The sequence below is a fragment of the Myodes glareolus genome, chromosome X (assembly GCF_982192425.1).
Source record: "Myodes glareolus chromosome X, mMyoGla1.1, whole genome shotgun sequence".
NCBI classification, from domain to species: Eukaryota; Metazoa; Chordata; class Mammalia; order Rodentia; family Cricetidae; genus Myodes; species Myodes glareolus.
Window position 1 is genome coordinate 4,596,717 of NC_142053.1, and position 201,939 is coordinate 4,798,655.

General features: G+C 41.6%; 2 protein-coding genes across 13 annotated transcripts; one reads left to right on the forward strand and one right to left on the reverse strand.

The window, feature by feature from the left end:
• Nucleotides 1-14,777: 14,777 nt before the first annotated feature.
• Nucleotides 14,778-94,677, forward strand: Cd99l2 (CD99 molecule like 2). 2 transcript variants are annotated; one of them, XM_048457547.3, is made up of 9 exons: nt 14,778-15,029; nt 67,855-67,923; nt 74,413-74,484; nt 75,002-75,088; nt 77,106-77,159; nt 84,767-84,805; nt 85,672-85,791; nt 90,656-90,721; nt 91,965-94,677. In XM_048457547.3, the coding sequence occupies exons 1-9, from the start codon at nt 14,963-14,965 to the stop codon at nt 92,027-92,029; spliced, it is 639 nt and encodes a 212-aa protein (XP_048313504.2). In that variant the 5' UTR covers nt 14,778-14,962; the 3' UTR covers nt 92,030-94,677. The 2 variants fall into 2 exon arrangements, with proteins under 2 accessions (XP_048313504.2, XP_048313503.2); XM_048457546.3 differs by having other exon boundaries at nt 14,792-15,029; nt 77,106-77,171.
• An 864-nt stretch (nt 94,678-95,541) lies between these two features.
• Nucleotides 95,542-162,862, reverse strand: Mtmr1 (myotubularin related protein 1). Of its 11 annotated transcripts, XM_085684971.2 has the most exons (18): nt 162,563-162,860; nt 157,764-157,869; nt 148,813-148,836; nt 148,018-148,044; nt 146,507-146,557; nt 142,330-142,405; nt 135,518-135,612; nt 135,075-135,182; nt 132,106-132,207; nt 131,810-131,893; nt 131,091-131,240; nt 130,098-130,286; nt 126,933-127,118; nt 125,728-125,934; nt 118,232-118,324; nt 107,429-107,542; nt 105,643-105,819; nt 95,542-97,969 (listed from the first exon to the last, which is right to left on the reverse strand). In XM_085684971.2, the coding sequence occupies exons 1-18, from the start codon at nt 162,715-162,717 to the stop codon at nt 97,808-97,810; spliced, it is 2,106 nt and encodes a 701-aa protein (XP_085541097.1). In that variant the 5' UTR covers nt 162,718-162,860; the 3' UTR covers nt 95,542-97,807. The 11 variants fall into 11 exon arrangements, with proteins under 11 accessions (XP_085541097.1, XP_085541103.1, XP_085541102.1 ...); XM_085684977.2 differs by lacking the exon at nt 131,091-131,240 and having other exon boundaries at nt 162,563-162,862; XM_085684976.2 differs by lacking the exon at nt 118,232-118,324 and having other exon boundaries at nt 162,563-162,862.
• Between the last annotated feature and the right edge of the window lie 39,077 nt (nt 162,863-201,939).

Genomic DNA, 201,939 nt, shown 5'->3' on the forward strand with positions numbered 1-201,939 from the left:
TAGTAGACTCTGAATGGAAAGAACTGTCAGCTTTACCTCAAAGCAGCAAGATATTGTCAAGACATTTCATTTTGTGATGTTGTGAGATTGAATCACATCTCCAAAAAAGACACACTGAGATCTAAGCCTATGGTACCTGGGAATATGCTCCCCTTGAAAAATGGGATCTTTGAAGGTGGAATCAGCTTAAGATAAGGTGATACCAGAGTTGGGGGCATAAAAACAATTATTGCTGTCCTTGTAAGAATGATATAGGGGCAAAGAACCCTCAAGGAGAAGGGTATATGTACAACAGTGGATAATTGAGTAATTCATCGGTGAGTCAAGGGACACCAAGAATTGCTGCCAGTTACGCTAACCTAGTAGAGAACTTTGGGACAGATACTTCCCTAGAGAATTCATGGGAAGAATGGCTCCTGACGAATGTTTGGTGAGTGAATAAGAAAATTTGGCTCATATCTTAAGCCAAGAAGAGTTGAAAGAGAGCAATGAAGGGAAGCCCTCACAGCCATGATGACCGCTGAACAAGCCAAGAGGTACTTGGGGAAGAGCCAGTATGGCCCTGCCAAGGTCAGTCAACAAAAAAGCCTGGGAAAGTGTACATGTTGCCAGGCCGTGAGGCAAGATTTCTAAGGTCCACAGGTCCTTGATCCTTTCATTCTTCCTTTTCAATCTAGTAATGACCCTCTGGAGGCTACAGAATAGTCCAGATCAGAGGGAAACCAGAACTAAGGGGGTCCTTTGTAATCTTTTCATTTCATATAATTCTGCTTTCTCTGATATTTCACTAAATTTCAACCAAGGCTCTGAGGATTTTCTAAACAGTACAAATTACCTTATGTGGAAGAAACAAAAGAAAAGAGAAACATGAGAATCAAATCAGTGGATCACGAGTGCTCATTATTTTTGGGAGTAGATCGTGAAGAGATGACAGGTGTGTGTGTGTGTGTGTGTGTGTGTGTGTGTGTGTGTGTGTGTGTGTGAGCACAAGTGCATGCGTGTGTGTGGGTGCATGTGAGTGAGTGAGAGAGAGAGGCTGGGAGAGATACAGTATGTCTTAGCACAGACAGAGTCTTACAATGTGTCTGAACTAGCCTTGAAATCATGAGCCTTCTATATCAACCTGTCAAGGAGTGGGATCACCACTCCTTGCATCACCACACCCCGCTCAAAGCTGGGATATTAAGACAGTGAAAGAATATACCTTTAGCCTTGTATGGTATTGAACACATGTAATACCAGAGAGCTCAGGGGGCTCGTAAAGAAACTCAGCTATATGGTGAGACTATCTCAAACAATAAATGAATCCTCCTTTGACCACACTCTGCTCTTCCATGAAGAACAGATGGAATGTCAGATGTCTGAGTATAGATGAGTAACACAAATTCTGTCCATAAATCTAGGCAAAACAGGCAGAATTCTGTGTCCTGAGCAAATCGGCAAGACAGGTTGGAAGATTGTGGCCCTCTTATGTCTCCTGTTAGTCCATGGAACAACCTACTAAGTAAAGAATATTTAGGAAATTGTCTTTCACAGAACTCATATCAATACACACTCTTTGGCAAGAAGTCATTGGACACCAATGCTCAAGTCCCCATCTCTGACTGCAGAAACTTTTTCAAGCATCTCGCACTAGGAAAGTTGTAATTGTGTCTTAAGGTTCTCTACCAAACTTCATATAGTTCTCTAAAACTAGTGCCTTAAAACATGTATCAGGCGAGCATAAGAATCTAGGCTTAATCTCCAGAACTCATATACAGATGCTGGGCATGGTGGAACTCATCTGGAATGCCAGCACTAACAAGGGGGGAGAAAGGAGGGTCCCTGGTTCTTGCTGCCCAGTCCGTCTAGCCTAGTTGGGGAGTTCAAGGCCAGTGAGAGACCTTGTCTCAAAAAGTAAGGCTAGCAACCCCTGGGTTCAATACCCAAGGCTGAACTCTATCACACACACACACACACACACACACACACACACACACACACACACACACACGGATGAGAGTATTTATTCTTTTATGTTGCCAGAAGTCCCAAATCCAAAACTTGTGTCACTGAGGCAAAAGCATGTTATGCATGTTTGTAGAGGGCAGAGGTGAACATTAGGTGTCTTTTCACAATTGCTCTCATTTTTTTTTGGTTTCAGATAAGGTTTTTCTACACAGCTCTGACTGCCCTGGAATTTACGATGTGGATAAGGCTGGCCAGGAACTCAAAGAGATCTGTCTGCCTCAGACTCCCAGTGCTGGTATTAAAGGTGTGTGCCACCATACCCATGATGTCGGATGACTTCTTTAAGATATGGCTTCCTGGTTCGTGCTTGGCAGCATGAACTCTGGATCTTTTGGGAGGTCCTGCACTTAGATGGAGTTTGTGAGCAGCATGTTACAAGTGCTTAATGGTGACATAGAGCTGCTGTGTCTCTGGAGCTGGGACAGTGAACATGGCTCGAAGATCTGGCAATAAATGTACCTCTGCCAGGTGGAGAGGTGAAGCCAGCATCCAGGGCTGCCACAACCACACTGCTTACCATTTTAAAACGCTCCTTGTCAGAAAAGGATTTCAGATACAAAATAGGACAGATTCAGACATAAAGACCTCTAAATGAGACACAATGTATTAAAAAATGTACGTAAGCTTGAGAGAGAGAGAAAAAAAGAGTATAGACAGTTATAAAAAGAAGTAAAGTCTTTAAAGAGACAATAAAAGTCATACAAAAAAAGTACAGACAGTCATAGATTAAAGGAGTAAAGAAAAATAAGCCACGAAAAGATGCAGAGAGTCTGGATTATGCATATTATTGTGCTTTCTTTGAAATTTTTGACTGCAGAGAGACATTTGTTTTTGAGGGCTGCTAAGTTAAACCAGCATAAAGGTATCTTGACTTCAAAATTTGGGTCTAAGGATATGTTGCTTTGGAAAAAAGGTTCTGTTTTTGTTTCCACAGAAGATGAGAACCTGTGGATTCTTTCCAGACTAATGTGATTTGAGGGAACAAGACCCTTCCCAAAAGGTCCCTGTGAACCCTAAAGAAACTACTCCCAACAAACGGCAGAAAGCAGTTTGGAGAAAACTACACCCAAATTCCCAAAATGATTGTTTATAAATGTTTGTTTTCATTTAAAAGGGATTAGGTATAAATTGTTAATGATCACAGTCAACCTCTTTTTTTAAAAAAATAAGGGGATATGATGTAGAGATGAATACTTTGCATTGGTGTGGATCTTGGTCTATTGGTACAAATTTAAGGTTGATTTTGTTATATGTATTTCTGTTCTTGTTTAGGTATTGTGTTTAGACAGCTCATTAAAATGTAATGTATAATTAAAAATTGCAAAATAATAGGTAGTCAATAATAGTAAATTTAGATGCTAGCTAGTTTTCTAGATATATAAAGATATATTTCAGTTAGATAATTTTCAACACTTCAGAGACCTATGAAATATGGCATTTAAAATGTTTTAAGAACTTAGACTTTTTTCAACAATGAGACATTTCTGCTTCTGGCAGCATCAATTGCTTCAGAGATGATGATCATTGAAGAAATTTGTTATGGAATTTGTCTTCAGCATGACAAGGCTAGTCATTTGGGCAAGAAACTGCTCTTTCCTGGGGACTGCTTGATGTTATGCTGTATGAACTGAACATGCAGGACCCACAGAAAAGTGACTGCTGAACATCCTAAAGATGGATGGTCCTTCAGGGTTCCTACTTCACAGAAGAAACTGCCAGGCAATCTGAAGGATACAGAAGAAAGTGACTGATAAACTGCCAAGATAGGCAAAACAGCCTTTCAAATTTCCAGCTTCATGGAAAAGTCTGCCTGATACTATGGGCCTGTAGGCTAAGGATGAATGCCGCAGGGTTACAAAAAAGCTTTGGGTGACTGTTCAGGCAGCAAGATGTCTCTGTCTGTTCTAAAGTTTTAGAAGTTGTTTACAATGTACTTCCTATTTACTTCGGTAATATTATATCCTTCTGGAGTCTTTGATGGAGTTGAAGAATAGATAGATAGTTATAGTTTCATTAGTTATGATAAAAGATAAATTCAGCATAAAAGTTTAGACTTACAAAAATAAAGTAGATAAAAATATATTTTCTTTAATTTTGCCAGGTATAAATAGACTAAATATTGTAATTGCAATTCTTGCTTCAACCTGTTTTGTTATATGTAATTTTACTATGTTAAAGTTTAAACCTTCCTTTTTATTTAGACAGAAAAGGGGAGATTATGTGGCATGTCCTTCTGTATATGTGTTGCTTTTTTGGCTAATAAATAAATCTGTTTTGACTTATGGCGGGGCAGAATATAGCGAGGCTGAAAGAGATATATATAGAGAGAGAATAGGCAGAGTCAGGGAGAAGTGATGTAGCTGTCCAAGGAGAAGGACATGCTGGAACCGTAGGCCACAGCCTTGGGGCGATACACAGATTAATAGAAATGTGTTAATTTAAGATGTAAGGGTTAGTAAAAAAAAGACACCTGAGTTAACAGGTCAAGCAATGTTGTAATTAATATAGTTTCTGTGTGATTATTGGGGTCTGGGCAGTCAGGAAACAAGTAAGCAGTTTCCTTCTAAACACCCAGCCTTGAATCTTGATCGTTTGATGCAGAATCCTCCCTGAACCAAGAGATCTGCAATTTGGCAAGGCTGGCTGTCTAATGATGTTCAAGAATCTGTCTACCTGGCTCCCTCCCCTGAGTGCTGAGGTTATAGGTACACACTACTATCATGCTTGGTGTTTTACACAGGTTCTAGGGATCTAAATTCATATTGTCATGCTTGTGCAGCAAGTACTTTAGTGACTGAGCCATCTCCCAAGCACCACAATAAGTTTATTTTTTTAAATTTTTTTGTGTGTATGAGTGTTTTTTTCCTGAATGTATGAATATGCACTACAAGCATCCTTGAAAGCCATAAGAGGGCATCTGATTCCCTGGAACCAGATAGTCGTAAACCAGAATGTGGTTCCTGGGAATTGAACCAGGGTCCTTTGGAAGAGCAGCTAGTGTTCTTAACCACTGAGCTATCTCTCTAGCACCCATGCATCTTTAGTGTTCTAAATCTATGACCTCATAGCCTTGTAAGTCCTCTCATGTCTCGCTGTCACCTAGAACAGAATCAAGTTCTCTAGTTTCACTTGTGGTGAAGACATTTGATGATGATCAGGAGTTGGCACCATCTCCACCTTCTTTTCCAACTTAGAGTTAGGACCCTCATTTGCCTGGGCCATTTTTTTTGTCTCTAAAACCAGCCCTGCAAATACTACTTTTGTGTTTTTGTTGATTTCATCTGCTCAATCTGGAATGTCTGAAAGCTCTTCTCAAATTCTCTGAACACACTCAGCCTCCAAGGTTCAACTTACTGGAAAGCAGTGAGGAGGAAGTTAATGCCTTTTAGAAATGTAGCCTGCCTATGTATCTCTGCAACAACTATTGCAAGTTACTACGGCACCTTGAATGGTAGGAAAGGTCCATCCCCCAGCTATTAAAATCAAAACACTAAGATTGTAAGTGAGTTGCTCAGGGTTATCAAGGTCATTACAGTAACAGATAATGACATATATGTCTAGCGATATGATATCTATCCACCCCCAAATATCCATGTCCTAGTTCAAGGAACCTGTGAATATTGTCTAACATAGGAATATGATGGTCAGATGTGATTATGTTAAGGGTAGTGAGATGGAAGGTTATCCTGGATTAGCTAGGTCAAACCCCAATGTCCTTATGAAAAGGAAGCAAAGAGGGATTAGATAATAAAAAAAAAAGAAAGAGACGGTGGTGGAATAGTGCTTGAAATAACATAAGGGTGATCTGTAAGGCAAGGCATTCATGAGTTTCCTGTGGCTGAAGAAGGCAAGGAAACAGTTTCTCTTCTAAACTATCCAGACACCATAGTTTAAACCTCTTTGTGAGCCACCAAGTTGTTCCTGAGAATCAAGCCTGGGTCCTCTGAAAGAGCAGCCAGTGTTCTTAACCACTGAGAAACAGAATAAATGTGTGCATTTTAAGCCTTTGGGTTTTGGGCAATTTTTTGTAAGTCATACAAAACTAATACCAAAGCAGGCTGTGAACTCAAGATTCCCCAGGTTTCAGAACACATGTGCACTTCTAAGGAACTTGCAACGGACCATTTCATCTAGAATAATTCTCCCTCAAAATGCAACTATTTTGCTCTTTTGTATATTTTAGTATCTGCCAATCACTTTGAAGGCCTGTGTGAGCCATGCCATTAGAATCCAGTTTAAGATGGAGACTGGGTTGTGTGCATATCTGTGTTACCGGCCTGCAGAGGGGAGCCAGAGGCATGTGTGTTTGGATAACCACCTCTAGCTGGCAGGTTCTAGGAGCTTGATTGGTTCTCATTCCCAGAAGCCAATGCTAATGAAAAGGTGCAATCACAAATGTAATGCATTAGAAAGCATTTTTTTAAAAAAAAATTTGAGATAAACCTCACATAAGAAAGATGTAGCCTTTAATTCTAAGACACACTACAGCATAGGTGACTCGATGCTCAGTTAAGTTTGCTAGGCAGAAAAGGACATACTGAATAAACTAGCTTTTAGGGGGAGCTTAGAGAAGTTCAACCCACAAAGACATATAGTAAAGAAGAAATTATCCTGGACTTAGAGGGTATCACGGAGTCTGTGTTCAGTGGAGAGAGTTTGAATGTGAGTTGTATGAACATGTATGATGAATTTAAATTTTTGAAAGATTTAATTTAAGTGTGAATGTTTCTTGCTTGCTACCCATGGAGGTCAGGAGACAGCATTTGCATCCCCTGGAACTTGAGTTATGTATGGTTGTGTACCACCATATGGATGCTGGAATTTGAGTCTGGGTCCTCTGCAAGAACAACAAATGTCCTTTTTTTTATACATCAACTTTATTTTTTTTTAAAAGAAAAAACATTCTTTTCTCATTTTACCTACCAATCCCAGTTCCCTCTCCCTCCCCTACTCTCACTCCTTCCACCTTCTACCCATTCCACCCCCATCCACTCCTCAGAGAGGGCAAGGTTTCCCAAGGGAAGTCAACAAAGTCTGACACATCACATTGAGGCAGGAGCAAGGTCCTCCCCACCATATCTAGGCCGAGAAAAGTACCTTTCCAAAGAGAATGGGCTCCAAAAAGCCAGTTCAAGCACTAGGAATAAATTCTGGTTCCACTGCCAGGGACCCCACAGACAGCCTGAGCCACACAGCTGTCACCCACATTCAGACGACCTAGTCTGGGACAATGCAGGTTTCCCTGCCGTCAGTTCAGAGTCAGTGAGCTTCCACTAGCTCAAGTCAGCTGTTTTTGTGGGTAGCCACTAAATTAACCAGTCCCCCTTCTCCATGCGAAAACTCCACCCCTAAGAAGCCCTATATAGGCCTCTCCACCCCTTCAGTTACGAGCTGAGGTAGCCACTCTCCTGGACTCCTCCTTCCCAAATAAATCTCTTTCTCAAAAGAGTCTTGGGTGACGACCTTCATTGTGGAATTTAGCATAGGGCACTGCTCTCAGAAGAATTAGACTTGGCTCCTGTGGAACTCCAGTTGTGTCTCTGAGGGAATTTTCGGGGAGATTTGACTGAGGAGAGGAAAGTAGCCCTGAATGTGCTCAGCAGCATCCCATGGGCTGGGGTCCTGGGCTTTATGAAAAAGAGAAAGTGAACTGAGCACCAGCGTTTATCTCTGCCGGCTTTCTAAGCACAGATGCAATGTGAGCAGCCATGCGACAGCGCCACCACCATGCCTTCCCCGTTATTTTGACCTGTGAGCCAAATAAAGCCTTCCTTCCTGAAATTGCCTATATACTTTGTCAGAGCAACAAGAAAACTACACCCATACACTATACCCATGTCTGCAATCCTGGCACTTAGTAGCTAGAGACAAGAAGATCAGGAGTTTAAGATCAGCCTTGATTACTATGTATAAAAGCTCAAAAGCAAGACTGACCCTGGAGTCTTAAAAAACCTGCCTTCTCTTGTGACCCCTTCCTCACATGTCTACAGTTCTTGAAGATTTCAGCCTCCAAAACTGTAAGCTAAATAAACCTCTTTTCTTTTTTCTTTTTCTTTCCTTTTCCTTTCCTTCCTTTATTTCATTTCTGAGACAAGGTTTTCCTATGTAGTCCTGGCTGTCCTGGAACCCACTCTGCAGACCAGGCTGGTCTCGAACTCAGAGATCTCCCTGCCTCTGCCTAGGACTAAAGGTGTGTGTTGCTACCACCTGGACTAAACCTCTTCTCTTTATATATTTTCCAGCCTCGATACTTCATTATAGCTGTAGACATGGACTAATATGTGGTGTAGTGTGAGTGAGCCTCGGAAACATGCTCCATGGAAAAAGGCAGACACCGAGATTACGTAGTATATGACTCCTTTCATATGAAAAGTTTAGAATAAGAAAAGTTGGGAGACAAAAATGAGATTAGTAGTTTCCAGGGGCTGGGGACAGGTGTGGTGATATTTTGTTTGCACATTAAGATCAGCAGGTGGAGCTAGCCACTAGTTAACTTAGAGGCCAGGCAGTGGTGGCACACACCTTTGATCTTCAGGCAAGCTTAATTTGCTAAAGCACAAACAAAATGTCACCACAGACAGGGGAAATGGAGAATGTCTCATAAGCTAATAAGTTTTGTGGCAAGGTAGGCACTGAAACAGATCTCAGAGAAGTATGGGGCTTGGAGGGATTTGTTGGTCAGGAATGGGAGTTTAGATTTACTCCTGGTGAGATGAGGAGCCTTTAACAGGAGTCTGCAGGGCTGCTGGTGGAGTAGCTACCTTTGAGGTTCCCTCTAGCTTCCAGGTACAGAATGTTCTGGAGGAGTCTGTTGTTTACAGAGGGATGGATACAGGTGACCAGGAGAAGCTCATGGCTGCCTTTTGTATCTGGGATCCCAGCAATTGGGAGACCAGTGATGTCATTTGCTGAGCTAGAAGAATACTTGACAGAAGAGGAGCAGTGATTCTGGTGACATAGGTGGACACATGTTTCAGATGTTGCAATGCCTCCAGGACACCCTGGTTGAACAAAATGGCATAGCGCCTAATTAGAGCTCTGTTGGCATTTGTGTCTTATGACTTCCCTGTGAGGTTTCTTGGGTGGCTTCGCTGACAGGAAAAGACAGCAGAAAGAGGCCAGATGCTGATTCTGTGATTTGCATCTCTCAAGTGAGAGATTTCACCAGCCATGTTAAATAAAGTCCAACAAATATTAATTCTTGTTCCAACTGAGGTCAGGATTCTGAGTGGAAGACGCTGCCTTGGAAATATTATGGACATATTAGTTATTTCTTGCCAAGTGCTTATGCAAATTCCACACTAACTCAAATGGGTCTTAAAAAGAACAATGCAGAGGGGCCTCTCCCATTAGGAAAACATGCAGGTGAAAGGTTCGGCCCTGCCTGACTTAGCATGTAGGATTTCTGAAACTGCTGGCTACTCTGCATGTAGGTAGACAGAGAGGAGGGCTCCTTCTCATTGCAATGAGCCTTGAGTAGGAGTGAGGAGCAGATGGCCTTTTGCACCTTCTGGACAACTGCCACATGACTAGTATTGCCCTTGTCTTCACCACTGTGTGGATCTTGGGGTGCTAAGAAAGCCCTTTAAGCCCCAAGGGGAGGCCATGTAGCTCTGTGGTTGTGTACATGCCTAGCATGTTGTGAGACTCTAGGCTCAATCCCTCCTCTTCTCTCCCTCCTCCCTCTTTCCCTCTGTCTTCTCCCTTTCTTCCCTTAACTCCTCTCTTCCCTCCTTCCTTTCCCCTAACCCCCCCTTTTTTTCCTTTGCTAGGATCCAACCAGGGCCTCTCCCACACTAATATAACAGGTTTTCTAAGACAAATTCTAGCTTCTATATAGTAGGGTTCTGAGGTTCCTTGTAGAAACTGATTTATAAAACACCAGTAATCTGATCATGTCCCCTTTGCAGTGTTATCTCATACATTCCAAACCATTTTCAGGCTTTCTGTGCTTTAGGAGAGTGCCAACTTTACCTGGTTCCCAAGCCTTGCATGAGGTAATTCTGGCAACTCCTGTTCCTTGTGTCCCTTTTCATCTCTGGTCCTTATTTCATTCTCAGCCTTTCTCTGGGAACTATTTCTTCTTGGCTGGCTGTACTGTCACTTTGCCTTTAATCAATTCTAGGGGACAATCCTCTCTAGGTGGAGTTGTTCCACTCTCTACAGAGGGCCTTCACTCTAATTGCCTCCATCTCCTGGCTCAATTCCCTGTGTCCTTGAATTTCCTCATTTCACTTGCCCTGTAAACAGGTTCGGACAACTCCTTCAATCCTGTTATGTGGCCTACCTTTTCCTCCTATGTGATGCTGGTCGTTCTTCCATGAACCATAGGCCTTGTCATGCTGCAGATTCCTGACCACCCTTCAATGACGCGCCCCTTTGTTCTCAGATCAAGCCTTTGCCATTGTCATGACATTCAAGGCCTGGCCAGTCCTTGCCATATGAGAAGAGGAGAGATTAAAAGTGTTGTGGGGACTCTGAGGATAATTTGCTTGCAAGTCAAACATAGGGTGAGGGGCAGGCTCCATTTCCATAGTTTCTGTTCACTTATGAGGTACACTCTGCCAGCTGCCTTGTAGCTGGGTCCTCGTGGACTAAAGGCTCAAATATGTGTCAATTTGGCCTGGTAGCTTTTGTTTTCTATTTCTTTTTCAATTTGGAGAGTAGTAGGCTTTCGAATATTTAATTTTGTGCAGCAAACACTTTTAACAAATCACTACTATGTCCCATGAAATAAAGGACTTTTGTACAGCAACAAAGTTCACAATTTCAGAATAAAGGTCAGTGCTCTGGGCTTCTTTTCCCTTCTCTGCACAGAACTGGCCAGAACCTTGAGTATGAGGTTAGTCATGGAGGAGGGGACTCAGTGGGGAGCTAGGTTGATGGACAGGAGATCTTTGTTTCCTAAAGCTCCCTCTTCATGCAGCTGTGTGTGTGTGTGTGTGTGTGTGTGTGTGTGTGTGTGTGTGTCTGTCTGTCTGTCTGTCTGTCTGTCCAGGAAGAGCCCTACAAGCATTAGGGCCTAAGGCTGAGGGAGGGTAGCAGAAACTCATGGGAGGCAACTAAATCCTTGAACACTGGCTGGGTCCCTTTGGTTTCTGGAGATAAAGGGTGGGCCTTCATCTTTGCTTTCTTTCTATCAGTTCCTAAGTAATACTGGTGGCAGAGGTGAAACATCAGGGAAGGACAAGGTTTTGCTGTTGTGTTGTTTGTCTTGCTTTACTTTGCTAGAAGGTTTTCTGTATAGCCCCAGCTAGCTTTGATATTGTGACAGTTCTCCTGCCTCAGCCTCCTGAGTGCTGGAATTGAAAGGATGAAGCACCACAACCAGCAGGAAAGAACAATTTCAACATGGACAGCAGTGCTCTCCTGATGGTCATCTTCAGCAGTGTCAGGGTCTTGTTGGTGGATGCCACCTATTAAGGTTGCTTTTGGCCATGGGTTGTAAATGGAGACTGCACTTTAGTTTCCCGGCCACCCAGATGTGAATAATCACACATAAACTATATTAATTACAACCCTGTTTGGTTGATGGCTCAGGCATATTGCTAGCTAGCTCTTATAACTTAAATTAACCCATTTCTATTCATCTGTGTATCACCATGAGGGTGTGGCCTACTGGCAAGGTTCTGGCATCCTTCTCCTTCAGCAGCTACATGGCATCTGCCTGACTCTGCCTTCTTTTCCCCTGCATTCAGTTTAGTTTTCCCACCTAGCTCTATTCTGCCCTGCCATAGGCCAAAGCAGCTTCTTCATTAACCAATGGTAATAAAACATGTTCATAGCATAGAGAGGGGAATCCCTTATCAATGGGTGATAACATTGATATTAATGTCTGTCCTGTCCCTTTAAGAGACAAGCCCTGCCCACTCCCTCCCTGTCTGCAGAGGCAAGAGGATCTTCCTTCTGCTTCTAGCCTGAGCTGCTTTCTTTCCATTCCTCTCTCCTGAAGAGGTAACTTCTGCTTTCTCTCTCTCTCTCTCTCTCTCTCTCTCTCTCTCTCTCTCTCTCTCCTCTCCCCTTCCTCTCTCTCTGTGCCTCTTTCTCTTCTTCCCCCTTCTCCCCTTTCCCTCTTTTATTCCCCTTCCATAACCCACTAAATAAATACCCAGTCTCTGTGCATGGCATGCCTATCCATCTCTGTGTCTCACCTGCCATGGCTCCTCTTGGCACTGACTGACCCACCTGCCAAGGGCCGAGGGCTGCCCGCAGCTCCCCGCCTGGGACCCACCACCCCTAATGGCCCACTGGCCCTCAGGCTGGCCCTTGGAACTGCACAGCTTTTATTTTTACCATTACAGAGGCTCTCTTGAAAAAGTGGCTGGTGTATGGAATGAGGGTGGATATTTTGTGAGAGGGGTTTTGTAGCTGTTTATTTGGCTAGCAACAGAACTTCATAGTCTTGACAAGCTGCTGAACCCCAGGGCCCCCACGACATCATGGTTTCTCTGTTCACATGTTTCCCCTCAGGTCTTGTATGTAACAACAGGAACAGAGAGCTGGGGAGTGGCTGACCCCCTGGAAAGCCACTGGGGTCACTAGTAGTATTCTCAGAACACTCAGGACAAATGCTATGCTCCAAGGATGGCCTGTTGGCTCTTGTGGATAATGACACAATTTTCTTGCTTGTGAAAAAGGTTGGCATTTTAGGAGTGGAGCTTGAAGACCTAAATGCTTTTTCCAATATTCGGGACATGAGCAGTTCAGGGAAGATCTAGGGGTACCGATGAGGAGAAGGGAGTAGTGTGTTGACAAAATACTTGGTCAGGTCTTGGTTCCAGAATTCATATGCATTGGTAATAAGGTTGTGTATAGTGGACAGGGCAAGGGTCATGGCTTCTAAGTGTTGGACTTCCCATATGCAAACCAGCTTAATGTTCAGTTGCAAGTAAGTATGGTTACAATAATCGGACTGAGTCTCTCACCCTCACCCAGTTCTAGGTGGGCACTTCTTGCCAACAGAAAGATTCACCAGGTCTCTCAGACTCACATTAACTCCACTTATAAGAGACTGAGAGACACACTAGGCCCCAGATACATCATCATACAAAGGGAGAGTTATCTTATAGCCTTATTCAGGCATTTTGATTGAGAAGGTTGTTCATTTGGTGTCATTTGCTATATTATAACACAATTCTTTTCTCTTGGTTCTTGCTCCTGCATCTAGATGATCTTGTGTTGCAGAGAAGCCTACCTTTTCCGTCCTGCCTCATCATCTGCTATTACCTCCACGTGACAGCTCAGTTTCATCCAGTCCTCACCACACTCCATCTCACCACTTCCTTTGTTCCACCAGGTCTGCTCCTGGCTTCTGAAAGTCTCTGATCTTGGCCACTCTGCAGAAGGCCTGCCAGTATTCTCCTGGCCCCTTTGACTTCATGGTCCCCTGGTTACTTTCTCAAAGTCAAGGCGCTCCCACTCACTTCCTTGATTATTGAGGTCACACATAAGGCTGTTATAAGAAATTAAAACCTCCATCCGAGTGGTGGTGGCACATGCCTTTAATCCCAACACTCAGGAGGCAGAGGTAGGCGGATGTCTGTGAATTCGAGGCCAGCCTGATTTACAGAGTGAGTTCAAGGATAGCCAGGGCTGTTACACAAAGAAACCCTGTCTTGAAACCCCCTCAGAAGAAATAAAGACCTATCAGTTATCTCTGCTCTTCAGCTCCACTTCCAGCCCAGCTTTGCCCATGGGAAGGTCTACTCCTAGCATATTGTGTGTTTGTGTTTCCCAGTCCCATATTTAGTGCAGTGGATAGAATAGAAACAGAGAAAGGGAGAGGGAGGAAGAGAGAGAGCTGTGGGGGGCGGGGGGAGATATTCATGTGTGTGCATATATGTTGTTTGTGACCAGGAACACTGGGAATGACAGTAGGATCCATCATTAGAAGTGACCAAAGACAGAGGCGAGGACAGGCTTCATGCTGCCACAGTGAACAGCCTTGATTTCTTTATTCTGAGAACTGTTTGTAGCCGTGCTCGTCTTGGGAGCTTTTGCTACTCTGCTGCAGCAGGCTCCGCTGCAGTAGGCTTTTGGTTATCACACTAGTGAGGGTATCTGCGTTCCGGCCGCCAGGGAAGTGGACTCCATTTGCCGAGATTCATGGGAAAAAACTGCAGCGCGTTAGTCACGGGACATATTTTTTCTGATCTATTGAGCGGCTGTGAACTTTTGCAGTAGTAACCCTGTCTCTAACCCAAGTCTCAGCAACTATTCCTCAGTGTTTTGGGTCTGGACTGAGCCCACCCTCCTTGTTGCCTGCTGTGGTGTCTCTGCTGGTCCCAGCGGCTACCCAAATAGGCCAGTTCTTTAGTTTGAGGCAGGGATTTTGCTGCAGCTTTCAGCAGGAGGCAGCGAATGAGGCCGAGGCATCGGAGAACCTCTCAGCTGGGGGACTTGCACTAGAGGAGGAAGGTGTGGTCCAAGGTCGTCGTCGGCTGGCAGCACCCCAGTTCTGGGTGTGTAGTGGCCTCGGGGTGGCCGTTCCTGAGCACCGTCTCCACCGCTGCTTACCACACCCTGGCCTCTGGTGACGCACTACTAGGTGCTTGCAGGCCTCTTCTGACAGTTCTCCGAGAGGCGAGAGGATAGGGTGGGAAGGGGTCTGCGGCAGTGAGTAGGCAAGCCACCCAATCCAGATCGCGCGACAGAATGGGTGTCTGCGAGCCCCGCCCTCGCCCTATGCCCCGCCTCCAGACTGCGGCGGAGTCCCCGAGACAGCAGTGTCGCCCAGTCTCTTGCCTTGGGCCCTGAGGAGTCCCCCCCCTTCCCAGCACGGGTATTAAGGCGCGCCTCTCCTCTGTCCTTCCTGGCTCCGCGAAGGGTGCCAGCTTTGGGCGGGGCCCTGCGGTTGTGACAGGCTCCTCCTCCCCAGCTCCTCCCCTCCCCGCCCCCTCGGGCCCTCCTGCACTAACCGTGCTCCTCCGGGCCCCTGAGCCTGCTCCCAGTCATGGTGGCCTGGCGTACCGCTTTCCTCGTTTGCCTCGTTTTCTCCTTGGCCACCCTGGTCCAGAGAGGTAAGGTGGGCGCGGGTTGGGGCACCCAGGGACCCCGCCCTGTGGCCTGGGGGTCGCTCTGCGCATGAGCGGCCCTGCCCCCCCCCCCCCCCCCCGTCTGACCGGCCTGAAGTGGGGGCTTTGGGCGACTTGGCCATTCTTGGCCTAGGGTTGAGGGTCTGAGGCTTCAGGGACTGAACGCACTGTGAATTGTATAGTCGAAGATGAGTGATGGGACCCTTCTTACTGATTTTAAAACACTAGAATGTTAAAATCCTGGCCAAGCAGATGCCACCATTGGTGACAACAGCTGTTCCCAGGAGTGTACCTTGGGAAAACCTTGAAAAAAGCAGTCATTTCGAAAATTGGCTATGAGGCCATCTGCAGCAAATCATCTGGAGAGCTTCCCAGGTGACTTCCTGACTATATCTCGGTGGGCTTAGAGTGGGGACAAAGTGGAAATGGGGCGAGAGGGGGCAACTTGTGGGTCTTACATCAATTAGTTCTCTACATACTATTGGTGTTTGTCCCTACCCTTCTAGAGACTTTGGTCATATTTTGTGAAGGAGATGGACACAGAAATTCTGCTGAATCAAAGAAACAAGTTTCTTCCACCTTGTGCAACTCAGTTTGTGCACCAGGCCCAGCCACCTGGGCATCACCTGGGGTTTTGTCAGAAATGCAATATCTCACACTCTGATTTTGACCTGAATCAGATTCAGTGTTTTATTTAGAGTAATAACCAGATTTTGGAGTAATTTGCAGGAACATTCAAGTCTGAGTAGCATATTCTTATGATAAATACATTCTGTGCTTGGAAATAGTATCGTAAACAAGTACCAGCAGAATCTTCTTACATTTATTTATGTCCCGTCTCCACATCACGGAAAAAAAAACAAAGCAAAACAAAACTCCAAAACAGCTTCAAGAAAACCCTGTAATTGTAACCGATCAGGAATTGTGCTTTGAGCTTTCTGAAAATGAAGACAAATCTACCCATGAAAAACACAGGCTTAGGAAGACAAAACTTGGTCCTAGCACTGCCTTCTAGTAAGATATATGTCACATATAAGGAACACTGGTAAAGAGGAGAACACCTAGCCCAGGAAGTTATACAAAAGATGTGGAAATGGTTAAGGACAACCCTGCTGGAGTTGCTACAAGAAGAACCTTTTAGCGAGCTACAAAGGTATGGACAGTCTGGGTTCTAGGAACTGATGATGCAGAGGATAAAGAAAGCCAAGTCTTCAGTCTCTGCAACGACAACCCGGTAGAGGGAGAAAATCAGCTCAGATATCAGATCTATGGGATAGACTGCTATGGAGAGAAGGAAGCGATCTCAAGAATAAAGAGCTGCTGAATTTTTTTTCAGTTTCTCTTTGGGGTTAAAATTTTATTATCAAATGAGCTTTTGTAGAGAAAAGTATCCATCCAGTAGCCCACCTTATCCTTGAGAGCTAAGATGACAAATGTGGTTTTTTTTTTCCTTTACTGGAATTGGAACATGAAACCCTGTGCATGCTAGATAATTGCATCTTATGGCATGGTGGTTTTGAAAGTAGACTTGTAAATGACCAAGCCTCAGGTTTTCATGCTTTGAGTTTAGAGAGACTGAGGAAGCTGGTAGAGCTGAAGTCATAAGTGATTAATTGGCAGCTAGGGTTTGCTCCTAGTCTTCTCTGACTCCACAGTAGCCATCTTAAAACACTGGGTATAATTATTTACACCTGGAGGCTGCCCCACTGCTAACCTTGAGTGGCTTCCTGTAAATGAGTTCTCTAAACCTGTTCGATCAGTCCATATAATGACTAAGATCACAAAGGTGTCTTTGACCCAGGAATGTGTTCTTCATTGATCAGCTACCATTTCCTGGGTGCTTTCTGTGTGCCAAGTATAAAATATTTCTTCCTTCTTTCTTTCCTTTTTTTAAAATGGGGTCTCATATAACCCAATTTGGTAGCCTCAAATTTGCTATGTATCCAATGCTGTCCTTGAACTCCTGATCCTCCTGCCTCTGCTTCCTGAGACCTGGACTGAGACTTGTATGCCACCACACCTAGCATGATCTTATTTTGAATCATCACAATAATTCTTAAGGTTAGCTATTATCCTTGCTCCAAATAAGGGGACTGTGGTCACATATTAAAAGAAATAACCAGGGTTCAACACAGATAAGAGTGCCACCCTGTGATATTTTCTTGACCTAAGAACACTGAGCCAGATGAAGTTTTCTTTTGAAGGTAGGGACCCAATTTTTCTGTACTGGGGTCCGCAGAGCTTTGCCAGTGTTCCTTTATTCTTGTTCCTGGTCCTCAGTAATGGATTGTGCCTCAGCAACCTTAGTAGTCATACAAAAGGTCCCAGAAACACATCTGGGAATAAAGTGTAAGTCCCTCCAGGTTCTAGGAAGTAGACTCAGGTTTTAGCTCTCTGAAGTTGAAAGGATGGTTCAGAAGTCACTCACACACCTTCAGTCCCAGCACTAGGGAGGCAGAGGCAGGCAGGTGTCTGAGTTCAAGGTTAGCGTGGTCTACAGAGTGAGTTCCAGGACAGCCAGGGCTGTTACACAGAGAAACTCTATCTCAGAAAAACCTAACCCACGCAAAATCACTCTCTAAAGACAAAGGGGAGTTAACTTCAATATATATCTTACTTCTTCTGAAATATCTTCTGAGGACAGGTGTGTCATCTGAAGGTACCCAGAGTGTGGAAGTTGTTCTTCTGAGCACCATGGAGAAGGACCTCAGCTGTGTATGTAAGAGTCTTAACAGGGGCTGTTCCTTAGGAAGTTGTTCCAGGAGCATGACTCTTAGTGCGTCACACATATTCATTAGCTAACCCGGGAAGGTTGACACTGTGACCTGCTCTTCCTTTTGATATACATAACGATGTGTTGCAGTCTTGAAAAACAATGGAACTGGGCAATGGTGGTGCAGCCTTTAATCCCAGCACTCAGGAGACAGAGGCAGGCAGATCTTTGTGAGTTCGAGGCCAGTCTGGTCTACAGAGCTAGTTCCAGGACAGTCAGGACCATCCAATCAGTAAATAGACAGCTCTAAAAGGAAGAAATATAAATGGCTAATAAATATTTGAGGAAGTGTTCAACATCCTTAGTCTTCAGGGAAATGCAAGTTAAAATTGCTTGAGGTTAGAATGGTGCTGATGAGGGTGTGGGAGGGCCTTAGTCACCATTGATGAGAATGTGCATCAGTGCATCCACTGTGGACAGCAGTATGAGGCTCCTTAAAATCTGCAAATAGAACTCACATATGATTCAGCTCTACCACGCCTGTGCATGTAACCAAAAGACCTTAAGTTAACAGACCACACAGATACCTGCATACCATGTTTGTTGCTATACTGTTCCCAATAGCCAGGATATGGAACCAGTCTAGATGCCCATCAACTGACAAATGGCTAATGAAGATGTGGTACATGTACACAATGGGGTTTTGAAACAATTTAAAACAATTTTATTCCATAGTAATAATAACTATTATTATTGGGGGCACACACATGCCACAGGGCACATGTGGTGGTCAGAGGACAGCTTCCTTTAGTTGATCCTCTTTTCCCATCATGTAGGTCAAAGAGATCAAACTCAGGTCATCAGGCTTGATGGCAGGTACTTCTACCCACTGAACCATCTTACCTGCCCCACAATGGAGTTTTATTCATCTTTGAACAAGAAAAAATTATATTCCTTGCTGGAAAGTGGGTAGAACTCGAGGTCATCATGTTAAGCAAAATAACTCACTCAGAAAGACAAATACCCAGATGTTTTCTCTCAGATGCTGAGCCTACATATGTATGCATGCATATATTTACATTTATGTGACATGAAGATAAACCAGGACTGTTGGAAAGAGGTAGGGGAGTAGTAATGTGGCAAGAAAAAGAGAAGGTAATGGGGAAAAGATAACTATCACATTTTTCTCAGATATGACATGTACATATACATATATGACCTAAATGTTGAAGGAGGACACTCAGCCCCAAAATAATCACACAGAAACTATATTATTAAAATCACTACTTGGCCCATTAGCTCTAGCTTTTTATTGGCTAACTGTTGCATCTTAATTTAATAATCAGTGTTTTCTGTGGCTTGCTGGGTAAATTTCTCAGCACCTATCTTCATTGGGACTACATGGCTTCTCCCTGACTCTGCATCCTTTCTCCCAGCATTCAGTTTAGTTTTTCCCACCTACCTAAGTCCTGCCCTATCAACAGGCCAATGCGGTTTTTTTATTCACCAATGGTGTTCACAGCATACAGCGGGAACTCCCACATCACATAAGGCAAGAAGGAAGCAGAAGGAAGACTAGGAAATGGTAATGGGTAATGAGGAGGGTGAACATGAGTGAAGTACAACAGTATATGGATGAAAATGCCATAATGAAGCCCATTACTTTGTATGTTAACTTAAACAATAAAATAAAAGTAGTGTGCAATACCCCACTTCCTACATGGAAAACGTGTAGCTCTAAAGGGTTTAGGAACCTTCTGTCAAGTTTCTTCAACTATACCATGGGGACAATCCTCCCGGTGTGGCAGTTATTAGGATTAAATGAGTGTGAGTGTCTGAAGTGCTCAGCACAGGACCTGTCTTCCAGTGAACCCCTTTCAGGTTAGCACATATTAATCCTACTTCTTATATGTTCCAAGCCACATTCCAGATATACACTTTGCAAATCTTGACAGCATTGTTTACATGAAATGCTCAGAGATTGCATATTTATACAAAAAATAGATTAGTGGTTGCTAAGGATTAGGGGAAGGGGACGGGAAGTGACTGCTTAAAGGATAAAGGCTTTGCAGAGTGATGAGCATGTTCTGGAAATAAAGAAAGGTGATGTTGCACAATTTTAAAGTACTTTAAAAACCATTGAATTATACATAGTGCATGGTTTATGAATTATATATTTGTTTAAAACAATTCACAAGGCTGGAGCTTTCATTGGTAGAACATGTGTTTAACATGTGCAAGGCCCTGGGTTCCATCTCCAGTACCTCAAAAAGAAAGAATGAATAAATAAATTTAAAAAGTAAAATGGATGTGGCAGCCCATGTCTGTAATACCAGCAGCATTCGGGAGGATGAAGTAGGAGGATTGCTGTGAGTTTGAGAGCAGTCTGCGCCTTTTAAAAATTACAACAGTCTGAACTACATGACAGGTTCCTGGCTAGCCTTGAATTATAACCAACCAAAGTAAAGCAATGCAAGCCAAAACACCACACCACACCAAAAAACAAAACAAAACAAAAAACAGAACACTGAATGATCTCCTAATTATGCCAGGTGTGGTGGCACATGCCTATTAATCTCAGTGTTCCAGAAACTGAGGAAGGAGAATCTTGATTTTGGGGCTAGCCTTCTGCCTCAGCAAACAAACAACCAGAAGTAGGTGATGTGGGAGGTCCTTCTGTCTGTGTGTTGCTTTTATTAGTTAACGAATAAAAAAACTGGCTTGGCCTGATAGGGCAGAGTAGAGCTAGGTGGGGAAAACTAAACTAAGTGCTGGGAGAAAGAAGACGGAGTCAGAGAGAAGCAATGTAGCTCCACTGGAGATAGATGCCACATGGTGATACACAGAGTAATGAATATGAGCTAGTTTAAGATATACGAGTTAGCCAGAAATACGCTTAAGCTATTGGCCAAATAATATGGTTTGCAAATAATATGGTTTCTATGTGGTTATTTCAGGAATCTGGGCAGCTGGGAGCACACAAGCAGACTTCTACAACAAGTAGGTGTACACAATTGTGGATTAGGACTGGTTGTCAACAGTTGGGCATGAGCACAGTGGCCCCATGTGCTGCAAAAATGAGTGGCCAGGCTGGGATCCTAGCAAGAACCTGTGGACTGACTCGGGGTATCAGGTTTGATAGATGTGGCCCAGAAAGTATTGACTTTAAGCTACTTAGCCCTGCCTGTCTCTGTCCTGAGAATTGGGCATCATGAGAATAGAGAGAATTTTCTTTCCTTGAATGCTTCTGGGATCAACATTATGCAGTTAGTCTTCTACAGGATCTGGAGACTCTATCAGTGATGCAGGATATTTGATCACAGATATGTGAACCCAGAGATTGCATTATTCACTGAAAAAGACTGTTTCTAGTTGTAGTGTGGTTCAACCCTAGCACACACTAATCCAAGAGCTTTCTGCTTGGATATTGTAAACAGGATCAAATAAAGCCAGCTATAGATCAAGAGGCAGAAGAAGCAATTATTGATAGGAAGTGAGCATAGGATTATTAAGGAAAAACCTTAGAGAGTGAAAGGGAGTCAGAAAGATGGATAGCGAGATACACAGGAAGTATAAGGGAGGGCCATTCAGTTTGGGGAGGGTTTTTGGAGACACCATAGGAGAAGGAGGCTTCTGGGACATTGGTGGAGGAGGAAGGTCAGGTGGGTGCTTTTTCTACCTCACGGAACTAGCAGGCTTTCACCCCAGCATCTGGCTCACGAATCTTTATTGGTAAAATCAAATGATTGAGATTTTGTTAAAAATAACATTCTAGAAAGTCTTCAGAGCTCTGATAAGTTTTCAGTTCCTTCCTTGATGTTATAGGCCATGTCTTCATCCCTATTCACAAGGTAGATAACGGGCAACTGTAATGAATGCACAGAAGCCCTTTGAATGGGCATTTGTGGGTACCAGGGAAGGGCCTGGCATTGCTGTAGTGAGATGACAATGAAAAGACATGTTCTGACTGCCCAGAAGGGTCTAAAAACAGGAGCTTCATTGAGTTCGGGAAATATACTTTCTAGATTCACTGACTTTCCTTTTCCAGTGGTGTCTCCTACCTGATGGTTTTTCTTTTCCAGCTTTGTATCCACTGTTACTTTGGACATTTTGCATGTCATTTCTCTGTTGCTCTTGGGTGCCTGGGAAGCCTGGCTCAGAGACTCCTGAACCTAATCTAGACTCAGCCCTTCCAGAAGCCTGCTGAGAGGTTCAGTGAGTCGTGATTTGATCACCATTGGATGTGCTGGTGAATATCTGTAATCCCAGCACACAGGAAGCAGAGACAGGAGAATCAGGAGTTCAAGGCTAGCCTCGGTTACACAGCAAATTTGAGGCCAGCAGCCTGGGTTATATGAAACCCTGACACCACTCTTCAGTACTTCTGGGTATATACCCTGTCTATGACTGTAATCAACTAGCCTTGGAAGTTCCAAAGTGTTGCTTTCATTGCTCTCTATGTGCTACTGGTGCGGGAGAATTGTCTGAGAAAGGTACCGAGCCATGTGGCTAACATAGATAAGAATAATGGGTTAATATAAGTTACAAGAGCTAATAAGAAGCCTGAGCTAACGGGCCAATCAGTTTTATAACTTATGGAGATATCTGTGTGATTTTCTCTGGAACTAAATGGCTGGGGAACTAGGCGGGACAGAAACCCCAACAAGCAGACCCTTCATCTTACAGAATGGCGCCAGGCCCTCATGTTACATGCTACAACTCACGTAGGATAGTTGAGATTCTAGGTGACAGTACAAATTTTGCCTTGCAAGTGGAGGAGTGTTCAATGATTTCTAGCCACAGTTTCAAAACTGTGGCACAAACTCACTAAGCTGTCATTTTCCAGCTAAAATGCTGCTTTCCCCAGTAATGAGGCTTTCCCCAGTACTCCTAGTTGCAGTAACTGTGTAATGTAAATATGAGGCTCGTCTCTTTGATTCCTTAAGTAGCAAAGATCATTCCATGCATTTGGTGTCATGACCATCACTTTCTTTCTACCCCTTTGAATGATGCCATGCTGTGCTGTCAGCTGTCACATTTTCTCTCTAGTGAGGGGGCTGAGCTAGTTGGCTCTGAAAGTTTTTCTAGGATTTTCTCTGTGGGAAGGCTTCCTACAGAGAGCATAATGCCCAGGAGGGCAGTTTCCTTGGAATTGGCAGAGCATGGGTCTTCAGGAGTCTAGAGTAGCTCTTGAGCTGGAGCAGCCTGGGACCCTTTTCTACATCGAAACAGAGTTACTGAGGTTTAACTTTTCCTATATGTAGACCACAGGACAGGTCCTTACCCATATATGCCTTTGAAATTATTCCTGGAAGTTGGAGTGAGGATTGCTTATTGTTAGGAAACTTGTCTAGCATATTTGAGGTTCTTGGTTCCATGAAATGGGGGTGGGCAATAACAGAAAAAGAAAAATTGGTTCATTGGCAATGGATAGTTTGTTGGGGGAAAGTGGGTGCTGTTCTGTGCTCTGTAGGGTGTTTGGCACCATCTCTTGTCTTTAACCAGCAGATGCAGGTTGCAGCCTGCTTACCTGTCTTTCAACATGAAGATAACTGCTGAGTGCCCAGGGTGCTGGAGGGCAGAATCTCCACTGGTAGAGCACCACTGATCTTGGCACAGATGTATATCTTGTGACTTCCAAGATGGGTCTGTATGTGTTTGGTGCTAGGGATGGAAACGGGAGCCTTGTACATACTACTCAAATGCCCCACTGCCAAGCCACACCCCAGCCCTTGACAACTCCTTTTCTTTTGAGACAGGGTCTCTATATGTAGCTCGGGCTGGCCTTGATCTTACACACTTCTCCTGCTTCTTCTCCCAAATGCTGAGACTAGGGTTTGAAGCAGCATATACGACTTTCAGATGTATACTTTTGGAGCTCCTCTTTCTGACTTTAGTATACTCATGAGTCACCGAAGGTTTCGGTCTTCATCACTGCCTCAGGATAGATGTGTTGGGAAAAATGAGATCACAGGTCATCTTTGAGGGTTGGCGTCAGCTCCGCTGATCTCAGAATCCATCCTGGAGTCTTTGGTGAGCTTTGAGCTCCTGCTGGTTAGGTTAGTGGTCACTAAACTCTTTAGGTAGATTATTTTTACTTTTTATTATTTATTTATTTTTATTTTATTTTATTTTTTTGCTTAGATAGCCAAAGAGAACTAATATCTTTCATGTTAAAAGGTGGGAACAGATCCTTCTTAATACATTTTATTTTGGTGAACCAATGAAAAATGATAAGCAGGAAATGAGCCAGAGACTTGCTCAGACAGTTTGTAAAATAATAAATCAAAGTAGACAGTATACATATAGAAAGACGATCGACTTCTTTAGTAACCAGAGAAATACAGATTAAACTATAATAAAATGAAATCATCTATCTCTCGAGTAGCTACAAGTGTAATAAAATCTGACAATATCAAATACTTGGTTACAACAATAATCGGTGGTCTTTGTATAAATTTGGATAATGTATGAAAGTGTAGAGAAAGCATAAACTCCATCAACGAGGGACAGCCTTCCTTGCCAAATTGCCCACTGTGGGCAGTACTACCCCTGAGAGGGTTAGTCTGGACTGTATAAGAAAGATAGCTGAGCAAGCTAGGGTAAACCAGCCAGTGTTCCTCTATGGCCTCTGCATCAGTTCCTGTCTCCAGGTTCTTGCCTTGATTTGCCATCCTGACTTCCTTCAGTGATGGACTGTTGGAAGTGTAAGCTGAAATAAACACTTCCCTCCTCAAATTGCTTTTGGTCATGGTGTTTACTGCAGCAACAGGAAGCAAACCAGAATAGCCTAAAAAGCAGTGAGTTCCATTATGGCCTTTCCTATTTGTTTTGATGACCCTTTCTCCATCCTATCCTACACGCTGGTCCTTTTCCTCCCACAGCATGCTGATTCTGCTTCCATGTCCCATGGGTTTTCCTACCCTCTTTTGTTTTCCCTGCCTGAAGAGCTCCCAAGATTTGTACCTTCACATGTAAATACATATATGTAAAAATTAAAATCTAGGTTATGTTTGTGATAGATGACAATATGATGCTTTTGAATCTGGCTATTTTTGTTTAATCTAATGATCTGCAATTGTTCCCATTTTTGTGAAAATGTCATGATTTTATTTTTCCTTATGGTAGAATAGAATTCTATTGTGTTTATCTACCATCTTTTCTTTATCAACTCTGTAGGCTGCTCATGTTTCTTGACTGTTGTGAATAGTGCTGCATTAAATATAGAGGGACATGATTTATGAGAGAGGATATGAAACTAGTTAATTTTTAGTTTTAATTTTGTCATGGATTTTTTTTTTGTAGTGGTGGATAAATGTGTAAAATGGTCAAACTGTAAAATTCAGTGTGGAGCATCATACCTTTGGAATGGCTATTCTAATTTTATAGGAATTCATTGAAATGGATAGACTTTGGGTCTGGTCAATCTCACTGCCTGATAATTTTTCTTTTCTTTCTTCCTTCCTACCTTTCTTTTTTTCTTTTTCTTTTTTTCGTTTTGTGAGACAAGGTTTCTGTGTGTAATAGCCCTAGCTGTCCTAGAACTTGCTTTGTAGACCAGGTTGTCCTCAAACTCACAGAGATCCACCTACCACTGCCTCCAATATGCTGGAATTAAAGGTGTGCACCACCACCGCCTGGCCCCATGTATGTTGTTTTTAATTTGCAAGTCCCTTATAACAAAAGTTTTAATAAATTAAAAACACACTTTTATGGCTAATACACTGTTTGCTGTGTCTTTACCTTATAATCTGATAAATATCAACAGCTAGAACCCATATAATGAAAAGCACTTGGATTCAAACCCTTCTAATGTCTAGAATTGTAAAAGACCAAAAAGGCGTATGCTTCCTATTGCAAAATTAATACCCAAGAGTGGAGTTTCTAGGGTTCACAGTCCTTGTCACTTCATCGTTACAAAGTGGTGCCCAGCTGTCTCCCAAAGCAGCTGTGCTGGTTCTGGCTACTAGCAGCACATAAAAATAGCCATTGTGTAATAGCCTTGCCAGCGCTTGGCCTTGTCAGTGTTATCATGATATAAGTCTACAGGATTTGCACATTTATATTACTCTGCTTTAATTTACATGTCTCCTGTTACTGTGTGGCTTGTTCAAGTTGATTTCTTCTTTAATGAACTGCCTGGTCAAGCCTTTGGCTCAGTTCCTTGATTATTATTTTCTCCTGGTTCTCACTCATAATGCTTTATTTTCCTGTGTTCTTGGCTGTATTTTTCTTCTGGCACACTCATCATTGTTGTGAGATCTCTCTCTCTCTCTCTCTCTCTCTCTCTCTCTCTCTCTCTCTCTATATATATATATATATATATATATATATATATATATATAATCCTTTGGAGTCTAGAATATACTTTCTTCCAGAGATTTCTTTTAGGATTTTGTCAGTTGCCTTGTGTGGTGAGCTCAGGCAAACCTAAAACAAGATTCTGACCACTTTGCGTGTCTGTCACCAGCTCCAAGATCCTTTCGGTCTCCTGGGATTTAATTTAGGAAAAGCAGCTTTGTTTCTGAGTCATTCTTATCCCTTGGCTCTAATATTTTGGGTTCTCAATTTAATTTGGGAATAATTTTCTATTGCATTCCTTAACTTACCGTGCAGACGCTTTACCTGCCTTGGAAAGCTTCCGCATGTGTGTGGGCTCCATCTGTCTGCATTTCTTGTCTCATAGGCTCCATCAGTTAGTTCTCTTTGATTGCTTCTTTATTTTTAAAAATATTTTTATTCTTTGAAAGTTTTGCGCATGTATATACAATGTGTATTGAGTGTATCCATGTGCCACTCCCTCCCTTCAACTTCCCCTAGTTTCTGCCCCATCTCGCTTCCAACTTTGTCTTTTTTTATTGTTATTAATAGTCTCCTAAATCCAATTAGTGCTGTACATAAGCACGAGTGTGTAGCCGGCCATCGAGGCGTGAGCTACCTACCAGTAGCCACACCCACAAAGGAGAGTGCCTCTCAAAAGCCATCAGCTTGCTGATGCCTCCTCTAAAAGTGTCAGACACCTTAGGCTGGCCTCAAGCTCACTGCCTCCAAAGTTCATAGGTGTGCGCCACAACGTCCCCCCTGTTTTATCAGTTGGGCTTATGTATGCATATGTGTGCGTGTGTGTGTGTGTGTGTGTGTGTGCGCGTGTGTTCGTGCATGTGCCAGTGCTTGTGAGAGATCAGAGTTGGCTCCCTTTATGACCCTCTACTGTAATTGCTGAGATTGTCTCTCACTGAACCTGGACAGTTATATGTCTAGCTAGCAAACCTTTAGAATCTGCCTGGATCCAATCCATGTTGCTGGACTTGTAAACTCATGCTGTCATGCGTGACTTTGGGGACCCAAACTCAGGTCCTCATGCTTCTGTGACAAGTGCTTGACCCATTAAACTATCTCCCCATCCCTCTCAAGTATCTGTTTGTTTTTATTTTCTTTTTATTGTTGTTACCTTTTGTTTTTCCAAGACAGTGCTTTTTGCGTAGCCCTAGCTGTCCTGGAACTCACTCTGTAGACCAGACTGGTCTCGAAGCTACAGAGATCCGCCTGCCTCCATAGTGCTGGGATAAAAGGCTCGCACCACCCTGTTCTTGCCCAGAGTCTGTTTTTGAGACAGAGTCTCTCCATGTAGTCCTGGCTGCCCTAGAACTCTCTAGTAGACTATGCTGGCATAGACCTCACAGAATTACAACCACCTCTGCCTCCTGAGTGCTGGGATTAAAGGACTGACTTGGTGCTTACCTGAGAATCTTTAAAACAATTGTGGTGTGTGTGTGTGTGTGTGTGTGTGTGTGTGTGTGTGTGTGCACGTATGTGCACCTGAATGTGGAGATCAGAGGACAACTTACGGGAGTCAGTTCTCTCTCTCTTCTGTGTGTGTTCTGGGGATTGAACTCAGGCTACAGGCGTGGCAAAGGTCATCTTCACCCACCGAGCCATGTTGCTGACTCAATATACAGGACTTTTATATCTCCTGTCTCTGAACTGGAGAAACCTCTGTGTAGCAGGATGATTTTCCCTTCCCATCTCACATGTGAAAACACTCCCATTTCCACATACCACAAAATCCATCCATCTACAGTGCACAGTGTATACACTGTGCATACACTTTTCAGTATATTCATGCAGTTGCCTAGCTATTGCTGTTGTCTAACCGTCTAATTTTATAACATTATCACCTCCAAAAGAAATGTCTCTCTCTACCACAAATGTCCCTCAGGCCCTAGCAGCCTCTAGATTATTTTCAGTCTCTGGACTTTCCTGATGTGAGCATATCATATCATAGATATAATGATATTCTGTGTGCCCTTTTGTGTTTGAGTCCTTTCCTTTACTATCCAATTTTCAAGGTGTTTCCATGTAGAGCTCTTTCTGGCTGAATGGCTTTCTGCTGCACAGACACTTAAATGTTGTCTGTCTGTTCCTCGCTGGATGAATACCTGGGTTGTTTCTCCCGTGTGACTGTTGTGACTAACATGACTATAAACATTCAGTACAGATTCTTGTGTGGCTTAGGTTTGTGTGGACTTTCAGCCGACTTAGGTTTTATTTATAAATTACCAAATCATGTGCTATCATTATGTTTAGCCTTGTCAGGAAGAGCCAGACTGTGGAGTCCAGCAGTAGTAGACCGGGTTTGCTTCCCCATAGCCTCCCCAACACAGGCTAGTTTTGTTTCTTTTCTGAGTCTGACCATTCCTGAAGGTGTGAAGTGTTAGCTCATTGTGCTTGTGGTCATAATGTTCTTCCTGCGCTTGTTGGATCCTGTGTTCTAGAATGAAAAATTGAGCTGGAACTGGGGCCCCTGGCCCTGCCCTGCCTCCCAGGGGTCCTTTGTCCTTTTTTCTTAGTTAAGTTTACTGGTTCCAGACATTTGACTGTGAATTGGCCCTCTGTCGATGTACCTTCCTTCCTGCTCTTCCTCTCAAGAGCAGGGACTAATTAGACCTGCTTCTGCCCTGTTTTCATTCACCCTCCACTTCCTTGATTCTTCTCATTCATCTGTGAAGTTCACGTTTTTTTTTTCATCTTCTCTCCCCTGCCCTCTACTATTCCAGCTCTAGCCTTCTTTGAGTTACCCTTTAGTTTCTCAAGCTGGAATGTGACTTCTTTTACTTGTCCTGTACAGGGTACATGCATTCCCCACTCCAAAATCGTGAGATTTGGGATGCTCTGAAATTTGGATTTCAGGTTTTTGAATAAGGGATGCTTAATTTTTAAGTTTGTGCACATACTCCAAAATTTGAAAATCTGAAGTCTGACTGTGTAGTCCTGACTGGTATTGAACTCACAGAGCTCCACCTGCCTCTGCCTCCCAAGTACTGGGATTAAAAGAGTGTGCCATCATACTTGGCTTAATTTTACTTTTCTTTTGATGTTATTGCTGCTGGTTTATATTGTTATTTCAGTGATTCACTCAAGACATTATTATTGCTCAGTTTAAATTGCTACAACCGATTCTGATGGTTAATATTTTATTTATTTTTATATTTATTTATTTGTTTGTTTGTTTATTTTTCGAGATAAGGTTTCTTTGTAGGTTTGGAGCCTGTTCTAGAACTCACTCTGTAGATCAGGCTGGCTTCGAACTCACAGAGGTCTGCTTGCCTCTGCCTCCAGAGTGCTGGGATTAAAGGTATGTGCCACCATGCCTGGCGTGACTATTAGTATTTTTAATGTACTTTTTTATATTTTGAAATTAAAATACAACTGTATTATTATTTTTCAACTCACTGCCCTTTCTTGCTCAAATTTTTGTTCTTTATTTCTTCACTTGTCAAATCTCTCTCTCTCTCTCTCCACACACACACACACACACACACACACACACACAGAGAGAGAGAGAGAGAGAGAGAGAGAGAGAGAGAGAGAGATACTAAATATTTCAACACAACATTTAGGTGGGTTTTTTTGGTTTTTTTTTTTTTGAGAAAGGGTTTCTTTGTAGCTTTGGAACTGTCCTGGAACTCGCTCTGAGTTCAGGCTGGTCTTGAACTCACAGAGATCAGTTTGTATCTGCCTCCCAAGTGCTGGGCTTAAAAGTGTGGGCCAACACTGCCTGGCCATTTAGTGGGTTTTTGTTTGTTTGTTTGTTTTTTTGAATGCATCAGATTCCCAGGAGTTAGAAGCAAACATAAACTGCCTAATGTGGGTGCTTGATCCTTATGCCTCAACATCTCCAATGCAGGACGAGAGACATGTCTGGCCTCTACTTGGCTTAAAAAATTTTTTTAGATTCATTTTTATGTGTATATGTATTTTGCCTGCATAAACATATGTGCACCACGTGCATGCCTCGTGCCCTCAGAAGTCTCAGCCATGTAGATGTTGGAAACTAAACCCAGGTCCTCTGCAAGAGCAACAAATGCTCTTAACTGCTGAGCCAACTCTCCAGCCCTCTACTGCGATTTTATTTTTTTAAATTTTATTAACATTTTTTCATTTATTTTACATACTGACCATGTATGTTTTACCTCCTTCCTCTCCTCCCCCTTTCTCCCCCAGACTTTCATCTACCCCCTCCCCCATGCACTCCTCCTCGGTCTCCATTCAGAAAGGGGCAGGCCTCTTATGGGCATTTAATGCCCTTGCAGAGGACCCCAGTTTGGTTCTCAGCCCCCAGGTCAGGTAACTCCAGCTCCAGAGGAGCTGATGCTCTCTTTGTAGGCACTACACTAATATATATGCACAACCCCCAGTCCCCAGGAACATAATTAAAACAATCGTAAAAGTTTCTTTTTTTGTTTGTTTTTTGTTTTTTGGATTTTTTTTTTTTCCGGGACAGGGTTTCTCTGTAGCTGTCCTGGAACTAACTCTTGTAGGCCAGGTTGGCCTCGACCTCACAGAGATCCGCCTGCCTCTGCCTCCCGAGTGCTGGGATTAAAAGCAGTTTTTTGCATTACTGAGATTTCCCATTCAAACTTGGTCTATGTAGTTCTTTTATCTTTGTGTTTGTTTTCATAAATTTATTTATCTTCATTCCTCACATTGCCAAGCATTTTATAATATATATTCCTGTTATATATATATAGGATCTTTCCCCTCTCCTCCATTTTTCTGATGATTTCTTATATATCGGATATTAGCAGCAATACACTTTATCTTCTATTTTCTATTTTGTGTGTGCATGCATAATGTAGAGAGTTTCAAGGGATAACCCATAGCTTCTGGCCTCCACATACACATGCACACAGAGTGTGAGAGAGAGAACATTTCACTGACTGAGTTCCATCCCAGGCCCATCTATTGTTTCGCTGTGGAGCCTGAACTGGCCCGAAGTTGCAGCCATTCTTCCGCCCTTCTGCCCACCTTCCTAAGCACTAAAGGTGCAGTCCCGTGCCACTGTGCTTGGTTTATTGTGTTGTAGTGCGTGGAAGCAGGCAGTGCGGAACCCTATAAACAACATGATTCCGTGTATATGACTGTTTTGGAATTACGTCACTTGGAAGGCAAAGAACAAATTAGTGATTATCTGGGGTTTGGGATGGGTACAGGATGGAGGCGTAGGAGAGGTGGAGAAAAGGGCATGTGTTGTTAAAGGTGAGGAGAAGGGATCATTATGGTGATAGAACTGTTCTTTTTCTGGACTGTGGTGATAATCACATGACTCTACACATGGGATACAATTGTATGGAGATAAACAAACACTCTCAAATGGAATGGAGATAAAATAGGGGAGTCCGAATCCAGTGTATGGTTGTATGGACTTCAGTATCTTTTTAATAAGAATATAGTATATTTTGGCATAATATGACCTTTGAAGGAAACTGAGCAAAGCGCAAGAAACCTCTTTATGTTACTTCTTACAATTCTGTGAGTCCTGGTTAACTAGGTAAATTTTGAGATCATGTCACTCAGGATTTCTGGAGACGTCTACTTGATATATAAAGCAATGTGTTCAGAAAGGAGGCACCCGAGGGAAAGGGAGGAAAGAGTTGGCCATGAACTCTGGTATTTAAACAGTTCTCAGGAAGATTGATTGGATCAAGAGAGATGCCTGGCAGGAAGCCCCCTGATACCCCACCCCCATGCGAGCTCAGAAGCTTCTGTGAGTGTGATGACGTAGATTTGGAGGAACATGAGAACATGAGCTGAAATCGTAGAGGCAGGTGGAGTCACTTTGGGAGGCACACCTACACTGACAAGGTAGTCATATCCATGAAGGTCCCTGAAGTGGTGAAAAGTGACACAGGATAAGAAGCAGACAGGAGGAGACACAGGACAGAGAGAATCTTGTTCAGCGGCCTCAAATTCACTAAAGGGTCAGGAGGATAAAGCCAGCTTTTGCAATGTTCCTGGCTCAGTGGATGGTGTCATCATTTAGTCCAAAATGTCAAGGTTCATCCTTACCATACTGTCACCCCGCATCCCTCACACACATCCTCCCAACCCTCCCCAATATGGCCTTCCTCCTCTGCCTTCTTCTTTTCTTTTCTGGCCATTCCCTGCCACATACTCTGTCTCCATAGGCTCCTTGGAGGCTGTGTGGTTAGCTTCTGCAGCAGTCAGGCCTGACTTAGGATGTTTCCTCTGCCCTCAGACCCTCTTTTCTGTTCCTTTGCATGCAAGACAGAGGATGGCCTCCTTGGTTCCATTGTCTCTACCAAACTCTCACTTTCTAATCCTCTTTCCCTTTGGTACCTCTTAGGCCATCAGTGTTTGGTGTCTAATTCATCCCATGCTGATATTCTGGCTCAAGAATCCTGTGAAGGGCATTAAATAGATTTTCTGTTAAGCAAAAGCTCCTTAGATTATTTGTGTGTGTGTGTGTGTGTGTGTGTGTGTGTGTGTGTGTGTGTATGTGTGTGTGATGTGTATGTTTGTGTGATTTGTGTACGTTTATACACATGTCATGGCTAGAGGTCAGCATCATGGTCTTCAGTTGCTCTCTACCTTAGTTTTTATAATTTTGTTTACCTTTTATGTCTACTTTGTCTGCATATATGTAATGCATCACATGAGTGCAGTGCCTGCACAAAGCAGAAGAGGGCACCAGTTCTGGCACTGGAGTTACAGGTGGCTGTAAGCCACCTTACACGGAGTTCTGGGAACTGGGTCTTCTGAAAGAGCAGCAGTACTCTTAAGCACTGAGCCATCTCTCTAATCCCGGCGACCTCAGTTTTTGACTCTAGGTCACTGAGAGTTTACCAATTGCCTAGGGTGGAATGACTAATGAGTTCCAGGGACCACCGGTCTCCATATATGCTTATCCAGTGCTGGGTTTACAGATGTGTGCCACAGCACCCAGCTTTTACATGAGTACTGCTGATCTGAACTCAGGTCCTCATGCTTGTGCCTTTGGAACTTTACTGGCTGAGCCGTCTCCCCAACCTGTTTGACTGTTTTAAATAGAATAGGCATTTCTGCCATTGGGATCATAGCATCGGAGCCAGGTCTCTTGTGCTTATTATGTGCTCACTTAATTTCATGTTTGGGTAGTCAGGCTGGGCTTTGGTTGGGAGTCAGGTATATTTATGGTTCATAAGACATATGACCTGCCCCTCTTCTGTCTCACTCTGAGCACGTGGCTATTTTTCATCCCTCTTTTCAACCCTGATTCAGACAAGAGCTGCAAACTTTTTCTTGATTCCCCGACTAGAATCCTTTTCACATCACCTTCCTTGTGAGTGTAGGATCTTGACATGCACAGTTAAAACTATTTTATTTTTATGTGGATGGTGTTTTGCCTACATATATGTCTGTGCACCACATGTGTGCCCTTAGAAGTCAGAAGAGGGAGTCAAGTCCTCTGGAATGGGAGTTCCAGATACTCATGAACTGGTATGTGGATTTTGGTAGCCAAACCCAGGTCCTCTGCAAGAGTAGCTAGTACTCTTCAGCACTGAGCCATCTCTCCAGTGCTGCAGTTTTCCTCTCGTTAGTATGGTGGTATGGTTTGATTGTTAATGTCCATCAGGTTTTTGAGTTAGAACATTTGATTTCAAACTGGTGCTGCTGCTGCAGGATATTGTGGCACCCTTAGGCCCTGTGAACCAGTTAGCAGAAGTGGGTTACTAGAGGCAGGCAGTGAGGTGATAACCGCTTCTGGTTCTAGTCTGAATTCTGCTTTCTGAGCCGCCAAGGTGTGAGGCATGACTTCTGCAAGCTCCTGTTGTCCGTGGACCCAGCCACTCTTATGCTTCCCCAACCATGATGCACTGCATTCCTTAAGACTCTGAGTTGGTATAAGGCCTTCCTACCTAAAGTTGTTTGTCAGGCATTTGTCACAGATATTTAAAAATGACTCTTAAAAATGGAGAGATGGGACTGGGGTGGTGCTGATTTGGTACACTATCTGCAAGAAGGCCTCTCTTTCCCCTAACATTACATAAAAGACAGCCATGGAGATTACACCTGGGGGATGGGAGTAGAAAGACCAGAAATTCAAAGTCACCCTCAGCTCTATAGTGAGCTTGAGACCAGACTAGTATAAATGAGATTCTGCCCAAAGAAATTGATAGCTCCTTTATATATTCAACTTGGTTTGTTTGTTTTAGTTTTGAACTTTCTTCTTTTCCTCCCTCCCTCCCTACTTTCTTTCTTGGATATAGTGTCTCATGCTGTAGCCAAGACTTGTCTGGAATTCCCTATGTAGACCAGGCTGGTCTTAAACTTTGGCCACTTGAATGCTGGAATTATAGGCACACACTACCACATCAGGCTAAATTCAACAGAGAGAGAGAGGTGGGGGAGCATGTGCGTGTGCAAGTGAGCATGCACTATAGCATGCATGTCAGAGAACAACATCACATGTCCGAGGACAACATCACATGTCAGCCCTTACCCTCCACCATGTTTGAGGTACTTGATAAAACCCAGGCATAGGGATTCCACTTGCATCATTTTATTTACATGCATTTCAGCTGTAGTATGGGTCAGTAAGTACTTCATTCCTTTTCACAGTTCAGTGCTAGCTCATTGTGTGGCTGGACCACTTCTCTAGCATTCTGCTCCATATAGAAAAGCTGGAGTCACCTTGTTGAGGATGTTTCTCAGGGCTGAGACGAAAGCTGCACAATAGTCTTGTTTATTGACAGCAGTTGTTAAATGAATGAGAGCAGGTTGCTTGTTTTCCAGTGTCTGGTGATTTTAAGTGTCATTTCCCAATGAGGAGTAATCTGGGAGGTGGGCTGAAGGGTGGGAAGATCAGAGTGAGTGTGATAGAAGGAAGGTGGCTATAAGCTGGGGCTGTTGGTAATGGGCGAACAGCACCTCTTTTAGACGCCAGGTCTGTTCAGGCTACTAGCTCTTTGCGAGATCTCTTCTCCTCTTCTCTCCCCTCCCATTCTCTTCCCCTCACTCTGCTCCTCTCTTCTCTTTCCTGTGTCCCTTTCTCCATCTCTCTTGGTTCTCCCCTCTCTTCTCTCCTCCTCCTCTTCTTCCTTGTTTCTTTTTGTCTTCCTTTCAACAGACTAAATTTGTACCGATGACGCTACTGCTTCTGCCTCTCATGCTAGAAGCTGGATGTTTGGGTTGTCTCTGTTCTGTAGTGTCACACGTGGAGCATGGCGGCACATGATTGGCCAGCATACTTCTTTGTTGCTGTTGGGGAACTTCCCATTGTGAGTCTACTGCCCACATGTTTCTCCTGGATGTTTGGGCTGTTCTCTTTTTATTAGTATTCCGAATGAAACATATCTGAGAAATCAAGGAGGGTCATTCCTGACTTCTGGAGCATACATATGTTTAATGTCTTCAGAAAGTTCTCAGGATTTCTGAAGCGCTTCTACCATTTTATACTCTCAGCAGCAGTGCATGGCAAATCCCATTCTTCCTAAGGTGAAGATAAACTTCCAGAAAAACCGAAGGGGCTGAAATTGGAATAACAGATATCTCGCGTTCAGAGGAGCTGTAAACCACTAACTGCTGAACGACATACAAAAGAGTGGGACTTTTCATGCACTGCAGCTGAGAGCATGACGTGGTAGAAGCGCTTTGGAACACCTCTTATGTCCGGGGTCTTTATGGACATGCGTGTGCTCTTTTTCTTTTGTTTCCCAGGGGTTTGAAGAAACCAAGGATACAGATATGCATGTTGAGGACATAATGTTTTAAATATACAGTGTGGAGTTCACCTTGATGTTATCTGATGTCTTCCTCTTCTTCGCTTTCTTGCCAAAGAAGCAGATAGCAAAAATGATGGTTTATCTCCCCTCCAAGCCTCTGATCTAAGACTGAACCTATTCAGCCTTAGCCTTACCACATAACCACGACCAGCTCTTGAAGGGGAAATAAATGGGCCTGTTGACATTTTCCCGGACGGAAAATGTTAAACATCTATTTGAGCCACAGGGTGGGAGGCAGGAGATTTGAATTGTTTGGCTGGGTCCTCCAGTGCTCAGCTGTGTGGGTACAGTGACATCATCACCTTTTGCATGGTTCTTTCTTCCTGGGAGAATGGCACCTATAGTGTTTGCACTGTCCTGGTTCTTGTATCCCCAGGAAATCACTAGGTGCTGCTTTGTCTTCACTCTTGGACCAACACAAACCCTCCCTCAAAGGGCTGGGGCTTTTGTTGGAGAGTGAGAATGTGGTAGACTGGGATGAGGCGGTGGCTCTGGCTGTCACAGCCCTGGCTGTCACAGCCCGGGCTTAAGGAAGAGTATAGGAGGTGCAGCCTTTCTGTCTGGTATTCTTAAACAAAGCTTGTCATTTGGGACTTTAATGTGTTGCTTAGGCTGTCTTTTCAAGACTAGATACGATATTTCCATAGAGCAGGATACACAGATTGGTGTGGTGCCAAAGTGGCAGGAAGCAGTTTCATAAGGTATATGGTCCTGCTGCTTTTTTTAGCTCCTACATCAAAGAGTAGGCATCAAACCTCTGTGCTCTGTAATTCGGTCAGCCATCATTGGCTATCTGTTAGGCTGGCAGGCATGAGTTGTAAAAGCATGAAAATGTTATTGGAAAAGGATGTTCCAGCTCAGGGGGAAGCCCGGGCTGGAGGCTTGCCGACTTTAGTTTAAACATCTTTTTCAGTAGAATTTATCATAGCCAGAGAAGCTGGGGGTGGTGGTGGGGGTGGGCAGCGTAGGGAAGAAACCTAATTATGCAAATTTTGATCTTAAAGCTTTATTCGTATGTTTCCTGGCAGGCTGTTCTTTAATCTCAAGAGCAAGATTGCTCAGAATTACCATATATTCTCGTTAATTGCATTAAAATTATAGCAAAGGTTGTTTTTGCTATAATCAAGAGTGATTTTGATTAATACTTAGGAAATCAAACGCCTCACCAGCAGTGGGAATGAGAACAACCTTCTCAGTCAGCAGTCCTTTTTCTTCCTTCCCTTTCCTCCCTCCAAAAGGCCAAAGATACAAATATATTTGAAAGGATTTTAAGGTCTATTTGCTTTTACAGATAGCTATTTTTAAAGAAACACTCCAAAGAGGGAATCCATTTTCCACTCTCTTAAGTGTGAGACTATAGAATAGTTTTTGAGGAAGGCAGAGAGAGAGAGAGAGAGAGAGAGAGAGAGAGAGAGAGAGAGAGAGAGAGAGAGAGAGAGAGAGAGAGAGATACAGAGAGATACACAGAGAGAGATACAGAGAGATACAGAGAGAGACTGAGGAGAGAGAGAGAGATACACAGAGAGAGATTGAGACTGGCAGCAGTGCTGGGAGCACATCCCTCTCCTGACAGGCTGACTGTGAACTGTCAGATATTCCAGGCACTCTGTTAGGGCAGCAGAGCATGCTGGGAAGATCCAAAAGAAACCTGCTGAAGAAGACAAGTCACTCCTGTAGGGAGGACATTAAAATTACAGACAGGTATGAGATAAGAACCAAAGGGAAATGAACTAGAGAATGAGGAAGTCCATAATGCTTAGGTCGAGGCCCAGAGTGGTGTCTGTAGGTATGACAGATGTGTCTGGTTGGGAGTGGTTGGTGGTAGGCAGGAGGTGTCATCAATGTGGTGGCTTAGGCTGGAAACCACCACCTAGCACACTACAGGGACCATCTCCACAGCCACTGAAGGACACTTCAGAACAAGTTTATTCTCAAGCCCTCCATCTCTTGTCCTGCAGAGTCTCACTCATCCTTAAATGTTTTAGATTCGTAGAAACATGGATATGGCAGAGTTCTATAATCCCCTCACTATTCCTGTTATTGACATTGTCACAAGAGCCCTATTGATAGATTGCTATTAAAATCCATACTTTATTTATATTTCTCTTGGTTTCTTCTTAATGCCCCACCCAACCATGTGTAGTTCCCCACCCGTGGCCAGAGTTGAGTGAGTGTTAGGATTTTGAACTGCACTGCCCCCCATGGGCTCATGTTTCAGCTTCAGCCTATGGTATTGCTGGGAAGTGGTAGCTACTCTGAGAGGTGAAGCCTGGTTGGAAGTGAGGACTAGTTGGAGGTGATGTGTCTTTTTCAGAAGACAGACATATCGCTTGCTTTGTCCTCAAAGCATGGTTTGGCGTGTGTGTTTGTGCGCTTGCGGTCTGTTCATAAGTCTTCCTTAATACTACAGTGTGGGGTAGGAGCAGGTCACTGAGGGAGAAAAATATGCTGGAAATTCCACATTCTCTAAATTTATCTTGTGATTTGTTCCAAATGATTCCCTCCCTGCCTCCTTCCCTCCTTTCTTTCTCTTCTTTGAGTGCTGAGGCTGGGACCCAGGACTTTGTGCATACTAGACAGCCACTCTATCAGTAAAGTGCATCCTAGCACCATGCCTTTGAAGGATACATTCATGTCTGATCCTTGGCTCCCTCTCTCTTTGCTTCCTGACTACCATAAAATGAGATTTCCTCTACTAGCCTTTATACCATGTTTGTTTGCCTTACCACAAGCTCAGGGTGATGAAATCTTGTGACCATGGCTCAGAAACATTGTTTTCCTTCCTAAGTTTATGGAAAGATGATTAACACAGGAATATCTTCCTCTTGGAACCCAGGAGTGGGACTGTCTCCATGTTCCAACATCAGGACCTGTGCATTTCTGTGTTATTTCCTTGTTCATCTGTATGATTTCTGCTCCCAGGATAGGTGTAAAGAGAGATATGTCTTCATTATCTCCTAGCTCAAGAGAGATTCAGTACTCTGACCAAATATAGATGCCATTTGTCCCTTGTCTTTTCCCCTGCCAACCTCTATCCTTCCTGCTTTTAGAAAATGTTTCCAATGCACACAGTTTCCAGGAAGTCTTGCCAGATTAACCCTTGCTGTTTCTTATGCATGGTTATGTTTGGACACTACAGGTAACATGTGTTAGACTCCTTTCCTAGGGCTACTGTAACAAAGGGTAGCTAAAGTACTACATTAACAACTGGCCACACAGCAACATTTGCTCACTAGCAGACTGCATATATGACGGCATATGCTAGCTATTTTTCTACTGCTGTAATAAGACAACATGACCAAGGCAAATTTAAAAAAGTGTTTAATAGGGAGAAGATTAGAGTCCATGATGGCATAGTAAAGAACTGGTGGCATTTGAGAGCTTACATTTTGATCTATAAGCAGGAGGCAGAGACCACCTCCTCTAACAAGGGCACACCTCCTAGTCCTTTCCAGAGGGTTTCTGTCCTGCCCAGTTCCTGCAATTGTTAAGTCCCCCCAAAATCACACAGAGGTCTACATTAGTTATAAACTGATTGGCCCATTAGCTCAGGCTTCTTATTAACTCTTATAACTTACATTAGCCCATTATTCTAGTTATGTTAGCCACATGGCTAGGTATCTTTTTCAGCGAGGCAGGTCACATCCTGCTTCTTCCGTGGCGGGGTCACAACTGCAGAGGAATGGGCTTCCTCCTTCCCAGCATTCTCCTGTTCTCATTGACCTGCCTCTACTTCCTGTCTGGTTGTCCCACTTATACTTCCTGCCTGGCTACTGGCCAATAACTGTTATTTAAAGTATAATTGACAGAATACAAACCATTCTCTCACACCAGGGATCAAATATGCAAGCATGTGAGCCTGTGGGGGCATTCACATTTAAATCACCACACAGTATATACTGCAGAGGTAGGTATAGAGTAGGCAGAACCTTCTAGATTTGTGTAAGTACACTTTGTGATGTCACAGTGACAAAATTGCCCAACAACACATTCCTCAGAGCCATCCCCTGATTTGATTTTTCTGTATTTTCAGGTCGGAAAGAAAACATGTGTATTTAGAGCACTGCAAAAAGAGCATTAGGCATGGTAGTAACAGAACTTGTCAGTTCCCTTTAATAGGGCTTTTGTATTTGAATTTATTTATTTGTGTGTGTGCACATGTACATGTATGCCACAACACATGTGGAAGTCAGAGGAGTACTTTCAGGAACTGGCTCTCTCCTTCCATCCTGTGGACCCCAGGGTTTGAACTCATGCTGTAAGGCTTGGCAGCAGGTGCCTTTACCGACTGAGCCACCTAGCCAGGCCAATTAATGCTGGTTTTAGTTTCAGTTGATGTGGGATTTCCCTCTGTATGCTGTGATTACCATTAATGAATATAGAACTGCTTTGGACCTATAGCACACCTATATGGGAATAGAGGTAGGTGGAGAAAACTAAACAGAATGCCAGAGACGGACACTGGAATTTTAGCTGGTAAATCACAGCCACGTGGCAATACACAGATTAATGGAGATTGGTTAGTTTAGAATATGAGTTAGCTAGAAATATGCTTAGGCTATCGGCCAAACAGTATTGCAAATAATATGGTTTTCGTGTGATTATTTCAGGGCTGAGCAGCCGGGAACAACCAAGCAGCCCCCCTTCTGCATTCAGGCATTTATTTTTGATCAGTTTGTGTGTGTGTGCGCGTGTGCGCATACATGCATGTGTATGATATGTACCATGGCACATGTATGGAAGTTGGAGGAAAACTATAGAGTTGATTATCTTCTTCTATCTTTATGTGTATTCCAGGGATCAAACTCATTTTGTCAGGCTTTCACAGCCTCTGCTTTATCCATTGAGCCATGTCTCCAGCTATTCCTGTTTTATTAAGCATGGGATACTTGTATCACAAACTGGACAACTTAAAATTTGAAAGGAAACAATTTTTGCACAAAATCTGGAAAGTAGAATTCTCCAGAGCTCAAGACATCAGCAGAGCCATACTCCTTTGCTCTCTTGGCTTCTAGATGAAATCCTTCCCTGCCTCTTTCTAGTTTCTAGTAGTGATCATCAGTCATTGACCACACCTTAGTGTGCAGCCATATCTTCACGTGGAGTCCTACTCTGAATCTGTCTAAATTTCTCTCTTTGTGTAAGAACACATTGGATTAGGACACACATTTTTTTTTAAAGACAAGGTCTTGTATAGCCCAGGCTGGCCTTGAACCCCTGATCAGCATGTCTTAGTGTACTGAATGATAGGTTTTGTATGTATGTATCACAGTAATCCAGAGTGATTGCATCTTAACTTGAGCTTAATCCCCAAGGACTCTTTTTCCAAATATGGTCACCTCCTTAGATTCTGATTGCACATGGGTTTTGGGGGTGCAAATTTCACTCTGATAAATAGAAGCATATAAAACTGTCCTGAATCCCACAGCAACCCACCAAAGAACACAGCTGCCTAATTATGACTCAGTGCTGCGAGATTCACGTGGAAAAGCAGGCCAGGAGCCCATTGTGGTCTCTTTCCTTGACTTGCTGCTCTTCATCACTAAATCATCTAACTAGTTCCTTGTGAATAGATGTGAGCTCTTGGAAGTTCCTGCTCTGGCTATTAGGTTAGTATGACCAAAAGATGTTTCCCTCGGGCGGGTGGAATGTCATCATTTGTCACCTTACCTTTCACAAGTCCTCTGCAAGCACAATAATTGGAAGAAGCTGTGCAAATGACAGGGCCATGGTACAATGTTCACAAATGCCAATGTGTAGCAAAGGCCTAATAATACACTAGGTGTGAATTATGGACCGTAATTAAGGCCTTTGCCAGTCATATTGTCCAATTAGAATATACATAATTGTAAGTAGGACTTCATTTTTTAAAAAAATGTATAATTGCTTGTTGAAAGTGTGACATTAAAGAGTTAGCAGAATAGGATCTGGAAAGATTTCTAAGTGAACAAAGGTGAGCCCTTGGCTTATTTCAAACAGATGTCACCTGCTTTGGAAACTTCCCTGGGGCAAAGAATGCAATGTTCTTACTATTCTCTGGGCCTGGGATAGTGTCTGGATTGTTATATACATAGGAGAAAGGGTAAAATCGTCTCCTATTTCTGCTCTAAGTGATTACCATGAATTTTAGATGCCTAAGTCAACACAAATCCATCCTTTACATCTGGGGTATTGGATGACTGAAAGAGCCTCACTAGACTGAAGTTCAGGTTAAGCAAGGTTGTGGTCTTTTGAAGGCTCTAGTGATGTATCAGTTTCTTTGCATTTTCCAGTTTTTTGAAATATGTCTTCATGTCATGGCTCCTGGTCCCTTCCACTGAGCCACTGATCACATGCAGTTTGGCCATCACTCTTCTTTCCTTATAGTGACCCTTGCCTTTGTTTTGAACCCACCCAGGTAATGTAGGATAATAACTCTAGCTCCAAGATCCTAGACCTTAGCTTGATTACATTTTATAGTGATTTCTGATGCATAAAGTAACACTAGAAATGATTCCACCCACCACAGGGGCATTGGGTATTGTGTCATTACTGTTGTATCACGATGTCACAGTGCTTTTAAAACATAAATTTTATTTTACATATAAGCATAATTGTTGATGAGGTTTCTGTCCTGCCTGGTTTCTGTCCTCCCATCAGGTTCCACAGGCGTTTAGCCCCAAAGCAACCACACAAAGGCCTATGTTAATGATAAACTGATTGACCCATTAGCTCAGGATTCTTATTAACTCTTATAACTTATATTAACCCATTATTCTTATCTATGTTAGCCACATGGCTCGGTACCTTTTTCAGTGGAGCAATCATATCTTCCTTCTTCTGTGATTGGGACAGGACTGGGGAGGAATGAGCTTCCTCCTTCCCAGAATTCTCTTGTTCTCATTGACCCGCCTCTACTTTCTACTTCCTGTCTGGTTGTGTCGCCTGTGCTTCCTGCCTGGCTACTGGTCAGTCAGCATTTATTTAAAACATAATCTGCAGAATATAGACAATTGTCCCACACCATATAATAGTTCCCTAGAAAATTATGTCCTTTCTAGATAACTATCACATATGTTTTGATAAATATTAGTTAAGATTTTATGAAAAAACAGAAATGAAAATCCTAAAATATAGCTGGGCAGTGTGGTAACACATTAATCCCAATACTCAGGAGGCAGAGACAGGTGGATCTCTGTGAATTCAAGGACATCCTGGTCTACAGAGCAAGTTCCAGGACAGCCGGTCTGTTACACAGAGAAAACTGTCTTGAGAAATCACTATCACCTCCAACAAAAACAAAATCCTAAAATATGTGAGTACAATGAGGGGTCAGCTGTTGTGACACAGAGTTTTGTGGCAAGGGTTTAACTTTTTTCTTCCCCTAAGTGATGGTTAATGAGTGTACAAAAAAATACTTATGTTTTAAAATGGACAGTCTGGTAAGCTGTGTAACTGTCACTGCAAATGTCAACCCCAAAGATTCTTCACACTTTTGTTGTCCCTTTCTCCCCTCCTCTCCATGAGCATATAGCAACATATTTGTTTTTCTCCATTGCCTGTTTTCTGTTTTCTAGAAATGGGATTACACAGCACACTGATTGCACTTTTCTTCTGTTGTCTGGTCTCTCTCTGCTCTTCTGCATAAGTCTTCTGGTATTCCATATTATGGCTTGTGTCATTGATCTGTTTGTTTTCTCCAGATGAAAAATGGGTACTCAAAATGCTGGGCTAGGTGACTTCCTGTGACAAACACGTTGAGTGTAGGGCTTGTGTCTCAGTGGCCATACTACAGGTGTCTGACTTCAGGCCTCTTGGGTCTCCTTTGTGCAGAAAAGTTGGAACTCTTCCTCCCAGTGTCGTCCATAGGGATTTGGGATTATAGCCAGAGCAAAATGGTCTTTTGACTAAGGGTTAGGGGGTTCCTGGGCAACATGATGCTTAAGCAAGTTTTTAAAATTATTTCTTTTATTTGTGAGATTATAATATAATTACATTTCTCCCATGTCTTTACTCCAAAGCCTTCCATATAGGATGGAGGGATGGCTCAGTTGTTGGAAATATATATTACTCTTCCAGAAGATCTGAGTTTGATTCCCAGCACCTATGTCAGATGGTCTGGAACTCTAGCTCCACGGGTGCTTCTGCTCTGGCCTCCTCAGGCATTCTCTCACACACATACACATGACGAAAATAAAATCAAACTTTAAAAATTTCTCCCATATACCTCTTCTCGCTTTCTTTCAAATCCATGACTTCTCTTTTAATTAACTGTTGTTACATGAGTACACACACACACACACACACACTTCCTACACACATAGATATAACCTATTCATTCTATGTAATGTTGCTTGTATGTTTATGGTTTTAGGGCTGATCATTTGGTATTGAATAATCAGTTGGTGTAGTTCTTTCCCAGGGAAGGCTGTTTCTCCCACTCTCAGTATTCCTTAGGTGCCTGTAGTTCTTTTCGTAAGGTGAAACCTTGTGGGTTTCCCCCCCTTTGATATGTCTGTTGTTATTGTCCTTGTTCAGCTCATGTTCAGGCAGTAATTGGTGAGACATTATGGGTGTAGCTTCTGACGTTCCTAAGAGACACAGCCTCACAGCAAACTCCCTGAGCCTCTGATTGGGCAAATTTTTTCTTGTCCTTGTGTTCTGTCACTTTTCCTGGGGAGTTGTGAATGAACATCTATTCACCTCAAGTCTAGCTTGGGAATCAATGAATTTATTAGAAGTTAATGACTTACAGGGACATGGGTTACTCAAAGGCAGCTGTATCACCAAAAGTCTGTCACAGGGACTGGGGAGATGGCTCAGTCTGTAAAGTACTTGCTTTACCAGCCCAGGAATCAGCTCAATACTGAGCACCCATGTATATGGCCAGCGGTAGTGGCACATGCTTGTGATCTCAGTGTTGGGGAAGAAAGACAAGCAGATCCCTGGAGCCCACCGGCAGGCTGACTTACCTTAATTGGCATGGGTATCTATGAAAGACACTGTCTCAAAAACTAAGGTGCGCTGCCCTGAGGAGCAACAACTCAAGGTTGACTTCTGGTCTCCAAGAATGCAGAAAGGTGCACGTGCACACGCACATACCAACTTGCACAGATGCATCTGCACATACATCTCCAAAGATTTCATTTGAACTTCTGCCCTGCATGGGTGGTGACTCACCAAAACTATCAATAGAGCTCTGTGCACAATTTGCAGGCAGATCCATGGAAGACTGTGACCCTGCAGAGGGATCTGATGCATTTTGTTAAGTCTCATGAGCTTCCTGAGTCTTGTGAGCCTCCCTTCTCAACCCAGGAAGGGGTTAGGAGTGACTAGTGTTTTAATTTAGAAAAAGTGGCACATGTGTGGGAAAGATGCCATGCAGCAGAGCACAGGTGGAGGGGTTTTGTATTTGGGGAAAATGGATGGGAAAGGGGGGAGGAGAGAGGGGAGAATGGCCTGTGGGCACAGTAGCAGAAGAGGAGGGGGTCAGATGGACAGACAGATGGAGACAGAGAGAAAGGGAGATGGGAGGTGGGCAGGGCCCTATTAAAGGAGAATGTAGTGAATGTGCACAGGAGGTGCTCTCAGTGGCAACAGCTGAGGACATATACCCCAAGCTCAGGCCAGTGCACATTCCTGAATACTAACAACTAGCTTTATGCAGAATGGTGCTTTTGGTCCAAGAAGTGGAAAGAGTACAGTGTGTGGTGAAGAGCACAGGGTAGGGTGTAGAAGTGGCAGGTTGGAGCTAGACTGGAACTAAAACCCTTGCCCTTCCTTGGCTGGTGCTGCCTCACTTCAGTCCACAGCCATCTTTCCAAGTCCTCTTGCGTTATGTATCTTCCTCTTGCTTTTTTGAGATAGGGTTTTAGTATGTAGTGCTGGCTGGCCTAGAACTTCACACGTTGTCCATGCTGTCCTTGAAATCACTGTGTATGGCAAGCCCGCCTTGAACTTGTGCTGAACTCCTGCTGTCGATTCCCAGTTGCTGGTATTGCAGAGGGGTACCACTAATCTGGCTGCCTCTCATCTTATAAGGATGCTGTGTCATTAGATTAGGAACACACTGCTGAGCTCATTTGAACTCGATTACTCTTCCTAAAATCCTTTATCAGGAGAAGGCTCAGTGGTAAGCACTTTTGCTTCTGCAGAGGACCTGGGTTCAGTTCCCAGTATCTACATGATGGTTCACAAATGTCTGTAACTCCAGTTCCAGGGAATCTGAAGCCCTCTTCTGATCTCCAGGGGTTCCTGCATGCACATCATGGGCAATTATATACTAATTAAATAAGTAAGTAAATAAATTAATAGAAAATATATTAAAGCTTTTTTTGTCCAAATAGAGACCCATTCTGAGGGATGAGACCGCACCATATGAACGAGAGGAGGAGTACAGTCCATCCTATACCATAGGTATAGAGTGTCGCTCTTTGCAATTGCTGAAGAAAGGTTTTCTCTTTCAAATTAGCTGCATCCAACTCACATACTGGGAATTCCCGCTAGTAGTGCATCTTGTTATGAGTAGCAATAATTAGATGAGCCAGAATGTGACAAGGCAGGTGGAGTGATAAAACAGGCAAAGTAATTTCACATTATTTCCAGAGTGGTATCTCATGGGAAGGCTGCTTAATGGGCTGTGCCTATTCTATGAGTTGTTCAGGCATGCAGGCGTGTGGCTCTTGGTCTCTACCTTGGGCTCAAGGCTGGAGAGGAAGTTGGCGACCTTCACAAGGTCTTGGTATCGTTAGTGTAGATCAAGAGGACAGAGCCTCTGGCCTGAGTGGAGACGGGTCCAATCACTTTCCTAAGGGACCACACCTAGGAGGATTGGCTCACCTTAAAATTTACTAAAGAGATAGGCAGAATGATTGGTTTTTAAAAGTGAGACACTGTACTTTTCTTTCCCAGGATCCCTGCCCCACAGTTCAGAAGCTATGGGCCATAGCCATGTAAAGGTCATAAGTCTGCCTGCTTTTCGGAATTACTCAGAAAAGCATAAATTTTCTTTCACTTCTTTTTATATCTTTACTAAGAGTGTTTTCCTTACTCTTTTACTAAAATCTCTACCCTCCAACCCACCATATGTGGCTGCTTGCTGGCCATATGCCAGCTTAAAGGTCATGACTTTCCCCCTTCTTCGTTCTCTTCTTCTGGGGAGCTGCTAGGGTTTTGTAGCTTGCCAGTCCTATGATTTTTTTCTTTTGAATGCTAATAAAATTGTCCTTGTGCTTCTATTCGAGTCTATTCTTAAAATTATTTTATAATAAATTCTTTTATTAATGCAACTCGGAACCCCAAAGGGGACCTTGATTTCCCCTGTGTCACTATGGGAGGAAGACTGCTAGAGCTCAGATTGCTAATTCTGAGTCCTGTCTTCAGGGGATTGGGAGAGGTACATAAGGGTACTGAAAAGGAAATGCACCTTGCCTATTAGGCTGTGGCTCATGGACTTTTCATGGATGTTTGCAAGTTTGGCACTAGCAGAATTCCCAGGTTGTGGACAGGGCCTACATTACTTGGTTGCTTTGGGCAGGTTGAGTATGGTACACGGAACTGTTCCAGTTAAGGGGGGGATGGTGGTGATGCTCTGGGGGAGGTGTATGGAAGGGTTTAGAGAGAGGAAAGGGAGGGGGAAATGTAATTATAATCTCAAAATAAAGTAATAGTCTCATTCAGGGCTTACGGTATAAATCAGTGCTAGAACAATTGTCTGACATATGTGAAGTCCTGTGCCCAGTGCCACATGCAGTAAAAAGAAAATAAAATAAACTTGAAAATTGAAATTGAAAAATATACAACAGTAAGTAAAAGGCCTGAAGCCATTCCATCGTCCTTATTGCATATTATTAAAGAAATCATGGACGAGAAGATACTTGGAGGAGGCCCCTTCCAGCTGAGTGTGCCCCTGCAGAGCTGTGCACTGAGAATTCTCTGGCTTTAACCTCTTAAGGCCCTGGTGTCAGGGGGGAAGTGCTCACTTACTTTGCGGACACACATGTTTATGTGTGTGCAGGTGCCTCTCTGTGTGTATGTCCTGCATATGTACATGGAAGCCAGAGATCAACATTCCATTCCTCAGGAGTCATCCACCATGGTTTTTTTCTCTTACTGGGACCCAGGGATCACTGATTAGGCTAGGGGAACCTGCTAATGAGCCCTGGGCATCCTTCTTGCTCTACCTTTCCAGTGCTGGGGTTGTAAGAATGTAGTACTATGAGTGCTGGGTATCAATTCAGGTCTGTATGCTTTCCTGGTAAGTGTTATGTTGAGGAGCCATCTCCCTGGTCCTGAGGTGGTTTATATGTTACCCAGGCTTTCTGAATGAACTCTCAATAGACTCTGAGTGACAGGCACTGTTTCATTATCCCCACATTACAGCGGAGGTGACAGGAAGTGTGGAGACAGAGACACTGCTCTAGCACAGATGGCTTGACTCGAGCATGTGGTTGCTTTGCTGCCCCTATACCGGGTTAGACTATTCAGAAGTTCTCCTAAAGAGTCCAGAGAGGTGAAATGTTTTGTTTCTCACCCCCATCCTTTAAATGTCCCTTTTACTGGACTGTACCTGTGCACCCATCTCTCCACTTAACTGGGGGTGGCAGGTAGGTGCCTGTGAATGACAGGGCAGCAGGGTACTGTATACCTCTGAGGACTAGCACTTGGGAAGAAGTGGCCTTGAGTGCTAGGAAACTGTGATGTGAAGTGAGCAGAATTACTAAATTGATTTGGTGATGCCTTGCTTATTTTAATCTTTGTCTTAGTTACTTTTCTATGGCTGTGACAAAACATCATGACCAAAGCAATTTATAAAAGAAAGCATTTAATTGGGGCCTTGCTTACAGTTTCCACGATCATCATGGCAGGAATCATGGCATCAAACAGGCAGGCATGGTACTGGAGCAGAAGCTGATAGCTTTACATTTTGATCCACAAGCAGGATGCAGAGGCGGAGGGAGGGAAAGTGAGTGAACTGGGAGTGGCATGGGCTTTTGAAACCTCAAAACCCATCCCCAGTGACACTGCTCTTCCAACAAGACCCCATCTCCTAATCCTTCCAAAACCATTCCACCAACTGCAGAGCAAGCATTCAAAAATGTGAGCCTATAGGTGCATTCTCATCCTAACTACCACACAGCTCTCTGCTTCAGTCTCTTTGAGTGCACATGTACCTTGCTTAGTTGATTTAGAGGTCCTTGTTCTGGTGCCCTCCATATCCTCAGGGCGTACATGGGTCTATCCTGGTCCTCTACATGTGCCTTATAGCTATTAGTTTAGTAATTTTATGGGACTGCTGGCTATGACAGTGAGTGGGTCTCTAACTGTTGTGCCTGCTACTGGGACTCTCTTCTTCCTGTTGGGTTGCCATGGCAAACTTTACTATGATAGTTTTTACTTCTCCTATTATATTTTACTTTGTCATGTTTGGTTGGTATCTTGGAAGCCTGCTCTTTTCTAATGAGACACACAGAGAATGGATCTGAAGGGGAGGGGAGGGTGGAGGAACTGGGAGGAGCAGAAGGAGAGGAAACTGTAATCAGGATATAGTATATGAGAAAAGAATCTATTTTCAATAAATGAAAGAAGGTCATCTTTCTCTGGTATATAACTAAGATAATTGAAAAGTCTATACAGAAATTTGTACATGGGCATTCATAACATCTTTATTTATAATGTTAAAAACTGGAAACAGAGCTGAAATACAGCTCAGTGAGAGAATACTTGTTTAACATGCAAGAAGCCCTGGGTTCTAGTGTCAGCACTGCAGAAAAAAAATGAAATCAGACAAAATGACTATCCCCTGTGGAATGGGCAAACAAAATGCACTTTATCCAGTCAGTGAATTATTCAGCCATAAAAAGGATGAAGCTTTGAAGTCATGATACTGAATAAAAACGTCACAAAAATTATAGGATGTGTGATTTCATTCATTAAGATGCCCAGAACAGGTAAATTCATAGAGAGAAAATATGATTGTCAAGGGCTGGGAGAGAGGAGAAACTGCCTAATGAGTGCAAGATCTCCTGTTAGGTCAACGGAAAGTGATATCTGCAATGCTTACGGACTGTGTGATATAGTATAAACCACCAAATTTTATGTTTTAAAATTTTATTTTAACTTTATGTGTATGAATGTTTTTATGTACATGTATATTTCTGTACCATGTGCATGCCTTGTGCCCATGGAGGCCAAAAGAGGGTGTCATGTCCCCTGGAACTGGATGGATGGTTGAGTCACCACGTGTTTGCTGGTTATTGAACCCTAGGTCCTCTAGCAATGCAGCAGATACTCTTAACTACTAAGCCATCTCTCTAATGCCCAGGTTTCATTCTTCTAATAAATGTCTTCAAAAAAGAATGAGTCTGAGGTACTATCGCCCAGTCTTTGGATGGGAAGATGTGAGAAGTGTTTTTAGGTAGAGGGACTCGTGAGAGCCCTGAGTAGAGGAAGAGCCCTCTGAAGACTACTGACTAAATGAATTCCACAAGTCTTGGGCAAGCTAGAGTCTTATAATCCCTTACTGAGATACAGTCATCGCAAGTGTTTCTAGCAGCCACAGCTCTGCAACTGGCCTCCCACAGACAGTTCTACACACAACAGAGGGGTTCTTTGCAAAGTGTCACTTTTGTCAAATGTGCTTCCTCGACTCAGTATGCAGAGTTGACCCGTTAGAGTGAAAGCTGACCTCGCTGACTGACTGACAGAAGGTTCCTCACCACATAGTTGAGGCCTGTAATGCTAGAGAAAATGATGTGAGGAGTGCTTCCATCCAAGCAGGAGTGAATGGTTAAATGGTTGAAACGTGGAACTAGCTGGTGCTTATTGATTGTTGCAATCAATAGAATAATGCTTCTCCTCCCCAGCCAGGATGGCCACATTGAGATTTCTGCAACCTGGAGTCTGTTACCCTGCATGGTTAATGGATCTTTCAGACAAACTTAATTTATAAGCTTGAAATGAAAAGATTACCTGAACTTTCCAGGCATGTCAGTGGCATCACTAGGGAATGATCGGTCTGCAAAGGCATGCGATGATAGGAGCAGAGGGCAGAGTGATGCACGCTGAGGGTAAACACCATAAGCCAAGGGATGCAGGTGGCCTTCAAAACCTGGAGCAGGCAAGAAAATGGACTGTTCTTCAGAGAAGCCCCCAGGAAGACTGTATGTAACTTGCTGGTGCCCAGATTTTATATCACTTCAGACTTGGGGCTTCCAGGACCATGAGATCATAGTGTGAGTAGTGTCTGTGTCTGTACGGATTTCTGCATTCTGTTAATGAATGTGCTAGTTGGAGAATAGAAATTGTGAGCTCTCTGTTTATGCATTTGAGTGCTGTATGTGTAGAGATAAGCATAATATCTCATGAGCTGGCCTTAATGATGCGGTTCCTGTTACTTGAATCTGGCTTGGTTCTTGTCTCAAGGGGCACAGTTGAGCTGATAAGAGACATAGGAAGTTGACAAGTGAGATTCTACAATTCTACTTTAAGACAAAACAAATGGATCCTGTTTTTTTTGAGACAGAGTCTTGTGTACCTCAGGGTGGCCTGAATCTCTCTATAAGGCCAAGAATGATCTAGCCAGCTACTAAATGCAATTTCCACCTCTGAAAAACTGAGATTATAGTTGTGCACTAGTATCCTAACAACTAACACAGGTATCTGCGGTGTTATGGTTTAAACCCAGGGCTTTGTGCAAACTAGACAAGCTCTCTGCCAACTGAGCTACATCTGTAGCCTAAGGAAACTTTTTGGGGCTCTTTCCCCTTCTTCCCCAAACTGATTAGGCATGGTCCACAATCCAGATCCACCATTTTTAGTGGATTTTTTTCTTGTATTTTACTCTCAAAACATGTATATACTTAGTTAGTTTCACCATACAATCCAAGGATCATGTTGTATGTTGAGAGCCAAGTACAGGGTGGTAACAAGGGGAAAGGCTGGATGAAGAGCTGCACTTTCATTTGATTTGTTTTCCTTCAGAACTGGATGATTTAGAGATTTAATTGGCAAAGTCAAGAAGGTCCAGACCTGATACTACTCCTTGTAGTCCAAGACAGAAATCTCCCATTTTCTGCAGAAGCATAACATGGTGTTTTCCTCCTTTTAAGGATTTGTGTTGTGAAAGCAGCCAGGCTACAGCTGGCCGGATGACACACCAGTCACAGAAGGAGGTTAAAGTGGAGCATGCATTTATGCCCAAGAACTGGCTCTTTATGTCATTAATCCTGGTCCTTGGACTGCTTTAGTCTCTTTGTAGAGTGCCACAGCAGCACCCAAGGCTGTAAGGTCTTTGTCCCCTCACTGTGTACACAAATGTTGAATTTGAGTGGGTGCAACAGAAACCCCAGTCTGTCATTGAATATGCTGGCAAAGGGACTTGAACAAGTCACTTCCTGGCAGTATGATAGCTGTGAATAAGTTCACGGATGAAAGCTGAAGTTGAATTGAGAAAGGAACTGAAGGGCTGTGGGTTATGGTGGGGTTATGTCTTTGAGTGGTAGCAGGTAGTGACCCCTTAACACAGTATCTAAAAGATGAATACAGACCAAAGGTACAGATTCAAGTAGTTCTGGAGTCAACACACATGAATACAAAGTTTCTAAAACCTTAACTCTTCTCCTGATTGAACTTCAAAAGCATGTAATAGAGGCTTGTAGGATGGGTTAGTGTAAAATCTCAACCTCAATCTCTCTCTCTCTCTCTCTCTCTGTCTGTCTGTCTGTCTATCTGTCTCTCTGTCTCTCTGTCTCTCTCTCTCTCTCTCTCTCTCTCTCTCTCTCTCTCTCTGTGTGTGTGTGTGTGTGAAGGAATCTGAGTCATGTAGTTTTGAATTTTAGATTCGAACTCAGATCCTCCTGCTTCAGCCCCTCGAGTGTTATAGATAGCAGGTGTATGACACAGTGACTACACAAGCTTGCAGTATCTGACCATCCTTTCCTCTTCAATCCCTTTCCTTTCATTTCCGTTTCTTTCTTTGAGATAGAGTGTCACTCTGGAGGTGACACTGGTCTGCTATTTTCTATGGAGTTTAAGTTGGCCTTCAACTTGTGCCAATCGTCTTGCCTCAGCCTCTTGAGTGCTGGGACTATGGGCATGTCGTGAGTGTGCTACTCCAAAGAGGAAAGCATGTGTGTCTCTCCACAGTGTCAGAATTTCCTGATCAACAATAAATAGACAAAATATGGTAGTTTCACCGCAGTTTGTCACGTTCTCCTACTTACCCTCCTCATAGGTTCTTTTATTCCAGTCTTAATTTCAAATCACACATTATACAGTAACAGTCTCTCTGTGTGCCTCTCTCCCTGTACACACATACACACACACACACACACACACACACACACACACACACAGAGAGAGAGAGAGAGAGAGAGAGAGAGAGAGAGAGAGAGAGAGAGAGAGAGAGAATGATTGTGAAGGTTTAAAGAGGCAGAGTTTCAGAGCTGGGAAACTGACAGAAATGCAAAGTAGTCTCTCTCTGTGCAAGTGAGATGATGAACTAACTAGCTAGAGGCTAGAGCTTTTTGGAGAGGCACTGGGTCTCTTGCCTGCTCTCCAAGGGTATCGGTTCTGGATCAGAGATTCAGTCACAGTTCACAAAGGTGTAGGATGAATGGGCATCAGATCCACAGCAGATCCATGTTGGCAAACAGGAGGGTGATGGACAGGCAGCAAGTCAAGAAGGCTCTATCAACGTAGGTGAGCAGAAGCCTCTTGGCACAGTTAGGAATTCTCTGCCTCCAGGTGGTCAGTGGTCCTGTCATCAACCATCAGATCACTAGGTGTCCACCTCTTCATGGGTGTAGGTGAGAGAGTTATACTCTACTCTTGGTGTGCTTTCTCTTGTGAGTCTGCTGGCTTGGTTTCTCTGATATAATCTTACTAGTTGCAATGAACCCTGATAAATTTATGGGGTGACATCCCATTCTGCTCCCAGTAATGAGTCATTTATTAGTCTGTACTGTGTGGGTGATTCTGGGCAAATGGTGCCCATGACCTGCCCACCCTGTTACACACTTAACCTCCATCCTCATAATGGACAGGGCACAACCTGAAAATCTACTGTGGAGTAACTTAGAGTAGGCACAGCCTGATGTCAACAAGGCCAAATTTCCTGTCTTTAATCATTTCATCCCCCCCCCACACTTTGTCTTCCTTTCTGACTTTTTTCTTGAGTTAAGAACTCACTCTGTAACCCATGCTGCCCTGCAACTAACAGTACTCTGATTGGCCTCAAATTCATGGCTTTAGCATCCCAAGTGCTGAGATTAGAGATGCCATTCATCATGTCTGACTCTTTAGCCATGTTAAGTGTATAGTTAGTGCTTTTAAGTGTATTCATGCCAGAATTCTGTGCTCTTTGGGCACTGATGTGGTGAGCTGTATGAAGCCATCCATGCTTAAAGGTGGAATTTCATTATGGCTTTCACGGGGTCATGATGAGTACTGTTGGACAAGTTAAACATCAAAATACCTGGACAATGTGAGAAATTGACTTGGGTGTCTACTATTTTGCTACCAGTAACAATGATTTCTGAAAGAACTTGCTCCTCAATAGGGGTGTAACTAAGTAAACGGAATTCCTATTGTGTACCCAATCCTTGCCCAAACAGCCTACACTCTGAGCACCACAAGATAATGCTTGGATGGCAGCAGAAGTTTGATCTGGATGAACATCTACTCCTTCCCTTTTCCTACATGAACCTCATTCTTTGATCAGCAGTTAGCTCCAGAGAAAGCGTCACCTGGCCAAAATCGCCAAGTTTCTCCAAGAATTGATCTTTTCTTTTGTCCTAAGGTGAGTGGTGCTTAGCCACTCTTTTCTTGTTGAAACAAACATGCCCTCTCAGGAGGCTAAGAAAAGTTAAAAGGCTCAGGAAGGTCATGGAATTTACAAGGCTCAGAAAGGTCTTAAAACTTAGAAGACATAGCGAGCTTAAGCTCACAAAGTACGCAAGGCTCAGGAAGATGATTCTTGTGTGCTTTGGGTGATGCAGCTGCCTGTGTTTTTATCTTTTTGTGTGATATGTGTGTTTATGTGCATGAATATGTATGTTTTTTTAAGTGCATACATGAAATGGCTCATGTGTGGAAATCACAGGACAACCTCAAGTGTTGCCTTCCACCTTGTTTGAGGTAGGCTTTTCTTTTGTTCACCTTTATGTATACGAGACTAGCCCTTGAACTGCCAGGAATTCTTCTGCCTCTGCCTCCCATCTCACTGAGGAGCACTGGGATTTAGACTCACACTACCATGTATGGCTTTGCATGACTTTTGAAGGTGTGAACTGAGGTCTTTGTGCTTGTGTTAACACTTCATCTACTTACCCCCCCCCAATTCTTTTTGTTTTTAGAATGTTAGTTTTATTTATATGGAAGTATGTGTGTCTGTGTGTGTGTGTGTGTGTATGTCATAGGCATATGGGTGGGGTGTCTGCTGTCAGATCCTTTGGATCTGGAGTTAGATTAGAGACGGTCATGAACTGCTTGCCATGAGTGCTGCGAAGTGAAGGCAGGTCCACCGGAAGAGCAGCGAGTGCTCGTAACCACTGAGCCATCTCCCCAGCCTTCCCTAATTCTTATACCCACCTTCTTACACAATTAGTTTCTAGATCACTTTTAACATGTTGTAGAATTGAAAACTTTTCCTATTAAGCAGCCTCCTATATTTTTGGCCTTAGTCCCTGGCAGGTAAGTCCTATTCTGTTTTCTGTCTTTAAAAATGTTGCTACTCCAGGGACCTTGATTAAGTGCTATCATAAAGTGTGTGTATTTTATGACAGGCTTAATTCATTTAGCATACCTTTTAAAGGCTCATCCATGTTATAATCATTTGTTGATTGATTGACTGATTCATAGCTAGAGTTTGAAACATGGATCTCATGGCTACTAATAAGCGGCTCTACCACTATCAACCTTCTTGCTGTCACTTTATTTTTAATTTGTGTTGTCAATCTTCAACCTTCTTGCTGTTACTTTATTTTTAATTTTTTCTTATATTTTCTAAAACTTGAACAGCTAGCATGCGCAACTTGAAAATAGTCTTTAAATGTACATGAAACATTGAGAGGCCTATAAGATAGGGCCACATCAGGCCAGATGGCTTTGAAGGCCATATTTAGACTTGTGAGATTTATAGTCAGTGTAATGAAAACATCTCCGATCTTCTGAGTGGGGAAGGTGATGCTCCAGAGTCTATTTAGAGAGGAAGAAGAGTATCTATATTCCCATGGTCTGGAGAATGTCTGGGAGTCTACTTTCTACTACAAAGTCCCAGGAAGAGCCATGTGTAGTGGGGAAGATGTTGTGTGCCTGAGCTAGGTTCAGAGGATCAGATGGTTCTTAGGCATGCTTTCGAAATGACTTTACAGTTCTTGGTGATGGCTTGACTTAGAACATGAGAGAGAGAGAGAGAGAGAGAGAGAGAGAGAGAGAGAGAAACCCAAAGTGGTTGGAAGATTTGGATCTGAATAATGGATAGTGTGGGCAGCTGTTAGTCAGTGAAACTGATGTGGACTCCAGGTCTAGCATTTGGCTATGAGACATTGGGAAGTGACTTGAAGAGGAGGGAGCAGAGCCGAGACACTCATTTGATAATTTGGTCATAAGGAGGAGGGAGCCATAGCAGCAGGGCTGAGATGGAGAAGTGAAATCAAAAGAGGGTTTTCTAGTTTAAAAGTGGAAGATGTTAAAATAGATGTGATAATTCCCAAATCGATCTGCAGATTCCACTCAATCCTATTAAAATCCCAGCAGCCTTATTTTGTAGATATGGGCAGGATGCTCTTAAAATTCACATGGAAACTCAAGAAACCCAAAATAGCCATGCAGACTTGCTGAACAAGAGACAAGTTAGTGGGTTCCAAGTTCCCAGTTTCAAAACTTACTATAACAGTAATGAGGACAGAATCCCCTTGGATAGGAGTAGAATGCGTAGGTTTAGGATTCTGGAAAAAGGGGTGGCCAGGGACTGGGCCACTGTCATTGCCTTTCTTTCTCAGCAGAGTTTGGCCAGATGGACATCTTGATGATGTGTGGCAAATACAGACTGGGATTCTCCGTGCAGGCCTGCTTATGAACACAGAAGGGATGCCTGTGACTAACACTGGACTTCGTGAAGTGATTGTTTTGCGTTTTCTTGCCTCTGAGGCTGTGTGGGTTCCAGTGAGCTGTCTGTCTGTCTCCTGCTACTAGTGTAAGGCACAATGAAGAAAACCCACCTAATCTATGTAGTCATTTATTTAGTATGTGGGGCAATGTTTGTATGTAGGGGACAATGCACATGCATGTGAAATGCCCATGTATGTGAAGGCCAGTGGTCAACCTTGACTTTCATCCCTCAAGAACCATCCACACTGCTCTTTTCAGCCATGGTCTCTAACTGGCATGAAGTTCACCCACGTGTTATACAAGTTGGACACTGAGCCCCAGAAATGTCCCCATCCCCTTGTTCTTACTACTGACTGAGCCATCTTCCCAGCTGCAGCCTGGACTTAGTGGTCTCCGAGGTTTCGGTTTGCTCTGCCAGCCTCTGATTTGGAAGTGTTCATTTAAGAAGCACAAACCAGACACAACTTCCCACTCTCCCTAAGAAATTCCACAGAAAGCCACTGCTGTCTATGCCAGCTGCAGGAGAAGGAATTGTCCCGCGCATTGTTAGTAGTTTAGAGGCTGTGGTTTAGGAGAGCGTGAAGATTGCCTTGTCTGAAATGCTGGTTTATGTTGGAACAGCAGACTCTAAATGTTCATCGGGCAGGAAGGAGTTTAGATGAGAACGTAGCTTTGTTAGAATGCACTAGGCTTTTGAACAGTTGAGCATGACTCTCCTGTAAGTTATTTACTCATGTGTGTCCGTGGGCTACCATTTATTCGTCAGTTTAATTGACTCTACTTAATACCAGATATGATAATAAAGGTAGCTAATATCCGGGATTCCTGTGTGTCAGAAATAGTCTGTTTTAATAAATTCTTTATGTACAGTGACCAGTTAGTCCTCAGATCCCCTACCAGAAGTAGGTTCTCTGTTGTCAGATCCATTTTAAAGATGAGAAAAATGAGACCTTGAGCCCTTAGATCTTTTATCAGTATTTTTTGTGGCGCGTATGTGTGTTCGTGTATATGTGCATGTATGTGTGAGCATGTGTGTGAGTGTGTAGGTCAGAGATTGGTGTTGGTGTCTTGCTCAATAGTTCTCTAGAACTCTCACTGAAGGGAGTTTGCCAATTGGCTAGACTGGATGGCCAGCAAACCCCAGGGATCTTCCTTTCTTCAGCTCCCCAACTCTGGGATTCAAGGTGCTTGCTGCCATGTGTGGCTTCTGGATGCTGAAATCAGGTCCTCATGATCCCACAACTCTCCATGGTGGTGAGGAGGAGAGCTAGATCTGCGTCTGGATCGTTTGGCTCTGAAGCAGGTCATCAGTACCAGTAAGTTCAGGTGTTACCCCGGAACAGATTTGTCTCCATGTCTCAGCAGTGGCTTCATCTTCAGCAAGGCACTTGGAGTTGGCACTCCAGCTCCAAGAGCAGCATACTTCACACCATAGGACTGTGACACCTTAAGTGTCCTGACATCTCATGGCTGCTCATTCGTTCAGACCACACAGAAACTATATTATTTGCAGTAGTGTTTGCCCAAAAGCTTAAGCGTATTTCTAGCTAGCTTTTATATCCTAAACTAACCCATTTCCATAATCTGTGCATCACCATGAGGACCGGAAAACTTCTGGTGGGCCCTGGTAGGGACACCATCGATTGATATGCAGGGAACAGGTCACCTGTGTGGGATCAAGTGATTTCTTGTGGACACCTAGGCAATGAGCTAGAAAACCTCATGAGCTCAGGGGCCATTTCTACTTCTGCTATATAATTATTATTTTTAAATTTATTTATTTTATGTGTAACAGTATTTTGACTTATGTAAGTATACCACATTCATGGCTGGCGCCCGTGGAGGCCAGGTGAGGACCTAGGAACTGGAGTTACAGGTTGCAGTGAGCTATCATGTGGGTAATGAGAACCGAACCTAGGTTGTCTGCAAGAGCAGCTTTTAGCTGCTGAGTCTTCTCTCCAGTCCCCGTGCTGCCTAATCACTAACCACTGTGGCCAGTGGGCTCTCACTTCTAAGGAAGGGAGTATGGTCTCTGAGACCATAAAGCTCACCATTTCAATATTTCTACCTCAGTGTTTTCAATAGACTCACTATGCTGTGCAGGCATCCATCTGGTGCCAGAAAATTTCTGCCACCCTAAAGTGGAACCCCATGCCCATTAGCAGTCTAGTCCCTTCGCCTCCAGCCCCAGGCCCCACTCACTCTCAGCTCTACTTCCACTCAGGAGGTTCTCTCTGGGGACATTCAGTGCACATTTGTGGTTTCCTTGGTGAACATCCACCCTAGACATTGTTTTCTGTGTAGAAAGAAGAAAGACTCTCCTTTTAATTACACACTCATCAGTGTAGTGACTTTTATAATTTGTACAAATTCTTCCCTGACATTGGAAGTCAAACAGCTTGCTATATAGGACACTTAGATGCTTCCTGGCAATATACAAAAAGACTTTCAGTGCTGGAGCCTGCAATTGAAGGATGCCATGTTTACCAGTGTTCCCCTTCCCTGGCAGGCCCTGGAGCATGGGGTGCTCTGTGCATTCTTGAAATCAGCTGACAGCTCCAGTCCTCAGTGGCCACTGTGGTTGGGCTCTCAGGTGCTGACTCCTGTCGTCTAGTGAACCGCTGCCTTCTTGTCATTATTGTCCTCTCTGACAGGGGTTTAAATTTATTCATGAAACTAGTTGGAGCTCAGGTGGCAATGGTGAAATGCATTTAGTAATCAGAATAAGAGGCAAGCTATTTTCACATTCCTTTGCAACGCTGCTGTGCCTAACTAACCCAGAGGATATTAATTGCTCAGCTTGCTTTGAGGTGGAGAAACATACATTTATCAAGACAACGTGTTCAGGTCTGGATTGAGTAACTTGAGTTAAAATGCTGGAGACATTTCAGGTAGGTTGGATACTAGTATTTTTGGTTTTTTCTGTCCTTCTGAAGCATGGGATCTGGATAGTGTTGTGGGAGTAACTTCCGCTGCCTCAACCAATAGTCGCTGAAATACGAGCCCACAGTGCAGCGGGGAGCGACTTCCGCTCCGTCAGCCAATAGCTGCTGAAATACCAGCCCACTGGGGCGTGGTATATTTCTCTTTTAAAAAGAGAAGCATATCCGGAATAGGCCCTCTTGGTTCCGGCTCTTGGTTCCGGTGCTTGGTCTCGGCTGCTGCTCCCGGCTCCTGCTCCAGCGACTAGGCTCCCTTCCTGACGGTTTATGGTGTATGTAAGTTTTACCCCCCGCCAAATAAATAACCCCTTAAAACATAACTGGTGTGGGATTGATTCGTTAATAGGATAGGAGACTTACTTGTTTGCACTAAGGGCAGTGAATTATTTTCACCAGAGACATTTGGGAATTTGATCATATATGCTAGTAGGTTTTTTTTATGGATTTCTCATGAGCAGTTTTTAGGAATATTCCCATAGAAAGTCAGAAGTGTTAATTTGCTTTCATGATCTATAGTCTTTCCGTTTATTAGTTGTGGTCCCAGTGGTCCTCTGCCCAGGGAGCTGGGGACACATGGCTTTGCTAAGGTGAGGTCTTTATTGTTTGATAGTTAGCATCCATTTTGCATGGTTCATTTTAGTTCATTAATCAACTTGGCTCCATGTACTGGGGTCAAGTTTATCCTTTCTTTTAAAATTGAGTGTGGGTGTGTAGGTATGTGAGTATTCATGTGTGTGCTTGTGAAAATGTATGCATGTGTGGAGGTCAGAGGTCAACTTCATGTGTCATTCCTCAGGAGCCACACCCCATGTATTTTGAGATGGTCTCTGGGGGGAACCTGGGGCTTACCAATTAGGCTGGCTGGCCAGCATGCCCCAGGGATCCACCTGTTTCTCCTCCCTAGCACTGGAGTTATAAGCATTTACCATAATGCCTATTTTTTTTCTGTGAGATCTGGAAAGTTAAGCTTAGCTTTTCATACTTGCATAGCAAACACTTTGTTGACTGAGCCAGCTTCCTGACTCTCCAGTCTGCTTTTATTTCTTGAGCCCAAGTGATCAAGAAACTAGCCATAGGCAAAACAGCTGGCATATGATTTGGTCCCTGAGGTCTGATTCTTATAGTGAGCTTTCCTTGCACTTTGATTGCATAAAGATTGATCAAGTCTGTTTGTTTTGATACATAGCACAGTGCTCTTGGAGTCATGTAGACACAGATTCTAGCCCTGATGAGAGGCAAGGGTCATCATGGCGTTCGTGGACACAGATAAGTTCAGAGTAGGTTTTATGGGACCTTCATTAAGGCCACAAATGGGAAAGTTGCTTTACCGAACTGAGATGTCTCTGGTGGTCTTTCTCCTTCACATTTACAGAAAATGTTCATGATTTTAAAGTGTTTAAATGGAAGCCTTATTCAACTAGGCTTTATACTGTCTGTCCTTCAGAAAACCTAGACACTGCTTACATGTACAAAACAAAGAGGTAGAATAGAAGTCATCTTTAGAGAACAATGGGGAAGGCTGTCACTGGCCACTAGAGAGAAGCTGGTCTCTGATTAAGTCTCAACATTACCTCTGAAATCTTTGGCTTGGAGGCCGTCGAGGAGCCTCTGAAGTTCTTAACCAACCAGCAGGCAGGAGGCACAATCCTCTGTGGAGGTGAATTTGCCTTTGGTTTAAACCTCAAATGGACTGTCACCGAATCACTGTACGCTGGTAATTGGGGAGAGGACAGACTGGAATTGGAGAAAGCACTCACCAGAAAACATTGGTTGAATTTTCACCTTATTTTATGTAGTGGGTGACTGCCATGCTGGACAGGATATGCCTATAGAAGATGCTCTTAAGCCATTACCTGGAAGAAGGTGCTCAGGATGAATAAAGTGAAGTGGGCAGAAACAACTGAAGCAGGAGTGATTAATTAATCAAACCCATATGTGAGGCTCCATAAGGGCCCATCAGTAGTCTCTCTGGGATCACATATTTCCATCACGTCTTTGGCGGGTGCTGGAATAAAGCCAGCACATGACATCACTGACTAACAAGGTCCTACTTTGCCTTGTTTTACAACCTTTATTAAGATGCAGCCTTTGCTTCCCATACCACTGGTAAGTCAGGTTGCAGTGGAGGTCAAGTTTGTGTCCCAACCCTAAAGGAAACCATGGTAGAGGACAGACCCTGGCTATCCAGGTGTATTTGGATAGAGCCAACACTGTATTCAGTAGATCCTCTCAAGGACAGACACAAATTCATAGAGAACATTTCCAAAATTCTTCTGTATCAAAGAAGACACTGCCGACATGTGTCATCAGCTCACAGCATGGTTTCGCCATTGAAATTCTTAGTGACCTTCTACTGTGGATGAGGATTGAATGTGGGAACACTGGCCCTTCAGATTCCAGGGCTTAGGAGTTGTGAACTGGGACTAAGATGAATCAGCTGCTTCCTAAAGTGTGCTGGTGCCAGAGGAAGAGCCTTTGGGCTACCTGCCAGCATCCTAAACAGGCTTAAGTTAGAGTGTGGCAGAGCAGCACCTGTATGACACCCTTTGCAATGGGTGGTCTATTGTTAGGACATCTGTGCCTGTTTGGGTTTTAGTTGTGCTGGATTGTAGATGTTGTCTTGTGCTGAAGGTGACACCCAGGGCTTCATGTGTATTCCTCAAGGGCCTTACTATTGAACTACACTCTGACCCTAGTTGTAGGTTTTGAAGAAGTCTTAATAGTTTAGGATTGAGCTTGAGGATGAGTGTTTCGTCCATAGATTGGTTGGGTCTGTTGAGTCCAAAGTCAATACGGGATTAATTAGTAAATACAACAATACCATCATATTGCTCTTAACCCTTTACCTAATGACACATGAGCAGATATGTCAGGAGCTAGCAGGGGAACGGCCCGGTCTGCGTGTTATAGCTCAGTATGCTATTGTGGAGTGTGTCCTTTTGTTGTTCTTATGTGGGAAAGGAGGGGAAGCGTATTGAAAGAAGACTCAGTGGGATAATAATCTTATGGTTCAGGAGACACTGGTATAGAGCCTTGAATTAGTGTAAGAAAAATACATATACGTATTTAAATTGTTTTTTAAAAAGCAAGGAGGCAGAAACTAGATAGGAAATTCTTCCTTCCCCTTGACCTCTGTTCTTAGTTTCTTAGACATAATCTCTATTAGCAACTTCCTTGTATGAACTTAAAGAACATTTTTATTGTTGTGGATTTAGATATACACACACAAATGGAAGATTTCTCTGTCTCTTGATGTATTTTGGAATGTATCTCATGCCAGTATACAGGCATTCCCCATTCTTTCCTAACACAGCAATGCGGTAACTCATTGTGTGGACGAGCTGCCTTTCACACAGCTGTTCATCTCTGCTGACCTGCATTTGTTTTTGCTGTTGTAAGCAGAGCAACAATGGGTGTCTCTGAAACCCTTATTTATGTCCATGTTACAAGTATTGTTCTCTAATACACACTTAGAAGTGGTGTTATTAATTGAAAATACATGTATAAAATACTTAAATGTTGAAATAACTACAGACTTCCAGAAAATTCACAAGTATGATATGTAGAGTTTGGTCCCCCAACTCAAATCTCTTCAGTGTACATTGGTTGCCTGATGCATTAGCTGCTCCAGTCTCAGCATACTGGAGTGTATTTCCAGGAAGCCAGGACATGTCACTATGCCAGCATCTAGGTAAGGAAACCAGCCTAACCATGGTCACATTACTACTGCCTAATAGACCCCCATTCAAGTTTCTATAGCTAACCAAATAATGTCTAGTGTAAAAGTTAGCAAATATCATTCATCTTCAGTTCTGTAACTATTTCTGTGTGTTTTACTCTCATACATATGTGTTTCTCCAAATATGTTTCCTGAACTATTTCTGGATCTGTTTCAGATATTATACCTATGATCTCTTCATACATCAACATGTATCTGCTATAAACAAGAGCATCTTCTTCCTGATAACAAAAGGATTGCCATTAAGATCAGGCAGTTGGATGAGAACCAGCATTCCCATCTGGTTCCCAGACCTCATTCACTTTCTCTGATTATTCCAATAATGCCCTTTGCAGGTTAGGATCCAATCAAGGAGTACCTATTGGATTTAGCGTTATCATTTCCCTAACCTCAGGATGTAAATCTCCGACTACTTGTTTAGTGTCAAGAGCACTTGTTATGGGGATTTTATCTATTTTTATGGATGCTTTTCACTGATTGCATCCCTAAAGTTCACAATTTTCTTAACATGTTCACTCCCCTTTCTTTCCCCTCTGGTATCTTTTATGGGTTTTATTGAGTTTCATTGTTTATGCTGTTTTTAATTTTTCTTTAACTATTTTGAAGTTATGTATCTTTATTTAGTAATTACTCAATTTTTGCTGTAGGAAAATGATCTTTTAGATAAAATTTACTTTTGTAAAATTAGATTTGAAAAAAAATTGCAAAGGAGCAGAGAATTCCTATGTGCACTATACCTACATTCCTCTGCCTTTACCATTTACATTAGAACCCGTGCTACTACTCGGTTATTAGCCAATATCCATATGTTATCAGCTTTACCTAGTTTCTGTCTAGAAGCCCAGAGCTCATACCATTTATCTGAAGCCATTGTCCACATAGGCTCCACAGGCAGGGATGCTTTCTCAGCCTCTCCCTGATCGCCATGTTCTTAACAGTTGAGAAGGGGGCCCAGTTGGATGTTTTGCACAGTATTCCCAAATTGGGGTTTGTCTGTTGTTTTCTCATACTTATACTGAGAATATGTGAGTGTGAGAAGACCATTAGAAGTAATTTATTTCTGATGGTTTCTTTGCTTTTAAAGATGGTCTCACCATAGCAGGTACGGTGGCACACACCATTTTAGGTCCAGCACTTAGGAGGCAAAGGCAGGAAGCTTTGTATAAGTATCTATAATTATCCATAATTAGTACTAGACCTAGAATCCCTGACACTGAGTAACTATCAGACTCAGCAGATCAGAGATGGGTGTATGGTCTACGTCGGAGGACAGCTTCTCTGAAGAATGTGGCCTCTGACATGCCGGCTTCAGTTCCAGGCTGCAGTTGATTAGCTTCCTCCCAACAGTATGCACAGATTCCCTTTTCTCCATACCCTCTCCATACAGGCTGTCAGTCATCTCTCTGACAACTGTTCTTTGTCAATTAGAGTAAACTTTACCTGGGGGAATAACTTAGTAGTAGAGCCACGTTTGCCATACACAGTCCTTCCTTTCCTTTTTGTAGGCAGTCTTGCTAGGTAGCGTAGGCAACCTGGAGAGCATGATGTTCACGGTGCACACCACCATGCCTGGCTTTATTGCTCCTTTAACTTGTGTTTCCCCAAGGATTAGAGTGCTGTACATTATCTTTTTATTCATCTGTTGACCGCAAATATCATTTCTTTGGGGGAATGTCCCTTACCCATTTTCAACTAGTTTAATCTCTTGATACTGACTTGTGAGTTCTTTGTATATTTTGGAAATTGTCTATTGTGACACTAGGGTTGTCCCTTATTTGCACTAAAATGCTATGCTGAAGCATTTTAGTTTGGCGCAACCCTATTAGTCTACTCTTGTTTGCATTGGTTTTTGTGGTGCTGCGAATAGAGTTCTAATTTTAGTCTTCTGTGTTTTCCCACCAGCAGTTCCCGAAGACATTACCTTTAACTCCATGTACATTCTCAAAAAGCAACTGTCTGTTAGGGTTACACTTGGGGTTATCTCTAGGTTGTCTATTTTATGCCACTAATGTTCTACTTTTATTTCTGACAGCTTTGTAGCATACAGATTGAGTATACCTTACACAGCTTTTAGATCATTTTGGATTTCTCATTTTATATTAGACTTACCCAACTGTAGTTTGAAATCAGGGACATGATGCTTTTATGTTGTCAATGTCTGGCCCTCTCACTGTTCATACTGGCCTCCCTCACATGGCTTTCTCTTGCTTTCAACTGTGTCCCGGGATCTGTGACTTGTGATTGTTTTCTATTCTTCAGGTGTTTGTTTAAATCTAGACTCAGACTTGAGAAATGGCTCAGTCAGTAAGAGTTGGTTCCCTGCATCCATGGTGGGCAGCTAGCAGCCATCTGTAACCCATCTATCTCCAGGGAATCTGACACCCACTTCTGACCCCCAAGAACACACATGCATACAATTTTGTTGTTGTTGTTGTTGTTGTTGTTTTTTGAGATAGTGTTTCCCTGTGTAACAGTCCTGACTGTCCTGGAACTCACTCTGTAGCCCAGATTGGCCTTGAACTCAGAGATCCACTTGCCATCTTAAATTTAAGAATTAAGAAAAAATGAAAAGTAAAATCTAGAATCTCCATTTGAGACAAAATATGTGACATTCGTCTTTCTGAATTAAGCTTTTTACATTTAATGTTATAGTCTTGAGTTTCATCTATTTTCTTGCCAGGTATATGACTTCATTCTTCATGTAACTGAATAGTATTCAGTTGTGCATACATACCACATTTGAAAAATCCATTTATCACTGATGGATATCCAGGTTGATTCTTAAACTGGCTATATTCACTTGTGCTATAAAAGCACATCGACGGTGACATTAGCTGCGGCCTCTTCACTGTGATATGAGCATGAACAGATACTGAATTTTGTCCAATGCATTAGTGCATCTATTATGGTAATCATGGATTTTTGTTAGTATTCCATATATTGTATATATTCTATATATTGATTTAGGATGATTCTTTTTTTGTTGTTGTTTTTTTGAGGCTACATTTCTCTGTAGCTTTGGAGCCTGTCCTGGAATTCGTTCTTGTAGGCCAGACTGGCCTTGAACTCACAGAGATCCACCTGCTTCTGCTTCCCAAGTGCTGGGATTAAAGGCCTGTGCAACCACTGCAAAGTTTAGAACGATTCTTTTATCTCTGGAATGAATCCTATTTGACAGTGGTGAAAGGTGTTTTTAATGTGTCATTGGATCTTATTTGATAGTATTTAGTTGAGGAGGAATTCTGTCTTTGTATTTATGTTGTCCTGTGGTTTTCCTGTAGTGTTCTTGTCACTCTTTGAAATAAGAAAAAGTGAGTTTAGAAGCAGTTCCCCCTACTGGTGTGTGTGTGTGTGTGTGTGTGTGTGTGTGTGTGTGTGTGTGTGTGTGTAAAGATTGGTTATCTTTTCAGTTGTGGATAGAATTCCCTAATAGTGAAGTCCGGGAGACTTTTTATTATTGACTTACTCTCTTTAGTTAATTTTTTAATCTATTCCTATTTATTTCTTTCTCAGTTGGGTCTTGGAAGGTTACATGTGTTTGTGAATTCAGCTATTTCTTCTGTGGGGCTGGAGAGATGGTGCAGCAGTTCAGAACACTGACTACATCTCTAGAGGATGTGGGTTTGAATCCCAGTACCCACATGGCAGATCACATTTATTCGTAAGCCCAGTTCCAGGGGATCTGACCCTTTGCTGGCCTCCGCAGGCACTGCATGCACATAGTGCACTGACATACATTCAAGCAAATGTCAGTCATTTCTTTTAGATTACCCACCTTGCTAATAATTAGCTGTTCATGGCAGGCATTTAAGATCATTTGTGTTTCTGCGTTACCAGTTGCAATGTATCCTCTTTTATTTCTGAATTTGTTTGGGTCTTCGCTCATTTTTATTTGTTATTGTAGCTGAAAACTTAAGTAAAGATAAAGCAACAATGAAAACAAAACAAATCAAAAAGGCCCAGGTGAATGAGAAGTTGAAGTCCAGCCTCAGATACAGGAAATTGGAGACCAACCTGGACTCTGTGAGAATGTGGAACCTATCGGGTCAGCTGGTCTTACCTGTGTCCCCAAGGCTGGGGCTAGGCACTCATGTCACCATGTCCTTACACTCACATGGCAGGCACTTCGTCCACTGAGCCATCTTCCCGGCAGAGACTTCTAGTGAGTCTCAAAAATAAATTATGTCTGGCTTGTTCTTTAATCTTGTGCCCAGTTGTTAATCAGATTGCTGTTTCCTTTGTGTTTTGGGGCCCTCGGAAGGAAGTAATTTTGACTTCACTGATGCATTAGCTGATGGAGATGATGGGCGCCGAAAACCAGGAGGAAGAGGTAAGTCCTTACTGCCTGGGACTTGTAGCTCTCTGCTGTCTCTGTCTCTTTAAATGTTCAGTTTTATTTTATTGGTCTATTTATATTTGGGGGTATTTATTTTTCATGTGCATAGGTATTTTTGCCTGCCTGCATGTCTGTGCACTACATGCATGCAGTGCAGGTAGAGGTCAGAAGAAGTCATTGAGTCTTCTGGAACAACAGTTACAGATGGTTTTGAGCCATCATGTGGCTGCTGGGAATCTAATCCAGGCCCCTGGAAGAGAAATCAATGCTCTTAACCAAAGGATCACTTCTCCAGACCTGAATCTGTCTTATTGGCCTTAACAGCCCTATGTACTGCAGGAGAACCCGCAGACAGAGGCATTTAAGCATTTTGATCTTCATACTTACATAATTATTGAGGATCTCAAGAGATTTTTGTGTGTATTTTATCTATTGATGTTTATTATGTAAGAACTTAAAATGGAAAAGACTTCACTAATCAATTGAAAGTTAACATTAAAGATGTGCACATGCTGGCTGTGGTGGTGCACACCTTTAATCCCAGCACTTGGAAAGCAGAGGCAGGTGGATCTCTGAGTTCAAGACCAGCCTGGTCTACATAGTGAGTTCCAGGACAGATGAGTTACATAGTGGGACCCTGTCTCCAAAATGCATATTATCATACTTTAGACTTTCTTACTGTTGAGTTTTAAGAAGTCTTTACATATTCTAGACATTAAATCTAAGATATGTGGTTTCTGCTATTCTATATCTTACATTTTTGTTTCATTAACAAAGTCTTCTCTGGAGTGAGCAGTTTTAAGTTTGATTGATTATACTTCTTCTGTTTTAAGTTTGATTGATTATGCTTCTTCTGCAAGGTCTGAGAGCTAGAAACTCTGTATTCTTGGGCCCCATAGATTTTCCTATATTTTTTCCTTAAAAGTCTTTTTATTTACTGTGAACATCAAATTGCTCAAAATTGCTCCTTTGTGCATAAAACTACCTTTCTATTGAGTTGCTTTAGAAACTTTGAAAAAAATAAATTGAAATGTTACTCAATTTTGTTTGTTTAGTTTTGACATAGGGTCTTGCTGTGTAGCTCTGTCTGGCCTGGTACCCAGTTTGGCCTCAGAATCACAGGGATCTACTGTCTTAGCATCTCCATGGCTGGGATTATAAACCCACCAGACCTTTTATGTTTCATTTAGTGTTTTTGTGTTTTATTGAGTATCTTGTGTACATATTTATAATAGATATAAGCCTGCATTTTCTTTGTCAGGTTTTGGCATAAAAGTAATGCTGTAAGTATGATTTACTAATTTCCTAGGTACTTCCTGATCCACTGAAGTCAACCATCGGATTAAGCATCTTATGTCCTATTTAGCCACATTCTGGTCTCAGTGTCTCCTACAAAGCAACAATCCAGATGTCACTTGGTGCCAGGGTATCATTTGAAATCCGAGGTTCTGTGAGCTTCCTTTTGCTACCCTGGTAGGGATGAGTGACCACATACCTTGTTGCTTAAACAACAGGCATGCGTCTTATAACCACTGAGGGAAAATGCAGAATGAATATGATGGGCTGCCGTAAGCATCCTAGAAGGGCTGCATTCCTTTTGGAGGCTGTATGGAAGAATTTGTTTCTTCCATTTTTTACCACCCTCATTCTTTGGCTTATGGCTACTTCTTCCATCTTTAAAAACACGAACATATTAGAGGTTTTTTTTTTCCAGTTTGTCTGATTTTGTGTTTTTGTTGGTAGCCCAGGCTGGTTTTAAGACTCCTTATATAGTTCAGGCTGCCCGTGAACTCCTGATGCTCCTGAGTCTGCCTCTCAAGTGTTGGGATTGTAGGTGTGCCCCATCACACTGGCTTTTTAGGATCTTCTTTGCTGTCACCTACACACACGGTTTAGCATCCCTCACATTTTGATGCCTTTTCTTGTTCTTGCTACTACAGCTGGTACTCTGTTGAATAGAACTGGTGGAGTGGGCATCTTTGTCTTGTTCATCATGTTAGAAGAAAAGCTTTCAGTGTTTGATCCTTGACTGTGATGTTACCTGTTCTCTTATCCTATGTGGCCTTCATTTGATTCAATGACATTACTTTCACCATAGTTACTTTTCTAGGTGTTGTGAGAAAATACTCAGAGAAAAGCAACTTAAGGGAGGGTTGTTTTTTGTTCAGTTTGAGAGAGTACAGCCCATCATGTTGGAGAAGACATAGCAGCAGGAGTGTGAGTTGGTCACATTGCATCCATAGTCAAGAAGCAGAGAGGGGGGGGCAGCTGTGCTGAGCTCACTTCATGCTTTTTGTACAGTCCAGAAGGTGCCATCCACTGTGGGTGAATCTTTTCAAGACAATTAGCCTAGTCGAGACAATCACTTACTACATAGGTAGAGGCCTGCCTCCAAGATGGTTCTAGAATTCCTCAAGTTAAGAACTGAGATTAATGACACCATAACTTCTATAGCTAATATGCTGAGAATTTTCATCAAAAAGCTGTTCAGTTTCGTCAAAGTCTCTTCTGTGCCTACTGAGATGATTACATTATTTCTATGGTTCATACTTTTAATGTTTATTGATGTAAGTTCTGCTGAACAATCCTTGTATCCCAGGCATAAATCCAGTTTTGATCATGGTGTGTAATCTTCTAAGTGTGCTGTTGAATTCAGTTAATTCAATTCAGTTAATTCTGCTAATGCTTTCCTGATGGTTTTTGTCTCTGTTCATGCAGTTTTGCTTGTTTGTGGCATTCTTGTCAGACTTTGGCATGAGGGTTATGTTGATCTCATGAAGTAAATTTGGAATTATTCCCTCCTCTTCAAATCTGCAAGAATTTGAGAAGGATTAGCTTTAATTTTTCTTTGAGTTCTTCAAAGAATTCATATTTATAGCCATCTGTTTCCCAGATATTTCTTTGTTGGGAAGTCTTTGATTATTCAAATTTTAAATGATTATTCATCTGTTTATATTTTTAGTTTTCATAATCAAGTCTTAAGCATTTGTGTACTTCCAGAACTCTATCCAACTTGTGGGAATATATTGTCCATTGTATTTATTTAGTATTAGTTGCAACATCTCCTTTCTTATTTATAATTTTGAATGATTATAGTGAAAATAAAGATTTTTTTTTTACTTTTTTTTTTATTAAAAAAGCCAACTCCAGCTTTCCTTCCCTTCCTCTACCCATTTCTATGTCTCCTTTTGTTCTGTGGAACAAAACTAGGACATCAATGTAAATAAATGTATGCTTACCTCTGAACTATACCTCCAGCCCACCGAACTTGAACTCCATTAAAGCTTTTTGTGGCTTTTCTTTTCTTTAATCCCTTGTCCTTCTTGCTTTCTCCACATCCTCCTGCTCCTTCTGTGCCTCTTCTTTCTCATCTTCCCTCTTTTGAGACTGGATCTTACTGTCTTGGTAAGTAGTCCTGGCTGTTCTCCAATGCAAGGTTCTTCCACCTCAGCTTCCTGAGTGCTGGGCGTACACCATTTTACCTGGCCTTTCCAGCTTTTTAACACTTTTTTTTCTCTTATGGGTCACAATTCTGTTGTCAAACATGTGAACTCTTTACCAAGAATTCAATTCTGAAATACTTCCCTCTGAACTTTTTATGATTTTATATTTAAGCAAATGTAATCCATCCATTTGCATTTAATTTTATATAAAATGAAACCCATTGCCTTTTATTTTGGAAGTCTAATTATTCCAACACCTTTTGCTGAGAAGATTCTTTCCTCTGTTGAGTTGCTTTGCATATGTATAAAAAACCAAAGTAGATCTGAGGTCTTTTGAGCTCTTCATTCTACTCTGTTGCCCCGTGTATCTAGCTATCTGCTGCATCTTGACAACTGTAACTATAAAATGAGCCTTTATACTAGGTAGAGTGATTCATCCCACTTTATCCTTTTCAAGGTTTTGAAAAACTAACCTAAGATTTCTGCCTTTCCAGAAAAATTTTAGATCAAATATAACTATTTCTAGAAAAATAAATCAGTAGGACTTTTATAGGCTTGCACTGAATGGTGTGTGTGTGTGTGTGTGCGCGCGCGCATGCATGCGTGAGAGAAAGAGAGAGAGAGAGAGAGAGAGAGAGAGAGAGAGAGAGAGATCAATGTGGGAGCTGACATTTCACTCTGTTGAGTTCTCCATTCCATGAACTCAGTATGTATCTCTGTTTAGATGCTCTTTATTTATAACTTTCTACCTATAAGTTTACTTTATCTGAATATAGTAGTTTCCCACACTGTTTTAAAGGTATATATTTCATTATTTTGTTTTCTTTTACTTTATGAATGATGGGTTTTGGATTCCATATGTTCATCGTTATTACATGTTGATGCCAGTGATTCCATTCCCAAGATGCTGCTGAATTTGCTCACTAGTTCTCCTGTTTACATTCTTTGTGGTTTTCTATGAAGATGATCCAGTCATCTGAAATATGGACAGACTGACTCCTTCTATTACAATCTACATGTTTTCTCTGCTTTTAGTTGTAGAACTTGAAGCACTGTGTGACAGTGAGCTTGCTTTGCTCCTGATCTTACAGGAAGACAAGTCAGTCTGAAAGACTCAGGGACTTCTTTATTCCTAAATTGGTACAGAAGGTCTTTTTCATAAAATGTTCTAGATCTTTTCATATCAGTGATATACCTATATGACTTTTCCTCTCTAGGTGGTGCATTGATTTATTTTCAGGTGTTACCTAGCTGAAGTCTCACATTTCCATGGTCTGAACAATTCTTCCCTTGCTCCTCCTTTTTGGGAATTGAAACCCCAAGCTGTCTGTCTTGCCCATCATTCACTGTGACATAATATATATATGTACATATACATACATATATATATATATGAAAACAAAGTGTATATATACACACACATATATATATATATATCACTATACTTTGTTTTGATTTCCCACCTCTCTCTTACCTCCTCTTTTTTTTATTTCTTTGCTTCCTTCTGTGCATCTTGTGAATGTCTTGTGCCTAAGGAGGACAGAAGGTGTCAGAGTCCATGGACTGGAGTTATAGACAACTGTGAGCAGACATTTGGGTGCTGGGAATTGAACCTGGATCAAAGTCTAGTGCTTTTAACTATGGAGCCATCTCTCGAGCTCATATCCATTATTTCTTTTGATGCCTATGCTTTCATATCCAGGAAATATCACTAAATATAGTATCACAAATATTTTCCAAACTGTTTAAAAATAGCTTTTATCTTTAGATCTCTGATCTATTTGTGGCTGATTTTTATATATGCTATAACATGACGGGCAGCTTCGCTCCTTTGCTTCTATGCTCATGCTGTTTCTCTCTGTGTATTGCTGTAGCGTTGTCATTACTTTTCCCTTTGAATGTCTTCAGTTAGAGAAATAATCATGGCAAATTCTAAAGTTTAATAGAAGAAACTGTAGTGGCATTTCAATTGTATTTTAATAAATAATGCTTGCCAGAAGATCAAAGAGTAAAACAGCCACACTGGTCAGCCTTACAGATCAGGCAGTGATGACACACACCTTTAATCCCAGTAGCCACACCAGTTTGTCATAGAAACCAGGCAGTGTACGCCTTTAATCCTAGCCCTAGAGAGGAATATAAGATGGGAGGAGACAGCTCTCAGGCACAGTCTCATTCTGAGAGTCCTGGAGGCAGGATTGCCATTTTGGGACGGAGGTAGAGGTAAGAGCCTGTGGCTGGCTATTTTTCTTTTCTTTTATTTCTTTTTTTTCTTAGTTTTTCAAGACAGGGTTTCTCTGTAGCTTTGGGAACCTGTCCTGGAACTAGCTCTTGTAGACCAGGCTGGCCTTGAACTCACAGAGATCCGCCTGCCTCCACCTATCAAATGCTGGGATTAAAGGCGTGCACCACCCCTGCCTGGCCTGTTTTGCTTTTCTAACCTTCAGGTTGAACCCCCATTTCTCTCTCTGAGTTTTTATTAATTGCACTTCAAGAAACTGTTGAAAACTTCGTGAGTGCCATGTAACTGCTGTAAAAGGAACCCATATTTCTAAAAGAATCTGCTATGTGTGTCTGTGCCTGTATTTTAAGCACTTTCAGTTTATAAGGGTATTCTCTATACATCGTAGAAAATGCCAGTTCACTCATCTCCAGCATTTTCTGTAGTTAGTTTCTGGATTAATAGTGGAGGAAAGCATGTTTGAAACTCCCGAGGATCATGCTTAAGCTCTGGAACTCCTGGGCCCATGTGCTCGGGATATCTGGGATCATGTTCTAGCTCTGCTCGTCAAGGGGTGAGATATGGAGCTGCATTCTTCTCTCAGTCCCCGTTCTATGAAGAAGAGTGCTCAGAATCTCCCTCACTTGAAACCTTTTCTATCTGTTTCGCATTTCTTCCCAAGTGGTTATGAGGTCATACAGGGCTTCAAGCCCTGAGACAAGAATACTCTATTCGTGGTGTGGCTTCTTAAGACTATGATGTGAGTATACATTTTGTTATTAAATGTATGACTCTTGCTGTCTTCCCTCCCATTTTCAGAGAGATGGGACCATGTCACTACTACTACAACTAGAAGGCCAGGAACAACTAGAGCACCATCAAATTCTATGGGTAAGACAAGCTCTCTGAGGAGAGAAGTAAGGAAGGATTTTCTCATCATCTGCTTGTTTAAGTGAGTGTTTTAGTCAGGGTTTCTATTGCTGTGATGGAACACCATGACCAAAACCAAGCTGGGGAGGAAAGGGCTTATTTTGCTTACACTTCCACATCACAGTTCATCACTGAAGGAAGTCAGGACAGGAACTCAGTCCTGGAGGCAGGAGCTGATGCAGACACCATGGAGAGGAGCTGCTTACTGGCTTTCTCCCCATGGGTTGCCTAGCCTGCTTTCCTGTAGAACCCAGGACCACCAGCCCAGGGATGGCATCACCCACAATGGACTGGGCCCTTCCTCACCAATCACTAATTAAGAAAATGCCCTCCAGGCTTGCCTACACCTTGATCTTATGGAGTCAATTTCCTCAAAGGGGGTTCTCCTTTCAGATGACTCTAGCTTGTATCCAGTTGACACAAAAACTCACCAGGACAGTGAGTGATTGTTTTGTTTGTTTTGTTTTGTGGTCCCCAGAACCAGGTGATTTTAACTTGGCTGATGCCTTGGATGATCAAAATGATCTTGATGACCGCAAAAAACCAAGTGTAGGAGAAGGAGGAGGTAAGACCTAGCTGCTTGAAATTACCGACCAATGCTACAGTTCCTGGGAGGGTCTGCTTTGTTGACTGTAATAGCATTCAGTGCCATCTAGAGAACTGTAGGCCAGGCCACTGCAAGCTGCAGAACCCTACAGTAGTCATGCTGAAACTTTTTCATCTAAGGATTTCCCAAATTATTGGGAATCTCAATAACTTTGTCTATATGGGTCGTATCCCTCAGTGTTTATCATCCGTATATTTAAAACTTAAAAGAACAGTAGTATCGGTCTAAAATTATTAATGCTAAAGCCACACATATTAACATAAATAGCACAGTTTATGAGAAATTACTACATGTGGCTTGATAAAGCAATTTAGTGAAAAGAGTGGCATTAGTTTACATTTCTTAGAAATTTCTAGAATGCTCATCTTTCTAGGAGATACCTGGATTCTCATATTAAGATATGCACCTTGAAAGCTGTCTTCTGACCTGCACATGTGTACTGTGCCTGTGCATGCACGTTTATGTGTGCATGCGGAGGCATGTGCACACACACATAGACACACAAATAATAAATACAACTAAATTTAAAGGGGTTTTAAAACAAATATGTAAAAGAACAATAAATACAAATGTTTTAGTAACTCTTCCTCACCCAGTCACCCTTTAGTTACTTTTCTAGCTGCCCTGACCAAATACCTGACAGCAAACAGAGGAGTTCATTCATTCATTCAGCTGGCTTATGCTTTCAGAAATGATTGGGTCCCAACAAAACTCCACTGGTCATGTTGGATCCACACTCAACAAGCACAGAGAAAGAGACAGGAAGTGGACTAGTGAAACTCAAAGGTCAGTTCCCAGTAACATATTTCCAAAAGCTGGGGATCAAATGTCCCAACACATGAGCCTATAGAAATATGAATGCAGTTCATATTCCTATTTGAACTGCAGCACCCATTCAATGGACTTGCACCCATTTGTTGTTTTGAAACATTGCAGGCTAGTTTGGAAAACCTTGTCGTCTTAAGGTTTCTCAAACTTCAGTGTAATGCCACACTTTATTATGAAATCCAAAAGCCACATCTACTACTAATACCACCAATGTCACTGGAGAAAGTCTTCATGTTATGGGATGCTATTAGACTCACTGTAACTGATAAGGGCCTCACTTGGAATCTCATTGACAAGTACCATCGGTGTCTGGCCTGAACTGATGAACTCATTTCATTCAGTTTTAGGGAATGCTTCCCAAATAATCAAGTAGGTACAACATTCATTCTGCAACAAGAGTGGTCTCTTATGACACAAAGCAGATAAAACCAATTAGAACTGAAACAATCATACAAGTGACTTTTGTGAATACTTCTAGTACTTTAGAATACAGCAGGCAGGATTTAAGCACTCTTTGCATTTTAGCAATAGGACATTCAGGAAGATGTGCACCTAATAGTTGACTAGAAATAACAATCCTGCTGCTTGTGTTAGTTAGCTATGGTTGTGTGAGAAAGTTAGAGAGCTTTTTTTTTTTAAAAGAAATGAGTTAAGATTTCTTTGTTCAGTTAAGAGTTTCAGATAGCTGCAGTTCAGGTACTGTGATGGGATCTCATCTGGGCTAAGGTTCTCTTCATAACAAGGTCATGTAGTTTGTTGATGGAGTGTATTTCCCTTCAGCTATAGGGATAGTGGACCCTTTAAGATCAGTAGGAGAAAGAGGACAGATTTCAGCTTCCCGTTTCTGAGCTCAGGGAAGCCCAAAACAAGCTTGGAAAGAGATCACTTTGTTAAGTCAGGCTCTTAATTACTTTGACAAAAATCTCATCTTTGGCATATGATGCTCTTATCTTCCTTCCCCTCCTTCTTCTCCCCCATCTCTCTTTAACTTTGGCACCAGGCATGGTTCTCGGGGCCTTATATGTGCTGTATCACTGAGCCACACTCCCAGTACCACAGAGAACATCCAAGTGTCATTGCCGAAATTTATTAATCTGATTTCTTGCTTCTGAAATAGTTTTGTCACTGAAATGCCTTTTTTTCCTAGATTTATCAGACAAGGATCTTGAGGACATACTGGGAGATGGAGGAGACAAACCTGGTAAGAATAAAGGTAGGAAGATTTCTTCATCCAACTTTACACACCTAATTCTCATTCAAGCACTTACCAAGTAAAGCCTGCCATTCTTACTCTCTTCTGGAAAATAAGCCTTCGACATTTCCACTTGTTACTTGGGGTGTCTCGTCACTCTTGGAGTTGGGGGCCCATTTGTAAGCTTTTCTGGAGAAGCTACCTTTTCCCTTCTCGTTTTTTAAGCCAAGGCGCTGCCTGAGCTAGTGCCCCCATCATGATAGAAGCATATTTAGGAGACTACACCAGAAGCCTGTGGTAGGACAGTCAGAGGCCTGCTCTACTTGGAGATCCAGTTTTCCGTGCAGTGGGAGGGTGTAAACGTCACATGATAATTATTTTAAAGAAGTACCTAGCAAATCAGATCTTCTAATAGTACCTTTGCATTAAAACTAGTTTAGGACTGGTAAAAGTTTTCAATGGTTCCAGAAGGCTCCTGTATCCTCCTTACCCAGTTTCTCCCAAGGATCCTTGACTGCAGGTCCACAGTCATAGATTATTTAAAGTAGGCAGCTGACATCTGTACAATAAAGTCACCCACTTCCCTTCTGGAGATTTTGTCAGATCTCATCTTACATGCACTGGTGTGTGTGTGTGTGTGTAAAATTTTATCACACGTGTATATTTCAGTAGCCATCACCACAGCTGGGGAGACATAATAAACCCTCTTCATGCTGCCTCTGAATAGTCACATTCTTTCCAAAGTCACATGTTTGCAGTTCCCCCAAGTATTAATGATTGAAAGCTTTCATCATAGCATAAGTCAAATGGTGTCTTAAGCGTGGGGTGTGAGGTATGAGCAGACTTGTGGTGTGTTGATGTTGGAACCTGTAGGTGTGGAACACGACAGCTGTGACCTCTTGACTACAGTCGGCTGTGATAAGATGTTAGAATGATAAGGTATGGTGTTTGAAACCCTTTCCTTATTAGTCCCTGCTGTGATGGGAAATCGTGGCAGTGTTCGAAGGTTGCAAGTTGTGAGTATTATCTTGGTTGAACACTTTAAGGGTCCCTCCCCAAGTCCTGGCTGAAGTAGTAACATTTGCTTCTTTCTTGCAAGCATCGTGCCTTTCATATGGGAACAGTGTTCTCTTTTGCTTAAAGTGTACTGTAGTCACATTTGTCCCCAGCAATGCCTTTCCAGATGGTGTCATCTCTAGGAAAAAGCCCTCAAAACCTCTAAATGAAACTTCCAGGTGTCAGGAGAACATGGAGCATTTAAAGGGCAAACCCAGCAAATGAGCCAATTACTCCTGGGTGACAATTGGTATTTCCAGATGGGGAGATGAGAGCAGCGGTTGCGTGTTAGCTTGCCCAGGATTGAAAATCTGAGTGACATGCCAGGGGCTTTTCTTCATTAAAAGTACTTCTTTTAGCAAGGAAGAAGTGTTAGGAAATTCTTTAATTAGGCTCCTATTGGAGCTTGTCTTGTAAAGAATAATCAATTGTTGGCTTCAGTTATTGCCTCTGTCATCATAGGTGTCAGGGACATGGATGAGATTCACAGACACCGTCCCTTACACCAAAACAAGCTCATGAAGGGGGGTGAAGGGAAAGCATCACATTTACATAAATTATAAACTCAATTAGTGCACTTCCCAGACTTGAGTCTTCAAGACATAGCTTCAGTTGTTGTTCTAGAGTGGATTTCTGAAGTAATATATTATCTGCTGTATGTTGTTTCCTCAAGACATTATGGCAGACTGTGTCTGGCTCAAAATGAGTTTGTTACTGGGTCCTCTTGCATCTCTTAAAGTTAGTTGCTTGTAAACCCTCCACTCCTTTCTTGCCCTTCCTGGACTCAGATTGTTGTCCTTTTGCCAACAGCCTCCTTCTTTTTCCAGCATGGATGGAAGAGGTTCCAGAAAGGTCTCTTTAGACTTGTTTCCACAATCTTTCCAGCTTTAACCTGAGGAAACACACTAGAGCTTGTGCTGCTCTACAGAGTAGAGACGGGGCAGACACTCCCGGGCCCACAACACACAGGGAGTGTGGCATGAATGTAGGGGGATTCTGAGGATCTACCCTTAATATGTGAACTGGGTGTTTTACTGTCCCCTATCAGATCGGGGCAAGAGAACACCAGGGAATGGATGAGGTGTGACTGGGGGAGTTTCTGCAGCTGTGAGGTTCCCTGGTGGTTAGCCCAGGCAGTCAGTATGTTTTGACATGGTTTTTCCATTTGATTTTATTTATTAACTGAAAGTCATATGCAGCAATGTCTTTCCCCTTTTTTGTTTATTCCTTTTTTTTTCCTGGCAGGGTCTTATTTTGTAGCCCCAGTTTGCCTGGACGTCATGAGTTGCCTGCCTTAGCCTTCCAGATTCTAGGTTCAAGGGAGGCACCACCATTCACAGCGTTATTCATTGATTTAAAACATTATACTTCTCTTTTTGAGACAATAAAAGCACATTAAAAATATCTAAAAGCTCTAGCTGTGTCTTGTTGAAAGTCTGGGACACTCACAATGTCCGTAAACACTTGAACACCTCCCCAACAGTTGTAGACATAATCACTCTACTGTTCCACGATTCTGTGTGTCCTTGACAACCGAATGCGTCAGACACTCAGCATGAGCCACGAGCTGGGCTGCCATCAGAGAGGGGCAAGCACGTGCCTTGTGTCCCTGTCTCTCCTGGTAAGTGGCTCTGTAGGATTCAAGGCTGACATCCATATGTGCATTGTTGTCTTTGTATCTGAGACTCCTCTGTGCACAACAGAGCTTTTTTCGCAGCATCTTACTCCATTCTCTTTTGCTATAATAGAATGCCCAAGGCAGAGTAATTAATAAAGGAAAGAAGTTTATTTACCTCACACTTCTGGAAGCTGGAAGGCCAAGAGTGTTGGCTATCTGTTTAAGGCCTCATGTCGCACCCTAACATGGCAGAAAAACAAAAGGGCAAATGAGTGCAGACCCATGAGACAAAACACAGGGGCAGGCTCTCTTTGTGAAAACCCAATCTTGTGACAACTAACTCAGCCCCAGGACAAAAGCGGTACACTGCCACAGTGACAATCAGCTTTCCCCACGGTTTCCATGGGGACAAGATTTATTCAAACCACTGCACACAACTTCCTTACTGACGTAATGACTCTTATTGTGCAGGGTCCATCCAAGTAATGGTGCTTGCTCTACCTACGTGGTTCCTGTCTCTATGGGACCTGCTATAGCAGTGGTTACTACCATTGCAGCAGCGGTCTCGGCAGCAATGCTGGTCACTGTAGTTACATCTAGGGCCCCTGGAGATAGCTATTCTAACTATCTGTGTGAATAGGTATGTATCCTGAAAACAAATTTTAGTAGAATGTATACCATAGAAGGAAATCTTGGGCTGTCCTCAAACTCAGGGCAGTCCTCTTGCCCCAGCCTCCCAGGAAGCTTGACTGTGTGCTGGGATTACGGGTATGTGTTCCTATACCCAGCACATGCTCCTTTTAAAACCCGTGTCTATTCAATAAACTCAGGGTATTTTTCTCTGTTATGGAGATGATTTTGAAATACTGTCAGAGACTACTTAGTACTGTATTACTCCATAATTTATTTATGCTGTAGCCTAGTTTGTGTACTGGCTCCTCAGCTTTTCAGCTGTACACAGGGCTTTGAATGCTGTGGGGCCAACTGAGAGGTTGCATTTGTTTCTGTCAGACCAATTCCGGACACTAACATTGCTGGGTCATAAGATGCATACATTTTAAAAAAAAAGTTACTCTAAATGACATTACCAACTGATTTCCCATTAAGGTGGCACCAACCTCCAATTGCCCTGCTAGAAAGTAAGCAGGTATCCATTTTCTCCAATACTAACCTCAATCCACCAAGCATTATGGTTTTGTAATCTTTGTGAATTCAATCAGAACAAAGCATTTGCCCTAGTCACATTTTTCATTTCCTTGAATCTGTGTGTTGTTAGAAACTCAATATATTTTGTGATCTGTTCATGTCCTTGGCCCATTTTTTCTCATTGTTTAGTAACAATTTATTTTATATTATAGAGCCCTTTTTCATATATTACGAAACATTTTATTTAGTTACTTGACAGTTGATGGACCACTGTACCAAAGGTCATAATGAACGATGTATGTTGCTGTGAACATCTGTATAAAAGTACATAGAAGTTTTGACATGGGCACAATTTTCAACTGTATCATGGATGCCTGGGCATTGGCACATGCTCAGCATCTGCTGGGGCCTCTGTGCTGGGTCCAGACATGATGGGAAGGATCACCTGGAAGACACATGCTGTCTTGTGTCTCTTGTCCTTTTTGATAAACCCCCAGAGGTCAACCTGAGGGCTCCACCCTCATGACCTCGTTTAATCATAATTATTTCCCAAAGGCTTCCCTTTCAATTACCATTAACATATGACCCTAAAGATCAAGCTTCGGGCAACAGGAATTCTAGGGAACATGTTCAAACCGTGGAAGTGATATTGTTAGTGCATGCCATAACTTTCTTTCATGTTTCCAGGAGCTGCTAAGTGTTTCCACGGAAGCTGGGCGATTTCTTCCCCTTACTGGCAATGTATGAGGCTTCTAGTTTCTCCACATCCTTCTTTTCATTTCCTCCCCTCCTAAAGTGTGGAGATGTTATGGCATGCTGAGCTTCATTTGCATTTTCTGCTAATTAAGTTCCCTTCTCTGATACATATTTGTCAGTACTGGGGGATTTATCATTTAGCTTTTTTGTTTGTATATTTGTTCATTTGTTTTGAGAAGGGCCTCTGCCTTCCAGTTCTCTACTTCAGTCTGCTAAGTGTAGAGATTACAGGGATGTGACTTTCCCTTCATAGGTACCCCAGGTCTTTCTCTCCCTTTTTTCCCCATCTCATTCTTTTGTTTGGTTTTTGAGACTGTGTCATCCTATAGCCCAAGCTGCCCTTGAACACATAATCCTTCTGTATTAGCCTCCTTGTGCAGGACTTTAAGTGTGTGCTACCACAAGCAGTTCATTGCACTTATTTATAATGCTTTTGAGGCACAAGTGTCTCTGCCTCTCTTTCTCTGACTCTCTCATCTACTCTCATTCACTTGCTCAATTTTGCTTATGCGTTTACTACTGAAGCTCTTACTTTTCATAGAATCTTTTCTATTTTTCATTTTGGACTTTATGATCATGTTTAAATGATACCCTTTGCTCCTAAGATGGTATAAATGCTGTCCTAAAATGTTTTGTGGTCTTATAATTTTATCCATTTGATTTCAGTTAGAAATTGATTTTCATGAACTATATTGAGTTGTTTAATGCCAGTTGGATTTGTCCCTTGCCCTAATATTATCTTTACACACTGCGTTTTGTAGAGCAGCTTGGGTCAGCAGCCCATGCTCCAAGAAAATGAGTGGACGTCAGACCAAAGAGGGATGAAGACCATGACTTTGGCCTGAGTAATTCCAGTGATAGGCCAAGGTGGCTCACTTTGGTTCAGGTTCATATGACAGAAGGATTTAAACTGAGACACACACACACACACACACACACACACACACACACACCCTCCCTCTTTGGTCTCTGAGCTCCACCCATTTTCTCCAAGCATAGGCTGACCCAAGCTGCTCTACAAAATGCAGTGTGTAAAAGATAATATTAGGGCATGTGACAAATTCAACTGGCATTAAACAACTCAATGTGTGTGTCTGTCGGTGTCTGTGTGTATATTTTGCACATAACATGGAAGCTAGATGTCAATGTTGAATATCTTTTCTTAATCACTTTCCACCCTAGTTTTTGAGACAGGGTCTCTTCACTGATCCAGAAGTTCACCGGTTTGGCTAGGCTTGCTCTCCATACTGTCTTGAGATGAAAGGAAGAAAAAGTCGAATCACTAAGTCTAAACTCCAGGAAGCTGGTGACATGAACACATTCACAAAGGGCACCTGTGTGGATGCTTAACTTTTAACCTTGGCAGTGAGCACTTGTTGGACAGCAGAGGGGAGTGACAGGCCAGCACCATTGGCCTCTAAGCACTGGCTGCTGAAATCTCAGTGTTCGTGGATCTGCCCTCTAGCCTCCTCTGCTTTCTCCAGCAGCAATGATGCTGTGAAAACTGTTGGTGCTCAGCTGCATATGGGGTGATGATGCGTGCCTGCAAGTCTGTCACTCCAGAGCGCTGGCTTTCAGCTTTGGCTCATGACCCCCTTGGGGTTGCATATCATGTATCTTGCATATTGGATATTTACACTACAATTCATGACAGTAGAAAAATTATAGTTAGGAAGCAGCAACAAAAATAATGTTATGGTTGGGGTCCCCACAACATGAGGAACTGTAATAAAGGGTCACAGCATTAGAAATGTTCCAGGGTGAGGCAGGAAGATCTGGAGTTTCGGGTTGGCCTGGGCTATATACCCCGCCTCAAAAACAGAACAGAACAAAAATGCTGGTGCTGTTTTCATATTTTTATTTAACTATTTAATGTTTTATGTGTTTGGGGGTTTTGTCTGCCTTTGTGTCTATGTACCATTGCATGCCTGGTGCCTAAGGAGGCCAGAAGAAAGTGCTGGATCCCCTGGAACCAGAGTAATCCATGGTTGTAAGCCACCTTGTGGGTGCTGAAAATTGACTCAGGTCCTCTACAAGAGCAGCTGGTTCTCTTAAACCCCTCTTTTAGTAAATAAGCAATCAGAGATCTTTATAAAATGCTTTTAACTAGAAGATTCAGCTCCACATAGTAATATAATAAGCTTTATTTTCTCTCCCAAGACTTGTTTTTACAGTAGTTTTAAGCTCATAGCAAACTGAGTGGAAGGTACAGAGTCCCCACATCCCACCTGCTCATTCCATAACCTTCCTTCACTCCAGTGGAGTGTTTTAACACTTAGAAACCTAGACCCTTTGACTGGTGAGGGAAATGTCAGTGCTTGTCGCTTCCACCATCCTAGAAACGTCTCTCCTAAGATAGTCCTCCCCCAATTTCCACCAAGTCCTGAGAACATCATCTTCTGTTAGTGAGCATAAGACTCTAGGATGAACTCAGGACAAGTTGACATGGCAACCTGTTGCTTATCAAGGAGTTGTTCAGCAGGAATGGGGGGGTCCTCCCTCTGGAGAAGTGTGCGTGTGTTAGCCTAACAGTTTTATCATGTGATGATAATATATCACCATAATCAGAGAAATCATTCTGTTACAAGGAACTGTCTCCTATGCCCTTCCCTCATTCTCCCCAACCTCAATTAGCATTAGTGTTAATCTGCTGTGCATCTATAATATTTAAGAACTTTTTGGATATGAAAATATTAGATGTGGCCTTATGTCTTTGCATGTATTTATGTTTCAACTATCTTGGACTAGATGTGCAGCAGATACTACTTGGTGTTGTAATTTGCACTCATGTCTTTTTGGTCATCCTTCATCTGCCTGCAAGCCTTTGCTCCGTCCCTTGTAAGATGGGGATGCTAAGTGAACTGTCCCTAGTGGATAATGAAGAACTAAGCTTGAAGCCAGAGCCTAGAGAGTATTGTATGTAACAAGAGCTCAATGTATAGAAACAATCATTTCACTAAGCTTTCTGGAGGCCTGAACCTACTCATCTTGGGGCCTTAGGGATTATAGCAGATACTGAATGCCTTTGTTCTTTCCCCAGGTGGTGGCGGTTATGACAGCACTGATGACCCTGGATCTGGTGGGTATTTATGGACCAAGGTTTCTGTTGGACCCACAAGGAAAAATAACACTGGACCACTCTGGTCTTAGAGTTGCTCTTTCCTGGCCTTCCCCAAATGTTTCTGTTAGTCAGCTTTCCATCAGCATGAGAAATAAAAGAAGATAAAGCATATGTTGCTCATGGTTTTAGAGGTGCTAGTGCATGGTCTCTTGACTCGGATGCCTTTGGACCTGTGGACAAGTGAACTATCATGGCTAATACCCATGGTGGAGAAGGCTACTCAGCCTACCTCATGGGTTCTTAGCAATACATAGCTGGCTGTTATAACAAAGCTCTGAAATTTGTTCCACTGCAACTCCATCCCTTGTTGAGGATGCAACCTCATGATCCAATTACTTTTCAACGGTACTACTGCTCTTCATTCTGCATAAAGGACAGCCTTCACCTCATGAACCTTTGGAGGGATAGTTCACATCTGAATCACCACAGTTACCAATAGAATCAGGAGGCAAATAGTAGAGAAGAGCACCCACTCAGTGGACGTAACATGAAGAGTTAGGCCCTGGGATCGGTGGCCCAATGGGAAACCTAATGAGACACAGATAATTGGGTGGGTCTCTGTAAGAGAGGACTGCAATCTGCCTCTCATGTTTCTCAAGATGAAAGTCTTTATGGAAGACCAGAAGCACTTGGTAAATCCAAGGGCTCATGTCATTGCCATGCCGCTGGTATCTGTGGCATAGCTCTTCTGCCTGCACTTGGAGATTATGGACATCTGAGTCAGCATAACTGGGGGCTCTCAGAGCAGCAGAATTCTGAACGACCTGTTGGCACTTGGAGTTGAGGTCTTGTCTATTCAGTTCTCTCCCTTCTTCCATGTCCAGGCATGTCGACAGAAACTGGCACCATTGCAGGTGTGGTCAGTGCCCTGGCCATGGCCCTGATTGGAGCTGTATCCAGCTATATCTCCTACCAGCAGAAGAAGTTTTGCTTTAGCATTCAGCGTAAGTATACATCCAATTAGGGAAAAGGGGCCAGGCAGGTTCTCATCCTTTCCCCAACCTGTTCAATAGCTGCGGGCATCCTAGCAGGCACATCTTGTACATTCTTAGAGGCAAAATCAGGCCAAACTGAATGTTATCCTGGACTGGAAGAGTGCATGGGGCCAGAACTCTGAAAGATCCTTATGACCTCAGATCTCTCCTTAAGGGGATGTGGGGCCTTTAGAGGCCCAGGGTCATAGCCTCTGTACTGACAATCAGAATACTGTAGTGTCCTAGAGTCTCTTTGACATGGCAGTGGACATCTTCAGGCCTTTTGTGATTCTGGAGGTACCCCTTTCTGCTCTTGAGTTCTTGACATGTCACCACTCGAATGCCCTCTGCTCCTCTTCAAGTCAGATCATTTAAAAATGTATGAACTCTTAAGTTGTTTGAGGAGTAGTAATGAAAGAGCTATCATCGAGTGATTTTGACTTTCTATGAGTTGGAATTATAGAGGCCAGATTGCTTTTGTTGTAGGCTGTACGGAAACCTGTGGGTAAATCACATAGTTCCAGAGGCTCTTAGAAGGCTATTTTACTCCATGGCGTGGAGCCTCTGAGGATACTGTTGAGGGAGAGCAGAAGGACCAGATTTGTTGGTTTTAGTTCCACAGCATCACTATGTCAAGTAGAATGTCTCCAGTTTAGGGCTGGCAAGGTTTACTTCAGGGGAGGGTGCGTTACTCAGCCATACTTTCTCCCTTTCCTTGCCTTCCTCAGATTTTTTTTTTAATTTTTCTGGGAAGCCTAGGGCCATTTTCTTTGGTTTCTAAATGTCCTTGGCATGGGCCTCTGCTTTTGGTGGCCCCTGGACCTGAGATTCTCAGGGAATGAACCTGCCTTCTGGGATTCTTTGTATGTGGGCATGGCGACTGTTTTGTCATTTGACCACAACATTGCCTGTTCCTTTAGCTCTCATAGAGCATTTTTGTCAGGGATGCTACATGCACCTGCGCTCACAAGCTTGGTGCTAGGGTGGGTAGGAACAAGGAAATATTGGGGATGAAGACTAGATTTTTCCTACCTCTGCCTGCCTCCTTCAACTGTAAAGCAAAGGGACTTTCTAATTGGCTAAAAAGATGGGGGTCCCACCCAGTGATAGCTCAGACGAGGGCAAGGATGACCCTGGATCTGGTAGAGTATTTGGAGGGAGACCTTTTGGACAAATTGGGCAAGGGTGTGCCACCCTCCTAGACTATGCCTAGAACAAGGAAATGGGAAGGTCATTATCGTCCCCGTCTCCTCCAGTCTCATTCTCAGTGCCTGTGAAGACAGAGGGAGCATTAGGGAGTTTCTGTCCCAGAGGCCTGACAGCTCTCCTCCTACCCTCCCCCCAGCAGACAGATGGCAATGAGATGCGGAGTCCACCTGCGGGCCGCTTTTGGGGCTGCCATCTCTATATACTCTTCTCAGGGAAGAGATCATGGTCCTGGTCCAAGGGTGTTTGGGGAAGAACAGCTCAGTTTCTTAGTGGCAAGAGGGGGAAGCAGGAGTTTGGATAAGCATTCTCAAGATGGCCTTGTGAAGAGGTAAAAAGGTAACACTTTGAACCAGGGCTATGGGCAAAGTTAGGAATTAACTGAGAGAAGCATGCTATTCTGTATGACTGATCAAAGTCATTAATATCATTTAGCAAATAGTTTTTTTTATTAATTTCTAGCCTGTCTCCTGCTCAGTGATGCTCTTAGACAGTGATGGGTAGGCCCTGGGAACAGCTGGAGGCCTGGATCTGTCTTCATAACTGCCGAATGTCTAATTCTATTGGAGGCACTATAGCAGGCCCATTTGTGCCATGGTTTTCTTGTCATTTCTTCTCCTATGTGGTTAGGGAAGCCAGTCCAGGATTCAGCCTTAGCAATGAACAGGTTGCAAGTCCTTCAGACCCAAAGCCTCTTTCCCTGCCCCCATGTGGGAGCCATTAGGGCATACCAGAGCGGTTCACTAGTGAGCAACTCTTGCCTTACTCCGTGTTCTTAGCTTCTTGTGGTTTCTAGGACAAAGAATTGTGATTGCAAATAACTGAATGTGATGGCCATGCTCGTAACCCCAGCATTAGTAAGGCTGAGACAAGGAGGATTGGGATTCCATAGCAATCTGTGCGACAAGTGAGTTTCAGGCTAGCCTGGTCTATAGTGTAAGGCATTGTCTCAAAACCAGGTACCCATAGGACCACACTCCCTGCAGAGACTGGAGAAGATGCTGTACCACATCTTTTAGCTGTTCAGGTGATCCAGATGCTCTTTGGCTTGTGACTACATTACTTTAATGCTGTCTCCAACATAAATCCTGAATGCAGGCATTCTGAGATCCTTACTTGTGTTGGCAAGATCCCTATCCCAGATAAGGCACCATTTACAGGCTTAACAGACGAGGTCACAGGGACTGATGGGAGAGGCCTAGCTTAGCTTCATGAGGCGGACGGGTTTCAGCAAGGCCAGAGTGGCACAAAGGGAGGGAGACTGCGAGAATCTGGGTCCAGCCCTCATCTGTCCCACTTGCTTTGTTAAGAACATGGCGGTTAGGAGCGCTCCCAAGCTGAACAAGCAGGCTAGGCAGGCTGACATGCTTACATGGGACTTGGACCTTAGACTTCATTGTCTCTCCCGCTCCTGTGTCTGTCCTCCCAAGCTGTGGAGTCCTGTGCTGCCTACTCTTGACGAGCGACACACAGTTCTCTCTTCTGGTTGCCCATCCATTCCTCTCTGGCTGTCTGCCTTGCACCTCACCTTCTTCAGGGAGAACTGTTGAAATATACTGGACTTCCTCACGTTCCCTGATGATTGATTACAAGTCACAGCCCAGACCCTGAACTGAACTTGACATTCAAAGTCCTGGCCATTTGGCTTCTCCCTGTCCCCAGGAAGTCTTCCTTCTCCATAGCCATTTCCCCTTTCTATGTGCTCTGCCTTCTCCAGGATACAGCCTTTGCTGGGGTGTCCCCTCCCAGCCTTTGTTGTCTCCCCTCTGTATTCCTCCTTTCTGCTTACTGTTCTGGCCTAGGGTGTCCTCTCCCAAGGAGCCTTCTCTCTGGCCAGTGTGGGGCTGCAGCAGCCATGCTTCATTGTGCTGCCACAGCGCCCCCTGCTGACCTTTTCGAGCCTGGATTAGCCTGCAATTTCCACATCTGACTAGACACTCAGCTCGCACCTACCTTGACTATTCTGGAGCTTTGTGAGGCAATGTCACTGCCACTGTGATGGCGCACGGTCAGGAAGGATTCCAAGGGTGCTTGTGTGGGTGGCTAACTTTGTGAAAAACAGGCGTGTGCTTCTAATGTCCACTGTCTGACTGGATTGCTGATTAGATGTCAAGCGTGGCCTCCAGTGGTTGGAAAGCCCCAGGGAGATGAATGCCAGAAGCACCTACCTCTTTGGCCTCCAACCTCTGGTGCTACCAAAGGGGTTCCCATTTTGGGAACACTCAGTTTCCCTACCAACCCTCAGGGCCAAGTACCAGTGAATCTCATGTAAGTACCCGAAAGGTTTATTGCCCGGAGCTGAGTTCTTACTCCAGGGTTCTAAGCTTCGTGTCTTGCCTTCGGATGCAGCAGAAGGGCAAGGTAACAATGCACTTTGACTTACTTGTGTTTCTTGTGCTTTGGTCCTGGAAACCTCACTATTCCCTTCTCCCTGCTTTCTACCTAGCCTCTCTCCCCGGCATTCACCAATTTGCCTGTGACCATACCAACCTGTAGCCTTTCCTGATATGTTGTAAGGCTGCCGTCTGCCACATCATCTATTCCCAGGCCCAAGATAACTGGAGTCAGGCATGTCTGTGGGGTGGTGGTGGGGCGCTCATACCCATGGGTGAACATATCCGAGAAGCCACTGGAGGAAAAAGGCTATCTCCTGCTTGCCAGCTGGGAGTATGGGCAGTGGACTGGAAGCCCAGGGCACGTCTTCCAGCTCCTGCTCATTGGCACTGGGGCCATCACCTGCCTGGCTTTGCATGGTAGTTAACCACCCCTGCTGGAGAATACTACTTACATTTTTCACAGGCCCATCTGACTTTCCCTTTGAACCCAACAGCTATTATGTCAGGTGAAAGCGGGGAAAATGACTTGTGTCCAGTGAGTTGGTCAGTTAGAATCAGAACCCATTTTCCCTGCAGGCCCTCGGTTAAGAGAGAAGACACAGAAGACTCTGTCACTAATACAAACAGGGGTGTAGTGCTGCTCCAAGTCCTTGATGGGTGACCTTTGACCGAGTGAAAAGGATGCTTTGTTGAGTTGCTTCATTGTCCTTGAGGATAATGTGTGTGTGTGGGGGGGGGGACTCAGATTACAAACTAGACTGGAACAGCTGCTCGTAGACCCTGGGTCCTCCAAGTATGAGTGGGGACAGCAGTCATTCCTGTGGCTTCCTTGTGCATGCAGCTGCTGGGAAGGTCACATGCTGATGTTTCCAGAGAAAGCCCCTGTGCATCTGTATCTGCCCCTCCTTACCCTGCATCCATCAATCATTCCCTTAACTCTTGGCTTCCTCTTTACCTCCCTGGACTCTGGGCCTCATATGGTTCTATGGATGGTCCGGAGCCCTGTCATCTGGTACCCTCTTTGCCTTGACATGGTGGCAGTGGTCCTTTATGGAAAGGGGCGGGGGGATTGTTGGGCATTTGATGCATGATGCTGTTTGTGAGGATGGTGATAGCCCTGGGCAATGTGCTCCTTGGTGGCCAGTCTTTGACTCGAAGATGATGTGCTGGGATCCAGGGACGGGGCTGATTCTGGTAGGGTTACTGTCATAGCAGACACAGTCAGGGGTTCTCAGTCATGAGGGCTCCTTTCTTTCCTCCTGCCTCCTTTACTTTGCTCTTGCTCTTTGCAGAGGGCCTCAATGCAGACTACGTGAAGGGGGAGAACCTGGAAGCCGTTGTGTGTGAGGAACCTCAAGGTGAGGACTTCTCCATCAGTGCCCCCCTCTGAAGGCTTTCCAAATTCAGTGACTCCAACACTGACTGTACCTGGGTTAGGGAGGCCCATAAGAATCTGCTTCTGGAATGTCTGCTCATTACAAAACCTTTAGGGAACCAGGTCTGCCTGTATCCTGTGACTGGTCAGCTGGCCGCCCTGTTTCTTAAGAATGGGGACACTAGCACCATGGTGATGACTTCTAGGTACTTTTGCTGCTCAGCCCAAACTATGGAATCATCTGAAAGTGAGCTCAAGACACCTTACCTCTTTGCCAGCACACACACATGTCCTGGGCATGCTTATCCAGAGCTGGGAAAGGTTTGCATCTAGACCTCTACTCTGTTTTCAACTTTTGTATGTTTGTGACAGGATCTCAGGTAGGCAAGATAGCCTCAAATTCACTTTGTAGCTAGGAGTAGCCTTGAATTCCTGATTCTCCGCTTCTACCTCCTGAGTGCTGGGGTTACAGGTGTACATTCACCTGTAATGGTCTCTAGACCTTTCAATTAGAAAATGGCTAAAGACAAGGAGACACATAGTTCAAAGCCAGATGTTCTATTATCCTCTGTGGGGTTATTGAGCACTTTTGGGGTTCAGTGGCTACCAGTAATTACAGATCACATATGGTAAGGCCAAAGGAGAGGAACATTCCCGTGGCCCAAGATTGCTCCTGGGGAAGCATGGCTTCATGAGGCAGTGAGGTAGGCCTGCTGTCCTTCAGCTGAGCCTGTGGTGGCACTGACAAGGAAACGAAAAGAGAGCAGAGCTACAGGATGGCAGCTATGGAGGCTGGTGCTGAGGAAGGACAAGGCTCTACCTGGTCTATAATGGAGAATGAGGTCCCCAGGCCACTGCTCCTGGAAGTTATCTGGTAGTACGGCACCACAGATACGGAGATGGATGCAGTGCAGAGTTGTGCATTCTGTCACAGCTGTAATACTTTCACCAACCCTGAGTGAACACCCAAGGATAGAGTGCTGTGATAAATGCTTTAGATCCACTAATCCAGAAGCATGCCCATTTTCTAGATGAGGAAATGGAGGCAGGGTTCTTTGTGCAGCCTGATAGGCATCTGCATCCAGGACTCATGGCAGTCCCTGCAGGGCTCGGTGAGCAGGCCTCGGAGGTGCTGACCTGCCCATGCAGCACAGAATTACACTGTTAACAGGACTTGGGTAGAGCAGAGGTTGCAAACTCTCCTAACACATGTCTTCTCTTCCTAGTGAAATACTCAAAACAAGAAACACAGTCTGCAGAGCCTCCACCACCTGACGCGCCCCGGATCTGAGGCCCTGTTCAGTGGCAGGTGCACAGGAAGGGTGCCACCGCTTGTGACCCAGCTCCAGATTTCATTTGCTGACCTTTTCCTCAAGTTTCTTCCCATGCCACTGGCTTCTTATTGTACTGAATTTTCTGTACAAACAAACCTTAGGTGTTTGTGAGTGTAGTTTCTGTGCCCTGTCCTGCAGAGTATGGTGACTCCTTTGCCATCGGTCCTCTGAAGAGACTTGGTGCTGAGACTTGAGACCTGCCTTGAGCAGATCACCAGCATTAGAAGTTGCTGGGTCAGAGAGACACCCTGCTCCAGCCTTAGCATGGGAAAAAGGAGGGAGTCCAAGGTGAGGGTGTCCAAGAGGATGGTGGCGACAGCACTGAAGGGGAGAGCATTTCTGAGTAAGCAAGCCCCTAGGTCCTATGAGACTCTTCATCTAGAATGCTGGAGGCCTTGCTGGGACACTGGCTACCAAGAGCTGTTAGTAGGCTGCTCGGCTAGCATCTGGTACAAGTGGAGTTTCTGCTAGAAGCAGATAGGCCAGCACCAAGTGCACCACACACACATACACACACACACACACACAAACACACACACAAACACCTAGGCGTTTAAAAACATTTTGTTCTCTCCACAACTTCAGGTTTCTATTGCTCAGCTTCCAGAGAGCTTGCCCAGGTGGAGCACGAGCTCTTTAGTTATTTTAGTGTAAGCATGTATCTCACAATTGCCTCACCCTGAGTTTAGGAATCCAGAGAACGTGGGAGCTGTGACTTGCAGGCTTGATTCCCATCTGATTTCTTAAGGGTCTCTGGCTGGCTTGGTAACCTTTGCATTGGAAATGCATTTTCTACCAGGTTGGGGTATGTGCTCACCCCTGCCTTGTACATGATCTTATTTGAGTAGCAAGAGCTACAGAGCCTGAGAATGAACATGGTTACCAGAAGCATGATTGCTGCTTTATTAGAAGCAAATGAGGAAGGGGGGAGGTGAGGGAAGGGAAGCTGGTTTAGCCGAGTGGAATGTCACTGCTGCCTTTGTAGTCGTGTAGCTTGTCCTCGCTGTCTGCTATAGTGAAGAGGGCTCTGGCCATTGTTCACAATGGTAAATACAGGAAACCAAGAACTAGGGCTTCACCTGGCCCAAATATGCCTGCTACCACCCAGTTTGGGCCAGAGCTGGCTACTTCCTGGATTGTTCCTATGACTTTTGGCCCTTGGCTTCTGTGAACTTTGCAGTGAATCCTGCAATTGAAAGCTAAGCTAATGTAATGTGAACTAATAGTTTACCCTGTCAAAAAGCACTTCAGAAAACAGCGTGTGTCACTGGGAAAGCAAGATCCTACTTACAAAACTCACAGTTCCTCTGGACGACATGATGGCCCCATATATTGCACAGACTGTGAATTGGCTCCTTCATATCCGCTGAGCTGGGATAAGGCAACACCCACCTTAAGAAACCACTGAAACCTTGTGCTGTCTAATGCATGCCTTGAGTGTGTTTGTTCTTTAAAGACTATTCATGGTGGAGGGCTGGTGGGGTGTCATGTCTCCAGGCAGCCTGAACACTCATTCTCTGTATGTACCTGTGGGCTATAAGATGCTCCTTTTGACTGGCCTTTGGTCCCAGGCAGACTAGTCTGTGGATCTGATAGGGAGGCTGGAACACTGGAGAAATGGCACCAAGATGGAAGAAAAACATGGCCTCAAGAAGCCCCCTTTATTCTTCAGCAAGTTAATTTACAAGGGAAACATTGCTTGCAAGACATGTTGGTTTCCAGAACCTTCTAACTTGCTGGTCAGATTGCTGTCAACTTCTTCAGAATTGTGCCTCACTGACACCAAAGACATCAAGAGACAGCGATGCCACCTTCTGGCCAGTGCTGAGCTAGAGGTGGCTTAAGGAAGACTTTAGTATCTGGCCTGTTGATGTGTAGCTATGGTAATCTCAGTGGGGTTGTCTACTTTACCTTTATGCTGAGGCCTGTCTGATGGCAAAAGCCCTTGAACCCCACAGCCATGATGTAAAATAAATGCCCTCTTGTGAAATTATTTTCTCAATAGCACTGGTTTCAGTGAAAAAGAGCTCTACTTTGCTCTCCCTTAGCTACCTCGGTGCCTTCTGCATAAAGCCCTTCTGCATAAAACCCATCACTCAGCCCGCAGGCACTAGCTAAGTGGCTGGACAGGCCTGGGCGGGCCATCGGCCTCCTGTTCATACAGTTTCATCCCAGGGGCCGGGCTCCTCCTTCCCACTGGCATTTTATACTTGCTGGGGCATTGTGGCCTGCAGAAGTCGTGGGACTGGTCTTCTATGTCCCTGCTGAAGGCTGAGCTGGCCAACTTGGGCTAGTCCCAGGTGATAGACGGGGAGAAAGTGAATGAAGTGGAAGAGCCAATTGCCAAGATCAGATCTCTAGAGGTGTTACTTGATAGGAAGAACTTCAAAAAAGCTCAACATTCTCGAGTGGCTTGATGCAGGGGACTGCCCACCCTGGTGTGGGACAGGCCCGCTGTCGCAGCCATTTGGGTTGTAGTTAGTACCAGTTCTCCGAGGAAAACGTGCTGGAGACTGCCAGAATCCCTGTACATTGTTTTATGTGCTTGTGTCCAAGTGTGAATTGTAAATGGTCTAGTGTTTGCATTAAACAAAATGGAATCCAACAGCTTCTTGTGTTCCGATGACATCCATCTTTCCCCTACTGTCATTTGTGATATGACACTGACCTCATTCCCCTTTCCCCAGCCAAAGGTGTGTCTTGGGCATGTTGGCGTTTTGCTATTAGCCCTCCTAAAGTGTCCAATCTCAGGGCTGGTGGGCTCACACGGCATAGGGACTGTCTGATTTACTGGAATGAGGGGAGGCTGGAGCAGAGCACCTTTGCCACAACATCAGTTTCTTCAAGAGGATGAGCATTGGCTCTACCATCCAGGTAGCTCTGGAGCATCCTGCTCAGTCCTGAAAGCGAGCCAGGAATGAGTGCGCTTTCTTCCATGGGGCACTATTACAGGTGGCAGTCTGGGAGGCAGTCCAACCCTCTTTTGCCTAACATTGGGCTCTCTTGCTAACTCAGCCATGATTCACGTGAAGAGGATGAGTAATGCCAGGCCCTTAAAGAATGGTGGCACACAGGAGGTAGTGTAATTTCACACTAGGTTTTAGAACCTTGAAAAGGTACACAGTCCATAGAGCCGGTGAGGACTGAAGAGAACACTGCATTTGCATAAGGAGAACCCACTGCCTCTGCTTACTCTAGTTCTTTGTATCTTCAACATTTCTTCAAGGTTATGAACAAGGGGACTTTCAGATTTGAAAATCAGATCACCTACCTGTTCCAGCCCAAACACTCAAGACTCACAATAAATTACTGACAACTTAGTAAGCCAATCAAGTAGCATTGGGCACTTTACATATATTAACTGTAGCAGGCGCATAGTAAGCATTCAACATGGTACTTTATTAGTACTCATTTTCCTCAGGTGGAAAGCTACTGGAATGGTCAAAAGAGACAACGAAAAGACCAGGGAGCAAACATATTATAATTTTAATTACAGGTTGGAATACAGTGCATCAGATGAGGCAAATACAATATTATACTAGCTGTTTAAAAATCTGAATCTTAAAGGCTTTACATTCTAGTACTTAAATAAAACAAACATGAAACAATTGTTTCTATAAGAAAACTACACTTCAAGTTGTTTTAGAAACAGTTCTGTGCTAGAAACATACAAAGGGAAATACTCTGTTGTGCTTCTTTAAAATCCAATGGAGATTCCTTGGGGTGCTGCAGGCACACAGCTGGAAGGACATGGCCTGACCAGGGGACAGATCCCAATCTGTGCCAGGGTGGCTGACCACCAAACAGCGGTCCCTATTGCTTCTCTGGTTCTGTCAAAGCATCATCCAGCCCACCCTGTGTTTAATAGTCCTGTTGTTGCTGGGGAATTACATAGTATTTCTAGGGAAAATGTTCCCAGTTTTAAAAATTATATGAAGGAAAAATATTGTAGTTTGTGTTATTTTCTTTTTGGTATTGACTTTGAGAGAGGGTTCCACAATATAGCCCATCTGGTCCAGACCTCAATATATAGTTAAAGCTGGCCCTGAACTCATGGCAGTCCTACCTCAGGCATGGCAGTTTATCCATTTACAAATAAGGCTTTGTATATATGAGAATAAATCAAAGCTAATATGACTTAAACTATAGTTTAGAAACAAAACCCCTAGATGATAAAAATGGAGATTTGATCTTAGCTTATCAAACTTTGAATAAATGTCTCTAGTTATCTTATGGTTGGATAGTTTTCTGTAAGAATCAGAATGTTCCAAGTTGAAAAATCATCTACTTTCTATGTATTCAGCTGTAGAAAACCCTTTAAGAATACATTTTGAAAATCGAGGTCAACATGTAGAACTGCATGGCATTGAGTTAGTAGACACTGAGCAGAGGAAGATGTGATGCATCTCTGCTCAGGGGCTGACTCTGGCAGCTTCGAACACATCTCCAACTCTGAAGGACCTAGTGACATGCAAAAATAGGCATGTCAGTGGGGGTGGGGACGCTGGCACTGCACACAGAGGAGCTGATGGGAAATTCATTCCTAGAAGGACTGCTGGAGTAGCAGAGCTCATTTGTTAACTGCAGAATGAGGCCTGGATAGCCACAGGTGGCTCTGAGAAAGGAAAAGCAAGGAAGAGCATGCTATGCTTTCCAAACCAAAGCTGCAACACATTGGTTGCTTCAAAGAATGAAAGACAGCTATTAGGTAAACTGAGAAGGGACTGTTATAAATGAAGAGACATGGTGTCCTGGTATATAGCAGGGAAAGCAGACTTGCTCTGATACGGCTGCTGGACATCTTAACAGGTGGTAGGATGCAGGGTTCAATGGCCAGAACAATTCCCAAGACTTGGTCCTTTAGAGAGCCGTCAACGCATACACAGAATTGCTGTTTGAGCCCTCAGTTTACCTTCAACAAGGCCAGAGGACTGAGCATTCATAGTTCTCTGTTACCTCTATCAATGGATGAATGGGTTGTGCCGCCTCTAAAGGCAAGTCCCAGAGTTAGAACAATATTACGTTGCCACTGAGATGACATATCTGAAATCTTAATTCAAATGGACCACACAAAAGTCAGCATAAACTCTGTTGGGCAAGAATTTCTCATACAGCACAATTCAGCAGATGACTCCTGAGACAACTATTCTAAACATAAAAAAGGACATAGGAAAATAAAGGCATGTTTCTCTTTAAAAAATACCTTGTATGTACACAGCAGTACATATTGTACGAATTGTACAGGAGGACTTCTTGCATAAAGATAACTGTAGAACAGGTGGCAGTGGTCTATTTGCCACACTAGCATTTCCTTTAGAAACAGTTTTCAAATTGTGCCGAAAGGCTGAGAGAAGCCACATGGCTTGCGATGTGTTCTATACATGAACAGGTTGTTCCTAACAAAGGACTTAACTTGGAAAGAAGTAGTAGGAAATTCTTAAGCAGAAATACCACACTGTATTCAATCTAGTTTCTCCCAAGCTACCTGTACAAGACAAGGTAGCTCACGGGGTGGGTGTCACATCTTATGCCCCCGTGAGACTGCCCTCAAGAAAGTCACAGGCTGTTCACATAAAAGAACTTATTAATAGGAGCTGTCACCTAGCCACACAAATGGTCTCTGGACCTAATCCTAAAATGACAAGCTAAAACCATTAAATCATTGGCCAGGTCCCTGAGCTGCTGGAAGACAGTAGAGCAGAAGGATGGATGGCCCAGGACACTGGCCTTGTTCATCAGACTGAGGTGTGGACAGGAGTGACTGAGTGGGTAGGCGAGGAGCCCCTCTCAGAAGCTGAGATGGCTCGTGTGGCCACCTCCCGCTGCAGATCTTCCACACGCTTCTGTAGCTCAGCCTTGACAGCCAGCAGCTCCTTGAGATTCTGGTGAATTGGCATCTGGCAGTGAACAGATAAGGCTGTTAGCATAATGCTGCTCGAGCATGGTTTGTTCCAAATACAGCATTTCAGTATTTAGGTTGATAGCCTAATGGTTCTTTACCACCCAGACACCTATGTGCCCAGACTCCTGAACACTGACCAATGTTTCACCAAGTGTAATTGACTGTCTTATAACGTCAGGGTTTCTATTTCTGTGATATTACACCAGAACCCAAAACAACTCGAGGAGGAAAGGGTTTGTTTCAGCTTACAGCTCTCAAGCCACACTCACCAAGGGAAGCCAGGGCAGGAGCTCAAAGCAGGAACCTGGAGGTAGGAGCTGAAGAAGAGGTCATGGAGAAGTGCTGCTTGCTGGCTTGTTTCTCATGGCTTGCCCATCCTGCTTTCTTATAGAACCCAGGAACACCATGCCCTCTCACATCAATCATCAATCAAGAAAATACACCACAGGCCAGTCTTATGGAGTCATTTTCTCAGTTGAGTGTCCTTCTTCCCAGATAACATTAGCCTGTGTCACACTGACATAAAACTAACCAGCACAGTGATTCCATCTCCACAAGTTAGGAGATTTTGATGGTTACCCAGGCTGTCCTGCAGCCCCTGGGGCCAAGCTAGGCATGAAAAGGCAATGGGGTAGGCAGGCCACCCTCTATCTCCATTCTCTTTGCTCTCAGGATGGAGCAAACAGGTTCAGGTGTAGCCACAAGTCAACAAGGCAGCCTTTGGAAGTGCAAGCAGCTTCTTCACAGCTACCAGACTAAGCAGTGTTCGTCAGCCCCCAGCTCCATTAGTTCTGTACTCGTGCATTTTATAAACACTTCCAGGAAGTCAGCACTCTCTTCAGCACAGAGCTCCATGTTTCATCACCTGGAACAGGAGCTGGCGGGAAGCCCCTGGAGGGCAATGCCAGCACACAGGTGTGCCAGGGAGACCAGTCCTTTGTTTCCCAACTAGTGCTTTTTCATTGCTTCACCCTGATTATCTTTTAGACCCCTGATAATGGTGGGGATGCAGAACAAAACGATAAAAAGGTCCTAGTGTTTATGCTCCTCACACCCAGCTTTCTAAGCTAACAGACACCCTCAGTACCTACTAGGAGCCCAGACTGGAGACCCAGCTTTTTCCTTATAGACAAAAATGACCTTATAGATTTCTCAGACTGGGGGTAATGTTGAGCAGCAAAGGTCACCAGCTACAGACAAAGGAGGCACGGGGAGGGTCTGGAGAGCCCTATTTCCTTTCAGGTTCATTGTACACACAGCAGCTATTGGATTTGGTCCTAAGCCTCAGGGAGACAATATGGCTCACCACATACCACTCCTCAGGACTAAGAGTAAGACCCTGAGCTTGGCCTCTAAGGCCAGCCTACTTCTCCGGCCCACCTCTCACCAGGTTCTGCTTCTATACCCTCAAATACTTGAAACTATCATTCTGAGTGTTATTGGCAATCATCCTTCTTAGTGGGATGGGAGAGACCCAGCAAGACTGACAGGAGGAGAATGAGCAAAGACAGCCAGGTGTCTCAACAGGAATGTTAAAAAACAAAACTAAAACTCCATTTTGGCAGGCTCCAGAAAGAGAAAGTCAGAAATGCCGTTATCACATAGCAAAGGCTGGCTCTAGAGGCCATTGTGCACTGGGGGAATGCTCCATTCCTCTCAAGATCTCTGTCTTATTTACCACAGCCATGGGGTCATTTAGCCCAGTCATAAGTGGTAATAATACTTTGCAATCAAGTCTTCATCAGTAACTCACATGGGGCCTTGGGAGCAAAACATGCAGGGTCTGAGATCCATGATTGCTCAGTGAACTGCTATCACCTTATATTTTCATGTAGCTTTTTGTTTGTTTTCTCACATTTCAATTTAATTTTTAGGTATGCAGAGGCATGCCTGAAGGAATAGAAAACCCTGAGGCTTAGCTGCAATGTGGTTATATTAGAGAAAATGTCCAGAAAAAGGTCAGTCATGTCTATCTCTTGGGCATGTATAAGATTCAAGCCAAGAGGCCCTAAGAGGATACCCACCGCCATACACCATACCCATCCTTTGCTGGATGCTGATACAGAGGCCCTCAGTGGCCAATTTTATTACTTTTTTGTCTCAGAAACCAGATGTCTTGTGTCCTTACTTTCTTCTGCACACTTTTCTCTACTTCAGCTGGCTCAGTGCGCCACCATTTTCTATCCATACCATCTACCCTTCCCAGTCCCAGTCTTCAGTGAACCACCCTTTCCTCCATCTGAATGCTGGCAGTGGAGAAGCAATCTTTTCTGAACACAACCTGGCCTTGCCACACAAATGTCTCCTACCCTTCTAGAATTTGCTGTCACCAAAGTTCTGCGTGGCCTCTCAAAACACTGTATGCTCAGCATGCTTAGAAGGTATTTGGTATGCGTTTGCTACATTTAAGGGAAACTATGACTTGTAGATAGCCTTCTCAGTTCTCCCTTTTGCACAGCACTGTGTAGGGAAAACAGAGTGCTGCCTTCCCGTGCTGCCACTTGCCCAGTATGACAGCATGGTGCTATGAACTACTTGGTACAGATCATGCTTACATGCCCCAATGAAGGCTCAGTGAGGCTCAGGACCTTGTTCTAGATCTGGCAGCAAATCACTGATAAAGATGGAATTTGACCCTGGACAGAGGCATGTGCATGCCAACATGTACCAGGCAGCAAGATGCTGGATGAGTTATGGTTTCTTTCTGTCATTTTCTTTCACTCTTTGTGTGGAACTTTCATGAGTATTAAGTAAATATGCTCAGTGAAACACAGAGGTGCAAGATAGCAGCAATGCTATGGCTCCTCGACATGATGAACCCTGATTTACTTACCTTTATAGGAAACTGTCTGCAGTTTGCATTTAGAGACAGATTCTCTTGCAGGTTATAGGTTTTATGAATGACTTGGTCCCTAGCACCCCTCCAATGCAGGAGTGTGCAATGAAGACGTGCTGCTAAGCACTAGCAGAAGGAATCTACACAGCTATGAGGATGCTTTCTACAACAAGATGAGTACAAAGTATGGGTATGGGCAGATGACAACTCCTGCAGTCCCTGAAAAGCCACTCAGTTCCCACAGTGCACTGACTGGGTATTCCCTAATGTTAAAGACATTCCACCCTCTCTACATGCCTAGTCATGACTCACCAAGACAACTCTTTAGTAGCCTTTTCTAAGTAATATATAAAGTGGCCAGTTTCCAACATGGTATAGCCCAACTTTTCTGTTAGTCAGGTGCCTAAGCATGACAGAAATATAAAAGAGGAGAAAGCTCCTGCAAGTGGAATACAAACTTTGTTTCCTAAGCCACATGGGAAATCTGGGCAAGAGAAACACGGTAAGTAAAGGAGAGCTATGGGGGATATAGAAGGGAGAAAGGGTGAATAGGTAAATGGGCAATGACAGCTTATTATAATCAAATAATATATGTGTTATATATGGAAATGTCATAATGAAACTCCTGCACGTGCCATTGTACAACACACACTAATAAAATAGTAATAGATTTTTGATAAATCCGATTCTACTTACTGAAAAAGAAGTGTTCATTGGACCCTAAAATAGCCCAGTACAAAAATACTGATAAGGTCAGAAAGGCAAGTATTTCTGGATTGCAGTGACGCACAGACATACCCTTTGCACTTACATCTCTGTGGGGCTCTGATGAGCCACTAGCACTGAAAGAGGAGAAGGGGCAGTAGAGGTATAGGCCATGGGGAGCATAGGGCCTGGACCTAGGGCCTGGCCTTGCGAGGGGGGCAAGTGCTGGGCTCAGTCTGATCACATAGTTTCAGAGAATATTCCTGAGGTCCAAGGGTGGCAGGGCTAGCTCAGAACATAGAGGAAAAAAGCTCTAGCCGTGTGGAACAAATGGAATTTAGCAGGAAAGCATCAGAAAATGAGGCAAGTGTGCTCAGCCTGGGCTGCAATGTCACACAACAGAAGATCAGGGGAGGAGATATGTACATGTCAGCTGAAGGGCACAGCTGAGTCCAAAAGTGAGGGCACTGTCTAGGTGAGAGAGGGCAAGCAAAGTGATAGTAGCGCCTGGAGTTCCATTCTGGGCAAAGGAAAGAGAAAGGAGTAGTTTCAACTTTTCCCTAGCTAGCGGGGCTTAGGGAAGAAATGGAGAGTGTACAGACACCAGGTGAGGGATAGATGAGGTGCAGGATACGTTTCTGTTCCTTGGATGATGAAATTATTGATATTAAAGTAAAACCTAACAATGCGTTCCTGTTAGCCATCCTTTAAACTGCCAGAGTATTAAACTCAAGAAACGACAAAAATCGCAGCAGAAGGCTGCCTCTGTATGTCATCTTTCTAGATCTAGACCCTTCCAGGCCTGGCTACCTACGTAGTACAGCAACATTTCACTTGTATTTTAGTACATAAAGCTTGACTAAGGATCAGAGAGTAAAACAGTCCCACTGGTCAGCCTTACAAAGCAGGCAGTGGTGACACACACCTTTAATCCCAGTAACCACATTAGCTAGCTTGCCATAGAAACCAGGCAGTAGGGATGCACGTCCTTAACCCCAGCCCTAGAGAGGATTATAAAACGGGAGGAGGCAGCTCTCACACACAGTCTCATTCTGAGATTCTTGGAGGCAGGATCACCATTTCAGATTGAAGTAGAGGTAAGAGCCTCTACTTCAGTCTGCTTTACTTTTCAGATCTTCAAGTTGAACCCCAATATCTGTCTCTGAGCTTTCATTAACCATGCTTCAATGTGGAGAAGATTAAGGGTGGAGAGCAAGACTGGGTCAAAGCTCTGGTATATCTGATCAGGGGAGCACTCCAGGAGCATCAAGAACTCAGCTACTGAACAGAACAAGTGGGAGGGAGGCTTGCTTGACTGGCCTCTGTTGTGCACTGTACCTTTTTTAAATGTCAAAAACCTGTTACTTTACCATGAAATTATGTAGCAGGGTGGGGAAACTTTACTGTAGCTGCTCGACAACTCATCACAATCCTCTTCTTATTACATTAGAAGTGAACATCAGTGCATTTTCCCAAGCCTTCACTGCCTCCATACGTACACTTGCAGAGGGGGGTGCCACCCACAATACCTCCCGGAAATTTATAAGATTCAGAAGCAAACACAGCAAGTGGTGTGGGAGAATTGTCTGTATTCTGTCAATCATGTTTTAAATAAACGCTGATTGGCCAGGCAGGAAGTATAGGTGGGTCAACCAGACAGGAAGTAGAGGCGGGGCAAAGAGAACAAGAGTATTCTGGGAAGCAGGAAGCTCCCTCTGCATTCCTGCCCAGACCACCCAAGAAGCAGGATGTGAGCTGAACTGCAGTGAAAGGTACCAAGCCATGTGGCTAACACAGATAAGAACAATGGGTTAATATAAGCTACAAGAGCTAATAAGAAGACTGAGCTAATGGGCCAATCAGTTTATAACCTAATGTAGACTCTGTGTGATTTTCTTTGGGACTTGCTGGCTGTAGGGACCAGGCAGGACAGAAAACCCAACAAGCCGGCCCCCATGTTACAGAATGGCGCTATGTGAATAACTGCATCCATGGAAAGCCTGAGAAAGCTTGGGAAAGAACAAAGCATGGCTTCTTGGTAGCAGCAATGTCTCGGGTTTGCTCTGCTTGCTAGAGGCAAGCAAGTGCTCTCATCTAAGAGAGGCTTCCTGACTCAGCTTTAGCTGCAAAACCCTGAAGCTCTTTAAGAGGTCCTGCCACGAAACACTTAAATTGTGGTGATAAAAAGCTAACTGTATGCGTTTCGGTTTTCAGCCATAGCAGGAAAAAAGCTGTGCCATTGTAAAATGCCAGCTTTCTGGGCCATCCTGCCAGGGCAAATTCTGACTCTTTCAGGCAGGCAGTCCGTGTGGTTAAGCACACTGCTAAAGCTTGCTTGCTGGCAGGGACCTTGAAACACCATAGAGTTGCGGCAGTGAATAAGGCTCTGGCCGGTACCTCCGCCACGAGGCTGAAATCTTAGAAAGCTAAGAAATGGGCTAGATCCAGCCATCAAAGCCACGACTTTAATCCTCTCCATAAAGACTCATGTGGTCAGAAAAAGAGATATACAGTAAAGAGAGATTCAAAGACGAAGAAAACCTCTAAATGGTTTACAGTGTGTTAAAAATATATGCAGGCTAAAGGTTAAAGTCCTTAAAATAAAGAAAGAGGGTAGTTGGGTGTGGTGGTACACACCTTTAATCCCAATGCCTGAAAGGCAGAGACAGACATATCTCTGTGTGTTCAAGGTGTGGTAGCACATGCCTTTAATCCCAAAGCTTGGGAGGCAGAGGCAGACAGACCTCTGTGAATTCAAGGTGTAGTGGCAGACACCTTTAATCCCAGCACTGGGGAGGCAGAGGCAAGTGGATCTCTGTGAGTTCAAGGACAGCCTGGTCTACAGAGTTGTTCAAGGACAAAGATATACAGAGAACCTATCTCAAAAAGTAAAAGTAAAAATAAAAGAAAGAGGTTAAAATAAAGCCACACAAAGATGGAAAATACACAGAGAATCTTGATACTGTATGCTATTATGTTCTCTTTGAATTGTTTGAATGCTGAGGAAGGAGCATCAGCTGTTAAAAGACATTTGGTTATAAATGGTGCTGAACTAATCCAAGATAGATATTTTGAAAATACCTTGACTTCAAAATTGAAGTCAAAAGGTATGTTACTTTGGAGAAGAGATTTTGCTTTTGTTTCCACAGGAAATGAAAGACTGTGGATTCATTCTGAATTAAGAAAAATCAGGTTTGATCAAGGAAGACCACCTGAGAAATCTCCAGTAGCAACAGATGGCCCTGTTGTCTGAGTTCTACATCCAGATCAGATTCAAGACTGCTGCCTGAGATGATCAAGACTCAAAGGATACTCCAGTCAGGACTTGATCATAATTCTAAATTTTCTTTAGGTTCCCATAAGATTATCAGTGCCCCCAACCAGCAGGAAGTAGCCTGAAATACTACACCCACATTCCCAAAAAATGGACTATGCATATTTTCCTTTGTTTAAAAAAAAAAGAGGGGGAACTGGTACGAGAGAATTGTCTGTATTCTGTCAATCATGTTTTGAATAAACGCTGATTGGCCAGGCAGGAAGTATAGGCTTGTCAACCAGACAGGAAGTAGAGGCAGGAAGTATAGGTGGGTCAACCAGACAGGAAGTAGAGGTGGGGCGATGAGAACAGGAGAATGTTAGGAAGGAGGAAGCAGGATGTGAGATGACTCGCTGTGAAAGGTACTGAGCCATGTGGCTAGCATAGATAAGAACAATGGGTTAATATAAGCTACAAGAGCTAATAAGAAGACTGAGCTAATGGGCCAATCAGTTTATAACCTAATGTAGACTCTGTGTGATTTTCTTTGGGACTTGCTGGCTGTGGGGACCAGGCAGGACAGAAAATCCAACAAGCTGGCCCTCATGTTACAAGCAAGAGATGATATGTTCATCTTTTCATACTTTTGTCAGAAGACAGACATGTAAGAGTTGGAACTCTAACTCAGCAAGTGGTATCAGGGTTGATATGTGGGTGGAACCTTCTGAAATGGGAACACAAAAGATGGAGCCTTGACTTAAAGAACAATAGCCCTTCAATATGTCAGTATCTACTATACACACATTTTTATAATACCAACTTCATTTGAAAAGAAAGGCCTACTCTTTTAAAAAGAAGAATACAAAATTACCTGTGGTCTCATCCGTGGATTCCATCGTACATAATAATTTACCCACAATTCCAAGTGACTCATACTAGCAACAGGATATAACACATGGTTCTCATAATTCACAAAGAAGGGATTTGAAAATTCATCTAACTGGCTATTAATATAAGACCATAAAGATATAGTCTTTGTATATATATCCTGAAAAAGAAAAAAAGCACTACATTGAAATAAGTTCTCCGCAGCCTCAAGGATTAGTATTTCAGAAAGGGAAGAATTTGGATAATGAATGAATTTAAACACTGAAAAATCTATGCACATTTACTAAGACCCACCCCCTCTGGCTATACATAGCCTCATGCTACATGTGTGCTGTTCCAGGAAAACATAGTGTTCAAGTTAGGCAGTATCTCGCAATTGTATCTGTAATGTAGAATAAGAACTTTCTAGCATCTACAGGATAAGCAGGCTCATTAATAACAAATACATATTTTATTCTGGATTGATGTTTGTTTGTGTGGCTCTTCATAATCAGAAATGTGGGTTAAATTTGTATTTAGGATCCCCTGCAATGTCATGACTATCTTCAGAAAAACACCATTGTGACAGGCTGGAAAAGTTTATATTTCCATCACATTATACCTCCCTCTCAATTTTACAGTATATACTTTAGAAATAGTGTAAGAGTTAGATTTGGTCATCTGAATAAAACACCCTAATACCCAAATATGTGGTTATAGTGGCACAGATAACCATAAACAATGGGATTTGGACATGAACACTTATAGCAACATTATTTAAAAGAGTCACAAAAAGAAAAAAATGAAATATCTATTAACTGATGAACGGACACACAAAATGTGCCCTATTCACATAAAGGAATATTGCTTAACCATAAAAAGGAATATGCTGGCATATAGATGAACCTTGAAATTGTTCCACTAGGTTAAGTAGGTCACTCACAAATATGCGCCTACTGTATGAGTCCATTTATAGGAAATGTCCAGAAGAGACAGAATAGTGGTTTCTAGATGTTGGGGATATGAGGATAACTGCTAATAGATATGGGATTTTCCAAGAGGGTTGCTAAAATATTTATGAAATTAAATATCAGCTTGTACTGAACTGTACAGATGAGTAAATTTTGTATTATGTAATCTACGTTGAACTTCTTTTAACATGAAGAATAAATCTTGTACTTCCTATTTTACAAGAATTGGTAAAGACACAGTTCATAGATTTCATTCTGCTGTTATGGGTTTCCTTTGTTTTGCTTTACACATCTTTATTGGCATTCGTTTTACATGCCATTATATTTATTATTTAATGCCCCCTTTTTAAAATTAAGAAGTTAGCAGAAGGGCTAGAGAGATAGCTTGGCTGTTAAAGACACTCGCCACTCTTAGAGAGGACCTGGGTTTGGTTCCATGCACCCACATGGTGGTTCATGCTGCCAAGAACTCCAGCTCTCTTTTGGCTCCCTAGTGTACTATATATAGATTAAAACAAATTAAAATCTTTTTTAAAAAAGTTAACAGGGTTCCATCAAACTGAACTATGAAAGTATGGATTTTGTCCTACACTTTAGAGAGCTGTAGGCTTGTTGGGTTTCTGTTTCTAGAAGTATTAGACACCTATGCTCAGACTGCTAAAACCCTGGAAAGGCTTTTCGGGCATCTCTCTTACTACTCTGTACCATTTACAAGTGGCAGTAGAACCAGGGGCAAAAATCCTTATTCCATTCAGGCCCCCTTTTGGTAGACCTTACTAGGAAAGGTACCTGAACAATAGGGAAAGCAAATACACTTACCTCTTTGATGCGCTGTTGTTCACAGTTGCACAAGAAGGTTCCAAAAAGACAGCTATAGAGGTGATCCAAAATTGTAATCAAGAATAATTCATTAAATTCAAATGCTGAAGGAAACTTAAATAAAGAGAAAAAATAAAGTTTAGTCTTAAAGTCTAATTTCTAAAACAAGTCATATTACTTATTTATGAGAGAAAGAAATGGACTACAATATGCAATATGGTCAGATTAAAAAGCGACAGTACATGCAAAATTTAGCTAATTGAGAATTTCAAGGTCAAGCCGATATATCTGGTTAAGAAACAACTATAACCAACACAATTTGTTATGTTCATCAATACCCCCCAAAAAAACCAGGTAGCTTCCAGTTTCTTACAGGGTAGAACAAAGCCCAGAGTTACCCTTCTGTCAGAAAGAACAAGAAAGCTCGATTAAACACATGAAACAAATGTCTTTAGATACTGGCAGTAGGCAACATGGAACTGTGGCCCTTGAGAGAAGACAAGTCAGTGAGGAAAGCACTATTATTGGATCTGCTTTCCATCTGGAGGCACACTGCAGGTCACAGAGTGGGGAGGAGCTCTCCAGGTTCAATGCTTATCAAAAGTTATTCAAGAGGAATTGAATATGTAATTAGGTCTGTATGTATTAGAGACTATACATACTTAAGAACTCTCCCACAAATACAACCCCAAGAACTCATACTTCTAAATTATCACCAATGTGTAAACAAACTGAATCTAGGAGTATATTAAAAAGGGCAATATTACATGATGACATCTGGTTTATCCTAGGAATGCAAGGCTGGTTTAACAAAAAAAAAATCACTGTTACCAAAAACATCAATTACTACAATTAATCATATTACCAGATTAAAGAAGAAAAACCACATGGTTTCACCTCAACTGTTTTAAGCAACGCATAATGTGGTTATTAAGAATTTCAGTGGGAATTGTTAGCACTGCCAACAGGTGCCAGCCATTTAACAGCCATGAGACATCTGGAAATAATAACGATCTCAGCAGCAGGCTTGTGCTGAGTGCCTACCATGTGCAAGAGTTCTAATTTAAAGCACTGAAATATATTCTGTTGAATGAAACAAAGGAAGCTGCAACAAAAAAGCAAATAAACAGAAGTCATATTAACAGTTTATACTAAAGACCTATTCTTGGGCAGAGTGCAGATATTTCAGTCTAAAATGTGCAAGACTCCAGACTCAATCCCTAGCACTTCAAAAACAAATAATTTCTATTATACACTCAGAGTGATGCATACTAGTATGTCTAATCTTGACATCTCCTGAATGACAACCAGGATCACTGACACACAGGTTTCCTAACTGTTGTTAGGTTAGTAGTATGTAGCCTGAGCCAACTGGGACACTGAATATTTATACCTATTCTAGAAGTCTATATTCTGGATTTGGAAGCTTGGGTGGTGTGTTCTAGTGGCAGTAACTACAAGCTTTAGTATGACCAACTGGGTGCCAGGTGAGGGAAGACAAGGTAGACAAGGCTAAATTTAAGCCTGACAGCACTCATGAAAAGCAGAAACCCATATACACCTACTGGGTGGCTGGGTCAAGATGGCACTTGCTCAAAGAGCAGTGTTGCAGTAAATAATTCAGGATACAGTGCAGTAGGGACAGTGGTAGTGCCAGGGAATTGCAAACAGATTAGATTTCTACAAGCTGTAGTTTGTTTTCTTGTCATCATCCAGAGACTATATTAAAAATTTACCTCCAATGTAGTCTCAAAAAATCCATCATAATGTACACTGAAATTCTGTACTTTCTGAGGAACAAAAGAATCAAGGGCTATTATTCCAAAGGGCAAATGTTCCTTTAAACTACAGATGCTATAGAAAGTTTCTGAGATGCTATAGAATCTCTCAATCATTTCTCTAGTTCCTTTTGTAATAGTCTACACACAAAACAGCTCATTGTATTCTGAGAATTTTTTTCTGACTTTATCCTGATTGAACTCAATTTGCAGTAGGAAAATGAAAAATAAGCAAATCATATTACATGGCTACATATTTTACTAGCTTGTTATATGTAAAAATTATTTATTGACATTTAGCTGAAGACTTACCACTTATCTCTTCTCCTCAGGTACTAATGTTACTTTAAGAAAAATTATACACGCATTTAATGAGCAGAATCAAGAGTTTTGGGAGGCCCCTATTGCATTCAAACCCCCTATATACTTTCTTAAAAACCAATAAAGCAGCACAAAAGAACAGATTAGAGGTAAAAATAAGCACTAATCAGTATGAGGAATGGATCAATTTGGAAGGACAGACACAAATGTGCATACCAATGTGCATGTTCAGAAGTATTTGGGGAAAATGAGCTAGTTCAGATCAACATTATCACATTTTTTTTGCATTTAACTTTTAAGGTATTTTTTTCTAAAATGTGTTTCATGCTTTCTTTTCTTGAATGTAACAACCATCAAGTTTTGTCATTAGTACCACAAACAGAAGGACTTCCAGCCAGACTCTAGTCCTTCTCAGTCTGTCTTTTCTGTTACCTTTCACTTGGGCATGATCCCCTCAGACCTACTATTGACATGGAACTCAATTAACACAAGAACCCTGTCAGCTTGTGGACACTAAGTCTAAAGGTAAGAGAGCCTGCTCCAAGTGATGGCCTGTAAAATCTATTCCAAATCCTCTCCCCTTATTTCTCATTTTTTTTGATTTATTTATTTTTTTGAAAGTAATTTTATTAAATTATAAAAAAGTTTCCATTTACGCCCCTCTTCCCAACGCCCTCCCACTCCCCCTCTCCCTCTCCTCCTCCCTCTTTGTCCCTAAGGGCAGTCAGGGTTTCCTGCCCTGTGGGAAGTTCAAGTTCCTCCCCCCTCCCTCCAGGTCCAGGAAGGTGAGTATCCAAACAGACTGGATCCCAAAAATCCAGTATATGCAGAGGAAACTAGTCCCAGTGTCATTGTCAATGGCTTCTCAGAAAGACTCCAGGCCAGTCACATTCAGAGAATCCGGCCATATTCAGAGAATCTGGTTGGATCACGTCCTCGTTCAGTCGCAGTCCAACTGCCCTTGGTAAACTCTCATTAGATCCGACCCCTTGTATCAGTGGGTGATAGCATCCTTCGCAGTCCTTCGTCATTTTCTTCCTCCTTCTGCTCCTCATTTGGATCTTGGGGGGCTCAGTCCGGTGCTCCAATGTGGGTCTCCGTCTGTATCGCCATACAACGCCAGATGAAGGATCTATGGTGGTAAGCAAAATCTTCATCAGTATGGTTATGGGCCAAGGCCGGTTCAGGCACCCTCTCCTCTGTCCAGAGAACAATCTGGGGATCTCTCCTTGGACCTGGGATCCCATATATAATCAAGTTTCCTGTAAACTCTAAAATGACTCCCTTAGTTGAAATATATTCTTCCCTGATCCCATATTCATCCTTCCTCCCTTCCCCCCATCCCGGTCAACCGAGCTTTCTCCCTTCCTCCCCTACTCCCTTCTCTCTAACCCTCTCCCCTTCCAACAACCCTCCCACTCCCCCCCCATGCACCCAAGGTTACCTGGGACTCTTGACTATTTCCTACCTCCTGGCGGATAGCTAAATAATCTTCATCAGGTTCGTCTTCTTATTTAGCTTCTCTAGGATCTCGAATAATAGGCTCAAAGACCTTTAATTACGGTTAAAATCCACTTATGAGTGAATACATACCGTGTTCCTCTTTTTGGGTCTGGCTTACCTCACTCAGTAAAGCGTTTTCTATTTCCATCTATTTGCATGCAAAATTCAAGATGTCATTATTTTTTACCGCTGAGTAAAACTCTAATGTGTATATGTTCCACACCTTTTTTAACCATTCTTCTATTGAGGGGCACCTAGGCTGTTTCCAGGTTCTGGCTATTACAAATAGTGCTGCTATGAACATAGTTGAACAAACGCTTTTGTAGTATGTTCGGGAATCTCTAGGGTATATTCCCAAGAGAGGAATTGCTGGGTCCTGAGGGAGGTTGACTCCCAGTTTCCTGAGAAACCGCCATACTGATTTCCACAGTGGCTGCACAAGTTTGCATTCCCACCAACAATGGATGAGTGTTCCCCTCATTCCACATCCTCTCCAGCATAGGCTATCATTGGTGTTTTTAACTTTAGCAATTCTGACAGGTGTGAGATGGTATCTCAAAGTGGTTTTGATTTGCATTTCCCTGATTGCTAAGGAGGTTGAGCATAGTTCATCTGTTGTGAATTCTCTGTTCAGATCAGTACCCCATTTTTTAATTGGGTTAATTAGAGTTTTAGTGTCTGGTTTCTTGAGTTCTTTGTATATTCTGGAGATCAGACCTTTGTCTGATGAGGGGTTGGTGAAGATCTTCTCCCAGTCAGAAGGCAGCCTTTTTGTCTTACTGACAGTGTCCTTTGCTTTACAGAAGCTTCTCAGTTTCAGCAGGTCCCATTTATTCATTGTTTCTCTTATTGTCTGTGCTACTGGGGTCCTACTTAGGAAGTGGACTCCTGTGCCTATATCTTGTAGACTACTTCCCACTTTCTCTTCTATCAGGTTCAAAGTGGACAGATTGATGTTGATGTCTTTAATCCATTTGGACTTGAGTTTTGTGCATGGTGATAGATATGGATCTATTTTCATTATTCTACAGGTTGACATCCAGTTATGCCAGCACCATTTGTTAAAGACGCTTTCCTTCTTCCATTGTATACCTTTAGCTCCCTTGTCAAAAATTAGGTGTTCATAGGTTTGAGGGTTAGTATCTGGGTCTTCTATTCGATTCCATAGGTCGACTTCTCTGTTCTTATGCCAATACCAAGCTGTTTTCAATACTGTAGCTCTGTAATAGAGTTTGAAGTCAGGGATAGTAATGCCTCCAGAAGTTCCTTTATTGTATAAGATTGTTTTGGCTATCCTGGGTTTTTTGTTTTTCCATATAAACTTGATTATTGTTCTCTCAAGGTCTGTGAAGAAGTTTGATGGGATTTTGATGGGGATTGCATTGAATCTGTAGATTGCTTTTGGTAGAATTGCCATTTTTACTATGTTGATTCTCCCAATCCAAGAGCAGGGGAGGTCTTTCCATTTTCTGGTATCCTCCTCAATTTCTCTTTTCAAAGGCTTAAAGTTCTTGTCAAATAGGTCTTTTACATCCTTGGTTAGAGTAACCCCAAGATATTTTATGCTGTTTGTGGCTATCGTGAAAGGTGATGTTTCTCTGATTTCCCTCTCCATTTCTTTATTCTTTGTGTATAGGAGTGCCACTGATTTTTTGGAGTTGATCTTGTATCCTGCCACGTTACTAAAGGTGTTTATCAGCTGTAGGAGTTCTTTGGTAGAGTTTTTGGGGTCGCTTATGTACACTATCATATCGTCAGCAAATAATGAAAGTTTAACTTCATCCTTTCCAATTCGAATCCCCTTGATCCCCTTATGTTGTCTTATTGCTATTGCTAGAACTTCAAGCACTATATTGAAGAGGTATGGAGAGAGTGGACAGCCTTGTCGTGTTCCTGATTTTAGTGGAAAGGCTTTGAGTTTCTCTCCATTCAATTTGATGTTAGCTGTCGGTTTGCTGTGTATTGCTTTTATTATATTTAGGTATGATCCTTGTATCCCCAGTCTCTCCAACACCTTTATCATAAATGGGTGTTGAATTTTGTCAAATGCTTTTTCAGCATTCAATGAAATGATCATATGGTTTTTTTCTTTCAGTTTATTTATATGATGGATTACATTGATAGATTTGCGTATGTTGAACCAGCCCTGCATCTCTGGGATGAAGCCTACTTGATCATAATGGATAATTTTTCTAATGTGTTCTTGGATTTGGTTTGCCAGTATTTTATTGAGAATTTTCGCATCGATGTTCATGAGTGAGATTGGCCTGTAATTCTCTTTCTTGGTTGTGTCTTTGTGTGGTTTTGGTATTAGGGTGACTGTAGCTTCATAAAAGGAGTTTGGCAGTGACTGTTCTTTTTCTATATTGTGGAATACATTAAGGAGTATAGGTATTAGCTCTTCCTGGAAGTTCTGGTAGAATTCTGCATTGAAACCATCTGGTCCTGGGCTTTTTTTGGTAGGGAGATTTTTGATAACAGCTTCTAGTTCTTCACGACTAACAGGTCTATTTAGATTGTTCACCTGGTCTTGGTTCAACTTTGGTATATGGTACTTATCTAAAAAAATGTCCATTTCTTTTACATTTTCCAACTTTGTGGCATATAAACTTTCGTAGTAAGATCTAATGATTCTCTGAATTTCCTCTGTGTCTGTGGTTATGTCCCCCTTTTCATTTCTGATCCTATTAATTTGCAAGTTCTCTCTCTGCCGTTTGATTAGTTTGGATAGGGGTTTGTCAATCTTGTTAATTTTCTCCAAGAACCAGCTTTTTGCTTCATTGATTCTTTGAATTGTTTTCTGTGTTTCTATTTTGTTGATTTCAGCCCTCAGTTTGATTATTTCTAGTCTTCTACTCCTCCTGGGTAAATCAGCTTCTTTTTTTCTAGAGCTTTCAAGTGTGTTGTTAAGTCTCCAATGTGTGCTTTCTCCGTTTTCTTTAGGTGGGCACTTAGTGCTATGAACTTTCCTCTTAGCACTGCTTTCATTGTGTCCCATAGGTTTGAATACGTTGTGTCTTTGTTTTCATTATATTCAAGGAAGACTTTAATTTCTTTCTTTATTTCTTCCTTGACCCAGGGGTGATTTAGTAGTTGACTGTTCAACTTCCATGAGTTTGTTGGCTTCCTGGGGGTACCATTGTTGTTGAATTCTAATTTTAATCCATGGTGATCTGACAAGACACAGGTGGTTACTAATATTTTTTTGTATCTTTGGAAGTTTGCTTTGTTACCAAGTATGTGGTCAATTTTCGAGAAGGTTCCATGAGCTGCAGAGAAGAAGGTATACTCTTTCCTATTTGGGTGGAGTGTTCTATAGATGTCTGTTAAGTCCATTTGATTCAGTACCTCCAATAAATCTCTTATTTCTCTGTTAGGTTTCTGTCTTATTGACCTGTCCATTGGTGAGAGAGGAGTGTTGAAGTCTCCTACTATTAGTGTGTGTGGTTTGATGACTGCCTTGAGTTCCAGAAGAGTTTCTTTTACATATGTGGGTGCCTTTATATTAGGGGCATAGATATTCAAGATTGAGACTTCTTCCTGATGAATTGTTCCTGTTATGAGTATGAAATGTCCATCTCCATCTCTTCTGATTGATTTTAGTTTGAAGTCGATTTTGTTAAATATTAGAATGGCCACACCCGCTTGTTTCTTAGGTCCATTTGCTTGGAAAACCTTTTCCCAACCCTTTACTCTGAGTAGGTGTCTGTCTTTGTGGTTGAGGTGTGTTTCTTGTAGACAGCAGAATGTTGGATCCTGTTTTCGTATCCAATCTCTAAGTCTGTGCCTCTTTATAGGTGAGTTGAGACCATTGATATTAAGTGATATTAATGACCAGTGATCGATGACTCCGGTCATTTTTTTGGGTAGTAGAGTGTATGTGTTTTCCTTCTTTGAGTTGTGCTTGTGACGGGTCGCTAGATGTCTGAGTTAATGTAGGCAGTGTTGGGAATGTTGGATTCCTTGGGTTGTGATTTTCCTTCTAGTATTCTCTGTAAGGCTGGATTAGTAGCTACGTATTGTTTAAATTTGTTTTTATCTTGGAATATTTTGTTTTCTCCGTTGATAGTGAACAATAGCTTGGCTGGGTAAAGTAGTCTGGGCTTGCATCCATTGTCTCTTGGTTTCTGCAGTACCTCTATCCAGGACCTTCTGGCTTTCATGGTTTCCATCGAGAAGTCTGGTGTAAGTCTGATAGGTTTACCTTTATAAGTTACTTGACCTTTTTCCTTTGCAGCTCTCAATATCCTTTCTTTAGTCTGAATGCTTTGTGTTTTGATTATTATATGACGAGGGGATGTTTTTTTCTGATCCAGTCTATTCGGTGTTCTGTATGCTTCTTGAACCTTCATAGGAATATCGTTCTTTAGGATGGGAAAGTTTTCTTCTATAATTTTGTTGAGTATATTTTCTGGACCTTTGAAATGCAATTCTTCTCCTTCTTCTACTCCTATTATTCTTAGATTTGGTTTTTTTATTGTGTCCCACAGTTCCTGAATGTTTTGTGATGAGAATTTGTTGGATTTGCTGTTTTCTTTGGTCAGAGTGTTTAATTTCTCTATGGTGTCCTCAGAGTCTGAGATTCTTTCTTCTATCTCTTGTATTCTATTGGTTAAGCTTGTTTCTGAAGTCTCTGTTCGTTTACCCAGATTTTCCATAGCCAGCCGGCCTTCGGTTTGTGATTTCTTCATTGACTCCATTTCAGTTTTCAAATCTTGAACTGTTTCTATTACCTGTTTGATTGTTTTTTCTTGGTTTCCCAGAATTTCATTTACGGATTTACTCATTTCTTCAAACTTTTTGGTATATTTCTCTTCCAATTCTTTACTCATTTTCTCAATTTTTTTGTTGTACTTATCTTCCATTTCTTTACGGCAGATTTTCACCTCCTGTTTAAGTTCCTCTATTATTTTCATAAAGAAGCGCTTAGAGTCGATTTCTTCTATTTCTTCTGGAGTAGGGTGTTCAATTCTTCTAGTTTCGAGCTCCCTGGATTCTGGCGATGTCATGTTGCCTTTCAGGTTGTTGGAGAAATTCTTGCATTGGCGCCTGCCCATCTCCTCCACTCTGGATGAAACTCCTCAGCACTTTCTGGATAGAACTCCTTAGCACTCTCTGGATAGAGCTCCTCAGCCCTCTCTGGGAAGAACTCCTCAGCAGGGCAACAGGGCTAGCTGGTCTTCCCCGGACCCAGGAGACAAAGGGCCCACAGCAGTGGGGGGAGGGGAGGGGTCCCTTGGAACACCGAAGACCCTGCAGCAGAAGCTGAGGGGGGAAGGGCTGTGCTCCCTTCCCGGACAGGCAGGCAGGCTGCCCAGGCTAGCACCCACTCAGCTCTCTGGGAAGAGCGCCTCAGCAGTGCAACAGGGCTAGCTGGTCTTCCCAGGACCCGGGAGGCAAAGGGCCCGCAGCAGTGGGGGGGGAGGAGAGGGGTCCCTTGGAACACCGAAGACCCTGCTGCAGAAGCTGGCGGGGGGGGGGGGGGCTGTGCTCTCTTCCCGGGCAGGCAGGCTGCCCAGGTGAGCACCCACTCACCTCTCTGGGAAGAAGTCCTAAGCAGTGCAACAGGGCTAGCTGGTCTTCCCAGGACCCAGGAGACCCTTATTTCTCATTTTTAAAGGTAGGTCTGTATCTTAGACCCTTGCCACAGTCTGTGAACTCATAGCATCAAAAAGGCAGCTCTGCAAACTTCAGCATACAGACACTGATACACACTCTGACATTTTAATAAGAACTCCAGGGGATTCATGTGCTGGTTCAAGTTCCAGTTGGTCTGGTATAGCACTGTGCCCTCAAACATCAGAAGAGCCTGAGGGGCTTGGGAGCCCCAGAGTGTTGGCTCTAGCTTTTGAGTCTACACTCAAAAGTGAGTTTAGAGCTGGTATTGCCACCAAGTTCCCAGGGGATGCTGCTGGGAAACAATCCACATTGTGATGGGGAGGGCAGCAGAGGTGATGTACTTGTTCCTAACATTTTCTCATCCCAACACACTTTTACCAGTAATAGTAGGCCACAGTGAGGAAACAAGGATGGTAATTCATAGCTTTCCATGGTGAGAAGATAAATGAACTCTGAAAAGGCTTTCAGGAGCATCAAACATGCACCTCAAGGCATTGGGACCTGACGATGGCTAAGAGTTTCTCACAGATGCACAGGAAGGACAGCATCCAGGCCCTGATTCTGTCTCCAACTTACATTCACTCAAGTCAGACTGAGTGGTACACACTGGGGAAAACTGCTCTGCTTTTTCTCTCCTTCTTTCTGGGTCCAAGTTCATGTCTCTGGCACAGTCTCCTATCCCAAGGCTAATACTTCAAACTCAGACTTGGATATTAGAGATCAGGGAATATCTGAGTGGGTCTTACGTAAAGTGAAGCTGCAGGGCCTGACTAATTCAGGGAAGGTACTCCAAACTCAGACCTGGATGTTAGAGATCAGGGTCTTACTTAAAGTGAAGCTGTAGGGCCTGATTAATTCAGGGAAGGAGGACCCTCCCCCCATGTGTTTCCTTATTTACCAGAACCCTGTTCAATGGAGTTAGGAAGCTAAAATAATAACTTAGGACAAAAGGCTCTCGAGCTTCCTGTCTGTTATTGGCGCTTAGACACATATTACTCTCAGTGACCATGGTGTGGAGAGGGCTATGGCCTGGAGCAAAGTGTGAGGATTCTCAGACGTCCTGGACTGACTCTTTAACTAGCAGTTCTAAGGAGGGATGAAATCTTGGAGTAAGTGCTCAGCAGAAGGCTGACAAAAGGGAAAAGGTAGAAGCAGAATTGACTGTGGAGCTGGGCTTTGATTTGCATGCAGTTAGTGGGTAGGAGGATTGACCAAAACTGCTAGCAGAAGAAAACTCTACTTTTCTACTCACATTTTTAAGTGAATAAGAACCAAACTGCATTGAGTAATAGAAGGGGCTTTTTTTTTTTTTTTTTGAGACAGGGTTTCTTTGTAGCTTTGGAGCCTGTATTGGAACTTGCTCTGTAGACCAGTCTGGCCTGGAACTCAGAAAGATATGCCTGTATCTGCTTCCCGAGTGCTGGTAAAGTGTGTGCCACCACCACCTGGCTAAAAGGAGCCATTTTTAACATACACACACCCTCATTTTGAATAAAACAGCAATGAAAATTTAATTTTCAACTATGAGGTATATTTGAACCAAAGACCACAACAGGTTGGAAATATACTCAAAATCTCTTACCTGTCTTGTCATCTGCCAAACACAATCAATAAACTGAAGAAATATAGGTGATCGGTCAGCATCTGCATGGTTGTCATCACCATGGCCCACTCTCTGGAAAGAAGCAAAAGATTGCGATTGTGTGTGTGTGTGTGTGTGTGTGTGTGTGTGTGTGTATACTATGGTCCTCTCAAAAGTCAATTAATTTGTCCAGTCATGTCTCATTATGCCTACGAGATCTCCTGCTCATCATGGACACTCAAAAAATTGTAAGAAGGATGAATTAGACATTGGAGCATAATGATACATAGTATGAAAGTGCCACAACAAAAAGCACTACTTTGTATGATTTAAAAAATAAATGACTACATAATTAAAAATAAAAGTTCATTAAACTAAATGGATTTTCATTTCTTTTAGGAGACACTATTTCAGTTTACTCCATGTTTATATGGTAATGTTTTATAATTTCACTTTAATATAGTTGACACTAAGAAAGATGGAGAACTGGCTAGCAAACCTTTTAGTTCAAATGATGGGATTAAGGGCCACTACTATAGCAACGTAGGAGGCCTAATGAGGAGTACACAAAGTAGGACATAGTTCAGAAATGTCACGAACAGGGCTAAGGAGACGGCTCAGTGTAGAAAGTGCTTGCTGCCCAAGCAGGGGAGCTGAGCTTAGACCATGTAAAAGCTGGGTATGGTGGCACAGACAGAAGACCCTGGAGTCTTGATGGCCAATCTAGGCTAAAAGGTGAGGTTCAGGTTCAGTGAGAAACCTGTCTCAAAGGCAGAAAGTGAGAGACAAAGAAATCTAGATGTTAACCTCTGGCCTCTACATATCCATACACATGAACACCTCATACACATATACAGAAATAATAAAAAATATCAGTAAAGTCTGAGAATGAGTATATAAGTGCTATCCATTTTTATATGATTTGAAGAACCCAAGATCTCATTCTTGAAATGGAATTGGGGCAGAGTCCTTCCTCAAGCAAGTCCAGGATCACACTTCATACCTTTGAGATTTTCTATCAATGCATTCATACTTAAAGCATTATGTGATTCCTGATCACATAAAGAGATTTGCCAGAAGCATTGAAAGTTCAATGAATAATAAGATTTCCACAGAGTGAACATTCTAAAAGAAGCTTCAAATGAGCAAAAGGATAAGAAAGGAATGATTATGAAGCAGGTTATTCAATCCCCACATAAAGAACTTGAAAAATAATAAAACTATCACCTGAAAAGATATAAAAACAAGGAAATGACGAAGTAATGCCAGCATCTAACAACCAGGGTGGTGGGTCCAAAGAAGAGTTGGAGGCAGATAGGGAGGAATGGACAAAATGAAAACACATTGTATACATGTATAAACATTTGAAAGAATAAATTACAAAATTATTTTTTAAAAAAATCCCAGAGATGCCATGCATGGTGACATACTCCTTTAATCAGAGCACCCAGGAGGAAGAGGCAGGTGGATCTCTGAGTTTGAAGCCAGCCTGGTCTACATACTTGAAGTGTTTATGTTATCATTCTTTATCAATAAAAGCTTGGGATTCAGATACTGGGGTAAGAACCTGAATGATTAAAGAAGCAGTGGCCAAGTGACCAGTGAAGGGCCGTCCTACTACTTCCTGTCTCTCTACCTATCCTCAGTCCTCTAAAACCTCTATTGTTAACTTTGGTCAGCTAGTAGCTAGCTCCGCCCTCTGATTCAAAGCAAATTTTATTGAAAGTCTTGGGAGCATCAGAATGCAGTCAAAATATTATACAACACATAGTGAGTTTCAGGCCAGACAGGGCTACCATTGTAAGACACTGTCCCAAAGGACTCCACACAGCAAAAATCCTCTTAAAATATATTATCTTATTTTCACTTGGTAGGGTAGGTGTTTTGTTTTGTTTTGTTGTGGTGGTGATTTTTTTGGGAGGCTGTTTCTATTTTACCTTGGGAATAAACCCAAGAGATGCCCTATCATACCACAAAAGCATTTGTTCAACTATGTTCATAGCTGCACTATTTGTAATAGCCAGAACCTGGAAACAACCTAGGTGCCCCTCAATAGAAGAATGGTTAAAGAAGGTATGGAACATATATACACTAGAGTTTTACTCAGCGGTAAAAAACAATGACATCTTGAATTTTGCATGCAAATGGATGGAAATAGAAAACGCTTTACTGAGTGAGGTAAGCCAGACCCAAAAAGAGGAATATGGTATGTATTCACTCATAAGTGGATTCTAGCCATAATTAAAGGTCTTTGAGTCTATTATTCGAGATTCTAGAGAAGCTAAATAAGAAGGTGAACCTGAAGAAAATCATGTACTTATCCTCCTGGAGATTGGAAATAGACAAGAGTCTCAGGTAACCTCGGGTGCATGGGGGGGGTGGGTGGGAGGGTTGTTGGAAGGGAAGAGGGTTAGAGAGAAGGGAGTAGGGGAGGAATGGGGAAAACTCAGGGGACTGAGATGGGGGGAGGGAGGAAGGATGGATATGGGATCAGGGAAGAATATATCTCAACTAAGGGAGTCATTTTAGGGTTTACAAGAGACTTGATTATAAATGGGATCCCAGGTCCAAGGAGAGATCCCCAGATTGTTCTCTGGACAGAGGAGAGGGTGCCTGAACCGGCCTTGGCCTATAACCATACTGATGAAGATTTTGCTTATTACCATAGATCCTTCATCCGACGATGGATGGCGATACAGACGGAGACCCACATTGGAGCACTGGACTGAGCCCCCCATGGTCCAAATGAGGAGCAGAAGGAGGAAGAACAGGAAAAAAAAAAACCTCAGGATCGCGAGGGGTGCAATCACCCACTGATACAAGGGGACTGATCTAATGAGAGTTCACCAAGGCCAGTTGGACTGGGGCTGAACAAGCACGTGATCCAACCAGATTTTCTGAATGTGGCCGGATTCTCTGAATGTGGCTGGCCCGGAGCCTTTCTGAAAAGCCAATGACAATGACACTGGGACTTGTTTCCTCTGCATATACTGAATTTTTGGGATCCAGTCTGTTTGGATACTCACCTTCCTGGACCTGGAGGGAGGGGGGAGGAACTTGAACTTCCCACAGGGCTGGAAGCCCTGACTGCTCTTAGGGATGGAGAGGGAGGAGGAGGGGGAGTGGGGGAGTGGGAGGGTGTTGGGAGGAGGGGCAGAAATGGAAACTTTCATAATTTAATAAACTTTGAAAAAAAGTTTATCTTTTTTATGTGCATTATGTGTGTGAGGTCAGAGGCTATTGCATCCCCTGGACCCAGAGTTACAGGTGGTTATGAGCTGTCATGTGGATGTTGGGGACTGAATTCAAGTCCTCTGCAAGAGCTGCTGCAAGTACTCTTACTCACTGAGCAACATGTCCAGTCCTTCTTTTAGATTTTAAATTATGATAAAAATATGCAACATAAAGATTACCAATCATTAAGAACATCCTTAAATGTACAGTTCAATGATATTAGTCATATTGTATGATCATTAACACCACCCTTTTCAGAATTTTTACTTACTCAAATTGAAACTCTGTCCCTATTAAATAGTAACTGGCCACCCTAAACCCTGTAATTAATGTCAACAAGCACAGTACTTTGTACGATTCTAGCTAGTTGGTGTAAATAGAGAACAAGCAGTATTTATCATTTTGTGTCTGGCTTATTCCAGTCAACATAATGTCTTGAAGATTTATCTATATTGTAGCATATGTCAGAATTTCCCTCCTGTTTTAAGGCAAATACCTTTACCCTTTGAGCCAACTCTCCAGTCCTCTCATTCTTTTTTTTAAACATCTACTAACCTCCTCTGGTATAAGGGATTTTGCTTGGCCTTCAGAATTCTAGGCAATTTAATAGTATGTGGATGAGGCACAATTCTTGGTAAGGTACCTAGGATACCAAGACAACTGCGGCACAGTGCCTGGGTATGAGGAGCAATTAATTTGTGGTGTAGTCAAGTGGGTAAAGACCTGTAAATAATAAGGGCAATACACTCTTGCAAGGGCTTTTGCGTGTGCAATGGGTATAGTGAGGACAGAAAGGAAAGCGTGAACAATCTTTGGAGGGGGCTGAAGAGTATAAGGCAGTAAAGTCACATAAGATGCATTCACGATAGAGGTCTCATTTAGATAAACTATGAATGCCAGGGAGACACCTGTCCCCTAATATATCCAAGAATGCACTGTAATCAGTGAGAAGTGGTGAGGGGTGCTTGGAGAACTCTTAAGTGGGTGGTCAGGGCTCACACTTGGGGAATGAGTGAAGAGGAGAAACTTGGAGTGTGAGATTAGGGAGTTGAGCTAGGGACACATTGAGTGTCACACTAAGTTCATACTGGGCAGTGACAACATTAATGCTCCATTTGATTACAGGAGGATGACAGGAAACAAGGGGACAGGCTTCACAAAAGCTACTTAGGATATTCTCTGAAAGAGATGAATAGACTAAAATTAAGGGAGAAGTGGTGGCAATGTGAAAGGGAATGTCGGATCTGAAGCTAGGTTCAAATGTTTGGCACTGGCTGAGATCATTAAGAAATTAAGCATACATAGAAGAGAAACAGTCCCAGGGCTGAGCCCTAAAATACCTCAATGAGGTTGGAGAGATGGAGGGTCCAAACCAGAAAAAAAATGCAGATGATTGTAGAGTCACAGCCTAGTGAAAAAAAGCACTTCTTAAAGAAGGAAATAACACAAATGCTCAGGCCAAGTAATGGAAGGGTTTCGCAAAGTGGCTGTGGTAAGACCAGTTGTGATGGATGAGTGTGAGAAGGAAGCCCAGTTGAAGTGGGTCAAGACAAACAAGAAGGAGAAAGGCAGTGGTAAGTAGATATGCATAAAATAGTTCTGATGACTGTTCTAATAAAGGAAGGCAGATAATTGCAATAATAGCTGGAGGAAATCATAAAGTCAAAAGGGAGGGTTATAATGGCATATTTATACAGTAATGGAAACAGAGGCAGGACAGAAAGAAGTTAGCTAGAAAGTTACAAGATAATGTGCAAGAACTATGTGACAGAAGCAGGCAAGAGCAGGTACTAGTTTGAGGAACTCAGAAGCTCATTCATAGAAACTACAAGGGAAGTAGAGAACAGAGACTCAGCCAAAGCTGGCTGCAGACTGAAGTCCTATTCCCTTACTGCTTCAGCTGTGTGACCGTAGGTAGACAACTCACACCCTAGAAAAGAAACCTGGTTCACCATTTGTAAACTGCAGGAATGCCTACCAAGACTGAGATACTCATACTGGAATCTTATGGTCACGCTTCTTTCATTCTAGCTGTGGTGCGCTAAATTTTCAGCATTAGCAAGGATGGATGAGAACACAGCACTCTGTGTTCATCCTGACACCTGAGCTTCTGTTAGCTCTGGTACTACAATGGCTGGTATGTCGGCAGAGAGCTCTTAGCACTTCCTTTCTGGTTAAAGCACCTTGAGAGCCTTCTTTCCCCCAGGACAAACATTATGGAGAGTAAACATGAAAGAAAGTAGCTTCTGAGATTTCAGAGAAAATCAGCTGCAAACATCTGGAAACCCTATACTCTCTTCCCCATGGAGCTCAGATTTTGCTGAAGGGGAACAAGCATTTAAGTTACTGTTTTAACAAGGATGACCCCAACTAAGACTCCTAGCAGTAGTGGAGAAGGTGCCTGAACTGGCCTTCCCCTATAATCAGATTAGTGACTACCTTAATTGTCATCATAGGACCTACACCAGTAACTGATGGTAACAGATGCAGTGATCCACAGACAAGCACTGGGCTGAGCTCCTGGAGTTCAGTTGAAGAGAGGAAGCAAGGGTGGGGGATGTCACTATTATGATCAGAAAAACCACAGAGACAGCTGACCTGAGCTAGTAGGGGCTCATGGACTAAAGACTGATAGCTAGGAAATCTGCATAGGACTGAATTAGATCCTTTGAATGTGGGTAACAGTTGTGTGGACACACTGGCAGTGGGATCAGGATTTATTCCTGGCGCATGAACTGGCTCTTTGGAGCCAATTCCCTATGATGAGATACCTTGTCCAGCCTTGATACAGGGTGGAGGGGCTCAGTCTTGCCTCAACTTGGCATACTAGACTTTGTTGACTTCCCAAAAGAAGCCTTACCTCCTCTGAGGAGCGGATGTGGGGGTGAGATGAGGGAGGTGGGGATGGGAGAAGGGGAGGGAGGAGAACTGGGGCTAGTGTGCAAAATTTAAAAGCCTTCAAATAAAAAAGTTAATAAAATGGAAATTGTGTCAATGAAACCTGAATATCTTACCCACATTTATGTATAAATATAAAGATCCTACTTATAAACTAAAAAAAAGATAGTGTTTTAAAAATAGTCACAAGATCTCTGAATATGGGCCAGGTTTCGCAGCAAGCACTTAATAAATCCAAATTCCTCCCCCTTTAACACCCAACTGCAGAAGGAAGGAAACTGAGGCAGAAGCAATGTCTAAATATCTGACAACAGCTTCCCAAGCCATGAAGCTCAGAGGCTGTGGAGCTACCCCCTCCTTCTAGAAGGGCTTCTGCCTAGCCCTCCTCCTTGAAGTGTATTCACAACAGGTAAACTTGGATCTCCACACCTATGGTACTCCAAGTCCTTGCACTGCCCACCCTGCAATTCACATTGAGCCTCACTCTGACTTTGGGAGTATTCCAATTCAATGGATGATTTCCAACAGCTCAAGGGTTTTTGCATAGTAGAATTCACTGCCAGTTTCAGTCACACACAAATGACTGCCCTAAATGCCCACCAAAGGCCAGCAATTCACTTAGGAATATACTCTGCAAATTGAAGCAAGAGTTTCCAGGCTGAATTACATGCCCAAAGCCCCAGTACTTTATAATGTTACTGTATTTAAAGGTAGGACCTTTAAAGAGGTCACTAAAGTTAAGTTCTGACCCAATATGACTGCTGTCCTTAAAGATACCAAGGAAATGATCACAGAGGAAAGGCATGTGAGAAGAGGCAAGAAAAGCATGGCATGGCCATCTACAGACCAAGAAGAGAGACTTCAGGAGAGACCAACCCTACTGGAACTTGATTTTGGACTTCCAGTCTCTATAATAGTCAGAAAATACACATTTGTAGTTTATGTTACCAGTCTGTGGTACTTTGTTATGGAATAGCCTGGATAACCTCACGAGACTTTATAGAGGCGGATTAGAAATCTAGGGGCTGCAAAGAATGGGAATGGTGCACTGACTAATGTATATAGGGCTTCCATTTGGGGGTGACAAATAAGTTTGGGGACTAGCATTGTGAATATAGTATAGGATACTGTATTGAACACTTTAAAGTGGTTAATTCTGTGCTATGTGGATTTGACTTCATTTTAATTATACAAAATAATCCCTATCAGGAGCATACAATGTGGAAGTCCTTGGTATTTTATTATGGAAATTTAGGTATGGTGCAAAGGAAAAGGGTTGTTCATGTGTGTAAATATGTTACCAAATGCCAAGTACATGTATGTGAGATAGGAAAACAAGTTATACATAGACCAGATCAACATACCAGTGCAAACCTGTGTCCAAAGCTTATCCACTCCTTTTCTATGAGAGCCTCAAATCCTTTAATGGTCCGGTAATAACTGTCCAACATCAGCATTGCCAGAGATGTGAGCTGGGATGTTCGGTCCCACCCATCGCTGCAGTGGATCACCACGGAAGTTTTCCCAGATTCTATTTTATCAGCAATTCGTACTGCCCCAGCAAGCAGCACCTTCAGAAAAGAAGGCAAAACAGACAAGGCTTCATTAAGTGTTAACTTCTGTATAAGATAATTTTGTAAAACAGTTTAGATATTCTCACCCATAAACCATTAAGAATGTCATCTATGGCTGAGGCTCTACTTCAGTGAGTCCCTAGGCTTCAGCCCTCAGACCCCAAACAAAGCAAAACACAAAACAAATCAACAACAAACAGCTATAACATTAATTAAGAATAACTCACTAGGAAGTGTTAACATCATTTTTTTAAACTATGAAAACTGATCCAAGTAAATGGGATCCTTTATTGAAGGGTCACAAGGTTCTGTTAAAAACCTGACTTACTAAGTATAGCGCACACCTGCAATCCCAGTATTTGGGAGGCAAGTTCGAATTAGTCTGAGTTACGTAGTGAGTTTAAAGTCAGCCCAGGCTACACAGACTCTGTCATTAAAAAACAAAGCAACTTGGGGCTGGAAAGATGGCATAGCAGTTAAGAGTGCATATTGTTTTTGCAATATTTGCTTCTTGGAACTTAAGTTAGGCAGCACATAAACACCTGTAAGTCCATCTTCAGGGTATCCAATACAGTCTTCTGGTTTCAATAGGAACAGATGTTCACATGTGCATATACCAATCCCCACATATTCATATCATTAAAATAAGACCAAATCTTAAAAAATAATTAAGGAAGGTGGTGGAATCAGGAGGATCAGAAGATCAAGAGAACTTCAGCTGAACAGCAAATCTGGAGGCTAGCTTGGGCTACTTGAGACTCTGCCTCAAAGTTAATTATTTATTAATTTTTGATTAAAACATTGTGAATTTTTGTCAGAAAAACCCTCTACAAAGACCACAATCCAACTGTTCCCAAGAGGAATGTTCAAAAGCTCTCATACACAGCCAAGATGCATTAATCTGTGGTGTTGAAAAAACACTTAAAAATAGAAACATTTATGACAGATGTTAGATGTCTGAATCAGAAGGTAGATAAAATATTGAACTTCTTTACCCTTATATATTCCAGCCAATGTGTCCCATCCACACTGGATAGCCACCGTGACTCATCAATGGAAGGGTACACGATCTCCTTTAATTTACGAAGTGACTCCCTCATCACATGAATATTGTGGATCTCCAAAAACACGAGTTCTGCATTGGGGTAAGCACTTTCACTTTCATATCCTCCACCCTTTGCCTATAAAGAAGCAAAAGATATGCATCACTTCTTCTGAAGTTAACTTTTCTATTATTTCTACTGTAATGAGACATAGACTACTAAAGAAGCAATAAGCTCCTATACCATTGTATGCTTGCCCTAAAACTGCCAGAACACAACAGGGTACCATAAACTGACATCACAAACCAACAGATGTGTCTTCTCACTGCAGTGCACCACAACCACCACCACATCTAAGTTCTCAAGGCCAGGAGGCTGAAATACAGGTGCCACAGGGTCAGACTCCCTTAGAACCTTCTAGAAGATATGTTACTTTTCTCATTGCTGTGACAAAGTATGTGGCAAAAGTACTTAAGGAAGGAAAGTGGCTCATAGTCTGGGAGGACACAGTCCATTATAGCAGAGAAAAAATAGTGTCAAATGTGAGCGGTAGGTGGTCACACTGATGAATGCTACTGCTTATACTACTTTCTCCTTTTTATTCAGTCAAGGACCCCAGCCTAAGGGATGGGATTATCCACATTCAGCGTAAGTCTTCCATCCTCAGTTGAACCTCCCTGGAAACACTCTCAAAGTCATACCCAGGAGTGTGTCTTTATGACTGTAAATCCCATCTGTTGATGATCAAGACCAAGAACCGCAGAGAATATTTACTATTCCTTGGCTTTCCTGGTTCCTAGTGGCCCTAAGCATTCTAAGTTTATATGCTCATTACCTTAATCTCTACTTCCTTGTTTGCACTTGATCTTCTCCCCTTTGTCTCCACCTCTGCAAGTCTTATAAGAAATACCTGTTGGGCTAGCAAGATGACTTGGTAGAGAAGGCATTTGTCACCAAGACTAACAACCTGAGTTTTACTGATACCATGGACCTATGTGGTAAAAAGGGAGAACCAAATCCTGAAAAGTTATCTGCTGGCCTGTACATATGAGCACATGCACACAAATAAATGTAATAAAAAAGCATGTCTGTCATGCTGAATTAAGGTTCATCCTAATCTAATATGACTTTGATTTAACTTGATTACATTTATAATGAATCTTTGAAAATATCTGTAAGTACAAGGAATCAGGACTTCAATAAATGATAAGTCCATCATTTATTGAGGACATAATTTAAGCCTTAATAATCCTGCTGTACCCATTATGGTTTTTAAATCAGTACCAACTGGCTCTTATTCAAGGTTCCTTATGCTAGTGTCATTTATCTACCAAGAAAATGTCATACTCTCACAAAATTTCTGCATAATAATACAGTTTGGAGTTCTGAAACCACAAAGTTAATCTTAGCAATTTAGAAAGTGAAAATAATATAACAAAAAGGAAGATAAGGATTAACTCTTAGTGAGCTTATAAAAACCTGGTCTGTAGCTAGCTTACACTTTATAGAGGTCAGTAATTAAAACACATTTAGATGAGAGTGCAGAGAAACTGGTGGGAATGTAAAAAACTATAGCTGCTGTAGAAGTCAACTTGATGGTTCCTCAAAAAGTTACACAAAGAATTCCCATATTGCCTAGCCACTATGAACATTTGTGTGTAAACTGTATTTAAATACCTGTTCTCAATTCTTTGGCTTATATACCCATGAATATAAGAATGGTGTCACAATAACCATTAGGGATAAACAATTTAAATGCCCATAAGCAGATAGTTAAGCAAATAGAATGTTGTCTCTCTACACAATGGAATATTATTCATTCATAAAGAGGAATGCTGTACAGATGCTATAAAATGGATTAATTCCTTTAAATTACAACCAATTGGCCTATTAGCTAAGGCTTCTTATTAACTCTTATAACTTACATTAGCCCATAATTCTTGTCTGTTTTAGCCATGTTACTTGGTACCTTTTTTGGCAAGGTAGTCACATCCTGCTTGCTCTGTGTCTGGCTTCCTCTCTCTCTCTGGGTGACAATGGTAGACTGAAACTTCCCTCTTCCTAGAATTCTTGTTGCCCTGCCTCTACTTCCTGCCTGGCTACTGGCCAATTAGCGTTTATTTAAAATACAAATAACAGAGACAGAGACCCACATTGGAGCACTGGACTGAGTTCCCAAGGTCCAAATGAGGAGCAGAAGGAGGGAGAACATGAGCAAGGAAGTCAGGACCACGAGGGGTGCGTCCACCCACTGAGACACTGGGACTGATCTAATGGGAGCTCACCAAGGCCAGTTGGACTGGGAGTGATGGAGCATGTGATCAAAATGGACACTCTGAATGTGGCTAGCAATGAAGGCTGACTGAGAAGCCAAGGACAATGGCACTGGGTTTTGATTGTACTGCATGGATTGACTTTGTGGGAGCCTGGTTTGTTCAGATGCTCACTTTTGTAGACCTGGATGGAGCGGGGAGGACCCTGACTGCTCTTAGGACTAGAGAGGAAGGGGGAGATGGGGAGGGGGAGCAAAAAGGGAGGCAGGGAGGAGGTGGAAATTCTTATAAATAAATAAATAAAATACAAATAACAGGGTACAGACCATTGCCCCACAGCACTTTCCCCCCCTTTCTTAAACAAGAATTCTGAATCGAATCTCCTTTGCTTAGCTTTTCTACTGACCATTATATTATATATTTGTAGTTTCATGTATCTGAGTCTATTCTAAATAAATATGTATATGCATAAATGTATAAAATAATATGTAAAACATGAAAAGATAGGAATTGGTTAAATAATTAATAAATTTATTAGAGGGGCTTCCAAGGGGCATATGGTTGTTTTACTAAAATACATACTGATTTATGCAGTTCTCTTTCAAGGCTTTAATTGAGTTATCAAACAAAACTGTGGAGAAGTAATGAAAACAATAAGATTTCAGTCAATGTAGGATGCTGGATATAGTCCACAGAGTATTAAAGAGGGAGTGACAGTAACAGACTACATTAAAAGACTCAAAGTTTACTTAATAAGAAATTCAATGACCTGTTCCAAAACCATGAAGACTTACAGAAAGTACATAAAAAAAACAAATTTTCTACAAGGCTACTGAACATGTACCTTGTTGGTATCAGCAACGCTGTTTTGTCGGGCATCAAAGATGATGAGTTTATGTGACTGTGCATTAGCGTCCATTATTGTCTGCAGGTATTTTTCATCTTCTTTGCAGCGTTTATCATTGGGACCCACCAGTGGCTGGCTGCAACGTGTAATCGTTGCCTGACTTTCTGGGTGAATCCATGATAACACCTAATGTTTTTAAAGCAACAAATAAAAAATATCTGCTGACAGATATCATTCATAAATTAATATAATTAATTGGTAAGAAAAGTATAATCTCTGACAGCTCTGAGTAGGTAAGCTAGTCATAATATTGTAGTGGCCAAAATACTTAATATCATACTAAAAGACCAACTATATTAACTAGACACTCTATCAAAAAAAACCCTTTCTGCCTTTGAAATTCTATCATTTTAAGTAAAATAAAAGTTAAGTCAAACTATTACTAAAATATAGTCCCATTTCTTTTTGACTGGCTAGTTTCATATTTTTTCTAATATTAAAAAACCCTATGTATCTCTACAATAACATAAATAGTAGTGTGAGGTCTTATATTAAAAAAAATCTATAACTCTGCCACCAGATCTCCCATTTTCCTACAGTGGTCAAGTGACACAAGATTACTCTAATGTAAACTCTAGCATGATTGTTTTAGTACCGTGCAACTACATCAATGCACACAGCAGGAAGAAAGAACGGATTTTCTCCAGAGTGAACGGTGGAACCAAGAGGTAAACTGTAGTGAAACCACATGGTCATTCTTGTTACTCCTCTATTATTCTTGGCTATATTTGGAGTGCAAAATTTAAGGTACCTTTGCATTTAGAAATAGGACATATACAAGAGAGAGACAGCAAATGAGTGTTTATGCAATGAGATATTTCTTAAGAATCAAAGATACAGTTGGATTTACAAGCTAAGTTTTTACTTTCCATTTTGTTATTAGATACAATGCAGTGTCTTTATATCTAAATAGCAATGCCTATTACTTACAGGGACTCTGCCTTTTGCTCGAAAGGCTGCCACTTTTGAAAGGTCATCATCTTTTACACTAGTTGGCACAACAATGATGGCAGGGTAGGTATCGCAGAATTCATAATTACTGTTTATTTTGGATATTTTCCAACTCTCATTTGGCAAGCCCTGTAGGGTGTTAGAGAAGGAAGAAGGGGAAATACTCACCTCTACTTTGCAAACAAACAAACAAAGTATGAATCACATCTCTTTCCTATTTTAAATGAAAATTGATTTGTAACTTTTTCATTGTTATTTAACTAATAATGCCTCCAATAAAATTTAATAGCAGTTTGGATCCTTATCATCAGTTCTTTATGAGATATGTAATAAAAACATCTAGAAGCAGATAGCTTGGTAATAGAGCACTTGCCTACTATGTGCACAATCCTGGAAGGAAGCGTGGGGAAGAAAAAAGGAAATATGGCAAGTAAGAAGACAGATAGCAAGGTAGAAAAGACATGCAGGAAAACAACAGCAAGGCAGGCAAGAAGAAAGGAAGGAGGAAGAAGAGGGAGGGAGGAAGGAAGAAGAAGAAGGAAGGAAAGATGAGTTCTTAAAATTCTGAGTTTCAAACCCTTTTCCACACATTCTACTAATCCCTCTGGAAAATGATGGCTAAACACCAATGGAGTCAAAGATATGTCATAGGAAGAGAAGGCACCCAGGGAATCGAGAACCAATGTGGCATACTCTACCTGTCTCTTATATTCAGATACTGGATCATAAACTTTCCAGCCATTAACTGGAAACTTTTCTTTATAGTTGAATGCAAATAGCACCTGTATATAAAACCCATAAAATACATGTGAGCATTTGTGTTAGAACTCCTATTTTACTCTGTAAATTTTAAAGTAACAAAGTAGAAGCTTTTCTTAATTATTACACAGAAGAGAACGAATCCAAATATTTGAATTTAGTTGCAACACAGAAAAGAGATAAAGGCAACTTCTAAAGGAATGCATGTAGGAAAGGTTTACATTGTTGTACTTGCCTGCCCATTAGAAAGAGGAAAAGCATGCTTGTTGAGGTTTTCAAATATCCCAAGTTTTCGTTGTTCCTCCTGCTTATATGCAAGTCTCAGGTTTCTCATATCCTAGCAAACAATGAGCACCTGTTAGCAAGATACCCTGTCATATATACATAAAATGTTTATTTATCCCTCATTTTGTACTATATAGTTCTCCAACTCACAGAAGACAAGTTAACAAAAATACTTCCAATGAGATTTGAAAAATTAAGGAACCTGGAATAAAGAGGATGTTAATGTGTATGTTTGTGCTTGTGTGTTTGTGTGTGTGGGGGTGTCAACAGAATAATTAAGAATAATGCTGAAGTGTAGCTCTTCACAGTTGATGGCTTCTGGCAGGGGTGTGGTGGGGAAGACTAAGTTTTCTTCAAGGGATTGGCCACTGGGAGTTTGACCATGCTCCAATGAGTATATGTGCAACACAAACCGGACTTTGCGTGGATTTTTGGTGGGAAAAGAAACAAGAATGGGAGGGTGGAACTGGGAGGAATGGAAAGTAGGTATTATTGGGGTGCATTGTACAACATTCCCAAATAATGAATAAAAATATTATGTCATGTATTATTTTAAAAGAATTAAAAACAGAATAATGTTTACACACAAAACAAGTACCACAACACTCTGTGTACTTTCTGGCCAAAGATATGCCATGGAATGTATTGTTCAGGTTAAGCTGATGAAAGAGCCAACTACATAATTTATTACTTCATCCATGAAAAAGAAATGTTGTAGATTCTTGCCCCTATGTACTCACTGAAAGTAGTCTCTACTATGTGGAGACTATAGCTCTCAGCAATGTCCTTGTAGCAATATAACATTGTTTCTTAAGATCACTTAAGAATGCTTTCCTTTGTCCCAGTGTTCTCCCTGATGGCCAAATGCCCCACCACAAGTTATCAGGAACCAGTGCATCAAGCCTAGCTCTTAATGTGTGATTTCTTCCCATGGGAGTGTTTTAAACATAGCCTCTCAACCTTTAAAAATCTATGTTCAAACAGTATCATTATTCTTTAACGTCAAAAGAAATTTGAAAATAAATATAATGACAAACAAAGAAATAGTATCTTGGGAAGTAAAGTTATTGTGATACTTATATAACAGCAAAAGAATGGCAATAACCCAAATGTCTATCAATAGAGGCTGTATCTGAATAATGTACAAGGCAGCTAAAGACCTGCTAAAAAGAAGCTGCAGCTCTATATGCACCAGTACAAAGAAATTCCAAGATTATATAGCCACAGGGAAAGAAAGGTACAAAGCCATGTATATACTATCATTGTCCTTTTCTTCATTTCTTTTCCCTTTCCTTTCCTTTCCTTTCCTTTTCTTTTTAGACAAGGTCTCACTAGGCAACCTTGGCTAGCCTGGAGCTTGCTATGTATACCATGCCAGCCATGAATTCACAGAGATCTGCCTGCCTCTGCCTCCTGAGTGCGGATACTGAAGGTATATGCCACCATGTGACTCATTGTTTCTTTTAAAGAAATGTTTTCATGCACAAGGTATCTGTGCAATGTTATATTAGGCATTGGTAACTATGTCTGCAGAGTGTGGTAGACTGGGAGAGAAAGACTTGATGTTTTACTATATACAGCTTTTGTACTTTTGAATTATGAATCAACTTTAAAAAATAAAACTCAGGCTAGAGATATAGTTAAGAGTGTTGAATGTTCTTCCAGATGTATACATGTTCAATTCCCAGCACCCACATGACAGCTCACAACCTTCTGTAACTCCATTTGCAGGGGATTTGATCTGATGCCCTCTTCTGGCCTCCACAGGTACCAGGCAGTTATTCATGCAGTCAAAACACCTACACATATAAAAAATAATAAAATAAGCCATGTGTGGTGGCACATGCCTTTAATCCAAAGCATTCAGGAAGTTTAGGCAGGCAGAACTCTATGAGTTTGAGGCCAGCCTCTGTCTACATAGTGAGCACCAGGCCTTCCAAGGTTACCTAGAGAAAACTGACTGTGAAAACAAACAAATAAACAAATAAACAAACAACTAACAACAAAAATAAAAATCTACACCTTGTGAGGCTCTCAGGCATAAGTTGGGAGCCTGGACTTTTAATTCCAGGCTATGAAGCACTTAAATCAGCTGTCAGTAAATGCCCATGCCAGCCATAAAAATACTTTAGTGAAACAGCCACAGGAAATGTGCCAAAGTAGCATTGCTTCCTGACATGACTGTTTTTCAAGTCACACTGGCTGTGCACACACCCTGGTAACTCACTTGCTGTTTAGAAGTGCCCAGAAGGAAGGAAAAGAGCAAATAGGCATGCAACAAATCTGAACATCAATATGGACATCAATCCCAAGTGTAGAAGTGGTCTTGACCATTCTGCAGGCAGGATACATCTCCTGGTACATTATGGTAGCTTTTAATAGACTGTGTTATAGGAGTAAAGTCATCAGGCATAAAACCTACTCATTTGAGGTCTTTTTTTAGTGGCCATCATTAAAGTTTTCCCACACATTCCTATCTAACATCTTGAATAAAATGAAAAGAAAAAAAAAGAGGATAGTTCAAGGCAGAAAGTAACAACATAGCTAAGAATCTTTAATCACTAGAGTTCAAGAACAGACTGATGGTCTTTGACCATCGACTATGTTGAAAAGTACTTTTAAAACAGGAAACTGTGAAAGGGGGTATTGGATTCTGCTTTCTGTTTGGTTTCTCTGAGATGTGACAAATGATGCCAGCACTTGTATTGCAGGTTAATTAGAAATATTTCAACTTTCAAAAAGGATTGTTTTGATATGTTATATAGTGGTTTGCATTCTTTGATATAAGATTTGAAGGAACTGTTGCTCTGAAAACAGTACAAATTGTTCCTGTGTTCCAGAGACCATAAGGGGCATGAGTCAGAAAAAGTTCCAAGTGGACTGCCCCACTGCCAGTGTTCACTCGTGTCTGCAGCCTACCTTGCACACGATCTCTATACCACAAGAATTATCTCCGTGGCTCTGGGCGCCAATCTTCTCAACTCTGCTGATCACTCCAAGGGGAACATCAAGGATGAAATGTGGGTCCTAGGTTTAAAAATTAAACATCTATCAAAGTCAGGAAACAGAGTTTTCATGTTTTAGGTTGCTCCATAGTTATAAAATATGATTGTTTACTTTGAAATACAGTTATCATTGCCCCAGATAAGAAGCTGACATCTTAGAGACAGTATTCCTCAGGAGGTTTATACCACAGTGACACTTCTTCAAATCTAAGCACAAATCTAACAATTTTGATTGACACCCAAAATTTCTTCAAACTCATTGTCGTGTAGTGTCCCTGTGATGGGAAGTCAGGGGACTGTTTACTTTCTTTTACTGTTCACAAGATTTGAAAACCAAAGCATGCTTTAAAATCTTACCCTTTCTACATTTTTGAAGTACATTTTAAAATCCGTCACTGTCAGGGTCCCACTCACTGCTCCCATAAATGGACAGATATACATGACATCTTTCACTAAAAGAAGAAAACCAAAGTAGCAATGATTCTTATTGTCTTATATTTCAGTAACTTCTAGCATGAACTTTCAAATTTGTACGCACAATCAAGTCTTGTAGGAATTTAAAACTTTAAGGAATTATATCAGTTATTACATAATGGCATAAACAGTCTTCTGATACAGTTAAACAAAACTCTGACTTACTACTTAATAAGACTTTAAGTAAAAAAAAACTTATAGTATGTTTATTTTATTCTTTTTTTCAGGTAGTTAATATTTTCCCTGCTTTAAAGTTGATAATGCTCAAAATATTAATTATACTCTGAAATCACTGGGCTCTCATTCGATAAACTGCTGCAATCTAAAACTAGTAAAAGCTAAACAGTAAAGGCTAAACTGTTCTGCAGCTGAAGAAAACTTGCACACTGTGAATGAAGTAGAGAAAGACTTCTTTCATGAGCTGAGAGGATAGTTCAGTGCCTGAGGCCATAGGATAGTTACCTGCTAGGAGGGCTTGCTTAAAATTCCTTATCAGCCAGGCATGGTAGTGCACACCTTTAATCTTAACCAGTAGTTGTAGATGCAGGAGGATCTCTGTGAGTTTAAGCCATCCTGATCTACATAGTGAGTTCCAGGACAGACTCTATCTCAAAAACAAAATTTCTGTATCAAAGTTAACTTTCTGTTTCTTATCAATCAAATGTGCACAGTATATTTAATTCTTGTGAAAGTTAAAAGGCTAACCTCTATCATAAAGATTGTGCATGTTTATGGCTTTCCCACAGTGCCAATCCACTGCAATGTTGGAGTGACCAGAACATACATAGCTACAGACATAATTCACAACAGTAGGATGATTCAGCCAAATGTCAAAGAACTCTCCTTATTTTTTTTCCTGTAATTTAGTAAGTTTTGAATGTCTTTTGTTGCTGGGAGCTGTGTTTAATATAATTAGACAAAGTCCCTGTTCGCAAACACCTGGAGACATGTGAGATTTGACACAGAAAATCACCATTATACTATAGCATTAACAACGCTAACAATGATGTGGACGCACAGTGATGGACTTCAATTAAGAAGCACCTTCACTCATCAGAGAAGCAGATGAGGGAGGAAAGAAAAGGGAAGGATAAGAGTGGTGAGTTGTTAGAATTTTGTTACTATGGATACACCAGAGGGAGCAGTGAGGGTGGAAACTCATGAAGCCAGCCAGATAGGTTAGCAGGGAAATGTACTAGTAAATGTATCTGTTGGATGTCAAGGCATCATTAGTATGTTATCCTTAAAAGAGAAAAATAAAAGCAAAACCCTGTGGGTTTATAGCATATGTACAAGTACAATGATGCTAACAATAGCAAAGAAAGGAAGGACACATGAGAGTATACACTTGTACAGTTCTTACCCTACACATAAAGAAGTAGAAGGATATGATAGTGATAGCACACACAGTCAATCCCAGCATTTGGGAAGCAGATATAGGTGGATTTCTGTTCATTCAAGGCCAGACTTGGTCAAAATAGAAAGTTGTAAGCTAACCACGACTACATAGTAAGATTGTCTCCAAAACAGAAGTGTAAAATGACTTGAAAATGTAACACGTAAATCATATAAGCAACTAATAGAATAACAGAAAGAACTGCAGCAACTATACAGACAGAGGAGATAAAATGCATTCTGAGAAAGTACTCAATTAATTAACAAGGACAGAGCTCAGTGGCAGGGTGCTTGCCTGACAAGCATTTAGGCTCTCAGTTCAGTTCTCAGCACTGTAACAAAGAAAAAAAAAAGAAAAGAAAGAGTATTCAATTAAACCAAAACATGACCAAAAAGGCAAAGAAGACACCAAGAACTAAATGAGACAAAAGAAAACAAATAATATGATAAATTTAAAATTAATTATATTTATAATATATTAATGACCACAACATCACAAATTTAAGGCACAGAATGTCAGATCATGGACAAAAACAAGATTTTTTTAGCTGTAGATGGCTCAAAAGAAACCTATTTTACATAAAAATGAATGAATAAAGAACATATGGTATATACATACAATGGAACAGTATTTAACATAAAGAAGATGAAAATCATATTTACAGGAGAATGAATGCAAATCCAAAGTGCAATAATAAACCAGATTCAAAACACAAATACTGCATATGCAGATCCTAAATTTTAATGTGTGTGTGTATGTGTATGTATGTGTGTGTGTACTCAAGTGTGTGCATGTGCATATCTATGGATACAGACCATGAAACTAGATGGGAAAATAAAAGGGTGGAAAGAGGTATTGGTGGTTGAGAAAGGTTAAAGAAGGCAAGAATGGATATGACATAAAAGCAGAATGGGGCCTATTGTGGGTAGGAAAGGAACCAACATGAGTGGGTGGGACTGGGGAATGTAGAACAGCATAGGGAAAAGGATCAATAACAACAAGGCATGGGGCTATTGGTAGGACGATTGCCTAACCTGGATAAATCCCTGGATTTGATCTCTATTACTGTATAAAACAGGTGTTGTGGAGTTCTGTAATCCAGTGGTGTAGATTCTTCTTTCTATGTGTTGCTTTCATTGGTTGAATAAAGAGACTTCCTTGGCCTTTTGATAGGGCAGCCCTTAGGTGGGCGGAGTAGACAGAACAGAATGCTGGGAAGAAGGGAAGTATGGCAGACGCCATGATTCTCCTGCCCGAGATGGACGTAGGTTAGAATCTTCCCAGTAAGCCATGACCCCGTGGTGATACACAGATTACTAAAAATGGTTTAATTAAGATGTGAGAGTTAGCCAATAAGTGGCTAGAGCTAATGGGCAAGACAGTGTTTAAATGAATACAGTTTCTGTGTAATTATTTCAGGTATAAGATAGCAACCAGGTGGCAAGACACAGCCCGTTGCTCCTCATTACAACAATCCAGAAGTCAAGAGATTGAGGTAGAAGGATCAGGAGTTCAAGGCCAGCTTTATTTACATAGTGAGTTTGAGGCTGACCTGAGCTATATAAGACTCTGTCTCAGAAAAATAAATGCGTATTAAAACACCATAATTAAACCCATTATTTTGTATGCTAATTTACAAAGCTAAAAAAAAGACATGAATATTTTGAAACTGAAAATAGGTGTATCAATGTAAATTAAGAAAAAGTCACAATATCTATAATAATATAAAATAATGAATTTTTGGAGCAAAGAGTATTACCAGGAATAAAGAAGGTAATTTTCTACTAATCACAGGGTCAATTCATAAGAAGGATATAATAATTATAAACATTCATGTACCTAGAACTTTAAAACAGAGAAAAGTGATTGATCTGCAATGAGACACAGATATCCACAATAATGGAGGGAAATGCAGGCTGAGTAAAGACATAGAGGATCAAATGATACCAACAAATTCAACCTAATTGACATTTACAGTACATTCCAATAAATAAAGCATAATACATGTCCTTTTCAACAGTGTATAGAACACTCAAAAGATCATATTGGGGCCATAATACAATTCTTGAGACTCACTCAAAAGATCATATTGGGGCCATAATAAAATTCTTGAGATATATTAAAATCATAATACTTGTGTTTCCTAAACACAAACAGACTGAACTTAGAAATCAACACCAAAAGAAGGTTTGAGAAATTCATAAATATACAGAAATTAAACAACACTATTCATTTTGTTATTGGTGGTGATGTTTTTTGTTGGTTTTTCAGATAGGGTATCATCTAGCACATGCTGACCTTGGATGAACTTGAACTCCTAATCCTTCTGCTTCCACTCCCAAATGCTGGGATAAACAACATACTCAACTAATCCAAGGGTCAAAGAAAAAATCAAAAGCATTAGATGTCATGAAAATGAAAACACAAAATCATAATTCATAAGGTGGTAGAAAGTAGAAATTAGAGTAATATCCATACGACCAAGCTAGAAGAGAGCAAAGATCTCAAATCAATGACAACAGTTGCCCACTTAAGCAAAGAGGGGAAGAAGAGAGAATGGAACATGAAGGAAGCAGATGATAGGAAGCAATAAATGAAATAGAAAACAAACAATAACGAAACTAAAACCTAATTCTTCAAGAATTACCAACACAATTAGTAAACCTTACATCCAGATTTCTCAGGGAGAAAGTTAAGGGCCATATCACCATCAACTGTATAGATACTAAGAAAGTGTGATAAGTAACATTTTCACAATGATTTTACAACTACCATTAAATGGGAGAATTTTGAAAGGATGTAAACTACCAACACTTTCTCAGAAAAAAAAGCTTAAATTATCCAACAGTTACTGAAGATATTACATTAAGCAATTATGATCTTCCCGTGGGAAAAAAGTCAGAATCCAGGTGGTTTCATGAGTAAACTACAAAATTGTAAGCAAGAAATAAATTTTTTAAAATACAAAAGCTGAGAGAGAATAATTCCCAATTCACTCTATGTAGTTAGCATTACTGATGCCAAAAGCTGACAAAGTCATTACAGGAAAACTTAAGATCACTGTCTGTCATAAATATGGGTGCAACATCACTCAGAGCAATTCTAATCTATCAAACCTAACAATACAGAAGAAGATAATACATGAAAGAAAGTAGAGTTTATCCTGGGAATGTGTTGACCAAGCATTCATAATTAATTGATGTAATCTATCATATTACAGGTTAAAGAAAAGTAACACTGTATTAATTGATACTAAAAACATGCATTTCACAAAATTCAGTTACTGACTACAACTGTTACTAAAGTAAGAGTAGAAAAAATTTCTCTGTGATAAAGGACAATAACCACCTACAGTCAACATCATAGTTAATGAAAATGTGAACATTTTCCCAACATAAGGAATAAGAACATCTACTCTCATCCCTTCTCTTTAATTTCATACTGGAGGTTTACACAAGAGAAAGAAAGCAAAGTCATTCAGATGAGAGAGGAAGAACCAGAACACTCCTACACTGCTAGATGCATACCAATACCAATTTCTTGAGTTAAATGGCCTGCTCTATTCCTTAGGCATTTATCCAAGAGAAAGAGAATATGTCTATAAAGGCTTGTTTAAGAATGTTCATAACAATTTTATTTATAATACAAAAACAGCAGAAACAACCCAAATAGCTCCCAACACATGAATGCATCCTTAAATGAAGCAGTATTCAGCAATAAAAAGGAATGATTGTTAACTGATGTCATAATGTAATTGAATATCAAAACAAGTATTTGAAAGAAGTTGATGTAGATGGGCCTTCTATCTATCTGTTGTTTCATTGGTTAATTAATAAAGAAAACTGCTTGGCCTGATAGGTCAGAACATAGGTAGGCGGGGAAGACAGAACAGAATGCTGGGAGGAAGAAGGCAATGAGGCAGTCGCCATGACTCACCTCTCCCAGACAGCCGCAGGTTAGAATCCTCCTGGTAAGCCACCACCTCGTGGTGGTACACAGATTATTAGAAATGGGTTAGATCAATACGTAAGAGCTAGCCAATAAGAGGCTACAGATAATGGGCCAGGCAGTGTTTAAAAGAATACAGTTTCCGGGCAGCGGGAGCGCAGCCCGCCTTAGCTCATTCTACAAGAAGTTAAGGAAAAAAACCCTACAATTTCACTTCTGGAAAGTACTCAAAAAATATAAACTACAGTTTGAGGGCATAGAGGAATGGACAGGGGAAGAGATGGAAAGGGATGACATGAGAGAAAACTACTGGTGGGGTGGATATGTTCATTACCATAAGAGTAACAATGGCTTCCCAAGAGTATGCTATGTCAAAACTCACCCTGCTCTAAAATACTACTCAATAGGGAGTATTTTACTTTACAATGACCTACTTTAATACTTTGCCTCCAGGAACATATTTTATTTAATAGTAGGGGTTAATTTACTTACCCTTTGCAAGCCACTAGAGGAATTTAAAGCACACTTACAAAGCTTAAGGATGTGCAGCTGTTCCTAACATGTACCTGTAAGATATTTCCAATAACTGGGAGAGGCACAGGGCTATGTGAGAACCTCCGCCTCCCAAAGCTGCATTTCCAGAGTAAAAAAGAGACACAAAGAGGAGAGAATGAGGCTCTGATAAGACAGCCCAACCATTCAAATGGTCCTAATATGAGATGACTATATTGAGACTGAACACCCATGCTGGGAGAGAGCCATGAAGCAAATAGCCCAGCAAAGTTGACTATCCAACCCAGCAAACTGGGATGAAAAATTTATATGCAGACGCCACTCCTACATACCATCTCTTGAGATGCATGGCATTTTATCATGGGAGGTATGGTAACCCTCGTGCCATTACTTTATGTGCCAGAATGGCAGTACATGCTATTTTTGTCCACTAAAATTATATTTTCAATAATCACAGAAGTCAACAAAAATTATTTGCAAAGTTCTCCAAATTGTTACTAAGATACGCTATTGTGGTCATCTACTGATCATTATGGTGAAATAGTCCATCAAAGCAGCAAGGCAGCATTACACTAAGTAACTAATCAGCTCTCATTTCATGATGAACAGGCAAGCTTCTGTTCTTTTGGTAAACACTCAGCTGCCACTTAACCTGGATCTTCTATATTATTCCATCTCTTAAGGTCAGGATGATACTAATAAGAATGGACCTAGTTCCTTAATCCCTTTCTCCCTAATTAATCAGTCTAGCTGATCTCCAACATAAGCATCACCTATGCTTTCAAAGTACCACTTCATTTTATAAATTCCTATAACAAATGGTATACATTAAACTTACCAATGGCTTTAATTGATTCTCCAGGAAAAAGTGGAGCTTCTTCCATCTGTGCCAGTTTATTTCCATCCCGTAAAGCCTGGCAAGAAACCAAACAGGAATAAATCTAACTTTCCATCTGTAGATCGAGGAGAATGCTGGTATTCTGGGATCTCTTGATAAGGCTACAGAAGCATGCAAAAATGTAAGCCCCCTCCCCCTTAAACATTTTAAAAGCTCAGCACTACGGGACATCATGCTGCATATTCTAGCAAATTGTTACAACATATTTACAATTAACAATTAGAAAGCATTAATACAGAAATGGCTTGACGGGACAGATAGATACTGTAATCAGCACACAGATAGGTATTGTAAGGTGCCATCGAATTTGAAAATAAGGTCAGAAAAAATGTTATCTTCTAAGCATGAGAGTAACACAAATAAAAACACTAGAGGTGAGGTGCTTAGTCAAAGAAGAAATGACAGAGCCTACGAAATAGTTTGGGAAACCCTGAGGCAGAATTAAAATGACCAGAGAATGGTCTCAGAACAGTGCAAAACTAAGAAAAGCCCTAGGCTTTGGCACTGAGGCCCAGCTACATGCAAACATGTATATGTATGTGTGTGCATGTGTATATAAGTGTGTGTGTCCATGTGAGTGTGTATGCATGCATGTTTGAGTGTACATCAGGGAGCCTAAAGAATGGGAATGTCATTGTTTGTTCACTCTAGGCTAGGAGATTACATTGGCAGATGAGAATACAAGTTGAACATCTGTGATGTGAAAATTTCAAATAGTAAACACTCCAAAATATGAAACCTTTTGAGAGCCAATATAATGCATAAGTGGAAAATTCCACACCTGACCTTATGTGAAAGGTGGCAATCAAAACACATATACTAAAAAGTATTGTATAAATTTTCCTTCAGTCTATGTGTGTAAGGTATAGAAGACACAAAATTTGTGTTTATTCTTTGGTCACATCCAATACCCCAAAATATGAAAAATTCCAAAATCTGAAATACTTGTCCCAAACATTTGAAATAAAGAACACTCAACCTGTATTGCAATGTATACTGTGGGGTAGAGTGTGTTCATCATGCATTTCCCAAAGCCAATTCATTTTATAACTAATTTCACACTCCCCAGGGAAACTATTAATGAGTTACTATGTTCATTGGCTACAGTTATGCTAAAAGAAGGACGGCTGGGCAGTTCATGCCTATATTTCTACTATGAGGCTGACATTGTGATTTGGGAGCCAGCTTCTTGTAAGCTTCATTGTATGGTGCCAGATAACTCATAGGGGAGCAGAAAATGGAGTTCCTGAACTCCAAAGCTAGGACTGGATCCTAAACTTGGGGCCTATTCTAAGGTACTGCCATTCTGTGAGTTGGTACCAAGGAAAACAGTCATTTTCTCCTTGGCATATCTGAAACGATGTGAAATGAATAAGAATAAGGTAATCAAAACCACAGCAACTACAAAGCTATATTTCATAGAACATTAATTTCCCAGGAGATGTAAATAGTTATAAAAAAAAACACAGGGAAATGCTATGTTAGATAAAACAAATACGGCTTTTGGAAAAAGTGAGCTAGGCTTTAGTGTGTTAATGCACACCAGATCAGCAAGAGGGCGCTAGAGTACAACACATGCCTCATACCTCCTCAATCAGGGAGTACTTTTTCAGGAATACCTGTTAACACTTGGGAGGGCATTAACATGCATCAGAAAACAGGGAGGGCAATGCTGATCAAGGATATGGTATGTACGTCTTTTCCACCCAGAGGACAGAAGATTATATGATCTATCCCTTCCTTATCAAAAAGTGTAGTGTTAAAATCATATATACATTAGGGTTCATCGTTACAACCAATGTATTCAATTTGAATTTGTAGTATAGATTAAGACATTTTTCATCAGAAAATTTCTGTAAAATTTTGATTTTATAGTGATAGAGATCAAACTTAGGATAGATACTGTATATGCTAAGCAGGTATTCTATCACTAAATCACACCCCCATCTGAACATTACTTTTAAGACTTTCATATAAACTTGACTCTCTTTTTCTACTTAATGTCCAACTTAATCATTTCATTATCCTTGTTTTGATCCCTGGTAGCAAATCCAAGGCCTTAATCGTGCTTTACCATTGAGCTCTGCCCTCAGCCCTATTTATACAGTCCTTTTTATTTACATCTGATTTGGGACTATGCCTTTTATACAACAAAGCATAAACCAATACGCATACTTTTAAACATTTGGTTTTATAAATACTTAAATACCAACAATCTTAATAGAAGCCTTATTATGGCTTCTAAATAGAAGCTTTAATTTACTGTCTGAACTACTGACTAATTTTATGGCATAATTACTAAGTAAGAAAGCTACTTTAATCAATGTTGGAGTTGTAAACTACTACAAGCATTACATTGTTAGAGCTTACTTTAATGGGCAAATATTATACTATAAAATCGAGATTCTATAACTTATATTTAATAATAACTAAGTATGAATTATTTTGGAATCTATGAAAGCAAGCTTCTCTAATCATTAGAATCTGGAGGAGATTTGGGAAGAGAAGACACCTGTTCAGCTTTAGAGCAAGTCACATCAAACATTTAAGACTTCAAGCCTGAGCTAGTCAATGAAACCCTGCCAGAATGCACAAGGCTCTCAAGATAAACAGTACGGAACAACTGGTTCTCTTCTTGTCTCGTATTAATAGTCAAATATGACTGGAAACATCTGTGCATTTTTATGAGGTATGAATATGTTGGTGAACACTTAATAAAACTTTCACTAAGTATGGGACATGTTTTTAAACGATGAAAAAGCATCTATTAGAATAACACAAAAAGGGCCCCAATGCTTCATATTCTTCCATAAGAGAAAGGAATACATTCAGCTTTACACAGGAAGCCAAGAGACAATAGAAGACTCATTTTTGGTGAATACAGTAGATTCCCTTTATGAAGCTGTGTTAGGAGATAGGACTCACATTTGTGCTATATTAAGCTTTTACTGCAACTATCAGGTTGCACAGGACATGATTTGACCCTTGATTTATCCAACCTATGTACAGTACAACTGAAAGATGAAATAATTTGATCTCATAAACATACCCATTGCTATTGGTGCCTCTATTTTCAATGTTGCTCAGCTATGAGCTCATCTCAACTTTGGTGCTTTGATCTTGAATGTCTAGCTGAGATCTACAACCTCCTGACTTTATTGCTGAGGGATCTAACCCACCCAGATGACTCTGGCCACTGTTTTACATAATGTAAACTTTAAACTTTAAACTTCTAGATGAACAGTTTATGTAGCAGCTGCATGCCTAAAGCAGTGATTTTATAGTTGAGTCGTAAACGATACTTCTGGAGTCAATGGAGAAAGGTTCTGGGCAGGTGATGGAGGACAAAAGTAAGGCTGAGCACTTGGGGCTTGCGAGGCATCCACAGCCCTGCTCTTCTACAGATTCTCTTATTCAGTTTCTATATCAGTAGCAGGAAAAGCACTACTGCTTCATGAATCTGGAGACATCTGGAAGTATGAAGGAAACAGTAGGATTCTGTATTCTGATTAATAAAAACAAAATATATATGCTCATTCCAAAAATATAAAATACCTGGTGCTGCGTCAGGCACGAATCATGTAACTTTAAACTTTACATGTATGGGTGTTTGGCCTACATGTATACATGTGTGAATCACATGCCCAGAAGAGGGCATTGGATGACCTAGAACTGGAGCTATGGACACTAGTAAGATGCCACGTGGGTGCTGGGAATTGGAAAAGCAGTCATCACTTTTAACCTCAAGCCCAACTATGCAACTCTGAATAACAACAAGTCTACATCCATATAAAGAACCTGTGGCATTTGTGTTTACTCCTCTAGGTCCTTGCTAAAAGCACTTCATACTCTTACAGTGGCAGAGGTCAAGGTCATAAAACCCTATCTTGGGGAGCCAAGAAGTGTGAATAAAGCAATTTCTAGTTGACAAAATGTTGGATAAACCAATTTTTGCAAATAATGTCATAATGGAATCTACCAAATATAGACAGGAGAGCACTATTATAGTGGTAAAAGCAACTGGAAAGCTTTTCTTATTGCCTAGATATCTAGTATGAAATGGCTTCTAGATGCACGGTCTGTAGCTACAAACAGATAAACATGGAGAACTTGCCACCTGATCAGCTTCGGCTTCAGAAGGGTAGCCATTGTGTTCTTCCTCTATCTCCTGCACAGCACCAGGTGCATGGACAAGAAAAAGCAGAGAAGAGAAAGAGAAACACGTGCAAACAGACAGGTGAAAGAACAGAATTTCTTTTTTAAGAGACAGTAACCATGTAAAAGTTGACACACCTTTTATGGCTTTGCAAATCACCACACTTGCCCCCTTCGAGTTAAGGAAATAACGTGTGGACCATCTATAGCATCCTCAGCCTAAAGTGTAGTGTCTATTTCTGTGTTGTGTTGGGGTAGAAAAATGAAAAGCAAACAAACATCATGGATTTCAAACAATGCACTGTCTTTATAAAACTAAGCAACACCATAGCAAATAGCAAAGAACATAACAGGCACATAATGTGCTCATAGAAAATAAAGCACACCAAAGAAACCACATAAAAGGCAAAGTCAAGCCAAAATACAAAGGCAGTTCATACATAGGTATTTTAGACAGAGTAAGCATTTGTATATTCTAAAGAAGTATTATATTACCCAGGGGTAAATTTCATTGCACCATGCACATAACACATGCTCAAGATTTTACATATAAATACATACATATATACATATGTGTATTATTTTATTACTTATTAAATACTGCGATGTCTAATCAATATCACATTAATATTTCTAACTACAGTATCAAAAACATGCTTCAAGAAAACAAATGCCACATGTTTTTCTTTTTAGTCTGTCCCTTTAAAGGTATGCTATTAATTTCTTCACAAAATCAATTTTCTTCTTGAAAGTTTAAAAACTGTACTATTAACTCAACAGGTGGTAGAAAGAATGTGAATGCTTAACATGACAGGATTATAATCCCTTTTAAAAGTGGTATCAAATCTCTAATAGTGAAAATATTAAAATTTAACAGTTTTACTTTATGAAACTGATTCAAATGGCTATATTTTTAAGGCAACAAAAGAAGTAGCAAACTTTGAAATAATTTACTACTTCACATATTTACATTTTAGTCAATAAATTTCAGTAATTACATAACACATTTTTATACTCAGAATGAATTTATGGATACCCATCATGGCAGTGTAGATTTTAAATGCAGCCTGTTTTGTTGAAATTTCTAAGTTTTTACATACAAAGACAACGGAATCATTCTGCAATTTTAAAGGTTAAAACAGAAAAATTAATAGATATTCAAAACAAATTCATACAGTATTTCAAAGTCCATGCAAGTACAAAGCCAAACACTAATATTTAACTGTATGATTCAATAAAAGAAAATGAATCTCACAAGCCAAAGAAAACAAGGTAAGATGGTAAACCAACTAGTATAGCAAGAGTTTTACTTAACTTCGTTATTTCTGTACAACTTCACTCGCTTCAATAAGATTACAAATTTCAAACTGAAGTAATTAAATCATACTATAAAAATCCAGATTGTTCCCATTTAATAAAAAATAGGTTCTTTTTTTCATGTCTGACACTAGGAGTTAGGTGCATGCAAATTACCAATCTTTGTCTTGCTTTATGGATATTCTGAAATAGAGGGAAGGAAATTCATGAGGAAAATATAAGCTACAATTCACTACATTTGTATTTTTAAAAATACCGATTTTTTAAGTCTTGATTCAAGATTAGCACTTAAACTTTTTTTGGACTGAACATGCAAACACAGCATGATTTAAGGTCTTAGATTGGATGGACAACAAATGATCACTTTTTTGGTTCTTTAGCATGAATCACACAACAAGCATATGTGTGTGTGTGTGTGTGTGTGTGTGTGTGTGTGCGTGTGTGTGTGCGTGCCCGTGTGCATGCATGTGCAAAACAATAATAATCAAAGAAAAAGAGGCTATCAACTCCAAAAGAGTGGGGGTGGGGATACATGGGAGGGGTTCAAGAGATGGTAGTTGAGAAAGGATGAAGAAAGGGAAGTAACATAATTCTGTTTCAATTAAAAGCATATTTGTAAAAAGAGGCCCACATAGACCTAGACATACAGCACTAGCCATGATCATCCATTGGGTCAGAATTCATGTGGTATGAGGAAAGCCAGTACAGCACACTGGTAACAATTTTTGCATCCTGCCTTCACACACATAGGCTCTTACTGCATGTTAAAAAACTGTAGCAAACAAAGCATTTCCAGTGAACATTTAAAGCTATGACACAGCAGAGCAAACTGATCAGAGTGACTCATAAGAACCAGTGCAAAGATAAAGAACACTAAACAGACCAAGTGTTCCATAAAGCACAGACATGTATAAGTAGGAGGCCCATCTGCCAAAAGCCAAATATCCTTACCCTGGTATCAGGCCTCCTGAAAACCTGTTAGTTAAAATACAGAACAACATCATAATGGAAATGTTCTTATTGTAAAAGATGCCATTAGATTCAACAGCCTAGTTCCTAAGAAAGATGTTAATCCTCTTTAACATATTTACCCTCAAAATCTCATTCAATATCAAATCAATCCTAATACATTTGTCCTCTGAGTTTCAGGGAAATATCTAATTTGAAGAAATTTATCTCCTCACTTCCAACTGTTTTAAACACAAATCCTTTCCTGCAATTGTTTTCACAGGTTATTGTGGCAGGGTTCATTTCAAAAGTAAATGTTTCGTTTAGAAAACTGAAGGCATTTTCCATGTAAAAGCAAAGATATAAAAAGGGAGATAGGCTCTTAGACCAGTCCACAAAACAAGAAAACCCCAAACTGGATCCTGAACACAGTCTAGCTATATATGAACTCAGTATCTTAACAGTGAGATAATTACACAGCTTAATCTGAATTCTATTTAAATTTTCAATTCTGATCGGGACTCCAGGATTAAACTCTCTGATTTGGTTACCCCACTGGAAGCAGGGGGTGCCTTCTCTGATGGACATGGCAACAAAGAGGAAGTTCTAGAGAGGAAGAGGTAGTGGCTGTGGCTGAAGAAGAGGTAAAACCATGCTTTATTTAACTGAGAGATACTGACTTCAGAGTATTATTCCTGTGCCTATGGCCTGTGAATCCTAACTAAACATGCAGCCTCTGTGTGGGAAAGCTCCAATCAAAAGAAACAGCACACATATACAGAACCTTAGAAAACCAAGTAGTTGTCATAGTCTGGGGGAGGAGTTTAATGTTTCTGTACCTTGTTGCAAAATCTACAGTGCTAGCATCCAACCACTAGATGTTGAATGAGAAACACATCATCAGAAAGAACAATTGCCAGGCTATTTATTAGCTTTATGAATTTACTAAAGGGGAGAAGAACATCTGAATAGGAACACAGGCTACAAAAGCTATTCCCGTGTCAGCCTTAACAACTTTAAAAAAAAAAGAGTCCAAATGAAATGACCCTGTATGGTTAGTCAATGTTGTTCCCAGAAGACTTGAGTTATTAAAAGAAAATAGCAGCATAAGGCATAGGATACTGCCCTACAAGTCATCGGTCAGGGAGGTCCTAGGTCACCAAAGCATCACAGGTTATTGCTGCTGCCTTTGGTTACCCACCATAACTATGTGGGAATAATCCCTTGTTGCTGAAATACCACACACTCTGGCTGCAAAACATAAAAAGTCATCTTCAAACTCTCTAGAAACTTCCTCCTTAATATCAGAAGGTGCTGTGCAGGTTGATGTGGGGAGAAAAGGTATCAAAGTTCTTACCCAGTGCTGAACCCAGTATACTAAAGCATCAAGTTACTAGAAAAGATGTACTCACTGGGTGCAATAGGGGTGTGACTGTGACAGAGCGATGGAATGCTTTCTGATTAGATTTGAGGCCTGCTCCACAGGAAGGAATTTCATTCCTGGTTCTGGAATCCTAGGCAAAATCCCATGGCTGGTGAGTTTATAGACCCTAATGTAGAACTTGCTCTTCTTTTCCTAAGTGGTCATGCTATCAAATTGCCTTCTAAGTACTTATATTTCTACCCCTAGACCTATTCTGCTCTCAACCATAGAGAAGCTTCTGTTTGCAATGAACAACAGCCAATGGAAAGATGTGGAACAAGGCACAGGGAGGAGGAGGTGGAAAGAATGTAAGAGGTAGAGAGGGTGAGAAAGAGCGCTGTTAAATGCTGTGTTGTGGACATGATATGGCTGTCATAGTTACCTGCACATGACCTACACAAGGTAAAGCTAACTAAAATCCTGACATAGATGTTACAGATGATCTCCAGGCCCCACACCATACTGACAGAGACATTAACAGTAGGGAGCTGCTGTGGGAAGAAGAATCAATCCTCTTTATTGAGGATAAGACCGCTGTAGGTATGTATCCTATGCTCCAGTGGATGACTCTACAACCTTGTACCTATGAACAGCTTTACCTACACATAGTGAGTTAGCAGAAAACAGAAGACATGCGATTGAGAGTACATGGGGGAGAGTTGGAGAGGGAAAATAGAAACAGATGTGATCATGTCATTTTATATATTGAAATTCTTTAAAAAAGAAAAAAATTAACAAGAAATCTTTGCAGTTAAAAAGGTAAACTGATAATATTCTTCAAAATGAATTAAAGACCTGAAGTTCCTAAGCAGAGACTTTTTGGGTTAATAAGCTTAAATCTGGCTTTTGGAGGAATGACTTTTTGGAGGGATGCATTCAAATATCAAAATTTATTTAATTGCATTCTTTAAATATGTAAAGTTTATCACTTCTTCACTGTACTTCAACAAAGTTCACAGAACATAAACAAAAGGAATAAGTGGCTTCTGGTAATAAAAGCCTCAAAGCTGAAAGGGTCCCAGCCAGAGCTTCATTCTGGACCACCCCCACTTGACTAGGCCTATTTCTAATTCTAACCGTTGCCTCCATCACTGTTACTGACTTTGCCTTACTTCCTGACACAGCACTTTAAAATAGTGTTTATTGCCCTCTCCTTTCAGATGAGAAAATAAACTTCTCACACTACTACCTACCTCCTCCCAGTCTCTGCCGGTTTAAAGTCCATTTTTAATTCTTTTGGTGTTTTCCTTCAGCAGGAGTTGTATTGTAAAGACACTTGAGCATTTTATGTTCAAGCCACTTCTCTGAACACCTGATATATACGAACTGTTTTTATTTTTAGGCTAGCTGAGATAAAAACTATTCCTGACTCCATTTTTTTTTAATGAAAAAAGAAAGGCACAGTTAAGAAAACTGGCCAAAAAATTTGAAAAGTCAATGAAATGATTCCTAATTTTATTCTGCTATACTTGTAGACCGGAGCCTAGCTTAATTGTCATCTGAGAGACTTGATTCAACAACTGATGGGAGAAGATGCAGAGCTTGGGGAACCCTAGAGGAGAAGGATTGTAGGAGTTAGAGGGGTCAAGAATACCTTGAGAACACGGTCGGCCCACAGAATCAACTACGCAGCTCACAAGGGGCTGACAGAGACTGAACTGACAATCAGGGAGCCTGCATGGGATTGAGCTAGGTCCTCTGCATATATGTTACAGTTGAGTAGCTTGGTGTTTTTGTGGGGCTCTTAACAGTGGAAGCCAGGCCTGTCTATGAATCTTTCACTGGCTCTGGGGACTCTTTCTCCTACTGGGTTGCCTCATTCAGCCTTAATATGAGGGTTTGTGTCTAGTTTTATTGTAACTTGTTATGCTGTATTTGGTTGATATCCATGGGAGGGCTGCCCTTTTCTAAAGGGAAACAGAAGAGGAGTGGATCTTGGGGAAAAGGAAGGTTGAGGGAGTGACTGGAAGAAGAAGGTGGGGAAATTGTGGTCAGGATGCAATATATGAGAGAAGGATAAATAAAAAAAAGGAAAACTTGCAGAGCTTCTAGTTAAACCCTGGTATTCTTGCTCCACATCTGTTCCCCTAACAGACAACTCTGCTCTTTTAAAGGGATCTCAGCATGGGGTCTGACTGATTAGCACAGAAAGACCACTTTAATCTCTGCAGTACACATAGGATCTCTGAACTTGATTTAGGTTTGTTGAAGAAGCCAACAGCACCCTGTCAGACACCTTTCGTCTTCCTCTATCTCCACCCATCTACTCCAGCATGCTGTAGCATTTGCACATTTCTTCTGCTGCTTGGTTAAGGACAGACAGCAAGAAATGAACACTGGAAGGAAGACTTCATGATTTCATTTTATGGAAATAATGCCTACTGCAGAACAAAATAGAGGCTGAGTCTAACAGACAGAAGACAGAACTTCTTGTGTCTTTGCTACTGAAAGAAAATAGCTGGCAGTTTGGAAATAGTGTGATAACACATTTTTAAGCTTACCCAGTTCTTAAGCTGCTATAAGGAAATCCTCAGTAGTTAAGACAGGAGAGTGTTCAGAGGTTTGCAGGGGCTTGCCTCAAAGTCTTGGGGGGTATGTTTCTCTCTGGTTCCCTTTGCTCCTCTCCTGAAATGAGCCCTGTCAGATACACACAGAAACTTCTTTCCTGCTAGAACTGGATTCTGATGGAAGCCAGAGGAGATAGTCATGCCTTAAGTCAGGAGGAGCCTAGGTGGTCTCCCAATGTATGTCTTGAGAGTTTCATTTTTACAAAATGGCATTGTATTATTTTAAGATAATAAAATAATCTTAAGATCATCCTAGTTGAGGAGTTTATCACTATTTCTTTTTTATTTTTGACCAATATTCCAGTCATCCTGACAGGTAAGTGGTGGTCCCTCTGCAGGGCTTTAATTTGCAGTCCACCCGTTACCCCCATTTCAATGATGTTGATGACCTTTTCATGAGTTTCTCTGTCATCTGCATGCACCTCTTTGGTGAAAGGCTTTGTGTGTTTTCTTCATTTTCACTGTTAAGTTTTGAGTATTCTCTATATATTCTAGATATTAGTGTTTATCAGGTATGAGGTTTCCAAATATACTTTCTCCTGCTCTGTAGCTTGTCAGTTTTGGGGGGTACTGAGACTTCCAGCCAGATTTTGATTCATCACTTTACCATACTTCAGGTTGTTCTTGTGTTATTTATAAACAATTTCCACATATTTTAGTTATGTTCAGTGTGAAAAAGAAAAATACATTTGCTCTACCTTTGCAGAAGAGCTAGTCTCAACATTTTAAAAAAGTAATTTGTTTTCATAAGCTGATCATCTTTTCTCATCTATAATTATATTGTTCAAGGAGATAGTAATAGGGCTTTGTAAAAAGGCTTTTATGGGGGCATATTATACCTTCTATTCTCCATATCTCTCTCCTGTACCTGACTCCCATGTAGGCATCTGAATCTGCAGTCTATGATTAATAAGTCATATAGCCAGGTTTTCAGTCATGGATTATGACAGTGGATCCTGAAAGGGCATGATCAAGCTTCTCTTCTCAAAGACTAGCACCCAATTCTGGAAACATGAACCAAGACCTAATTCAAGCATAATAAAATGCTCCCTATACACTGTTTTCCCCTTCCCTCCAAAGCCATTCTGGAAATTTCTGTTGAGGATCCAGAGACTAATTACAGAACTTTCCTGGTTCACAATAGCTGGATTTCTTCTCTAAATAGTCTAAACTAAGAAAGCAGAGAAAAATTGTATACTGCCATCCATCCCAATTTTCTCCTTTTTTGTCATTTATGATATTTAAACATGAAATCTAGGAATTACTATGTGCACAAGGGTAAGGGGAGCAAAAAGAGAGCAGAGGAACAGGGGAAGTGCTGAGGATAATTGTAGAGCTAGAAGAAGCAAGATGGTCACATAGTACACTAATTGGTAGGAGGCAGAGCAGAATCAAGTCCTTCTGAACAAAACATAATTGAAAAACATTCTAGAAATAAAGGCATTTAGACACTTAAAATCTATGATCCTTTCAGTCTTACAGTGAAGGAAACCCCAAAGACTATACAATGTTGCACACTGAGAGATTATACAAGGTCACAGAGCTAGCCAGTACTGTTTGTACTACTTCATAAAACTCCCTCTTTCTGGTCAAGTTGCACTTTCCAAATGATGGAAGTTATGATTGGTTGTGTCATTTCTACAGAGTCCCTGGAAATATTTCAGTATAATTTCTAACAGTATTATTTCATCTGCTCTATGAAAATTACATTCAGATCATAGTATTTTTTATACAGTCACGGGAAAAATTTTTAAAGAATGTCTTTATTAATTCATTGAGAATTTCTTACAAAGTATTTTGATCATATTCATAAACCCATCCCAAGATTTTTTTTCTGTTTGTTGGCCTGGTTAAATGAAAGCAATCGAGTTAGCAAGGGTAGGATAAGCAAAAGAAAATATTTAGTTACATTTCTTTTAATAATGTTAATTATCAGTTTAATATTTGGGATGGTTTGGTATTAAAGTAAGCATTATTAACTAGTAGGAGGGAGGAGGATCGAGAAGAGGGGAGAAGAAGAGAAAGGAGAAGTGCAGAGAGGAAAGGGGATAAGATGAGAGGACAGAGCAGGGCAGGGAGGAGGGGATAGGAAAAGATGGGAAAAGAGAGATGCAGAAGGGACTAAACACAGAAAGGAGGGGAGAGAAGAATGGGAGGAGAAGGCGGGGAGATGAGAATAGAAAAGGATTGAAGGGGGAAGGGAAAGGAAGAAAAAGGGTGGAGAAGCAGGAGGAAGAAGAGAAAACAGGAAAGGAGGGGATGAGAGAAGAAAAGGGAGGAGAAAGAGACCTGTGGTGGAGACCCTTGGTAGAGAAGGGTGAGCAGGGGAAAGAAGAAGGGAAGGAGGGAGAGAGAGTGGGAAACAGAAGGAAGCGAAGGGAGGGGGAGAGGAGGAGAGAGGAGGGGAAGGAGAGGAAGGAGGGAGAGGAAAAGAGAAAGAGGAGGGAGAGCAGAGGAAGAAAGGGGAGAACATGGGAAAGAGAGGTCAGGGGATGGAGGGGAGTGAAGACAGGACAGCAGGAAAGGGAAAGGACGGAAAGGAAGAGGGGAAGAAAGGACTGAAAGAGAGGAGAGATAAGGGAAGGGGAGAACAGAGAGGAGGGAAATAGCGAGAGAAGAGGGGGAAGGAGGAGGGAAGGAAAGAAATAGAGAAGGGGTAAGAAGGGAGGGTAGTAGGGAGGTGAGAGAAGTCAGCACCAAATCTGTACGTGTTTTAAAGAAGATATAAGTAACTACAAATCTTATCTACGAATGGTTCCAACTTCAATCCTCCTGAAATTGTATCTGAACCTTTAGACCCAACTCCCAGTCATGGCTCCTATGCCAGAGGGTCTCCAAAGCCCAGAATAGTTACTCTGAGTTTTATCAGTAGCATGTACAACAGTTTGTGTAGTTTAGGAATATTTTATGCTTTTATTACTTAAAATATATTTCTTTGAAGAAGGTATAACTCACAAATTACAAATTTAATGTCAACTTTGTAGATTTAGCTATAAGACATGCTGTCTTACAATAATTCATCAAAGGCTTTGACTATGATCTGATGTAGGGACTTAAACTTCAATTTCCAAAATATATGAAAACTTTATTTTTTTTTTTGAGACAGGGTTTTTCTGTAGTTTTGGAGGCTGTCCTGTAACTAGCTCTGGTAGACTACACTGGTCTTGAACTCACAGAGATCTGCCTGCCTCTGCCTCCCGAGTGCTGGGATAAAAACCTTATTTTCTATGAAATGCATCTATTAAACCATTCGAGCATGAGCTGATTCTGCTACACAAAATTTGTAAATAGATGAAAATTGATAAAACTTTAATTATTTCATGTTAAAGATCCAACCAACATATACATTAGAAAGCTAGTCAACATTCAATCATATTTGTTTTGAGACAACAGTCCAGGTTAGCTATTAACCACCAGTAAACTTAGTGGTTAGCTCAGGCTGGCCTTGAACTAGAGTTGATCTTCCTATCTCAGCTTCCCAAATGCTGATATTATTGGAGTGTGCCACCATACCTGGCTGCATTCACTCTTGTGCAGAACCCACATAACACCATTAAGCTATAATGACAATTTTCCAGTTAACATTTAATAGGAAACAGAGAAAAACACCCTAGAGTATAAGCACTATCCTCTGCTGATAGGGGTCCTTCAATGGGCAGTTTCAGGTAAAGTAGGGACAACAGGCTACCAGCATCTCCCAACTGTACATAGAGTGGCTTCCTGATTAGGTTCTGAAGACCAAGAGCCTCAGAAGCTCCCTTGTCACCATGCATGAAAATCAATAACTGGGGACACTATTAAGAGATATCCTGCCAGTCTTTGAGTAGCATATTATCTAATTTCTACTGCTGGCTTGGTGATGTGCACATCACAGCATAAGAGTAAATCTCAACCACCGGTGCTGGAGTCTGTTTCTGAACTTATGCTATGATCTAGCAAGGAGAGGATGCTAAAAGTCCTCAACAAGGAGAAGTTATGAAGAAGTGGGATGTTGGCTGAAGTTCTTGAACTATTTGTGAGATTTCCCATCTTCTGAGTGCTGCTAACAGATAAATTAAATATATTCCATGTATGCTGGTGAAAAATCATTCACCCATTCCTATTAGGCAAAAAAATCCAAATCAAACCAAAACAAAACTCAAGCAAACATACAGAAAATATCAATGGTTTCACTTAGTGTTTCTGTTAACAGCTTATTGAAATCAAAACATTAATTGAACAGAGATCAAACAGCTGAGATTTTTACTTGTTATTTCATTTAATAACTATATACTGAGTATCTAGGACAGTGCTAGGAACCAATCTGTGCCAACAACAAACCTCTCACTCTTAACCTTAGACTATGCAGGAAATTCAGATTTCAAAATAAACAAAGGTTTCTAACTACAAAACCTGAGGCCGCCCCATTTAAAGTTCTGTAAGTGGTTTAGAATTATAGTATCTATGTTAACGATGAATAATCAAATGCAATATCTAAATACAAAATCGTGTTTGTGAAGTAAAGGGATTGTCCATCAAGGTGTGATTTCTATGAAAAATAACAAAGTAAGCAAATAATTTCCGTTTGTTTGCCTGCTGTTAGATGGGGGGCTCACTCTTTAATTTGCCCTGGCCTTGAATTCTATCTGTAGACAATAGCCTAGCCTCAAGCTCCCCTGCAACTGTTGACATGTCACAAGCACACACTATTATGCCCACTGCACATGATAAAACAGAGCCTGATTCTTTTAATTATTCAAAATCTTAGGACAATTTTTCATGTCAATTATAAAACTATACCACAAACAGGAAACATAGGTAATATTTTCCCTCAATATTTCAGACTGAATACTAAAAAACCTTCGTCCTCACCACCCCAAAGGGTAATTTAATACCAAGCAGTCAAAGGTTCATGTGAACTAAAACTACAAAGCTTCTTGGGTACTTATATAGCAATAATGAATTAAACACTCAATGTCGCTTACCTTGTAATCTCTGGACACATTTTCTGATGTCACTGAACCTGAAATCTGACTAGAAATTGTAGCAGCTATAAGCTGTTTACACCATTCAACATGTGATCCTGTAGGGCTAAAAGAAATAGTGTGATTAAAAGTCTTTAAACACAGGCTCCTGAAAAGAATCAATGTGTCCTGAGTACGAATAAATAAATACAGGTATCATTTTTTAAAGTGTCTCATGTATAGCCCAGACTGGCTTAAACTCAATATACAGCCAAGGATAGCCTTAAACTCCCCATCCTCCAACTCCTGAGCACTGCGATCACGGACATGCCCCACAACGTCTTAAACTATTTGGTTGATTTTCTACTTAATATGAGAATCAATATAGACAAAACAGAAAATACATCAGGTTCTAGGTTAGTTTTAGATGAACCAATCAACCTTTTTCAAAAAGTTTTAATATTGTAGGTGTCGGGGCTGGAGAAATTGCTCGGTGGTTAAGAGAAGTGGCACCTCTTTAGAGGATCCAGGTTCATATTCCCATTGCTCACATAACAGCTCAGAAGGTCCTGTAACTGCAGTCCCAAAGCATTCAATGCCCTCTCCTGGCCTCTGTGGGCACCAGGCATGCACATAGTGCACAGACACACATGCAGACAAAACATCTAGACATAGCCAATAAATAATTTTAAATAATTACAGGTATGTAGTTAAGTGTGTTACTCTCTAACATATCACAGAATTCTATTCTATCAAAATTATATGACATAGTATATATAGAAAATTAACATAGTGCATATAGAAAATTAATTCCAAAGTAAAATATTTACCTTAAAGCATATGATCTTCAAACAAAATTCAACCAAATTCATGTTTTTAGTTTAAAATCTAGAAAACAGTGTACTTTTAGCGGGGGTAAAGCTGATGGTAAGTTAATATAGAACAGACGAGAAAAAGTATTTTGTATAAAGCAATGATGCTACATTTCTGTAAATGCTTTAACTTACAAAAGCTTCCTCCAGTTGTTATGTCAGAGCTTCATAACCAGTTGTGACAAAAAGGCAGAACAGACACTAGCTAACTTGACTAGATAAGGAAATGAATATGGCCATCACTCCAGGGGCCAGAACAGTCAAAAGTGACTGATATACTGAGCTAAAGGGGGCACCACAGATGCTGTAAAACAGAACAGGGCAAAGAAAATAAAAGCCTCCGCTGGTCAAAAAGGCAGACTTACCCAGCCTCCCAGTGACCCATTTTACAGAAAAGAAAACTGAGTTTCTAGGTTTATCCATGGTCACATGACTGGTATGTGGTTGGCCTGTGCTCACCTGACCTAATGACTAATAGGCAACTAGGCAGTGAAAGATGTAAAACTTGCTCTCAGGAGCTAGGCTCCTTTCCAGATCTGCCAAAACAGGAAAAAGAAACCAATGAAGAAGGCAAAAGACACTTAGGACCTTTACCAGGAAGTTAACTTTCATCTGGAAACCAAACCAAACCAAACCATCAGCAATTACATCCACACTTGTGTGTGTGAAAGACAGAACATCTACTTAATTGTAGTCTCTGATTAAGGTGCCCACCCAGTCTTTGTGGTTGAACATATATGTAAAATATGTGATGAACAGGTAGAAATTCCTATGATATACAAGAATTTTATGATCCTAGTAGAACTCTATCATAATTTCTAGGGGACAGGAGGAAACAGAGATATTATATTCTCATATTCTCATTCTCTCTCTCTCTCTCTCTCTCTCTCTCTCTCTGTGTGTGTGTGTGTGTGTGTGTGTGTGTGTGTGTGTGTGTGTGTAAACAGGGTCTCTCTATATAGTTATGTAGTACTGGCTGTCCTGGAGCTTGCCCTGTAGATCAGGTTGACTCAAATTCAGAAATCCCCCTGTGCTGGGATAAAATGCTAGTGTCCCCTTTATTGCCTGCTCCTTTCCTTTTTTGAGACAATCTTTTTCTACAGTACAGGCTGGTCTGGAACTCTCTGTATTTACCAGGTTGACCTTGTACATGCAGTGATCTTGCTTCTTGAGTGTTGTATTTAGTGGTATTCACCACTACACCAAGCTTCCCTTTTTTCCCCTTTTACCATCAGCACCCATCCCTGACTGCAAATACATAAAATCAACTAGAGGAAATCAGCTGCTGACTAGATCCTGCCGCACCTTCTTCTAACAAGGACACTTCTCTTTACTTTGCAGAACTGCAATCCACTGTTTCCTGGGGATGACCCACTTCTTCCTGTCCCCACTTAGACATGAGTTGCCCAGGCAGTCCCAGGATTCCTTTTGGATCCTTGCTGTATGGATCTATCACAGGGCTTCTAGAAGCCTATTCCCAACACTTTGAAGAACACACAGAGATAAGACAGGTGAGATGTTTTTAGAAGACACAAATACAAGAGATAGGGAATTCTTACAACATTGTTTTAAAGGTAGCCCTTGACTCCAATTGTTCCCACTCTCATCTCCCTCTCTGGAGTGGTTTTGTGAACCAAAATATCTCCTTTGGGGCTTAAAGTTGATTGGGCTGTTTTGAGAAAGGGGTGGGTTTATTAGTGTTGATGTGTTTTTATCATCAGCAACAGGAAGTGGCCTGGGTCAGAGCAGTTACACAGAAGGTATAGTGGGCCAGCTAACAGGAGGTCTGGGTTCAAGTCCTGTTTCTGTCACTAGCTAGATCTGTGACCTTTAGGAAGCCACATCCTCTCACAGGACCACAGCTTCTTTTCAAAGAGAAGTGAAATACTCTGAAGACTACGCAAGCCTCAAGGTTCAAGGAACACATGTAAGACAGGCTCACAGAGCCCAACTTCCCTTTAGGGGAGTCACTCCTTAATGAAGAGTATGCACGGGTGCCTGCTGAAATATCAGAACCGAGCCCTCTTTCCTCCCTGCTTGTCACCTTGTGCAGCTGCCCTCCATGCTCAGCTGCTCTTTCCCAGCTGGATATGGCAGGCGTGTCTTAAACTGCTTTCTTTGAAATATGCTTCACAAGTGACAATGCCCATACCCCTCACAGATGCCTATACTACTCACAGCGTAAGACTCACCTACTTCTCTGTTGAGTGCTAAGTACCTTGAAAATGCTCCCTGCCTTATTGCCATGCTATTTTCTTTTCCCTGAACTGCCTCCGTATTCTGTATCCTCTTCCTGCGTTATGAACTGAAGTCCCAGATAGATGTCTAAGACTTCTTAGTTTAGGTTTACAGCCCAGAACAGAGTTAGTGGGTTTCTTAAGAATCTCTATTTTCAACTGGGAAGAATATGATGCAGGTTAGGAGACTCACACACATCCTGAGAAGGGATGATAACACAACTCCTTAGGAAGGTAGCCTGCCTGTTCTCACAGGTAACAGGCCATCTCTGATCAGTTCCTCAGAAGGTGCACATTGTGCTCTCATGGCCAAAGGGCTCTCCCCACTCCACGACTAGGTAACTTCCATTATTTCCTCAATTCAAATACCTATCCTCCTTCCTTACTGCCCACATAACTAACATCTTATATCTCCAAACTACACCAAGTACCACATGCCCACATAGCCCAAGCATAATGAGGTCATAGTATACACCTTTCAGAAAAATACAAATTCCTGGGCCTGCCCTAAACCTCCCAAATCAAAATCCTTGGGAGTGGGACATGGTCACTTGTCGTTTCTAATAAATCCTGAATAAGGCATATTGGAGTGACATATTTCAGCTACTCCAATGATTCAGACCTACGCTGCCACCTGAATATACTTCTGTATTTACCAATAGCCTAGCACTTACCACATACAGCTTTAACTATCAGCCCTGGAGCCAAAGTAAAGTCACAGCGTACTATGTTCTGAATGGACAAGAACTCATGTGCTGCTGAAAACTTTCAGATGTGTGAAGTGCTCGTGGCTCCAAAGGGAAGTCTTAACTGTGGCTAGATTGTAGTGAAACCTATTGCTCAGGGATTCATGTAGTAAAATATACTGTAATCCCACTGAGGTAGAGAAAGGAGAGAGCGCCGCTCGGTACTCCTGTCCATGTCTTTGGAAACTCCCAAAAGTTCAGCACACTGGGATGACTCAGACAGGCAGGCAGAAACAGCATCAAGGCACTGAAGCACATCGCAACTGACTGTTGCCCAAGTGTAGGTGTCAGCGGGGAAACTGGATAATCCAGCCATCTCTTGTCATTACTCGACTGGGTGGTGGCCTTTTCCAGGTGGACATGGCAAATATGCCTTGAACGGACTTATTCTAAATTGATCTCAGAAGCAAGAGACTCATGTGCCCAAGAAAAAAAGAACTGTGTCCTTCCAAGTGTAAAGAAGTGAAAGTACACAACTGTAGTCGTGTCTCATGAGCAGTATGGAAGTGATCCATCTCAGTTTCTCAAATCTGTGTATCTTTACCACCATCTGCTGCAGATCTGCTGCCCATGAGTCTCATCTCCTAGTCGCCACCCCAAGCAGCGGCATCGGAACTGATCTTAAAATCACACGATTTAGGCATGACGGTGATGTTAAGAACAAGAAGCCAAGCGACATTTCTCCTGAGAGGATCCTTGGCCAGGGCCACGAACAGGAAAGGGGTTCTCAAGGAGCTAGTGCTTGGCAAGGGTTTGACAGCTCCAAAGCCTCCAGGAGCTGTCAGCCTGCAGCGCGGAAGTGAGCAGGTGCCCAATTCCCGGCAAGTCCTAGGGCAGCAGCCCGAGAAGGGGACCCAGGGAAGGCTAGAAGTGCCTGTGGTGGAGCCGCCCACCCCGCCTCGGCCCTGGGCCGCCAGGCCTCCAGCTGGGCACTGAGAGGCTGTGGCGTCCAGGGCCCTACTTACCTGTCTAGGGTCTCCATGCTGGGCTGCCGTGAGCTGGCCGAAGCGCCCGCCACAACCCGAGAGGATCTCCAGCCCGCTGCCTGCCCTGGCCCCGGGCCCCCAGCGCCCTCGCAGCTCGCCGCCGCCGCGGCTGCCGCCGCCACCGGCCTTTCCATGACGCGTCAAGCCGGGCGCCTCCGGTGAGCCGCAGTCCGGAGTGCAGAGTGCAGCGGCCGCCGGCCTGGCTCCGCGATGCGCCCCCTGCCGCCCTGCTCCGCCGCCGGGCCACTCGCGTCAGGAGGCCGCCGCCATTAGCTGTCACCTGGCGGCCCCGCGTTACCCACAAGGCCATGCGCGCAGGGGCGGGGAGGGGCGGGGTCGATGCTGGGTGGGCGGTGCGTGGCACCCAGGACCACGCCGTCCCGCATCAGCTGCTTGTCCGCCTGCCTGGCTCAGGAACCTGAGGTCTGGTAGCCCAGACCCACTCTAACCCCGCTTGAGCAATCGGGACACTACAGCCTCTGAGGTTTGAAAACTGCATGACGTGCTTTGCTTTACAGACAAACTTGGTACACTGTGGACATGTGGTTTTTGTTTGTTTGTTTGTTTGTTTTTAATGGTTGAAGAAGTTCTACATTTGAAAAACAGACATTTTTTCCCTCTCAATTTTGGATCCCAGGGAACTGTCTGGGTGGGTTCTTAAGTGCCACTGGTCTTGACATCTTGAAGCATAAACAGTTCCTTAGAATTTTAGCAATCCCCACTCCGTTCTTCTCTCTACCCTACTCTCCCCCACTCCAGCTCCACAAATCCACCTCCCAGCCATCTGTAGGGCAACCACATGCTCCAAAGACGCCCTCAGAACTTCCGCCCTTGGTTTATGTTAAGTTTAACATTTAACTTCTGTTATGCAAATCATCGCTATGAAAATCAAACCAATATCTGATAAATCGAGGACATTCAGTTCCTAAGAGACTTATTACCCCGTTCATTTGGCTTTGGATCGAACATCCAGAATTTATTCTCTATTGTTTCTGCTTGGTTTTGTTGCACATGGGTACAGGAATAAGAGCCATTTGCCTGTGGTTCTATTAGACATGGACAGGAGACCTCTGGCCCAGATCTGACTTATATGGACATATAAAGGGAGTACTTGACTCCGTGATTAAAGACAGACCTGGACACAGATTAACCCATGTCCATCTTGCATCCAAGACATGGTAATCTGGGGTAAAGAAAAATCTTCAGACACAGTGGGAAATCATCTCCTGCAAGTGTCTCAGGTCCAATTTTTGCTTTATTTTGTTTGTAGCCCCCACTGGCCTGGAACTCACTGTGTAGACCAGGCTGGCTTCAAACATGCTGCAATCTTCCTCCATCTGCCAAGTGCTTTAACTACAAGCAGGCACCATTACAGCCCAGTCAAAACACATAATTCCTTATTAAAGAGTGAATGGTCACATTATCTTCAAATTCCCATGTTGGAGTCCTAATTTCTTGGTATATGATGATGGGGACTTTGTGTGCTAATTTGGTCCAGACGGCAAGGCTCTGATTAGAATAGATTAGTGTCATTGGAATTTTCTTTGAGCCACCAACCGGCTCTCAAATAAAGACACAGAGATTTATTGTTAATTATGAACGCTTGTTCTTAGGTTACACTTGTCCCACTACCTCTTTAAACTTATTGTAACCTGTTTCTATTCATCTACATTTTACCTCAGGGCTTGTTACCTTTTTTTCTTTCTGTCTGTCCTACTTTTCTGCTTCCTCTGAGTCTGGTTGGTTGGTCCCTGGTGTCTCCCTGGTGTCTTTTTTTCTTTGTTCTTCTTCCCTCCCCCAGCCTAAATTCCTCCTTCTACTTACTCTCCCTGCCTGAAAGTCCAAACTATCCCTCCTCCCTTGCTATTTGTCATTCAGCTTTATATTAGACCAATCAGGTGCCTTAGACAGGCAAAATAAAATAGCAACACATCTTTATATAGTTAAGGAAATGCAACACATGTTTTCATAGTTAAACAGATTAGTATCATCACGAAGACCACCACATGCTTAATCTTGTACACCTATATGCATACGCCAAGCAAACCAGAAACCCTGTTAGGGGTGTCCTAGTTAGAGTTAACTGTCAACTGGACAGAGTGTGGAGTAGCCTGAGAAGGGAGTCTGATTTGAGGGATTTCCCCAGTCAGATTGGCCTATGGCCGTGTCTGTAGGGGATTGCCATGAATTGAGGTAGGAGAGCCCGATCCACTGTAGGTGGCACCGTTCCTGAGTAGGTGGGCCTGAGCTGTAGAAAATGCTAGCTAATCATGAGCCTGTGAGCAAACTACCAAGCAGCATTACTTCATGAATTCTGTTGTACTTCATTGATTTGGACTGAGTTTCCTGGGTGGATTTCTGCATGAAATAGCAAGTAGACATACTTTTAGGTTCTGTCCTTGATTTCCCTCCATGATGGACTATACCTAGGAGTCTGAGCCAAATCAAGCTCTTTTTTTCTTGTCTTAGTTAGGGTTTCTATTGCTGAGATGAAACACTATGGCCAAAAGGCAAGTTGGGGAGAAAAGGGTTTATTTGGCTTACACTTGAAAATCGGTTCATGGTTTCAGGTGATTCAGTCCATAGTCCCTTGCCTCTGTTGTTTCTCCATCTAAGGTAATGTAGGACACTTTTATTGGGAGTATATGATGGAGCAAGACTGCTCATTTCATGGTGGTCAGGAAGGAAGGAGGGGTAGTGAAGAGCAGAGGAAGTGGGAGGAGGAGAGGAAGGGGAGAGAGATGAGCACCGACAGACAAAATTACCCTTCAAAAGTACACCCGCTATGGTCTACTTCCTCCAATTACTCACTACCTCCTAAAGTTCCCATTACCCCCAAATGGGCTATTTAGTTATGATTCTGTGAGATTCTGTGTGATGAGGTTAGTGTATTCATGGTACAATGGGTTACTATGGGTTTCATGTCTCAACACTATTTCATTGGGGACTAAGCTTTAAACACACATTTTTGTAGAATATTTCAATCTAAATTGTCAATAATTCTCCCTACAAAGAGGATAAGAAATAATTTATTCTGGTGTCAAATATAATAACCATGATCCGGGAACATAGATTTAGATTACCCCAAATACCACATTCCAATGTGGAAGCAGTTTCATCAATTTTTCTAGTAGCAGAGAAAAGAAAATCATAAGGACAATCAAGTACATTGGGTAGACAGGTAAAAGCTCTCAGATAGTTTTCTCAGCTTTTTGCTTGGCTGGAAAACGAGTGCTCTGTTTATACATTCCAAAGAAAAACTAGTGCTCCGTCTGTGCATCTCAAATGATTTGCTTATGGTCACAAAGGTGTGTTAGGTCAAGTACAGAAGAGGGCAATAAATGGCTCTTTAGAGACCAAAAGATGGCCAGAGATAATTTGGCTCTGGGCATGCAGCATCACAAACTCTCCACAATCATTGACATCCTAATCAGTTAATCAGTGTTGCAGAAAGCTCATTTAAAGATGCATTATATTTCTGGGAACTTTTGTTCACAAAAGCATAGCATTCAGTTATTCTCCCAACTCCTCTCCCTTTTAAGTTAAACGACTATAGACTATATGACATTATTGTGACCTGTTTTCTCTGACCTAAAATGGATTCTGTGCTGTTGACTGCTAACTGTTCATATATCCTCAAGGAGGAACACAGCCTCTTAACCCTCTCCATTCTAGTAAATGGGAACTACTTGTATATGTTAAGCCTCTACCTGCTAGTAACTGTTAACTGCTTATATATCCACAAGGAAGGGAATGCCTCATGAACTGCCCTCCTATCAATCTTAGGGCATTAAGTCACAGCCTTTTGCTGCCAAATTAGAATTCTCACACATACAGTTGCTTTTAATGTAATCTAGATAAACAAACATTTTATCCACTGGTCTGCCGTGGCACACGCCTTGAATCCCAGCACTCGGGAGAAAGAGAGGCAGATTTCTGAGTTCAAGGCTAGCCTGATCTAGAGAGGAATTACAGGACAGCTAGGGATATACAGAGAAACCCTGTGTGTGTGTGTGTGTGTGTGTGTGTGTGTGTGTGTGTGTATGTGTGTGTATTATATGCATATAGATCTTTTCTTTTTTATTGTCTTTAAAAAAATATTTTATCATTTTACATACCAATCCCAGTTCCTGCTCCCTCCCCTCCTCCACTCCCCCACCTCCCTCCATCCTACCCCCTTTCACTCCTCAGAGAGGGTAAGGTTTCTCATGAGGAGTCAACAAAGTCTAGTATATCACTTTGAGGCATGATCAAGGTCCCCCCCCCCCATATCTAGGATGAGCAAGGTATCCCTCCAAAGAGGATGGACTCCAAAAAGCCAGTTCAAGCACTAGGGATAAATCCTGGTCCCATAGTGGCCAGTGGCCCCCACAGACTGCCCCAGCCACACAACTGTCACCCACATTCAGAGGTCCTAGTTTGGGCCAATGCACATTCCCAGCTGTCAGTCTGGAGTCAGTGAGCTCCCACTAACTCAGGTCAGTTGTTTATGTGGGTATCCCCATCATGGTCTTGACTTTGCTCATATTATTACTCCTCATTTTCTTCAACTGGACTGGGAGCTCTGCCCAGTGCTAGCTGTGGATCTCTACATCTACTTCCATCAGTTGCTGGATGAAGTTTTTATGATGACAATTAAAGTAGTCATCAATCTGATTACAGGGTAAGGCCAGTTCAGGTAGCCTCTACACTATTGATTAGGGCCTTAATTAGGTTCATCCTTGTGGATTCCTGGGGATTTCCCTAGTTCCAGGTTTCTTGCTAGCCCCATAATGGCTCCCTCAATAAAGGTATTTCTTTCCTTGTTCTCCCTTGTAGGAGGAGACTGCTTGTTTGTTTCCTGGATGCTCAGACCCAAAATAATCACATAGAAACTGTATTAATTAAAACACTGCTTGACCAATCACTTAGACATATTGCTAGCTAGCGCTTATATCTTAAATTAACCCATTTCTATTATTTTATATTTTACTACAAGGCTTGTAGACTATCGGTACCAGCACACAGGCATCATTGTTCTCTGGCAGCTACACAGAGTCTCCCTGACTCCACCTTCTTTCCTCCTCTATCTTCTTAGAATTCCTGCCTTACTCAATTCTACCCTGCTGTAGGCCAAAGCAGCATTATTCATTAAGCAATAAAAGCAACACATATAGAGAAGGACTGTCCACACCTTTTCCCCTTTGCTGTCCAAATAAAATGGAAAGTTTTAACTTTAACATAGTAAAATTACATATAACAAAACAGGTATCAAGCAAGAATTACAGTTACAATATTTATATCTACTTTATCTTTTATCATAACTAAGGAAAACAATGCCTATCTATTCTTCAACTCTATCAGAGATTCCATCCGGATATAATAGTATTAGCTAAGTAAATAGGAAGTGCATTGTAAGCAAGTTCTAAAACTCTAGAATTGACAGAGTCATCTTGCTGCCTGGACATTCACCCAAAGTTCTTCTGTAACATTGGGGCATCCATATTCAGCCTACAGGCCATAGATGGCCCTCAATTGAAGAATTAATAAAGAAAATATGGTACATTTACACATTAGAGTACTACTCAGTGGCCAAAAAAAACCAATTTCATCTTGAAATTTGCATGCAAATGGATGGAACTAGAGAAAACCATCCTGAGTGAGGAAACCCAGACCCAGAAAGACAAACACGGTATGTACTCATTTATAAGTGGATATTAGACGTAAATCAAAACATAACCAACCTCTGCCTCTCTCTCTTTCTCTCTCTCCATATGTATATGTTTGTGTGTATATATATATATATTTAAAAAATGAAAACAAACTGTCCTTTTTCATTTCATACACCAATCCCAGTTCCCACTCCTTCTCCTCCTCCTATTATCTCCACATACCCTCCCACCCCACCCCCATCCACTCTTCAGAGAGGGTAAGGCACATTGCTTTGGGGAAGGCCCAAGGCCCTCCCTACTATATCTAGGCTGAGCAAGGTATTCATCCAAAAATAATGGGTTCCCAAAAAGCCAGTACATGCAGTAGGGATAAATCCTGGTGCCACTGCCAGTGGCCTCTCAGTCTGCCTCATCCATACAACTGTCACCCACATTTGGAGGGTCTAGCTTAGTCCTATGCAGGGTCCTTCCCTGTCCAGCTGGAGTTGGTGAGCTCCCATTAGCTCAGGTAAACTGTTTCAGTGGGTGTCCCTATCATGGTCATGACCTCTTTGCTCATATTTTCACTCTTCAACTGGAGTTTGGGTGGTCAGCCCACTGCACTGATTTGGGTCTCTGCCTCTGTTTCTGTCAGTTTCTGGATGAAGGTTCTATGGTGACATTTAAGATGTTCATCAGTCTGACTACAGGGCAAGGCTAGTTCGGGCACCCTCTTCTCTATTCCTTAGGGTCTTAGCTGGGGTCATCCTTGTGGATTCCTGGGAATTTCCCTCATGCCAGGTTTCTTGGTAGCCCCATAATGGCTCCCTCAATCGAAATATCTCTTTCCTTACTCTCATATCTGTCCTTCCCCCATCTCGACTAATCCGTTTCCTCAAGGTATCCCCCCTCCCCTTCCCCTTCTGCCCTCCTTTCTCCCGCACCCCCATGTTCCCAATTTTGTCAGGCAAGCTTGTCTATTTGCCCTTTCCAGGTGAATCTATGTATGCTTTTCTTAGGGTTCACCTTGTTACTTAGCTTCTCTATAGTTATGTACTCCACAAAATTGGAAAATGTAAAAGAAATGGACAATTTTTTAGGTAGATACCATATATCAAAGTTAAATCAAGACCAGGTGAGCAATTTGAATAGACCTATAAGTTGTGAGGAAATAGAAGCTGTCATCAAAACCTCCCAACCAGAAAAAGCCCAGGGCCGGATGGTTTTATTGCAGAATTCTACCAGAACTTCCAAGAAGAGCTAATACCTATACTCCTTAATGTGTTCCATGTAATAGAAACAGAAGGGTCATTTTCCAATTTTGTGGAGTACAAGCTTTTGTAGTAAGACCTAATGATTCTCTGAATTTCCTCAGTGTCTGTTGTTATGTCCCCCTTTTCATTTCTGATCTTGCTGATATGCGTGTTCTCTCTCTGCCGTTTGATTAGTTTGGATAGCAGTTTGTCAATCTTGTTGATTTTCTCAAAGAACCAACTCTTTGTTTCGTTGATTCTTTGAATTGTTTTCTGTGTTTCTATTTTGTTGATTTCAGCCCTCAGTTTGATTATTTCCAGTCTTCTATTCCTCCTGGGTGAGTCTGATTCTTTTTTTTCTAGAGCTTTCAGGTGTGCTATTAAGTCTCTAATGTGAGCTTTCTCTGTTTTCTTTATGTGGACACTTAGTGCTATGAATTTTCCTCTTAGCACTGCTTTCATAGTGTCCCATAGGTTTGCGTATGTTATGTCTTCATTTTCATCAAATTCAAGGAAGACTTTAATTTTTTTATTTCTTCCTTGACCCAGGGGTGGTTCAGTAGTTGACTGTTCAGTTTCCATGAGTTTGTAGGCTTTCTGAAGGTAGTATTGTTGTTAAACTCTTACTTTACTCCATGGTGGTCTGATAAGACACAGGTGGCTACTCTAATATTTTTTTGTATCTGTGGATGTTTGCTTTGTTACCAAGTATGTGATCAATTTTTGAGAAGGTTCCATGAGGTGCTGAGAAGAAGGTATATTCTTTCCTGTTTGGGGGGGAATGTTCTATAGATGTCTATTAAGTCCATTTGATTCATTACATCTGTTAGTTCTCTTATTTCTCTGTTAAGTTTCTGTCTGGTTGATATGTCTATTGGCGAGTGAGGAGTATTGAAATCTACTATTAGTATGTGGGGCTTGATGTATAATGTTTTTATTATGTTTAGATATGTTCCTTGTATCTGTGATCTCTCTAAGATCTTTATCATAAAGGGGTGTTGGATTTTTGTCACATAGTTTTTCAGCATCTAATGAGATGATCGCACTCTTTTTTTCTTTCAGTTTATATGGTGGATTACACTGATAGATTTTCATATGCGGAACCATCCTCGCATCTCTGAGATGAAGATGACTTTATCATGGTGGATGAGTTTTTTAAATGTGTTCTTGGATTTGGTTTGCCAATATTTTATTGAGTATTTTTGCATCTATGTTCATGAGTGAAACTGTTTTGTAATTCTCTTTCTTGGTTGAGGCTTTGTGTAGTTTCGGTATCAGGGTAACTGCAGCCTCATAAAAAGAGTTTGACAATGTTTCTTCTGTTTCTATTATGTGGAATAATTTGGTGAGTATAGGTATTAGCTCTTTTTAGAAGTTCTGGTAGAATTCTGGACTGAAACCATCTGGCCCTAAGCTTTTGTTGTTGTTGTTGTTGTTGTTGGGAGGTTTTTGATGACTGCTGATATTTCCTTGCAGGTCATAGGCCCATTTAAATTGTTCACCTGGTCTTGATTTAATTTTGATATGTGATACCTATCCATAAAATTGTTCATTTGTTTTACATTTTCCAATTTTGTAGAGTACAGGTTTTTGCACTATGACCTAATGATTCTTTGGATTTTTTCCTTGTCTTCTGTTATTTCCCCCTTTTCATTTCTGATGTTAATTTGGATGTTCTCTCTCTGCCTTTTGATTAGTTTGGATAAGCTTTGTCTATCTCGTTGATTTTTCTCAAAGAACCAGCTCTTTGTTTCATTGATTCTTTGTATTGTTTGTTTCTATTTTATTGATTTCAGCCCTCAGTTTGATTATTTCCTGTCATCTGCTCCTCCTGGTTGAGTCTGTTTCTTTTTATTCTACATCTTTCAAGTGTGGTGTTAAGTCACTAGCATGAACTTTCTCCACTTTATTTATGTAGACACTTAGTGCTATAAATTTTCCTCTAAGCACTACTTTCATAGTGTCCCATAGCTTTGGGTACATTGTGCCTTCATTTTCTTTGAATTCTAGGAAGCTTTTAAGTTCTTTATTTTTTTTCCTTGACCTGGGGTGATTCAATTGAGCACTGTTCAATCTCCATGAGTTTGTAGGCTTTCTGCAATTAATGTTATTGTTGAATTCTAACTTTAAACAATGGTGATCTGATAAGATACAGGGAGTTATTCCAATTTTTTTGTGTCTGTTGAGGTTTGCTTTGTTACCAAGTATGTTGTTAACTTTACAGAAGGTTCCATGAGATGCTGAGAAGGTATATTCTTTTGTGTTTGGGTGGAATGTTCTATAAATGTCTGTTAAGTCCATTTGATTCATGACATCTGTTAGTTCTCTTATTTCTCTGTTAAGTTTCTGTCTGGTTGGCCTGTCCATTGGGGAGAGTGCTGTGTTGAAGTCTCCTACTATTAGTGTATGTGGTTTGATTTGCAATTTAAGTTTTGGTGATGTTTCTTTTACATATGTGGGTACTTTTGTATTTGGGGCATAGATGTTCAGGATTGATACTACATCTTGATGGATTGCTCCTGTTATGAGTATAAAGTATCCTTCTCCATCTCTTCTGATTGATTTTAGTTTGAAGTCTATTGTCAGATAGTAGGATAGCTACACACGCTTGTTTCTTAGGTCCATTTGATTGGAAAATCTTTTCCCAACCCTTTACTCTGAGGTAATGTCTGTATTTGAGATGGAGGTGTGTTTCTTGTATACAGCAGGATAGATCCTGCTTCTGTAACCATTCTCTTAGACTGTGTCTTTTTATAGGTGAATTGAGTCCATTGATATTAAGAGATATTAATGACCAGTGATTGTATTTTTCGGTAGTAGCGGTTGTGTGTTCCCCTTCTTTGGGGTTTGCTGGTGTGAGGTTATCTGTTGCCTGTGATTTTGTGGGTGCAGTTAGCTTCGTTGGGTTGGAGGTTGTTTTCTAGTACTTTCCATAGGACTGGATTTGTGGTTAGGTATTGTTTAAATCTTGTTTTGTCATGGAATATCTTGTTTTGTTCATCGATGGTGTTTGGAAGCTTTGCTGGGTATAGTGGTCTGGGCTTGCATCAGTGTTCTCTTAGTATCTGAATGATATCTACCCAGAACCTTCTGGCTTTCATGGTTTCCATTGAGAATTCAGGTGTAATTATAATAGGCCTGCCTTTATATGTTACTTGACCTTTTTCCTTTGCAGCTCTTAATATTCTTTCTTTATTCTGTATGTTTTGTATTTTATTATTATATGGTGAAGGGACATTTTTTTGGTCCATTCTACTTGATGTTCTGTAAGCTTTTTGTACCTTCATAGGGATATCCTTGTTTAGGTTGGGAAAGTTTTCTTCTATGATTTTGTTGAATATATTTTCTGTGCCTTTGATCTGGAGTTTTTCTCCTTCTTGTATCCCTATTATTCTTAGGTTTGGTTTATTCATAGTGTCCCAGATTTCCTGAATGTTTTATGTTAAGAATTAGTTGGATTTAATTTTTCTTTGTTTAATGAATCTATTTCCTCCATAGTATCTTCAACACCTGAGATTCTCTCTTCCATCTATTGTATTCTGTTGGTTATGTTTGTCTCTGTAGTTCTTGTTTATTTACTAGATTTTCCATTTCCAGAATTCCTTCAGTTTTTGTTTTCTTTTTATTTATTTATTCATTAAATATTTCCAACTCCTCCCATTTCCCTCCCACTTCCCCCATTCCCCCTCCCCCTCCCTCACCAGTCTAAGAGCATTCAGGGTTCCCTGCCCTGTGGGAAGTCCAAGGTCCTCCCCCCTCCATCCTGGTCTACGAAGGTGAGCATCCAAACAGACTAGGCTCCCACAAAGCCAGTCCATGCAGTAGAATCAAAACCCAGTGCCATTGTCCTTGGCTTCTCAGTCAGCCCTCATTGTCAGCCACATTCAGAGAGTTTTTTATTGCCTATATTTTCGTCTTCAAGTCTTGAACTGTTTGCTTCACCTGTTTGATTATTATTTTTTCTTGGTTTTCTTGGATTTCTTTGAGAGATTTATTGATTTCTTCCAGTTTTTTGTTTGTCTTTTCCTCCATTTCTTTAAGGGAAATTTCCATTTCCTCTTTAAGCATCTCCATCATTCTCATAAAATTATGTTAAAAATCATGTTTTTCTGCTTTTTCTGTGTTAGGATGATTAAGTCTTTATGTTTTATGACCACAGGATTCTGGAGTTCCCATGTGACTCTTTAGGTTGGTGAATAAATTCTTGTTTTGGTGCCTACACATCTCTTCCTCCAATTTGTGACTATAATGTCTTGCTTCTTGGTCTAATCCTTGCAATCCTTGTGGCTCTCTATGTCTTGGGAACTGTTCTTGGTCTGCTCTGTATAGCCACTGTCTTTGTCTCAGGGAGCCACTGAGGTCTCTCCTCGACCACTCTCTTGCCTTGCTCTCTTGGCCCACTGTCTTGGTTACTCTCTTGGTCTACTCTGTGCGGTCACAGCCTGTGCTTCAGGATTCCTCTCTGTGTAGTCACAGCCTGTGTTTCAGGGTTCCTCGCTTGGTCCTCTCTGTGTATTTGCATCTTGTGTTTCAGAGTTCCTCCGAGGTTGGGGGAGGGAGGGTGATAGGAGGGCTTGGGGGCAGAGGGGGACTTGTAGCTTGCAGGGTCCAATGGATGGGGTCCTGGTGTTGGAGCAACCTACCTGCAGGAAGCTTGCCAGCTTGCTGGCTAGAGAAGTTGATACAGGTGGGGGAGGGGCCCAGGGTTTTACCCAAGCATGGAGGGCCTAGAGATTGGGCTGTTCTACTCAGTGGGTGGTCACTCACCTTTTAGTCCTCTCTGTGTATTTGCAGGCTATGCTTCAGAGTTTCTCTGAGGTCATGGAGGATAGGAGGGTTTGGAGGCAGAGTGGGTAGAATCTATTTTTTTATTGTTTATAAATGTTTATTTTCATCTTTTTTCAAATTAATTAATTTATTTATTTAAAATTTCCACCTCCTCCCATCCTCCCATTTCCCTCCCACTCCCTCCACTCCCCCTCCTCCTCGCTCTCCAGTCCTAAGAGAAGTCAGGATGCCCTGACTTGTGGGAAGTCCAAGCCCCCCCCCCTCCATCCTAGGAAGGTGTGCATCCAAACAGACTAGGATCCCAAAAAGCCAGTCCATGCAGTAGAATCAAAATCCAGTGTCATTATCATTGGCTTCTCAATCCGCCCTCATTGTCAGCCACATTCAGAGAGTCCGGTTTGATCACATGCTCGTTCAGACACAGTCCAGCTGGCCTTGGTGAGCTCCCACTAGATCAGTTCCACAGTCTCCGTGGGTGGACGCACACTTCACGATCCTGCCTTCCTTTCTTATATTCTTCCTCCTTCTGCTCTTCATCTGGGCTTTGGGAGCTCAGTTTAGTGCTCCAATGTGGGTCTCTGTCTCTATCTCCATCCATTGCCAGATGAAGGTTCTATGGTGATATGCAAGATATTCATCAGTGTGGCTATGGGACAAGGCCAGTTCAGGCACCCTCTCCTCTGCTGCCCACGGACCTAGTTGGGGAAATCCCTTTGGACACCTGGGAACTCCTCCTAGAGCCAAGACTCTAGCCAACCCTAAAATTGCTCCCTTAGTTAAGATATCTTCTTCCCTGCTCTCATATCCACCCTTCCTCCATCTCAGTTATCCCATTCCCCCAAGCTCTTCCCAATCCCCCCCTTCTCCCTTCTCTCTCCCCATCTCCCCTTCCCCCCAACCCACTCCAACCCCCCTGACCCTGCTCGCAACTTTTGCCCGGTGATCTTATCTACTTCCAATATCCAGGAGGATAATTATATGATTTTCTTTGGGTTCACCTTCTTATTTAGCTTTTCTAGGATCATGAACTATAGGTTCAATGTCCTTTGTTTATGGCTAGAATCCACTTACGAGTGAGTACATACCATATTACTCTTTTTGGTTCTGGGTTATCTCACTCAGTAAAGTGTTTTCTATATCCATCCATTTGCATGCAAAATTCAAGATGTCATTGTTTTTTACCGCTGAGTAGAACTCTAAAGTGAATCTATTTTTTAAGACTTATTTTTTTAAATTCAAATATAATTACAAAAAAAACAGAACCCCAAGAAAACAAACAACCCCCCAACATTTTTGTGTTGGCCAACTACTCCTTGCATGAGGCCAGACATGCCAGTGTGATTGATGTATCCAGTGTTTCTTAATCGAAGAAAACTGATTTTCCTTCTCCCAGAAGCAATCAATTGCAAATATCTTTTTGGCTAGGGATATGATTTTGTGCATTCTTTGCCTTCAGCTTCTTTGGGATTTTGTCTCATTTGAACTTGTGTGGGTTTTGTGTGTGCTGTCCCAGTCTCTGTGAGTTTATCTATGGATCAGTCCTATTATGTATGAAAAATGCATGTTATCTACCACCTCTGGCTTTTACAATCTTCCTGCAGCCTCTTCTATATAAATCCTCAAACTGTGAGTCGAAGGGTATGATAAAGATATCTAGTTCAAGACTGAGCAGTCCAAAGACTCTCATTCTCTGCACAATATTCAGTTGTGGGTCCCTGTGTTAATCCTCATCTGCAGGAAGAAGCTTCTCTGATGAGGGTTGAGCAGTGTCATGATCCATGGATATAGCAATGTGTCATTAGGAGTAATTTTGTGACTGCATTCCTTTGGTAGAGTAATAGTAGTAGGTCTTCCCCTAGGTTCATGACCTATCTAGTCACAGGTACTTGACCTCATTAACAGTGTCAGGTGTGGGTTCCCTCTCATAAAGTGGGTCTTGAATCTATTTTTTGAAAATGGTTGGTTACTCCCATAATGCTTGTGCATTTGACCCTGAAACTTCTGAAAAGAAACACTATTTTTCTGCACTCAAGCCTAGCCTAAAATTAAACTGGAGAATGGAGAAAATGATATCCAGATGGAAGTATTAATCAAAACACTTAGATAATAGTTAGATTTGTTTATAAGAAAAAGTAGTCTTAGATGTTTTATATACAGGCCTACTTAGCTCTGGGAGATAACTGAGACTTACACAAGGCGTGCTGGATAAACTTAGCTGTTCTTGCTGTCCTTACCCCTACATCCTCCCATGTCAGTAACAGCCTTTCACTGGTGCAGTCACTATTATAATAGAAAATGTTTTCTTATCACTTTTTTCTTGCTTCCACCAACAATCTAGAACCTACCAAAACCTCTAGTCCTCCTTCTCAGACTGGAAACCTACCCTGCTTGCATGTCCCCTTTTCCTTACAAGATCTGAAATAGATTAAAGTTGATCTTGGAATAATTCAAATGATCTAAAAGTACACAGATGTTTTTCAGGGGTTTATCCAGTCCTTTGCTTTAACCTGAATGAATATAATGTTATTCTTAGGATTTGAATTCACTTTAGATAACCTTCTTGAAACACCTACTAAGATCTTTTATAAGAGAGATCAAGGGGACATTAAGGAAAAGGACAAAGAAATCAAGAGGGAACTGTGAGGGGTTAGTCCACCAACTGAGGCAGTGTGCCTGTTCTAATGGGAGCTCACCAAATCTAGCTGGACTGGGTCTGAATGAGCATGTGATCAAACCGGACTCTCTGATTGTGGCTGACAATGGGGGCTGACTGAGAAGCCATTGATAAAGACACTGGGACTTGTTTTTATGGCATGTTCTGGCTTTTTGGGACCCTAGTCTATATGGATGCACAGCTCCCTAGGCCTGGATATAGGGGGAGGGGAAGGCCTTGGACTTCCCACAGGGCAGGGTTCCCTGCCCTCTCTCAAACAGGGTGGGGGAAGGAGGAGAGGGTGTGGGGGAGTGGGAGAGGAATGGGAGAAGGGAAGGAAGTGTAACTATTTGAATGGAAAAATAAAAATTAAAAAAATAAAAAATAAAAATTAAAAAAAGATGAAACTTAAAGACAATATATGTATGATAACTAAAGTTTATTAAAATCTCTAAGGTTATTTTGATCTGCTTTCAGTGACATTTACAACAACTGGGTTTATAAAGAATCATGTTTAGCCAAGATAATTGTATTTCACAATTTGGGAAACTGATTCAACAAAATCAGGATTTATTCAAAACTATTCAGGTTTTGTGTATGGTTTGTTTGTTTGTTAAATGTTGCACAAAAAGTAAAAAACTACAAAACAGATAAAACTATTATTAGTATTCAACTACCAAATCTTGAAGGCCATGGCCAATGAGGATATGGTGCTAAAAGGACAGCCAATAATTTGGGGTCTGTCCCTAGGTCCGCCAGGCCCTAGGAAATGATATGACTCTTCTCAAAGGGCCCTGTACTTCTCCAGTAACACACTGTGACAGAGGACAAGGAAGCTCCAGATGTTGGATTCTAACCAGTGAGCATTCTACAAAGAGGAGGATCCACACGAGGATACTTCAGAGGAAAGCTATCGACCCATTTTAGTAGATGGCACAACTGACTGAAAGAAATGTAAAGAACCATGGAGGTCTCCTAAGTAGTTAACTCCTAAAAAGCCTCAAGTGGCCTTAACAGTAAAAAGAAGAATTGTTAAGTTTTTGGCACCTTATCTGGTCTTAAACATACCATAGGAAAGGGTGGAGAAAGACTAAAATGATTGGTAAAATAAAGAACAAAATGATCTAGATGAGACTTCTAAAAGAGGAAAACTGAAAGCTGGAGAGATGGCTCAGTAACTACAAGTTAGACTGTTCTTGCAGAGGATCAGAATTCCATTCCCACCACACACAAAGGTGACTTACAACCCTTTCTAACTCCAATTCTAGAGGGATCTGACACCTCTAGCTTCCACAGGCACCTGCGTTCATGTGTACATATATATACACAGACACACACACACACACACACATATATACATTAAAATAGTATATATATATAAATTATATATAATTACACTAATATATTGAAATTAGGTTCTGATTAATTATATATTAATAACATATTAATTATATTGTAATTAATATATAATTCATATTAAGATTTAATGTGATTATTTATAATTAAAACATAGTAATAGTGTGTGTATATATTTACAATATATACACTATATATATATGTTAAAACCACTAGTACGCTTTTTAAAATTTATTTATTAAAAATTTCCACCTTCTCTCCACCTCCCTTTTCCTTCCCCCTCTCCACCTCCACCTCCCTCTCTAGTCCTAAGAGCAGTCAGGGTTCCCTGCTCTGTGGGAAGTCCAAGGTCCGCCCCCCTCCATCCAGGTCTATAAAGGTGAGCATCCAAACAAACCAGGCTCCCACAAAGTCAGTCCATGCAGTACAATCAAAACCCAGTGCCATTGTCCTCGACTTCTCAGTCAGCCTTCATTGACAGCCACATTCAGAGTGTCCAGTTTGATCACATGCTCTATCACTCCCAGTCCAGCTGGCCTTGGTGAGCTCCCATTAGATCAGTCCCACAGTCTCAGTGGGTGGACGCACCCCTCGCTGTCCTGACTTCCTTGATCATGTTCTCCCTCCTTCTGCTCCTCATTTGGACCTTGGGAGCTAAGTCCAGTGCTCCAATGTGGGTCTCTGTCTCTATCTCCATCCATCACCAGATGAAGGTTCTATGGTGATATGCAAGATATTCATCAGTGTGGCTATGGGACAAGGTCAGTTCAGGCACCCTCTCCTCTGCTGCCCAAGGAACAATCTAGGGACCTCTCCTTGCACCTAGGAACCCCTCTAGAGTCAAGTCTCTTGCAAACCCTAAAATGACTCCCTTAAATAAGATATTTTCTTCCCTGCTCCCATATCCACCCTTCCTCCATCCCACCCATCCCATTTCCCCAAACTCTCCCGAATCCTCCCCTTCTTCCTTCTCTCTACCCATCTCCCGTTACATCCACCCCCCACACCCCCGTGCACCCAAGTTTTGCCTGGCAATCTTGTCTACTTCCAATATCCAGGAGGATAACTATATGTGTTTCTTTGGGTTCATCTTCTTATTTAGCTTCTCTGGGATCACGAATAATAGGCTCAAAGACCTTTAATTATGGCTAGAATCCACTTATGAGTGAGTACATACCATATTCCTCTTTTTGGGTCTGGGTTACCTCACTCAGTAAAGCGTTTTCTGTTTCCATCCATTTGTATGCAAAATTCAAGATGTCATTGTTTTTTACCGCTGAGTAAAACTCCAATGTGTATATGTTCCATACCTTCTTTAACCATTCTTCTATTGAGGGGTACCTAGGTTGTTTCCAGGTTCTGGCTATTACAAATAGTGCTTCTATGAACATAGTTGAACAAATGCTTTTGTAGTATGATAGGGCATCTCTTGGGTATATTTCCAAGAGTGGAATTGCTGGGTCCTGAGGGAGGTTGACTCCCAGTTTCCTGAGAAACTGCCACACTGATTTCCAAAGTGGCTGCACAAGTTTGCATTCCCACCAACAATGGATGAGTGTTCCCCTCACTCCACATCCTCTCCAGCATAGGCTATCATTGGTGTTTTTGATTTTAGCTATTCTGACAGGTGTAAGATGGTATCTCAAAGTTGTTTTGATTTGCATTTCCCTGATTGCTAAGGAGGTTGAGTATGACCTTAAGTGTCTTTTGGCCCTTCGAAGTTCTTCTGTTGAGAATTCTCTTTTCAGCTCAGTACCCCCATTTTTTAATTGGGTTAATTAGATTTTTAGTGTCTAGTTTCTTGAGTTCTTTGTATATTTTGGAGATCAGACCTTTGCCTGATGAGGGGTTGGTGAAAATCTTCTCCCAATCAGTAGGTTGCCTTTTTGTCTTAATGACAGTGTCCTTTGCTTTACAGAAGCATCTCAGTTTCAGGAGGTCCCATTTACTCATTGTTGCTCTTATTGTCTGTGCTACTAGGGTTCTACCTAGGAAGTGATCTCCTGTGTCCATGTCTTGTAGACTACTTCCCACTTTCTCTTCTATCAGGTTCAGTGTGGTCAGATTAATATTGAGGTCTTTATTCCATTTGAACTTGAGTTTTGTACATGGTGATAGATATGAATCTATTCTCATTCTTTTACAGGTTGACATCCAGTTATGCCAGCACCATTTGTTAATGATGCTTTCTTTCTTCCATTGTATAGTTTTAGCTCCTTTGTTGAAAATCAGGTGTTCATAGGTTTGTGAATTAAGATCTGGGTCTTCGATTCGATTCCATTGGTGAACATCTCTGTTTTTGTGCCAATACCAAGCAGTTTTCATTACTGTAGCTCTGTAATAGAGTTTGAAGTCAGGTATGGTAATGTCTCCGGAAGTACTTTTATTGTATAGAATTGTTTTGGCTATCCTGGGTTTTTTGCTTTTCCATATGAGGTTGAGTACTGTTCTTTCGAGGTCTGTGAAGAATTTTGCTGGAATTTTGATGGGTATTGCATTGAATCTGTAGATTGCTTTTGGGAAGATTGCCATTTTTACTATGTTAATTCTACCTACCCAAGAACATGGGAGATCTTTTCACTTTCTTGTGTCTTCTTCAATTTCTTTCTTCAAAGATTTAAAATTCTTGTCATAAAGATCTTCCACTTGTTTGGTTAGAGTTACTCTGAGATATTTTATGCTATTTGTGGCTATTGTGAAGGGTGTTGATTCTCTGATTTCTTTCTCAGCCCATTTGTCATCTGTGTACAGGAGGGCTACTGATTTTTTTGAGTTAATCTTGTATCCTGCTACATTACTGAAAGTATTTATGAGTTGTAGAAGCTCCTTGGTAGAATTTTTGGGGTTGCTTATGTGTATATTGCCTTTATTTTGTTTAGGCATGTTCTTTGTATCCCTGCTCTCTCAAAGACCTTTATCATGAAGGAATGTTTTATTTTGGCGAAAGCTTTTTCAGCATCTAATGAGAGGATCATGTGATTTTTATTTTTCAGTTTGTTTATATCGTGGATTATGTTGACAGATTTTCATATGTTGAAACATCCCTGCATCTTTGGGAAAGTGGAAAGGTAACCCATGAACAATTAAAACCCTAGGCCCTAGTTTAAGCCCATCTAAGAGGAGAAAGTCTTTGTTATTCTCAAGAACACCTACATTTCAATAGCTAACATGACCCAATATAGCTTGAAAAGATTTTATCACTTGTAACAAATATTTCTTCAAAAGACAACATTGGGTATAGCAACATGGATATGAACCATTACCTTAATTAGTCCTCCACCATGTACAGTCATTTGGGGTGGTGCCGAGGGCTTGTCATGCATCTACACACCCCTACCAGACTCAGTTGGACTTGACCTGACTCTCATTGGTTTGACCTCCTTTTTCTCTGCCAGGCCTAGGGCTATGCTCTCGCCTCCAGTGTGCTCATGGGCTTTCTGGGATCTGAGACTCTGGGCCTGCACAGCAGGATGTTGTCACCTCTCCACTGACCTCATCTGGCAAGAAGAGGACGCTGGGTTGGTGATCAGCTTCTACCCCAGTATGCTTTACTGCAAGAGAGAAATGTATGCAGATTACTTTTAGGAGGAGGGGGAATATTCACTCTGGGATAAGCTTAGTCTTTATTGTGAATGGTTTTTTCACTTGGGGTTTTGAGACTCCTGGAGGTTCACAAGCACTGATTTTGCCTTTTTGTGTATTTCTTTTCCTTAGAATTCTGATAACACAAACTTTGACACATGTGCTTTCAAGTGAACCACACAGACCCTTCTGTATGCTTTTTCTTGTTCTCACCCCCTCTTGATTGCTTCGGTACTTTACAAACTTGACTTATGTGTTAGTCTAAATCATTCAGATCTGCCATAGCCTTTCCCACCTTGTAAGGATCACACACCCCTCTGGCACTTTTAGCAAAACCACTAAAGCCCTATATCAATCCCAGGTCCTTAGTGAATCTACATCTATCTTACTTCTGTGAACCACCTCATCAGTGGCCTGGGAACCAAACACTGCTTTTCCAGTTCCTCAGTAATGTCTGCCCTTCTATCATTCTTTAGTTCCTCATATTCATGGGGACTTTAGTAGGTGACAAGCAAGCATCCCTAATATCTATTTTGAACCAGTGCATCAAGGTCTTATTTTCTTCCTATAGCTTAAGGTTATGCAGCCTTTGTCTTCTGGATAGATGGGTGTTCAGTTACTCAATTTCTCTGCTTCTAAGTGCTCAGAGTGAACCCATCTGCCTTCATGTCCCAGTTTCATGAGTCAGGCTGTGAAAGGGTGTCACATTTTGTTGTTGCTGCTGTTTAAAAGTCTTTCCCAATTTAAGAAGTTTAGGTGCTGAGTATTCCCTCATTATAATAGTTTCTTGCAGCTGGCTGGACAATTATAAAGGCTCATCTGTATGCCAAATCATGGATTTTCTCTTCCTCTTTAAAAAGGCTGGATATGAGGGCTATCTTCTATTACTCTTATCTTGCTCTCTTCCTTGTTATTGTCCAAGTCTTCTAAGGGTTCCAAGTTTTGTAATCCCAAGAGGAGTTTTTTGACACAGATCAAATTTGTACCCTTTTCTCATTATGCCCGATCCCAGTTGCATGAAACAGCAAGCCAGAAAGTCCATCTCATTATGTATTTCTTCCTGACTCCTTCTGCCAATTCAGACGTTAGTGTGGAGAATAGCATGCACATTTTTTTAAGAAAAAAGATTTACTTACTACTATGTATACAGTGTTGTGCCTGCATGTATCCCTGCAGGCCAGAAGAAGGCACCAGATCTCATTATAGATGGTTATGAGCCACCATATGGTTGCTGGGAATTTAATTCAGGACCTCTGGAAGACCAGCCAGTGTTCTTAACTGCTAAGCCATCTCTCCAGCACCAACACAATGTCTTTTTTCTTGTAATTTCTCCTTCATGCAGACAAATTCTTTCTGGGCAGACAGCTCAGCCTCACTTACATGTCTTACTACCTACATGAACGCCCATGGAACTGATACCTCAGCCTGCTTCCAATCCTATTTCATATGTGCTTTCATGAATGTAATATATTCTCTAGCTTGCTAGCCATTTTGGGACACTTCCATATTTATACGGAAGACCTCATTCATCATGGAGGATGGCCACTCCATACTATGTAGCGGATGACAGATATCCTGGAATTCTTCCTAACAGACACTCTACCTTCAATGCAGTGGTTAGAGTTGCATATCTTTTTACCCATTACAGGGACAATGAATGCAATTGCTACTGCAGCAGGAAGGTATGCCAGTCCATACCACATGGGGAAGGATGGCCCTATTGAGATTGCTCCCAAATATGTTCAGACGGGTTACCTTTAATTACATGTCTCATCACCCACAACAGAAATGACGTAAGTACTCCTTGAAAACTCATCTTTGGTTTTGTGGTTTCTCAGTTTTGATACACTTTTCCTAGAGATGAACAATTATCTATTCACTCCAAATAGGGCACCAATGACATACCAGAGAAATGATTCCAATCAAGTCTAGCTTGCTGGACCAGTGAGTTTAATTGGGTTTACTTATGGGGATGTGGGCAATTTTTGAGTAACTATCCAAATGAAAAGTATGTCTTTCACTCTCCCTTGACAACTGTTAACTGCTAAGGACTGGGGGAGCTTATGAGCCCCTCTGTCTAGCAACTGTTAACTGTCTAAACTCTCAGAGAAGCCTTGTGAGTCTCCACCACAGAAACTGCTAATTGTATATCTCAGGGGGTTTGGGTCCTATGGATCCATCCTCTTCCTCCATGACAGAAAGCAAATGGTCCCAATCTTGTGACAGTTTCCTGTGTATAATCACATCTGCTGATATGGGCAATGGTCATGGCATGCTTGGAGGATAGCATTCTCTAATATCCAAACAAACGTTCCCAAAGATTTATGTTATTAGTATACTGTGTGTTTCTTAATCCATTCCAGGTAACAAATTATCCATGACATTTTCTTTTCTGGAAGGAAGGTCCCTTGAACTATTCCTCTGGTGGTGGTGACCTGTGTCCCACTGCATCTGGAACATGTCTTCCTGGGAGGAACTTGATACAAGCTGTCCAAGTAAAACTCATTATATGTCACGGTCCTCTTTCTTCCCTGATCCTCAAAAACTTGCCACACCACCCTATTAAAGCAATTATTTCTACTATGTATTCTTTAATATGCATTATTCTTTCAGTTGTGGCATGTAAGCTGAACGCATAATTCATTCTCACTCTTTTAAAGATTGATTTTTATTTAATTAAAAATTACATGTATGCATGCAAAGAACAAATTTGCAGAGCTAAGGAACAGCATGATACTAAAATTAATCAGACTAACTTATGTCAGAGGGATTGTTAAATAAGTTTATGCTGTTATTGTCCCTCCTCCTGAAAAGTAACTGTGTGAGGTAGATCAATTCATCTGCTTCATCACAATAACCATTTTATTCTCTATATGTACCCCCGCAATGCCACCATGAGCAAAAGAAGTAATAAAATTCTGTGCATACACATGTGTGAGTTGGAGAGCACATGAGTTCAGGTGTCCAGAATCCAGAGCAGAGTGCTGAATCTCCTGGAGGTGTAATATCAGGTGTACCAGATGTAGTACCTGCCATGGCTGCTGGGAACTGAATTCAAGTTCTCTGCAAGATCATCACATGTTCTTAAACTGAAGCACATCTCCAGCACATTCTGACGTACTTTTCTATAGATTAAAAGTTTGCATATGGATACCTAGAAGTTCTATACTCAGCAGATATGATATAATATGATTGCAACCTTTCTCCTGAAATATTCCTTTGTATTTATCGTAACTGATTCGCTATATGTATGTTATAACATGTAGGTATATTTCTAGGCTCTGCTCTGTTGATACCTTTCTATTGTTATACCCTTTTCATACCCATCTGATTATGGTGACTTTATAATAAGTTCTGTAGCCTCTCCAACTTGGTTCTTCCAAAGTTCTTAGTACTTATGTGTGAATGTGAACATTATCTTCTGCTATTTTCTGTGAGTTTTTAAAAAAATACTTTTGAGATTTTGATTAGGAATTATCTTGGCTTCTTGATAAATTTGGGGCAAATGTGTATCTTAATAGTGTTAATTTCCTGACAAATGAGTGAGGCCCATGCCCTTTAATTTTGGCCTTTCTACATTAGTTTATGTCTACAATTCTTTGTAACTTATAGTGTGGAGAGCTTCTAAGTATTTTATCAGATTTATTTCCATGGCTGTTCATTGTTGACTTGAGACAATCTATAATCATTAGAAAAGGTGTCTCAATGGAAGAGTGATGTAGACCAAGCTGGCTTGTTGATACAATGGCAGTTGATATCTTGATTACTATAACTGAAGTGTGAAGACCTGCACACTGAGTGGTGTCATTCCCTGGGCAGGAGAATCTAGACTGTAGAAAAAGAGTGAAGAAATCTAGCAGCTCATGAGTTTGGACACATGAATTCATTGCACTCTGCTCCTGACTATAGCTACAATGTGAACAATTGATTCAAGTTTCTGTGCCCTTGATTTCTCTGCAATGATGGAATGTAAACTGGAACTATGAGTCAAAGAAACCCTTTCTCCCTTAAATTGTTTTTACCCAAGTGTTTCATCACAGCAACAGGAAACAAAACTAAGACAATTTCTCTGCATTTCTTGTTTTTAATTCCATCTTTTAAATTTTGACATTCTTTGCTTTCAATTTCCAGTTGTTTATTTCTGGTCTATGAAAGTAGAACTAATTATACATATTAATCTTCTCTGACTCTTAGAGTCTCAATTATTAGCTTGAGAGACATTCTTTTTTAGAGTAACAGAATTGTCTGCATGGGCTAAAGATAGTTTGGCTATTTCCTTTTAAGCCTAAAGGCTTTTTTGTCCTTATTTCATTTGACAATAAGTACACTGTTGGTCACACACCCCACCCCACCAATATGAATCCAACAGTCTTTCTGTTGCATGGAATTGTGCCTTGACTTTTACAGTGTTCATATAATACTCAAGCCTAGCTGATGGACTTACTGAGATAAGCAAGCCCTTCAACTTGTAAGCTGGACTAGGTTTTCCAGGCCACTAACTCAATTCATTCAATTTAGTAGAGGGTGACAGCTTAAAGGCTATGACTCCAGACTAGAGACAAAGCCAAGGGAACATTAGTGAGTGCTGGGCCAAGGATTGGGATGGGAAAGTCCCCTAGTGCTAGATAAGAGGTGACGTTATAAAGATACCTGAGAGCAAATGCCAAAGGTGAGGTCAAACTAGTCATATCTCCACAGAGATTTATTTAATTATGGCCATTTCACCATTTCTCTCTATTCTCTCTCTCTCTCTCTTACACCACACACACACACACACACACACACACACACACACACACACACACACACTAGTTGTATTGGGTAAGAACCATTGGGCAGTGGTCAACTATGAAGTAAATTTTTACACCAACAAATATTCAAACATGATGAAAATAAAATGAGGCTCACAAGGAAATGTTTGTATCTGTGTTCTCTGATGGTGGGGAGGGAAGTATGTAACAGGACACGAGTGTGTGAGAAATGAGGGAAGTGGGTTCTGTGGGTGGGGTGATCAGAATGATTGGTCCAAGAGAATCCGACTGGGGGGGGGGGCAGGAAAGGCACAGAGCAAAAGACAAATGTCTCCTGGAACATTTTGTTCCACAGAGGAAGGAAAGGATGCTATTTGTGTGTGTTTCATGCAGGACCAAGGATCTACCAGGGATGGAATGTATGTAAAGCAGCAGGCAGCAGCAGCAGCAGCAGCCACAGCCACCACCTTCCCCAAAGCAACACACCAAGCATAAAAGTATTTGTTGTATCCAATACTCCACTCAAAAGCAATAAAAGCCTCTCAGAAAAACATAATTTCACAATTACAATCACCAACAACACTCTGTAGCACTAAAACAATGATATTTGGACATTCCAAATCCAACATTGATTTGGCCACTTTCTTGGTAAGACAAATTGTAATGGAGAAGTTGGCTGCCAAGGATGTGGCAGTGGGAGTGGTTCATTCCCTCCTTGGTGCAGGCAATAATGTATTTATAGGAATCAAAATAGATCATTTATAACATTTTGTATGCCTCTCTCCAATGATAATCTAGAAATTTTTGCAAACAAGTATTAGTCACGAAATTGTCCTTGACACAAAGTAGAGAACATTTTCATCACCACAAGGATCCTTCCCACTCCCTCCTCTCATCAACCCCCATGTCCTTGATCTGTTTTTCATTTTTGATAATTCTGTCATTTCAAAAATAGTGTTTCTTTAACAGGGACCACCAAGTGTTGTAAAGTCTTTGTTATTGGCACATTTCTATTCACACACACACAGACACACACAACACCCACCCCACCCCACACAGGGTTTCATCTGCCTTGCTGTGCATATAAAATTATAAATGAAGAGCTGATTTCACTTTATTGCTGAGAAGTATTACTGGGTATAGGTGCACATAGGCTTTTATTTCTTCTATAACCATTAGTCAATTGAAAGGCATTTGGCACATACAGAACTTTTTGTGAACACCAGTTGCTAGTTCTCTGGGATTAAGAACCAAGGGTATAACTTTTACTGAGGGTTGTGGGTTTAGATTCATTTAAATTTTATATATATATTTTATTATTACGTATATGTGAATGTTTGCCTTCATGTATGTATATGCACCACATGCATGCACACAGAGGTCATAAAAGGGAATCCAATCACTGGACTTACAGACAGTTGTGAGTGAGCTGCTATGTGGGTTCTGCGAATTGAACCCAGTTCCTACGCAAAAGCAACAAGTGCTCTTACCCATTAAGAGAGTCCTAGATTCACTTGATAGACATAATTACTGGTGTCCTTTTAGATTCATAGAAAACTGAACACTCACTTCAGTTTCTCCATGTAGTTCCATGAGTTAGTAGCTCATTTTTATCAATATGTTATTGTTTGAAAGTATTGCAGTTTGCAGTTCTACTCATTCACTGAGGACCTCTTGGTTGCTTCTATGTTCTGACCCGGAGAATAAAGAATCAGAACACAGGAATTAAAAGACAGAGTAGCCAGTGTTCTGAAAGTTGAAGTGGGAGGATCTTGAGTTTAAGGCCAAAGAAGCCAAGGAGAAGGAGAGGAGGAGGAAGAGGAGGAGTCAGCATTGTTAATACTTGCAGAAACTTTACACACAGGAGCCTAGCTAGCACTGGAGAAAACTGTGCTTTGTGGTTGACTAGCAAATGAGGCACATCAGAATCTCATAAAACACATTTCAAGCCAAGTTTAAGTGATACCAGTATTCAGGAACTCAGGAGGTAGAGGAAGGAGGATGGGAATTCCAGTTTACCATTACCAGTTCCAGGCCAGCCTGGTCTACATACAAATAGAGGCCCTGTCTCAGAAAAACAGTACAAAACACGCAACATAAATTTTCTCCAGTGTACCTTCAGCGCCCTCTACTGACAAGGATTCACATTGTGACAATGGTAAGGCAGAAACACAGAGCCTTATCTCAGTGTGAAGAGAGTGCCTGAAGAAGGGTGGATTTGGAGAAGAAATGCAATGTACTAACAAGTGGCAGAGACACTTGCCTGCATAGAGCTTCTAGAAGCCATGCTAAGGTAATTGTGTCTTGATTTCCCAACCCATCTCATGACCAACTTCTTTTTCTTAGACACTGACTCTACAAATGTAGGGGCAAATAAAGAGTGCATCTGTCAAATGTCTCCACAAATATAAGAATTGCAAAAGAAGCTGATTCTGATGGTTATGATTCTTTTGGTGTGTGGGGGGGGTGATGTGTGATTTCCCTTGTATGCTGTGATTACCATTAATGAATAAAGAAAGTTGGTTTGAGCTTATAGCAGGGCAGAACACAGTTAGGTGGGGAAAACTAAACTAAATGCTGGGAGAAAGAAGGGCAGAGCCAGGAAGAAGCTATGTAGCCCCACTGGAGACTGTGGCTTTACCCAGTAAGCCACAGCCACGTGGTGATACATAGATTACTAGAAATGGTTAAATTAAGATATCAGTGTTAGCCAATAAGAAGCTAGAGCTAATGGGCCAAGCAGTGTTTTAAATAATATAGTTTTGTGTGGTTATTTGGGGGAACTGAGCAGCTGGGAACTAACTGGTGGCCACCCTTCAATGGAGGAGGAGGGAGTGGGCAGTCAACTTTACATAAGTCAGGGTCATCTGAAAAGAAAATCTCAACTGAAGATTCTTCTCTTGCAGATTGGCCTAAAGGCAAGTCTGTAGGGCTTTTTTTTTAAAAAAAATTAATGGTTGTTGGGAGTGGACCCAAGTCACTTAGCATGGTATTTCCCTTAGGTAGGTGGTCATTGATGGTACCAGAATGCTTGCTGAGCAAGCCATGTGAGCAGCATCCCTCCATGGCTCTGCTTCAGTTCCTGCCTTAGCTTTCCCCACTTACAGACATGAAAAATAAGCCAAAACTTTCCTTGTCAAGTTGCTTTTGGTCATGATCTTTAATAAAGCAAAAGCAATCAAACTAAGACACTGATTCCTAACCAGAGACCATTCAATAGCCTTGACATAAGGGTGCATTTTATTAAGATTATCTTAACTAGTCATTTCTAAACAGTCAGTGCTACACTAAGTGCACAAAATTTCTTTAAGAAACAATGAACTGGTTTTGAAAAAGAGTTTCAGGTTTCAGAAAACCTGAGTAGAAGATACATCATTGCTGTGGGAACTCCTTCAGTCAATAGCATTTAAGATACTGGCCCACTTTGGGCATGGTCACATGTACTATAAATGCAGACAAAAAGAATGTGTGAATCTCTTGCCTGCTGGATTCAGTTCCAGTTCCCAGTGCTCACAGAGGACTGTGGATCACTACTCTTTCCAGAGTTTATCTCCAGATAAATAAACCTTTGTTATATTCCATTCTGGGCTATTGAGGAACTCTTTTATATGCCAACAATTTGGAACCCAACGTGGGGCAACTACATCCACATAAAACCTGAGAGAGCTTGAGATGTGACAAAGAGCTGAGTTTAGCATGACTTCTTGGTAGCTGCATTTTTTCAGATAGACTCTGTTTGCTGGTGGCAAGCAGAGGCATGGTTCCTTTAAGAGAAGTCTTCCTGACTAAGCATTAGCAGCAAAAATTGCACAGCTTCTTTAAGATCCACCATCCTGGTTCATGCTGGCAGAATGAACTCTGGCTCTTCGGGGGAGGTCCAGCACTTAAATGGGGTCTCTGAGCAGCATGTTACAATTGCTTAATGGTGACATAGACCCACTGTGTCCCTGAAGCTGAAGTGGTATACATGGCTTGCAGAGATGGTGAACATACCTCTGCTGTGTTGTACTGGGTGGAAGAAACAGGCAGGGCCCATGGAGTTGGTCCTAGCCAAGCCCACTTAGCATTTAAAAAAGTGCTCCTGGTCAGAAAATGATTTCAGATATGCAATAAAGACAGATTCAGATGAAAAAGACCTCTGAATGGATCACAGTGTTGGATAAATGTACATAGGCTTGGGAGAGAGAAGAAAAAGAGTATAGACAGTTACAGAAAGGAATAGTTTTAAAAATAAAAGTCCTTTAAGAGACAGTAAAAGTAATATAAAAGTATAGTCATAGATAAAAGGAGTAAAGAAAAATAAATTACGTAAAGATGGAATATACACAGAGAGTCTGGATTATGTGTTTTCTTTGCATTTTTTGACTGAAAAGAGATATTTGATTCTGGGGGCTGCTAAGTTAAACCAACATAAAGGTATCTTGACATCAAAATCTGGGTCTAATGATATGTTGTTTTGGAAAAGAGGTTCTGCTTTCATTTCCACAGAAGATGAGAGCCTGGGGATTCCTTCCAGGCTAGTGTGGTTTGATGGAACAAGATACCCCAAAAGTTCTCCTGAACCCTAAAATTACTCCACCTAACGAAAAGCAGGAAAGAATTTGGAGAAAACTAACCCGAATTTCCCAAATGATTATTTATATTTTTTTTATTATTTAAAAGGGGTTGGGTATAAATTATTAATGGTCACAGTCAATCTCTTTTTTTTAAAAAAAAGGGAGATATGATATAGAGATGAATACTTTGCATTGGTATGGATCTTGGTCTATTGATACAGATTTAAGGTCAATTTTGTTATATATATATATATTTGTGCTCTTGATTAAAGTATTGTGTTTGTGCCACTTATTTAAAAATGTAATGTATATTAATGAATGCAGATTAATAGATAGTCATTTATAATAGTCAAATTTGTAGTCATGTTAGGTTTTCTAGATGTACAGACATGTATTTCAGATGGATAGGTATTCTTCAAATCTTTCAAAGACCTACTTGACATTTAAAAGGTTTTAAGAACTTAGACTTCTCTCAACAGCACAATATGTCTGCTTCTGAAGTACCAAATACTTCAAGAGGATTATGGTCATTGAAGAGGCTTCTTATGGAGTTTGTTAGCCATTTGGACAAGAAACTACTCTTGCCTGGACTACTTGATGGGATGCTGTATGAGGTGGACATGCAGGAGTCACAGAAAAGTAACTGATGAACTTTCCAAAAGACAGGATGGTCCTCCAGGGTTCCTGATTCACAGAAGAAAACACCAGACATTCTGTAGGATACAGAAGAAAGTAACTGACAAACTGCCAAGATAGGTGAATCAACCTTTCAAATTTCCTGCTTCTTGGAATAGTCTGCCAGACACTATGGGCTTGTAGGCTAAAGATGGGTGCCACAACATTACAGAAGATTTGGGTGACTGACCAGGCAGCAAGATGTCTCTGTCAATTTTAAAGTTTTGAAAGTTGCTTATAATGCACTTCTTGTTTACTTAAGTCATATTATATCCTTCTAAGGTCTTTGATGGGGTTGAAGACTAGATAGTCATAGTTACTTTCCTCTCATGACTTAGCCAAGCCATTTTTAATATAAGACTTAGACTCCTAAGAATGGGATAACTATTGAAACATTTAGCATATGTTTGTTGCTTGATGTTCATGTTGATTGTAATTCTAATTTTTATGTATGTTTTGCCTCTTCTTTTTCCTGGACAATACTTGATATTTGTTCTATTGTGCATAGTTTTGTATTAGGTTTAGAACTCTCTTATTTAGACAAAATGGGGAGGTTCTGTGGGAATGCCTTCAGCCAATAGCCTTTAAGATACTGGCCCACTTGGGGTCTGGTCTTATGTACTATAAATGCAGATGAAAACTGTGTGTGGGTCTCTTCACTGTGGGCTTTGGTTCCAGTTCCCAGCACTTACAGAGAAGTGCAGATTGCTACCATTTCTGTAAGTTTATCCCCAGATAAATAAACCTTTCTTATACTCCACTCTGGGATATTGTGGAACTCTTTTGTATGCCAACACAGCATATTGTGATTGCCTGCACAAGACTGGCACACAATCAAGACTCAAAATTCCAGCATGGAAGGAGAAGGGGCAAGGAATCCCAGCTGAGGCGTTATTGACAGTTGATGGCTCTTGTGTGTGTGTGGGAGGGGGTCAGCTTTCTTCACATGTGTGGCCCCTGGTAGGTTGACCATGATTTTTTGGAAGGTTCAAGACTTAAGTGCATATATGAAACACTAATTTGGATTTTATGTGTTTTCATGGCTGCATAGCTCATTTCTTTTAAGCACTGAATAATATTTCATTATCTGGACGTACCAAAGTTTTTTTTTTAACATTTCTTTAACTCTATATTTTAAACCAAATTGTAGTAACTGTCTGATAGACATTTGACAGCTGCTCCAAACAATGATATGAAGGGTTGTGCCTGGGCATGGGTTTTGAAATTCATCTGGGTAACATCCAAAGTGTATGATGGCTGATCCATATGGCAAAGCTATGTTCAGCTGTGTAAGAGACATCACCCATCTGTTTCTCCAAGTGATTGCACCATGTTGTATTCTTACCAGCAATGAAAATGAGTTGGTGATGCTTCACACTTTCATCAGGATTTGCCATTGCTCACTCCAATAGGTGTGTAGTGGTATCTCATTGTGGTTTACATTTCCCTGATGGCACGTGGAGTGTATTGTCATATGCTACTTGCAATATGAGAAAGTATGACACATATACAGGTTACATATAGGAGACAAAAAAGTCCCAACCACATGTGTGTGCTAGTGAGTTGTATGTTTAAATCTTTTATCTGTTTTTCCCACTTTAAAAAAATCAGGTTGTCTTATTGCTGACACATACCTATAACCTCACTTTATGGGAGGTAGAGGCGGGACGATTGTTACAACTTCAAGGTCACTCTGGTTTAGAAAGAAAGTTACTGGTTATCCAACAAGGGCTACATAGCAAAACTCATGTATATGTTGGGGGAAATCTCAATCTCTGTAGTTTCTTATCAGACATATAAAACATGAGATTTTCTCCCAAACTGAGATTTCTTTATTATTCTCTTAATTGTTTCATATATATATATTTTTTAAGTAGGGTCCTTCTTGCCACGTTTTTTTTCCCCCACAGAGTGTTTTTGGTATTGTGTCTGTCATTGCTAAGCCTGAGGTTGTCTAGATCTTATTTATTTGTTGACTTTGTTTTTGAGACAGAGTTTCTAGATTTTCTTTAAGGACAATGTGTAACAGTTTTATCTCTCAGCTGTGAAGGAATAAAAAGCCCACCTCTGTGGCCCCTGCTCAACAATGTTGTGTAACTCTTACTGTCCTGGCTGATTTCAGGTGCAACTTGACACTGCGGTGCAGATGTGTGAAGAGACAGTCATGATGGACACCATGGACAACCGCAGCATGTTGGCTGGCCACTAGCACATGCTAACTTCAGTAGCTTGAACTAAATATTATAAGCCTCTTGCTGCTGTTGTTTCCACTGGTGTTCAAGGAGGCTTTCTGCTTTTGATTTTACTCTTGAGTTTTCATTTTCTTCAGAGAGTCACTTCTGAGGCCTGAAATACAGGTGGGATTCCCTAGAGAGCATGTCATGTCACCATGAGCCCAGTTCTGGAGGACTTTGGAACTACTGAGGGGATGTGAATTCAAACTACATGACAGAGAGGTTGCTGGTGAGCAGTACTTCTGGGGACAGTATGACCTTCTCTCTCCTCAGTTATGAGCCAGTGCAAATCTCCCTGAGGCCCTCTGCCATTACAGTTGGATGGGAGGTGATTGGAACATGGAGCAAAGCAGGAAAAAGCATTTTTCATTTTCTCGCCCATCTGCACTTGTGGTTATGTAACAAGTCACCTGCAGCAATGTAAGCATCTATCCTGGAGGGCAGAAGTCAGATAAAGTTAGGATTCTATGGGATTGTCTCCTACTTTTTCTGACATCTAAAGGCTACTGAACTCCCTGGATCATGCCCTTTCCATCCTCACAGCCAGCCAGGTCAGTGCTTCTCACATGGCAAGACTCTGACACTGTCTCCCTCCTGTACTTTTGAAGACAAGAGCAGCTAGATCAGGCACATTGGAAAAAGCCAGAATGTCATCTCAAGATCTGTTGTTAGCTTTGGTCAGTCAGCTTTTTATAGCTGTGACAATATACAGAGAATGAGAGACCTTGGAACACTCAGCCCTAAATGGAATGCCTTCATCAAATCTCATTTAGAGCTCAGGGAACCCAGGGGAAGAGGAGACAGAGAGAATGTAAAGGCCAGAGGTGATGGAGGACACCAAGAAAATAAGGCCTCCTAATCACAACAGGACCAACACACATGAACTTGCAAAGACTGAGAGTTCTAGAGTTGAAAGGAGAAGTAGAAACAGGTTCTCATCCCTGCTAATCCCTTGCAAATGTATGCTTAGTTTTTTTTTAAAGAGTCTCACTGGTGGAAACAAACTACTCCTAAGGGTATACTGCATGCCTACCAGTAGATGGCCAAGCAGTTGATGGAGGAGGGTCCTTGTCTCGTAATGTCATGGCAGAGCCTTTTTCCTTAAATCTTTATTTGATTTCTATCTCTCTCTTTTACCCTACAGGTCCTTTGTGCATATATGAAGGTTTCTGGTCTTCTGTTTCTATGGGATTCCTGAGGGTGTGAATGAGTAGATCTCCGTGTCTACCTTTCTGTGCCTTTTCTTGATCTCTTTCCTTTGGTTTGCTGGTTTTATCCTATTTCAATGTGTTGGTTTTGTTTTATCTTACTATGTTTTATTTTATTATTATCCCTTAGAAACATGTTTATTTTTAATGAAAGAGAAAAATAGAGTGGATCTGGATAGAAGGGGAGGTGGGGGAAGTTCTGGGGGGAGTGGAGCGTGGGGAAACTGCAACCAGGCTATATTTTAAAAATCTATTTTCAATAAAAGAAAAAATTATCTTAAAAATTCCATTCCTGTGTATCTACTGGTCTCTGTGGTGATGGCAGAGGCCCTGCTATTCTGGTTACAGTTCCTTTAGGCCTGTGTTCACTCCAGAGCCTTGTCCTATCACACAGTAGCATTCTTTCCTATAGGTGACCTTGTCCTCCACTGACTTCTTTTCCTCCCTAAAGCCCATTTTCCAACCTAACCTCTCAGGAAGTAGCCAGCCTTTCTCCTGCCTTTACAGATAACTCTCCAGAAAGAGAAGCCTACACTTATCTGCACTTCACTGATTGTCCTCGCAACCATCCATGCATTCTAATGAATGTATACTGTATGCCAACTATATGCCAGAATCCTTGTTGGGCATTGCAGCCAAGAAGCAGAGGGAACAAGTATCTGACCTCCCAAGGAGGAAGAAAGACACACAGCACACAATTTCAACTGAGGATGGAGAATCGAGGTATTAGTGGAGCACCGAGCAGAGGACTTGAGATGAGAATGAGGGTGTTGTCAGATTTAGGAGATTCAGCCTGCATCTCAACAAGTCAGCTGCAGTCACCCACTCCCAACGGAAGAGCCAAATTAAGAGTGAAACACAGAAAAGGGAGATGTTTAATGTGGCCGTGCAGGGAAGAGGGATAAAGAAATCTAGCAACCCATGTCCCCCAAGTCTGCTTTGGAGGTCCTGCTAATGAGGGTAGGGTTTAAACAGAAAACAAGAGAGAAGCAGACTAAGCAGCCAGCCAGTTTCAAGGGAGGAAGTTTTATGAAAGGAAGATGACACTTGTTGGATGATAATAGGAGAATGTGTTAGTTCTTTTCAATTTCTTTGTCCTCAGCACCACAGCTCCTTGCCAGAGTTTGGAACATGGGTACCTCAGTTCTGATGCGAAGCAATAGGTTTTCCATGTGAATGTCCCCCAGCCTTGTTCCCCTTAGTTGCTTGACCTAACCCCTTGACCTTTTAACCTTTCATGGTGTTTGCCTTATGTCCCAATGATACTGTTTTCAAATGTGTCTGTGAGGGACACCCTAGAATCCAATCTGAACTATTTTCCATTCCTAGTTTAATCACTTGTTCTTGAAACGACCTCTTCCTTTAATTGCCACCATGCAATGATTCCTTTCTGTGCTTCTTCCCCAATCTGTCTCTTCAAATCTTGGGGTTCATCACATTTCTCCAATTACATGGACAATGTCATCTACCCCTTTGGGTTTTGTCCCCATGCCTGTTTTTCTTACTTCTTCTGTGAGCCCCAGGTTTAAGTTGCATCCAGACACTTCATCAAACACAGCATGTCTCGAAGCCATCCATCTCATACTCTGACTTGATTCACTGTTGACATACCCTATGTCAGAAAAGGAAGCAGGAAGCAGAAACCACAGTCTAGACTGAACACCACCACTCTGGAAACCAAGCAAAGCTCTGAGAACCAGAGCTGCACCATTTTCTTTCCTTTTGTTGTTTTGTTTTCTTTTTCATCTTATCTTTCCAGCCACAGACTCTTGATTCTTTTTAAGTATGTACCTCTGCTTGTTTCTTCATCAGGTCCAGTCCCCATCAGGTTAAATACAGTAGCCTCAAACTGGCCTTTTCATGATAGACCCTGTGCCCTCAAATCTACCTTTCACACATGGACCGCACCTACCTTTTTGCTTTCTTCTTCCAGGCCTGGCTATTGCACTGTGGGCATTCCAATTTTTTTTACACTGCATCACATTTTGTGCATTAGAAGCTTCTGCTCTGTTCCTTTGTTCTCCGATAAATTGCTTTTGTTCTACCATCCATATATCCTAAATAAGAATTACTTTTGAACTTACATGATTGAAATGATATTCAGTCTTCGTGTCTGGTTTCTTTTCGTTAACATGCTTATGGAATTCATCAATGTGATGTGTGATCATAGACATACGATGATTTTATCCTGGTATGCAATATTCTGTTGCCAAGAGTGTGCCACAACTTATCTGGTCCACTGTAGCTGGATACTTATTTCTAGCTTGTTTATGGCTATAAGCAACAATGCTTCTCTGAACATGGTGTGCATTTTTCTCATTCTTCAACAGTATAAATACCACGTCAAAGCGCACCATTTTGACTTACCAGGTAATACCAAGTGTTCTCCAAAGTATTATGCAGAGCTCCTACTGACCAATACTTCTGGTTCTGGCAGACTTTTAAATTATCTGTAACATTGCCAGACCTGGGGAGAAAGGCCTATAATCCAACTATTTATGAGGCAGAGGCATGAGGATTGCAAAGTCCCAAATTTACCTAGGCAACTGAGTAAAATCTCATTTCAAAGTTGGGGCTGTGGCTAAGTGGTAAAGTAATTATTGAGCGCTAGGGTCCATTCCTGGAACAAGACAAGGGTTGTGACACAAGAGTGTGACATAATACCTCATTGTGTCTTCTATGTATATTTCGAATGAAAGGTGTGGTTTAGTTCCTTTAAAAAAAAGACTCTAAGAAATTTCTTCTATACTATACATTTAAGAAACATAGTAGGTATTTGACAGATTCATAGAGATGGTTATCATATTTAAGAAAATCTCATAGTTATTCTGTTTTTGACAAGACTACTAAAACTATTCTAAGAGAAAATCTCAAATACATTAGCAACTACAAGTCCTTATTGTTATCCATTAGACTTCTAGATTTCTCCACCCTACAAATAAATTTATTTATTTATTTATTTATTTTACTATGGTGCAAATGTAAACTGATTTGAAGCTCTAGACCTTCGTTTTTATAGGCAGTTTTCTTTAATCATCTTCAGTGATTATGCTTCATACATACATATATCATCAGCAAATTCTTTGCTGCTAGGGGATGTGGCTTAGCTGGTAGAGTCTCTAAATACAGGAAGCTCTAAATTCACCCCCCAGCACTGAATAAAAACTGGGCATAATAGCATATCCTAGTGTTTTGGAAGTGGAGGCAGGAGGATCAAGAGTTCAAAGGTGATCCTCAGCTGCATTAGGACAATCTGAAGACTCCATTTTAATTTTTTTCACATTGTGGACTTCCACTACCTTGTCAAGGTGAGATGTTTCCTATCCTTTGTTCCAGGTGTATGTATGTATGAGGTGAACTGGCATCGGTGTGCACTTTCTTTAAGGTCTCCATATGTGCCCATTAATAGTAAATTCATTTGGCCATTTATCAACCAGAAATGGAAGTAAGCTGGTTGTGACTGCGAGATGTAGGCAGGAGGATCAGAAGTCCAAGGCCAGCTGTGGTGCCTCAGTTAAGTTGGAAGCCAACTTGAGCTATATGAGACTTTAGGTCAAACAACCAAAAAAGAAAACAAGTGTCACTACTATGATAAAAAATAAGCATGTGAAATAGATCCAGCTGATGGAGGAGGGTTATCTGTCTATTGTGTTATTTTCATTGGTCAATAAAGAGACTGCCTTGGCCCCTTGATAGGACAGAAAATTAGGTAGGCGGAGAAAACAGAACAAAATGCTAGGAAGAGGGCAATGAGGCAGATGCCATGGAGCCAGCCACCAGGTCAGATATGCTGAATCTTTTCCGGTAAGCCACACCTCGTGGTGCTACACAGATTATTAGAAATGGGTTAATATCAAGATATGAGAGTTAGTCAGTAACTAACTCTCTAGAGATAATGGGCCAGGCAGTGTTTAAATGAAATAATTTGTGTGTTGTTATTTCCAGGGCTAAGCTAGCCAGGCGGGACAAAAAGCAGGCCTATCCACAGCTCCTCACTATATATGGCGCCCAACGTGGAGCGGGAGCCGGGCGGGATGAAAAGCAGGCCTGCCCACAACTCCTTACTACATATGGCGCCTAACGTGGATAACTGAATCCACAGAAAGCTTGAGAAAGCTTGGAAACGAATAGAGTAAAGCATGTTTTGTTGGTAACAGCAATTTCTCGGGTCTGCTTTGCTTGCTAGAGGCAAGCAAATACTCTCATCTAAGAGAGGCTTCCTGACTCAGCTTTAGCTGCAAAACCTTGCAGCTCTTTTAAGAGGTCATGCCGTGAAGCCCTTAAACGGTGTTGATATAAAGCTGAACACATGCTTTTCGGTTTTCAGCCGTAGCAGGAGAAAAGCTGCACCGTTTTAAAATGCTGGCTTTCTGGGCTGTCCTGCCAGGGCAATCTCTGACTCTTTCAGGCAGGCAGTCCGACTGAGTGTGGTCTGTGAGCAGAATGCTCCAGCTTGCTAGCTGGCAGGGACCTTGAAACGCCATAGAGTTGTGGCAGTAAAAGGCTCCAATGGTACCTATACCATGAGTCTGAAAAGCTAAGGAATGGACTGGATCTAGCCGTCAAAGCCACGGTTTTAGACTTATGTGGTCAGAAAAAGAGAGATATACAGTAAAGAGAGATTCAAAGAGGAAAAAAACCTCTAAATGGTTTACAGTGTGTTAAAAATATATGTAGGATAAAAGTTAAAGTTCTTAAAGTAAAAAGAAAGAGAGTAGTTGGGTGTGGTAGAACACACCTTTAATCCCAATGCCTGGGAGGCAGAGGTACGTTGACCTCTGAGACTTTAAGGGACAGAGGTAGTTGACCTCTGTGACTTCAAGGTGTGGTAGCACACACCTTTAATCCCAATGCCTGGGAGGCAGAGACAGACAGATCTCTGAGTTCAAGGTGTGGTAGCACACACCTTTAATCCTAGCACTGGGGAAGCAGAGACCTGTGGATCTCTGTGAGTTCAAGGTATGGTAGCAAACACCTTTGAGCCCAGTACTGGGGAGGCAGAGACAGAAGGATCTCTGTGAGTTCAAGGACAGCCTGGTGTACAGAGTTATTCCAGGACAAAGATATACAGAAAACCTGTCTCAAAAAGTAAAAGTAAAAAATAAAAGAAATAGAGGTTAAAATAAAGCCATCATAAAGATAAAAAATACACAGAGAATCTTGATACTGTATGCTATTATGCTCTCTTTTAATTGTTTAAATGCTGAGGAAGGAGCAACAGTTGTCAAAAGACATTTGCTTATAAATGCTACTAAATTAATCCAAGATAGATATGTTAAAAATACCTTGACTTCAGAATTTGGGTCTAAAAATATGATACTTTGGAAAGGAGGTCCTTCTTTTGTTTTCACAGAGGATGAGACCCTGTGGATTGCTTCTATCCCAATATGGTATGATAGACCACGTCCTCCTGAAAGGTTGCTGTGAACACCCTCAAGAAATTACTTCACTCAACTGCCAACTGAGATGAACCTGGCAGACAGGTTTTACCATGAAAGACCTGATTAACAGCGCCCCTATACAGCAGGAAGAAGTTTGGAGAGAAATAACTACGTCCATATTCCCAAATATTGTTTATAAATATTCTTTTACATTTAAAGGGGGATATGATATAGATATAAATAATTTCATTGGTATGGATTTTAAGGTCAATTTTGTTATATGTATATATATTTCTGATCTTGATTGAGGTATTATGATTGTGTAGTTCATTTAAAAATGTAATGTATAATTAAAAATATAGGTTGTTAATGGATAATCATTGATAATAGTCAAGCTTGTAGTAATGTTAGTTTGATTTTCTAGATATACATAGATATATTTCAGATAGGCATTCTTCATATCTTTCAAAGACTACAAAACATGGCATTTAATGTAGTAATAACTTAGGACTTTTCATGACAATGAGACACGTTGCTCCTGGCAGCACCAATCTACTTCAAGAGGAAGATGGGCATCGAAGAGGCTCCTTATGGAGTTTGATAACCATTTTGGGCAAAAAACTGCCCTTGCCTGGACTGTTGTATAATCTGGACACAGAAAACCTGCAGAGAGAGGACTGCTAAACTTGCCTAAAGGTGAGATGATCTTTCGGGGTTCCTGATTCATAAAAGAGTTTGCGAGATATTCTGCAGGACACAGCAGATAGTAACTAAACTGTCTTTAAATTTCCTGCTTCATGGAAATGTCTCTGGATACTATGGGCCTGTAGGCTAAAGATGGATGCCCCAACGATACAGAAAAAATTTGGGTGACTGTCCAGGCAGCGAGATGTCTCTGTTATTTCTAAAGTTTTGGAAGTTGCTTACTTCTTGTTTACTTAGGTAATATTATATCCTTCTGGAGTCTTTGATGGAGTTGAAGAATGGATAGTCATAGTTATAGTTTTCCATTATTATGATAAAGATATAGTTATAAATATTATGACTCTAATTCTTGCTTGATAACTGTTTTGTTATATGTAATTTTACTATGTTAAAATAAAAGCCTTTCTTTTTTGTTTAAACAGTAAAAGGGGAAATGATGGAGGAGGGTTATCTGTCTATTGTGTTATTTTCATTGGTCAATAAAGAGACTGCCTTGGCCCTTTGATAGGACAGAAAATTAGGTAGGCGGAGTAAACAGAATAGAATGCTGGAAAGAGGGCTATGAGGCAGAAGCCATGGAGCCA

Bases quoted from the DNA above. Each gene is read 5' to 3' on its own strand.
- Cd99l2 (XM_048457546.3), top strand. From the start codon at position 14,963: ATGGTGGCCTGGCGTACCGCTTTCCTCGTTTGCCTCGTTTTCTCCTTG. The intron at 67,924-74,412 runs GTAAGTCCTTAC...TCCCATTTTCAG, and splicing joins CCGAAAACCAGGAGGAAGAG to AGAGATGGGACCATGTCACT. The intron at 90,722-91,964 runs GTGAGGACTTCT...TTCTCTTCCTAG, and splicing joins TGTGTGTGAGGAACCTCAAG to TGAAATACTCAAAACAAGAA.
- Mtmr1 (XM_085684971.2), bottom strand. From the start codon at position 162,717: ATGGAAAGGCCGGTGGCGGCGGCAGCCGCGGCGGCGGCGAGCTGCGAG. The intron at 142,406-146,506 runs GTGGCAAGTTCT...GTTTCTTGCCAG, and splicing joins CTGAAGCCGAAGCTGATCAG to GCTTTACGGGATGGAAATAA. The intron at 135,183-135,517 runs GTAAGATTTTAA...TTTTAAACCTAG, and splicing joins ACTTCAAAAATGTAGAAAGG to GACCCACATTTCATCCTTGA.